Source organism: Lepidochelys olivacea (assembly GCF_965140295.1).
Source record: "Lepidochelys olivacea isolate rLepOli2 genome assembly, chromosome: 5".
NCBI lineage: Eukaryota > Metazoa > Chordata > Testudines > Cheloniidae > Lepidochelys > Lepidochelys olivacea.
In genome coordinates, this window is record NC_140415.1 from 126,967,025 (window position 1) to 127,210,817 (window position 243,793).

The window sequence follows — 243,793 nt, forward strand, 5'->3', positions numbered from 1 at the left end:
CTGAAGGCCTGTACTAACTCCCCACAGAGTTCTTCTACACTTTCTACAGTCTGCATCCGATGAAGTGAGCTGTAGCTCACGAAAGCTCATGCTCAAATAAATTGGTTAGTCTCTAAGGTGCCACAAGTCCTCCTTTTCTTTTTCCCCACAGAACAGGTGCCGCTGTGCATGCTTCCTCTCGGGGCCCTGCACACGTGTTTCACCCCTCGCCCAGAGGGAGCAGCACAGAGCAAGAGGATAATTCCATCTTCACATGCATTAGGAGCCTGATTTCAAACCCTGAGGAGCTAGTGTCCCAGTTACAGGGCTTGCTTCACCTGTGTCCCCTGCCTCGTCTCTCTTTGTACACCCAACTTAGGTCTTGGGCCTCTTGCCCTTACCTGTCTCAGGGTAAGGGAATCGTGCAATTCGTCCACGCTTAGACTAGGATCTGGCTGCAATCCCCTGTGTCTGCCAGCTGCTTAGCTCCCTGCAAGTCCAGCTGGATACCTGTTTCTTCCCATTGGAAGCCCATGACCAGTGATATAGCAACCAAAAGGAGCAGTCTCAAATCAAGCCTTGTGACTAGAGCACTGGACTGAACCCCAGGAGACTGGGTTTATGTTCCTGGCCAGTCACTTCCCCTCTCTGTGCCTCAGTTTCACCATCAGTAAAATGGGGATAACAGTAGTGACCTCCATTGAAGTGCTTGCAGATCTGGGGATGGAAAATGCTGTATTAGAGCTAGCTGGTATTATCTGCAGGTGTAACAAAGCATTCAAGAACAAATTACATTAAAACACCAAACCAGCTACACATGTGTCTTACCATCACACAATAGCAACTTAGGCCTAGCTTCTCCAGACCTCTCCAGTGAGGCCCTGTAGCTGGTTCCATTCTGCCTGTTCCTGCCCTCCACAAAAGACTTTCCTTTTAAATCAGCAATCTTTGTTACTCAGCTGAGAGGTGACCATTTTGAGCCATCTCTTTCTCCCGGCCTGATCAACCCCTGGGGACAAATACTAAACAAAAATACAGAAAACTTCATCCCAATAACCAGGCCAACATACAGTAGTAACATATCCAATGAAGTGAGCTGTAGCTCACAAAAGCTTATGCTCAAATAAATTTGTTCGTCTCTAAGGTGCCACAAGTCCTCCTTTTCTTTTTGTGGATACAGACTAACACGGCTGCTACTCTGAACCCCATTTTATTACAGGACTCTCCATATGTCTCATAGATTGTCAGTGTGGGTAGATCTCTCTGCGAAAATTTTCTGAAAAATTAGAGCCTCAGCTTAACCTCTGGTCTTGTGAAAACAAAAATTGTGACCCCAAATAATTGTACCTGCCAAGAATTGTGGGTAACACACTGCCATCCACTTGTAATGGGTTATACCATTGCTGTCCCATGTGGCACAAGGCTGCCAACTACCTATACAATTTGTTGTGGGAAGCAATGTTTGTTGTAGGTTGTGATGTGGTGTAAATCTCACCCTGGAATGGAAAGGGTTAAGAGGAGCTGGCAAGCTCAATTGGTGCACCCAGATGTACCTGGAAGATGGGCCGGGAACAATTTAGGATGAGACCCAGCTGGGGCGGAGCTGGGTGAGTGTTATAAAGGATAGGTGTGATGGGTGTACTAGGCTCACAGGCCCCTTGCTGCGGGCTTCAGAGTCCTACCACGTCTCACCCCAGCAAAGTGCACATGAGGTGAGTCCTCCAGGCTGCCTAGAGTGGCTGAAGAGCAGCAGCCAATCAGAGAGGCTGCAGGGAGCAGCCAATCAGGGTCCAGCAGGCTCCTGTAAAAGGAGCTGCAAAGGTTCAGTTGCTGGCTGGGGCTGGGGCAGGCCTGCAGGTGAGGTGGCTAAAGCCTTGAGAGAGGGAGTTTAAGAAGGCCCAGGGAAGGGGCCACGTTCATGGAACTTTGATATCCTGGAAGCAGAATGAACTGAGCTAAAGGACTGACTCAGCTGGAGCAGTTGGTGAAGGGTCTCTAGGGAGAAAGCTCCATTCCAGGGCATGGACAGTGGCAAAGCTAGCCCAGAAATGCGGGCTGAGAATTGAGCCCAGGGAGAGCTACAGAAGAGGATGCACTATAAGGTGGGTAGAAAGTTGGCTAGATTGTCGGGCTCAACGGGTAGTGATCAATGGCTCCATGTCTAGTTGGCAACCAGTGTCAAGTGGAGTGCCCCAAGGGTCGGTCCTGGGGCCGGTTTTGTTCAATATCTTCATAAATGATCTGAAGGATGGTGTGGATTGCACTCTCTGCAAATTTGCGGATGATACTAAACTGGGAGGAGTGGTAGATACGCTGGAGGGCAGGGATAGGATACAGAGGGACCTAGACAAATTGGAGGATTGGGCCAAAAGAAATCTGATGAGGTTCAATAAGGATAAGTGCAGGGTCCTGTACTTAGGACGGAAGAACCCAATGCACAGCTACAGACTATGGACCGAATGGCTAGGCAGCAGTTCTGCGGAAAAGGACCCAGGGGTGACAGTGGACGAGAAGCTGGATATGAGTCAGCAGTGTGCCCTTGTTGCCAAGAAGGCCAATGGCATTTTGGGATGTATAAGTAGGGGCATAGCGAGCAGATCGAGGGACGTGATCGTCCCCCTCTATTTGACATTGGTGAGGCCTCATCTGGAGTACTGTGTCCAGTTTTGGGCCCCACACTACAAGAAGGATGTGGATAAATTGGAGAGAGTCCAGCAAAGGGCAACAAAAATGATTAGGGGTCTGGAACACATGTCTTATGAGGAGAGGCTGAGGGAACTGGGATTGTTTAGCCTGCAGAAGAGAAGAATGAGGGGGGATTTGATAGCTGCTTTCAACTACCTGAGAGGTGGTTCCAGAGAGGATGGTTCTAGACTATTCTCAGTGGTGGAAGAGGACAGGACAAGGAGTAATGGTCTCAAGTTGCAGTGGGGGAGGTTTAGGTTGGATATTAGGAAAAACTTTTTCACTAGGAGGGTGGTGAAACACTGGAATGCGTTACCTAGGGAGGTGGTGGAATCTCCTTCCTTAGAAGTTTTTAAGATCAGGCTTGACAAAGCCCTGGCTGGGATGGTTTAGTTGGGGATTGGTCCTGCTTTGAGTGGGGGTTGGACTAGATGACCGCCTGAGGTCCCTTCCAACCCTGAGATTCTATGATTCTATACCAACGAGGGCAGCACTGGCATAGGCCCTGTTGGACTTGTACCCTGGAAGGGGTTTGTGGTGTTTCACATGCAGACTCTGCGTGACTTGGCCAGAGGGCTGAGTCACTGAAGACCTACTGCAAATTGAGAAGAATGCAACCTGTGCACACTCGACCACGGGTTACCTCATGAGAGGTGAGTAGACCTCCTTACACGGGGCTTCTGAGCAGATTGAGGCCCTGAATCCTTTCCTCAGAAGTAGCTCTGGTGGAAGGTCAGGAGAGACAAACATGGAACAGTCACCAGGGTGCAGCAAGCTCCAGTGTGGAGACCTGCCAAAAGGGCAGGGTTTGGATTTGTAAGGAGTGAGCCCTGGGAGGGTGCAACTGACGAATGGAGCAGCCGAAACTGAAGAGGGATGTAAGATCAAACCTGAGGAGAGCAGAAATTGATTTTTTTTCAGTAGATATTTATTGGGGACTTCTAGGAGAGAGCCCTGTGGACCCTAGCTCTGAAAGAAGACAGAGGGGGCCTGGGAAGACAGAGGGGTCCTGGAGCCTGAGAAGAATGCAGATACATAGTGGATCTAGGAAGGAGCTGTGGAAGAGATCTGCTGACAGGCTGAGGTAGGAAGAAGCCCAAGGAGATAGCAGGCTGTGGATCTGAATAAACAGAACTTGCCTCCTCATTGCCCAGTCCATGGGCTAGAACCCAGGAGGAGCGGGAGGGCCTGGACACCCCTACTAGTCATGGGGGCAGGGAGGTGACATGAAATCCCCTGGCATAAATGGATAAGGACTCTTGAAAGCCCTGGGATGAGAAGGTGCAAGGACCACAGTGCCCAGAGTTGGGGCTAAAAATGTGATGTAACAACATTGGACTTATGTGTGTTGGACTCTCTGCTGCCCCAAAAGGAGGCCCTATAAGTAGCCAGGCTGGAAGTTCAAGTCATGAGAAGAAGCAGGCTACTGCAGGGCTAGAGCAGCTGTGGGCACGGGGTGCCAGCAGAAGAGAGCCTACTATGCCGCAGCCAACCATGCACCAGCATTGAGTCTGCTCTCCTCCATGGGTATTTGCATGAGGTGTGAAACTGCCCACAAAGTGAGGAACCAGGTGTAGGCCTCTGTGAAAATCGTGCCTTTGGGATGTTGACGTGCCGCGAATTGCTGCGATCACAGGGACAGGTAAATGTCTACAGAATTAGAGGCCATCTCTTAAAAACTCGACGTTTCTCATCCTCAGGCTCTCAAGACCTTTTGATATATTTCCCTCGATTATATATACCTGGGTATTATAACTGTGGGGAGGGATAGCTCAGTGGTTTGAGCATTGGCCTGCTGAAGCCAGGGTTGTGAGTTCAATCCTTGAGGGGGCCATTTAGGGATCTGGGGCAAAAATTGTGGATTGGCCCAGCTTTGAGCAGGGGGGTTGGACTAGATGACTTCCTGAGATCCCTTCCAACCTTGATATTCTATGAACTGGAAAAAAAACCCAAAAGGTAAACATCAATAGATAGACAAGCTTTTGTCCTGTTGCATTTTACACAAATCATGTAATCAGAGATTCTATGTCTGAGACAAAACTGAGCTTAATGGAACGATGGGGCAGAGTTAAGGCTGCTTTGGTGCTAGGCGCTGTGAATTCCTCTCTTTACTGGTTGCTGACTGAGCTGGGGGTAAGTTTGGTGTCAGAACTGGCTCAGCTTGTGATTTCCATGTGGGGGCATTTACCCATTTGAATAAAGGCACATCATCTCCTCTAGCACCCTGCCCTGTAATGAAAAAAGTGCAGGTCTCTGTCTTTCTCTCCGGTAGGTGGGTGACATAAGATGTTTGAGTCTGCTACTACTCCCAGCTTATGGGCTTTTTCTGTCAGCTCAGGTGACCGAGGTTCCTGCTTTAGCTTTGTAGGTCCAAGGTTCAACTTCCATAGGCAACCCACCAGAGTTTCGGTTTCCTCTTGGACCTATGTTGGAGTAGCAGAGAGGAGGCTAAAGCTAGGCATATGCCGCATACCACAAGGGAGCAAGGAAGGAGAACACAGGAACTAGCAGCTCATAATCATGGGTGAAAACTCGATGACTACTCAAACCAGAGTCTCCCCTCAGTGGAGAGAGACTGTTGTCATCCACCACTGTTGGGGGGATGGTGGTGAGAAAACATCTGTGCACCAATGCTTAGGGCACATCACAGTGTTAGTGTTGATTGTTGAATGTTTTACGTTCATAAATCCTCATGATTGCCAAAGAAGAGGCTCTAGGAACTCCCAGACATGGAGCTGCTCTCTGAGAGCTGGGGCCAGGATTTATTGAGCACAGCTGAGACTAGGGTTGCAGTGGTCCTATTTGCAGCTTCCTCTTCCTGGGGCTGATTCTGTGCTAGCCCTGGAGTACTTTGGAGCAGCCCTGGTGTAATGGCCTACAGGCCATTCCACCCTTTGGGGATTGCTAGAGTGCAGTAGTACTCCTGTCCCATCCCGCTCTAGCCTTCTGGTGACATGCTCTCTGTACTGGGAGCTGCAGGGGCAGATGGTGCAGAAGTTGGCTACTCTGTGCTTGGGACGACTCAGCTGGGGAGAGGCATCTGCTTTCTGGCAGTTTTGGTCTGTCTGGGTGGGGCAAAGGGGCTGGACTCGAGCAGGGGAGCTAGGCCCAAGCAGTTGGGCACTGGTACAGGGAACTTTGTAACGTGCAGTGTTACGTTTCAACAACTGAGAAGGCTTTTAAAATATCACCATGTCCCAGAGACGCGTTCCCGGATGCCAGCAAGCCAGGCTGAGGGCGGTGCAGTCCCTCAGGCACTGCCATGCAGTTGCTCACACTGGGAGCCTCACTTGTGGCTTGGCAACATCTCGCAAGCAGCGGCAGGTTGTGCACGTGACCTCACGTAGGGACTGCTTTGGCGCTCTTGCGAAGTACAGCTAGATGCTGTCTAAGAAATGAAACAAAAACTAATGATGGCGGGCACCTAACGTCTCAAGAGTTCCAGCAACATACTCCAAAAACCACACCACCCACGTGCTCTCAGGATGTGGCCGTTTCCTAAGGGCAGGGTTTGCAGAAGTACTCCAGACTGCCTGGCAATGCTCCCATTGAAATCAACAGCAAATTCCCATGGACTTCAATGGGAGCAGTTGGGGCAATGCTGAGAGATTCTAAAAAGCCCACCCTAAGAGTCCTCTGGTCTTGGGTGGAGGTTCAGCAGCTCATCAGGCTTGTCAGCAGAGACTAAAATTAGAATCTAACTCCACAGAACTATGTGATGGTGGAGGCCTAGTGGACAGAGAACTAGACTGTGACTCAGACCAAGGTTCTAGGCCCAGCTCTGCTGCTTTGCCAGGTGACCTTGGGCAAGTACTTCTTTCTTTGTGCCTCATCTGTAAAATGGGCATAATGACGGCGATCTCCTTTGTGAAGCGTTTTGAAGTCTATGGAAGAAAAGTGCTATATAACAGCTAGGTGTTATCAGTACAGGATATGCTTCAACTGCTGGGAGTATTATGGAGCTGAGTATGTTGTTCTTCACTTCCTGTCCTAAACTATTAAGTGCTTGACTTTTCTTCCCTAATAACACTCATTTAATTGACCAGATTTTGAATGTAATATCACACTATATAACAAGCGAAAATATACTAGCTTATAAATATAACACATTAAGAGAATGTTAAGTTTGCATGTGCAATCTTAACTCTGCCCTCTAGTGAGTATATGGTACAATACAGGATTTAGTTACATGATCCTTGTTGTTTTTGTGGATACAGACTAACATGGCTACCCCCGATACTTAATAATTAAGGGCCCAGTCCTTCAAAGGGATACGCCGGGATAGACTCATACACTTGTATGGCTCCTTTGCAGGATCAGGAAGTGTGGCCCTGATCCTGTAGTTGGCTCCATAGATCTGTCTTAGAATCATAGAACCATAGAATATCAGGGTTGGAAGGGACCTCAGGCGGTCATCTAGTCCAACCCCCTGCTCAAAGCAGGACCAATTCCCAGTTAAATCATCCCAGCCAGGGCTTTGTCAAGCCTGACCTTAAAAACTTCTAAGGAAGGAGATTCTACCACCTCCCTAGGTAACGCATTCCAGTGTTTCACCACCCTCATAGTGAAAAAGTTTTTCCTAATATCCAATCTAAACCTCCCCCACTGCAACTTGAGACCATTACTTCTCGTTCTGTCATCTGCTACCATTGAGAACAGTCTAGAGCCATCCTCTTTGGAACCCCCTTTCAGGTAGTTGAAAGCAGCTATCAAATCCCCCCTCATTCTTCTCTTCTGCAGGCTAAACAATCCCAGCTCCCTCAACCTCTCCTCATAAGTCATGTGTTCCAGTCCCCTAATCATTTTTGTTGCCCTTCGCTGGACTCTCTCCAATTTATCCACATCCTTCTTGTAGTGTGGGGCCCAAAACTGGACACAGTACTCCAGATGAGGCCTCACCAATGTCGAATAGAGGGGAATGATCACGTCCCTCGATCTGCTCGCTATGCCCCTACTTATACAGTCTTCACTTAGTTAACCCAGACTTTTATGCCAGTGTTGCCCCAACCTCACTTCTGTCCACATGCACAACCTTCTCACCCATGTGTGGTCGTGTTTTACACCCAGGCTAGCTGGACTGTCTGGGACGGTAGGGTGAAGCAGAGTGAGGCTGTCACGTGGCGGGTAACTCGCTCACTTTGTTGAGAGGATGCAGGCGAAATCACTTCAGTGCTGCTAGTCTTCCAATGCCTTCCCACAATTCCCCTACCCCCTCCCCCCATTTGCCCAGAAAGACCGACAATTCACTGGGGCAGAATCCTAGAGCAGCACAAAGAACTATGGAATATGCCCCAGAAATCCTATTGATACACACAGGCAGTGAGGCCATGTTAACTGAGATAGAGCTTTCCAGTGTGGCTGCTCACACTCAAGCTAGGCTAAGGCCTGGGTTAATCAGTCACACCAGTTTACTCTGCAGTGAAGACATACCCCATGTGGCCAAATCCTTGCTCCTGTGGGTATCCCCACTGAGGTCAAAGGGTTTCCACACAGTCAGGGATCTCCCTGGCATTGCAGGATTGGGGCCTTAGTTAGCAGCCATGTACTGTGTAATTTAAGTGCAGTTAAGGGGATGGGTAGTTAACTAAGCTTCCTTAGGTGCCATTCAGAGGCTGACTTGTTAACTACAAACTGTCCTAGATGCACACTCAGCTGGTATACATGCCAGCAAATTTCCATTATCACTCTGTTTCTTTACTTAATCTGTAGCATGTTGTGCAAGAACTGTTTAATTCGCGTTTAAAATGTCATTAAGCGTATTGTCTGGCATTCACATACACACTTCTGCAAGACCTATCTGTGTATAGAGACACAATCCGATTCTACTATCTGAAAAATAGTTTGTGATCATGAAATTACAGATCCTTTTGTAATACGTATACCCAAGAGGGCTCAGCTAAAGGGTGAATCCACCTTTCCAGAAAAATTCAACCTAAGGCATAAATTGACAATGGCAAATTTCAGCCTGACAATGTTATAAGGATTATAATGGAAAGTGTTAGGCAACCTCAATACTAGGCATTACTATGCACTTGGGATGGGATTTCAAAAGCGCACAAGAGCATCAGGCACCCAGTTCCCAATGAAAGTTTGGGTGGCTAACTCCCCTAGGCAATTTAAAAATCCCACCTTCTACCCATAATAGGAATTTTCATGGCTGTCTTTAGAAACACCTTTCCTTTTAGTTATGTCCCACAGCTCTGAATGATGCCTGAACTACCATTTTACTGATACTTCCCAGCAGGAGGCCCAGTGATACAGATGGAGATGCAGGGAAAGCAGCTCCTATTCTAGAATGCTAAACCATCTTGTACAGTTCCACCACTGCATGTAAAATACCTTCTTTACGCTGCCCTTAGCATATCTGCGAGATCTTATAGTGAACGCATCTGGTGTGTATCTTGCTCAGAGGGAAGCTCTGTAGCTAGTCCATCTCTGGTACAGGAGCATGGTATGGTGTCGGAAGTAAAGTAGTGCCGGAGGAAAACAAACAGAAGGAACAAAGCAACAAAGGTTGCAGGATCTCATCAACACGCCACCCTTCAATGCCTCAGAAAACTGCACTGACAAACCTTCACAGTGAACAGACTGGAAGCAATATTTTACAAGATTTCACTTGGCAAACAAGCTCCACAAGGAAACTGGAGATATACAGGTGTCCTCTTTAATTTATGCTATGGGGAAGCAGGCAGAGCATATCTTTAAAACCTTTGACTTGACTGAAGACTGGCACAAAGATGACTAGGAAAGGGTTCTGGCTGTGTTTGATGCATACTTTAAACCGCATTTCTCTGATATATGAAAGAGCACGTTTTCACCAGAGAATTTAAGAACCAATGGGGAAGAGTTGAATGTTTTATAAGAGCTCTTCATACATTGGCTGAAAACTGTTTATTTTTGGGGGGAGGAGGGTAATGCAGAACACGAAAACATCAGAGACAGGCTGGTTACTGGGTTAACAGGCAGCTACAACTAAATACAGACTTAAGCCTAGCCGCAGCTATATAGCAAAGCAGTCTGAACTCGTTAAACAGCAGAACAAAAAACAGGAGCAACTTGAAAAACCTGAAATTAGCTTAAAAGCTATAAACAGACACTTTGGTGTTAAAGGTCATTATCATAAAACCTCTGAAGCAAGGAGAGAGAACTTCCAGCCTGTATACAGAAGGTGTGGAAAAAGTCTCATCCCAAGAGACGATGCACGTCTAGCCAGAGGTGCAAGGTGTAAAAATGCACAAAACACGATCATTTTGTAGCTGTTTGCTACACCAAAGCAGTCAGGGAGTTGATTCATATTACAGACAATCAAGAGTCATTGTTTCTGGGATCTGTCACTTGTGATGAAACAGAACCTGCGTGGAGAGTGAAGTTGAATATTTATGGCAAGACTACTGACTTTAAAATTGACTCAGGAGCAGACATTGCAGTCATCTCAGAAGGAACTTACAATCCCCTTCAAACCCTCCAAGAGCTGAAGTCCCGTGACACAGTTCTGTCTAGCCCTGGAGGTATTCTGAACTGCATGGGCCAGTTCACTACAGAAACAGCGTACACTCTGAAACATAGCTTTTGTCTTTCTATGTAATCAAAGGACCACCAACCAATAGCCTTCTCAGCTGCAGCATAGCAGCCATCATGAGCCTAATGAGAGAGGTGGAAGAACTCAATGGAATATTTGGTGATAGTGGACTTTTGAAAGGAGATCCAGTACAAATAACCTTGAGAGAATGCTGAACCAGACAGTGTACATACACCTTGCAAAATTCCTATTGCATTACTCCATAAAGTGAAAACTGAGTTAAAGGGAATGGAATAGATTGGCATGGAATCTCTGAGACAACAGCATCGTGTGCCCCAGGGGTACCAGGTATAAAGAAAAATGGAAAAGCATGAATCTCTGTGGATCTTAAGACTTCATGAAGCAGTTGAGAGGAAAATCTATCCTCCCAATGCTGGATGACTTCTATCCCAAAGTGGAAAGAGCCATGAACAGGCCACCCAGATCTTGCTGCTGTCTGGCCACCACCCTGACATAAAGAATAAAGTATCTGCATGTGAACAATGCAGAATGAATAGACCAACACAAAGAACCTTTATCACCTCTACCAGACAGACCTTGGAAGAGACTAGCTGCAGATTTATGTAAATTCAGAGGGTGTCATTACCTGGTCATAGTGGACTATTTTTCCAGGTTTATAGAAATAATGTACTTGAAAGACACAACATAGCATTGTGACATCAAGAAACTGAAGTGCACGTTTGCTGATTTTGAAATTCTGGAAGAACTAGTGACAGACAATGGACCACAATTCACTGCTGCAGAATTTGTCATTCTGAAGGAAATATGATTTTGATCATATTACTAGCAGCTGACATTACCCACAAACAAATGGAGAGGCTGAGAGGTGTACAGACAGCCAAGAAAATCCTACAGCAGAAAGCTCTTCTGAGCTACAGATCAACATCAATAGCAGCTTCTGGATATTGTCTAGTACAACTCCAAGTGGGAAGACAACTCAGATTCTTTTCCAAATTTGGAACAGTAGTTCCATCTCTAAAGTAGCCAGACATGAAGAGTTGTCAAGTCTGATTAAAAGGCAAAAGGAGCTTATGAACACCCTTTTTTTTTTTTTTTTTTAAATAGCTGACACTCCAAGAACTGCTAAGTCTAGAACCAGGTGACTGTCTGTGTCAAATTGGATGGAGAAGGGTGGATCAGATCATATGTGATTGAGACCAATAGTGGAGAGGTCAACAGATGATTGACCTCTACAATTTGTTCCTCAGACAGGGAAAAATCAACAGAACAAGCTCTCCAGATGGCAGATTCAGAACAAGAAGAAGAAAACTTAAGGATTCTAGACCGAACACAGCAAGTCATTGGAACTAATTGACAGCCAGATGATCAAGTTGTAATGCATTCGGGACATGTGATTAGAAAACCCGTATGATTCAGATGCACTCAACAAACTGAGTGTAAATTTTGTAAATCGTAAGAATGTAGAAATTAAAGGGGAGATGTAATTGAATGTTAAACTGTACTATGCTGTTCCGCCACTAGGTGGTGCTGTGTATAAAATACCTTATTTAATCTTAGCCATACCTGGGAGAGCATTAAAGGATCTTATCGTGAACACGTCCAGCGTGTATCTCACTTAAAAAGAAGCTCTGTAGCCAGTCCATATCTGGTACAGGAGAATGACAGCTCCCTTGAATTCATGATAAAGCATAAGACATTCAAAGCAGCTGTAAGGCCAGTTATTCTAGTAAGTACTCTTCACGTAGGTTAACTTAACCATGAGCCATACTCAGGACCAACAGGCTGTGGAGATGGCAGCTTCCAGGTCAATCTGGTCCTTTTTTTTTAAATATTATGTTTGAGTCCTTTAACTAAAATCCCAAAGATGAATGACTCTTCCAGCTATTTAGATGTTGTGTTTAGAATTCTGGTCACCCAGCACTGCACTGTGCCCTCATGGCTGCATTATGCCCAGAGCCACAGTGCTGAGCAAGGGGCAGTGCCAACTGCCCCACCCCAGGAGTAGCCCAAAGAAGCCGTGTGACTGACATCCCCTGCTTCCTGCAGTGATTTACTGCTCTACCCCAGCAATAGATGACTACACTCTCCCCTAGTTGAGGTGGAGCCAAGGCACAGTCACTTGTCCACTCCCCTCTTTCAGGGAGGTTATGGGGGTGCAAGGAGGTTTTAGACTCGCTCTCACCCCCTGCCTTGCAAGGGGGACATAGACCAAGTCACAGTCTAGCCCCTATTGTTTTCAGAATTGTTTGATTCTTCTTGTACCCACTGTGATTCCTTCCAAAGGGAGAAAAAAGTTTGGGAATGTATATTTGGGGCTAGCTACTGAATAAAATTTTTTTTTCTCCCTTTCAGCGTCGTGATTCCTAATGTAAGCCTCCTACCTTCTAAAGCAAGGTCAATCATTCCTTTTAAGATGCTGAGATCCATGACTTAGTGAAAAAAAATTCTGCCTAAAGGGCTGGAAAGATGACAGACACCCAGATGTTGGCCTGTGGGCTTTTCAAATGCAAATTCACTCTGTGCTAGGAGAATAACTTCAAACAAAAGTGAGGTACAAGTCAGGGTTGTCTACTGAGAATACATATGTTTCTTGCGAAAGAGCTGAGAAAGCAACATTAGCTAGAACTGATTGTGTCTTGACTGGTTAATTGAAGTTCAAGTTGAACATAATAGATCCCAGAAGCATCTGTTCTGGGGGCAAGACACACACGTACTCTCGGTATTGGCCTAAAATTACAAATCTCCTGCAGGCCATTTCCAAGGTACGTTGTAGGCCTGAAAAGAATCAGGATTGTTTTTTTTTTTCCCCCCATTTGGAGAGGGATTCCCTAAACGAGCCAGGTTTCTAACTCTGTCAGAAATTTGGGACTGCAGAGCAGTGCTCTGACTATGAACATAAATAGAGGTTTTTTTGTTTTGTTTTTTTTATGGCTCTTGGGATTGGAATTTCTGTAGTACTGCACTTTCAACTAACAGCTGTAACATTAGTATTTTTAAAAAGACCGGACATTGCTAAAGCTCTTTGTTTAAACAAACTGCATGGGTGGGTAAACTGCAGGCTTCAGTGCACCACAGAACCTCAGCCCTGACCGGGGCAGACGATACTCTCTGGGGAAAACAAAGTAATAAAGACTTGGTGCTCATTCAGGACTCTGGAGTTCAAATCAGAAATATATATTGTGACAGAGTTGGGCCAGATGGCTACAGGAGAGTGATAGAAGGCAAATATATTAGCCCCAGGTTAAGTAGGTCCCTTTTCCCTGGGTAAGGTGACAGGGAAGGTTCCAGAACAATCAGGAACTTTCTGGAAATAATTAAGGCAGACAGGCTGATTAGAACACCTGCAGCCAATCAAGAAGCTGCTAGAATCAATTAAGACAGGCTAATCAGGGCACCTGGGTTTAAAAAGGAGCTCGCTTCAGTTTGTGATGCACGTTCAAGGAGCTGGGAGCAAGAGGGGCAAGAAACTGAGAGGGAGAAGGCGTACTACGGGAAGACTGAGAAGTACAAGCATTATCAGACATCAGGAGGAAGGTCCTGTGGTGAGAATAAAGAAGGTGTTGGGAGGAGGCCATGGGGAAGTAGCCTAGGGAATTGTAGCTGTCACACAGCTGTTATGGAGCCACTGTATACAGCTGCAATCCACAGGGCTCCGGGCTGGAACCCGGAGTAGAGGGTGGGCCTGGGTTCCCCAACATCCAGGGACCAAAGCCCTGAGGTAAGTGGGATACCGGGAGGAAGCACAGGCAGGAGTGTCTGTGAGGGGAGGGCTCCTGCCTCATACTGAGAATGAGGGGCGATCAGCAGGTTATCTCAAGTGCTTATATATGAAGGAACAAAGCCTTGGAAACAAGCAGGGAGAACTGGAGGTCCTGGTGATGTCAAGGAATTATGACGTGATTGGAATAACAGAGACTTGGTGGGATAACTCACATGACTGGAGTACTGTCATGGATGGTTATAAACTGTTCAGGAACGACAGGCAGGGCAGAAAAGGTTGGGGAGTAGCACTGTATGTAAGGGAGCAGTATGATTGCTCAGAGCTCCAGTACGAAACTGCAGAAAAACCTGAGTGTCTCTGGATTAAGTTTAAAAGTGTGAGCAACAAGAGTGATGTAGTGGTGAGAGTCTGCTATAGACCACCGGACCAGGGCTATAAGGTGGATGAGGCTTTCTTCCAGCAGCTCGCAGAAGCTACTAGATCGCATGCCCTGGTTCTCATGGGTGACTTTAATTTTCCTGATATCTGCTGGGAGAGCAATACAGCGGTGCATAGACAATCCAGGAAGTTTTTGGAAAGCGTAGAGGACAATTTCCTGGTGCAAGTGCCAGAGGAGCCAACTAGGGGGAGAGCTTTTCTTGACCTGCTGCTCACAAACCGGGAAGAATTAGTAGGGGAAGCAAAAGTGGATGGGAATCTGGGAGGCAGTGACCATGAGGTGGTTGAGTTCAGGATCCTGACACAGGGAAGAAAGGTAAGCAGCAGGATACGGACCCTGGACTTCAGGAAAGCAGACTTCGACTCCCTCAGGGAACGGATGGGTAGGATCCCCTGGGGGACTAACATGAAGGGGAAAGGAGTCCAGGAGAGCTGGCTGTATTTCCAGGAATCCCTGTTGAGGTTACAGGGACAAACCATCCCGATGTGTCGAAAGAATAGTAAATATGGCAGGCGACCAGCTTGGCTTAATGGTGAAATCCTAGCAGATCTTAAACATAAAAAAGAAGCTTACAAGAAGTGGAAGGTTGGACATATGACCAGGGAAGAGTATAAAAATATTGCTCGGGCATGTAGGAATGAAATCAGGAGGGCCAAATCACACCTGGAGCTGCAGCTAGCCAGAGATGTCAAGAGTAACAAGAAGGGTTTCTTCAGGTATGTTGGCAACAAGAAGAAAGCCAAGGAAAGTGTGGGCCCCTTAATGAATGAGGGAGGCAACCTAGTGACAGAGGATGTGGAAAAAGCTAATGTACTCAATACTTTTTTTGCCTCTGTCTTCACGAACAAGGTCAGCTCCCAGACTGCTGCGCTGGGCATCACAACATGGGGAATAGATGGCCAGCCCTCTGTGGAGAAAGAGGTGGTTAGGGACTATTTAGAAAAGCTGGACGTGCACAAGTCCATGGGGCCGGACGAGTTGCATCCGAGAGTGCTAAAGGAATTGGCGGCTGTGATTGCAGAGCCATTGGCCATTATCTTTGAAAACTCATGGCGAACGGGGGAAGTCCCGGATGCCTGGAAAAAGGCTAATGTAGTGCCAATCTTTAAAAAAGGGAAGAAGGAGGATCCTGGGAACTATAGGCCAGTCAGCCTCATCTCAGTCCCTGGAAAAATCATGGAGCAGGTCCTCAAAGAATCAATCCTGAAGCACTTAGAGGAGAGGAAAGTGATCAGGAACAGTCAGCATGGATTCACCAAGGGAAAGTCATGCCTGACTAATCTAATTGCCTTCTATGATGAGATTACTGGTTCTGTGGATGAAGGGAAAGCAGTGGATGTATTGTTTCTTGACTTTAGCAAAGCTTTTGACACGGTCTCCCACAGTATTCTTGTCAGCAAGTTAAAGAAGTATGGGCTGGATGAATGCACTATAAGGTGGGTAGAAAGTTGGCTAGATTGTCGGGCTCAACGGGTAGTGATCAATGGCTCCATATCTAGTTGGCAGCCGGTGTCAAGTGGAGTGCCCCAGGGGTCGGTCCTGGGGCCGGTTTTGTTCAATATCTTCATAAATGATCTGGAGGATGGTGTGGATTGCACTCTCAGCAAATTTGCGGATGATACTAAACTGGGAGGAGTGGTAGATACGCTGGAGGGCAGGGGTAGGATACAGAGGGACCTAGACAAATTGGAGGATTGGGCCAAAAGCAATCTGATGAGGTTCAATAAGGATAAGTGCAGGGTCCTGCACTTAGGACAGAAGAACCCAATGCACAGCTACAGACTAGGGACCAAATGGCTAGGCAGCAGTTCTGCGGAAAAGGACCCAGGGGTGACAGTGGACGAGAAGCTGGATATGAGTCAGCAGTGTGCCCTTGTTGCCAAGAAGGCCAATGGCATTTTGGGATGTATAAGTAGGGGCATAGCGAGCAGATCGAGGGACGTGATCGTCCCCCTCTATTCGACATTGGTGAGGCCTCATCTGGAGTACTGTGTCCAGTTTTGGGCCCCACACTACAAGAAGGATGTGGATAAATTGGAGAGAGTCCAGCGAAGGGCAACAAAAATGATTCGGGGTCTGGAACACATGACTTATGAGGAGAGGCTGAGGGAACTGGGATTGTTTAGTCTGCAGAAGAGAAGAATGAGGGGGGATTTGGTAGCTGCTTTCAACTACCTGAGAGGTGGTTCCAGAGAGGATGGTTCTAGACTATTCTCAGTGGTAGAAGAGGACAGGACAAGGAGTAATGGTCTCAAGTTGCAGTGGGGGAGGTTTAGGTTGGTCATTAGGAAAAACTTTTTCACTAAGAGGGTGGTGAAACACTGGAATGTGTTACCTAGGGAGGTGGTAGAATCTCCTTCCTTAGAAGTTTTTAAGGTCAGGCTTGACAAAGCCCTGGCTGGGATGATTTAATTGGGGATTGGTCCTGCTTTGAGCAGGGGGTTGGACTAGATGACCTCCTGAGGTCCCTTCCAACCCTGATATTCTATGATCCCTCCAACTCCCTACTTGATACTGGAGGAGTTGACCCGGACTGTGGGTTCCACCAGAGGGGAAGGTCTCTGGTCTGTTCCCCGATCCACTAGGTGGATCAGCAGAGACTGCGGGGATTGTTCTTCTTCCTTTTCCTCATGCTGGCCAGTGATGAGGCTAACTGAGTGAACGACAGATTTGAGCCACGAAAGTGGCCAAACTGAGGGCTGCCAGGAACCTCTGAAGCGAGCAAATCCGCCAGTAAGCGCAGGACCCACCAAGGCAGAGGAGGAAGTTTGTCACAATATGTAGTGGCTTCTGTAACACCAAGAGAAAAGCTACGCCAAGATCAATCGGGCTGCGTGTGACCTTAAGAAAGATCTCATTCCTCAGAGCTGACAAAGCAAGGCTGAAATCTACTTTACAGCCCATGGTGATGCTATTACATGTGCGTGCTTATGTCTCTGCCAAATGCAAGGCAATATACCACTGTATTTTGTATAGCATCTTTCAGACCCACTGCATCCTGAAATGCTTTACAGATTTGAATAGTGTAATTGCAAATAATATTTAGAGGCATGAATAAGGGAGAAAAAATGTTTACAGATGACACTTCAAGGTGTGTGTGAGGGGGCTGCTAAGATGCAAATGGAGGAAGGCTGTTCTAGAGGGCAGGAGTTTTAGGGAGGGCTCTTACACTACCATTGCAAGATTGTGCAAAGAGGCAGAGACGAAGTTGTTGCTGGAATGGCTAAGGGAAGGAGAGGAGAGTGACAGAACCGAGGAGGTAGGCTGGAGAAAGTCTGTCAAAAGTTAGAGGGTGATTTGGAGCAGAAACCAGAAATCAGTGGGGTAGCCCCAGCTGGGGCTACTGAGGCTGAATGGATTAGGTTCATCTCACATTTTCAATCAGAAAAATGTGAATAATTGGGGCTCATTTAAGAACAACTTACTTAAATGCCCCCAAAGCCACAATCCTACAATTTGAGCAAGAAGGCAGCTGTAAAATATTTATATATAACAAATGGAAGAAAGGAGCAGTTGATAGTAACAAATATAAATCAGAAGGTAGGAAAATTGATAAGAGAAGCCAAAGGCCACAAGGAGAACTCTATGGCCATCAAAGTGAATGACAATATAAAGGAGGTTAATAAAAATATATTAGGAACAAAAAGAAGACTGACAATGGTATTGGGTCACTACAAGATGGAAATGGTAGAATTCTCAATGTAGAAAAGGCAGAAGTGTTCAATAAATATTTCTGTTCTGTATTCGGGGGGAAAAACAGATGATATAGTCTCATCATATGGTAATAACTCTTTCTATTTGTTAGTCTCTAAGGTGCCACAAGTACTCCTTTTCTTCTATTCCACTGGTATCTCTGGAGGAGGTTAAACAGAAGCTACTAAAGTAAGACACTTTTAAATCCGGGATAGATAACTTGCATCTAAGAGATGTAAAAGATCTGTGTGATGGGGCACCTGCCACACAGTGGGCTCTAAGGCAGTGCTGGACAACCTGCAGGCCACATGCGGCCCATCAGGGTAATCCACTGACGGGCCGTGAGACAGCTTGTTTACGTTGACTGTCAGCAGGCATGGCCGCCCACAGCTCCCAGTGGCCACGGTTCACCGTTCCCGGCCAATGGAAGCTGCGGGAAGCGGTGGCCAGTACGACCCTGCAACCCACACCACTTCCCGCAGCTTCCATTGGCCGGGAACGGCGAACCATGGCCCCTGGGAGCTGTGGGCGGCCATGCCTGCGCCACTTCCCGCAGCTCCCATTGGCTGGGAACGACTAACTGCAGCCACTGGGAGCTGCAAGCGGCCATGCCTACAGATGATCAGTGTAAACAAGCTGTCTTGCAGCCCACCAGCGGATTACCCCGACGGGCCACAGGTTGCCCACCACTGCTTTAAGGAGTTAATAGAGCCGTAGGGAAGCTGTGGAGGAGGCAGCCAATCAGGGCTAGGCAGACCCATATAAGAAGGGCTGCAGGGCAGAGCAGGTTGAGTCGCTCCCTGGAGCTCGAGGAGGGAGGATTGGCTGCCTTGCAGGAGGAAGAACACGAGCATCTTGGGCAGAAGTAGGGGAGTGAGAGCAAGCTCCTGGCTGAATAAGATGGGCAGGCTGAAGCCCTGAGATAAGGGCAGAGAAGGTTCTAGGGCCGCGGAAAAGCGGCCCAGGGAAGTAGACTAAGGAATCGGAGGGGATGCAGCAAATGTCGCAGGGGACAGAGCAACTTCCCTTTCCGTACCTCAGTTTCCTTATCTCTGAAACAGGGATAATGATACTGACCTCCTCTGCAACCTGCTTTGAGATCTCTGAATAAAATATCTCATGGAGAGATGGTGGTTGGCATGGCCATGTATGTATTTTCATGTCCATTTTGTGTGTGTGTGAGAGAGAGAGTCATTTTAAAGTACCACCTTTAGGGGTGTAGGAAAACAGGGAAGTCGTGAGTCACCCTAATGAAGGACACAAAAATTCATACATCTCTCAAAGGATGATGATTTCTATTTAGTAAAACCGAACAATTATTTTTAGTATTAGTGGCATGGAAACATTTCCTAATACTATTCGTTTGCACGGATGCTCTGTATATGGCTTTTTATGTGGAATGCTATGCAGTGGCATATGCTAACGTGTCAGGTATGTGTGACAAAGCAAGCATATGTCCAATATAAATTATACATGGCATCCTGAGAACAGGTATGGCTTGCTGTGAAGGCCGACCCTTTGGGTGTCATCCCTCTGCTCATAAATCTGCGGGGAAATAATAAGCATAGAATGTCTTTGTGCTGTGTGTGTGCTTAATGTAAAGATACTTTAACGCGGTTTGCATCGCAGGGCTGCAAAAGGCAGGTTGTGTATAATAATGAAGGCACCTACAAGGGGAATATGAATGCAAATAGGAATGACCTTTCACTTCAAAGGGATTTGCTCTTGACACACTTGGTCACTAGTGATTCTTAATGCACACTGAAGGGCATTCTGTGGCCCCAATCCTGCAGTAAACTCGGTGCACTTGGACCCCTGCCCCCACGTGGAGCATATTTCGGGATCAGACCCTTTAGGGTGTGCAGAGTTAACTTGCTGATTGGCACCCACATCTGAGAACCTGGGATGGCCAAGCCCTGGTGTGAGTAGCCCTACTGCAAAGTCCTACTGGAATTATTGTGTCTTCACTGGTGCTGCCCTCCCCCAGGTCTGTCACTGGGGTTCTCAGGGGCATACCCCATGGCTCTTTCGTGCCACAGTAACCTGAGCTGTTCTGTGATTCTTTCTTTGCCAGTGAAGTGTATGAAAATTTGTCTTTCTGGGCACACGGGGGATTGTGGGAAGATATTGGAGGACTATCAGCACTTGAGTAGTTTAGCCTGCATCCTCACTGCAAAGCAGATGGGTTACCAGCCCTAGTGAAATCAGAAGCTAGGCCTTAGTCTGCAGCTCCAGATGGGCCAGCTGGAGCCTGCGTTTAAGGCACCACTACACTCGGGTGAGAAGGTTTTATGTGTGGATGGGAGGGGGTTAGGGACAAGAGTCCAGGTTATCTCTGCAGAGAAGACTGGCCTAACGCGGCAGGCCACATTCAGTGTCTTTTGGAAGATCTGTCCAACATTTTTCAAACCTGCATTTTTGAAATATTTTCAATATGTCGAAATATTTTCTTTACAAATTTTGCCAAAACTCTCAATTTTTTGAAAATCTTTCATTTTTGGTGACTTTTTTTGGGGAAAATTGCATCAACATTTCTCTAGAGGGTTTTTGAAAAACAAATGTTAATAAGCATTTTGAGAACATGTTCCATTTAATTTTGGGGGGGAGGAGGGGAACCAAAATGCATCCATTTCAAATCCTGCTAAATGAAAACGACTGAGACATTTTAGCTCTGTTCCCTAGTAGTATCATCATTGCAAGGTTGGTCCTTAAAGAGCCAGGCCACATAGAATGTTCTCGTGATAGGATCAGAAATAGCCTCCATGGACCCACTCTGGGATCAGGCCCTAAAGTCCACCCCCCATAAGGTGTATCTACACAGAATGCTAAGGCTGGGCTCTGACCCAAGATTGAACCCAAGCCCCCTTTCCATCCACACACAAATCATTCTGACTCAGGTCTGGGGGATGAGGTAGATGAGGCTTTCTTCCGGCAGCTCACGGAAGCTACTAGATCGCATGCCCTGATTCTCATGGGTGACTTTAATTTTCCTGATATCTGCTGGGAGAGCAATACAGCAGTGCATAGACAATCCAGGAAGTTTTTGGAAAGCGTAGGGGACAATTTCCGGGCCAAGTGCTAGAGGAGCCAACTAGGGGGGGCGCTTTTCTTGACCTGCTGCTCACAAACCGGGAAGAATTAGTGGGGGAAGCAAAAGTGGATGGGAATCTGGGAGGCAGTGACCATGAGTTGGTTGAGTTCAGGATCCTGACGCAGGGAAGAAAGGTAAGCAGCAGGGTACGGACCCTGGACTTCAGGAAAGCAGACTTCGACTCCCTCAGGGAACGGATGGGTAGGATCCCCTGGGGGACTAACATGAAGGGGAAAGGAGTCCAGGAGAGCTGGCTGTATTTCAAGGAATCCCTGTTGAGGTTACAGGGACAAACCATCCCGATGAGTCGAAAGAATAGTAAATATGGCAGGCGACCAGCTTGGCTTAATGGTGAAATCCTAGCGGATCTTAAACATAAAAAAGAAGCTTACAAGAAGTGGAAGGTTGGACATATGACCAGGGAAGAGTATAAAAATATTGCTCGGGCATGTAGGAATGATATCAGGAGGGCCAAATCGCACCTGGAGCTGCAGCTAGCAAGAGATGTCAAGAGTAACAAGAAGGGTTTCTTCAGGTATGTTGGCAACAAGAAGAAAGCCAAGGAAAGTGTGGGCCCCTTAATGAATGAGGGAGGCAACCTAGTGACAGAGGATGTGGAAAAAGCTAATGTACTCAATGCTTTTTTTGCCTCTGTCTTCACTAACAAGGTCAGCTCCCAGACTGCTGCGCTGGGCATCACAACATGGGGAATAGATGGCCAGCCCTCTGTGGAGATAGAGGTGGTTAGGGACTATTTAGAAAAGCTGGATGTGCACAAGTCCATGGGGCCGGACGAGTTGCATCCGAGAGTGCTGAAGGAATTGGCGGCTGTGATTGCAGAGCCATTGGCCATTATCTTTGAAAACTCGTGGCGAACGGGGGAAGTCCCGGATGCCTGGAAAAAGGCTAATGTAGTGCCAATCTTTAAAAAAGGGAAGAAGGAGGATCCTGGGAACTACAGGCCAGTCAGCCTCACCTCAGTCCCTGGAAAAATCATGGAGAGGCTGAGGGAGCTTGGATTGTTTAGTCTGCAGAAGAGAAGAATGAGGGGGGATTTGATAGCTGCTTTCAACTACCTGAAAGGGGGTTCCAAAGAGGATGGCTCTAGACTGTTCTCAATGGTAGCAGATGACAGAACGAGGAGTAATGGTCTCAAGTTGCAGTGGGGGAGGTTTAGGTTGGATATTAGGAAAAACTTTTTCACTAAGAGGGTGGTGAAACACTGGAATGCGTTACCTAGGGAGGTGGTAGAATCTCCTTCCTTAGAGGTTTTTAAGGTCAGGCTTGACAAAGCCCTGGCTGGGATGATTTAACTGGGAATTGGTCCTGCTTCGAGCAGGGGGTTGGACTAGATGACCTTCAGGGGTCCCTTCCAACCCTGATATTCTATGGGGCCCTAGGACTGTGCTAGGCAGGTGGGTCAGAGCCTGAGTCCCACTGAGATTCTGGTCTAAGCCCTGTCATTTTGCAGTAAGGACATCGATCAAGCTGCAGACCAGAGTCAGTATGAACACATTAGCACAGTTGAGACCTGGGTCCAGCAATTGCAAACCCAGGTTTACAATGCAGTGTGGATGTTCAAGCACTGGCTTGGAAATACCAAGTCCATGAGCCTGAGTCCCACAGACCCAGGCTTAGTGTGGGGTGGAGATGTACCCATAGAATGCCCCACAGTGATACGATCGCTGCGGGATTGCTTCTTTTGTCATTGCACAGGGCACATTACAACCACAACATTAGGCTTGTATTCAACAGTCCATGCTCTTTTCTCAAAAGCTGTTGTTAGAGCATGGGGGAAGCCTGACTCCTGCATGCCCACAATGAAGATCGGCCGTATCTCCTTAGTCACTCAGTTACTCTCTGCTTCTGCATTTCCCTGACCCTTCCCGCAGGAGTGTTACATTTCTGTCTTGTTATATTGATGTGGTGATCTGAACAGTGGTTTCAACAAGGGGAGGAAATTAGTTGGCATATGTGCCAAGAATGACTGAATGTTTCAGGACACACAACCTGAACCAGCCCAGTGAAATCCAATTTCCACCCTTCCCCCCGCCATCTCTCCCCCTCCATTTGTTCTTGCACAGAACAGTGCTCTTCATCTCACTGTGGCAGAGTCAGCAGTTGGTATCTCCTAGCCGGCATGGTGCTGCCAAGTTTCTTTCATTTGCATGCAGATGTGGCTGACTAAGAGAATCAAGCCCTGGATCTTGTCTGTCTATGAGGCCTTGCCAGCATGAAGCTAGAAAGGCAGCCCTGATCAAAGAGCAATCTGAGCCTGATGAATTAGTCTCTGGTCTCACTCCATGAATTTGAATACAGACGGTCACTTTTTTTCCCATCAAGGCAAGGAGGTTATTTGCATATTCTTTCCTCATCAGTCTTCTGCTGCTCAGGGAGCAGAGAGCTTCTCTTGATAGAATATAAAAATTCCATGCTGGTTTTTCATATGTAAAACAAATTGTATTTCAGCCATCTTCTCTATGTACCCATAGAATAAAAATATACTAGGCAGCGTCTGAATCTCAGCTGCTTTTCCATGGCCTATTGTTGCATGATTCCTGACAGAGCCCATTGTTAAAGCAGAAATCCATCATGTCTCCTTTATATTTTTCAACACGGGATAGAGTTTTCTTTGAGTGTGATGCTTTCCTGCCAGTCCTCGCATCCCCCAGACAAAGCACAGCATTCAGGAGACATCAAGGCTCTGATGCCAACCCACATAAACAATACACCTCCCATTTTGGGGCTATAACGCTCAGAGGTGAGGTCCTCGCATTCAGTTTCCAGGCCAAAAAAGTGTCATTTTTTGCCACTCAATAGTGAGCCCTCTGGCAAAGTAGGGAGTTAGGATGACTGGGTCTGAAGGGAGTCTGCTCTGTCCTTGACAAGAAAGATGGTGGAAGCAGTGTGTCTAAGGGAAGGGGATATGCAGATTCACTAGGAACTGAGAGTTCACTCTAGGCACAGTCACCCTGATTCATGAGGGCAAAACTCAGTCTGTAATAGGGGTTAGGCAGAAACTTGTGCTGAGGGAAAGTTATTCCATAGCTGCCTCTGAAGTAGCTGATATCAATGCATGTCAGACTGGCTACTGGACTAGATGGACCAGTGATCTGATCCAGTCTGGCATCACCTCTGCCATGGGAATTTGAAAAGCCTTCTTCGAGGGCTTCTCCGTATGTGTATGTGAGAAGAGGATTGGGGGTGGGGAGTAATGGAGGGATCTAAGGACTTTGTAAAGGGTATCTCAAGAGAAAAGAAATTAAACAGTCTTAATGGTTGGAGGGTCATTCACAAAATATCTTATGGGAGCTATTTTAAAAAAAAATCCCATTTTCACACTCTGACTTTGGTGCAGATATGTTTGTTGACATTCCCTCTGCCAACTAATTCCTCTGGTTTGTGTTTGTTTTCTTTGCTCAGTGATGGACTGCAACTCTCATCACTCCATGTAAATTAATCTCATACAACCAGCAGATTCCCTGTAGGCCCGGTTAATATACACCAACAAAGACAGTTTTTCAAAAGGAGGTCATGGGGGAGAAATAATAAAGATCACTGCCAGTCTCAAGGTGTAGGCGAGCCTGTTTGTTTGCCTCTTTGAGCTCTTGGACATTCCTACTACAACTATCGTAAATGGCAATAACTTTAAACTAAAGTATGATGCACTTAGAACTGAATCAGGTGGGATCAACCCAGAAGAGCTTCCTTGTAGGAAACATACATGTTTTCCATTGGGTAACTGCAAAGCAATCACTGATTACTCTTGATACTTTGCCTTACTCTGCAATCACCCCTATTTCTTTCATTTAAGAGGCAATGTTTTGTGCAGTGATTAGGGGCCCCAAACCAGCAAACAGGAGACTTAAGGCTTCTCCACAAGGTGTGGTAACGTGCCCTATCGGGGTGGGATTTCTCAAGCATACCAATGCGTTACGCATAAATTGGTCTGTGTGGACCTGGGTGGTGCACACTGAAGGTTGCCTAATAAAAGCATCTACACAGGCCAGTTAAGGTACGATATGAGTGCACATGAGATATCACACCCCGGCAGGCACATTACCGCATCATATAACCAAGCCCTTAGCTTCTGTTCTGGACTCTAACAAACCTGATGTGTGACTTGGGCAAACCACTTACCCCGTCTGCCTCAAATTCCCCATCTGTTAAATGGGAATAATAATTAGAGTTGGTTTGGCGGCGGGGGGGACGCAGTTACTATGGAATGCTTTGACTTTTCATCTAAAACTGGAACTTCTCAGCCAAAAAACAAAAATTCTTTGGTTTTCTAAACCAAAAAACCTATTGGAAATTTTGAAGGAAAGCAGACCCTTTTTGCCAACACTTTTCTTTTAGTCAAACCCCCCATTTTCAGTCAAAAAATGTTTTGACAGGAATTTTTCGATCACCTTAAACTTCCCTTCCAAGAATGTCTTCAAGCTTGACATAAAGCTCATGTTATGAAGTGCTTAGAGGTCCTGGAATGAAAGCAAATTATGATTTATTATTAAAAGACTTCTGGCTGAGAACAGCTGAACAGAATCTTCCCCTTTTCCATATGTATTTACATGGAGTACAAACAAACACAATGCTTGGAATGCTGCATATTTTCCAAGAATAATTTTCAGAAATCGCCTCCCCCCCCCACATTTCTAACATGCAGTGGAACTGCATCTGGTTTCGTGTACGCTTTCTAGTACACCATCACCATGTCATGATGACACTTCATTGTACGTATGAGACCAGGAGGATTCAAGAAGTAAATGACCTTCTATACCACACATGGAAATGTTGCCAGAGGGAAACAATTGAATGAGATTGGGTCATAACACCCTGAAGGAGAAGAGCGAAGTATCTGATCTCTGCAGCTCTTACTATTATCATCTAAGACCTATGTGCCAATCTCCGTCTCTAAAGCCAGGGGCAGAAGGACATCAACCTATTTTCTCCCTGCTATGGATGTGGACTGCAGGAGCAACGGTGATTCCAAAACACCATTCCTTCATTCTACTTACCCCCTAGGTCTCACAGTGTGGGAGGGACCCAGGTGGGGCCAGGCGGAGAGCTACTGTCCATGGCCCTGATCCTCCACCATAGAGATCCATGGGACTTTTGCCCTATGGCATTTTGCTTCTCCAATCCAAGGCTTGAATTAGGGGGAAAATAGTGATATTCTCCCAAACTATGCCCACAAACCATGGGTCACCTACTTGAGACACCAAAATAAACACAACTTGCAGTCACTTGAACAGATGTTCAAAATATCTTGTGCTCTGATGGGCTCCTTGGGCACATGTCCCTCTCAGCTGCACCCCAGGGTCCCTTTTGTTTGCTTGTGTCAGCTTTGGGGTACCTCCCAAGCACTGACCACACACAGCACCAAAATAAGATGCCAGTTGCAGTAGATGCTGAAGACCTTCATTATTTGATTCCTTTGCTCAGCGGGGAAATAGCTCCCCATTTCCATGGGAAACTTCAAATTTTCATTGAAAAACTGAACACCCAAAAACTGAAATATTTAAATTCTGAAATGCTGCTGCAGCACCTTATGGGATTTGTAGTCTGACTGGGGATCCCAGCCCATAGAAGAGAATGGGAGCATGAATTACATCTCCCATGACATCCCGAGGCCATGCGATTGCCATGATACACAACCTTCCCTCACCAAGAAGGGAGATCCGGATGCATCATGGGAGATGTAGTCCAACCAAAGGAGCTGGGTCTATAGGGTAGAACCGGGGGTGTGAGATAGTTGAACTACAACTCACATGAGGCACAGCAGCAGCACTTCAGAATAAAAAAATTAGTTTTTAATTTTTTGCTGAAACTTGAAACTTCCCATGGGGGAGGGACGTTTTCTGAATGCCTCTACTGGTTAGCTCCCTTAGGCCCCCTCAACACAGGCTAAATTGCTTGAGAGACCCCTTCACAATTTGGAGCCTCCACCCCCACCCTAAGGGGAAGTTCTGGGACCAGTGGCCAGCAGAGGGCAATTGGGTGTCAATTTGAATGGATGGCCAATGGCTTCCACAGATTTCCCCTGGATCTATACAGAACTTGGAGAGGAGTCTGCTGATTTGGGGATAAAGTTGGAGAGAGAGAACACACTGACTTTGCTGCCCTCTGTGACAGAACAGCTGGTATAAAGGACCAGATGGCCAAAGAACAGTAAGCTGTAGTGTCTTAGTGGATTCATTCCATCGCTTAATGGTTTGGGATTTTTTTTATTGAATGACAACACATTTGTCTGGCTTGACTTTCTCTTCATAACCCATGCTGTGCATAGCCCAGGTTCTCCTCTCCTCGAGGCGTTCAATGACAATACATGTACACCTTGCAGGGTGTTACAGAGGGTATGTCTACACTTTGAGCTGCTGGGGATGTGAGTGACTGAGCTAACATGCTAAAAATAGAGTGTAGTCACCGGTGGTGGGAGGGGATAGCTACTCCAAGTATGTATCAGTCTGAGACACTAGGCATAAGCACCGACTCCCTGGGTGCTCCGGGGCTGGAGCCCCCACGGGGAAAAATTAGTGGGTGCTCTGCACCCACCAGCAGCCAAGCTCCCCTCACCTCACCTCCGCCTCCTCCCCTGAGCGCGCCGCGTCCCCACTCCTCCACCTACCTCCCAGCACTTGCTGCCGCCAAACAGCTGTTTCGGGACCTAACAAGTTCCTGGAGGAAGCGGGGAGGAGCGGGAACATGGTGTGCTCAGGGGAAGAGGTGGGGAAGAGGCGGGGCCAGGGTGGGGATTTGGGGAAGGAGTCAGGATGGAGCGGAGACTTTGGGGAAGGGGTTGGAATGGGAGCGGGGCAGGAGGGGGCGGGGCAGGGGTGGAGTCGGGGCAGGAATGGGGGCAGAGGGGGGTCGAGCACCCACTGGCGCCAGCAGAAGTCGGTGCCTATGACACTAGGTACATCCTCAGGGCAGCTAGCCCCTCCTACTTCTCATACCACCGTGGCTACACTGTATTTTTAGCACACTAGCTCAATCAGAGCTAGTGAGGGTATGTCTCCTGGAGCTGGAACTCGCACCTTCCAGCACGAAGTGTAGACATACCCTGTTTATACCACACTTTGCACAGCACTATGTAAGTGCTAACGAGCTGTTGCTGGCGTTTATTACCGTTTCACTAGATTTACCTATCACAACCTACCCAGGGCTGGAGGGAGAGGTTAGGATGAATATTGCTCTTCCAAATGTGGCCAACTCTCCTGCGCAGACAGCGGCTGTTACCTCATCTGCTGTTCTAAGGTTTGTGGTGGAGCTGTGCAAAACTGTTTGACAAGACACCAAAAACACTCCAGTTCTGCTAATTACAAGTTGGTAGAATCTTCAGCAGTTTTTTAAAAATTATATTTATTTAATGCAGAAGGTGGCCTGCTTATTTTTTGATTGTGTGTAGGGGTTGGGGAGGAAAACCAAAGCTGGGCGTGACATTTTTGCACTGCATGGATCCCTGCCAAATTTGTAAGGCAGGCTTTCAACAGTGCTGTGACATCTTTGAGTTTTCGAACTTCTGGGGTTCGAAGCTTGGATCCAGAATTTTAAAGGTATTTAGGCTTTGCTCTGCTCAGTGTTGTATGGCCTAAGGGATTTAGATTCAAAAGTGACTTAGGCACTTGAGCCCAGATTCACAAAGGGATTTAGGTGCCTAACTCCCTTTGAAATTAATGGGAGTTAGGCACTTAATACCATTTTTGAGGATCTGGACCTTACGTGTCGAAATCTGATTGAAAGTCGATGACTCTTCCCCATCTAAGTCATGTAAGCCTCGCAGTGCTGAGCGGAGCAGTGCCTAAATAAGGTTGTGGTGTTTTTCTGATTTCCTCTCTTCTGCTTCCTCGTTGTCGTGAATCTCCTGTTTCTTTGGTAAGTCCTTCCCCAGTGCCCTCCCACCCCAGGCCTTCACTCCCACCCCATTCGTCAGCTAGCATGGTCAGCAGTGAAAGAGTCAATGACTCTGCTCCTCGTCACTGAGCTAGAAAAGAGTTGACCCTCCAATCAGGCGAATAGGGAGAAGGTAGTTCATCTCTCATGTCTCTGCAGACTCTGGCAGACATCGCTGTATCCGTTACATTTGGTAGGGTATTCCTGCAGCTACAAGAGAGAGAAACTGTATTTGTAAAGAAAGCTGAGATTCTACACAAGCTGCTCATGTCTTGTGGGCTGTACAATACAATTTGTGAACTGGTCCTGGCCTGCCTGTTGTGCACATTTGACACCTGTGCACTAAGCAAAGGTACGTGGTTGCAGTGAGGTTAATGCATTAAGTAGCATGACCAGATAGCAAGTGTGAAAAATTGGGATGGGAATGGGGGGTAATAGGTGCCTATATAAGAAAAAGGCCCCAAACTTGGGATTGTCCCTATAAAATGGAGACATCTGGTCACCCTAGCATTAAGCCTCATTAATGAAGGCTATATTGCAGCTGTCAGGCTGAACTGCTGAAAGTTTTACCTTTCAGGAGTGAGAATAAATATGTCCAATGCAATCTGCTCTCACAATGCAATCCGACATCTCCCCTCTCTTTCTTTCTAGCTCCCTAAATTTTTTCCCTTTCGTTTCTAAGTAAAGATCTGCATGAAGCTAGGAGGAAGTACTATGACTGTTCTCAATTTACATCCTCAAAATAAAATACATTCTTTGCTGATTGGCTCTGAACTGCAGTTAAATCATACCCTCCACAGAGGTGATTGCTGGTCATTACAGAATATTTTGAGCTCAATTCTAAATTGTCTGCAACAACTAGTAATGCTGGATCCTGTTGTTTAGAAGCCTATGGCGTTCTGTGCTGAATGAAAATGTGCTGATGCTGGAAGAAGAATTCCTGCCTTGCTGGGTAATAATTATGTCACTTATGTTAATCTTGTATTATTTATGCTTGAAGTGATTGCAGCTTTCTCTTTGACACTAATCTGCTGTTGTCTCGTAGGTGCTGCTTTTGAGCATCATAGCAACGCTTTTCCTTTCTGCAACGATGGGCTATTGCAGGGGGAGGGGGGAGACGGAATTCTCACACTTTCTGGCATCGTTTATATCTCATACCCTGCCTAGGCTCCAGCAACGCACTTAAGCACATACTTAACTTTAAACCTGTGAGTAGTCCCATTGAATCCCATTTTAGCCTCAATGCTTCAGTGCTTTGCTGGTCCGTGGCCTAAAATACCTACTAACTGCACCAAATGAGGTGCTGTACTCTATATCTGCTCAACCCCAAGTTCCAGAATGCTAAAGTCCTGCTCGGTTTATGCATTTGTTTGTGTTTGTAACTCTCTGTGCTGATTCAGTTTGGCAAATTCTGTGTTCCAAGAACACCATGCTGGAGAAATGCACTTGTTACGTACAGTTTGTAATGCAAACTCTTCTCTTTTCATCTAGTGTCTTGAGATGAGCCAGGCAGCCAACTCTGGGGATGCAGATTGTTCTGCTGCAGTAGGTACTGTGACCTTGCACAAACATACCTGACTTCATAAAACAAATGGCAACCACTAAGGAGCTGAGTTTTATTCTTGCAGGAATGGATCAATTTCCATTTGATCAGTGAGTCAGGTCTAGGTCAAAGGCTCCTCTCCCTTCCCAACAAGAGACTTTCTTGTTCATTTCTTTAGCACTGAAGATTTTCTCTTCTCTCCCCCTTCCTAACCTTTTGGCCAGGCAGGTAATAAAGATTTGTATCTACATATCAGACACACAACTCTGATTAAGGTGGCAGCCTAAATCAGATAGGCCTTCAGAAGCTGCTGAGAACAGATGCTTCTGAAAGCTCTGTGTTGAGGCTTGCCTGGTTGGAAGCAGCAAACTGCCTTTCAAGTGAACGCTTCACATTCTTATCTGAATTCTCTGATGCTTGCCATGGCGCATGTTTCTTATGTAGATCTTTTCATAAATGTAAGGCCTTCTTCTAAGAGATCTAAAGGAAGCTTCATATCATAGTGGCCTCCTCCTTCCCCTAAGTTTGTGCATAATAAAGGCAGAGGAAGCCCTGTGTAATTAAGCAACCAGAGTGAGATTTATATAAATTATTGGCCCAACTGATCCTTCACTGAGGATCTGACCCTGGAATAGGGTGAATGAGGAGAAAGAGATGTGGAAATACCACCAACATCAAATTGAAGAGAGATGGGGAAAAAGTGAAGAACCTTAGCTGCGGAAAGCTAATGCTATGGGAGGATCAGTAACTGTCCCTGATGAGATGGTTGGGTCTGGAGGTACAGATGAAATGACTGGTTCTTGGTTGAATGGGAATGGGTAATTACAGGGCATTGGTGGAATAGTGGACAATGTTGCAGCGAAACAGTGGCAGGGAAGGGGTGGGGAATCCACTGGTCTCTTGATGGCTTTCTGGGAGGTATGCTTTCATAGAATCATAGAAGATTAGGGTTGGAAAAGACCTCAGGAGGTCATCTAGTCCAACCCCCTGCTCAAAGCAGGACCAACCCTGACTAAAACATCCCAGCCAGGGCTTTGTCAAGCCTGGCCTTAAAACCCTCTAAGGATGGAGATTCTACCACCTCCCTAGGTTACCCATTCCAGTGCTTCACCACTCTCCTAGTGAAATAGTTTTCCCTAATATCCAACTTAGACCTCCCCAGTGCAGCTTGAGACCATTGCTCCTCATTCTGTCATCTGCCACCACTGAGAATAGCCTAGCTCCATCCTCTTTGGAACCCCCCTTCAGATAGATGAAGGCTGCTATCAAATCCTCCCTCACTCTTCTCTTCTGAAGACTAAATAAGCCCAGTTCCCTCAGCTTCTCCTCATAAGTCATGTGCCCCAGCCCCTTAATCATTTCCATTGCCCTCTGCTGGACTCTCCAATTTGTCCACATCCTTTCTGTAGTGGGGGGTGGGGGCAAATCTGGATGCAATACTCCAGATGTGGCCTCACCAGTGCCAAATAGACGGGAATAATCACTTCCCTTGATCTGCTGGCAATGCTCCTACTAATGCAGCCCAGAATGCCGTTAGTCTTCTTGGCAACAAGGGAACACTGCTGACTCATATCCAGCTTCTCATCCACTGTAATCCCCAGATTCTTTTCTGCTGAACTCCCGCTTAGCCAGTCAGTCCCCAGCCTGGAAGTGCATGGGATTCTTCCATCCTAAGTGCAGGAACTCTGCACTTGTCCTTGTTGAACCTCATCAGATTTCTTTTGGACCAATCCTCCAATTTGTCTGGACCCTATCCTTACCCTCCAGCATATCTAACTCTCCCCTTAGCTTAGTGTCATTGGCAAACTTGCTGAGGGTGCAATCCATCGCATCATCCAGATCATTAATGAAGATGTTTAACAAAAAGAAAAGGAGTACTTGTGGCACCTTAGAGACAAACCAATTTATTTGAGCATAAGCTTTCGGAAGTGAGCTGTAGCTCACGAAAGCTCATGCTCAAATAAATTGGTTAGTCTCTAAGGTGCCACAAGTACCCTTTTCTTTTTGCGAATACAGACTAACACGGCTGCTACTCTGAAACATGTTTAACAAAACCAGCCCCAGGTCCAACCCCAGGGGCGCTCCGCTTGATACCAGCTGCCAGCTAGACATCGAGCCGTTGATCACTATCTGTTGAGCCTGACGATCTAGCCAGCTATCTATCCACCTTATAGTCCATTCATCTAATCCATAATTCTTTAACTTGCTGGGAAGAATACTCTGGGAGACCATATCAAAAGCTTTGCTAAAGTCAAGGTATATCACGTCTATCCCTTTCCCCATATCCGCAGAGCCAATTATCTCATCATAGAAGGCAATCAGGTTGGTCAGGCATGACTTGCCCTTGGTGAATCCATGTTGACTGTTCCTGATCACCTTCCTCTCCTCCAAGTGCTTCAAAATGGATTCCTTGAGGACCTGCTGCATGATTTTTCCAGGGACTGATGTGAGACTGACCGGTCTGTATTTCCCCAGATTCTCCTCCTTCCCTTTTTTAAAGATGGGCACTATATTTGCCTTTTTTCAATGGTCTGGGACCTCTCGTGATCCCCATGAGTTTTCAGAGATAATGGCCAATGGCTCTGCAATCACATCAGCCAACTCCCTCAGCACCCTTGGATGCATTGCATCTGGCCCCATGGACTTGTGCATGTCCAGCTTTTCTAAATAGTCCTTAACCTGCTCTTTCACCACTGAGGGCTGCCCACCTCCTCCCCATACTGTGTTGCCCAGGACAGCAGTCTGGGAGCTGACCTTATCTGTGAAGACTGAGGCAAAAAAAAAGTATTGAGTACTTCAGCTTTTTCCACATCATCTGTCACTAGGTTGCCTCCCACATTCAGTGAGGGTCCCACACTTTCCCTGACCACCTTCTTGTTGCTAACATATCTGTAGAAACCCTCCTTGTTCCCCTTCTCAGCCCTTGCTAGGTGCAACTCCAGTTGTGCTTTGGCCTTCCTGATCGCAAAAACTTTCAAGATTTCAACTTTTGTCTCAATGCCAGATGGGAGATTTTTTTCCAAACTCTCATGTGACAGGAAAACTGCTTCCTGCCCAGTCCTGGTGAAAAACAACTTGAACTTTTTCATACAGTGTCCTTCAAACTGCTCAAACCAGCATTTCCGATCTTGGGAGAAATGTTCCATAAGCACATTCTGTCACTGCCAACCCTTTGCCTCAAATAATGTTGTGAAGGAGCTAGACAAAGGAATTCAGCTTCACCACTAATCCCCTCCCAAGTCCAGTTTCACCATTTCCCAGGTAGCTCGCTCACCTGTGTCCCAAGTCCAAGCTTCTGAAGATCCTATTGTCTGGCCTCCCTTCCTTGTTCCTAGATGTATACATTTACATTTAGCTGTATTAAAATGCATATTGTTTGCTTGCACCCAGATCAGTCTGTAGGGGTGACCTGTCCTCTTCAGTATTTACCATTCCCTCAATTTTTGTCATCTACAAACCTTATCAGTGATGATTTTATGATTTCTTCCAGATCACTGGGAAAAAAGTTAAATAGTTTAGGGCCAAGCATCAATCCCTAAGGGACCCCTTGATGGCTTTCTGAGAGGTATGCTTTCGTATGGAAATATAGCCTCTCGCTCATGATTCCCCTGTTTACAGTTACCCCTATCAGTTATCCGCCTATCAGTTAGCCAGTTTTTAATCCATGTAATGTGTGCCATGTCAATTTTATATTAACACTTTGATTAAAAAACTAAATCTAGTGCTAAGTCAAATGCCGTACAGAAGTCTAAGCATATTACATCAATACTATTACCTTCATCAACCAAACTTGTAATTGCATTTAAAAAAAATCAAATTAGTTTGACAGGATCTATTTTCCATAAACCCATGTTGATTTACATTAATTACATGACCCTCCTTTAGTTCTTTATTAATCAAGTTCTAGATCAGCCACTCTATTATCTTCCCTGGGATCAATATCAAGCTGACAGGACTGTAGTTTCTCGGGTCATCCCCATTTACCCTTTTTAAATATGTACAATGGTCCCTCGCTCTCCTGTGGGGAGGGAGGCCACTGTGCCTCAGTGTAGGGGCAGTAGTCTTCGGGCTTGGGCCACCCCAGCAGGATCCATCTAACAAGAGCAACCACACAACAAGAGTGCGGGCTTCTGTCCCCACCCTTGGGTGGGTGTGGGGGGTGCGCCGATGCAGTCTTTAGCCCTCAGCCCACTCAGCTGGGGCTGACACCAATTAACAGTGAAGCCCCTGCCCTTGGGCAGGACCGGGCTAGTAGCAGGCTATTGCCTATGTCTCCGGGTCGAGTCAGCCATCAAATACACACAGTTAGCCCTAGCCCTTTGGGTGGGGCAGAGCAGGGAGCAGGCTTTAGCCTAAGCATGGGGCTCAGGCAGCCAGCGAACCCATACAGTCTCGGGGTTCCTGTAGGGGTGAGCGCCCACCCAGTCTCGGGGGCTCCAAAAGGGGTTGAGCACCCAGCAGGCAGTCTAGGGTGCTGACAGGCTGTTCAGGGACACAGGCCTCCTGGCCTAAGGGGGGTTTGGTGGGGCAGGGAGACGTGGGCCCTCCCTACTCCACCGCGACCCAGCCCAGGGCCCTAGCAGTGGCAGAGAGGTCCACCACTGTGTTGGCGGGGATCCAACCGCAACATGCCGACCCAGATGCAGTCAGCCCTATAGCCAGCCAGTCGTCAGCTGCCCCTGGCTACTTCCTACCTCCCCAGGGCTTGGTACCTCCAGTATCCACCAGTCCTCGGGCTCCTCTGGTTAGACAGTCGATAGTAGTCCCAGTAACTCCTCATCCGCTGGGGGCAGGGTGTGGCAGAGTGTAGATTCAGCTCCTGGGCACCGCATCAAAGCAGAGGCATCCGTCTCCTCTGCTGGCTACCGCTCACTGAGCTGCAGGGCCCTCCCTTTAAACTTCCTCTCCCACCTCGGTCCTTCTGGAGAGGGGAGCGGGATGGGTTTGTCTCTGCCCACCAAGGGGAGCGTAGTGGTCCCTCGCTCTCCAGTCCAAAGGGAGGCCACTCTGCCTCACTACATACTGGAACAATACTAGCTTTCTTCTAGTCTTATGGAACCTCCTCAATGCTTCAAGACTTATTCAAAAATCAGCATTAACTGTTGAGTGAGTTCATCAGCCAACTCTTTTAAAACTCTTAGATGCAAGTTATTTGGACTGCTGATTTAAAAATTCTGACTTCAGTAGCTTCTGTTTAACATCCTCCAGAGAGACAAGTGGAATGGAAAGAGTGTTATCACCATATGAGGAGACTATATCATCTGTTTTCCCCCAAATACAGAACAGAAATATTTATTGAACACTTCTGCCTTTTCTACATTATTGAGAATTCTACCATTTCCATCTAGTAATGAACCAATACCATTGTCAGGATTCTTTTTGTTCCTAATATATTTTTAAAAACTTCCTTTATATTGTCTGTAACTGTGCAGGCCATAGATTGCTCCTTGTGTCCTCTCAGCTTGTATTATCAGTTTTCTGCAATTACTATCAACTTCCCTGTTTCTTCCCTTTGTGTGTATATGTATATAATATATATAATCTTTTATTTTTTATAGATGCTTTCACTTCCCCTCTTAAACCAGGTGGATTGGTTTGTTTGTTTGTTTTTAACCAGTGCAGCTTCCTTCCTCTCTTGTGAGATTGTGGCTATTTGGGCATCTAGTGAGGTGTTCTTAAATGATTCCCAATTATCATTCACACTTTTCTGATTAAATTGTTTCTCCCAACTGATTTAGCTCATAATTGTTTTCAGCTCTGTAAAACTGGTCCTATTAAAGTACCAAGTATACATAATCATAGAACTGGAAGGGACCTCAAGAGGTCATCTAGTCCAAGGCAGGACTAAATATTATCTAGCCCATCCCTGACAGGTGTTTGTCCATGATATATGTTACTGCTCTGGAGTTTATTCTGCTTGCACATTATAAATGTAATCAAGTCATGATCAGTTGTACCTAATCTACCATGAATTTTTGGTTCTGTGATCAGTTCCTCTTCATCTGTAGGCCAAGATTGAATAAAGAACACGTTTTGAGTTAGGAAATTGTCCTCTACAATGTTTAGAAATTCCAAGGATGTTTTAGCATTGCCAGTGTGAGACCTCCAGCAGATGTCCCTCAAATTGAAGGCCCCCAGGATCACGTAGGTTTTTTTCCTATATATCGAAAATAGTCGTGTGAGGAGATGGTCTGTGGCTAACCCCACTAATACCCTATCTCGTGCTTTATCTGTTTGGACATTGATCCATAAGCATTCAAGATCATTTTCTTCCTAGTTATCAGTGACTTGGCAACAGGCAATGACATTTTTGACATTGATTTTAACATTCCAGGCGTGTGAATCATCCCACCAGGTTTCAGTAATACCAACAAGGCTGAATTTATGCTCATGAATGAGCTATTGTAATTCCCCTTGTTTGTTACACAGGCTCCTCAAATTGGTGTCTAGGCAATTTAAAGGACACAAAGAGGAGAAATTCTTGGTTCCTTGATTGTTCTCAACATCTCGGTTTTGTTTTTGAGCTGAATGCTCATCTCTGCCCTCTTTTTACCCTCCCTTTTGCTATTAGTGTAAAACCTTCTGCACTACTTTAGGCAACCCCAAGGAGATGGTCCCCCTTCTATTAAGGCGGAGGATATACAGTTCTCTTTCCCCACTGAAGAAGGATCAATGTTCCACGAAACCAAAACCCTCCACATCTTCCCTAGCCAGTGATTCACTTGCAAAATCTTCTGCCCTCTTACTGTTGCTGGCGTTGCCATTGAGCCTGTCACTGTAAACACCAATGTGAGAGGGAGGGTGTTGGTCAGCCTTTCCATGCCCATAAAGAAGCTACCTCTTTAAAGGGGCACAGTGCTATCTGCCTCCATGAAGGCAGTGTTGCCTAGAGGTTAGTGCACTAGAGTAGGACTTAGGAGAGCTAGGTTCTGTTCCTGGCTCTGCTGCTAGGTGACCATAGGCAAGTCATTCCCCCCATGCCTCAGTTTCCCCATCTGTCAAATGTGGCTAATGCTACTGACCTACTTTATATGGTGTTTTGGGATCTATGGATAAAAAGCAGATAAGAGCCAGGTATTCTTATTATCTGCCTATGGTGATCCTGCAGCAAGAAGAGTTTAAAGAAATATATGGGTGCGGGGGAAGAGGAGAAAGCAAGATCAGGTCTGTTATCCTGAGTTCTTCCAGTATCCATACCTAATTGCTGGTACAGGGGCACAAGGACAAGTGGCTAGTGGCATCAACACACAATCTGTTCTTAAACCATCTTCAGTAGTTTTGGATTCTCTGGAAGCCATAGTACCATGTGAGCCGAACACTGCAGACCAGTAAGGGTTCAACATGAAAGGCCTTTCTACTCCCAAGCAGACCTACTTTAAACAAGAGGGAACTGTTCTCCACCCCACTACTAGCATGACCTACCCCTTTCACCTTGCCACTTGTGACTCTGCTTCCGTTCATAAAAACGGACCATAATTGTTTTATTTCCCTGGAAGTGCAGTCAGCCCAGAACACGCAGGATCTGAACTCAGTTTGTCTGATCAGAGAACTTGGGCCTGGATTGATCTTTACAGCTATCCTAAGCTAAGAGCTGCTTTTTATCAACAGCATTTAAGCTAAACAAGTAAGCAGGCAGACTCACATGCCTGCTGTATCTGAAAGCAGCTTCAATGAGTTCAGCTTAAAGGCAGGCATTAGATTTGCCTTCAGCGCTGTACACACCTTTACCAGCTCAGGTTAGGTGTGGATATTCTTGTCTGGTTTTCTAGCTAACTAGCCAGAGAGGAGCAGTTCCATGGCCTACCAAGCCAGGCTCATTATTCGAACAGGGGATTGTTAAATGAAACAAGCCAAAGTCAGAGCAGATGGAGAAGAGAGAGAGGAAAAGAGAAATGAGGGAGAAATAACAGAATAAAAAAAGGAGGGCATAGGAGAAGTGAGGGGGAAGAGAAGGAAGAATTGACCTTTGCTACCCTGTCCAGCTGTTCAGAAATCGCTTCCAAAGCATATCACTCTTTCCAATTAGTTTCCAAAGAGATTTCATCCTATAAAAATATTGACTGTGTAGGAGGAGCAGGGGTGGTTCCTTGGTTCTGATGGCCTCTGAGCTCCTGAGACAAACTGATGAATTCCCCGAATGTGAAAAATAAGCCGCGATCTCACTGCTCTAATTGCATTGGAATGGGCGCCTGCTTAGCACCGCAGAGATGTTGTCACAGTAAAAACTGTCACGTTGCAATGAAACAAGGGTGGCATCATCGTTGCTGATCTTTGCATGCAGCCGTTGCTTTTTCGATCAAGTAGCAGGTGTTATGAGCCGCCACTGTGTATTCAGTGATCGGAGGGCAATGTTTTGCCGCTGACCGTTAGCAGGGCTGTCTGTGTAGCCGACACTTTTATGCGCCCCATTACTATAGTGCCCGAGCACCTCCCAGTATCCCTGTGTGGTAGGGAGGTGCCATTATCCCTCGTTGCCGGTGGGGAACTGAAGCACTGAGAGTTGGCGTAAGTCTGCCCGTCACTAGAGGTGTGTTTGCAACACGCACATTAGTTTCACTCTAGCTAATGCAGCTAAAATAGCCATGAAGATGCAGCGGCACAGACGCTGGCATGGGCGAGGAACACATGTACCTGGGGTTCCAGGTGGGCTTATACATCCCATGTTGCTGTGTCTTCACAGCTAGTCTAAGCCATGCTAGCTTGATTAAAGCTAGTGCAGGTCTGTCTATCCGAGCTGTGATCGCATCTTCACACGCAGTGCCAAGGTCATAAGAAAAGGGTACGTACACTGGCTTGTACAAGGTCATAAGAAAAGTCTATGCAAGATCAGGGAACTGAATCAGGGTCTCCAGGGTCCCAGGCTAGCTCCGTAACCACCAGACTGTCCTTCCCATCCAGGCTCCGGAACTTGCACCATGTTGAGGTGTTTTGTCAGCCGGATCCTCCTCTCTTTCACACATATTGAGAAGTACCTCATTCCACTGTGAGGGTGCTGGTCAGTGTAAAGGAATCAGAATCTGGCCCCAAGATAGCAAACCTCATCAGCTATCCTAAGCTGGTAAGTATCCGAGTCTGTGTTTGTTTGCTTGCTGAGGAAGTATCCCAGCGTGTGTTTGCTGGGGGGGCAGTGTGAGAGCCTGAGTGAGTGTCTGATTGGCTGCTAGCCTGCAGGGGGCGGGCAGTAGGGTGTCTGTTTGTTTGCGACATGGAAGCCTGGCTGTTTAAAAATAGCCAGAGCTTCACGAACCAGCTGAGCGGCGGAGAACCAGCTGAGCAGCGGGGACAGCAGAGCAGCACACAGCAGGAGTTTGCCTGGGAGTTCCCCTGGAGGGAGCCCAGTGAGGCTTACGTCTTGCAAACTGCTCTGAGGAAGCTCATAGTAGGAAGGTGATATGGAAGGGGGGGGTTCAGCTGTTGTGACCTGCACTGGATGTGCCATGTTTGTCTTTCTTCCACAGGACAGAAGCGACTTTGTCTGTACAAAGTGCAAGCTGGTCTCCATATTGGAAGAGAAGATTGAAGGTCTGGAGCAACAGATAACAACCCTGCGTTGCATACGGGAAACTGAGGATTTCCTGGACGAAACTCAGGATAGGCTTCTAGGGGCACAAAGCTCTACAGATATAGAGCAGGTTGCACAGAGGAGCCAAGAGGCCAGTGAAGAAGCTTGGCAACATGTGACCTCCAGAAGAGGTAAGCGGAATGTCCGGGTTCCAGTAACACAGACACAGGTAACTAACCGCTTTCATGTTCTCTCCACAGGTATCGTTGCGGAGAGTGGACCAGATGATATGTCTGGGGCGAGAAAGCAGAAGGAGACTCCGCTGGTTGGAAGGCATGAGATGCGCTGTCCTGAGGTTGGGGGTTCCACGACCACCACCCCCAAGAGGAGAAGGCGGGTGGTGGTGGTCGGGGACTCTCTCCTCCGGGGGACTGAGTCATCTATCTGCTGCCCTGACCGGGAAAACCGAGAAGTCTGCTGCTTGCCAGGGGCTAAGATTCGTGATGTGACGGAGAGACTGCCGAGACTCATCAAGCCCTCGGATCGCTACCCCTTCCTGCTTCTCCACGTGGGCACCAATGATACTGCCAAGAATGACCTTGAGCGGATCACTGCGGACTATGTGGCTCTAGGAAGAAGAATAAAGGAGTTGGAGGCGCAAGTGGTGTTCTCATCCATCCTCCCCGTGGAAGGAAAAGGCCTAGGTAGGGAGCGTCGAATCGTGGAAGTCAACGAATGGCTACGCAGATGGTGTCGGAGAGAAGGCTTTGGTTTCTTTGACCATGGGATGGTGTTCCATGAAGGAGGAGTGCTGGGCAGAGACGGGCTCCATCTTACGAAGAGAGGGAAGAGCATCTTTGCCAGCAGGCTGGCTAACCTAGTGAGGAGGGCTTTAAACTAGGTTCACCGGGGGAAGGAGACCAAAGCCCTGAGGTAAGTGGGAAAGCGGGATACCGGGAGGAAGCACAGGCAGGAATGTCTGTGAGGGGAGGGCTCCTGCCTCATACTGGCAATGAGGGGCGATCAACAGGTTATCTCAAGTGCTTATATACAAATGCACAAAGCCTTGGAAACAAGCAGGGAGAACTGGAGGTCCTGGTGATGTCAAGGAACTATGACGTGATCGGAATAACAGAGACTTGGTGGGATAACTCATATGACTGGAGTACTGTCATGGATGGTTATAAACTGTTCAGGAAGGACAGGCAGGGCAGAAAAGGTGGGGGAGTAGCACTGTATGTAAGGGAGCAGTATGACTGCTCAGAGCTCCGGTACGAAACTGCAGAAAAACCTGAGTGTCTCTGGATTAAGTTTAGAAGTGTGTGCAACAAGAGTGATGTAGTGGTGGGAGTCTGCTATAGACCACCGGACCAGGGGGATGAGGTGGATGAGGCTTTCTTCCGGCAGCTCACGGAAGCTACTAGATCGCATGCCCTGATTCTCATGGGTGACTTTAATTTTCCTGATATCTGCTGGGAGAGCAATACAGCGGTGCATAGACAATCCAGGAAGTTTTTGGAAAGCGTAGGGGACAATTTCCTGGCGCAAGTGCTAGAGGAGCCAACTAGGGGGGGTGCTTTTCTTGACCTGCTGCTCACAAACCGGGTAGAATTAGTGGGGGAAGCAAAAGTGGATGGGAATCTGGGAGGCAGTGACCATGAGTTGGTTGAGTTCAGGATCCTGACGCAGGGAACAAAGGTAAGCAGCAGGATACGGACCCTGGACTTCAGGAAAGCAGACTTCGACTCCCTCAGGGAACGGATGGCCAGGATCCCCTGGGGGACTAACTTGAAGGGGAAAGGAGTCCAGGAGAGCTGGCTGTATTTCAAGGAATCCCTGTTGAGGTTACAGGGACAAACCATCCCGATGAGTCGAAAAAATAGTAAATATGGCAGGCGACCAGCTTGGCTTAATGGTGAAATCCTAGCGGATCTTAAACATAAAAAAGAAGCTTACAAGAAGTGGAAGGTTGGACATATGACCAGGGAAGAGTATAAAAATATTGCTCGGGCATGTAGGAATGTTATCAGGAGGGCCAAATCGCACCTGGAGCTGCAGCTAGCCAGAGATGTCAAGAGTAACAAGAAGGGTTTCTTCAGGTATGTTGGCAACAAGAAGAAAGCCAAGGAATGTGTGGGCCCCTTACTGAATGAGGAAGGCAACCTAGTGACAGAGGATGTGGAAAAAGCTAATGTACTCAATGCTTTTTTTGCCTCTGTTTTCACTAACAAGGTCAGCTCCCAGACTGCTGCGCTGGGCATCACAAAATGCGGAAGAGATGGCCAGCCCTCTGTGGAGATAGAGGCGGTTAGGGACTATTTAGAAAAGCTGGACGTGCACAAGTCCATGGGGCCGGACGAGTTGCATCCGAGAGTGCTGAAGGAATTGGCGGCTGTGATTGCAGAGCCACTGGCCATTATCTTTGAAAACTCATGGCGAACCGGGGAAGTCCCGGATGACTGGAAAAAGGCTAATGTAGTGCCAATCTTTAAAAAAGGGAAGAAGGAAGATCCTGGGAACTACAGGCCAGTCAGCCTCACCTCAGTCCCTGGAAAAATCATGGAGCAGGTCCTCAAAGAATCAATCCTGAAGCACTTGCATGAGAGGAAAGTGATCAGGAACAGCCAGCATGGATTCACCAAGGAAAGGTCATGCCTGACTAATCTAATCGCCTTTTATGATGAGATTACTGGTTCTGTGGATAAAGGGAAAGCAGTGGATGTATTGTTTCTTGACTTTAGCAAAGCTTTTGACACGGTCTCCCATAGTATTCTTGTCAGCAAGTTAAGGAAGTATGGGCTGGATGAATGCACTATAAGGTGGGTAGAAAGCTGGCTAAATTGTCGGGCTCAACGGGTAGTGATCAATGGCTCCATGTCTAGTTGGCAGCCGGTATCAAGTGGAGTGCCCCAAGGGTCGGTCCTGGGGCCGGTTTTATTCAATATCTTCATAAATGATCTGGAGGATGGTGTGGATTGCACTCTCAGCAAATTTGCGGATGATACTAAACTGGGAGGAGTGGTAGATACGCTGGAGGGGAGGGATAGGATCCAGAAGGACCTAGACCAATTGGAAGATTGGGCCAAAAGGAATCTGATGAGGTTTAGTAAGGATAAGTGCAGGGTCCTGCACTTAGGACGGAAGAACCCAATGCACAGCTACAGACTAGGGACCGAATGGCTAGGCAGCAGTTCTGCAGAAAAGGACCTAGGGGTGACAGTGGACAAGAAGCTGGATATGAGTCAGCAGTGTGCCCTTGTTGCCAAGAAGGCCAATGGCATTTTGGGATGTATAAGTAGGGGCATAGCGAGCAGATCGAGGGACGTGATCGTTCCCCTCTATTCGACATTGGTGAGGCCTCATCTGGAGTACTGTGTCCAGTTTTGGGCCCCACACTTCAAGAAGGATGTGGATAAATTGGAGAGAGTCCAGCGAAGGGCAACAAAAATGATTAGGGGACTGGAACACATGAGTTATGAGGAGAGGCTGAGGGAGCTGGGATTGTTTAGCCTGCAGAAGAGAAGAATGAGGGGGGATTTGATAGCTGCTTTCAGCTACCTGAAAGGGGGTTCCAAAGAGGATGGCTCTAGACTGTTCTCAATGGTAGCAGATGACAGAACAAGGAGTAATGGTCTCAAGTTGCAGTGGGGGAGGTTTAGATTGGATATTAGGAAAAACTTTTTCACTAAGAGGGTGGTGAAACACTGGAATGCGTTACCTAGGGAGGTGGTAGAATCTCCTTCCTTAGAGGTTTTTAAGGTCCGGCTTGACAAAGCCCTGGCTGGGATGATTTAACTGGGAATTGGTCCTGCTTTGAGCAGGGGGTTGGACTAGAGGACCTTCTGGGGTCCCTTCCAACCCTGATATTCTATGATTCTATGATCACTTCAGGGAATGGAAAAAGACTGAGCATCAAGGAATCTGGAAACCCAAAATGCAGGGTGTAAATAGAAACCTTGCTCTGGATTTTTCCATATCTGTACTGGAACTGCCTAGTGGCCACGGATGTTGTAGAATTCAATAGCCCGCCACTGGAAGTGACCTTCCCCTTCTCCTCTGAGCTCAACCCTGTGGTGCAACAGCCATGATGGCCCTGTCAGTCGCTATTACTGTCGGAGAGAACTGGGTCTTAGCCAGGTAATAATCAGCAGCTGGAGCTGTACCAGGAAGTGAACAGGTGGGTGTAGTGCATTCTTGTTGGTCCACCTTTCTAAAAGGTAGGAGTCTGCATGCAGCGCTGATTGGGTGGCTTCAAGGAGGTAAAGGTCTGGGTAACAGTGGGAAGGACAAAAAGATAATGGCATCGCCAGTGAGGACATTTCTGTTGTGATACCCCCGTTGAACTGCTCTTGTCTATAGAGAGTTGAAATTTTTCAGAGAGAGAGGGAAGTGGGGGGAGTGGGGTTTTCAAAAAAATTATCATTGTCCAAAACATTTTTCACCCCACAATCTCTGTCTCTGCTTCTCCTCTCACTATCTTTGCCCTTTAAATCTGGATTCAGTGGCTATAAAAAGAATGGACCCCATCAACACCTGATCCTGGGCACTCTCATAGAATCCTAGAATATCAGAGTTGGAAGGGACCTCAGGAGGTCATCTAGTACAACCCCTTGCTCAGAGCAGGACCAATCTCCAATTTTTGCCACAAATCCCTAAATGGCCCCCTCAAGGATTGAACTCACACCCCTGGGTTTAGCAGACCAATGCTCAAACCACTGAGCTATCCCTCCCCCAAATATGGAACACTTCACGAATTTGTGTGTCATCCTTGCACAGGGGCCATGCTAATCTTCTCTGTATCGTTCCAATTTTATGTAGCTGGAATAAATCCTTTCCTCTGTGGGAATGTCTAGAGTAAGGTACATGCTCTTCATGCCTAGAACCTGAATGCAGTGGAGAATCTGGGATGACCCAAGGGCTGGAAGTTGAAGCTAGGCAAATTCAGACCGGAAATAAAGCATTAATTTTTAACAGAGAGAGTCATTAACCATTGAAACAACTTACCAAAGATTGTGGTGGATTCTCCATCCGTGACCATTTTTAAATCAAGACTGAATGTTTTTCTATTAGATCTGCTCTAGGAATTATTTGAGGGAAGTTCTCTGACCTGTGCCATACAGGAGGTCAGACTAGATGCCCACAATGGTCCCCTCTGGCCATAGAACTGAGGAATCTATTCTACATATCTAATCTTTCATGGGAAAGAATTTCTTGTAAATTCTTCCATTCTGGCTGAAATTATGAGAAAGAAACAGGCTTGAGATGTCTCTAAATTATAGACATTGTGGGCCTGACCTTCTTTGCTATGATTTTTGTTTCTCTTTATCTCTGTTGCTCTTCCGCTCTTCGCTGCCACGTGCACTGAGTTATTCCCTGGAGCATCTTGCAGCTTGGCTAACCCCAAAATACATTCCACCATAAAATAAATCACAGTAGTTTAATCACTCAAGTAAATTACCCACAGAAAACTATCGTGTCACCTTAATTGCATCTCTTCTGAAGAAGCAGTGTATTAGAAGGATGTTTGGAACTCCCCTCCCACAAGTTATGGTGTGTCATGATCTAGCTATTATGGTTACAGAGGCTATAGCAACGGAGCTGTAATATTTTCTTATTATGCTTGTTCCCTGATAATACTCCCATTTCCCTGAAGGCTCCGCTTTTAAACCTATTACAAGGATTTTGGAAGATGGTACGTTATTTACCTTTCTCAGTCCATAGCTTACCACGTGCTTTTCTGCCTGTGCACGCATCCCAGGATGTTGTTGCACTACCAAACAAAGCCATGTACTGTAGGTAAAACCATTTACATAGTTTGAGGTCCACATTTTTTTTTTCAGTGAGGGAGAAGTCCTGGCTGAGTGCAGCAGACAGCCCATTGGGAAGGGAGGAGTAGGAGGAGGCTGTGAGGGGTTAGAAAGAAAGCTGGGCTGGGGTCAGAGCTTCAGCACTGTCCTAAGAGAAAAGGGGACAAGAGGTTCATCCTCCCAGATGGGGATGGAGCAATCTACTTCTTCAGGGAGCTCTGCTACAGCCTTCCTGTGTGAGTTTGGGCAAGTCACTTCTCCTCTCTGTGACTCAGCTTTCCCTCCCACTCTTTATTGGTATGTCTATACTGTGTTGTAAACCTAGGCTCAGAGTCAGGTTTGAGCCCAACTGTCCCTCTGGTCCACCCAAATCTTTCTGGATCGGGTCAGCAAGCACAGAGGACGGAAGAATCTCATGCACCACTACAGACTAGGGACTGAATGGCTTGGCAGCAGTTCTGCAGAAAAGGACCTAGGGGTTACAGTGAACGAGAAGCTGGATATGAGTCAACAGTGTGCCCTTGTTGCCAAGAAGGCCAATGGCATTTTGGGATATATAGGTAGGGGCATTGCCAGCAGATCGAGGGACGTGATCATTCCCCTCTATTCGACATTGGTGAGGCCTCATCTGGAGTACTGCTTCCAGTTTTGGGCCCCACACTACAAGAAGGATGTGGAAAAATTGGAAAGAGTCCAGCGGAGGGCAACAAAAATGATTAGGGGACTGGAACACATGACTTATGAGGAGAGGCTGAGGGAACTGGGATTGTTTAGCCTGCAGAAGAGAAAAATGAGGGGGGATTTGATAGCTGCTTTCAACTACCGGAAAGGGGGTTCCAAAGAGGATGGATCTAGACTGTTCTCAGTGGCAGCTGATGACAGAACAAGGAATAATGGTCTCAAGTTGCAGTGGGGGAGGTTTAGGTTGGATATTAGGAAAAACTTTTTCACTAGGAGGGTGGTGAAACACTGGGATGCGTTACCTAGGGAGGTGGTGGAATCTCCTTCCTTAGAGGTTTTTAAGGTCAGGCTTGACAAAGCCCTGGCTGGGATGATTTAATTGGGGATCGGTCCTGCTTTGAGCAGGAGGTTGGACTAGATGACCTCCTGAGGTCCCTTCCAACCCTGATATTCTATGACCTGGGTTCTAGGAGCCACCTGCAGGCGGGGTCAGAGCTTGAGTCCACTGTTTCTCATGTCCAAGCCCTGTCATTTTGCAGTGTGGACAGTGCTCAAGCTGCAGAGCCGGCTCAGGTCTGCATAGTGCAGTAGGGATGCATTAGCACAGTTGTGAGACCTGGGTCCAGCAATTGTAAGCCCAGGTTTACAATGCAGTGAGGGTGTTCAAGTGCGGGCTTGGAAACACCGAATCCATATCCCACCGGTCTGGGTTTACAATGCAGTGTAGATGTACCCTGTCTATCTTGTGTATTAAGTCTTAGTCAGTATAGTACTTAAGCATGTGATAGAGTTACACTGAATTAAGAATGCTTTCCCGAGTCAGGGCCTTAGATTGTAAGCTGTCTGGGGTAGAGGCCATCTCTAATTCTGTGTTATGCAGTGGCCAGCAAAATGGACTCCTGATCTCACTTGGGTCCTCTCTGTGCTAACAGAACATAAACAACTGATGCTGGTCCAGTGTCCTTGCTAAGTGCCTTATAGAAATGTAGGGCTGGAAGGGACCTCAGAAGGTCATCAAGTCCAGCCTCTTGTGCTGAGGCAGGACCAAGTAACCCTAGGCCATCCCTGAGAGGGGTTTGTCCAACCTGTTCTTAAAAACCTCTAGTGACAGGGATTCCACAACCTCCCTTGGTAACCCGGCCCAGTGCTTAATTATAGCTAACTATGGCCTGGTTCTGAGGGCCTCCTTCATGGACCTCCGTACCGTCAACTCTCCTTTGAGTTGTTGGGAGTTGAATGAGCTTATTCTTTCCCAGGATCTGGCCGTATATTAGCACTTCTACATAGATCAGTTAAAAAAATCATCTGAAGGAGTAAATATCTGTGTTAAAAGGTAACTCCCTTACGCAGGGGGAGGACTGAGAGTGAAGTCTCCTTAAAAGATAATGTGGGATGCCCATAGTTAACATATCAGCCTGGATTTATTTATTTTTATCCTTGATAAAACATTTAATGTTGCTTAATTCTGCCCCAAGCACTAAGCTGGCTTCCCAGAGAAGAGACCTGTCATCTGAGCTTTTGATGGCTAAAGTTCCTCAGACAGCTGTGTTCAAAATCTCACTTCAGAGGACGGTTTTGTTTGTGGTTTTTTTTTCCTTTTTCTTTTTTTTCCTTTCAATATACTCCACAGACATCTCAGTTCAAAACCTACATAGGAAATTCCCTGGAGGATCTTGCTGTAATTTGTGGAATTCAGATTCCTCCTAGTGATTTTTTTGTACTGCCTTTTAAACACTTGTGATAAATAGTTTTTCATGTTCAGAGGGCTACAGTGTCAAAGCCATCAAGGTAATCTCACTGCCCTGTGCAGGAGCTGGCATACTTTAGCAGCACTTCCTTTCACACAGCTAACTATCCAAACAGCATCTATCGGCTCAAGACGAGCCCAGCAGCCTCATTATAACTTTTATTGTTGTTGTTTGTTTGTGTTAACCACTCAGGAGCCATGAGAGATCAGGACTCCGCATCCTATTCCTGGCTCTGCCACCGGTCTGTTGGGTAACCTTGAGTAAGTCGCTGCCCTACCTTGTGCCTCAGTTTCCCCTCTATAAAAGGGAGATAATGACTGACCTCCTTTGTAAAGTGCTTTGAGATCTACTGACAAAAAGTGCTATGGAGGAGCTAGGTATTCTTGTTAACAGTATTTCCAACCCCAAGCACTCAGAAATCATGTGTCAGGTCCATCCAAAATTATGAGATTAACAATCATGAGCTGCTTTTAAAAAAAAATACATTTTGAGGTTCTTTTTATTTACTTTCTGGTTTCCGAGCCTTTAGTGTGCACGAAGGTCACATTTTCAAGCTTTCCACTGCAACCATGAGGGCTGGAAACTTACTTTTTCTCTTGCATGAAAACTGAGATTCTCATGGAATCACGTGACTCCAGCTGCTGGGGACTTAAGAAAAACAGCAAATATTGCAATAAAATCCCACTTTACCCTGATCCTGCAATTGGGCCTGTGTGCGTAGGTGCCTTTGCCTGCATGGTGAAATCAATGACGTTCCAGGGAGGAACAAGGGGCCACCTGCTTTGAATCACATTCAACATCAGAGCCATGGAGCATTAAGTAATTGATAGTGCGTTGCTGGACTGTTGAACCTATGCTGAGCCACACTGACTTTAGCAGAGCTCCATGCACATGCTGCGACCTGCCTATATGCTGGGGGCCTTAATGTGTAAATATGAGTGAGTTCTAATCATGTAACTGAAAAAGATACCCTAACTGATCACATGAAGGATTGTTTGGTGGTACTGAAGAGAAGACCTAAGGCTCTGGGTACATGCTAACAGAGTTATATTCTATGGAACTGGTATTGCGGTAGAATAACCAAACACGAGACATACATACCCGTGTTGATTTGGCACATCTGTACTTGAAAACAAGATCACAGAAAGGCCTTTAAGTACCATACCAAAGAGAAGTTAAGAGCTTCTGTGTATCAGTCCATAAAGCGAGGTTTATCATGATAGATCAATGCTACTCATTGCCATTGCTGTGCAGTGTTCGTTTTTCTGAGCAGATCCAAAAGTCAAGTGCATTCTAAAGGGATGTGAAGCTGCGGCTTCTCCAAAATCAATGTTTCAACTATTGCTGTCAAGGGGCAGGCATGTGCCCTAGCACAATGCAAAAGCTGGTGGTGACGGTGGTCCCTGAAAAGTAGAAATGCAGCTCAGGTGCCGAGTTAATTAGAAAATGGGGCGGGGTCCTCATGGAAAATTTGTACTGTTTGTCGAAAAACCCTTGTGGCTGAAAAGTTTTGGGGTTTCAGGTTTTTAACAAGAAAGCCACATTTCCCCCAGAAAGCAGATACTTTCTGCCGAAATGTTCATTTTGTCAAAACCCCAATTTTCCATCAAAACCCAGGTTTTGGGGAAAAAAATTAAATAGAAATGTTTTGGTTTTCTCTTTGCTTTTCATAATAATAATTAATAATAGAAACACATTGTGGATAATTTAGGAGGAGAAATAAATTCATTTCCCATGAAAAATAATTGGCATTTTGGATCAGCTGTACAATTTAGCCTTTGGTGCTAGGCGATCACACCCAGAGGCTTTGGTGTCCCAGTGACTTATTTTAGATGTTTTTTCTTGATTTTTGTAAAACACAAAAAATGTGTACACTGGTTGTAGCCAATCAGCAACGGCTTATCCCAGCGGTTGTGGGTTGGGACCCCAGAGTTGGCTGCAACCCCATTTTAATGGGGTTGCCAGGGCTGGCTTAAACTTGCTGGGGCCTAGGGCCAAAGTCCAAGCCCGAGGGCTTCAGCCCTGGGGGGCGGGAGCAAGATTACAGGCCCCCTGCCTGGGGCTGAAGCCCTTGGGCTTTGGTCCCTCCAGCCTAGGGCAGTGGGGCTTTGGCTTTGGTCCCCCTACCAACCTGGGTGGTGGGGCTTGGGCAGGCTCAGGCTTCGGTTCCCCCCTCCTGGGATCCTGTAGTAATTTTTGTTGTCAGAAGGGGGTTGTGGTGCAATGAAGTTTGAGAACCCCTGGCCTATCCTGTGATGTGATTTGCAGGAGGACATAACGTTATCTAGATTTTTAAATGACCACCCTAGTATCTAAGCACCTCACAACCTTTAATACAGCATCCCTGTGATGTACATGCAGAGAATTGAGGTGCTGAGAGATTAAGGGCTTTGCTCAAGGTTACACAGTAAAGCTGTATCAGAAACAGGAGCTGAGCTGAACTCTTCCTGAATTCTATTACAGTGCCTTAACCACAAGCCATCCATTGTCCAGGTTGTTTTTGCCTCTTGTATCCTGTACCTAAATGAGGTGCAGTTAACTGCTCTAGTTACTCCTATCTGCACAAAGTAGACTGAAGCCACTTACAAGGAAAAGTTATCTAATTCTGGAACGCAGGTTAATTGCATCAGAGTTGCTAAAAATATCATCCTCTTGGTGTTTACCATTTGCATGTACCAGTAGCTAAGTTCAAAAACGATACCAGGCAACTGCCAACTGGATTGTATGATTTTCAGAGGGAAAAGTTATGTGAACTTGTTGCATAAAATATTAAACTGAAAAAGGTGAGAATGATTAAAAATGATTAAATGATTAAAAAATCATGATTAAAAAGGTGAGAATGAAAAAATTAATTAAAATTAATTTAAAAATCATGATTAAAAAGGTGAGAATGATAGTGAAAGAAACTCTGAAAATTTGGAATGCAGATTGAAGCAGAAATGGAGAAGTCCATTTCACATACTGAAATGATACCACCACTTATTCACAGTGACATCTATGGCAAAAATACAGTAATTAGGAGTTTTCAAGCTCACTTTGGCTCATTGGAAGCCTAAGCACACATTAAAAATCCATCATCTATTTTACAAGGAGTAGAGATTTAATAAGCAAGGCATTCATAGATTTAATAAGCAAGGCATTTCAGTACAAGAACATCACATCTTCCATTCTGCTGGAGTTTCTTTCCATTAATTAATTTTAGTCTGCTTTTGTATAAAAATGCCGATGAATTGGTATTTCTTTGAGTAGGGTGTGGGTGTGTGTATATGATGTGAAATTCCTTCAGGTCTGATCATTCAGTACAATGGAAGAATGTGGAGAAATTGAGGGGGGTGTAAAGACCCACAAAACTCCAGTTATATGAATTAGCAAAATTAATTCAGAAATAGACAAAATTACAAGCTATCTGAACAATACTTGTTGGGGGAAACAAATTATCAGTAATAGAGGAGCCTAGACTCTGACCATGGACATCAATGGCCCTACTCTCGTGCTTAAAGTTTAGGGAACTGAGTCAGGACCCTGGTTGTAATAGGAATTTAGGGTGACCACTGGAGGCATCCGTGATTGGGCAAATGCAGAGACATACATGCGTCTTTACAGGACTTAAATACTATCACTGGGCTACTGTTCCATCCATTCCAACTCACGTACACATGAAGACAAATTGCACCATGATAGAGATGACCATTTCAGTAGAGTAACCAAGGCATGTGCTGACATTCCCAACAGCTGCCAGTCAAAGACAGATTCAGGGAAGAAAGCTGGGGAAATATTGATAGTAATGGGTTCCAAGCTTCCAGCTTTTTGCCCTACTGGAAAAGATGAGGTGGAAAGATTTGTACATCTGAGCTGTCCAACCAGGGAACAATTGGAGACACCTATTGATCATTGCTGAGAAAGTTTCCACCTGGAAGTCCATTATACTGGTAAAGAGATAATTATTTACAGATTTCAGTGTCAATTCAGGTAACAGATGAGTAAACCAACAATTTCTAAGCTGTTAGAAAATCAAGTCGATGCTATGAATATGTCCCCTTCACACAAACAAGAATATATCCCATTAAAATTCATTGTAGCTCATTAAAATTCATTTATCACAGCACAATTTTAATCTGCAGTAGGAGGGATTTCAGTTTAGAAGCATGTTCTCTTATGACTTGTCTGGATTATCAGTCATTCTCAGAAGCAACATTCTTCTTCAGGTACATTTTTCTTAGTCTGTGGGTAAAAATACAATGCCTTCTTGCTACTTTATCACAGTCCAGTAATGAGTCTCCGAGTTTTGAATATTAAATGCAGGGCCATCTAGGAGCTGTTCTGGTTTCCCACTGGAACTTTGGAAGAGGAAGCTGCCCCAAGAGATGAGCGAGACGTTGGCCATCTTGTTCCTTTAAAATAACAAAACAAAAATACCAAGAGGACAAATGAATAAGAAAGACCACAGAGAGGAACAAAGGGAAATGTTAAATTTCAGGGGGGATGGGTAATTAAAAACAGAAACGTATTGTAAAACCTAATCTTGCAGTGTTGTCATCTTTGAAAACCTCATCAAAGATTCCACTTGCTATTAGGAACTGGAAGAAATTATGCCTACTCTCAAAGCACTGTAGAAGCTTTGGCAAGCTGTTCAATTAAAAACTGAACTCTCATGAACTTCTCGGTCTCAGGAGAAACCAAACTAAACATGAGCTCTGATAACATCCTCTTCAACATGGAAGCTCTGTATCTTAATTATTGGGTCCATTTTGGCATAGAACAGCACTGTGGAATACCTCTTATGTAGGGAATTTAGTCTGATGTCATAAACAACTTTTGCAGTGTCAATCAGGAGGAACAGTTTCTGTGGTTAAAAAAAAGGAATCCACTAATATTTCTGTGTATAAAAGCACTGGGTTGGGTTAACAGTCATTCCTGATGTCATGTTGTTGCACTAAGGAATGGGTGTTGGTGAAAACATTCACGAATCCTGAAATTTTTGATGAATTTAGCATGAATGATCTTTTTTTCACAACAGAAGTTGACTATTCATTGTTCTCCTGCTTAAAATGGTTCAGTCATCCAACCAGATACCAGAAACATTACCATGTGACTGAGATGAGCCACCACACAACACAAATAATACACAGAGACTGTCCCAAGTGATCAGTTCACAAACAACACGTAGTCCGAAAACGTTTTGTGTAAACTCTTCTATGAATAACCATATAAAGAACGGTTTAAAAGGGGCTTAGGCCTTTTCTACACCTACAAGTTGTACTGTTTTGAATCCGCCAGTATAATTAAAGTAGTACAACCCCCTAACGGGGATGTCATTGTGCTGTTCTAAATGTGCTTATAGTAGTACAATTAATTCCCACGCAGAAAGCGGAATAAAATATGCTGGTATGAGGCACCTTTGGACCATTATAACAACATCCGCAACAGGGGCTGAAGTGATATTGGTAAAAAAAATAAATAAAAAATCACTCTCTTAACCGGCATAATCATGTTGGTACAAAACCTGTGGGCAGGCCAAGCATAGGCCCATAAAGAACAGTTCAGTGTACACTGTAAGCTCTTCAAGGCAGGGAGCATCTACTGCTCTGTTTGTACAGCACCTAGCACAATGGGACCCCACTCTTGGGTGGCCTTTAGGCACTGCTGTAATAAATGTGGTTATTAATAAGAATAATTGGTTGTACAACCAATGGGTGAATTTGTTTCTCATGGCAAACAGATCTATCCCAATCTACAAAACTTTGGCTATTCTTGTCCTATGTCCTTTTTGAGACAGGCCTGGCAGCCATGCAGTAGTTTTGTGATATGTGAAACACCTCCAGATTCATTTTGACTTGAGGCTTCCACTTCTGGACATGAAAGGCTAGTGCACTACCCAGCCTGCCATCGACATTCTCTGAACATAATGCAATTTTACAATTTCTTTTTGGATCAGAGGTCGAATGCAAACCTTGGGCTTGATTCTCATTTCACCAGTCTACATGAACTCGCATGGAAAGGAGGCTCTGTCCTGGGGTTTAGGAAATGTGGATCAGTTCCTGCCTTTATTTCAGATATCCTTTGTGACCTTGGGCAAATCACTCAGTTTCTTGGTGCCTCAACTGGGCTTCCACAAAGTATCCTTTTCTCTCACCCGTTGTCTGTCTTGTCTATTTAGACTGTAAGCTCTTGTCTTTTACTGTGTGTATGTGGAGCACCTCGCACTAGGAGGCTGTGATGTTGGCTAGGGCCTCCATGCCCTGCTGTGAATAATAATAATAAATAACTGACTTCATGGAATTTGCTCCTGGTTTACACTGGTGTAAATGTAATCAGAATCAGAACCTCTGCTGCTTCTTTGCAGGGGAAGGCTGGCCTTGTTGTTAAGCTTGTTGCCTAGGTCCCTTGAGTCCTGGGTTCAGTTCTTGCTCTCCCACAGGCTTCCAGTGTGACCTTAGACAAGTCACTTCATTTCTCTGTGCCTCAGTTCTGCATCTGTGTAATAACAATTCCCTCCCTCACGGAGTGGTGCTGAGATAGTAGCGAGGAGCCCAGACACTCTGTCTAGCAGGGCAATATGGAAAGAGCTGGGAGAAACATTTCGGGCAAATAGAAATTTTGCCAAAAAATGCATTGGGGGCAGGGCGTGTCTCCAAAACTGTTTGCGAACTTGGATCAGCTTTGCCTAATCATTTCCGCCAAAAACACCCAGAAACCATTTTTTCCTAAAAAGAACATTTTGTTTAGACCTTTTTCATTTCAAAATGGCATTTCGTTTTCACATTTGGCCAGTTTAAATAAAAAAGATGAAAACCACCTCAAAAGAGCCACATCGAAACACAACGCTAAAAATAAGCATCACCGTCATCATAGTTTCAAATCGACTAAAATGGTGTGGTTGTTTCAAAACAAAATTTTTATTTTTTTAGAGGTTTTTCAATTTGATAAAAATTTGAGGGAAAGTGATTTTGTTTCAAATCGAACTGGATTTTGAGGGAGGATTTTCTGGCTTGGCCCCTGAACCAAAAAATCCATTATTCACTTAGCTCTGAACATGAATGCCTATGCTGGAGCTGGATTTCAGAACCTGTCCTATGTCCTGGGTAGGAAACTCTGCTATGATCAGGATCTGAGTTTGAGTGCTAGCTGGGAATGGAGCTTCGGCCTTGCACAGGTCCACACCTCTGAAAGGCATTCTCCTCTTTTAAATGCAAAACAGTCTGCACAAAATTCATGGTGCTTCATCAGATGGACATCAGGGCAAAAGTAACAGGAAAAGCTCCAATCATTTTTCTTAGATAACTGTCACCTTGTATAATTCTTCCTAGCATGGGAGTGAAGGCCTCACACACCAGTGGGAATGGAAACCCATGTGCATTATAAACTGTTCCTCTGGAGTTGGACTAGACCTCACTGACTGAGGAGCAGGCACGGACATTTTGAGGTAGAATGAGTAGCTCCTTCGGGCTCATCTCTCTCCTCTCTTTCACCGATGCTACATGAGAATGAAAGGAGCTTTGGACTCTATCCAAGTGGATGCAAATCAAGCCAGTCTGCAGTTTCTTGATGAATTTGTTTGCTTGAGTGTTTGTTTGAGTGTCAGCTACGTCTAGGTTGACCAGATGTCCCAATTTTATAAGGACAGTCCCGATATTTGGGGCTTTTTCCTATATAGGTGCCTATTACCCCACACGCCCCGTCCCGATTTTTCACACTCGCTATCTGGTCACCCTAGCTACATCCCATTGTTTTGTGAATATCCCCGACATCAGCCAGGGAGGACGGAAGTGAGGGTAAAACAGCAATAATAATAATAAGGAGGCCCTTCGCATTTATTACATATAATACTTGCCTGATCCTTCTCTTGCTGTAGGTCAGGAGTAACTACACGGCAGCACAATGCAGTTATGACACTGTAAAACTGGTGCGAGACGCAAATCCAGTGCCATGTGTTAGAAATGCAGTACAATCATTAACTAATTGCAGATTGAGTCCTCCCGACACTGGAATAGGGTTTCTTCAGGTGAGTAAGGGTTTGCAGGACTGGGCCCTCTGTGAGTGAGGGATTATTACCCCCATTATAGAGATGGGGAAACTGAGGCAGAGAGATGAAGTGATTTTTCCCAAGGCCACACATATTTATTATTATGTGTATTATGGTAGCAACTAAAGGCCAGTGCCCTGTTGTCCTAAGTGCCATACAAACATATAACAAGGAGACAGTCTCTAGCTGGAGAGCAAAGATTAAAACTCACAAACGCCTAAGACCTAACTTTCCACTCATTCCTTTAGGCCATGCTACTTCCAACAGCCCCCTCTGTTGTGTTCTTTCTTCATGCCCTAGAAACATTTGCTAAGAATATGTGTCTCAGAAAGGCATAATGAAACTGGAAGGTGTCAATGCAACATTAAATATTATTAAGGATACGATTCTGTCATGGAGGTCATGGATTCTGTGACTTTCTGGAACCTCCATGATTTCTTCTGGAGTAGCTTTCTGCCCTGGAGCTGCCAGAGCAGCAGCTGCTGGAGCAGCTGATCGGTGACCAGCCCCAGGGCCGCCAAACAGCTGACTGGCAGCCAGCCCTGGGCCACCGGAGCAGTGGCTGAGGTTGGGTTAGCCCCCTGGAGCTGGAGCAGCTGCAAGCCCCTGGCAGAGCTCTGTTTGTCTTCCCCCCACAGGGTATTTTCAGTCAAAGTCAGGGACAGGTTGCGGGCTAGCGTGAATTTTTGTTTATTGCCCGTGACCTGTCCCTGATTTTGACTAAAAATACTGTGACAGAATCTTAACCTTAAATATTATTGATTGCATTTTCAAAGGGGCTTCAATACAATATCTAAATTTGCACTTGCAAATTTGCCTGCATAAATTATTTGCACTTCAGCTTGGGATTTCTGTGCACAAATGAGATTGTTGACTGTCTAACTCTTATTTGCTCCCACAAATGTTATTTATTTGGGAAAATTCATTCTTGTTCCATGCACAAATGACTGTTCCTGGAAAACAGAGGGCACAGATTTAGAGGCTGCTTTTAAAAATCAGTCCGTTGAATTACAGGATTACAGTGAAGGGTGATCTAGTGAGTAAGCAAGGATGTTACCTCTTGGTCCAAAGTGCTGCAGGTAGCAGTGATTGCAGTAGGGTTTGTCATCATACTGTGAAAGAAGAACAGCAAGGTTTAGTGACAACTAAGGACTAGTTCTAGGGACTAGGTTTTTCCTACACACTGTAAACCCCTGAAGCACCACTTGTGATAATATCTTGTATATTGTTTCAGAGTCTTCCTTCCAGTTTGTCTCTGAGTATTCACAGTGTAGGTGTGGATTTATAAAGCCCTGCATGGCTTAGCACTTCTGCACTAAGAAACCATCGTTCATTCCTTGTTTTACTTCCTGTCACAGATGTGGTCAGGCTCCCCTATTGGCCGCCCACTAGCTTAAGAACATAAGAACGGTCATACTGGGCCAGACCAATGAACCGTCTAGCCCAGTATCCTGTCTTCCAACGGTGGCTAATGCCAGGTGTCCCAGAGGGAATGAACAGAACAGGCAATCATCAAGTGATCCATCCCGTCACCCATTCCCAGTGTCTGGCAAACAGCTTGCTGTGAGGAATCCAGCTGCTGGAGCCCTGGATGTTTTAAGCTTCCCTGGGCCTCTGTAGGCTGCCATATTGGTTCCTCTCTTGGTCTTTCTCGCAAATTCATTGGATGCTGACTCTGTCTCTTACCTTGTCATGGAAATGGAGCCCCTCAGCCCACCTGCCTTAGACCCCAAGGTCCAGCACTGACCCCTAAGGTACCCCAGTAGCTTAAACACTGCCTCTCCCAGAACTCCCCCCAAAGGTCTGAGCCTGCTGCGTTACAGTTTAACTCCCTCAGGAGGCGTGTGGTAGGTGTTGCACCCAGACACTATGCACAAAATTCCAACACATTATTGCTCTTTAGTTAATCACATAAACACACAGACACATACAAAAATAATAACCTCTACACACATTTCCCTTCTCCGGCTTATTCTTCCTTTGGGAGTCCTGGGGGACCACCTATGTTTTAGGAGCGGTGGGTGAAATTCTGTGGCCTGCATTGTGCAGGAGGTCGGACTAGATGATCATAATGGTCCCTTCTGACCTAAATATCTATGAATCTATGAATCTATGTTCTGGTAGGTAAGAAGGCAGGCAGCATTCCCCATTCTCCCCCGCCCACCTCATCCGGGTCCTACTGCAGCTTCTCTCATCTTTACCTCACGGCAAATGGCCAAAGAGAGAGCAAATAGAACAGCTTATGCCCTTTATACTCTCCTTTGTCTCCTCTGTCAGGTGACTCCCTGGTCAGCCTCACCAGGTGATCCCAGAGCCCTGGGAGCCAGTCTGTTGTTTAGAGCGATTCCATTTTAATGGCTGAGCACTCAAGTCAACAACCCTCTCGTTATCCCTTGACCACCAGGAATTCTAGTCCAACACGGAGGTAGCAGGACCACCAAGAAGGTAAAGAGCCCCACATCCAAATGGAGCCTGCAGCCTAGCAAAGAGAGTTCATACAGGGAGTTCATAATCCCACACAGAACTCATAAACTGTACAGACAGATTCCCCCACCTTGAGATCTACTGGGATGTTCAAGCTTAGAACCCCCACGTTTAATGGTGGGGGAGAGAATGGTGACAGGATGTTTCTATTTAAGGACTCTCAGCTCTAGAATTCACTTTGCTCTTTGGTGTTGTCAGATGTTGGCTGCGTGTTCCCTCTGTGTGCTGCACCAGATAGCTGAGGCAGCAGACCTCAATCATACTGCCCAAGAAAACCACAGACCCGTTTCAATAGCGAAGGCGCCCAGCCAGGTTTATTGCTGACAAAGCACGGTCCTAGCTCCCCAGATCAACGTCTACGTTACACTAGCACATGTGTGCCCATGACAGTGGACCACCTCAGTCAGTGGCAGGACTTTCCACTGCCCCGCTAGGCTGACTAGATACACTCCCTCTGAGACGCCTCTTTATACACCAGTACAAACAAGTGACATATCGCCCCTCTGATGTGGTTAGCTACTGCCCCCTGACGTGGGTTGTTCCACCCATTACCTTGTACCTGTTGGTTTGATCAAAACATCTCTAATCCATCACACTGTCATCCTGACCTTATCACTAATAGGGGGTCAGTGTATCCTTGTATCATCTTCGGGGAGTGTGTTTGTACCATACTTGGTATCGGAGTGTTCTGCTACCGCCCTTCTGGAATGTGTCCTGTGCCCAGCACTTCTCAGGAATGTGTGTGGTTTTTGCAATACCAGCCCTATTCTTGCCAGGTTCTGTGAGCCTGCTCACAGCCTGTCTCTTGCTAACTTTGCTTTATATTAGCAAGGCTTGACCACTACTTTAGTTCAGGCCTCTGATACAAGGCCTCATGTCTCAGGCTCTCTGTCTACTACACTTGGGTCAGAGACCTTCCAGTCATGGTGCAAGAATCAGCTGTTTATCTGGGCCTTCATAGAGGAGGCAGACTGAGCAGGTAAGGCATGATTATTTGTATTTGTGGAAGGGTGTTGATTTGGGCATCTATTTGGGTTATTTATGTCTCTATTGGAATGTAACAGTAAAATATACATAGAGACTGTGACAGGTGCTTGTGGCAGGGGGCAAGGGGCACTACTTGATCACTTGCAAACAAATTGCAGTTTCTTTTTTTCGTCCCTTTCCACAGGTGTTCAGGGGAGGATAAGGAGGCAGGGCTGAAGACTGCAGGCCACTCAGCTATTCCTGTGACATGGTGGGAGGATACATGTAGTGGGAATGTTATCACCTATTTAGGCAGGACAGAGTGGGCAGCAGATACTATTACCTGCTTTAGAGTTGCCATCAGTTCAAAGCACAGGACCTGGAGGGCTTCTGGATCAGTGTTCTCACTGATGAGCCACAAGGTGGGAGATAGGTGGGAGTTTGTTACAGACATTGAGAGCAGGATAAGCAGCTCTTTAAACATCTATTTGCAATGTACAGAAAGAATAAACGTTGTCATTGGGGAGTTCAGTCGGGGGGACATATGCAGGAAGTTTGAAGCTGCCACTATTTAAACGTCCTTTGAGTTTCTTAAAACTATAGATGATGATTTCTAAGTGTATTATATCCAAGTAGGAGTACTTCTATATTAGACCTTATTCTGACAGATAAAGAAGAATTGATCATGTAGCTAAGAATTAGTGGTTGCCTGAGAGCAAGTACTCATGACCTAATTACATTTGTTATGTTCAAAGAGGATATAGTCCTGACCATTAATATATATATTTGGCATTTTAACAGGGCAATTTTTCTGATGCTGGAAACAATTACGATCAAAATTGATTGGAAGAAAAAAAATTTAAAAATGGATAACTGGGAGTGTTTAAGAAAGCTTTACTAAATATCTAAATAAACCACAATCCTGCAACCCTAAAAGAAGTCTTATTCACATAAAATATCATCCTGGTTAAGAAAGGAAGTGAAATCAGCTATAAAAAATAAAGTACAATATATAACAAATTGAAAAAGAGGGAAGTTGTAATGACTATAAATTAGCAGTTATGAAATTCAGACAATTGATGATGAAAGCTAAAGGTATCAGTGAAAAAGGTATGGACATAAATTGAGAACAAAGGAATTTCTAGAAATAACAGAGGTTCTTTACTAGACAGATATGGTAAAATTGTCAATAACTCTGGAGAAAAAGCAGAAGTGTTGAATAATTTTTGTTGTGCATTTGGAAGGAAGCTGTATGATGTAGCCACATGTTAGAGGAATATTGAAATACTTTTTGTTCCAACAATAACTAGGCAAGTTGTTATAAAGTAACTCCTAAAGTTAAACATCTTTAAATCTGCAGGATCAGATAACTGGCACCCGTGAGTTTTAAAAGAATTGGCTGGCGGATGCTCTGAACCATTGATGTTGCTTTTTAAAATATCTTGGAATGCTGGGGAAAAAATAATGTTGTGCCAATATTTTAAAAGGATAAACAGGATGACCTATGTAACTATAGGCCAGTTAGCTTGACATTGAATCATGGAATATGGAATCATGGGCAAACTCAGACTGGAAATAAGGCATAATTTTAAGTGAGAGTAATTAGCCATTGTTACAATTTACCAACATTTTTATCAATGATCTGGAAAACAACATAAAATCATGAGTGATAAAGTTTGCAGATGACATCAAAATTGGGGGAATGGTAAATAACGAAGAGGATAGGTCTCTGATACAGAATTGCCTGGGAAGCTGGGCACAAGCAAACAATATGCCTTTTAATATGGCTAAATGTAAATGTATATACATGGGGAAAAAAGAACGTAGGCCATACTTACATGACGGGGGACTCTATCTTGGGGTGCAATGACTCTGAAAAGATTTGGTGGTCGTGGTGGACAAGCACCTGAATATGAGCTCCTATTGCAACACTGTGGCCGAAAGAGCTAATATGATTCTTGGCTGCATAAACAAGGGATTCTCAAGTAGGAGCAGAGAAATTATTTTCCCCCTTGTATTTGGCACTCTTGCAATCTCTGCTGGAATATTGTGTCCAGTTCTGGACCTTTGATGACCAGAACCTGGGAGTGGAAGACAGGGGTGGATCACTCCATAATTGCTCTTTTCTTTACATTCCCCCTGACGCTTAGATACAGGCCACCATGGGAGATATAATAATTGGCAAGATGGACCATGATCTGACCTAGTATGGCAGATCTTATGTTCCAGCATGATCCAACGGCTGGAAGTTGAAGCTAGGCAAATAAGGTGTACATTTTTAAGAGTCAGGGTAATTAACCACTGGAACAACTTACCAAGGATCATGATGGATTATCCATCACTGGCAATTTTTAAACCAAGATGGGATGTTTTTCTAAAAGATCTGCTCTAAGAATTATTTTGGGGTAGTTTTGTGGCCTGTATTATGCAGCAGGTCAGACTAGAGGATCACAGGGTCCCTTCTGGCTTTGAAATCTGTGAATCTATGAAAAAAGATGTTGACAAATTGGAAAGGGTTTGGATAAGAGCTACAAGAATGATTCGAGGTCTGGAAAACCTGCCTTACAATGAGTAACTAAAGAAGTTCAGTCTATTCAATTTATCCTAGACAAGTTTAAGAGCTGGCTTGATGGTGATCTACAAATACTTAAATGGGAAAGGCATTTCTAACTGCAGATGGCTCTAGAGGAAAAAGATTACATAATGTCTGGAAGCTAGAAATAAGGTGCAAATTTTTAACAGTGAGTAGATTTAAGCATTGAAACAGCTCTCCTAAGGTTGTAGTGGATTCTCTATCACTTAAGGTCAGTAAATCAAAATTGGATGTCTTTTTCTGAAACATATGATGTTGTGCAGCCAGCAGTCTTGCGCTTCATGCAGGGATCACAGGCCTGTGCCATGCAGGAGATCAGACTTGATTATCATTAATGGACCCTTTTGGCCTTAAAAGGCATGAATCTTAGAAAGATTGCTATTTACCTCTCTCTGGATGCCTGCTGAGTCTCTCCACCTGCTTACAGAGAGAGTTAACTCAATGTAAATATGTAATTATCTGTATCTTACAGCTTTCATTCAGTTTTGCCAAACAAATTATATGTAGGTAAGTTTCACACTATCCACTGAGGAATTGTAGTCACCTTTGCAATGAGATGTGACAAATGTCTCATGAAAACAGCAACACACAGAACAGTTCAGGACAGAAAGTGAAGACTACCTTATCCAACCAAAACTGCAGAGGGAATCTAAGGAGTTAGACTATAATTACCCATCTTTGAATTTGGACATGACATCAGAGTTAATTTCCCTACTCCTGTTTTAAAGTCCCACGGCACCTTTGATGACCATAAGTGGTACCAATCCTGTTGTTGAGTCTCATCTGAAAGACAGCACCTCATTCAGACCCAAGGGTGCTACCTGCGGTCCCACTGATAACACTTCCTGCAACACTTAGCTGCCCCATCCAAGGCCTGAGCTGGGCCAATGCTACTTAGCTGTCAGAGGTAATGGATTTACAGCACCAGGTTGTATAGCCACAAATATTTCTTCACTGGTCGTGCAATAGGTAGCAGGCCAGCTGAGGCAGTTTAGTGGCAATGGGGAAGAAGCTGTGATTTTCACTATTGTGTTAGAAACCTGGATTGGGAGCAGGCACCACGCAGAGTAGGGGAGACATAAAGACTCTCACAAATTACACTTTAACAGGTAGGAGGGATATATTATAATTCACTTAAACAGATATTGTCAGGTTTAAAATCCTTATTAAAGAAAACCCAAAGACTGTTCGTGTGTTACCAATGTTTCTTTGTTATTCAAATGGAAAGAATGTTTTCCTCCTTCCTCCTTGTCTCAGGGGTGCTAAACCCCTGTGCCACCCCAGACCCCACCCGCACCCCACCCCTTCCCCCAAGCCCACACCTCTGCTCCTCCTCTTCCTGCCTCTGCTCTGCCCCGCCCCGCCTCTTCCCACCCAGTGCCGCCCCCGCACCTGAGCATGCCCCATCCCCACTCCTCTCTCTCCTCTCCAGCGCCTCCTCCACGGCATGGAACAGCTGATCATGGCGGCCAGAAGGCGCAGGGAGGGAGGGGGAGGAGTTGATCAGCAGGGCCACCAGCAGGCAGGAGGTTCTGTGTGGGGACAAGGAGGAGGAGCTGACTGCCAGTGGATGCTAACCACCCACTAAATTTTTCAGTGGGTGCTCCAGGACTTACGGTTTTCACCATGAATCTCTTTATTTACATTTCTGTATAACCTGTGAAACTAGACTCTAGAGAGAGACAAGGTGGATGAGGTAATATCTTTTGTTGGTGAGAGAGACAAGCTTTTGAGCTCCACACAGAGCTCCTCTTCAGGTCTGGGAGGTACACAGCATGTCACAGCTAAATACAAGGGAGATCAGGTAGTTAAGCATAAGGAGTTAACACATATTGCGAGAAACAATTCTAAATGAAGTGGGCAATTGCTGCAGTCATAGGAATAATATGCCAACCTCTTCATGGGCCACCTGGAGGAAGAATTTCTAGAAAAATGCTGCATGAAATCAATGATACACCTGAGATACATCAATGATTATATTCACCGTCTCCACAAATGACCAAATCTCCCTCCTAGAGTGCCCCCCCAACTTCAACAACCACCAGCCATCCATCAAACTCTCTCAAGAACATTCCCACACCCGCCTCACCTTCCTGAAAAACACGATCAGCTTCAACAATGGAGCCCTAGAACCAGATATAAGGAAATCCACAAATCATCACACTTACCTCCACAAGTTCAGCATTGACCCCAAATACACCAAGAAATTTGTTATCTCTAGCCAGGCCCTCAGATACCATAGCATATGCTCCGAGGAGAATATTCAGGATACACACCTTAACACACCTAAAACTGCTTTCACCAAAAAAGGACTCTTCACCAGAGAAGTAGATTGCATCATGGAATGGGCCACCCTAATTCCCTGAGATAATCTGCTTCAATACAGAACAAAAAAACACCCCAATGAGCCCAAACCCCTAAGTGTCACATACTAACCCACACTGGAAGCCATGCATGGTATCATCAAACCATTACAACCCATACTTGATGGGGACCACATCCTGAAAGAAATCTTTCCTGTCTTCCATCTTCTGGCCTTCCAACCCCCAGCTCCCAAACTTGCCAAACTCCTCATCAGAAGCAAACTCCACACAGACCAGGATACACCAACTGGAAGCGGCACCAGACCCTGCCAGAACAACAGATTCAAAACCTGAAGCCATATCTCCATTGCTATTATGATCAGTAACCCCTACAACACACCTTTCAAGAACCATGGGTCCTACACATGCCTATCACAAACATGGTGTACCTCATCCAGTGCATCAAATGTCCCAACAACCATTATGTGGATGAAATCAGACAGACAATCACTACGCTTTCGAATGAACTCACACAGCAAAATTGTAAAAGACAAAACCATCCAATCACCCATGGGTGAACACTTTTCACAAAGTGATCACTTTATATCTGACCTCTCAGTCTTTGTCCTCAAAGGAAACCTGCATAACACCTTTAAATGATGAGCATAGGACTTACTGCGGTACAACTAAGTCATTCAGGGGTGTGAAAAATCCTCACTCCTGACTAACATACTTATAACAACCCTAACCCCCCTGTATAGACAGTGCTATGTATGTGAGAGAGCTTCTTCCACCGACATAGCTCCCTCCTCTCACAGAGGTGGAGTTAGTAAGAGCTCTCTCCCATCAGCTTAGAGAGTCTTCATCAGATGTGCTACAGGGATGCAGCTGCATCAGTGCAGCTGTGCCAATATACCTTTCTAGTGCAGACCTGCCCTAACTCTCCCTTGTCCTATGACTGCGGATGTGTTAATTTCCTATTCGATTTTGAAAGGTTTCTTGCAACAGGTGTTAACTCCTTATGCTTAACAAATTGTTCCCCCTTTTATTGAGCTGTGACATACTGATTACCCTTCCCAGCCCTGAAGAAGAGCTCTGTAGAGCTCAAAAGCTCATCTCTCTCTCACCAACAGAAGTTATTCCAGTAAAAGATGTTACCTCATCCGCCTTGTCTCTCTGATATCCTGGGACCAACATGATGATAACAACACTGCAAACTAGATCCTAGTCCGTTTCCCTTGCTTTATTGCACTTCTCTTAGGTGCATGACGCGTCAGTGTTCGGATTGCAAACAGTACATGGGAAATTTTTAAATGCAAAAAATGTGTTGCATTGAGTGGTTTTTAAAAAATAATATTTAATGAGAACAGGTAGACAATGTTTTTTTATAATTTTCAATCAGAATCTAACTGTTGGACCTAAACTTTCTGCTAATAGAAGATTATTTCAGTTTATGAATTAGACGTATGGAGTTAGTCCTTGCTAACTACTCCACTTTGTAGGAGAGACACTTCTCATTTCCTTTTATTAGAGATTTTTCAGTTTGCTTCCCTGCCTCCCAAAAACTGCACTGAGGCCAAAGCATTTCAGTGCGGGCTGAAGGCATGTATTATTTCTCCCCCAAATGTTCCTGTTAATGGTATTTAAGTGCTGGCATTGATATGGGTGTACTCAGACAGAGTAAAACACAGAGCTGCTACAGGTGAGTTCGGGGTGAAAGCAGATAAACTGACTGAAGGGCTGGGAAGGGGAGTGGCATAGAGGGAACTCAGCAAGAGGGTTGTTTTTGTTATGGTCTGACAAAAAAACGCAAGCAAAGTTTAACATTTAAAATAAAAGCGGCAAAGAGTCCTGTTGCACCTTATAGACTAACAGACGTATTGGAGCATGAGCTTTCATGGGTGCATGCGACGAAGTGGATATTGACCCACGAAAGCTCATGCTCCAGTACGTCTGTTAGTCTATAAGGTGCCCACAGGACTCTTTGCTGCTTTTACAGATCCAGACTAACACGGCTACCCCTCTGATATTTAAAATAAAGTATCATGAGCATTGCTTTGTGCCATAGATCTCGTTTAGCTTCTCATTTCAGCTCAATATTAGCTGATTGCAGTGGACAGATCTGATGATAGTGCAGGTACCTGCCATCCCGACCTCTGGCAAGCCAGCCCACCTCTAACTTTCCTTTATCAATGTGGCTCTCTACTTTGGGAGACGGAAAAAAATCCCAAACCCCAGAGGAATTAAAGTTGTTGGGACCTTATCTAAAGTGATCGAAGTGGATGGAAAGACTGACTTTGAATCCATCCCTGACTTAAGGCAAAATCCTATTTGTCTCACTTATCCTGTGTGTAATCCCATTGACTGCAATGGGACAAGTGCCATCGGCAAGACGTGGAGCATTAGACCTTGAGAATTCAGCGTTCGGATCCTGTGTCAACATCTTCCTGAGATCCAGCTATCTTTGAGCTGCCCATGTACCCCAGAATTTAATTCCCCACCTCCCATCATTTCCACTTCAATCATTTCAAGGGTACACCTTTGTAATCACCCATCCACATGCAGAACTCCCAAGCGTCAACGGTTGTGCACATTGTCTTCTTCGGTTATTCTTATTTGTAAAACAGGAGCACCCGTGGACATGAGCTGAAATCAGAGCCCTGTAGCGATAGGAGCTGTACACATGCTCAGTCCCTGCCCAAAAACGCTTACATTCTAAACAGGCCAGGCAGACAAAGGAAGTACAGTATCTGCACCCCCATTTTAGAGGTGGGGAGCTCAGGCCCAGGGAGATTGACTGACACCTCTGAGATCACACAAGAGATCTCCAGTAGAACTGGAATTGTTCTATCCTGGGGTACATAAACTCCAGGCTGAAATCTAGGCTGTTAACTAGCACGGGGTACAGGTTATTACTGAGATACAGCAACACAGGGATGGGTCTACATAGTGGCGGTACAGCAAACCTGCATTCTGATTGGCTGAGCCAACTCCACTCCTGTAAAACAATAGATAGACATATACTCATAAGAAAAGGATAAGGATTGCCCTCCAACCAGCTAGTCACAGTATGTGTCTCAGCAGCCCATGGAAATGGAACCCAGAGCAGAGAGGGCAAGTCCTGCTTAAAATGGGTTCAGGAATAATGTGTGCACTCGATTCAAACAAGCAGCATCTAGAGCTTTGCGAGCCATGGCATCTGGATGTGGACAGTGTGCTTTTAAGACCTGGACCATTTTGCATGGAGTTCAAAAGCAGGCTGGCCAGCTGGAAGCAGCTGCAGCTGGAGTTGGTTGGAGACTGCACCTAGGAATGAGTTAGGGTTGGATGGAGCTTGTAACTAATGGACCTTCTCATTGGGCTGACGTGATCCATTTTCTCATTATGTGCTTCTTATCCGGTTAAAGTCGCGGGGCCAGAGCCTCCGCTGGTGCAAGCTGCTGTAACTCTATTGAAGTTACTGGTGCTACACTGATGTACGGGAGCCAAGGGTCTGATTCTAGTCCCTTGTGGTTCGCTTGAATGGCATGCTTGGCTTGTTGGATTTGAGGAGACATAGCAGGCCAGTATTTTTGTTCTGTGTTTGTACAGTGCCTTGCACATTGGGGTCCCGATCCATGGCTGGGGCCTAGATGCTACCACAGCATGGATAATTAATAATAGTATAATATTGTGGGTTGGGTTATACCTCATTTAACCTGTTGGGTGTGGCTGCCACCCCTCATTTCAGATATTTGTAAGAGACAGTTAAGCAGCTCCTGCCTAAAACAAAGGCATATGCAAGTCTGCCCAGGAATTAGAACTGTGTGGGCTGAGGGCTTTGCTGAGCATTGTTTGTGGGTGAGGATATGTGTGGGAGGGGAGAATCGGGAGAGAGAAAGACAGCACCACAGAAGCAGAAGGAGCAGGAAGACAGTAAGAGAAGGCTGGTAATGTGGTTCTGAGAGAGAGCTAGTAGAAAGCTTTTTAAGCAGAGTGCTGGCTGGAAAGGAAGGCTTGGAACAGCAAGCAAGGAAACTGGCTCCTGCTATTTGATTCCTGCTGTGTTCAGGCAAACAGGACTTTACACGTAATCTTTGTAAATAAACAGGATTGCATCAAAGACAATACCTGGCTCTGTCACCAGTTTCTCCCCCTAACTGGAACAACCCGTGACACCCTGTATTTAGCTAATCGCTCAGGTCAAAGGGAATAACAGGAACAAAACCCAGCTGGCGGGGGGTTAGTTTAAACATTACTATCTAGTATTTCCCTTCAGTTCCTGACAGTGAACTGAAATTAAAACGAATGGCTGGATTTTCTTCTGTTCACCCCATATTGACACCTAGCAAATATGGAGAAAGGAAACACCCAGTGTGTCAGGGAACTTCCTTAGCAAACAAATCCCAAGAGCCTGGGGGGTCTTTATGACCAGTGCTGCTGAGATTTCCCACCTTTAGGAGCATTAGGTCTTGTCATGAGCTCAAAGGATACTGTACAATATTTCTGCCTGGCATTTTCCATTCTTCCCACGCTGTGTGGGGGGCTTTGGGGGCACTCAGAGTATGTCACCGACCAGACATTTTGAATCTCGCTCATTATCTATTGCTGAAAAACCCCTCTAATGCCCCACACACACACACACACACTTGTGAACTCCGAGACTCACCTTTCCCCAGCGCTTTAATTAACTAGTGATAAATAACACCACTGCCGCGAATGCTGCACTACAGCCAGGTGATTAAATGGCTGGGTCTGAAAAAACTCAACTTCTGCTTTTAAGCAAATTCATACTGTATTAGAGGGAGTACGGGGAATGCTGGTTACATTTGCCAGGAAATACTGACTGTCGGGATAAGCAGTCACTTTAAATCAATCCACTAGTAAAAGGAGCTTCCCACAGATGCTGTGGGGATGGGATGCACATATTCAGGGAAGCAGCTTCGCTTCCAGAATAGGTGGGTGTCTGCTATTTCTGGTCTAATCCTGGCTATGAGGCTAGCGAGTTAAACAGCCAGTCTCTCCCTCTGGAGACCTGGAGTCAAAGCTGATTTACAGCAGATCCATGAGTCAGAGCTTTCGGAAATGAAAAGGGACCTTCTCAGATTACCTAATTAAAGCCCCTGCTTCCAGGTTAGAGATGTCTAGTGACTGTGCCATAGCAAGCTACCTTATTCGACACTTCGTTTCGCTGGCTGACTGACTTTAACATCAGTTATTTCTGCTATCTCCCTTTATCCTTTTAACTTCAGCACCTTGCTCCTTAGTTTAATCCCAGTGTCCCCTAAGAACAGTTACTTGTGTTCTTCTGTATTGAGCTGCCTTTAGGAATGTGCCGGTACCTCGCTGCCTTTTTAAGTATCATAGAATCATAGAATATCAGGGTTGGAAGGGACCTCAGGAGGTCATCTTGTCCAACCCCCTACTCAAAGCAGGACCGATCCCCTATTAAATTATCCCATCCAGAGCTTTGTCAAGCCTGACCGTAAAAACCTCAAAGGAAGGAGATTCCACAACCTCCCTAGGTAACGCATTCCAGTGTTTCACCACCCTACTAGTGAAAAAGTTTTTCCTAATATCCAACCTAAACCTCCCCCACTGCAACTTGAGACCATTACTCCTTGTTCTGTCATCAGCTACCACTGAGAACAGTCTAGAGCCATCCTCTTTGGAACCCCTTTACAGGTAGTTGAAAGCAACTATCAAATCCCCCCTCATTCTTCTCTTCCGCAGACTAAACAATCCCAGTTCCCTCAGCCTCTCCTCGTAAGTCATGCGTTCCAGTCCCCTAATCATTTTTGTTGCCCTCCGCTGGACTCTTTCCAATTTTTCCACATCCTTCTTGTAGTGTGGGGCCCAAAACTGGACACAGTACTCCAGATGAGGCCTCACCAACGTCAAATAGAGGGGAACGATCACGTCCCTCAATCTGCTGGCAATGCCCCTACCTATACATCCCAAACTGCCATTGGCCTTCTTGGCAACAAGGGCACACTGTTGACTCATATCTAGCTTCTCGTCCACTGTCACCCCTAGGTCCTTTTCTGCAGAACTGCTGCCTAGCCATTCGGTCCCTAGTCTGTAGCGGTGCATGGGATTCTTCCGTCCTAAGTGCAGAACTCTGCACTTGTCCTTGTTGAACCTCATCAGATTTCTTTTGGCCCAATCCTCTAATTTGTCTAGGTCCCTCTGTATCCTATCCCTACCCTCCAGCGTATCTACCTCTCCTCCCAGTTTAGTGTCATCTGCAAACTAGCTGAGGGTGCAATCCACACTATCCTGCAGATCATTTATGAAGATATTGAACAAAACCGGCCCCAGGACCGACCCTTGGGGCACTCCACTTGATACTGGCTGCCAACTAGACATGGAGCCATTGCTCACTACCCGTTGAGCCCGACAATCTAGCCAACTTTCAGTCCACCTTATGGTCCATTCATCCAGCCGATACTTCTTTAACTTGCTGGCAAGAATACTGTGGGGACCGTTTCAAAAGCTTTGCTAAAGTCAAGGAACAACATGTCCACCACTTTCCCCTCATCCACAGAGCCAGTTATCTCATCATAGAAGGCAATTAGATTAGTCAGGCATGACTTGCCCTTGGTGAATCCATGCTGATTGTTCCTGATCACTTTCCTCTCCTCTAAGTGCTTCAGAATTGATTCCTTGAGGACCTGCTGCATGATTTTTCCAGGGACTGAAGTGAGGCTGACTGGCATGTAGTTCCCAGGATCCTCCTTCTTCCCTTTTTTAAAGATGGGCACTACATTAGCCTTTTTCCAGTCGTCCGGGACTTCCCCCAATCGCCATGAGTTTTCAAAGATAATGGCCAACGGCTCTGCAATCACATCCGCCAACTCCTTTAGCACTCTCGGATGCAGCGCGTCCAGCCCCATGTACTTGTGCTCGTCCAGCTTTTCTAAATAGTCCCGAACCACTTCTTCCTCCACAGAGGGGTGGTCACCGCCTCCCCATGCTATGCTGCCCAGTGCAGTAGTCTGGGAGCTGACCTTGTTCGTGAAGACAGAGGCAAAAAAAGTATTCGCAAAAAGAAAAGGAGGACTTGTGGCACCTTAGAGACTAACCGATTTATTAGAGCATAAGCTTTCGTGAGCTACAGCTCACTTCCTCAGATGCATATCGTGGAAACTGCAGCAGGCTTTATATATACACAGAGAATATGAAACAATACCTATTCCCACCCCACTGTCCTGCTGGTAATAGCTTATCTAAAGTGATTTCCAGCACAAATCCAGGTTTTCTCACCCTCCACCCCCCCACACAAATTCACTCTCCTGCTGGTGAGAGTGAATTTGTGTGGGGGGGTGGAGGGTGAGAAAACCTGGATTTGTGCTGGAAATCACTTTAGATAAGCTATTACCAGCAGGACAGTGGGGTGGGAATAGGTATTGTTTCATATTCTCTGTGTATATATAAAGCCTGCTGCAGTTTCCACGATATGCATCTGAGGAAGTGAGCTGTAGCTCACGAAAGCTTATGCTCTAATAAATCGGTTAGTCTCTAAGGTGCCACAAGTCCTCCTTTTCTTTTTGCGAATACAGACTAACACGGCTGCTACTCTAAAAAAAGTATTGAGTACATTAGCTTTTTCCACATCCTCTGTCACTAGGTTGCCTCCCTCATTCGTTAAGGGGCACACACTTTCCTTGACTTTCTTCTTGTTGCTAACATACCTGAAGAAACCCTTCTTGTTACTCTTAACATCTCTTGCTAGCTGCAACTCCAGGTGTGATTTGGCCTTCCTGATTTCACTCCTGCATGCCCAAGCAATATTTTTATACTCTTCCCTAGTCATTTGTCCAATCTTCCACTTCTTGTAAGCTTCTTTTTTGTGTTTAAGATCAGCAAGTATTTCACTGTGAAGCCAAGCTGGTCACCTGCCATATTTACTATTCTTTCTGCACATTGGGATGGTTTGTCCCTGTAACCTCAATAAGGATTCTTTAAAATACAGCCAGTTCTCCTGGATTCCTTTCCCCCTCATGTTATTCGCCCAGGGGATCCTGCCCCTCAGTTCCCTGAGGGAGTCAAAGTCTGCTTTTCTGAAGTCCAGGGTCCATATTCTGCTGCTCTCCTTTCTTTCCTGTGTCAGAATCCTGAACTCGACCATCTTATGGTCACTGCCTCCCAGGTTCCCATCCACTTTTGCTTCCCCTACTAATTCTTCCTGGTTTGTGAGCAGCAGGTCAAGAAGAGCTCTGCCCCTAGTTGGTTCCTCCAGCACTTGCACCAGGAAATTGTCCCCTACACTTTCCAAAAACTTCCTGGATTGTCTGTGCACTGCTGTATTGCTCTTTCAGCAGATATCAGGGTGATTGAAATCTCCCATGAGAACCAGGGCCTGCGATCTAGTAACTTCCGTGAGTTGCCGGAAGAAAGCCTCATCCACCTCATCCCTCTGGTCCGGTGGTCTGTAGCAGACTCCCACCACGACATCGCCCTTGTTGCTCACACTTCTAAACTTAATCCAGAGACACTCAGCTTTTTCTGCAGTTTCATACTTGAGCTCTGAGCAGTCATACTGCTCCCTTACATACAGTGCAACTCCCCCACCTTTTCTGCCCTGCCTGTCCTTCCTGAACAGTTTATATCCATCCATGACAGTACTCCAGTCATGTGAGTTATCCCACCAAGTCTCTGTTATTCCAATCACATCATAATTCCTTGACTGTGCCAGGACTTCCAGTTCTCCCTGCTTGTTTCCCAGGCTTCTTGCATTTGTGTATAGGCACTTGAGATAACTTGCTGATCGTCCCTCTTTCTCAGTATCAGACAGGAGCCCTGCTCTCTTGCACGCTCCTGCTCGTGCTTCCTCCCAGTATCCCACTTCCCCACTTACTTCAGGGCTTTGGTCTCTTTCCCCCGGTGAACCTAGTTTAAAGCCCTCCTCACTAAGTTAGCCAGCCTGCTTGCGAAGATGCTCTTCCCTCTCTTCGTTAGGTGGAGCCCGTCTCTGCCTAGCACTCCTCCTTCTTGGAACACCATCCCACGGTCAAAGAATCGAAAGCCTTCTCTCCGACACCACCTGCGTAGCCATTCGTTGACTTCCATGATTCCACATGTAGTTTTTAGGTTAAACAAACCAGTTCCTTCCATCTCTCCTAGTAGAAACTCAAGACTCATTTTCGTTGCTCTTCTTTGAACCCTCTCTTTTTTGGTATCTTTTTTGAAACTCGGACAGAACTACACAGAGAGAATTCCAGATGAAAAGAAGATAGGTAACTTATCCTTAGAGCTGGTCAAAAGTCAGAATTTCCCTCCATGGCAAATTCCAACATTTTGACATTTCCGTTCATTGAAAAATGTTCACATTTCCCGTGAAACAATATTTTTTTGGGGGGGGACTTGTTTGGGGCCAATCAAAACATTTTGTTTCAATAAAATCTAATCCACAAGGGGTCCAGGACCATGGCCCGAGGCTCTTAGGCTGATTTTGGCATTTTAAAAAGTGCATAATATACAGGTTCCAGAACAGCTAAGTGAGGAGTAGGTCTGGGCTCAGCCAATTGTTACTGTCCTCGAGAAGGGGGAAAGCAGGCTGGGGATTGTTCTTCATTAGGCTGTTTTAGGGGAGGAGTGATGTACATATCACCTTAGACACAAGAAGTTCACATGAGACAGACACAGAACAGGCTCCCACCAGCTTCCCACTTCTGCCTAGTCAGCAAGCAGAATTTGGCTCTGATCACGTGTTAAGGGGAATGCACTGGCTGAGCTGCCCAGGTTACTGTGTGTTAGCGACAACATCGTCCCAATGCCTTCCCCTTACCCAGACCATCACCACAGCCCTTTGGGTAAGAACCTGAAAGATCTCATGGCCTTTCTGATTCATGAACTTGCAGAAAGCGAGGAAGGGCTGTGCCAAGCCAGGCAGGTCTGTGGCAGCATGCACCGCCATCTTTGTTTGTCTCAGTGATTGGCGATTTAAAGAGTGTGGCAGTAGGGCTGATTCTGATTTTAGAGAAGAGGAGCCTATGGTTGGGCATGTTGCAGAATCAGAAACTGCATGCAGATTCATGACAGCTCTTGGGTGTCTTGTATAAATCAGATCCTGTATGCAGAATCTGTCACGGGGCAGTACTGCATGCAAAGAAAGAGCAGCTCTCTCTGGCTACCCTGAGATATCATCCACCGCGGATGTGGGCAGGTGCATGCAGGCATGGGCAGGCTGTGCTGCATGCCCACAGAGACTCACTCCTGCACACCCCTGCCTGAACTGGGTCTTGGAAGCAGGGACACATTAAGGCACAGGCAGCCTGGGGCTCCAGCTCCTGGAATCATGTGATGACATCTGAATCCTAGTATTAATTTAAAAATTGTTTCTAGCCCTGATGGATAGTAAGAAGAGCTTGAAACTGTGGCCTGAGACTGCAGAGAGCCTGAGACAATTGCTCTGAGAGAGGAAACTGCCCCGGTAATCTCAAAGGATTATTTATTTTGAAATCCACTGCTCTTGGGACCCCTGCTGATCCCCCTCTACTCGAGAAGTGGCGGTATCTTTGAAAATACGGCCCCAGCTGTCTAAATCCCTTTTGAAAGAGGGACTTAGGCTCTGAAATCATTTAGTGGCTAGCTCCACTTGGCCAGCCAACCAGTTACACAAAGCTCCTTTCCATTTCTCCCCACCTCCCGCATTTGAGGAACACCTCAACCCTCTCCAAAAACCCATCCCATCGATTTTGCAGCATCCCTAAAGTGTCATTGACTTTGGGTTAGACTAGGAAAATCTTCCCAAGAGTTCACTCCCTGATGCTCAGGGGCAGTCTTCAAAAGCAGGGCTCTCAGCTCTATTGCTTGAGGTACGTCAAACCACAGCTGTGCCGCGCTCCCCTCCCCTGGTGGTACTCACAGGCTGCCCCTTCAGATCCGAGTCTGTGTAGACCTGGGCAGGAAATGGTTTTCCCATCCCAGGAAAATTTTCACCTCCTGAATTGTGATGAAAATCGTGATCTCAAATTTTCCCACCTGTCAAGCCCCCAATTTTTTTTTTATAATTCATCTCATTCAAAACATTTCATTTAAAGTTTGATTTTTTAAAATTGTTGTTAGCATAAATTTCTAACCAAAATGTGTTTCTGAACTGGAATTTTTCATTCTGAAAATGTCGACACGAGTCGTGTGGACAATTTCAAAATTTCTTTTCTCCAACCAATTTTTCAAGATGAGCAAGTCATCGAAACTGGCCCTTGCCTGTGAACAGTTTTGGGTTGGACAAATTGATATTTTCTGATGAAAAAACATTTCGCTGAAAAATTCCTGCCAGGCTCTACTAGTGTGTATGGTACCATGTGCAACCTGTCTCAACACACTCACCCCCGTCCACCTCCCCACACCGGCGTGTGACAGACACACGATAGTTTGTCTTTATCGCTGTGGCAAGCTGGATATTTTTAGTAAATGGTGGTGCTACCCTGGTGCTGTAATAGTTCTAATCTGTCTGCTGTTCTCAGTGCATGTCCACTTTCTACCAGCCTTTATCTCCCCAGCTATCACACTGAAAAAACTTCTAAGCGGATTGCATGCAGCCTTCATTGCATCCCAGTGCGAACCAGCCCTTTGAAATGGGATCAGGAGACGGATTATTGTGGTCATGCAGTAACTCATTGAGGCAGGCAGATAAGAGACAGTTCGTTTCCTACCTCTGCGTGCTGGCCGGGGCTGAGCTGCCGTTTGCACTGGTAACACTTCAGACAAAGGGGATGATAGTCTTTGCCTAGAGAACGCTTCCTCTCAGCTGTTAAGAGAAGAAAAAGGTATGAGTAATTATACTCCAAGCACCTCATTAATAGTGGAACATATGTGAAATGGGTCTTTGATCCGTGGAATTACTTGCCAAGGAAGAGGGAAGAGTGAGACTCTTTTTCTCAAATCAAAGCCATGGTAGAATCTTTAATACAGGGACAATTTGGCTTTTTCCTGTGAGTTGGTTTCAACAGCACGGCTGTGGCTCTGTCTTTTTGAAGTTTACTCTTTCTAAACTTTACACATTGGAAATTTCACACCTAACCAGGACGAAAATTGCCTTTCTTCTTCACTTCAATCAAATGTAGGGTTTGGGAGGGTTTTTTTTTTTTTTTCATCTTTGGCAGGATTTCTGTCCCAGGTCACACATTGTTTAGTGTAGATGCTTTCTTGGTTTGTGTTTGAGCTGAGAATAAAAAGGCATGCAGGGAGACACATTATGCAGTCAGCTTGGGTACCTAGTTGTCTTATTATTATTTAGAATTTTACTCTGAGGCAATTATGTATTTCAATCTTGTGTCATAAAATTGCTAAAGGGAGAGAGCAGTGCTTATTAAGTCCCCATGCAGAATATGATCAAACACAGAGATAACACCTGACAGCTCAGGATCAGGCTGAATGCATGGCTTGATGCAAACATTCTTGTGGGAGTGGATCAAGAAAATCAGGACAACCCTATAGCCACATATTGCATTTCAGGAAACATACAAACGTGTTTTATTTATCTTCCCTGTGGAGCTGTCAGACAATTATTGGGCATTTATTTCCCTGGTATATTTTCCCTGTAGAGGGGCTTTGATCCTGGTACATTATAGTCATCTGTATAAGGCCACAAGGAACGCCAGCCAATAGTAATAATAAATATCTCACATTTGGAAGGCACCTTTTTATCCCTACAGATCTCACTGGGCTACGTAAACTGTGTTTCTCCCCATTTCTGAAATTCTCCCCACTCCATTAATTTAGCCAGCTCTGGGGAGGAATATAGTGTCTGTTTAACAGCACACAGCAACCTTACACAATGGTTACAGGAAGAAGACTGAAACGGCAGTGGGAAGTTAGATGGGCAGAATATTTGAGTTGGATTTAAATCGGGACACCAGGGTTAACATCTCTACCCCTGTGAAAAGGGCAATAGGAGCTTTACTCATCACAAGCACTGAGGGTTTCCATTTAAGAGATCGCTCAGTGAGTGGTTTCTCTAGCAACACAGTGGGAAGCTAGTTCAGTACTGATCCAGTGCCCGATTTTCAACTTGACAGCACTTTCTGCATAGTCAGTTTCCCCTGGTGTGTACTGTATGTGTGTGTTTCGCACCCCAAGAGGGGGAATGTGATTCTAAACCCACAAACGTTAGCAGGGAATTTGGGGGCAAGACCTAGAACAACTTGTACATCTTTTTTTTAAAAATGGCTGGATTTCAAGTTACTGGTGTCCCTTTAATGTCACAGGATAGATTTTGTCCTCTCTTACAGAGTGATACTAGTGACTCCTGTGAAGTCCAGGAGGAAAATTGCAGCTTTGGATCCAAATTCCCTTTAACTCTGGAAAAGGTTGGACTCTGATCCAAACCCCATGGCTCAGGCATGTTGGGCCGAAGCTGGAATCTGGATGGGACCAGAGTGGTAGCTTGAATTTGGTGAAATGTGGGTTCTAGATAGGAACCTGGCGACATGGGCCCATATCCAGCCAAAACCTGGAATAACTATTCCAGGGCCGCTGAATGCTGGCTAGGGAGCTTTATGGACCAACACAGAGGGGCAGAATTTCTGCGGAGCAGTAAGAATGCCCCAGCACATCCCCATTCCTCTGACATGTCCCCACCGCTTTCCTCGGGCATGCCCCTGCTCAACCCTGGATCACCCCATGCAGCAGGGCTCCTGCAGAGGCCACACAGTGCTGGTAATGATGAACTGGGCCCCTAGAGTTTAACTGATCCAAGTAGGGCTTGGAATTATTCAAACTCTCACAAGTGCAGGTGCTAACCTGGAGTCCTGACTAAGGCCAGGATGAAGTTTGGCACCAGTCATTTAAGAATGTAACCTGAAACAGGGCTGCAGCCAGATGACAACAGAGGCCATGAGTGGTGCCCAGTCATTACATTGATCCCATTGGCAGCCCCTTAAAGCTCCTTCCTGGATGGTGCTAAATTAAGCCTGGGATGGGTTACATGTAATCCCTGCATTTTCTAGCCTGACCAGTTTTTATTTCTGATTCCCATTGGGTTGGTGCACTGAGAGGGGAGAAGGAACAATCTTCACGCAAACTATCTCCTCGCACGTTGCTCTTCTCCACTGGTCACATGTCAAATTGGTCACATTGGTGATGTGTCCACGCAAGAGGATTAGTGCAGATCAGGGCTTAGCAAGAGGGCCCCCGCCTGTCTCTCTCTCACTTCAATCCCTGGGCAAGCCCCAGGTGAGTTCCACCAGCACAGTTTATTTCAGTCATTCTGGCTCTTGCGTCTCCTGAGCACTGGCATTGGAGGTGGCTGTGACGGGCGCAGAAACCCGCCCGTTCCAATATGGGAAGGGCGGATTCCTAACCCTGCAGATTTGCCCATGACAACCACATGGGCAGTAGCAGGTATATCAGTTCTGAAGCACTTCTGATTTCCCTTGTAGTAATATCCCACGGACACCTTCGTAATACCCTGCAGTTACCGTACCTCTAGTACCGTAATTAATAAAGTATCATGGGTCCCAATCCCCACTTTAACTACTTCCCTTTAAAGCAGAAGCTACAGGATTCATCAGGCTCAAATTGCGTGGTGCCTAAATTAAGAGCCACTGTTAAGAAAGTGCATTGTAAGTCATTGCAAGCCAACAAACGCGCTCCGCCAGCAGTGGCTATCTTTGGAGAGGGATTCATAGATAGATTCATAGATTCATAGATATTTAGGTCAGAAGGGACCATCATGATCATCTAGTCTGACCTCCTGCATAATGCAGGCCACAGAATTTCACCCACCACTCCTAAAAAAGACCTCACACCTATATCTGTGCTATTGAAGTCCTCAAATTGTAGTTTGAAGACCTCAAGGAGCAGAGAATCCTCCAGCAAGTGACCCGTGCCCCATGCTACAGAGGAAGGCGAAAAACCTCCAGGGCCTTCCAATCTGCCCTGGAGGAAAATTCCTTCCCGACCCCAAATATGGCGATCAGCTAAACCCTGAGCATATGGGCAAGATTCATCAGCCAGATACTACAGAAAATTCTTTCCCGGGTAACTTGGATCTTACCCCATCTAAAAACCCATCACAGGCCATTGGGCCTATTTACCATGAATATTTAATTACCAAAACCATGTTATCCCATCATACCATCTCCTCCATAAACTTATCAAGTTTAATCTTAAAGCAAGATAGATCTTTTGCCCCCACTACTTCCCTCGGAAGGCTATTCCAAAACTTCACTCCTCTGATGGTTAGAAACCTTCGTCTAATTTCTAATCTAAATTTCCTAGTGGCCAGTTTATATCCATTTGTTCTTGTGTCCACATTGGTATTGAGTTTAAATAATTCCTCTCCCTCTCTGGTATTTATCCCTCTTGGGATGGGATGGACAGGGGCATACGTGTTTGAACTAGTGTACTACCAACAAAGGGAGGTGGTGTTGGCTAATGGATAGCATGCCGGACTGGGACTCGGCAGACCAGGCTTCTATTCCCGGTAACTTTTGACAAGTTGCATCATTCCTCTGTGCCTCAGTTTCCTCATCTGTATAATGGGGACAATGATACTGACCTCTTTTGTAAAGCGTTTTGAGATCTCCTGATGAAAAATGTTATAAAGACCTCAGTAGTAATAGTATTAATTAGCACAGACCTCTCTGCAAACAGGCAGATTCTGAGCAACCACTTCTAGCGAAGTACAAATGCACACATGACCTAGGGGGAATGGAAAGGATCCCCCTCCCCACTTCGTGTTGTGCTGGTTGAAGCAGCTTTCATAAATCAGATCGTACATCTCGGGTTGGTTGGTAGAAGAGATCCTAAAGTAGGATTTTTAGACGTATCCCAGAAGGGACGAGCAAGATGAGATGACCCTTCAGACTCCTCTTTATTTTAAACATTCATATTGTGGCTAACGCATGTCATCCCTTGAGCCGCTGAATCCCATTTACTGGCCTGAATGCTCCATTTGCTGACTTTGCTGTCACATCTGACTTTTTCAGAACAGTGGAACAGAATCCTGTCACTTTGCAGCACAAGGACACGCTGCTGGAAGGCAAAGCCTTACCTGACACAAACCCCAGGAGAAAAGAGGTGCATGCATTATGCCATAATAATATGCTCGACAAACCTCCACTGAGTCAAATGCCCTCAATTGTTATCTTGCCAGCTATTGCCGGCCAAAGAAGTGGAAGAGTATTTGGCCAAATGTGAAATAAACAGATGTTTCTTGACAAAATATTTAAAAATTAATCAGTATTTCAGTGGGATGGCCATTAAAGCCAAGCTGTCATGGAAGTTAAGGGCTTCAAGAGTACAGACAAAACCTCCCCTGCACCTTTCTTTGGACTATGCAGTGGAATTTGAGCAGGTCTTTTCATGCCACGTTCCCGCACTTCCCCCACATAAAATGCATACGTTTTTGCCCCAAAGCAGCAGGAAAAATTCAAGCCTGCCTACCAACATCCAATTAACTTCACAAGGGTGTCTCCTCCAGGGCAACCACTGAGATCTTCTGTGATGACACCAGGCAAAAGTGGTAAACCGCACCACGGCATTTTTTTAGGTTCCATTGTGCACAGCTATAATTATGCAATTGTCTGTGAGTGCTTACAGTGAAACTACGGATGCGAACTACAGAAGCGTAAGTTTTTACTACAGTGGATCAGGTCCAGGGTGGATAAAAATGTATTATTTTTTTAACAAATCAAAAAAATCCTATTTTTTTATTTAAATTGGATTTTTGAGGAAAAAAACTATCTAAAGATAGTTTTAATTAAGATGCATTATAGCTCAAAGATATCGCATCATGGAATAGGGATTATAAATTCTAATTCTATAGTATAAGACAGTATATTCATGTAATGGTTAAGAAAAGTTTTGTAAATGAGTTCCAATAGTTCATGGATTAGGGCCCCAAATTTATGGGGTTCCAGGGGCTACTGTATAGATTGTTTAGGTTAATCTTTCTATCTACCAAATGAGATTCAGTGCTCAATCTAGAAGATACCATCAGAGATGCTTAGTTTTGCAGTTCTCAAACTGGATTTGTGTCTCCGGAGATAACATGCTTGTTAACAGCAAAAATGGTTTAAAATAAATAAATAATATATAGAGATGAGAAATAACAGACCTCAACTCTATTGTCCCTCTGCAAATGTGTGTACACAGAGTCAATCCCTTATCTCTCTCTAAAAGTGCAGAGTTTCAAAAAGTTCAATGGATAGAAGATTGTTGGAGGCAGAATAGATCTGGACAAGGAGAAGAAGTTTGAAGATAAATTTGAGAAGGGAGGGACAGGCAGTAGAAACAAAAATGAAACTGTTTGAGCAGCATATTCCAGAAGTCTTGAGGTCTTTCTGAGTGTAGCCTTCATTGATTTGAGTTCTACCATACCATTCTCTCACTAGAAGGAAAAACCTATAATGGCAGCAGGCCAAAAAAGAGACCCAGTTTGGGAATATTTTAATGAAGTTCCTCTACCTGTGGGTAAGACAGGCACGGCTGCAAAATGCAAACAGTGCAACAAAGAAATGCGAGGCCTGGTTGCCCGAATGAAACAACATCTTGAGACGTGTTTCTTCTCAAGAGGAAGCTGCGTTGAAGATGGTGAAAGGAACAGGTCTGAACATGCAGGCTCTTCAGGTTGGTAAACTTTTTTATTTCATACTTCTTTCTTAAGGACTGCCTGTCCTCCTTCTGGACTATTCTTGAATTCTCATGTTTGAGCAAAAAATATAGTTGTTGCTCTATGGTACTATCAATTTTAGATGCAGTCGTGAAAAAAAATAAATCGCGGAAATAGGCAGATCTTCCTTGTACAATTTCACCTTTAAAGTAGTACTGAGTGTCAGTGAATGCAGTGAGTAATACTAAATGAGCAGTATGGTAATATAATTAAATAACTGCATTGACATATTTTGTTTTACAATTTCACCTTTAAAGTAGTACTGAGTGTCAGTGAATGCAGTGAGTAATACTAAATGAGCAGTATGGTAATATAATTAAATAACTGCATTGACATATTTTGTTTAGGGGAATCCATACTCAACATACAGGATTCTGAAGACTATCCAGCTTCAAGATCACCATCATTTTCTATAGTTTCAGAGTTTTCTGCCAATGATAGTGTTTCAGTCACATCATCTATGTCACATAGCCACAGTATATCACCTGTAGCAAAAAGAAAAAAAAAATCTCCATCATCCAGAAACAACCATAGATAAGTTTGTGATAAGAACCAGCAGATTACAAAAAGAGGTAATTGATGAAAAAATTGCCCGGTTGGTTTATGCAACAAACTCTCCTTTCTGTATGATTGAGAACCCATATTAAATTAACATGGTTCAGTCATTAAGACCAGGATACAGTCCACCCAACAGAGCAGATGTCACAGGCAAATTTCTGGATAAAGTGTATGAAAGAGAAATTGAACAGTGTGCAAAAGGTCTACAGGGTGAAATTGTTAACCTGAGTCTTGATGGGTGGAGCAATGTTCACAATGATCCTGTTGTATGTGCTTGTGTGACAAGAGAAGAAGGGAATGTCTTCCTTACAGAAACAATTGATACACCAGGAAATGCACACACAGCAGAATACTTACAAGAAGTAGCAGTAAAAGCTATAATCAACTGAAAAAGATTTCAAATGTCTAGTATGCAGCTTGGTCACAGACAATGCTGCAAATATATCCAAGATGAGAAGAAATTATTTAGAAAGAAAGTGACAAGAGTCCCAAGCTAATAACATACGGTTGCAGTGCTCATTTGATGCACCTCCTAGCCAAAGACTTCAGTGTTCCATAAATAAAGGCTAATGTTGTTGAAATTGCAAAATACTTCCATAACAACCACTTTGCAGCAGCTGCTCTGAAAAAAGTGGGAGGAACCAAGCTAACTCTCCCACAAGACGTGCGATGGAACTCAGTAGTGGACTGTTTGAGCTCTATATCAAGAACTCGCCTAATCTGATGACAGTTTGTGAACAAAATCCTGAACAAATAGATGGCCCTGTCACAGCCAAAGTTCTCAACATTGGACTTAAGAGAAATGTTGAACACATACTGAGTACCCTGAAGCCTATTTCTGTAGCCTTGAACAAAATGCAGGGAAATAGCTGTTTTATTGCTGACGCTGCTGAAATATAGAAGGGACTGAGTGAGATCGTAAAAAGAGGAATATGCAATGACAGAGTTAAACTACAAGCACCATCTCCAGCTCATTTTCTTGCAAATATTCTCAGTACTTGGTACCAGGGTCAAACCTTAACTGTTGAAGAAGAGGAGTTGGCTATGACATGGACATCCAGCAATCATCCCTTCATAATGCCAACTATAATAAACTTTAGAGCTAAGGGTAAACTGTTCAAGAAATATATGTTTGCTGATGATGTTTTAAAGAAAGTCACACCAGTGAACTGGTGGAAGTTACTTAAGCACTTGGATTCAAAGACTATTGAAGTGATAAACTCACTTTTAACAACAGTAGCTTCTTCCGCCGTGTAGAAAGAACATTTTCTTCCTTTAGACTAATTCATTCCAAATTGAGAAATTGTTTGGGACCTGAAAAAGCAGGAAAGCTTGTTTTCCTTTTCCAGATTATGAACAAACAGGAAAATGAAGGTGAAGATGACTGAGTTAGTTGCAGAAGCCAATAGTTTAAGTTTCTCATGTTGACTTGGCTGACGTCGTCAATTTAATTTTTGTTTTTAAAAAATATATATTTCATTTGACTATTTTAGTTAAAAACAATTTTAACAAAAACAAACTTGAATGTTTAACTAAATTCAAAAATTCATATGCTAGTTTTGTTAAAATATTATATGTTTGCTGCTGAAGAAAAAAATCCAGAATACGTAATGTTGTTGTTGTTTTAGTTAAATAAAACAATTTAAATGTCTGTCTGGTGATGTTCTCCTCCTAATACAGCATGGCAAGAAAATCCTCCAAATATTAATGATTAGCCTGTTGAATTGGAGATAGTTCACCTCCCAATGACTTCATAAATATCTGCTTCAATTACCTTTGGTAAATAAAATAACCAAACAATCCTTCATTTTCTGATATAGCTGTAAAACTAATCTGAAAAGTTTTCAAAATAAATCACTTTAAAAATGGATAGTGTGTACCTTCTAAAAATGAAACCTACATCTATCTCTGAGTTGTGAAGAATATGTATTAAGGTTATAACAACCAACAATAATGCACTTTTATGTAGAAAACCATGATTAAATTGAGTCTTCCTGACTAGTGATTTAAATCATGATTTAAATCAATTTGATTTAAATCAAATCCATCCTGATCAGGTCATTGGTAGAATGGTGCACTGAGAGGAGGAATGGTCCTCTGGTTAACACACTAGCCGAGGAGTTGGTAGTCCTGTGTTCACTGCTCTGGCACAGACTTCCTGGGTAACCTTAGGCAAGTCACTTAGCCTCTGTGTGTTTTGTTTCCCCATGTGTAAAACTGGGATAATAACATTTCTTGCCCTTCCTGGGGTGTTGGGAAGATAACTACATTAAAGATTATGAAGCGCTTTGAGATCCACTGATGAAAAGCACCATATAAGAGCTAGGTGTTATTACTGAGTCTAATAGAATGAGTGGGCAATATGTTATGCTTTGGAGAAAGGTGGAAAAAACCCCAATTCAAGTGCATCTAGTCACTGGTGCAATTGTATAGGGGAATGTGGGGAAATTCCTTCCTTGGGGCCCCAATTCAGCCAGGTGCTTAAGTGCATCCCCAGCTTCAATTGCATGACTTCAGTGGGCTTGCTCACATGCTTAAATACCTGTTTGAATTGGAGCCTGACAGCTGCCTGTAGCAAACACATTAAGCATACGATTCGATTAGCCAGATCATAACACAGCAAGCTATTAGACCAGGCTGAACAATGTTGAAATTTCAATTAAATATTTCACTGAAATTTTGATGAGGAAATAGGAAAAAATTCTCACTATATTTCCAGCCTATTTTTCAACTGTCTCTATTTACTATAAATATTGCTGACCCTGAAATTATCCATCCCTTTTAAAAGGCCACGACTTATTTGACAGAGCTGTGTGACTGACACTAAATAATTTTGTCGCCTTTATTTCTGTGTACATATTTTCTGCGAACGGATCATGAAATGCTCCCAAATTTCTTCAGTAAATAATTCTCAGTCTGCAGATGGTTCTCAATAAACTATTCACCAGTGTTTTGGTTAGTTATGTAAGCGATGTAACATTGTTTCCAGCCCCTGATTTGACAGCGCATTTAGCGAATAATACTATGTGAATGGGGAATTTTCATTGAATTCACTCTCTCAGTTTTGCTCTCAATGAGTGTTTGAGCAGCCACGCTTCACATTCGATGTTCACAAGCATTCTCACTGGCTGAGCTCAAATGCACACATGTTAATGGAAAGGGAACATAAAAAGGTCATGAATACATGAAAGCCACATGTAATTTGGAATTCAAATAAGGATGCATTGCATCTTCCCCATCTGCCCTCCTCCCAATATTTGCTTAGCTCTAGTGTTTGACTCTGTTATCCATTGCACTGTATAGTATTTGAGAGGAACAGTATCAGAATTTTACAGCTTAATGCACCTCCTGACAGCTGTGAAATGTACTGCTTTGAGCTCTTCATTCCTCTGCAGTTTGAGTCACTTGCCATCTCCTCTGCTTAGAGCAATTTATGGGAGAGCCTAAATGTGGAAAAGCCAGTCAAAGCACAGAGCATGGGAAAGACTGACTACATAAGGCATTCAGAATCTGGTAGTTTGCTCTGTAGATGAAAACGGCCCATGAATGTAATTGGATAGAGATGTGACTATAATAACTTTCTTGTTTCACACTCCTCTATTAGAACCTTCTGGTCTCCTTTGATGTGCATAAAAAAGGGGAGGCCAAGTCTAATATCAAGAAATGGGATCCTCATGGGACAATGGTAAAAATGCCAGAAAGAGGGATTCTAGAAATGAACAAGGATCTCTAGGAGAATAAGGAAACCAGTATTATCCATAAAGCTTCCATGTCTCTCTGCTGCACTATAGAAATTCTTCCCCATGCCTGCAATAGCTTCCTGCAATAGACTTAAAGAAACAGTACCTGTATCCTCACAGGAACCAAAATAATTAACAGGAAAATAGATTTCTCATAGAGTTACTACAGTCCACACACACCGTGACTCATAATTGTATCTTGCATACGGCTTCTGAAGCTTAGCAGGACACCATGAAAATTAGGTCATTTCTCAGCCCTTTAAGAAGACAGATTATTATTTGCTGCTAATTGAGGCACATAATAAAAACCATTTTGAGAATCTATATTTGCTTCCAGAGTTTTAAGTAGAGCTCGCTGGAAATGTTTTGTGGAACGATTTTTTTTTCTTTTTTTCTTTTTTTCTTTTTTTTTTTTTTTGCCAAAAATGGCTTTTTGACCACATTTATTTATTCATTCATTTATTGGTTTGGTGGAAATTTTTTATTTTGGTTAAACATTTCAGGTGTTTCGATGAAAAACGAATCCAAAACCTGAACGTTTTTCAGCAAAATATTTCTGGTTTTGATTTGGATTTCAGTGAAGATTTTCCATTTTTGGGTTTGGAAAAATGGGTTTGACTGTTTGTTGCTTTTTGGTGTTGGTTTTTCATTAAAAACAATTGAAATGCTTTCATGGGAAATGGGTTGGGGGATGTGGGGGAGAATGGACATTTTCTCTACATTTTGTGCAAAAACTAAATGGCATTTTCCATCCAGGTCAAGTTGTAACATTCTTCGGTAAGATTTGTTAACAGCGTCAGCTTCATGTTCTTAAACAGCCTAGTTTAAATGAGCTGTCAATGAGTGCCCCTCACCCTCCATTTTCCAGAGACCAATCTCTTGCTAGGCAAGGCTGCTTTTTAACACTCGGCCTCCATGTTTCACCCCAACATGTATGTAACCATAGTCAAGACTGAGTCACTGCAACCTTTCTGCTTGCTGGCTGAAACGTTCACTTCAGGGTAGGATTAAAGCTTGGGGCTGTTAACTTCAGTGAGGCTAGACTGTGGACTATCTGAGCTTCTCTACACAGGAGAAAGTGACTGGAAGGGCTATTCTACAATAACTATTCCGCTCTAGTTAGTCCAGAATAAGTCCCCATGTGGACTCTTTATCCCAGAATAAAAGTGACCATGGAGGCAAAGTAATTATTCTGGAATAGCATCACTTTGATTCTGGAACAGAGTGCCACACAGACTTAAAAAGACCAGGCCATGTGCAGAGGTCAAGAATTGTTTCAAAAATGCTCAGTGTTGTAGGGGTGGGGGTTTTTTGCATATTATTGGACATAATTCATTACAAAGAAACGACGGTTTAGAAAAAATGACGAACTTGCTATAGCAAGGTATCTGCATTGCCCGGTAAATACACGGCACTGCTATAGTGTAGTATGTACTGTACAATACGCATACGTAATGCCCTGCCGTAGTACAGCATATGCCTTGCACTATAAATACGGGCCTACGTAGCATAGTACGTACATTGCTTCAGCGCAGTATATGCATGGTGCAGAATGGTACATTGCTTCAGCGCAATACCGTGGCAATCGCGAAGCACTGCCCTGGAATGCGATCAAGTGACTTGCATTGATTTTAATGGGATCCATGTGGCTAAAATTCCACACAATGAATTGCAAATGTTTACCTCCATCTTTTTCTGGCACTTGTCAATATACAGCAGTTTACCCTGTAATCCATTAAATCTCAGTTTCTGTTTGACTCTTGATGGCTAAGGTCCCAATAATTAATGTTTGCAATGTGCAGAAAGCTATAATCATTTCAAGAACGACTGTGTTTATTCCATATTACTGCTAGCCGATAGTATACAAGCAGCCTGATTTAATTTTCACTTATGTAAATCAGGACTAACTCTACTGAAGGTGATAGGGTTACAGATCAGAACTGGCCTAGTGTATGTACACTGGTTTTGTTAATGGCTGATACTTTATTCTAATATACAGCCCACTTGGAGATATGCAGACCTCTTTTAGTGACCGAACTCTGCTGCCATCCTGACCCTTTGCCTTTGTCATCCTGACCCTTTGCCTGATGTTGTAACAGGACGTCCACTAAGACTGATGGACGGTTTAAGCACATGTCCATTCTTTTCTTAAATGGGTGCACTGTATGCGACATTTATTGTTATGATTTGTATTGCGGTAGTGCCTAGCAGCCCAGCCCTGGCCCCGCTGTGCTAGGTGCTGTGCAAACACGGAGCAAAAAGACAGTGCCTGCTCCAAGCAGTTTACCCCTCTGTTGTCTCATTCTCATATTGTACAGCCAGGCTGATGGGGGGGGGGGGGGCACAAGGAAGCAATGAGACACCATTAGTCATGTACCAATCCTCTGCCATGGTAGGTTGTTGCACATTCTGGTAACCCGCTTGGAGAAGAAGCCTCTGTAATATCTGCTCTGCTGTGTTCATCCATCTCAGCAACCTCTCATTTCATCAGCCCTCTTGGTCCCTCGGACAGCCTGCTAGGCCAAGGCCGTGCTAGAGGAGAAATAGCATTGATGTGGGACTGGATTAGCCTTACAGTGGAAATGAGATACCTAGTTACAAAGAAAGAGACCTAGTGGCTAGAGCTTTACACTAGGACTGAGGAGACCTCGGTTCTGTTCCTGGCTCCGTCACTAGCCTGTTGTGTGACCATGGGCAAGTTGTGTCAGCTGACTGTGCCTCAGTATACGCATCTGTGAAACGGATATAACAACACTGACCTCCTTTGTAAAGCTCTCCCTAAGAGCTAGGTCTTATTTTTACCAGCTAACCTGCTAGGTGACCTTAGGCAAGTCACTTCTCTCTCTGTGCTTCTGTTTCCCGTTGTCTGTCTTTTCCATGTGGACCATAGGCTCTTCAAGGCAGAGACTGTCTCTTACTGTGTGTCTGTACAGCCCCTAGCACGTTCGGGCCCATAGCCACGACAGTACAAATAATAATCCCATTTGGTAAACAGGGGCATTGTTTTCCTGCTGTCATTTTTGAGATACTCTCTGCACTCCCGGGGGCTTTGTATTTAGGGAAGATGATGGAAGACTCAGAGAACAGCAGGACAGAGCAGAATTCAACTTGGAGCTAGAGAATCTGGTTTCCTGGAGGGTGTCCTAGGTCATCAAGTGAAGGTACAGGGGTTTGCTAAGACGCAGATCAAGGAGTGGGCCTATGTGACTTATACAAATCAGAGTAATAAGGAAACCGGTTCCTTCAAGAGCTACATTGTGAAGAAGATGAACCTCAGTTATACAGCTAAAGTTGATAATTATGTGCCAAACTGCAAATGCAGTTTGCTTCCCTACACAGCAACTTACAACATGGCAGGCTTGAGACGCCAAACTGTTGAGCCCCTATATTGTGAGGGGATATGGGACCTGTTTCTTTAAATCCATAGGCGGAAGCCAGTCAGGAGCAGGTTAAGGAAATTCTGCAATGAAATGCAGAATGACAGAGTGGCTTTAGCGATCACACTTATTCCTTAGTGCAAAAAGTTCCTTGTTCAGTGTTAGAAAAAAAGTGATTTTCTTTGAGTCTTTACTCCTGTCACATGACCATGCAAAGACTGAAAATTGCATTTTCAGCTAAACCCTGTTGTCCAATGAAAAATCTTTTCAACCAAAAATGTTCAACCAGCCCAATGGATGAGATTCTTTAACTGAGTCCCTGACCTTAGTCAATGCCTTTATATAGCTACGTCATTATGGAGCATGAAGCCATCTGCAATGGCCTCCTTGCTTTCCTGCAAACCAAGTTACTGAGGGATTTAGCTGATTTTGACAACATTTGGAACCAAAAGACACAGCAAGCGGGTGAGAAGGAATTTCGACCCTGCTAATGGGACATCTACCTTTAGAATCCACTGAAACTCTAAAGGATGAGTTTTTTTAACTCCTGTGGAGGAGCAAGGATTTCAGCATCTACCTTTAGAATCCACTGAAAGCTGAGGAGTCTGCCAGGTGTATGACAGAGCAGCATTTGAAGCCGGAGGATGAGTGCTCACTGCAACACCCAAGAACTACACTCACCTCGCTACTCTGCTGCACACTCCCTTTTGTCAGGGACGCACAGCTGAGCCCAGCTGACTCAGCTAATGAACCTGGCCCCCCGATTGGCTGAAGATACCAGCAGGAACATTCTTAAACCCTGTAGCAGGGCTATCTACTTAATACTGTTCTGTGCTCCTAGCTATGTATCTGGTCTGCTTTCCTTCTGAAAGTCTGGCTCTGATTCTTAGCTTCTGGCTCTGCTATGCTCCCTAGACTTGGTAATTTGGCTCTTGATCTGGGCTCTGGCCACTAGGCCAACCTCCCACCCTGACCATTAGGTAGTACTGTCCCACATCCAGTCTCTTACAGCTTGGCCAAGTCACTTAGTCTCTCTGTGCCTTGATTTTACATTTGTAAAGTGGGCATAATAGCTCTGCCCTGCCTCACAGGGGTGTTGTAAAAATAAATGCACAAATATAGGCGATGTGTTCACGTTATATAGTGATGGAAGCCCTATAAGAACCTAGACCAATAGAGTGCCCCAAACCCTCCCCACTGAAATAAATGGTGTAATGTTGATTTACACCGGCTGAGGGTCTGGTGCTGTGAGGTTGGATTACTGCTGACTTGAGCATAATTAGAAGCATTGGTGGCCACACAGTGAAAAGCTCCATGTGCTATCACCAGGCATCGTGCTTCCCCATTTTTTTCCTTTTGCGGTTACTTGCTGATTGATAATGAAGCTGTTTAATGCTGATAGCAAAACTCCATCAGTGGCTCTGTCCCATCCCCTTGCTTCCAGTATGATGCAGTGGGACTTATTAAATGCATAATGCATCACACACTTAGGGGAAAAAAACCCTTCCCTTCATTTGCTAAATTGCAAGGCATGCTGCAGCCGTGCTCAGCAAGGAACATTCCCCTCGCCCTAGGGAAAAGGCTGCTCAGAACAACCTGCGTGTGCGGGTGCCCTTGGTGAGGTGAAGCATTAGTATGTCAGCGCAGCTCTCAGCAGGAGCTCATTTGCATGAGGAGTCTGTAGAGGGCTCCTCTCCCTATCGAATGAAATCCAGCAGCGAGGGTAACACAACGAAAATGAATAGACTCTGAACTTTAGAGCTTCCTGCTCTAACATTAGTGTTCTCCACAGAAAGGCCTAGCGGGTGGTGTGGGATCCCAAAGGTACTTGGTCACTCACGCTCTTTAGGGCACGTGTTTTCGCCCTCCTGTGTTTTTCTGCTCCACTTAGCAACTTCCGCCATCAGATCCCTGCTGTCTGAGGAAGCAGGGAAAGCTTCTTCATGCAAAGTCGAGAACGGGCCAGCAAACCGTGTCACTGAGCACACATAGGGTACGACGTAGCCAGGCGCAGGTCACTTAGGCGGTCAAAGGGCATTGTCTCTGCAGGAGCAAGGGGCTAGCCGCGGTGGGAATAGGTGCAAGGGCCGGCTCAGTACACAGATGCCTTGTGCTGAGTCTGTCAGGTGCTTTTTTGGTCTCGGCTTTAGCCCAGATGGGCCAGATTCTGGTCCCTGTACCTATGTTGAATAGCACTTGGTCCGTTCCTTTCAACAGCAGGGTACTGTACTTCTCATCTGGAGTAAAGGGAAGGGCGTCTGGCTTTCTGAATGTGATCCCCCAGCTAATGACTGCAATGTGGGGTGAGTTAGCCACAGTTCTCATTCCCAGCATAACTGGGGTGGTGTCTTAGCCAGTCTGTTAGCCAGGATGCATGAGAACAGGTGTTTAGAATGTGCTTCCAGTCATAAAGTGATCCCCAGCCACGGAGGAAAGCAATCCCCCCCATCTTCCTCATGTCCACTTCTATTGCTGTTCTCTCTCACCATGTAAATCAGCCTGGAGTCCGTTAAACAGCTTACCTGTCATGCCCCGACTGACCTACGGCAACTAGGAATGCCAGCAGCAAAGCCTGATTCCACATTGCTTTGCTATGCAAAGCAGTATCAAACTCTACCAGATCAGGATGGTGGTGTTTTCACACCTGCTTTGCACAGACCTAAATGACTGCCCAAGGCAGGGGGTGGGGCGGGAGGGGAGTAGGCGCGTATTTTACATCCCGTACTGGTAACCAGTGCATAAATGATCAAGAGTGACAGGAGAAGCTACACCAGAAAGCTCTCTGCTGCTCCAGAATAAATGTCCACTGTACCCAGCAATAGCCATCACTCTTCGTGAATGCAACAACCATGAGTTCTATGTGTGCGCATCAGAAAATGAATGGCCCTTCTCCATGAGAGAGAGCAATTCAGCATCTATGTCCACTCCACCCGCTGCTCTGCACTGGCCGCGGCCCCTTTACGCTGCGCGGCAGTTACCGGCGCACTCCGCTCCCTGCTCTGCACTGGCCGCAGCAGTGGGTGAGGGGGGGTTGCCAGTAGGAATGGCACTGGGAGCAGTGCAGAGATAGGGGGCCTCAGCCCAGACAGAGCAGGCTGCTGACTCATCCAGAGCTGGGCATTCCTTATTAGCCAGGAGACCAAGAGATGAGGACAGAGTTTCTTGCCAAAATCATTAACAGGCTTGGTCGCTGGCCCTGTCCATTTAGTGCTGATCTGCCTCATCAGCCGATCAGGCTAAAGTATTGCAGAGCCTATTTTTTAAGGCTGTGCTGAGGTTTCTGCTTAAAGTTTTGTTTTGCCATTTCTATCTCAGGTACTTAGCAGAGCTCATCACCACCACAGTGAGCCCTTCCTCCAGCCCCCGGGGAGGCAGGGCAGTGCTGTGCTTGTTATTCCCAATGTACAGATGGGGAACTGAGGTACAGAGAGGTTAAGTAACTTACCCAAGGTCATCCAGAAAATCTGGAGCAGAGCAGAGAACTGAGTCCCAGCTAGCACCCTAACCACAGGGCCAGTCATCCTCCTCCTCTTCCTCATTTGCTCCCACTTTAACTTGTATTTCTCAGCCTGTGTTAATCAGTTTCTTCTTTGTGAATCAACTGCATGGGCCAGATCCCCAGCCTGTGTCAGTCACTGGCACCAGCTGAGAATTTGGCCCACAACTCCTATGTAGCTCTTCAGCATGTCTTTAGCTCTGCTGTTATTTTCTTTGCCTGTGCTTAGAGATGAAAGGCATCCTGGCATAAAGTTAATTCATAGTAAGTGGGCGGGGGTTGGACCACGTCCTTGAAATCTTTTAAGGAAACACTCCTCCAAGTGCTGAAGCCTTCTCAAGGACTTTGACAAACAATCAAGTACAAAATTGTATCCTACTTCTCTGTATTTCTTAACCACATTTATACTATTAGGAACATGTGTTGTTTGTTCCTTGAGAATTAATCACTCCTGTTGCTTATTCCTAAAGCTGCGAATCTTTCACAGAAGTCACGGATTCATGGAAGTCATGGACAGGTCACTGGCCGTGACTTTTTGGTTACTGCCTGTGACTTGTTCATGACTTTTACTAAAAATACCCGTGACTAAATCGTAGCCTTACTTATTCCCCACCGGAAGTCATAGCAATTCTTTGAGATAACATCACTGGCTGCTATGGAAATGGATGTGATGTCGCAAACAGAAGACTAGGATACCATGTAATAAATAAGAAAGAGCTGTTGACATCTGAAGGATCAAATCCTGGGCTAAGTTCAGCTCTGGCGTAAATGGGTGCCTTAACTTCCATGGGTAGGCCACCTGCTTACACCAGGGCTGAATATGGCCCATGAATTTAACACAAATAATCTTAAAAGGAGGGGAGAAGAGGGGTTTCTAGCAACAGATGACAAAAAGAAGGGGAATGGACCATTTCTGTCGCCAACAAGTTCAACGTCCTTCTACTAAAAATAAACCCCATCTAAAGACTCACGTTGAATTATAATAGCATCAAGTACCTGGCCACCACCAGGGAGGGAAGTAAATTCTTACCCAATTCTTACTCAGTTTAGATTGCACGGTTCATTCCTGGTACATGAGCTGCTTTGAGGCCCTTCAGTTTGGTGTGCAGGGATATAAGGGTAGCTGGGTTTTGAGGATGTTTGCCATTCCCTGTTAAATTCTGCACCCTTGCCCCTCCTCTTTCTCAGGCATCAGTTTGAAGGCACAATGTGGGTAATATTCCCTCAAGTTAATGTTCCAGCTACATGCTTATTCATTGCCTGCTGATGCTTATTTTCTGCACAGACAGTGAGATTCGTAGCACCACCGGCTCTGCTGTGTTTAACAGTAGCCCCACTCTGTCACCTTCTGAGGAGACCAGGGTGTTCAACCAAAGCCGGTGGCCCAGGTTAATTTTCACCATCTCTGTCCTCCTCAGTGAGATGAATTATAGACATGGAGCCTAGCTAATCAACCTGCTTTCTCAGCTGTCTCAGAGAATCCGCTGTATCTGAATGTGTGGCCAGCTACTTGATGCCAGCTGGTTGATGAAACAAATTGACACTGGTTAATTTGCTTTAATGTACAAGGTATTAGGGTGAGCAGTTTCTCGGCCATACTGACATGGTTGTATGCCATGTGGTTGGTCCCAGGATACTAGAGAGACAAGGTGAGGGAGGTAATATCTTTTATTGGACCAACTTCTGTCCCATAGAAGAGATCACCTCACCCACCTTGTCTTACTGATTTGAGTTGTCGCTCCCATTGATGTCAATGGGGGATCATTGCCCAGGATTAGCTAAGCAGAGGGTTTCCTTGCTGTACGTTTGTGCCACCCCACATCACAGGGGGAAGAGGGATAACAGCTGCAAAATTTGGTTATTTGGGTTAGTCAAGTCCCGAGAGGACTGTAAGTAGCTTCAGAGGGACTCAGTCAGGCTAGGAGAATGGGCAACACAATGGCAGGTGAAGTTCCATGCTCATAAATGCAAAGTAATGTGCACTGGAAGGAAAAAATTAAACTACTCACACACCGTACAGGGTTCTAAATTAACTGTATCTACTCAGGAAAGGGACCTGGGCATCTTAACAGACAGCTCTGGTCAACGGTCAAAGAAGCAAACAATGTTAGGATGCGTAAAGAACAGGATTGAGAATTATCTGGCAATATACTAATGCCTGTATATTAATCAATGGTGCAGCCTCACCTGGATAGTGTGTGCACGACTGGTCACCCCGTGACCTTGGACAAGTCATTTCATCTCTGGGCTACCCCATCCGTAACATGAAATAATAGTCCTTCCTTTTCTCCCACTCTTTGTCTGACCTGCTCATTTAGGCCTTGGCTACTCAGGGATTTGCCAGAGGTGTAGATGCACCACCCTGGGCACGACTTACACTAGTGCAATATGATTGGTAGCAGTGCGGTTTATCTTAGTCGGAAACCTTAGACTGTCAGCTCTGTGAGGCATTGACCACGACTTATTACATGGCTGTGCAGAACCTAGCACTACGGAAATCCATAAAACTCTGCTGGTGTGTCTAGCCATTGCTGTAACATGAATATTAAATAATGTAGATAAAGTGCTTGCAGCATCCTATCCATATATTGTAAGCTCTCTGGGGCAGGGACTGTCTCTTTTCTAGTTTCTGTAGGGGACCTGGCACACTTAAACCTTCTTAGTTATAGCATCTGGTACAGAGACGTGTTTGGGGTCCATGCCAGTGTTATACACACCTGCCTCACCAGGGCTGCCTAGCTTGTGCTTGTGCTATTGTCAGACTTTCTATGTCTGGATGTGGAATGGGTTGAGAATAGAGACAAGAACCTCAACAGTCAGATGTTTGTTTTGCAAAGCCAGGGATGATTCCATCGTTCTGAGCATAGGGTCAGGTAAAAGCTTCTGGCTTTGGCTCATCTTTAGTAAAAACACAAATCAGGTGGTGTTTATAAAAATGACTTATCGCCTCAAGTACCCTGTGAACTCAGCTAAGAAACCTGAGCTTGGAAAGAAGTAATGTTTCAGCACATCTACAATGTCTGCACCCCTTCCATCATACTTTCCATGATTCTTCTTTAGTCTCCTCATTACACACACAATAGCCGTGTGGATCAGTCATAAGCAACAGGGCAAGGCTGCGTGTTCTTATACAACGGCATCTCTGCCTCTCCCTGTCACTGTTGTGAATCAGTGTCCACTTCGGGGCTACTATCCGTGTGTGTTTTGTAAACTGAAATGAAAGGCCGCCTCCTTCACTGCTGTAAATTGGCAGAGCTCCATGGACTTCAAAGTCAGTTTAAGTTTGAACTGCAAATGTATCGTCCCCCTGAGTTTGATTAGATAACGTCAGGGAATCCAGAAGCTTCTTAAATGCCACATAATGGAAAAATGAATCTGTATAATGTTGGTTCTCAGTCAGTTCACCACCAGGGATGACAGTTATTCAGAGAGACATGGTGAGGGTGAGGTGATATCTTTTATTGGGCCAACTTCTGTTGGTAAGCGAGACAAGCTTTCGAGCCACACAGAGCTTTTCTTCTTCTACACTGCCTAGTTCCTCAGACACTAAGGTACCAACGAGATGATGGACCTTATTTATAAGGTCAATAAGGTAACAGTAAATACTAGTATAAGACAAGGCTTGGCTATGGGTCACATTGTCTGGCTCTTAATAATAATAATCAGTTATATAACACCTCCTCCTCAAGCAATCTGGTTCACCCACTGAGCTAGCAACACCACTTACAGGGGGATTTTTGCCATTGCACTTTAGCTGAGGTTTCTGCAGAAGGGAATTGCCTGAGTGCAGCATGGGATCCCCTGAGTCCAAGGGAGCAGGAGTTGTGTACATTTTGAACATCAACAAATTACACTAAGTAAATGCACTGAGTGCATCACTGATTTCTCCCCTTAAACTGAGGAGGGCTGGCTGGAAAACAAGAATTCCATTTTGCAAAACATTATGAGGCTCTGAAATTTGTTTGCATTCTTTATCAGAACGAACCCAAGACCTCTTGAAAATTTTCATGAAAGACAACATGAGAGAGACAGACCCCAGTTTTGTTTGAAGTATTTTGGCATTTGAATTTACACAAAAAATAAAAATTTTGCATGGACAACTTAGAAAAACTTTTTTTAAAAAAAATTTAAACCTCTTCTAGGTACCAGCTTTTGATGTGCAGTTAGGAGCCAGTGGTCCATCTGAGTTGGCCAGGACTCAACTAAAGGTTCGCAGAAGAGGAAAGGAAGAGATCCTCCCCCCACACACCTGATCTGGCAGAGGATGTGAGGAGATCAGTGTAGCTGGCATATCCAGATGCCAGGGAGGACTCGCATGCTATATGAGCAGTGGGCCAATTTATTGAAGCGCAGCTGGACAGAGACTTGCAAATCAAAATCAGCGAATTGATACCAAGGACAGGTTGTGAGGCAGTGGAATTTGCTAAAAAACTGGAGTTCATCCATTCAGCAGCCCAGCAAGAGAAATAACAGCTGCTAGTGAGGAAGGTGTAAGCTGATCACCCTCAGCTCAGTAAGTACAAAACTGTGTCTAAGATGCATGATGTGAAAGGGGATTCCGATGATTCTCACAAGAACCCCACTTGCCCATGCCCCGGGGCTCCAGCTCTAGGAAGACAGGGGGAGATAGATGTAGGAGACTTTGGCAGTGCTTTGTCATCTGAGGATCCCTGTACACTGGGGAGACCTTGCTGTGACGGAGCAGCACAGAGCTCCCCCCTCACAAGGAGCATCTGGCCCCTAATGTTCTAGCCACATGCCCAAACGCCTCACGAGTCATCCAGTCCTTCAAGCTGGTTGGCCTGTGGGACACTAACTTCACCACATCTGGAATCATATGCTCAGTTCTTCCTTAGTCCTTTATTAAAGCCAGTTAGCCAAAGTCCGGGTGTTGTGGGGTGGGGGGAGAGGGTCCATTAAGAGGAGAAATCAGTGAAACCAGTCAGATGTATTCTTGACGTAATCTTGTTTGTTTGCAAAATGTGCACGCAGTCTGTTTTCCCCCTAAGCACAATAGAAATAAACAGCGGGCAGTTTCCTGGCTCAAAAATCCCCATGGCTGCTCTTCCAGCAAGTTCTGTGCCCAAGAAGTCCTGCACCTCTGCGTCCTCTCCGGGTCATGCTCACCGCTCCTTCACTTGGCTGGCTGCCTCCAGCACACACCACATGCAGTCCATCTCCTCGCCCCTGCGTTAGCCCGTTGGTCCGCACGCACAGCACCTTGGCCCTCAGGCCCAGCTCTGGTGCAGCCTTTGCCTGTGGCAGACCCTCCATTATTGGCAGCTGTTTTGACTACAGAAGGGGGTTGGATTGTTTATTCTGTCGGGCCTGAAAGAGTGCTTCGCACCCATTGGTTTTCACAAATGCTGTGATTCTTTCGATCAGTCCCTGGCTGGCAGCTGTTAGCACCTTTCAGTGGGAGCCAACAGGAGCGCTGGCTCCACAGACACTGGCAAAAGCTGCAGGGCGTGGCCTACAGAAAGCAAGTATAGCCAGTTTTCCATTGCACAAATGCAATTGTCACCTCAAGCCATGGCCCATGCTTGCAGGTGTGGGTTTGGTCTGTAGATCTTCTGTGTGCTGGTTTTTGAGTGAGCTGCTCCATCTCGTCATGCACTCTGACAAAGCTAGGACTGGTATTTTCTGCCTGTGGCAGAAAGGCTTCTCTCTGATAGCTCTTCACTTCTTTTTTTTCCCCACCCAGCATCTCAGATTTCATCAGCCTTTGTGAACGGTGGCTTGCTAAAGAGTGTAATAACCCTGACGCAAGTGCAGAGTGAACTTGGTACAAATCCATTTCACCTTGCTCAGGCACAGCTTCAATCACATCCTGCCTCCTCCTGACGCACAGACCTGACAGTGGAGATATCCTTTGTGAAGGGAGGTTACAAAAATAATTGCTCAGAAAGAAGACAAAAGAATAGTCAGGGAGGGTGCAGTTTAAAAAGGTCATGTAATGAAAGAATCTATTCAGAGCTGCTCATTAGCAGAGCCACTGGTGACCCTGAGTTACTTCCTCCCTTATCAGGCTAATGTGACCTAGATACAGTTCTGGTGATGCAAACATTCCCCTGACTTGGATCATATAGGGCCCAAATCTTGCCACCACGGATGTCAATAGTAAAATACCCATTGAAATCAGTGCAAGTGATAGGAGCAGGTCAGCTATACTTGCATAGTGGCCACAAACATTATCTGTCCTGTGATCCCCTGGCAGGTGCCTGTCCTTCACCGAGTTGCTGGGCTGGCAGGGCTGTTTACATCAGTGATGTTAGTCATGTGTGCCCTCTCACCGTGCATTGGTAATGCTGATAATGCCTGTCCTCTAACCATGCTGGCAGCATCTGAAATCCAAATGAAGGTCACATAGAACAGGTCCCCTGAAGTCAAGGAGAAGATATCAAATTGGAGCTTAATGACCGATCTCCTCAGCCCAGACCAGGACTAGGGAGCACAGGGGCTGTTCATTTAGGCCCCTATTCAGGAAGGTACTTAAGCACATGCCTAACTCTAAGCAGGTGAGCAGTCCCAGTGACTATCAATGGGTCTATTCATGTACTTACAGTTCAGCATGTGCTAAAGTGTTTTGCTCAATCTGTGAGCTAGAGAGCCAGCGGGAACTCCAGGGTGTCTCTGTAGGCCAGCAGCAGCCTGAATAAAGAAACACTCTTACAGTCACTGTAGGCAAGTCCTGTTTCTTCTTTACAGGAGGAGCATTATGCAGACCACAGAAGCCTTTGAGTCATAACACCTGACAAACTAACCTGATTTGCATTGGAAATGTAGATCAGAGACAGGTCAAATACAGAAGCCAAATGAGCAGTTGGCCAGAGAATGGCAAAGCTCTCTCTTTTTTTTTTTTTTTTTTTTTTTTCATTTTGCTTGAAATTTTTCTTCAAAAAATTTCAAGTTTTAAGCAAAAACCCCCAAACCAAAAATGATTTGTTTTGGGGTTTTCACTGAAAATCTCAACAATTTTTTTAAAAAATTCATGAAAATTCTTTTCATTGAGCAAATACTTTCCATAAAAAAAACAAAATACGTTTCAACAAGAAAAACTTTGACCAGCTCTAGTGAGATTGGAATCAGTCCCTGAGAACAAAAATAGAGACCACTCCTGCACCAATATTGAAAATAAGGGCAAAAGTAACCTTGATTTCATAGATTCCAGGCCAGAAGGGACCACTGTGATCATCTAGTCTGGCCTCCTGTGTAACACAGGCCAAAATAAATCCTAGAGCAAGTCTTTTAGAGAGAGAGCCAATCTTGATTTAAAAATGTTCAGGGATGGAGAATCCACCGCAACCCTTGGTAAGTTGTTCCAGTGGTTAATCGCTCTCATTGTTAAAATGTACACCTTATTTCCAGTCTGAACTTGTTTGAGCTTCAGTGGAGCAGGATGGGCTCTGGGAATGGAGATAGCATGAAAACTGCTTTTTTGCAGTATTCTGGCATAGCTGCGTCTGTTGGCTGTGGTCTCTATCCCAGTGTAAAGAGGGACAGGATACAAGACCTTCAGTCATTTAGAACCTGCTCCAACAGATCACTGCGCATGGAAAATGCCAGTCTCTGTGGATCTGAACATTATGTTCATGCTAAAATAGATCTGTTTATCTCTACAGCAGTATATGACACTAAGCCTTAGGGTCGGTCTACAAACAAAGTTGCACCTGTTTAACTAAAGGTGTGGGGTGAAATCCTGGCCCCACTGAAATCAATGGGAGTTTGACTTCAGTGAGGCCAGGATTTCACCCACGATGTTTAAACTGATTTAGTTAACTGATGAAAAAGGCTGTGTGGACACACTTAAATCAATTTTAAACCGGGACAATATTGGTTGTGCTTCTGTTGGTAAATGTACAGGTGCAAGCTAAGCTAATATAACCAGCTTTAAGTTGATCTGTGTCTATACACGGGTTTTCATCCATTTAAATCAGAGGTCCCAAACCTGGGGGACATCCCCCCTGCGGGGCGCAAAGGAACATTAGGGAGTGCATGGCTGGGGCCCAGGCAAGCCCCTACAGGGGACAGGGGCAACCCAGCTCCATTCCTAGCTCCAGCGGCTGGCCCTACGCCCGGGGCCTCGACTGCTGGCCTCGTCCTCCAGCCGAGGCTCCGCTCCCGGTCCCGCCCCACCCCCAGCTGTGGCCCCAGTGTCCTTACCAGTTCCCCAGTACCTGTGTCCACATCCCCCCTTCTTGGGGCTGCGGCCCCACACCTGGCCCTGGCTTGCGGGGGAGGGCGTGGACAGCGGTTGGGGGGCATGAGGTAAAATTTTGGGGAACCACTGATTTAAATAAATCATTTTATAGCTGCTTTTGAGTTAAACTGGTGCAATTTGCGTGTTCAGACACAATTATTATCACTAATTATTACTAAAAATAAAAATGCATAATAGAATTGCAATATGATCTGTGGTTTTTCAAAAATAAATATTTCAAACAGCCATTTCAAAATATCAAATGATATCAGTTCACAAACAGAACTGTACCAAATTTTTATTCTTAAATTAACCCATTTTTTTGGCTGAAAGTTATGTTCCTTGAAAAAATCTCATGCAAATCATTTCTTTAAAACTCCATAATTTGTCCAATCTGCATCATATTTATAACCAAAAAAAGCATCTAGACAAACAATCTCTTTATAAAGTTTAAGCCTCATGTGATTTTAAATGATTGAATTATCAACCCATGAAACTCAGGGATTACAGTGGATACAGAGGGTGAACGATGCTGGTAGGTAAGGTTATAATGAAGCACGCACTATTGTAACCACTTAAGCAGATACATTAGCTGCTAACAAAGAAGAGCGTCTATAAAATCATGCAGTTCCTGTGCACCAAACTCTGACGTTTTAAATAATCCATCAAAACATTTTTTAAAAAAGGAAAATAATGAAGCTGTTGAAATAAGACCTGTTTTATGTAGCAAGCCACAACATTTCCAATAATGCAGTGAGTGACACATTCTTAAGCAAGTAACAGAGGAATTAATTTGCTACAATGAAAGTGTTCCATTGCCTAAGAGGGCTTGTATAAATTTTGCATAATGTTTGGAAGATATATATCCCCCATAATAAACTTCCTTCAATTAGAATGAATTAGCTCAAGGTCATTTCCTATTAATGTGAGTACTAAAAATCAAGGAAATCACTAGTTATGGCATTCACCTCCCCCGCAACCTCTCTCCAGATGTCTTCCCGCCAAAACTAATACCCAAATGCATTCACCTCCACAGCAAACTCCCTCTTATATCCACTACACAACTGCCCACAGTTACACATTCAATTTCTCAAAGTCGCACTCAACTTTATTTCTGGCGGGGCAGAGTTAAGGTTGTTTGGTGCCTGAATTGTGCATTCCCATGCTTTAAAATGTTTGGTTTCTCTTTAATTTAACCTTAACCCTGAATTTCCCAGGTTTTTAATAATGTCTTTTAATATGATTTACAACATTCTTGTAAGATTTTTTCCCCCTGAAATCACTGAGATGTTCTCCCATCTTTAACTCCAGCTCCTGAAGGGTGGGGAGTATGTGGATATATATATTATGACAGGGTCGGGCCAGATGGCTACAGGAGAGTGATAGAAGGCAGATATATTAGCCCCATGTTAAGTAGGTCCCTTTCCCCTGGGTAAGGTAACAGGGAAGGTTTTTTTTTTTTTTTTTTTTTTTGAAACAGAAAGGAAATTTATTTGTAACAGTTACAGAGAATACAAAAGGATAAAGAAAAACTTAGCAACAAAACAACGCAATCAAAAGGTATAACACAACAGCTTTCAGGAGGGAGAGGTGTTCAGGTTAGCCCAGGCCCAGAGCGGGGGGGCTTCCTCGACACTCGTGGTCTTCCACCCTCCTGAGTTACCTGGTGGCCTAGAGCGGGGGGGCTTCCTCGACACTCATGGTCTTCCACCCTCTCGAGTTACCTAGTGCCGCGCCCAGGGTCACCGACCCTCCCTCTCCTGAAAGTGCCCGACAAGATGGGCACGGCTGCGGGGTGGGTGGTTGGGAGGGAGGGGGGTACACCCATGTATTATAGGACCCCTCCTAGAAGGCAGTAATGATGGTATTCACAGCAACTAACGGCTGTGGCTGGCGGCTCTCGCTCTTTCCCTCAATCAGAGGGTCAGACGGAGGGAACCGGACGGGGTCACCGAGCAAAGAACCCCGGACAGCGCCCACCGCTCCTCGAAGGTGTCAAGGGAGTCGGTGGACGCTGCCCAGAGGAACTCCGCCCGGATACGTGAATGTACTGAGAGTCGGAAAACGGCCTCGCAATCGCAGGACGCCTCATGAGCCAACCTCCGCTCTCTGGTCTTATAAATGGCTGTTTTAGCCAAGGCTAGGAGGAGGCTAACCAGGAGATCCCGCGACTTGGTGGGGCCACGGATGGGGAGTGTATAGATAAAGAGGTGGGGGGAGAAATGAAGCCAAAAGCGCAAAAGAATATTTGTGAGGAGCCGGAAAAAAGGCTGCAATCTGGCACACTCTAAATAGACGTGCGCCAGGGTTTCCCGCACGTTGCAAAAAGGGCAAGTCTCCGGAAGGGAGGTAAAACGTGTCAAAAACACGCCCGTGCTCACAGCCCCGTGAAGGAGCCGCCAACTGATGTCCCCGACGGGCCTCGGGACCAAGGTGGAGTACAGGCTGGCCCACCGAGGTTGCTCACCCTCCAAAGGTGGTAAGAGATCTCGCCACTTTGTATCGGGGCGGGACACCAGGGTGCGGGCATGAAGGGTATGGAGCGTAAGTGTATATAAATATTTCCGTGATGCAACTTGAAAACCGACCGGTTGCAGTTCATGCAGCCGGCTCGCAGTGAAAGGATGAGGGGTGTGTTGGGATCGGCAGGGTAGGGGCCCGATGGAAAGGTCCGGCGGGCCTGGGGTAAGGGATGGGCGGGGCGCGCCCTCGCACAAGGCTCGGCTAACATAAGCCCGAGCGGCGGGGGTCAGAGCGGCCTCCACCTCCTGAAGCACGCGCCGGGGGGTGCGAAGGCTGGAGAGCCCCATGCGTCGAGCGAGCGTCAGGGGATCCAGCCAGTCCCCCCGGTCGTAGTCCAGGAGGTCCCCGACCCTCGTAACTCCCGCCAGGACCAACCTCTGGCGCACCGTGCGGGACTCCGCCGCCTGCACACAAAGTTGGGGGTTGTGTAGCAGGGGCTCCGTGAGGAGATCTGCCCCCACGATGGCCGCCACGGACCTGGTCGTTGAAAACAGTTTCCAGGCCCGGAGGAGGTCCTGGTAGAAATCCGGCAGCCCGGAGAGGTCTCGCGGAAAACCTCTCGGACAAAGATAAAAGAGCTGTCGGTCATACCGGAGCCCATGGAAGCGGCGTAAAAAGGCATGCGCCAATATGCTCCACGTCGAACTACCTGCACTATAAAGGAGCCTCTGCAGGGCCTGGAGGCGGAAAACGCGGACCTGAGTGTACAGACACTTCAGGCCCTGCCCTCCTTCCTTCAGGGGCAAGTGGAGAACTCCAACAGGGGCCCAGTGCAATCCTGACCAAAAGAACTCCAGAATCAATCTCCGGAGGTGGGACAGGAAACCCGGGGCCGGGGCTAGGGTGTTGAGCCGGTACCAGAGCGTGGACAGGACTAGTTGGTTAAGCACCAGTGCTCTCCCTCGAAGGGAGAGACATCGGAGTAGCCTCGTCCATTTCCTGATCCGCTCAATCACGCCGCCTTCCAAATTTTGCCAGTTCTCCGGCGGAGAAGGGTGCGTGGCAGAAAGGTAAACGCCGAGATAGAGCAGAGGGCCGGCACTCCACCGGATGGTCTGAAGCGCGGGTGGGAGGGAGCTTACCTGCCGCCAGCCCCCCACCGCCAAGCCAGAGCTCTTGACCCAGTTGACGCGGGCGGAGGAGGCTGCCGAAAAGATGGCTTGGCATGCCTCCACTCGCGTCAAGTCGCCCGGGTCCTGGACCACGAGGAGGACGTCATCGGCGTACGCCGACAGGACCAGCCGCAGCTCCGGCTCCCGCAGCACCAACCCCGTCAACCTCCTGCGGAGGAGACAGAGGAAAGGCTCGATCGCCAGAGCGTACAGCTGGCCTGAGAGGGGACACCCCTGCCGCACCCCTCGCCCGAAGCCGACCGGTTCGGTCAGGGTCCAGTTGAGCCTAACCAGACACTCCGCGGAGGCGTACAGCACCCGGAGAAAACTCACAAACTGAGGTCCGAATCCAAACGCTCGCAGGGTGCTCAGGAGGTACCCATGATCTACCCTATCGAACGCCTTCTCTTGATCGAGAGACAGGAGGGCGAACGACAGACCGTCTCTCCGCCCGAGTTCCAAAAGGTCTCGGACTAAAAAGAGGTTGTCAAAAATGCTGCGACCCGGGACAGTATAGGTCTGGTCTTGGTGAATCACGTCCGCCATCACGGACCCTAGCCACAGCGAGATTGCTTTCGCTACGATTTTGTAATCCGTGCTAAGGAGTGAGAGGGGACGCCAGTTTCGTAAGTCGCGGAGGTCCCCCTTCTTCGGCAGCAAGGCGAGCACCGCTCGTCTGCACGAGAGAGGGAGGACCCCGCCCTGCAAGGACTCAGCCCAGACAGTGACTAGGTCTGGGCCAAGGATGTCCCAGAACGCGCGGTAAAACTCCACGGTCAGCCCGTCCATGCCCGGAGATTTATTGGTGGGCATGCGACGGAGGGCGTCCGAGAACTCGGCCAGGGTGAGAGGCAGCTCTAGCCGGTCTCGGTCGCCCACGCTGACCGTGGGGAGTTCCTCCCAGAGCACCCCGCAAGCGCCAGGATCGGTCGGATCCGGGGAGAAAAGGTTTGCGTAGAAGTCACGGGCCCTCCCACACATCTCCTCCGGATCCGTGAGGGGGGTGCCGTCTTCCGCTAGAAGGCAGGTGACGTGTTTTTTGGCCCCCCTCGTTTTCTCCAGGGCGTAGAAGAAGCGGGAGCCGCGATCCATCTCCTGAAGGAGGCGGATGCGGGACCGGACAAAGGCACCTCGGGCCCGGTGGTCCTCGAGGGCTCGAAGTTCCTCCCGCTTCTCCCGGCACGCTCCGCAGAGGGACGGGTCCTCGGGGCTGGCGGCCAGGCGCCTCTCCAGCTCTAAGACCTCCCGTTCCAACTGCTCTATCGCCGCATTTCTCCGTCGGCTGGTGCCCCGAGTGTAGTTGCGGCAGAAGAGCTTGGCGCGCACCTTCCCTAAATCCCACCAGCGCCGCACCGAGGGAAAGGCACGCCACTGCTCCCGCCAGGCCAGCCAAAACTCCCGGAAGGACATCACAAAGCTCTCGTCCTCCAACAGGCTGTTGTTAAAATGCCAGTAAGCCGGCCCCGGTCCCTCTGCACGGAGGGAGACTGTGACGGCAACCAAATGATGGTCGGAAAAAGGGGCCGGCCGAATGGTGGAGGAGTGGGCCTGTGAAAGATGGAGACGGGATAGATAAATACGGTCTAACCGAGAGCGGTGCGACCGACGGGCCTCCACCCGAACGAAGGTAAACGTGGAAGTATCATCTGGGTGATGGTCACGCCAGACGTCCACTAGGGAGTGATAGTCGACTATGTCTCGAAGAATGGTCGCGGCGGCCGGGCTCGGCTCGGCCCCCGAGCGGTCCCGTTCCTCGAGGGTGGTGTTAAAGTCCCCTCCCAGGATCAGGCACTCGTGTGAATCCAGGGTGTCGAGAAACTCGGACACCTGCTGGTAAAATTGCGGCCGCTGTGAGCTCACTTGCGGGGCATAGATATTAACAAAATTGACCACGAGCCCCTCCAAACGAACTCGGAGGTGCAACAAGTGGCCCGGCACGGCCTCAGTGACTCCGAGCACCTCGGGCCGCAGGGTGGGGGAGAACAGGGTCGCCACTCCAGCTTGCCAAGCCGTGCAGTGGCTAAAGTATACCCCGTCCCCCCATTCCAGCCGCCACCTATCCTCGGCGGTTGGGTCCGTGTGGGTCTCCTGCAGGAAAACCACAGAGTACCTCCCCTCCCGAAGGTAGGAGAGCACCTGGGACCTGCGGAGAGCCATCCTACAGCCCCTGGTGTTCAGGGTTACAATGATGAGAGGTGTCATGCGGAGGGCTGGGGGGGTGGGGAGTTCTCAGGGGTGGGGGTACTCATGGCCCCCGGCGGGTCGCGTAGCAACCCGTGTCCCATCCCGTGAGTAAGTAACTCTTTCCGGAAGCTGCGGGCCCGCTCGTAGGCCGCGGCACCGCCCTTCCCTTGCCCTCTACCCTCCCTCATAAGGGCTCTCGCGGCCCGAAGGAGTCGATCAAAGTCCCCCCATTGCTGGAGAGCCAGCTGTGCCCTATCGCGGGCACCACGGCATCGTTTCAAGAACTCCCGTAATGCATGCTGCAGCTCATGGGGGGGTAGGGTTACAACTCCCAGAGCAGTCCCTGGTGGGGCTTTTGATGCAGCTTCGTGGTCCGCTAAGGCGGGTAGGCAGGGTGCGGACCGCCGACGGGGTGTCTGACAGGCTGGGGTTATTAACTCCATCTCGTGCCTTGGGGCGGACGGGGATGGCAGGGGGAAAGGTGCAACTCCTGGGGAGTCGCAACTAGAAAACATAAAGACTGCTCCCTGGGGGGAATCTGCAAAAGGCGGAAAAGAAATAACCCCAGGGGCGGCGGTAGCCTTGCAGGAGGAGGGAAACTGAACCAGAATAGGGGTGGGGGCAGGGGCAGAGGTAAGGCCCTGGGCTTCAGGAGGCGCACAGCGAAAAGAAGGCGCCTCCCGAGCAGGGTCAGGGGTGAAGGGGCAAGGGAGGGGGCTCCGAGGAATGCTAGGTACTGGCTCCGGGGTGGTCGTGGCAGCCATGGCCCCAGGCGGTAAACCACTTTCCGTGGGGTGCTCACCCGGAAAGGCAGTCAGGGGGAAAGGGCATGGGGAGAGGGGGCCTGGGGTGAGATTGCCCAAATCGAGGCCGGCCGGCAGTAAATCATCCCCTCCCTGGGTGACCGGGGTCAAATCCAGGGCTTCAATCTCTGCGTACACAGAGGAGAGGCCAACTCCCACCACCCCAGGGGCCTCTCCGCTAGGGCCCGCCTCGGCGGTCACGTCGGGGTTCGTTGGGAGTTCAGGTGGTATCTGGTTAGAAGGGGCTTCCCCCGGGGCTTCGGAGGGGAGGGTCCCCCGCGGAGGGGGGATTCCACCCTCCAATGCTGGTCTATCTTCACCTCCCGACACCAGCGAATGGATCGCACTCGTGGCCGAGGCGGGAGGCTCGAGGCCGGTACCTCCTTTCCTGGTCTTCCGGGGGGCTTCCGCGTCAGATGAATGCAGCGGAGCTCGAGCCCTCCGCTTGCCTCGCTTCCCCTGGACTACAGTCCAGCCCTCCATGGCGTCGTCCGGGGGTTGAGTAGCAGGGGACGGAGCGGGGCGCGGAGGCAAAGGTTCAGGGGTTTGGGGGGGTAGCGGTAAGGCAGCATGAGGGGCGGGGGGTTCTCCTTGGGGCGAGCCCTCTCCTGCACCCGGTAAAAACTTTGCCACACCCCCCTCCATAGGCTCTGCCGAGGCGGTTACGGCAAGAGTGGGACTCCCGTGGTCGCCCGGGCGTTGTTGGAGGGGTGCCTCTTGGGCCCGGACAGGGGCAGCGGTGGATCGGGTGGGAGGGGGGGTGGTGTCGGGTGCCGGGTGGCCAGGGGTGTCGGCAACAACAGGGCCGACATCCCGCCGGGTCTCGGGGGTCTCAGGTGCCCCTCTCCCCCGGGCCAAAGGGCAGTCCCTGCGGACATGCCCTGCCGAGCGGCAGAGGTAGCACCGGGCCTCTCCGGTGGAATAAAAGACCCTATAGCGGGCTCCCTGGTAGGGAACTAGGAAGGACCCCTCGAGCGCCTCTCCGTCACGCACCCCCGCCGGCAGTAAAATCTGCACTTGCCGGCGGAACGATAGGACGTGACGGAGGGCGGGGTCCTTGCAGCCTAACGGGAGAGGGCTAATAACAGAAACAAGCTTCCCCAGGGCAGAAAGAGCAGGTAACAGGGCAACATTAGGTAAAAAGGGAGGAACGGAGGTGAGGACGAAGCGAACGCCCAAATCTTCTAGCGGTTCTAGGGGGAGAAACACCCCCCCCCACCACTAGGCCCTTCTCCACCGCCTCCTGGGCGGCAGTCTCCGAGGCCAGAAAGGGAACGACCTTCCCATACATCTTGGAGGCCGCCACAATGGCCATGGGTCCTACCACTTTCGCCAACGCCTGCACGTATGCCTCCACGTGGGGCGAGGCGGGCACTAGGAGGCAACGGACACCGTGCTTCCTGGTCAGGGCAGGAAGAGGGCCCCGATTGCTAGTAATGGCAGCGGAGGCAGTGGGAGGGCGAGATGAGGAGGCGGCAGGTAAGGGGGGGCCTGTCGCCACCCGGGCATACGTCCTGGGGGCCGGGGGAGGGATGGTCGCAGAGCTGGTGGAGGGAACAGCTGGGAGGGGTGCCGCGATCGATGACGAGGCCACTGTGGTGGAGGCGGCCTCTGCCACGGAGGGTCCAGCGGCATTAGCGGGGCCCTTCCCTTTTGGCCCGCTTCGATTTTTCTTTCCAACTGGGGGGGGGTTCCTAGAATCTAGTGGGGCAGGAACCAGAGCAGCAGTAGTAATCGCCCCGGTGCCTCCCACTGCCGATGCCCCAGCGGGGGCGGTGGCAGGGGTTCTAACAATGGAGGCGGTGGGGAAATCTTGAGGGGTGGGCAGGAGGGTAGATGGGGAAGGGGCAACCAATTTCGGTGGAGGGGCCTTGCGTCCCTCCTTCTCTGCCATTGCAAGCAGGGAGAGACAGGGAGACACTGGGAGGGGGGGGGCAAAAATCGGGGTCCGGTAGTAGGGGTAGGCTATGGGGTAAACAATCCGGGGGGTGGGGGGGTGGGGGGAGGACAACCCACCACAAGTGTCCAAAGAGTCTCGCTTGGTTGGTTGTTATGCCTGGTCCAAAAGGCAAAGTCCAAAGCAAACAGCTGGATCCGAAGGCAGATGGCAGATTGCCAGCAGGGACGAAGCAGCGGGGGCCGTGATAGTTGTAATAGTGGTGGGGGGGGTGGGGGGCACCGATGGATCTGGGGGTAGCTCCCTGCTACACCCCTGTGCCGCCGCAGGTGCAGCTGAAATGCAGTCAACTCCCCCCCCCGAGGGTAGAAATTCAAAAGAAATCCCTCAGTCTTACGGCCTCTCTCCACGATGATTCATAGCTGCCCGGGAGTTCTCCGGCCTCTGGCGTCTGCTACAGCTGTTGGCTCTGTCCCAAGGCTCTCGGAAAAAGTCCAGGCAAAAAACAAAACAGCTGGGTCTGGGGGGGTCCACTCCCCTCTCCGGACAGCAGGTTGGCAGTCCTCCCCCCTCCTCCGGGGGTTTCAAGTAAGCAAGGAGCAAAGTCCAAAAGCAGGCATCGGGGGGGCGGGGGTGCTGGCGACCGGCCAGCACACTGACGCAGCTCAAAAGAACGAAAAAAAACGAAACCAAAAAAACAAAGCGTCCGGCCCAAACGCGGGGGGGGAAACTAAGCAAAAGGAAAAGTGTGAAAAATCCGGGCCGGGGGGCTTTAGGAAAGAAAGGAAAGCAAATAGCTCAGGAGCGAGTGAAGAACGATTCCGGCTCCTTAACAGGGAAGGGTCCAGAACAATCAGGAACTTTCTGGAAACAATTAAGGCAGACACGCTGATTAGAACACTGCAGCCAATCAAGAAGCTGCTAGAATCAATTAAGGCAAGCTAATCAGGGCACCTGGGTTTAAAAAGGAGCTCACTTCAGTTTGTGGTGTGCATGTGAGGAGCTGGGAGCAAGAGGTGCAAGAAGCTGAGAGTGAGAACGCGTACTACTGGAAGTGTGAGAAGTACAAGCATTATCAGACATCAGGAGGAAGGTCCTGTGGTGAGAATAAAGAAGGTGTTGGGAGGAGGCCATGGGGAAGTAGCCCAGGGAGTTGTAGCTGTCACACAGCTGTTATGGAGCCACTGTAGACAGCTGCAATCCACAGGGCCCCGGGCTGGAACCCAGAGTAGAGGGCGGGCCCAGGTTCCCCCACATCCCTCCATCCCTGTAACTCCCTACTTGATACCGGAGGAGTTGACCTGGACTGTGGGTTCCACCAGAGGGGAAGGTCTCTGGCCTGTTCCCCAATCTATTAGGTGGATCAGCAGAGACTGCGGGGATTGTTCTTCTTCCTTTCCCCATGCTGGCTACTGATAAGGCTAACTGAGTGAATGGCAGATTTGAGCCACGAAAGTGGCCAAACTGAGGGCTGCCGTGAACCTCTGAGGCAAGCAAATCCGCCAATAAGCGCAGGACCCACCAAGGCAGAGGAGGAACTTTGTCACAATGTATCATATCAAATACGAGCACACATGCATAGGCCCACATGCTCTCTTCACGGTTAATAGAAACCTCAGGAAAGTGCATTTTTCCAGGCAAACTTTTCATGATGTGTGTCTATGAAGAAACAATGCAATGACAGCAATGGGCTGGATTGTCCCCTTCCTGGATTTCTCCACTATAAAGCACAGGAAATTCTGATTGCCCATTCATGGAATCTCTGCTTTTATTATTTAATAGTGGGGGGTAATGGGATTTGTCCCCTAGTCAACCACTGCAGAATTGACAGGGGACTTAACCCAAGGAAGCCACACAGTACCCGAGGTCAGTGCTATCTGAATGGAGACCATTTGCATCCGTTCTGCCTCCTGAATCTAAGGCCCCATAGCCACGCAATTTGCTCTCCAATGTGCACATCATCCCCCAGGCAACTGCTTCATTCAGGCCCACTCGGGGGCGGTTTCAGAGAGCAGGAGGGGACAGCGCATGAGTTAATACTGATAAGGCCACCGTGAACAGGTTATGGTGCTCCCACGGGGTAGACCAGAGTGGATGTTCCTACAACAAGCACTGATTTCCCCCCGTTCTGCCTCCTCTAGTCCTTGCTTTGGCCCGTCCCAACCAGTGGAACGGATCCCCTTGGAGCACCCAGGGGCTTCCACGAGGTGATGAGAGGAGGGCAATGTTGTGCAGGTAGCAACCTCCTTTCTGGGCCCTGTCACCACCTGGATCCACTCATTTCTCTGCCTCTGCCCACACAGGGGTAATGCGGCTCATGGTGCGGAATTACCCTTTGGTCACAGATGGGACCTTTTGGCTAGGGATCGGAATCTTAATGAGACGCAGCAATGAGGACCTCACCCTGCTATGCAGACCTTTTCTGGGCATCTTGGGTAATTTTAACCCCAGGAAACAGAAGTGGGAACAGTGGGGAGACAAAGGGCAAATGGAAGAAGCTGCTGCTGGCTTTTACTGGACTAACCTAAAATGGAACAAGATGGATTCTTCCAAATGCCAACCTCTTCCTGGAAAGCCAAGTGAGTCTTCATCAAAACCCCCTTCTCTTTCGAGTGCTCCCTCATGTCCTATAAGCATGGATTTGTGAGCACCCTATCAATATACTCCCCCCTACCCTTCGTAGTATTCAAGAACTGAGCTCCTGATAACCCTATCCCATAGCCCAACACATGGCATGCACGGTCCTCAGAGTAGCTGGTGATTTAAAAATAAAAAGCCAAAATTCATCCTATAAATCACTTGAAACAACTGCTAACTTAAAAAGTGAGCAAACCTTTTCCATGTATCTTTTTGCACTGTAGACCCATTCTTGTTTCTCTATCACTTTGTACACTGTAGCAGTCCTATTTCATATGAAGCCAAGCGGTATTATAAGGGCCTACTGCACCATTGCAAATATGATCTGAGAAACTATAAATCACTTCTAGGTTCCGAAAGATATTTTGTAGCTTTATCTTATCTTATCAGTTCATTAATAAAAGCAGTTAACACATTCATAGTACTTTTTGAAACATGTTGAGTAAACTTTTCCTGTCCATTGCCAAAATATTTCATAGCAAATTTGGAAGGAAATTCATATTAATCCTGTTTAATTTTGGAGGACTGATCTTGAGGTTTTTCTATCCAGACATCCACATAATTCAGAACTGATTATATTTATACACAGAGAGACAATGTATTAAAGAGGTTGCTTGTTGAGGTAATGTTTTATTACACCAACTCCTGTTGCTCAAAGAGACAAGCTTTTGAGCTTTACAGAGCAGCATCAACTTAAAAATCATACTTCTGTCTGAAAATGCTTTTCCTTCAGTTATTAAAAGTATCATCTAAGACTAAAAGAAATTAGAGAAAAAGTGTTTCTCTCTATTTTTGTTCAGTTTATTCACTTTGTGCAATCGCCAGCACTTCTCATAGTGCCGCTGCCCTGGTATAGTCAGAGTGAGTCAGCTTCTCCGGTTTGTGGGGGTCTTTCACACAACAACAGGGGAAGAAAAATATTTTTAAAAACAGAAAAATGTGATTTTTTTTAAGCACAAAAACTGGAACAGGGAATGAGAAGCAGGTGCAATCACTGAAATGACTTTTAACTGGCTATCTGAAACTGATTAGATATCTAGCGGATGAAGTGCCATGATGAACGGAGGGTCACTAACTGCAAATGTAAGAAAAGTAGAACAGAAAGTGCCTGGCTTCATTTACCATTTAAAGAAACATAAAAAAAAAGGGCTCTTGCTTCCAATGGAAGAAACTTACCAAAGTAAACGGGCTTTCCGCATATGGGACAATATGAAATCATCTTCAGGGCTCCTCGGCACAGCACACAGCATTGAACAGGGCTCGTATAAAAAGCCTTCTCTTCAGCTAAAGCAACAGGAAAACCATGGCCAACAGCAAGACAATGACGTGTTCTGCTTTTGAAGCAGGATATTGTGGTTATAGGTAAATGAGAGCGCTGTAGTGTAAGAAGCTGAGTTCAGGGGCTTTATTACGTGAAGAATTAATTTATCTTTTTGAACCAAAAATGTAGACTTTAAGAAACACTTCTTCTCTATCACCAGAGGAGAAACACTGGAACCAGTTTAACTTCACCTCGTGTGCAGCACTCATGATATCTGGTGCAGATGCTGCTTTTCTCTTTTGCAAATCTTTTCTCCCAAGTTTCAGAGCCTGAGCTCTGATGTGAGCAGGAATGTTTACCCTGCTATTTTTAGCGCCATATCACAAGCCTATGTCAGTTGACCTGGGTTTTGAGACTCGCTGCCGGATAGGTTTTTTGCCATGTAGACATACCCTCATTGGCAGAGCTGAAACTCCAGCCCTCCAGTCCAGTGTTCGTCTCTCTGGAGTGGGAGGCATCTCTTCCTTTTGCAGCTTCGAAACACAAGTACAGATTTCCCCCCAAAACTAGTTTTGTGTCTAACTTAGGCTACGACTACACTTGAAGAGTTTTTGCGCTGTCAGTTTCAACGGTGATAGTGAACCCATGAAAGAAAGCGCTGGCGTCAGATCGTGTTTACAGTTGCAGCATTTCCATCACCCATGAGAGCAGCGCACTGAGGGCAGCTATCCCACAGTGCAGCTCTCTCCATTTAGACAATCGGTCTTGTGGGAAGGGTGTGATCGCGGGGCATCCTGGGTCCCTGCACAGCCTCCTCTCCACAAATGCTGATCGGCTCGAGTAGCTCAGCATCGCTCCAAGCGGGGGATCGTTTGCTCCACGGAGCAGCATTGTCACCAGGCCAGATGATAAGTGAGCACTTGCTAAGAAAACAGGAAGGGGAGTTTCAAAGTTCCTGGGGCTTTACACCAGAAGGGGCAAACGTCTGTTTACCTGGTGTCAGAGCAGCAGAACTGCTGACCAGAGTGGTCACTGTGGGATATCCTGCATAGGCTAAAAGCTCTGTAAACAGGAAGAATGTGTCTTCACTTGCACATCACTACAAAAGCATCACCAGTAAGAGCTGTACACCTCTCGTGGAGGTGGTTTTCTTTTTGTGGTGAAACTTCTGAGTTTTACCACAAAAAGTCATTGGCAAATGTAGATGCTCCCATGGTTTTTGTGCAAAAAAGGGACTTTTTCTGCTTTAAATGGCAAGTGTAGGCATGCCCTAAATGTAGATTATTACGCCTGGTGCCTGTGTGAACCCCTGATGCACCTTGAACAAACACTATCAATCCAAATCGAAATACTAGCCCTGCAACATACAGCAAGACTGTGTACCCAGGCAGCACACACGAGACACTGAATTCCCCAATGGCCCCCAACAACCCCTCTACCAACAGCCCTCTGAAAGAAGATGTGTTTGTGTGGTGCGGCAGGGGGACTGATCGATCTGGGCTGAACCGGGCCACCGTGTTCCAGCTCCATAGGGCTCCTACAGAGAACGCCCTGGCAGTAAAATTGAATAGTGTCCAGAGGACTGTGCTGCATTGGTCTGATCCAGGTTATTGGGCTCAATACAGGAAGAACTGGGTGGGGTTTAGTGGCCTATGATGTATCAGGAGTCAGACTAGATGATCGGGTGGTCTCTTCTGGCCTTATACTCTATGACTATAAGAAACATGATCCAGCGGTGAGGGCACTAGCCCAGGACTTGGGTTCAAATCCCTGCTCTGCCACAGATTGACCATGGGCAAGTCACTGAGTCGTGCTGTGCCTCAGTTTCCCCTCTAGCCAATGGGATAACTGCACTGCCCTGCCTCACAGGGTGAGGGTGAGTATGTTAAAGATTGTAAGCTCCTCAGATACTATGTTATGCAGGGGTCAGAGAAGTATCTGAAAAAGACAAAATCCATGGGAAGTGAAATTCAGGGGAATTTTAGCCAAAGAATTGTTCCCAGTTTTGTCCAGCTGTAATTTAACTTCTAAACAGGCATCTGTCAGCATCTCAACCTCAGGCGCTGTGAAGTATCTTAAAGCAGTGTGGCAAACTGCACTCACAGTGTTTGTGAGACAGGAAAACGTGACAGGAAGTGGGTGCTCACCCTGCTTCTGACCATTGTTAGCTCACAACTTAACTCTTATGGCGGCAGTTACATGGCGGTTGTCACTCACTCTGAGCGGTACCTCACCCAGGCAGCATATACCAACCAGCCGGCAGGGCAGTCCCGTTAAACAGACCTTCCCGGCAAGTCTCAGTCCCGGAAACAAAATAGAAACAGGAGCATCCAGCAAAGTTCTGTGTCAGAACAATGGTTAGAAGTTTACCCAGCTCTTGATACTGCTAATAGAGACACCTCACACACTCATTTTACACAAACATTGCCCTGGTGTAAATGCTACCACATTAGAGCTCTAACACAGTGCACCCAATTTGCATCGGCACAAATGACATTACTGACCCAAGCAGAGAAACAATCCCAAAGCCTCGTACAATAGTTTAGAAAAGAAATAAGGACGGTGGTAAAAAGTTCAAACATTAGTTGCAGCTATGCTTTTATCCTACGGCCGCCAGTGAATCCCGTCCTGTCTGATGGCCCTCCAGCAGAGTGATTTTTAAGAGAGATTGCCAACTTTTAAAAAAAAATTATCTTTCAGTCGGATGCACAACGTAACACCCAAGATTGTTATATTGGAAAAAGAATAGCCTGCACCAAAACAATCTCTATTCTGGATCACGCACTGCACATCTGGCAGCATTTTGTGTACAGCTAGTTTCACCATCTCTCCTTTGCAGTCAGTTCGTTCCTCTTTTTTGCTTGTGAGAGTGTTTCAGACAGCAGCAGAGGAGAGAACAGCATTACATATTAACATATGACGGGGAAACCACAAAATGTGGCAAGGCAGCGAGGGGCAGGTGCAATCGCTGAAACCGCTTTAAACTAATTTATTTAAAACTGACTAGATTTCAAGCTGCCTGTGCCCCTTTAAGCTGTCCCTCAAGGCCCAGTCTACACTAAAAACTTTTGGCAGCATAGTAATGTCCGTTAGGATGGTGGGTTTGCTTGTAACATTTTTATACTGGCAAAAGCACCACTCAGGGAGCTGGTATAAGTCATACTGGCAAAAGCCAGTATAAGCTGCATCTACATTAAAAGGGTTTGCTAATATGGCTATATACTATACCCCTTTTCTAGTGTAAACAAGGCCTTGCTCACTAGTCAGTCCTTAGCAGTGCAAATTTCTGGAGCCGAGTGAATAGCAGGGGGGGGAAAAAGTCTGCAAATAGTCGTTAAAAATTCTAAAGGGAATTTTGATCCAACCATATATTCAACCCTTTTGTATTCCCTTTCCATAAATATTCGAGTGCTCAAACTCGACTACCATGACTACTTGCTAAACCAAAATGTTTACCTTCAGTGCATGAATATATGCTGAAAGTACATTTTGAATTCTATATTCAGTTGTAATAACCACATTTTGCTCTGTATTGGTTATTGACATAAGTCATATGGTGCTGTTTCTTTATTTTGATTGGATGTCTTGGGTAACTCAACAACATGGTACATTCTACCAATGAAAACATCGAACATATAGTTCTAGCTTCCTGCAGTGTCCATTTAATTCCATAAATTACTGCTAAATAAGTTCCAGAAGTTAATTGTGTATGTGACCGTGTAAATTACATATTTGGTGGTAATCTTTGCAGTCTGAACGAACTGTAGACTAAGAACTGTTCCCCAAATTAGTTTATATATAATTTCAAGTAGCAACAAATGTGAGAATTTCACAGTCTCTTCATGGAAAATTCATAAGCAGAAAAAAATTGATTTCCAAGAAAAATACTAAATGGCTGATTCTGGACTGAAGGTTTTGTCTTAAGAGGAACCATTTGTAATGAAATCTCTTAACAGAATGAGGAAGAACAAGGGCCTTGTCTATATTCAAAGTTGCACCAGTTTAAATAAAGATCTAATTTTAAAATGGTTTAGTTAAACTAGTGCAAAACCCTGTGTGGGCACTCTAAATTCAATTTAAAAGTGGTTTATATATGGATTTCAGTTAAAACAATATTTCAATTTAGTTTAATTCAATTCCTTATTGCGTTCAGTTATATCGATTTAATCCAACTTTAAATTGAATTAAGAGTGTCTACACAAGGAGAGTCAAACTAATTTAGTTAAATGAGTGAAACTTTGAATTTGCTTTGGTTTAAATCCAAAGTAACTCCACTGACTGGTTAGAAAATGAAATAGCAATTTGAGAAAATTTTTATAAATCTTTAATTCATTTTCATTTGAAATGGCACAAAATGTTGAGAGCCTGAAATTTTCTGTGAAACAATTTAGTCAGAGTTCAAGCTGGTTGGAAAAGGGATTTTCCATCTTGTGACAAATTTTGAAAGTTTAAAACTTTTTCCTCCCAAATATGGACAAAAAGCCAAAATTTTGAAATTTTTCACAATATGAAATTCTGAAAAAAATGTATTCTTCAAGTGCTAGCTCATGTCAGTTCCAAGTAGGAGTGCACAGTCATCTGAAGGTTTTTCCTTTAGTGGTACCCATCAGGTCAGCTGTGGAGCCTCCTGGAGTCACGCCTTCATGGCGGTGTATATAGGTCCCGGCTGACCCACCGCCTCTTCAGTTCCTTCTTACCACTAGTGGCGGTCATTGGCACAGCTCTTCTCTTGCTATGGCAAGCAATCCCCTACTGGACTCTTTCTAGTCATATCTGTAAATAGTTTAAAACTTAGTATTAGTTAGTTCAATTAGATCTTAGTTAGTTAGATAAGTTTCAGTTGGGGGTTCCCCCCACCACGTTTCCCCTCTCGGGGACCGGGGCTTGACTCAGTCTCAAGGGTTTAAGCCATGCGGGTCCTGTCTGAAGCCTATGCCAAAGGGAGGGAAGTGCAACTCCTGTTTAAAGTGTTTGGGGGAAGCCCATCAGACCGAGAAGTGCAAAATCTGTAGAGGCTTCTGCCCAAGGACTAAGAAGGAGAGGGACTTGAGGCTGAAACTACTCCTCATGGAGTCAGCCTTTCATCCCCGGCTGGCACAGGCCTCGTCCCTCACGCCCAGCACTTCAGTGTGGAGCGCGCCAGCCTTAGTAAGAGAGGCCACAGCACTGAGAAAGGACTCGGGCTCCAGGGACCCTCGACACCACCACTCCGTGGCACCAAAGACCTCCTCCAGCGCAAGTGCCCTGCACCGCTCGCATTCGCCGGTGCGGCACAAAAGAAAGAATACCGACAGAGGTCGCCCTCCCACTAGAGCAGTGGAATGAGGAGGCACCAGTGGGGTGTGTCCCATGCTGGGACACCCTGCTCCAGCTCCGACTCAGCCAGCACCATCGACTCTGGCCTCACAGGGAGGTCTGTCGAGTCTGGTTCTAATGCAGGAGTCTCGGGAGGAGGACTTAGAGCTTCCCTCCACGCCGGACGACTCTGAGGTGGCTAGGGACCGCCTAGCAATGATGGCGCAGTCCCCCACACAGGCACCACAAAGAAGCACTGTGTCCTCTAGGGACAAGCCGGCGATGATGAAGCACCGCTTGTCCTCACCTCCGCACCACTCCCTGGCGCTGTCTCGCTCCACACGGCCTTGGTCGCCCGGGTCAGAGTCCTCATTGGACTCGGAGGCAGGGTTGTACACCTCTAGGCAAAGCCGGCTCCGCTCGCGGCACCACTCCAGACAAGATGGAGGGCAGCCATTGCCGCTGATGTCGTGGCCACCGCAGTGGACCCAGGCCTGCTACCAAGCCCAAGGGCTGGGGTCCAGATCCTAGTCAGTGATTCTGGAGGCATGGGACCCTCCATCATCTGTAGCCTGGGAACCTCCGTGGGGACAAGAGATGGAAGGGCCATCTACTATACCGTTTCCCGCTCTTCTGGCTTGTAAACAAGGTCCTGCAGAAGGGAGGTAGCATAGGTGCCGACTTCATAGATGCTCCAGCCCTGGAGCACCCATGGAGAAAAATTAGCAGGTGCTCAGCACCCACTGTCAGCCAAGCTCCCCCCGTCCCCCCAGTGCCTCTCCTCTGGCGGCGGCCCCGCTAATCACTCCTCCCACTCTCTCCCAGCGCCTCCTGCCCACTGCGAAACAGGTTGGCTCCGGGAGGGAGAGGGAGGAGCAGGGACACAGCACACTCAGAGGAAGAGGTGGGAAAGAGGTGGGGCGGGGTCTTGGGGGAAGGGGTGGAGTGGGGGTAGGGTCTGGGGGGGTCAAGCACCCCCAGGTAGAGGGGAAGTCGGTGCCTATGGGAGGTAGCATCAATTATCTTAATAGCACCAGCGTGGCCTTGCCAGCATTGGTTCACCACGCTTCTAGACCTGTCTGTGAACACACAGATAACCCTGCCCCTAGTCCTGGACTTGATCACGCAGGACCACGGCCGCCTCCAGCATCCCAATGTCCAGTCTCTCCACCTCACGGCATGGAAACTCCATGGCTAAATCCCTCGGAGCTCACATGCTCAGACGCTGTTAGAGAGGTCCTCCTTAGCATCAGGAAGCCCTCCACTAGGGCCATCCATCTGGCCAAGTGGAAAAGATTCTCCATTTCGACATTACAAAAACACCCTCCACCTTTACAGACATCAGTTCCTTTTATCCTGGACTATTTGCTGCACCTAAAACAGCAAAGGTCTGTCAGCATCATCAATAGAAGTGCACCTGGCGGCTATCTCGTACTATGCCCTTACAGCAGGGCAGAGACGATGGGGCTTTTGGCAGAGCGGTGCTACAATCAGCGATTCCATGAACTCTGAGCCCACCTCCTAGGTAAGGCTTGGGAGTCATCTACTAGAAATCGACATGAGCAAGCACTCGAAGAAGAAAAACAGTTACCGCCTTCTCGTAACTGTTGTTCTTCGAGATGTGTTGCTCATGTCCATTCCAAGACCCGCCTGCCTCCCCCCGTCAGAGTATTCCAGCAAGAAGGAACTGAAGAGGTGGCGGGTCGGCAGGGACCTATATACACCGCTATGAAGGTGCGACTCCAGGGGCTCCACAGCCGACCCGACCGGTACCACTAGGGGAAAAACCTTCCGATAACTGAGCACGCAGTGCATGCACTCCTACTTGGAATCAACATGAGCAACACGGTCCCGAGAGGTTGGTAACCGTTTTATTCTGGGTAAATTTGAAACAGTTTGGTTTGATAAATTCAAAACGTTTCATTTGGTTTCTGACCATTTTACATTTTTTAATTTTTTTATATAAAAATGTAAATTTCAAAATAAAAACTTGAAACTTTTTGTTCTGAAAGTGTCAAAACAGGATGTTTCAGCATTTCCAATTTTTTAAAAGGAATTTCATTGAAATTGACAGATTTTGCAAAAAAGAAAATGCTTTAGTTGAAGTATCATTTTCCAGTGGAAAATTGTTTTTACAAAAAATTTCCAAGCAGCTGTACTGAGAATGTTTAGAGTCAAAAACCTGTCAGAATAGAAAATGTGTTCCTTTCCATTTGAAATGAAGAAGAATTATGAATTTTTTAATGGCTAAAAATATTTAATTTTGGTGGGAGAACCTCACTTTCTCATTCTTCCCCCTTTTTCCAGTGGAAGAAATTTTAAAAAGTTAGAGAACATTTTAGTTTGAAGAAATCCGAATGTTCTCACAAAGCATTCGTCATTTTTCAAAGCCCAGAGTTTTGCTGAAATATGGTTTGGAGTTTGGTTTCAGAGGATGAGGTAACAATATTAGGAGCAGTGTCCATTTTCTGTAGTTTCCAGAGATTTCAATGAGAGGCACAGGGATGAAAATGGTAGCTGGTGGCAAAACTAAAGAGCATTCCAAGAAAAAAGACATTTGTCTCCTGGTCCATATTTTACTTTCTAAACTTCGCTAGTGAAACAGTTTAGCTAAATTCATACTGGAGATGGTTTTAAGCAAGTGATTGTTTTTTGTGGAGTGTTTTGAAGACAAGGAACATCCTTTCATCCTGTCACAGTCACTTGAGCTGTGTGCATGTAAGAGCCAGCAGAGCTCCGTTTGAACGCAGCTGGTCTGTGGCTGGCCAGAGAGAACAGAAATCCTCCTGCCTCCAAACCATTTCTAGCTTTGCCTACAAAGAAGCAAAACCTCAGGGCCTCGGATAAAAGAGGAAGGTGACATTTTAACAGGTAAATATTTTGTTAGAAAAAGTGCTGAATGTATTTTGGCAGCCCACAGCTCCTCCACTCCTGGGGTGCTGGCTTGATTGATGTGCACAGCTGAGACGAAAGACTAAAACAGCCTATTGCTTTAGAGTTTCCAGGCTGTTGCCTGGAAACATCACCTTTGTTGTTTCTCCCTCCTGGCAGCCCTTAGCTCTAGGAATCCAGAGCTATTTACCTGGCACATGGCTCAGAGGAGACCCTGTGGGCCTGGTAAGTGGTCTCCCTTATTGTTACAGGCCACAGCTCCAGTGCTCCCTGGTTCCTGAGCAGGTACATGGCTAAGCTGAGAAACTAATGTTCTGCAGAGCAGATTCTCCCTCCCATAAACCAATGGCTCTAATTTTTACCAAGGTGCTACTACCTAATAACATAATGGGCTTCTGAGAACCAGAGGTAATATGGAGGCAGATGCTGGTCGGCCACAGCAAGCAGTCAGCTAGCAGCAGAGCATAGGGGTCTGTAGCTATCATGTGCCAAGACTTCTCTCGCTCTTCCTTTTGTTATGCTAACATATGAGAAGAAGAAGAATGGTAATCCTAAATAATTACATCGTGTCAGGCCTCTTGTTCAAAGAGCCCCCATGCTCTCTGGACAGTAAGGGCCAAATCTGTGGCAGGTGTAAATCAGTGTAGCTCTGCTGACTTCAGTGGAGTTGCCCTGATTTGCACCAGCTGAGAATCTGGCCCTTTGTATGCCTCACAACATCCATCTGAGGTTGCTCTGAAATACAGAGCAACATCAACAGGATCGTGCCCTGGCACTTGGCATTTCCAGGCGATTCAGCTGCAGCTGCAGCAGCACCATCTTCAAAAGGAAGCAAACAGAATGACCTGATTGTAACGTATCGGACTAGGGTAGTATCCCTTGAAGTCGTTTGTGAGCCCTATTGTGGTGCTCATTGTGTTCTAGGTTTTGGAAGCTGACAGAAGCCAGTCAGAGCCCTGTGTATGTGTAGCTAGGCCTTTCATGGTAGTGTATGTTTACTAAACACTGTTATTTGGGACCCAACTGTGCTTGAGTGTTTTTTGCCACCTTGTTTTATTGTGTAAAGAGGAAAAAACACCATACAGATGCACAAAGGATACAATCCAGAGCCTCGGACAGCAGCTAAGTCTGAGCGAATGGGCTTTGCTTTATGTGACTGTAGGATGGAGACCTCAGCTCCTATTGACCAGGCTGCAACTTCTAGTACAAGCCCTTCCAACCTGCTTCTCCACCTCAGCAGCACCATGGCCCACATGGGATTTTGGCTCCATAGATGGGAGCACAGTCCTGGGGACACTGAACAGAGATTCTTCTTGGTGCAGAGATTACACAGGTCCCTCCGATGTGGATTTCGGAGGTTGCCCAAGATTAGGTAGGAAGGCTCAGGATTTAGCTCTTGTTGTTATAGTGTGTGGGGCGGTGGAAAAGGTCTAGCAGTACAGTTTTGAGTGTCTATGTTCGTGCCAGTCCTTGAATCCTTGGTTCCCCTCCCCAGCTGCAGTGTGGTGGTAAACGGAGCAGAGGAATTCATTCAAGGCATGATGTTCAAAAGTGGCCTATTTCTAGGTGCCTGAATTTAGACACCTACGGTTAAATTCTGGCCCTAGTGAAGTCAATGGGAGTTTTGCAGTAGACTTCAAAGAGGCCAGGATTTCACCCCAGGGCATGATTCTCAGAGCTACTAAGATGCACATGCATCTGACGAAGTGAGCTGTAGCTCACGAAAGCTCATGCTCAAATAAATTGGTTAGTCTCTAAGGTGCCACAAGTACTCCTTTTCTTTTTAAGATGCATAACTACATTTGAAGTCAATGCAGGGAAAGGGGTGGGGGTGGGGGAAGCAGGTATGTAGATTAGTGTGCAAATTAGCTGCCTTTTTCTGCAAGAGGGTGAATTCCATGTCTCGTGCTTCAGAGTCAGACATGACATAATATGCAATATTCTTGCTAAGCAGTCTATTGCACTTTCTATCAGTCTGCTCTTCCAGATGTCAATTTGAGCAAACAGGCTGGCAATAATCAGTTTCCTTTTTAAAATGAAAAAGCCTGCTGGCAAAATGAAACATTTCCCTTTTTAAAACAAAGAGAGGGAGTGGGGGGAAAGGCAACAACAACAAAAGAAACCAAAGAAACCAAATAAAAGAAGCCAGCTAGACCCAACAAAACTTTCAAAACCCATGCTGGGACACAAACAATTTATGCCCCTTTTAAAACAATATTAATTTTTAAAAATGGACTCTGGCCAATTACTAACAATCCCTTGTGAAATTCAAAGCCACGCTGGCACGCTATAAAAATTCCACACTAGACCAAAAATTTCGCAGGCACCAAAGCGACATTTCTTGTTTTGAGGGAAAGGAAAAGACATTCTTTTTAAAGGCAAGTTTCTGGGCTGAAGGAATCAGAGATAAAAACACTTTGCAAAATCCAGCTGCAATTTGCGAACCTTTGTAGAGACAGAGCATTTTAAAACAGTTCCAAAAATTTGATTTTTAAAATGTTTAAAACCGTTTAATTTAAACAAAGGAAGGTACATACCCAAAAGACCCCTGAGGCATTTAGACTGTAAACTCTACACCCGGGCCCATCTTTTTGTTGTGTTTGTACAACACTAGCCATTGCAGGGTCCTGGTCCCTGACTAGGGCTAAAGCGGCAACGGTTTCACTTAAATCATTATTTTAAATTGGGATTTAGTTAAAGTGGTGCAAAACATTTTTTAATCTGGCTTCTGTACTTCTCTGGCCCCCATCACCATTGGAGCCGAGTACCTTGTTGTCTTTAATGCATTTATCTTCCCAACTTCCCTGTGAGGTAGGGCTGGGCTGTTGTCCCTATTTTACAGATGGGGAACCTAGGCACAGAGAGATTAAGTGAGTTGTCCATGGTTACCAGGTAGACTGTGGTAGAGCCTGGAACTGAGCCCAGGTCCCCTAAATCCCAGGCAAGTGCCCTTCCCATTGCACCATCCTTCCTCTCCTGTTAAGGCAAGTTAACTTAATTCAGCAAGAAATTGACTTAAGATGAATCAGTATCAGCTAGGGTGAATGGATTTAAGACAGTGCTTTCCAACCAATTTAACTGCATTGATTTTAAAGCACCCCTTTAGTCAAACTTGTGCACCTTGCTGCACAGACAAGGCTCCTTGTTTTCCTTCTTCTCACTGGCGCATTCCCATCTGAGAATTGTTACCTGACTCTTCAGAGCTATTGTCTCTAGGTATTCTACTGTTTTTGGGATGCTGCTGTTCAGACAGCAGGGGAGCTCAGATGGCTCATGGTGTCTTTGAAGGGCTCTTAAGCAGGTTCTGTGGGTCACAGGCTGGTTTCCCTGTTCTTACAGCGACTCAGATTTAAAGAGACAGGCTCATATTCCCCTGCCCCAGCCTGCACTATATAAAACTGGCAACATTTATATTAGATATTGTCCTCCCAAGGCCGATCAGAGTTGACCTTCACCCTCTGGTGGGCCAAATCTGACAATTGCAGGAAAATCTCCTACCATCACCCCAGATGGCTCCATCAGTGCTAGGAATGGGTGAGAGCTTTAGAGCAGACCAGCTGACAGCATTTGTATCATAGAATCCTGCTTCCAGCACAATGTCATGACAAAAACATGGGCAACTGGCCTACATGAGCATCCAGTGTCAGCACTAATGGAGCCTTTTCCAATGCTGCAGCAATGGCAGGGATGCTCCTTAAAATGGCCTGTGGAGATAAGCTATTGTGTCAGACTCTCTGCAGACTCAGGCAGCAGAGCAGCCGTTACACAGGGGTCACAGTCCAAAAGATGTTTTGGCAGTTAAGGGTTAGAATCTGAGACTGAGATGAGGGGAGTTAGGCCACAAACTCCAAGTAATTTCAATGGAAATTGTGCCTCTAAATCTCCTAGGTAGCTTTGGAAACCTCAGTCTTTGTGTTTCGTAAAAATCAAAGCTTGGATCCTGCAGATTCCTACTGCACTAAGAAGAGGAAGCCACTTCCCCAGCCTCAGCATAAAAGCAGTGACCATTCTACAGCTGATATTTTCTCTACTGAAACACACCCCTCATGTTATGCAGAATCTCTACTCTGTTGTGTAACTAGATAGTCCATTTTAATCAAATGCACATCAATACTGTCAAGTGCTTGGGACAGAATGGAAATCCAGTAGTTGGAGCAGCACGCAGAGTGCCTGACCTAGCCCAGCTCCATGGCACAAAGAGGCTGATAATTTCATCTCCAACTCTAATTCTGTCTTCATCACTTCATTAGGATCTGGATACCAAGACAGTTGGACTGCAGTGCCATAAATATTCAGGCCCTTTTATACATAGCAGCTCTTTGTTTCTGTCTGCACCTGCTTCATTATTCCATTTCATTATCTCCAGTTTTAATGCAAACCCACTGTTGCCTTTCTAATTACCAGTATATGCTTGCTTATGTCTTGGATGCTCAAACTTGAGTATGGTAGCCTGTTAGATCCTAAACCAAATGAAGTCAATGGAAGTCTTCCCATTGACTTCAGTGGGCTTTGGATCAGGCCGTTTGTCCCTTTTGGGTCCCAACCAGCTATGATGGAACTGTCATGCAGAGCTGGGTGAGTACCTGATTTTTTGATTTTCTGACAATTTGTCCCAACCTCCTCCCCAAAGAAAAAGAAAACAATTGTTTTAGGCTAAACCAAAAATGAACATTTTTTTTTGAAATTTTCTGCAAATCAAAAAAATTTGTGTCAGATAGAATGAAACATTTTAAGGATTTTTAAAATATTTTTAAACAATTTAAATAAAAATATAGCAAATTCTGAAACAAAGTTGTTTTGAATTGAAAAATCAATATGTTTTGTTTTGAACGTGTAGAAACAAAATGTTTTGTTTTGGGGGGAAACTATTTTAGGGTGTTTTTAACCAAAGCAATTTGGTGAAATCAACCTGAATTCAGTAAACGTTTTGGGGCCACTGAATCTCTTTTTTTGCTGAAAAAAAGTGGTGTTTGAAAAGTTTTGCCCAGCTCTGCCTTTATTCATAGTCCAGAAGGACCACTGTCATCATCTAATCTGATCTAGCAAAGTCCACAGAACTTCCCTCACAATAATTCCTTTTAGAAAAACATACAATCCTGATTTAAAATGGTCAGTGGTGGAGAATCCATCACGGCCCTTGGTAAATTGTTCCAATGATTAATTACGCTCACCGTTAAAAATGTGTGCTGTATTTATAGTCTCAATTTGTTTAGCTTTAACTTCCAGGCACTAGATCATACCGTTCTCTACTAGTCTGATGAGTCCATTATTAAATATTTGTTCTTCCTGTAGGTGCTCTGTAGTTAAGTCACCCCTTAACCTTCTCTTTGTTAAGCTAAATAGATTGAGCTCCTGGAGTCTCTCGCTATAAGGCCTGTTTTCTAATCCTTTAATCATGCTCATGGCTCTTCTCTGAACCCACTCCAATTTATCAACATCCTTCTTGACTTGTGGACACCAGAACTAGACACAGTATTCCAGTAGTGATCACACCAGTGCCAAATACAGAGGTGTAAAACAACCTCTCTAGCCCTACTTGAGATTCCCCTGTTTATGCATCCCAAGATCGTATTAGCTCTTACGGCCCCAGCTTCACACTGGGAGATCATGTTCAGCTCCACGACTGGAGAACCGCCATTGAGGGCTATAGCTAGTTCTGGAGTGATAGGTATGGGGGGAAAGGAGGAGGCACCACACTGTATGTCACACTTGCTCTAGGGTCCAAGAGGAAGTGAGCGGCAAACCTACTGAGAGTCTCTGGGTGAGTGTCGCAGAGTATACAAACCCCGTCCCCCTTTCGAGGCGGGGTTACAGTCTCCCTGACAGCCTCTAGGCAGAAAGCGGCCAGAGTCACTTTCAGCAGCCCTTATGTTCAGGGTAGCCTAGTGACCTGAATCAATTCTAGCAGCCCTTGCGTACAGGGCAGTGCAGTCTAGTGACTAGCGTCAATATTGCAGCCCCAGGCTGCGGGGCAGTGAGACAAAAAGTCCAGCAGCTGGGGAGGAGGAAGGCCCCTGGTGACAGCCTGAGTAGGGAGGCCCAGGTCCACCTGACTCCACCAGGCCTCAGCTCAAGGCCCTGACAATGGTGGAGTGGTCCGCCACTGGGTCAGCAGGGACTCCCACTGAAACATGCTGACCTCACTCAGTGTGAGGTACCAGTCGCACACCCTCCCTGGGTCACTTCCTACCTCATTTCCAGACATCAAAGTCCATTGAGCAGCGGGGTTCCCAGACTCTTCAGCTTCTGTGGCTCCGTTGGCCGCAGCTCTCCGGTCTGGCTCTCACGGTCTCAAGTTCCCGCAGGCAAAGGCTGTGCTGGCTCTTCAGCTGGAGCCTCCACCCAAGGTCCTTCCCCTCCAGGGGTCAGCCTAGAATGAGCTGGGCTGCTCCCTTTTATACTGAGGCAGTAGTTGGAGCATGCCCAGCATGGTCTGAGGGGCGGGACTTCCGCCACCCATACTGTGGGGTTAAATCCCTCTTGTCCAGTGCAGGGGATGGTGGGGGTTCACTGCTCAAAGGAGAAGATGAGCTGGTAATGGAAGATGATAGGACGACAAAGCTGCTCAATGCTTACTTTGCTTCAGTCTTCTCACAAAAAATAACATGTGACCGGATGACTAGTGAAGTTACCTTAGACAATAAAGGGGAAGGGATGCAGACTGGGATAAGTAAAGAACATGTCAGAGATATTCCGACCAATCTGAGTGAATTCAAGTTAGCAGGGTGGGATGCTATTCACCCCAGGATGCTGAAGGACTTAACTGAAGAAATCTCAGAGCCACTGGCAATAATACTTGCAAACTCATGGATGACATAAGAACTTCCAGAAGACTGGAGAAGGACTAATGTGGTGCCCATCTTTAAAAAGGGGGAAAAGGAGGAGCTGGAGAACTATAGACCAGTCAGCCTGACCCTGATACCTGGGAAGCTACTAGAGCAATGGATAAAATATTCAATTTGCAAATACCTGGAGGACAAAGGGGTGACCACTAATAGCCGGCATGGAGTTACTAAGAACAAATACTAAGCTGCCAAACCAGCTTGATTTCCTCCTTTGACGGGGTAACTGGTTTGGTGGATAGGGAGAATGCAGTGGACGTAATATATCTGGACTTTAGCCAGGCTTTTGACGCAGTCTCACATGACATTCTGATAAATAAGCTGGAGAAATACGGGCTTGGCGGAACTACCATTAAGTGGACAAATAATTGTTTAAACAACTGGAAACAAAGAGTAACTATTAATGGAATGATGGAAGGAGGTCTCAAATGGGGTTCCTCAGGGCTGTGTTCTGGGTCCGGTATTATTAAGTATCTTTATTAATGACCGGGATACAGGACTAGAGAGCATAGTATCAAATTTGCAGATGAGACAAAGCTGTGGGGCGGTTGCCAATACATTGGAGGGTAGAGTTAAATTCAAAGGGATCTTGGAGAACTGGGCTATAGGCAACAAAATAAAATTCAGCAAAGACAAATGTGAGGTGCTACCCTTAGGGAAGAAAAACCAAATGCACAAATGCAGAATGCGGGATACCTGGCTTGGCAGCAGCACCGCTGAGAAGGATCTGCGAGTTGTGGTGGATCACAACCTCAACATGAGTCAGCAATGGGATGCTGTTGCAAAAAAGGCAAATGCTATTTCAGGTTGCATTAACAGAGGCATAGCATGCAAGTCACGGGAAGAGATAGTACCACCCTACTCAGAACTGGTTAGTCTTGAGTAGTGTGTCCAATTTTGGTCACCGCTGTTTAGAAAGAATGTTGACAAACTGGAAAGGATCCAGAGGCAAGTGACAAAGATGATCAAAGGGATGGAATGCAAGCCATATGAGCAAAGACTGAAGGAACTGGGTATGTTTAGTTTGGAAAAGAGGAGATTACGAGGGGACGTGACAGTGGTCTTTGAATACTTGAAAGGCTGCCATAAAGAAGATGGAGAAAAGTTGTTTTCTCTTGCCACAGATGGCAGGATAAGAGGTGATGGGTTCAAACTACACCATAGCAGATTTAGATTAAATCTCTGGAAAAACTTCCTAACTGTAAGCACAGTAGGACAATTGAACAGACTGCCTAGGGAGGTCATGGAAGCTCCTTCACTGGACGTTTTCAAAAGTAGGCTGGGTAGCCATCTGTTTTGGATGGTTTAGAGACAACAAACCCTGCATCTTGGCAAGGGGTTAGACTAGATGACCCTTGCAGTCCCTTCTATGCCCATGGTCTATGATTCTCCACCCCCACAATCAAAATCTTTTTCAGAGTCACTGCTTACCAGGATAGAGCCCCTCGTCCTATAAGTCTGGCCTACATTCTTTGTTCTCAGATGGATACATTTAGCCATATTAAAATGTATATTATGTGCTTGCACCCAGTTTTCCATGTGACATAGATCATTTTATCAATGATGATTTTGTTTTCTTCCAGGTCATTGATAAAAATGTTAAATTGCATAGGGCCAAGAACCAATCCCTATGGAATCCCTCTAGAAACATACCTGCTCACTGATGATTTCCTGCTTACAATTACATTTCAAGACCTATCAGTCAGCCAATTTTTAATGTAGTAAATGTGTGCCATGTTAATTCTATATCTTTCTAGTTTTTTTAATCAAAAGTTCATGCGGTACCAAGTCGAATGCCTTACAGAAGTCTATTATGTCAAAACTATTTGCTTTATCAACCAAATCTCATAAAATCTGGAGCTATTTTCCATATACGCAGGTTGATTTGCATTAATTACATTACCCTCCTTTAGTTCTTTATTAATCGAATCCCATATCAGTTGATTCATTATCTTGCCCAGGATCTATGTCAGGTTGACAGGCATATAATTACTAGGGTCATCCCCATTTGTCCTTTTAAAAATTGGCACAGCTTTAGCTTTCTTCCAGTCTTCTGGAACCTCTGCAGTGCTCCAAGATTTATTGAAAATCACCAGCAAGCAAATCCAGCAATCTCCTCTGCCACCTCCTTTAAAACTCTTCAATGCAAGTTATCTGAAACTGCAAATTTAAAAATGTCTAACTTTAGTAGGTTTCAGAGTAACAGCCGTGTTAGTCTGTATTCGCAAAAAGAAAAGGAGTACTTGTGGCACCTTAGAGACTAACCAATTTATTTGAGCATAAGCTTTCGTGAGCTACAGCTCACTTCATCAGATGCATATCGTGGAAACTGCAGCAGACTTTATATATACACAGAGGATATGAAACAATACCTCCTCCCACCCCACTGTCCTGCTGGTAATAGCTTATCTAAAGTGATCATCAGGTGGGCCATTTCCAGCACAAATCCAGGTTTTCTCACCCTCCACCCCCCCACACAAATTCCCACTCTCCTGCTGGTGATAGCCCATCCAAAGTGACAACTCTTTACACAATGTGCATGACAATCAAGTTGGGCTATTTCCTGCACAAATCCAGGTTTTCTCACATCCCCCCCCACCCCCATACACAAACAAACTCACTCTCCTGCTGGTAATAGCTCATCCAAACTGACCACTCTTCAAGTTTAAATCCAAGTTAAACCAGAACATCTGGGGGGGGGGGGGTAGGAAAAAACAAGAGGAAACAGGCTACCTTGCATAATGACTTAGCCACTCCCAGTCTCTATTTAAGCCTAAATTAATAGTATCCAATTTGCAAATGAATTCCAATTCAGCAGTTTCTCGCTTTAGTAGCTTATTTTTAACATCCTCCAGAGACACTAGTGGAATGGAAAGGGTGTTATCACCATATGATGAGAATACATCAAGAACAGAAATAATTATTGAACACTTCTGCCTTTTCCTCACTGTTTTGAATAATTCTACTACTTCCATCTAGTAATGGACTAATACCACTGACAGGATTATTTTTGTTCTTGATATATTTAAAAAATTCCTTCTCATTCTCCTTAACGCTGCTGGCCATAGAGGTCTCCTTATGTCCCTTGGCTTCATAGAATCATAGAATCACAGAATATCAGGGTTGGAAGGGACCTCAGGAGGTCATCTAGTCCAACCCCCTGCTCAAAGCAGGACCAATCAATTCCCTTATCAATTTCTTACAATTCCTAACTTCTAATGTATATTTATTACTATCAACTTCCCGTTTCTTCCATTTGCTATATATTATTTTTTAAATTATTTTTGGCAGCTGCCTTCACTTTCCATCTAAACCAGGGGGTTTTTTTAACCAGCACAGCCATTTACCTCATTTGTGGGATTGTGGCTTTTGGGGCATCTAGTAAGGTGTTCTTAAATCATTCCCAATTATCACTGACATTTTTCTGATTAAATTCTTCCTCCCAGCTGATTTGGCTCAATATTTCTACTTTCTTCTACAAGGGACAATGACAAATAGTGGACTGATGGGAAACCAGAATAGCCTGTGTCTACACCTTTCAAAAGGACGTTCTATTGCTTGAAGTGAAACAGAAAACCTGGTCTAAGATGTCAAAAAAAAAATCTGTCTCTTCTTCTGCCTTAGTAGAGAAAAATTGAACTAGCTGTTTCTTGGGCAGCTCCACTGTTATGAGACAACAGTATAGCTGGTTGAAATGTTTTGAATTAAAAGCATTTTAGTTGGGAAATGGTTTTTTTACAAAATCAAAAATTTTCCTTGAAAATGTATTTTAAATTTTTCGCATTTTTAAAAAATTAATATCTTTTTAAAATATTTATCATTGATCACTTTTATTTTGTCCTTCTTTTCCTTTTTTCTCAATCCTTCCCCGCCCCCCCCGTCATTTTCAAAAATGAAGGTTTCTTTTTTTCTGAAAACAAATAAAGGTGGATCAGAAAGAGAGGGGGGTAGAAAAGAAAGAAACAGTGAAAAAAGATGTTGGAAAACATTTTTTTAAAAAAATCCCAAACACCGATTTAACAAACAGGCCTAGGGTTATTTTAAATCCTGCCAATTGACAGTTTTTTACTAGACTGTTTTATTTTTTGATCTGCTCTAGATGAGACTGAAGCTTTTCACTGTGGACAAAGATGTTCCCAACCATCTAGAGCAGCCCACTGTCTTTGGGAGGGAATTACCAATAAGGCTCAATCATCACAATTTTGGGGATCATTAAAAAATGGCCGCTATGATCTCTCTAAGGCTCCAGTCCAGCAACTGGTAGCACACAGACAGAATGCTGAGCCCATGTGGAGAATTACTGAAATCAACATTTTCAAGATCATGACCCAAGTGTTTTGCCTTTTGCTGCGGGGCTATGCCTTCTTTTGGCTTTGTACAACACCTAAGACACTGTGAGTGCTACCAGAAAAAAAATATATTCTGTTATTTTTCAAAAAAATGCTGTAATCCTAAATTTATGGGGGCAGGAAGGTTGTCTTTTTGCCTATACAGTGCTGGGCATATCTACAGTATGTAGCTATGTGTAAAATAAATAAGAGTAATTAAATCCGTCTTCCCTCCTCCCCCATACACACCAGACACCGACTATAAACAGCCTGTCTTAAAAACCTCTAAGGAAGGAGATTCTACCACCTCCCTAGGTAACGCATTCCAGTGTTTCACTACCCTCTTAGTGAAAAAGTTTTTCCTAATATCCAATCTAAACCTCCCCCACTGCAACTTGAGACCATTACTCCTCGTTCTGTCATCTGCTACCATTGAGAACAGTCTAGAGCCATCCTCTTTGGAACCCCCTTTCAGGTAGTTGAAAGCAGCTATCAAATCCCCCCTCATTCTTCTCTTCTGCAGGCTAAACAATCCCAGCTCCCTCAGCCTCTCCTCATAACTCATGTGTTCCAGGCCCCTAATCATTTTTGTTGCCCTTTATTTTGTGTTACTTTGTGAGGTGTTTGTTTAAATAGTAAATGAATTGCTGAGGGAAAGGGCCTGATCCAGCCTCTGGGTAGGGCGTCAAGCCTTCCTGGGCCAGCACGATAGGCTGGCAGCCTACAAACGATTTCTCTGCTCCTTTCAGGGAGATTGCTTGGTGGCTGCAGGGGGTGAATCATGGACTATAGGCACCCTGCTTTGGTGAAAAGGTTATTCTCTTTTGATCTAAAGTGCATCCAGATGTCACAATTAGTGGGATCTTTCAGATGCCAATAAATACCATAACCAATGTCGCAATGATGACAGTGGTGGTGATACTTGCCGGATGGCCTTATCAGTGCTGGGGGGACGGGACATGCAGTTACCATTGCAAATGCGGTTCTTCAGGAGTCTTTTCTCTGCTCAGTCACGCTTGAGGGATGTGCTGCAGGAATCTTCTGGAAAGCAGAGCCCTTTACGGCTGCTCAAGCATCTTCTCCTGGCATTGAGTTTCCAGAGCTGAGGTTATAAAAGGGTCATGTGTCCCCAACTGCCTCAGTTCCTCCCACTCACCCGCAGAGCGCTGTGACAGCAGAGCTGTGAGGAAGAGAGGAAGGCGGGCAGGGAGCGGCTGCATGCGCGCTCAGTGAACCACCATTACAAGCTGTCATAAATATAAAGGGAAGGGTAAACCCCTTTGAAATCCCTCCTGGCCAGGGGAAAGCTCCTCTCACCTGTAAAGGGTTAAGAAGCTAAAGGTAACCTCGCTGGCACCTGACCAAAATGACCAATGAGGAGACAAGATACTTTCAAAAGCTGGGAGGAGGGAGAGAAACAAAGGGTCTGTGTGTCTGTCTGTATGCTGGTTTCTGCCAGGGATAGACCAGGAATGGAGCCTTAGAACTTTTAGTAAGTAATCTAGCTAGGTATGTGTTAGATTATGATTTCTTTAAATGGCTGAGAAAAGAATTGTGCTGAATAGAATAACTATTTCTGTGTATCTTTTTTGTAACTTAAGGTTTTGCCTAGAGGGGTTCTCTATGTTTTTGAATCTAATTACCCTGTAAGATATCTACCATCCTGATTTTACAGGGGGGATTTCTTTATTTCCATTTACTTCTATTTTTTATTAAAAGTCTTCTTGTAAAACACTGAATGCTTTTTCATTGTTCTCAGATCCAAGGGTTTGGGTCTGTGGTCACCCATGCAAATTGGTGAGGCTTTTTATCCAACATTTCCCAGGAAAGGGGGGGTGCAAGTGTTGGGAGGATTGTTCATTGTTCTTAAGATCCAAGGGTCTGGGTCTGTAGTCACCTAGGCAAATTGGTGAGGCTTTTTACCAAACCTTGTCCAGGAAGTGGGGTGCAAGGTTTTGGGAAGTATTTTGGGGGGAAGGACGCGTCCAAACAGCTCTTCCCCAGTAACCAGTATTAGTTTGGTGGTGGTAGCGGCCAGTCCAAGGATAACGGGTGTAATATTTTGTACCTTGGGGAAGTTTTGACCTAAGCTGGTAAAGATAAGCTTAGGAGGTTTTTCATGCAGGTCCCCACATCTGTACCCTAGAGTTCAGAGTGGGGGAGGAACCTTGACACAAGCAATGCAAATTGACTCTTCACGGTGATTTCTGTATATTCCAACTTGTGGGACACGGGGATGCAAAAGGTGGGCTGAGGAGTTCCAGTGAAATACAGGCAGCAGAAGTGCCTTCCCAGAGCAATCATTGGCTCTAGATGTCAAATTGAGAGAGTAGCTCTCCTTAAATGTGTGGACAGAACGCCAGGTAGCTGCCTGCAGGTTCCAAGCATGGGACCATTATATTGGCAGGCCGTCTAAGCCACCTTAGGCCCTGGTGGAGTGCATCCTATATTCACCCTCACTAGGCACAATAGTTGTAATCTAATCCACTTGCCCACGTGGTAACAGACAACAGGACAGCTGTGGATTGCCTGAGAGGTGCTCACTCCCAACAGCACTGGCTCTGTAAGTTTGCGGTCTAACATATCAAGTGCATCCATAATATTTCAGAGCTGGCAAACAGTCCTGCACTGGCAGGGGGATGGACTTCATGATCTAACAGGCCTCTACCAACTCTTACTTCTGTGATTCCGGGGAACCAGAGGCTGGGAGTTGCCAGTGCACGCAGCACTGGTGCAAAGAGCAGCAGTTGTCTAGCAAATGAAATTGAAGGGTTAGAAGAATCAGGTCTCCTGAAGGAATCTTGGAACCCACCCACCTCATCCTTTCCTCAAAGGCGTTATTCACACGGCAACTGATTTCCGTTGGGCTAATGAAACAGCAGCAGCAGTCAGGTGACCCAGAACCATTGGCCAAAGGCTTTTTTTCACTAATAAATAGCCACTGGCAGTCTCCTTGTCCTTGACCACAGAATGATCTAAGTACATGAACATGTAACTTTCCAACAGCACTAAGAAGACAAAGTAGGTACTAATTATTTAGTGCAAGGAATAAGTCCACTGGGAATGTTGGTCGCTCTGTGGAAGCTGCTATTATCAGGCCTTGGTCCTACCCCTCCTTATTTTATCATAAGAATATTTTTATATGCCTCAACTTCTGTCTGATCTCATGAGGAGAGGGGGAGTATATATGTGTGTGTCTATATCTTTTTTAAGGAATAGCAATATTAAGAGTTGGTAGCATTTAAGTCCAGGAATGACATAACGTTGAAGTTAGCAATAGAGAATACACAGTTAGTACATCTAGAGCAACAGCTCTTAGACTTTTTCATCATTTGGACTAGGTCTTAGTTGAGATCTTGGCCTGAGTTCACCTCCCCACCAGTTCATGACCATAGGATTTCTCTATTGTTTTCATTCCTTGTATCCTAACCCCCAGATTGCACCACCTCTCTGGTCATTTTCAAGTGATCATGTAGATGCTTTTGGCATATAAATTAGCGTTATTTGTACTGTGCTGGGGCCGAGAAGCTCCAGTTGTAGACCAGGTCCCCATTGTGCTAGGTGCCGTACAAAACCACACAGCAAAAAGACAGGACCTGCTCCAAAAGTCTTACTGTCTAAGCAAATATAAAGCCATCCTTCTGTCTCTTCTTCACTTTCTCCCTCTCCTGTACATGTTGTGTCGGCTGTGGGAATTACCAGTTGTCAGTTATACTCAATAGATTAGAATTTCCAGCATCTGTTGCAGCTTTGATCTGCTTTGTTTCCAGTAGCTGTTGCATTTCTTAACATAACAGTATTCTTCCAAGTCTTCTTTTGTTTGGGAACAAACTCCACCTTCTGCCTTATTTTGTTCCGCTCTGTTATTTGTGTCAGGCAACACCTTGCTGGAGGCTCTTCTAAATAAACCTACTAGCTTTGAATCCAGAAAATAGGTACCCTCCTGCTTAAGTGAAGAGCTCCAACTGCAGACTCTCCTCGCAGAAGCTATCACAATGTGTGTAGGACCCAAATCCTCCTTTCAGCACCAACAATTAGCCTCCAGCTAATCTTCTCTTCCTTCTTTAGTACCAGAAGGAACTCCAAGAAGACCACCTGCATTTCCCCAGTCTCCACTTCTCTTCTTCAGGTGCCAACATGGTTCTGAATCAGATCAGTTCTTCCTCCTCCTCTTCTCAGGTGCACCCAGGCTTAGCGTGGGCTGCGTCGCCTGAGGTCACAGACCCAGCTCAGAGAGAGGGCTTTGTGAGGGGTCAGTGTGGGTGAGACTGGCAGTGATTGAGCCATGCTGCTATAGACCATGCAAGGAAGAAAAGGACCCCAAATCAATGGAGAACTTGCTCTCCAAAAGCTCTGAGATAACAACTGACTTCTCCAGTCTCAGGAAGCCACCTCCACCCATCTGGGAGATCTCGGAGATACAAGCCTCTCCGGACAACACTTTTTCTCTGGATGCAAGTGTAGAAGATCTCTGAAACCAGATACCCCATCTCTGGAGAAATCTGTACATGGTCTATAGCTTTTCTTCCTTGCATGTCTATAGCAGCATGCCCTCCTCCCGCTGCACTTAGGGCTTGGCTCCATGGGGTTCCTCTGGAAAGTCAAGCCAAACTAAGCTAACAGGGGAGTACGCCACTTGCCTTCTGAACAAGAGTGTCCACACAGGGGTATAATGCGCTTTAACTAATGCACTTTAAATTCACACCTTTAGTTAATTTGGCTTATTTTTCCTGAGTGTCACCATGGAGATAGGTCTTCCCTCTTCTCCCCTCCACCCCACCCTACCCGACCCAACACACAGGGTCATTCTGAATCAGGGCCTTATTTGACTATTTTTCATTTAGTTTTTGCCTTCTCTTCCTGGTTAATATTGCTCTGTTTGGATGATGATTATCTCCCTTCTCAGCACTGGGCTCACTCACATTCTGTGCTGTTGTATTGTACCACGCATCTTCTGGACATTAATTGGATTCAGTAAGACAGGTTTGGGTCCCTCCCCCACTCCAGTACACACTTGAATCAAACACAAATTATTGGGCTCAATACAGGAGTAACTGGATGCACTTCCGTGGTCTGTGTTATACAGGAGTTCAGACTAGATAATCTAACAGTCCCTTCTGGGATTAACAGCTGTGAATTTATGAATTTTATTATGTTCTTCAGTATGCATAACTTTGTATAGTATTTCATATGATTTTATTTATACTTAACATTTTACTGCCTTCGATAGTTTGTCCCCTGCAAAGGCAGTTCAGAAAATAACCAGACTTTCTAATGCACTTTAACAATACAAAATGTTTGCACGTGGGAAAAAAATGAAATGTGACTTTATTTTTCTTTAACCAAGTTCAGTTCCCCTGTAGCCAACAGAGCTATAAATAAAAGTAGCTTTCAGGAGACAATTTACTCTAGCTGTATGAAAAGTTTTACCCACAGTGTGAAGCCAGTGAACGTTCTTGTTGACAGAAAGGTTAAATATGTCAGTCCTGCTTATCTGACTTGGTTTCCTTTGTTTTCTTTACTGAGGGATCAAAAGCAGCAGAACTCAGCCTAACAAAAGGGGCAGTGTAAAGAAAGGTCTTTCCAGTGATGTCTCAGGAGGAAGAAAGGAAAGAAATACCAAAGCAGCAGCTTGGTGAAGCAGTGAAATAGCTTTACTCCCCTACCATGTTGATTTCATCAGGGTTTTCTTTTAAAACCTAGGGTCAGGTCCCCAGCAGGTGGAAATGGGCACCACCATGGGCAAGTTTCTGATTTCATTTATCCTGGTACTGTGATTCTGTCTACTTCCGCGGAGTTATTCCCCCCTGACCCTGGTTTAAATGAGGGCAGATGGAGCCAAAGAGGACTGCATAACGGGAAGACTTTTAAAAGAACCTGGGAGAACCTCCTGATCCTGCTGAAGGTGAACATCAGGAGAAAAGAGAGGACGCAACCAGGCACTTGAACTCCTCTGTTATGCACAGATAGAGGCTAATGTGATGTGTCTGTGGGCAACTGACAAGCAGGAAATACCTGGATCTGATAGATATGAATTGTTTACAAATAGTTCACCAACCTCCTACAGTTAGTGCTGGCATTTACAGATTGAAACCATGGAATGCACTCTCTTAAGACAGTTCCTTCTTTCTGACGACTCACCTCTCAACCGTGAGAACAGGACAGGAGCATACAGGTTAAAAGAGGGTGTAAGAACTCACTGCAAGCCTAAACAGATAAAAGAAGCCTGCAAAAGCCATTCAAGTAACACATACTCACTTGGCAACTGAGCCCACCTCCTTGTACTAATCTGAGTACTAGCTGGGTCTCTAGCCCTACTGCTGGGTGAGTGTGTAGGGAAGGACTGTCTCTTAGACCCAGCAAACTCGCAAACAACGCAGCAGGATTTCTGCCCTAAATACACATTGCTGTAGGAGCCCTAGGTGGTAATAAAGCAAGTGAGAGTGGATCTATGTGAGTCTCTGTTTGCGGCTGATGGGGAAGGCAGTCCCTGCAACAAACCAATGTGCAAACTGAAAAACAAAAACCTAAGCTGGAGAAAGCAGACTCAATGCATTAGAGAAGGCATGTCACCCACTAAGGGCGATCTCTTGTACCTTAAAATGGTTAGCTTGTAGCAGGAAGATCTGCAGCCATCAGGGTGATGCCACTGGATTGGTGCAAAAGATACTCAAAAGGACTTTTTCTCCTTAAATTCTCTCTGTGTGTCTTAGTGCTCCCCTATCTATCTGTATCATAGAATATCATAGAATATCAGGGTTGGAAGGGACCCCTGAAGGTCATCTAGTCCAACCCCCTGCTCGAAGCAGGACCAATTCCCAGTTAAATCATCCCAGCCAGGGCTTTGTCAAGCCTGACCTTAAAAACCTCTAAGGAAGGAGATTCTACCACCTCCCTAGGTAATCAAAATGACTGGAGCCTAAATCCAGCGCCTTAGACCACTCGGCCACGCTACCACCTGTTGTCTCTTGTCTTACACTTAAATTATACTTATACTGTCTTTTTGTCCTGTGTCCCTACAGTGCCTAGCGCAAGAGTGCTGGTCCATGACTAGGGCTTTCTGTGCTACAGCAATAACAATGGGTCTAATGAGTCTGTGTGGCCCAGTGAATAGGGCAATAGACTGTGCAACGGTCTTCTGTTTTCAGCTCTGCCCTGCTTCACATGTCACTGCCCCTGTTCCCCCGCCCCCGGCCCTGTGTCTGTGTTGTCACAGCCCCTAGCACAATGGGGTCCTGCTCTTGGAGGGGTTCGCTAGGTACAACTGCGTGTTGTGCTGCATGGATCTCCCCAGGCGATCAGAGGCCTCGCTCAATAGACTTACCTCTCTGGATAAAATAGCACGAGTGAGTCAGCAACATGAGCCTGTCGAGGCCAGCCCCACTGGACGCTGGGGGGCTGTGAGGGCCTGAATGGCCCTTGGAGTAAATTAGAGCAGTCCCTGCAGAGGTAAGCTCCCATGGAGCCCCATAGAACCCCCCATAGCGCTCAGTGTTCAAGGTATGCCCACTCCACGCCCTGCCTCCAGTATGACCCCTACCACTGAGCTGCCGGGGGCAGTGGGGTTTGTGTATGGCCACTTATATCCGCCCTGCCGGGCTCCTGCACTGGGAGAATTCTCCCACAGCCACTTGCTGCTCCTTAACAGCTCCTGAACGCTGCTGTTTCTAGTCTTCATGGTTGCAGAGAAAAAATTGAAAATGTGACCCGAGTGCACCCTCCAAGCTCAGAAACCAGAAGGCAAAGCAAAAGCACCCAATGTTTATTATTCTTTTAAAGCCTTATGATCTTTAAGCCAATCTCATTATTGTTTGTGGGGAGAAGGGACTTGACTCCTGAATTTTGGACACATGCTGTTGGCCATAGTGCAGCTGTGACTTTGTAACCTGGGGCGTCAGTTCACAGCGTTGTGATGTGCAAGACCTGTGGGTGGTCCCTGTTAGCCTTCACTCAACCTAATTAAATAATTGACCTTGGCTACTTTGCTTAGGAAACACAGAGAAAGCATTTGGCCAGGCAAAGCAGAATCTCTTGGCTGTTCAGAGTGCATCATCCTGTAAAAAGCCCTCTCTAAGAACCCTGATGCCGGAGACTTTGATTTTGGTGGCAGGGAGCTGGGCAAGGCTGCCTCATCTCCATTATTATTTTCTATCCATCCCGAAACACTTGCTGTCAGGATTCACACTGAACAATAATGTGAGGTTTCTCGGCCTGGAGCAGACCAAAGCTCAAACTGAGCCCAGTCCTGCTTATCAATGAAAGCTTTGCCACTAGCTTCAATGAAAACAGGATCAGGCCGCGTAGGGAGACAGTGGGCCAAATTCTGCATTACATGCAACCCTCCCAGTGAGCCACCTGCCTCCTTCCCAGTTCAGGGCCCAATCCTGCAAGCCTTCACTCACTGACCATTCCTTATTCCTGGAACCAGCCTCACTGTCGGTGTGAGCTAATAATGGACAGAGAGGTACCTATCAGATGGCAGCATGGTCTAGGCTAGGAGACTCTAGGCTCTATTCCTGGCGCTTAATAATTGTCAGTAAGAACAATTTGGGTTTGTGGAATCCAGCTGACAGAATGGACAGGGGCACGAGATAGTACAGTTTTCAAGCATCCTAAATGAAGCGATATCTTACTGTATTAAAAGTGACCCATGAAGGGGGAAAAATTGGCCTGTTTTTTTTTTTTACTGATGTATAAAGAACCAAATTATTTTTGTCTGGGTGCTTTTCCTGCTTCGAATTCTCAGAACTGGCAAACCTGTTGCTCTCGGAATTTGCTCAGGTTCTCCAAAGCTATATGCGATTAATGCACATGCCTGAATTGTGGTGGGAATGATGGAAAGGCTTCTTTTCTCCAAAATGTTAATTACACATTGAAGTTCAGTAGGCATCCAAACTAAATTAAAAAATAAAGAGTTACAGAATCCCTTTCTCACCCACTTGCTTCACTTGCACACTCTTGACTTGGGTGATGTCCCTAGCTGTCTGGGCATCATAGAATCTTCCAGGGAAGACAAGAAATGGATTTCTAATGCAGGAAAAAATATTGGAGGGGGAGAAGGGAATCCCTTTCAGGCCTTTATACATCATAAATCAAAAAGGGGCACAAGTCTGATTTTTATGAAGTACCTTTGGCACATCCTGAAGTGTCATTATTACTATTAAGAATAAATTAATTAAACAAAGGAAAAAAATTATTGCAGATGTTTTGCATCTCATCGGGATTTTAAAGGCTATGACTTGCTATCACTATGACTTGGACTTTTGTAAACACCATTTTATATTCAAAAATAAACTTGGCATTAATTATTTGAGAAATTAGGTGGGGGGGTTCTAGCTGCATTAACAATAGACTTTACAAAGTACAAGTATTTAACTAAAAAGAAAAGGAGGACTTGTGGCACCTTAGAGACTAACCAATTTATTTGAGCATGAGCTTTCGTGAGCTACAGCTCACTTCATCGATGAAGTGAGCTGTAGCTCACGAAAGCTCATGCTCAAATAAATTGGTTAGTCTCTAAGGTGCCACAAGTCCTCCTTTTCTTTTTGCGAATACAGACTAACACGGCTGTTACTCTGAAACCTGTCATTATGCAAAGTATTTAACTGTTTCTGTTGATGAGAAAAACACATCAACCAGCTCCAAATTTGACACATTGATTCCTTGAGGAAACTGATCATGTGATCACTATCTAAAGGCACTGAGCTAACTCCAAAAGCAGCCACTGTTCTGCTAAGGCTTCTAAAACGATTGCCAATAACGCTTCTGTTCTTCTTTGAGGAGCACTGCAGTGTACAATACAGGAACTGCCTCTCTCACTTACTTTACAACCTTCTCAACCTCAAAGAGTGGAAATGTTTAAGGTCAGCTGAAACATACATTAAAATAAAAGGCCTCACTCTCGTTTTGTGAAAAAAAAATCAGGGTATCTGGGGAGGAATGTAAATCCTAAGAGCCCTCTATTTGCACAGCAAAAATTGAAAAGTGCTCCTTCTGTTACTGAAGGCAAGGAGAGCCCTGATGCATCAATTTTTGTAGAGGCAGCCTTAGATTATTTTTGCAATATTAAAATAGCCACCTCATTTACACATACACCCACTGATGCATGAGGCTGTCATGGCATTGCCGAGTAATGTTGCAAGCTGATAGGAGAAAAGGCACTAGCCATGTGGCAAGCGAATGGCAGGGACAATAATCAGAGGTGGCCACTTTATGTTAACCCACTTTATGTCAACCCACATGCCTCACTCCCCCAATACAAAACTGCTAGTCTCCTTATTGTTGCTGCTGTCAGTTAGCCCTTGCATCCCAGTTCTACAAGACGCAGTCTGTTTTGTTCTCCCCATTATCAGATGTTGATTTATCTCTCACCTTTGCACAGTTGTAAACACTGGGGAAATTTGCTCCATGGTGTGGGTTTAAGACTGAAGCTAAGAGTAAGAAAAAGATCTGTGTTTGTTTACTTAGATGCTCTAAGGCAGGGGTCTCCAAACTTTGAGATGAGGGCCATATTAGATTTTTTGAAGGGGCTTCACGGGCCGAAGCGACTGTGAAAGAAATTAAATATATGCAAATATATGCAAAATCGTTAAAAAAACAACACTACTCTACTCAGTTGGTTGGCACTGTTTGGTTCTGTTAGTGCTGTAGTTAAAATTTAACCATTATGAAATTGTTAATTTCCATCTTCTTTGCTCCATTTATTGGAGATGTAATTAAGTATCTGGTTTGTATTTTTACTCTAAGGCAGGGGCCCATGCCTGCTCAGCTGCAGAAGCAACTCTCCCCTAAGTTGGCTCCCCTTCTGGGGGGACACTGGCTCCCGGGAGCCCTCACCCCACTGCACAGCTCAGCTATGCTGCCACCCCGCGTGAGCTGCTGCCGGCGGCCCCTCTCCCTGCCTGCTCGGCGCGCCTACTCAGCTGTTCGCTTCTCCCCAGCTGGTTGGAGGGCCGGACAAATGGAAGCCCCGGGCCGGATCCGGCCCGCGGGCCGTAGTTTGGAGACTCCTGCTCTAAGGTGCTCCTGTCCACGTGCTCCAGGCATGCCTGGCATAATGTCAACTTACATCCTGAGTGCTGCAGGACAATACAACGTAACCCACCACCAGCGAGCCAGACAAAGAGGCCTTGTCTTCACTGCCAAATAAAGCTGTGCTTTTTACCTTGGGGTAAGTAATGCGCGCAAATTATCCCCAGGTAGAAACACTGTGAAGACCAGGAACTTTAGTTTTGCTGAGAGGTAAACTCATTCAAGCCAAGGCCAGGCAGGGATGTTGGGCTGCCCTTGGCAAATTTAACTATGGTTTGACTAAAGTGCCTGGTCTTTGCTGTGTTTTCACCTCAGGATAGCGCATGTGTCTGAGGTAAAACACAACACCCTTCTTGGCAGTAAAGCCACGGCCTTAGACACTCAAATCCCCCTCCCCTCCCTTACAACCTCTCCCCGCCAAAAAAGTGTATGGGGGGAAGGTTGAGCTTTGTAGCATGCCCTCAGGGACATCCATCTGCGGCTATTTCTGAGCAAGGTAAGGGGCGAATTCCAACATGGGGCCAAGCAGGCCCTTCTCATGTATGCCAACTGCATTCCAGCTCAAGCACCCAGCTGATCTAATGTGTGGTGGAACAGCACGGAGAGAGAGGCCTGTCTCAGGTAGGCAGGTTCAAAGCCACCTAAGGTTTTAATGGTCCAACCCAGCACTTTAGACTCCATCCAGAAGCCCCGGGGGAGCCAGTGCAGATCCCAGAGCCCTGGTCTCTTACACTCACGGTGAGACACCCCACTTACCATGCATCCAGTCTACACTGGCTTCAGTTTTCACTCTCCACACTAATGGCCCATTGACTTCAATTGAAAGCTTCCCACTGAGTTCAGAGCCCTAAATAATTGTCCTCAGATAACATTTCCTCCTGCTACAACAGAAGAGACTGTGGAGGGTCCTGGCAGGACCATGAACAACCTGGGAATTCAGCAACAAGCCAAAAAAAATGCCTTTGATTCTTTGCTAGGAGTTGAGCAAAATGCTACGTCACTTTATTTCACAGAGTACATATAACCATGGAACTATTATTTAATTGAATTGCAAATACCATGCATAGTAATTGCTTGTCCCTGTAATTTATTTTACAATTATAATTTACATTACTAAGGAAACCAAAGATTATTTACCATGTTTCTTGCATTGTTCAGATCTCATAATGCTCTACTTTAGAAGACAGCAATAATCACACAATGAATTATCCTGAGAATGCATGGTAATTACCATGTACTTACATGGTTAGTACCAAATAATATAATTCCAAACAGATCTATTTATCAGTGCTGTGAAATGCATGGATCTTACTGTGGGTAAAATATGTAGCATTAAAGAAGTTTAAGGAGCCTGATCCAAAGCCCACTGAAGTCAATAATTCTCACACTTCTAACTGGATAACTAGGAACATATATCTAACTTAGATTCAATAATTGTTCTACAAAGGTTTATTGAAATATTATCTAGTCTCTGTATTCTTAATGTGCACAATTGCTCTACTGTCTGATAGGTACACACACAAATACACCCCTTATCCTAAGATCTTATAACAACATTCATGGCACTTGGTGAAATGCAGCTGAATTTATATTACTGTACTTTAACAGGAAAATTGTTCAATTTAAAAAAAAAATAATCTTTCTAAAATTTGTTTTTTTCTTCTGGAAAAAACACTTTTGACCCATTATAAAGTTCCTGATTTTCTCATTATTGTTAGAAACACACAGACTGTTCGAATTTGTATTCCTATAACAGAGGAGGACGATGATTACAAAGGGGACATGAGATGCTGACTGCAGGGAGAAGATAGAAAGCCTTGAGATTCTTGGAGGTAATAAATTATTAGAATCAGAAGCCAAGGCAGGGGCAACAGCAGTCTCGAGAGAGCTATCGTTTGGTTTCTGTGGAGTGCAGTGAAATGACAGATCCTAATACATGAGTGAGTAGGAGTCCCGCATATTTTCCAGCTGGGCCTGATTTCCAGCTGATCGGCAGTGAGAATGGCAGCAAAGGTACTTGTGCTTTAGCCTAGTATATTGCACATGTCCATGCTTGTATTTTCTTTCTAAATTCACTTCTATTCCATGATGCAGCACGGTGGTGGATTGTCATTACTCCTCAGAACGAGTGTCCCAGTGAACAATATATGTATTTGACTTATCACCAGCATAGCCTTCTTTATTCTAATGGGCTGGAGCTTGAGATCACTAGAGCGTCCTTGTGTTTGAGGCCTTGTCAGAAGACCTAACAAATAGCTATTATACCTGAGATTGGGTTTTTGCCTGATTGCTGACTGACGGTGACTTCTGCCAACTTGCAATAGATATGTTGATGTATCATGTACCGCTGTTGATGCAGCTGTTTTAGACATTGATGTATCAGGTTCAGTAGTTAATGTAGCAAGTTTGTCTTCCAGGATATTTGTTTCTGTAAACTTTACACCACCTTTGGCACTGGCGGTTATGCTTCACCTGGTCCCACATAAAGATAGTGAAGACATATATACCTACACCCCAGAGTGACTGAAGAATGTCCAGCTGCATTGATACAGCAGGTACACTTCCGGGGTGTGCTATAGTTATCAGACTCTACTCTAGGATTAGCCGACATGCTTCTTGGTATGCTGGCACTGATGGAGAATGACAGAGGGTAAAATTAAAGAAGTGGCCACAGATAGCTGGCATTGTGATGCTATGTCCTCCTAAAATATATGCTCTAGCCCAACAAGTTATGGGACTGATGCAGGAATCACTATGGCTTGTGTTAAGCAGGTGATCAAAATATTTCCTGCTGGTCTTAGAATTTATGGGTGAAATTTTGGCCCTTGAAGGCATTGGCAAAACTCCCATTGACTTGAATGGGGACAGGATTTCACCCTACACAAGCACAGAAATGAAATAAAAGAGATGAAGATGGCAGAGCCTGAAGATAGGAGATACAGGATGGTACCAATTTTTGTGTTCCAAAAGGTGGACGATATAGGCTACTAATGGTAGTGTCCTGAAATTCTTTTCAAGTTGACAAAAAGCCACATATTTCACATTGATTCTTTTCACCCAACCCGTCAGTGGGAAGGTCAGGCACAATACTGAAGAGTTCTTTGCAGTGTATGGGGCTGATGTGACATGGAGGGGTAGATGTTCATTGTAGCACTGGTCTACAATAACCGGTTTGGTGGAAAATGTATTTCTTTTGGGAGCAATTTAGCAACTGTGATCTAGTATTAGAAATAATTGGTTGCATAGATGCTATATTTCTTAGCGTGAGGGAAGAATTTATTTCAAGAGGTAGTTAACTATTGCAGCATATTACCCATAGGAAAACCCAGTATGCAGAGAGTCAATGTGTTTTATGAAGGGTATGAAGCATGGAGTGGGTCAGTCATGTATAATAAATAATATATTCACTTCAGTGAATAAGGAAACTTCCAGATCATTCTGCATTATCCGTCGCATTCTGAAGGGATGGGAAAGGTTCTTACTGTACATGTCCTTAAATTCATTAAGGTGCCATTGCTTGCTCTAAAGCACAACAAGGAACTGGCCATGGTACAAATTGAGAGGTGGGGCTGTCATTTAGAGTGCTTTGTTAGCGTCGCAAGTCAATAAGAATATGCCAGAAGAAAATTCACAGAGAGACACGCAGAGACAATTTAAATTAAAATAGTTTGCCATAATTTACATTTTTAATTAAAAGCTTTTAAGGTTTAATTAAAAACTTTAATGAGTTTGCTTTATTGAAAATGCATTTGTGCTTGCATGATAAACACAGTAAGATCTGTATTTAACTAGCTCCTCTACCTCTCCCATACAGCTCCCTTGACCCCCCATTGTAAACTGTAGAAGAGGCTCAAATGAAAGTTGTAAAATGGCATCAAGACATTCTAAACTTTTTATCCATCAACAGCTATGGCAATAGCATCCCCTAACACCACTGGCTGGAAATGTAGCATTTATGAAAAAACAGGATTACAGGCTAGACTACACTAGAAAGGTGTAGCCAGTATAGCTACACCCACAGAGCCCCTAATTGAGATGCAGCTTATACCAGCATAAGGCGATCTTTTGTTGGCATAGTTAAACCACCTCCCCAAACACAAAGAGTCTTGTTATTTAATGAACCCCAAGACCGTTATAAACAGACCAGTGAATGAGAAAAGAATAAAACTTAATAAAACAAACTGGAGAGCAGTTGCTCCCAACCCCCGCCTCCAGGGTACATCTACAAATTCCAATGTTCATAATACTGTCCCTTATGAGGGAGCATCTCTGAATTACAATCTTCTACAAACATATCTCTACCTCTTCCCTCTTAAAGAAAAATTAACTCTTACATACATATTTATAAAACAGCTAACAACTATTTAATAACACATGCATTAAATTCTCAACCCATGTAGTACATTTCCATAAACCCAATGTGTCAACTACCTAGTAAGGAGACGTTACCGGCACATCACTCTCGAGTGAGTCTTTACCACTCACTTTCTTCAAATATCCCTTCTCCAGGCAGGTTAGCAAGTCTCTGAATCTTTCAGGGTGTTTAATCTCATGCTCTGATTTTCTCAATATCAGCCTTTCATTAGCGTCTGAGTTGTTCTCTTGTTCCTTGACAGTTTCTTCTTTGAGGGCCAATGAAAAAGGATCAGTCAGATGGGAAACGCCACAGTCCACTCTACTGTCAATGTGTTGGAACTTTCTGGGATTACTCATAAATCCCTTTGATTACGTCAAAATGTGTCCTCCTGGACTACATAATACCTTAGATGCAGCTGTTCTTGAATGGTACCCCTTTCGCCCCAAGTATTAGAGGTGTGATTTCCCAGGCACACTCCTTCACCTAGGTTAAGAGATGGGAGGTCATGGGCCCGTTTGTCAAAACAATATTTCTGCTTCTGATTTTCCTTCATCTTCTGTATGGTTTTATTGTTATGAGATTTCAGCAAATTATCACTAATTGGTAAATTACATCAGATTCTTATTCCCATTACCAGCTGAGCTAGAGAAAAGCCATTCTCCAGAGGTGTACTTTGGTAAACCAGTAACACTTTATACAAATCAACCCATACTGTCAAAAGTCTTTTTCATAAGGTTCTTTACTGTCCGTAGTGACCATTCCACAAGTCCTTTTGATTGGGGGTAATTTGGACTTGATGTTTTGTGATGAAAATCCCAATCTATGGCAAACTGCCTAAATCTGCAGCTCATTATCACTAAAGACTTCATCTGGAATTCCATGTCTGGAGAAGATTCCCTTCATGCCGGCTATCACTGACTTACTATTAGCATTGTGCGGTGTGCAAATTTCTGGATACAGAGAATAATAATCTGTGACTATTAAATAATCCTTTGATTGCCAGGTAAATAAATCAGTGTTGACCTTCTCATAAGGCCTTTGTGGAACTGGATGAGGTCTCAGTGGCTCTGCCTGTTGGCATGGCTTGTATCTCAACCATGAAAAGCAGTTTCCTACTACATTAGTAATGTCATGATTGATCTGCGGCCAATACGGAACTTCTCGTGCTCGTTGTTTGCACTTCTCAATTCCTAAATGATCCTCGTGGCTCTTCTGTAGCATTTCTTTTCAGAGGCTCATTGGAATTACAACCTTACTGCCCTTGAAAACCACCCCCATCTATCACAGTAAGTTCATGTCTGCAGTTCCAATAGTCTCTTATACTTGGACAGCAACTGCTTATTTCTTCAGGTCACTCTTTTAATTAGCACTTTTTAAGGATTCCCAACGATTCATCTTTTCCATTTCTTCTCTCATTTGTTGCAGTTTCCTGTTAGCTATGGGAATTGACTTTACAATCAAATCTACTTAGGCTTGTATCTGTGTCTCTAAAGTCTTCTCTGGTTTCATAGTGAGAGTCACTGCTCTGGAAAGGGCATCTGCAGTGAACATGAATTTACAGGGCATGTAGGTCACAACCAAATCATACTTTTGCAGCTTTATCATCATTCTTTGAAGTTAAATCTCCTTCACGGAGCAGTCTCTCTTAACACATTGTCTTTAATGCCACAAATGATTCTATCTCTGGCCAGAGACTTTGTCAACTCACCAAAGTCAGAGGTTTTACTGAGTTTCCTTAATTCTGTGACACACTGTTCTATGGTGTCATCATTTTTTTTTGCATACATCTAAAAAAATTGTCTCTCTCAAAGGTTTCATTCCTTTTTGGCATGCGATGTTCCTCAAATTTAGTCAGTATTTCACTTAACTTCATGTTTTCACCTTTGTCAAACTTAAAGTTGTCATAAATATCCAATGCTTTCTCCCCAACAACATGCAAAAAGATTGATGATTTCACTTTATCATTTTTCTCCTCTGCCCCTGTGGTTGCAAAATACAATTCAAATCTCTGTCTGAATTTTTTCCAGTTCTCTGCAACCTTACCTGACAGTTGCAAACTGGATGGAGGTTGCAACACAGCCATTTTTGGCCTTCCCCCATCCCCTTCCTAAGCTAGTCAAGCTACTATTGTGCTGATCAAATACATGCAAAAGCCTCTATGCCTGGTGCTCCATGGGCTTCTCTGGTGCCTCCCTTTGTCTCTGCTTTCAATAGCAAACATAGGAATTACCACCAAAATGACTGCAGTTGCCTTCTCATTCAGCACTTCTGCCACCATGTAATGATCGTGGGGTTCATTAAATAACAAACCAGTGAATGAGAAAGGAATAAAACTTTAATCAAACAAACTGGAGAGCATCTCTGGTGAACTGCTGCCCACAACCATGCAATGTTCCTAACCCCTGCCTTCAGGGCACATCTCCAAATTCGTATGTTCATAATACTGTTCCTTATGAGGGAGCGTCTCTAAATTATAATCTTCTACAAACTTATATCTACACTTTTGCCAATATAGCTGCACCTCCACAGGTGCTTGTGCCAGTGACTTGGCTTTAGTGAGGCTCAATTCTCCTTTCCTCACGCAGATGAAGCTCCAATTCAATGGAAATTTTGTCTGCAGCCTTGTCTACATGCAGAATTGCACAGATTTCACCAAAGGTGTTATTTTAAATCAATTTAGTTTAAGAGACTGCATGGATATTATCAATATAAACCTGACATATCGATTTAGCTTAAGTCAATTAAGGACAGGTTTAAGCTAAGCCCCAATAATAGATAGATTCATAGATATTTAGGTCAGAAGGGACCATTATGATCATCTAGTCTGACCTCCTGCACAATGCAGGCCACAGAATTTCACCCACCACTCCTAAAAAAGACCTCACACCTATATCTGTGCTATTGAAGTCCTCAAATTGTAGTTTGAAGACCTCAAGGAGCAGAGAATCCTCCAGCAAGTGACCCGTGCCCCATGCTACAGAGGAAGGCGAAAAACCTCCAGGGCCTTCCAATCTGCCCTGGAGGAAAATTCCTTCCCGACCCCAAATATGGCGATCAGCTAAACCCTGAGCATATGGGCAAGATTCATCAGCCAGATACTAAAGAAAATTCTTTCCCGGGTAACTTGGATCTTACCCCATCTAAAAACCCATCACAGGCCATTGGGCCTATTTACCATGAATATTTAATTACCAAAACCATGTTATCCCATCATACCATCTCCTCCATAAACTTATCGAGTTTAATCTTAAAGCAAGATAGATCTTTTGCCCCCACTACTTCCCTCGGAAGGCTATTCCAAAACTTCACTCCTCTGATGGTTAGAAACCTTCGTCTAATTTCTAATCTAAATTTCCTCGTGGCCAGTTTATATCCATTTGTTCTTGTGTCCACATTGGTACTGAGTTTAAATAATTCCTCTCCCTCTCTGGTATTTATCCCTCTGATATATTTATAGAGAGCAATCATATCTCCCCTCAACCTTCTTTTAGTTAGGCTAAACAAGCCAAACTCCCTGAGTCTCCTTTCATAAGACAAGTTTTCCATTCCTCGGATCATCCTAGTAGCCCTTCTCTGTACCTGTTCCAGTTTGAATTCATCCTTCTTAAACATGGGAGACCAGAACTGCACACAGTATTCCAGGTGAGGTCTCACCAGTGCCTTATACAACGGTACTAAAACCTCCTTATCCCTACTGGAAATACCTCTCCTGATGCATCCCAAGACGACATTAGCTTTTTTCACAGCCATATCACATTGGCAGCTCATAGTCATCCTATGATCAACCAATACTCCAAGGTCCTTTTCCTCCTCCGTTACTTCTAGTTGATGCGTCCCTAGCTTATAACTAAAATTCTTGTTATTAATCCCTAAATGCATGACCTTACACTTCTCACTATTAAATTTCATCCTATTCCTATTACTCCAGTTTACAAGGTCATCCAGATCCTCCTGTAGGGTATCCCTGTCCTTCTCTAAATTAGCAATACCTCCCAGCTTTGTATCATCTGCAAACTTTATTAGCACACTCCCACTTTTTGTGCCCAGGTCAGTAATAAAAAGATTAAATAAGATTGGTCCCAAAACTGATCCTTGAGGAACTCCACTGGTAACCTCCCTCCAACTTGACAGTTCACCTTTCAGTAGGACCCGTTGTAGTCTCCCCTTTAACCAATTCCCTATCCACCTTTCAATTTTCCTATTGATGCCCATCTTATCCAATTTAACTAATAATTCCCCATGTGGCACAGTATCAAATGCCTTACTAAAATCTAAGTAAATTAGATCCACTGCGTTTCCTTTATCTAAAAAATCTGTTACTCTCTCAAAGAAGGAGATCAGGTTGGTTTGGCACGATCTACCTTTTGTAAAACCATGTTGTATTTTGTCCCATTTACCATTGACTTCAATGTCCTTAACTACCTTCTCCTTCAAAATTTTTTCCAAGACCTTGCATACTACAGATGTCAAACTAACAGGCCTATAATTACTTGGATCACTTTTTTCCCCTTTCTTAAAAATAGGAACTATGTTAGCAATTCTCCAATCATACGGTACAACCCCTGAGTTTACAGATTCATTAAAAATTCTTGCTAATGGGCTTGCAATTTCTTGTGCCAATTCTTTTAATATTCTTGGATGAAGATTATCTGGGCCCCCCGATTTAGTCCCATTAAGCTGTTTGAGTTTCGCTTCTACCTCAGATATGGTGATGTCTACCTCCATATCCTCATTCCCATTTATCATGCTACCATTATCCCTAAGATCCTCTTTAGTCTTATTAAAGTCTGAGGTAAAGTATTTGTTTAGATATTGGGCCATGCCTAGATTATCCTTGACCTCCACTCCATCCTCAGTTTTTAGCGGTCCCACTTCTTCTTTCTTTGTTTTCTTCCTATTTATATGACTATAGAACCTTTTACTATTGGTTTTAATTCCCTTTGCAAGGTCCAACTCTACTTGACTTTTAGCCTGTCTCACTTTATCCCTACATGTTCTCACCTCAATAAGGTAGCTTTCCTTACTGATCCCTCCCTTCTTCCACTCCCTATATGCTTTCTGCTTTTTCTTAATTACCTCTCTAAGATGCTTGCTCATCCAGCTTGGTCTACAACTCCTGCCTATGAATTTTTTCCCCTTTCTTGGGATGCAGGCTTCCGATAGCTTCTGCAGCTTTAATTTAAAATAATCCCAGGCCTCCTCTACCTTTAAACCCATAAATTCTTCAGTCCAATCCACTTCCCTAACTAATTTCCTTAATTTTTGAAAGTCAGCCCTTTTGAAATCAAAAACCCTAGTTGCAGATTTTTGTTAATCCTTCCATTCAATTTGAACTGAATTAGCTCATGATCACTTGAGCCAAGATTATCCCCTACAACCATTTCCTCTATGAGGTCCTCATTACTCACCAAGACCAAATCTAAAATGGCATCCCCTCTAGTCGGTTCAGCAACTACTTGCTGAAGGAATCCATCAGCTATCGCATCTAGGAAAATCTGAGCCCTATTATTATTACTAGCACTCGTCCTCCAGTCTATATCTGGGAAGTTAAAGTCTCCCATGATCACACAGTTTCCATTAGTATTTACTTTATTAAAAACATTAAAAAGGGCTCTATCCATATCCAAATTAGATCCCGGCGGTCTATAGCACACCCCAAGCACTATCCCAGGGGAGGCTCTAATAGTTTTCTTCCCCAATTTAATTGTTGCCCAGACAGACTCAGTCATATCCATTTCATCGCTTCTTATTTCTTTACATTCTATCTCATCATTGATATACAGTGCTACTCCACCACCTTTACCTTTATTTCGGTCTTTCCTAAACAGCACATACCCTTCAATACCTGTAGCCCAGTCATGACTACTATTCCACCAGGTCTCTGTTATACCTATAATATCTGGTTTCACTTCCTGCACCAGTAACTCTAGTTCCTCCATTTTGTTACCTAGGCTCCTTGCATTAGTGTACAAACATCTTAATTTTTGCTGTTTGGCCTCACTCACATTCTGTACCCTATTAGGCACGGTTATTTTACTACCAGTATAACCTATTAGACTTATATCTACACTGCCCTTCCTCCTACCTACAGCTGTATCCACTCTTACTTCATTTTCTTTCCACTCTATGCTAAATTCTGGCGTGGAGATTACCTGGACATCTCCCAACCATCTCCCCCAAATTCCTAGTTTAAAGCTCTCTTAATCAGTTGTGCCAGCCTCCATCCTCGAAGTCTATTTCCTTCCCTACTCAGATGAAGTCCATCCCGAGAGAACTGTCCTCTATCCATGAATGCCTCCCAATGGCCATACATCCCAAAGCCCTCCTTAGAGCACCACTGCCTAAGCCATCTGTTGATAGTCATAATCTTGTCACACCTTTGTTGCCCTTCTCTAGGAACAGGCAGAATCCCACTAAAGATCACCTGAGCCTCAATTTCCTTAAGCATCCTCCCCAGTCTAGCATAGTCTCCCTTAATACTTTCCAGCGAGAATCTAGCCGTATCATTTGTTCCCACATGAAGGATAATTAGGGGATTCTTTCCCGCTCCCTTTAGAATCCTTTTCAACCTCAGGTCTACATCCCGTATCTTAGCACCTGGAAGACAGCACACCCTCCTATTTTCTGGATCAGCTCTGGTTACAGGCCTGTCTATTCTTCTTAGTAAAGAGTCCCCAATCACATAGACCTGCCTTTTCCTAGTGACGGTGCTATTCTCCAGTCTATCCCCTGTTCCCTCTGGCTGCAAGTTTTTTCCATTCCCATTCTCCCTTGTAATCCTTTTTAACCCATCCTGTATCCTCCTGGGGCTCATATTTGGTGTAATCTCCATTAACTCTTCCCCTTTTCCTATAGGACTAACCGCTCTTCTCTTCTTCCTTGCCCTTCCACCTTCAGTGACTACCTGCTGAGCCCCTTCTTCATTTTCCAACTCTACAAACCTATTCTGAAGCTCTATTTCTCCTTCACTAGCCCATCTTTTCCTCTGCCTAGTTCTTTTAGTCACATGCTTCCACTGACCACTTTCCTCACCCAGTCTCCCCTCAGAATTCCCTAGTCCTGCTTCCATCTGCAAGTCTGAGCTTTTCCCTTCAGATACCTCATGTCTTTGCTCCATAATCTGCTCAAACCCCTTCCTAAACTCTACCAGACTTTCCACCTGCATCTCCAAACCTCTGATCTTTTCCTCCATCAGCTCTATCAGACCGCATTTCATGCAGACAAAACTCTTACCAGGTGCCCCCTCCAGGATCATGTACATACCACAGCTTCCACATCCAGTCATCTTCATTGTGTCATCTGCTACATGGGTCACTCCCACTGCCACCTCTGAATCTGTCATAGCCTTCCCACCTAAATCCTGTTAATCTGGGAAACACAAACCACACCAAAACACCACCACCCACAGCAAAACCAAACCCCACACAAGCACCACAAGACAAACTCCCCTTTCAAACTCCCCTGTTTACAGCTCTGTTTGCTAGCTCCTGTGCCACTGCCTGACTGGCTGCTACCTTTATAGGACCCCTAGTCAGTGAAGCCCCGCCCCCTAATCAGGGCTCAGCTTCTCTCCCAGCACAAAGCCCCTACAAGCCTCTACGCATACAGATACCACCAATACAAAACCAAACAAACACAAATACCTTCTCCTCCAACAGAACTCCCACTCAAACTCCCCTGTTTACAGCTCTGTTTGCTAGCTCCTGTGCCGCTGCAGCTGTCTGTGCCGCTGCCTGAAATAAGTGTCTAGACGGGGGTTGCACCAGTTTAAGTCAAACGAGTGCTATTTCTGCTTGGAGACAAAGACTCAGTCAGACTCTAACAGTGCAAAAGCATCAGTAACCTCCTGTCTCCTGCTAAGCTTTATGGCGCAGGCATCAGCAGTCTTTAGTAACACCTCCGTGACAACAGCCCCAAATGCTGATCTGCCAGACTGGTTGGCTACTGACTGATCACAATCAGGAGTAGTGAACTTCTGGATCACTTCTGGATCTGGTGGAGGGGAGCTCTCATGTAGGTGTTCCGGCAGGGCAGCTCCAGGGGAAGCTCCGCACAGATTTCTAGGAAAGTGGCCTTTGTCCTCCTGCAGTTCTGTCACCACTACTGGTCATCCCAGGTCTGCATCGCTTCCCTGTCCCACCAGTCAATGCTATCTAGCCAAGCCCAGAAGCAACGTCCATCAAGTGAAGGAAAAGTCTTCAGGAGTTTTCTAGGAGTCCATCAAGACTCCAGGAAAAGTCAGCTGTTACGGGGCAGCAGTGGGAGTCAGTGTGAACATATGCTCTGGCCCTTGGCTCCAGCTCTCTGGCTTAGAGCCAGCAGATAACTCCCTCTGCTGCTGCTTCTGCCTCCAGCCATCCCCACATCCCAAACATACAGTCTCTGGCAGCCCTCACCCCACCGCTGACTCCCACTCAGGCAGCTCTGATTCTCCAGCTCACTGGATCTCTTCTAACTCACTGGGTCTCTCCCTGGATCTGATTCTCCCTGGTGCTTTAGAGCCTCAGGTGCTGACCACCCTCTCAATTGTCCAAATGGGAGCACCTGTCCTGGCGCAAGTGTGCTGGACCTACTTCGGACCCTGTGCCAGATCACCTTTGCACTCTACAATGCCTCCAGTTGCAATTGCCCTGCCCCCCGTGTAATTTAGAGCAACCTTAGGACAGCTCCAACTTATGACAGCCTTAAACTGCATAAGGGGAACCTTCAACAGTCTGTTCAGAGCACCGTTAAGGCTGGAGAGGCCTCCGCATGAGCCAGAATCTGGCGGGCTGAGTTTTTATTTCATCCTGCCTTTCGATTAGTGAATGGCTTTCTGTTGGCCAAGATAACTGGCTTTCTGGCTCAGTGTAAAGCCACTTCCCCCATGCAAGAGCACGACAAGGCAGCGTTTTGTAAGCATAACAGAGCTAGTATTGATGTTTGTTGAGGGCTGCGTGGATCTGCCATCTAGCTGACACCCACCTCCTCTTCCCCTCACCTAGGAAGAGCTTTCAATACATTTCTACCCATGGCCAGGCTAATTTTAACTTCCACTTATGTTCAAGCAAAGCGAAACCAGCAGCTGCTGCTTCCAGATGAGCCCTTTTTAATGCAAAATGGATGATTGAACGAATCCTTGCCTAGCCACGTGGAGAAGCCATTTAAAGCCTTCAGCACCATTTTTCTAACTAGCTTTCTTTGCCTTATCCTGTCAGCAACACTGGCTACACATGCTCAGAAAATGGGTTTCATTGACCAGGGTTTAAAGATGAATATTTTGAGGGAGGAATTTCCTTGACTGAAAGGTAAATATTTCCAGCGCAACTTTTGCTCCCTGTTGCATGGGTCCAACTCGAGTGAAGCCAATAGGTCTTCAACAGTGTCAAGGAGAGCTATATTTGTCTCTTGGGGACACTTTTTGGGGGGCAATATTCATGGTGAACACAGAGCTACTGCCCAGCTGGAGTGGAATGTTCTCTTGGGCTGATGAGACACAAGATTAGTAGTGGGACAAAACTAGCTTTAATTTTCTTTTGTTGGCTTGGAGGTGAACGTGGGATAAACACAGCCAGGTGACCAAAACTCAAAGGGAAGATGTTGGCAAGCATGTGCCTCTGAAGACTGGTGCACACTGTAAGCTGCTTACCCTAGAAGGTGAATTTTGAAATCTAAGACTCGTACGTACTGTGTGCTCCTGGCACTGTTATCAGAGAGGAAACAGAAACCTCAGCCCCTGCAATGCACAGGATGGTACATTGTCTGCATCTATCGATAGGTTTTGTTTAGCTGAAGTCTTCCGACACCTTTGACAGAGATATTTGTTTAGGCTGCCACAGCTGGAGGCTTGTTTGAGAGGATGCTGTATGCAGGAGATAATGCAGTGTTCAGCATCATGTCATTGAGGAAATTGCATAAGCATCTGTTTCTTATGAAGCTTGCTCTAGTGGATCGGGCACTGGAATGAGAGTCTGGAGACCTGGGTTCTGTCCTGGTTTTTTTGCCATTGACCTGCTGTTGACTTTGTGCAAATCACTTCATCTCCCTGGGGCTCTCTTTCCTCTCCCAAGCTTTGTTGGAATTGCAATGCCAGGTGCTTCAGAGGGAATAATTAGAACAGGGTAATTTCATCCAGTCCCAGCTTCTGGCAGTCAGAGGCTTAGGGGCACCCAGAACATGGGGTTGCATCCTTGAACATCTTGGCTAATACCCATTGACCTATCCTCCATTAACTTATCTAATTCTTTTTTGAACCTAGTTATGGTTTGGCCTTCACGACATCCCATGGGGATTAGTTCCACAGGTTGACTGTGTGTTGTATGAAGCAAAAAGAAAAGGAGTACTTGTGGCACCTTAGAGACTAACCAATTTATTTGAGCATAAGCTTTCGTGAGCTACAGCTCACTTCATCGGATGCATACCATGGAAACTGCAGCAGACTTTATATATACACAGAGAATATGAAACAATACCTCCTCCCACCCCACTGTCCTGCTGGTAATAGCTTATCTAAAGTGATCATCAGGTGGGCCATTTCCAGCACAAATCCAGGTTTTCTCACCCTCCACCCCCCCACACAAATTCACTCTCCTGCTGGTGATAGCCCATCCAAAGTGACAACTCTTTACACAATGTGCATGACAATCAAGTTGGGCTATTTCCTGCACAAATCCAGGTTTTCTCACATCCCCCCCACCCCCATTAAATCCCTTTAGCCGAGTCTAGCACTTCCCCCTGTTCAGTCTTTATTTCTCAGGTGTTTTTTAGGAGTCTTCTTGTGTGGGAAGCAAAGAACACCAGATGATGTCACTCCCTGCTTTATATAGCTTTTGCATATGGTGGGAACCCTTTGTTTCAAAGCTTAGTTCTCAGACCGGTCTGTGGGAAAACACTGACATTCCAAGATGGGGTCCAGAGACATGTAGTTACATCACATGTCTTTGTAGAGTCATAGCAGCCATTACTCAGAGGCTGTCTGCAGCGTTCTCAGGAAGGCTCCCCAGGTGGGAGATAAGCTTCTCTTAAGGCCTATTGTTTTTTCCTAATGGCTTATTGCTCTGAATAGGCCCTTCCCCACCCACTATCTAGAATGAAAGCATCTTGTCTAGTGGTCGTTCCTCAGATGTAACTACATTTTGAAATACAGATGCATAGTCAATATTCACAACTTGAGATACAAAAATTATACATGCATAGAAATAGGATAATCATATTCAACAAATCGGAACCTTTCCAATGACACCTCACATGACTTACCTTGCATAAAATACATCATAACTATGTCATAATCGTATCCTAATAATATTACTGTGAAGAATATGGGGTGCAGTGTCACAGGCATACCATGGATTTATATAGTGAGTGTGATGTTTTCTATTTTACTATCTATCCCTTTTGTAATGGTTCCTAATGTTCTCTTAGCTTTTTTGACTGCCACTGCACATTGAGCAGACATTTTCAGAGAACCATCCATGATGACACCAAGATCTCTTTCTTGAGTAGTAACAACTAATTTAGACCCCAGCATTTTGTATGTATAGCGGGGATTATTTTCCCATGTGCATTACCTTGCACTTATCAACAATTAATTTCATCGGCCATTTTGTGGCATTCCAAATGTTACTCCCACATTAACAGCAGCTGGAGTTAGATATAGGTTCAATTCCTTGTTCTGCCACAGATTCCCCCTGTGACCTCAGACAACTCACTTACATTCTTTGTGTCTCAGTTCACCAGCTGCACAATGTGGAAAATAGCACTGCTATATCTCACAGGAGCGGTGTGAGGATAAATACAGGAAAGATTGTAAAGTGCTTTGAGATCTATTGATGAAAACACTATCTAAGAGCTAGGTGTTATTATCTGAACTGAGTAGGTTTTGGAAAATGTTAGTGGTGAGTACAGAGTACTTAGCATCAACCAGCATTTTTAATTACCAGCAGAATTACGGTCACACTTAAATCCCAAAAGTTGAAAGCAATGGGAGCCACTGGGTGCTGGAGCATTTGTGAAAATTTGGCTAGTTCATGCAGATGCCTAAAGGGGAACTGAGCTCCTTTGAAACCCTGACCCCAATTGTGGGTGCTGAGTTCTTTTGAACCTCTGGCCCTGTCTGCTCAGACCACTGCCCATCATGTTGACCAGTACTGTCTCATTGTTTACCCCATTGGTCTGTCTGTATCCATCTGTTGTCTCTCGTCTTACACTTAGACTGAAAGGGACTGCCTGTTTTTTCTGTTTGTACAGCGCCTAGCACAATGGAATCATAATTCAAGACCGAGACTTCTTGCTACTACAGGAATACAAATAAAAATAACAATGCTGCTGATTCTGTGTCTTGCGACTACTTTTGTGCCGAGGTCATAAAAAGTTAAGGAGGTGATTATAAGCCCTTATCTTTGCTAGAGAAAAGGTGTGTTTCTAAAACATATTTAGATGTTTTAAAACACAACCTGTTTCCTAGTGTGGACACAGCCTGAGTGTCTAAGTAGGCCTGGTTGTAACTTTTTTCAGTGGTTGTTGACTAAATGAAAATTTTCACTGAAAGCTTCTCTTTTTCTCAAACGTTTAATTTTTTGTCAGATTTTTTTATATTTATAATACAAAGATAGCAGCTGTTTTCTTTGAAGGATAAGATTGTCTTTCTCCAGCAGCAAGAAGCAACGAAGAGCACAAATGCAATTTTGTTTGCTCTTCCATTTACCTTTAACTTTCTTCTCTGCTCCCTCAGGGTATGCCTCCACTTCAATAAGAGACCCACAGGGCCGAGTCTCAGAACCCGCTCAATTGACTTAGGCTCACAGGGCTCAGGCTGTGGGATAAAAATAGCTCCAGCCCAAGCCCCGGTATCTGCACTGCTCTTTTTAGCCCACAGCCCAAGCCCTGCGAGCCCAAGTCAAGTGACCTGGGCTCTGAGATTCGGCCCCATGGGTTTTTCTTTGCAGTGTAAACATACCTCAGGCAATCACCTCAGGAGCAAGCCTGCCATTGCAGCTCCTTTGTATATGAAAGTTTCCCTCTTGTACCCAATGAACAACAAACACTTTCTCTCATCTCCAGTCTCTCCTTTATTCTATCTAGCTGGAACTAAACGCCCTACCTAAAATTTACTGCCATCACATTCACACTCTCCAGACTGTTTGTTCTGATCCTGATCTCACCACTCAAAAAACCAAACAGAATGTTGGGAATCATAGGAAAAGGATAGCTAATAAGACAGAAAATATCATATTGTCTCTATATAAATCCATGGTATGCCCACATCTTGAATGCTGCTTGCAGATGTGGTCGCCCCATCTCAAAAAAGATATATTGGAATTGGAAAAGGTTCAGAAAAGGGCAACAAAAATTATTAGGGGTATGGAATGGCTGCCGAATGAGAAGAGATTAATAAGAGTGGGGACTTTTCAGCTTGGAAAAGAGACGACTGAGGGGGGTTATGATAGAGGCCTATAAAATCATGACTAGTGTGGAGAACGTATATAAGGAAGTGTTATTTACTCCTCATAAACACAACGAATGAAATTAATAGGCAGCAGGTTTAAAACAAACAAAAGGAAGTATTTTTTCACACAATGCACAGTCAACCTGTGGAACTCTTTGCCAGAGGATGTTGTGAAGGCCAAGACTATAACAGGGTTCACAAAAGAACTAGATAAAGTCATGGAGGATAGATCCATCAATGGCTATTAATGGGATGGTGTCCCTAGCCTCTGTTTGCCAGAAGCTGGGTATGGGCAACATGCAGGGGTGAAAGTAACTTAAAGGACTTACCCGTACGCCGGAGTCCTGAACAGGGGCGTGGCCTCAACTGGAAGAGGTGGGGCCTCAACCGGAAGAGGCGGGGCCTTTAAGATTTAAGGGCCCTGGGGCTCCAACTGTGGCTGGGAGCCCCGGGGCTCAGGGGTGATTTAAAGGGCCCAACCCCCACTACTGCAGCGGCGCTCCGGGCCCTTTAAATCGCTGCCCGAGCCCGGCTGCCAGAGCCCCAAGGTAGTGGTCGCAGGGCTCCGGTGGCACTTTCAAGGTCCCGGGGTCTCCGGCTGCTGCAGGGAACCCTGGGCCCTTTAAATCGCCAGCCTGGGGAAGCCGGACCGGACCAGCTTACTTTCACCTCTGGCAACATGGGATGGATCACTTGGTGATTGCCTGTTCTGTTCATTCCCTCTGGGGCACCTGGCACTGGCCACTGTTGGAAGTGGGAGGGGCACAGCCCAGCTTCACCCATTCCTACCCCCCACCCATCCACCTGCCTACCGTGGGGAGAATCAGGTAAGCCACCCCTGCTCTCGCCCAGGGCCAGAGTCTTACTCTGAGCAGGGGTTCAACAGAGGGCCCTGCTCCCTTAACTGCCCAGCACAGCTGAGAAGGGGCCACAACCATCCGGCCCAAAGGGAGAAACACAAGTAACAAGAGGAAGTGGCAGAGAGGTGTAGGCTGTCCCCCCAACGTCACATTTCTCCCATGGCAGGCGGTGTCCAACACAAGACGAAGGCAGAGGAGCCTCTGGGATTCCCAAGCTGCTGGGGCTTTTTCTTACTATTCTAGGTTTTTAATAAGCCGCCTTTTCCTATCCACATCAGTATGATAATTTTTCCCCTAGTGAAACACAATCAGCATGATTTCCAAGGCCTCTGATCCCCACAGGCTGCATCATTCCCAGCCCTCTCTCAGCAGCCACACACTGCCCACAGTGTTTGCTAAGAGAGTGACTACACAGCCAGGGAACACGATGAAAACCATTCGCAGGAAGGTCCAGTGACAAAAGGGCTTTGCTCAGGTTTCACGGGCTCCTCTGAAGCCCTCAAGTCGAGGATTTGTCTTTTGTTCCCATTTTATTTCGTGTGGAGCAGAAGGAAATAAACACCCTGATTGGGAAACCAAACCCTGAAGATGCCAGTGGGAACAATGGCTGGAGTTAAAGCTGCCATCCCTTCAGAGCTGGGTGAAGTGCATCGTGTAGAAAGGCGAGGGGCTACCTTCATCCCTGATACAACTCCACCACAGTCAGTGAGGTTATCCCACAGATGGACTTGCCTCAGGCTCTCCATTCAGTCCCCAGCACAATGCCGAATTTGGCACTCCACAACAAATATCAATACCTAGCTCTTATATAGCACTGTTCACCATAGATCTCCAAGTGCTTTTCAAAGGAGGTCAGTCCCATCAGCCCCATTTTACAGATGGGGAAACTGAGGCACAGAGTAGGGCTGTGACTTACCCAAGGTCACCCAACAAGCTGTGGTCCATGCCAGAAATAGAGCCCAGGTCTCCTGAATCCCAGTCCAGTGCTCTGCCCACTAGGACACAGAGCTGCAGTTTTATTAAAGGTGACACATACAGCAGTGCTCTACCAAATGCGGAATTCAGCGTGGGACCGGGAGCCATTAAAGGTAAGAGTGCACATCACTGCGACACCAGGATTTGTGGGGGTGAGCGGGGGTTGATGCTGGCAGTGGCAGATCCCTTTTCTACACACACAGCGTACGATAGTTAGAGATTCAGGACAAGATGGCAGCAATGGGAGAAGAGCCAGAGACTCCATAAAGTCCTCTGGGGACTTTGGGAATAGCAATCTTATTAAAGTGGAAGGCGCCCAGATGCTATCATGAGGGGCAGAAGTAAAAAACCATATGACTGAGCATGAGGAGTCTTTAATTCCCCTGTGCAAACACCGCTCTGATGGTCCCATGAGTGCAAGGCTCTCACTAACAATGGTGTTAAGTTGGCAAGTCACCCCAGCTGCCCTCCACTCTGGCCATGGGGACTGGCCCCAAGTGGCTCAGAGCACCCACTGTGAGAAGGAGCAGCAGAACCCACCTTCTGCTGTGCTCCAGGATGCACTGTGTTTGCCTCAAGCCCCTAATTGCCTTCCTTAACTTATGCAGAACTTTCTGCCCATGTGTTTAAACTGAGCTGTGATGTAATTAAGCTCCAAGAGGTTTTGCTGAATCAGGCATGTGAAGGGAGCTGGGAAATTGAAGGAAAGCAGCGTGAAGAGACTTGCTGAAAGGCTGGTTCTGACAGGGGGAGAACTAAGGAAACAGGCAAGGGAAGGCACTTGTGTCTGAATGGGAAATAAATGGCTTGGACTGAGGTGAAAGAGATAATAGCAAAATAAATTATAACGGGGAGCAGTCATGGACCTGCAGGGCAAGGTGATGAAAGGAAGTCAGTTAATGGTTATGCAGATAATGGAGAAGCCTTTCAAAGGTTACAACACTGCTCCGTAGGGTTTCAGAAGCTCTAATGAGGGCTTAAACGAATGGCTAAGGAAGGGAAACCATCCCTTGAGGCAACACAGGCCAATGTGCAAAAAAACATGTAGTACAGCTGCTAAGACAATTTAGAAAAATATTGTTACCTCACTGGATGTCCCCCCACCCCCGGTGCGCAGCCACGCATGAACAGGTGTGCCAGGGAATTTCAGAAACGTCACTTGTACGGGGGATGGGGGAGCTCATTTCTTTTAACTAGTGTCAGAACCAACTGTCCTTTGGTGCTATTGCTCTTCAGGCATGTGTGCGTGAGACAGACGGAACACCACGCTACGCTCAAATGCCCTTGCCCTTCGCATGGTCTTACCCACGTTTTCTTATCCGCCGTGAAGTTACAATGGTGAATCTTGAATTGAAGACTCAGAAATGGACCAATATTTGAAGAAAGAGATTCTGGAACCTCCACATCTCCAGTCACTGACGAAGCAGAATGTGAACACAGAAAAGTCAAAGTGGTGAGCTGATGTTCCTGTGAGAGTTATTTGCAGCTTGGATTGTCATTAATAGGTGATGCCATCTTGCAATCTTCCACCGTCTTGTGTGTGAGGAGAAACTCTCAAACCATGCAATGGTGCCAAGTCAGTTCAAATGACACCTTACAAGAAAACATCCATATCCCTTGCCAATAATTTGGATATTAGGAAAAACTTTTTCACTAGGAGGGTGGTGAAACACTGGAATGCGTTACCTAGGGAGGTGGTGGAATCTCCTTCCTTAGATATTTTTAAGGTCAGGCTTGACAAAGCCCTGGCTGGGATGATTTAGTTGGGGATTGGTCCTGCTTTGAGCAGGGGGTTGGACTAGATGACCTCCTGAGGTCCCTTCCAACCCTGATATTCTATGATTCTATAAGGAGAAATATTTTTTCATGTGTTTGAAGGATCAGAATAAAAAATAAGTGCAAATGATGAAAGACTGTGTAACTGTTTCTGATAAAGTGCTGGAAGCAAGCTACTTGGTTGCTGAGCTTGTAATGAAGGCAAAACTGCTGTATATAATTGGAGAGACATTAATTTTACCAGCATGCAATGAAATGGTGAGGGTAATGTTACATCAATGAAATCGCAAAAGTTCCCCTTTCAGGTCATACAAAAAGTCACCACATTGATGACATGTCAGCTGACAGTGAGACCGTATTCCGAGAAAAATAATCAAATCAAATGGAAAATTTGCAGTACAGCTTTATAAATCACCAGATATCAGTGGTCAGGCTCAGTTCTTGGCTAACGTCAGGTACTTTGACGGAGGCAGCATAAAAGAAAAAATGCACTGGAAAAAATGTCTTAGTGTTTGCCCAGACATGACTGGCAAGCGAAGGGGTTTGTAAGCAAGGTCAAAGAACAAAACCCAGATGTGCTGGTAACCCACTGTTTCCTGCACCGTGATGCTCTTGGGGCCAAAACGCTACCAGAAGAACTTCCTTTAGTGTTAGATGGAGCAGTAAAGATAGTGAACTATTTAATAAAATCACAGTCCTTAAACATCACCTTTTCTGGCTATTTTGTGAAGAAATGGGAGCAGAACACCAGAATTTACATTTGTAGGCAGAAATGTGCTGGCTTTCCCGTGGAAAAGTGTTCTCACGTTTGTATGAGCTGAGAGAGGAGTTAAACGTGTTCTTAACTTTGGATCGCTGGTGTGGCATGGTGTGCGAAACTTGCCTAGCTGGCTGATGGATTCCACCATCTCAATGAACTGAACAGGAAAATGCAAGGTAGAAACAAGAATCTTCTCTCCCGCATGGATACACTGCATGGGTTTAGATCTACATTAGCCCTTTGGCATGAAAAAGTAGCAAAAGGCACAAAAGAAATGTTCCCCCTGGTAAATCTGGCAGCATTTTGATCAATGTCACTGCTGAGCATTTGAAAAATCCTGAAGAAAAATTCAGCTCATATTTTCCTTCAACCGATATAGAAGATTTCGACTGGATCTGAGATCCTTGGCGTTCCTCTGCAATGGGAAGTACAAAGGATCTGGCCGTAATGGCTCAAAAGCAAGTTGCTACATTAAGGATAGACTCCACTTTTAGAATTAAGTTTGGCCACATGCCTCTGGACTCGTTCGGGCTGAAGGTGGCAGATGAATACTCAGGAATTTCAGACCATGCTGTCTCCATCTTCTTGCCATTTTCAACAACATACCTGGGGGGAGTTAAGTTTTCAAGCCTGAGGGCTTGTCTACATTACCTGCTGGATCGACAGGCAGCGATCCATCAAGCAGGGGTCAATTTATCGCGTCTAGTCTAGATGCGATAAATTGACCACGGAGCGCTCTCCCATTCAACTCCGGTACTCCACCAGGCGAGAGGCGCAGGCAGAGTCAACAGGAGAGCGTCAGCTGTTGACTTACCACAGAGAAGACACCGCAGTGAGTAGATCTAAGTACGTTGACTTCAGCTACATTATTCACCATTAGATCGATTCCCCCCCACAGTGTAGACCAGGCCTGACTTACATCCATAACAAACAGAGCATCTGAGGTGGGTGGAGCCAGAGCTCCAAGTTGCACTGCCAACGTGTCCTGCCAGGATTCAATGACTGCGCATCAAGGCTAGCTCAGATTTCTCATTAAACATACGTTTTGGTTTAATAATTTTAGCGCGGGGGGAGGAGGTGCGCGGCGCAAATCTTTTATTGAAGTAAGTGTGCCTTAGACTGGAAAAGCTTGAGAAACACTGACCTAAATGATAGCATGGCTCAAGGCTTCAACGGGTGTCACTTGGCATAGTCCCATTCGCTGCCATGGTGCTACACAGATTTATACCAGTCAAGGAGCTGACCCCTGGTATCTCAGAGCCATTGAGCACAATATTGAATTTATTTACACTTCACTCCACTTGATGTCAATGGAGGTCACTGCGAAGCCAGGCCAGTTAACTGAGTCCTTGTCTACACTCAGACCTTGTACTGGTTTTGCATTGGTTTCAGTACAGGTATGGTTACACTGTAGTCTCAGCCTGTGCACCATACAGCTATGTCAGCAGGTGGAAAGGGCATTACCCAAGTTGTCTTGTTACCCAGGTGTAAGCAAAGCCCTCCCTGTTAAGGTGTGTAACCCGGATTTCCTCCTTGGAGCATAGCTGTTGTTGGGGCATTGAGTGCACTGGATACAGTACACCACATGCTGGAATAGGCATGGATCTTGAAAGGTGTTTTGTGGTGGGTATTGATCATTCTAGCAGTGGAGATATGTCTGCAGGTTTTGCATCTGTTGTTCTGGCAGGATCTGGTACCACTTTGAGATGGTGTGTCCTCCTGGTCTGTGGGGAGCTTGCTTCTGATGATGAGCTTGGAGAGGTTGTTTAAAGGCCAAAAGAGGGGGCTCAGGAGAGATTTCTTTCAGGGTACAGTCTCCATAAAGTATGGGTTGTAAATGTTTAATGATACCCAGTATGCGATACCAGTGTGGGGTAGTAGGTGACAACTAGGCGTATGCAGTCAGAGGGTTTTGTTTTTTTCTGTATTGAAGCAGGTTTTCTTAGGATAGTTGGGTGGCCTGTTCCATGATGCGATCAATTCTCCGGTGGAGTGTCCTTGTTAAGTGTGTTACGGTGTGTACCCCTAACTTTCTCCTTGGAGCATATTCTGTGGTATCTGAGGGCCTGGCTGTATATAAGAGATTTCATGGTTTGTTTGGGGTGGTTACTTGATCTGCGGAGGTAAGTGTGGTGATCCAGGGGTTTCTTGTGTATGGTAGGCTGTAGGGTTCCATTGCTGAAGCTGATGCTGTTTTGGGAATGTTCTAGAGAGAGTTGGATGGATGGTGATTGTTGAAGTTGTGGTGGAAATCTATGAGGGAGTTTAGGTCGTCTGTCCAGAGGATGAAAATATCATCCATGTAGCTCATATATCTATATATCATTGGTTTCAAATCAATGTCAAAGTCAAATCAGTGAAACGCTGCCTGTGGAGAAGCCCTGAGGATGGGTGTGGCCCCCTACTGCCACCTCACTGGGACACTTCTGAAAGTAGGAGCCAGAGCCTCCCCACCCCGCATGTCTTCAGTATCCAGTTGTGGAATCTATGAGGAGCACACTAACACCATCCTAAGGACTGCCTACCCATTGAGCTCCCTTTAGCATCTCTCCAAAGGGCAGCAGAAGATATTGGGGTAAATGAGCAGTGTGGTATGTACGGAGATAGGTACCCAGCTCCCATCCTAAGATGAACAGGATGCAGGTCCTGTGGCCAAGCTAACACTCATCACATTCCATGCCAATGGTTTTAAGCCACAAGCAAGTAAACAGGAGGCATGAGACTTGGTTTGATTGTTAACTTTCCAAAATCAAGGAACTGAAAGCAACTGTGGTATATTGAAAACTGTGTTAAAATTACAAGCTATCAGTTTAAGTTATAAGAAGTGTTCCTAGTCCTGATTGCAAGCTAGGGAACTCAGTAGGGAAGCATACAATCTTGGTCTTCTGCAGTCAGTCGGCAAAGAGCCAGTCTATAGCAAGGATGGGGGGTGAGTTGTGCCTTTCTGCCTTAGGGAGCAGCCTGCTTTGCCTCTACCTGGTTTTGGTTCTTGTCTGTTAGTGTTCTGGGCTCTAAGATATAAAGTAGTGTTACCTGGCAACCTTCCAGAAAGACAAAAAACAAGAGACAGTCTAACTTCAGTGCATATGCTGTGAGCAGAACAGCAACAAAACTGGAAATGAAGGGAAAGCTCTAACAAATATATTAGCTCACAAGATAAGGGTTCAAAGTTCAGCTATATTTATTTTCCCTTTTAATTCGCCTTTCTAATGAGTATAGTGACATTCATGGCTGCATGTGTCTCCATCACGAGAACTTCTTTCTAACCTGGAAATACTCTAACCTCACCAAATCATATGCAGCCAAGTAATATGGCCAGGCAGCTAGTGTGCAGAGATCGCTTCTTATCATACCAGACATGGTTTGTAGAGAATTCTCCCCATTCAGGTGGACTGCAGTACTTCTCCACAGTGGGCCTCAAGGCCTTTTGGAAAAGAAAGGAATATACGAACACAAAAACTTGGTGACACTTGGGCTGCAGGCACAGACCAATATGCTGGGTGTATATTATCTACCAGCAATGTTAGAGTTAAAAAAAACCTAAAATACTAGAAATCCAGGAAATTTGGGAGTAAGGTCACACCCTCCCAACACATTACCAAGAACACTCAAATAATCACCATCACTTTAACTCTACCCTAGCACAGACTGCAAAACCCAACAGGCAGACTTGAAAATAAACCTAGCATGGGGATCAGGAAAAGCAAGTGAAGTGGCTGGGCATTTCTGCACATCTTGCTCACCTGGCTCCATTAAGGAGATCCAAGCCATTGACTCCAACGGATATATTGGTTCATGGTCCTGGTGAGCAAAGTTCCCCTCCCCACAGTCACCTCCTGTTTGCGAAAAGGAGAACTTTAAGGCTCTAAATATGTGATTATTAAATAGTGAGAAAAAGGCATAGAAATTTGTAAGGTAGAGACATGCCTAAGCTCCTTATAACAATAAGGATGAGGAGAGTCTTGCTTATCTGGAAATGCAATACCTGAATTGTTAATCACAATCTCTCTAGGCTGTTGGAAACCCAGGTCATTCTGAGCTATTGTCAAAAATAGATTGCAAAACAATTGTTTTTTTTCCATCTGTATTTACAAATTAAGCAGAGAATTCTCCCTGAGATACATAAGAACTTAAGTTTCATTAAAGCTAACAGGCATGCAGGTGTGTACATGGAAGGAGTGAAGGTGTGACTCTAGACTTGCAGAAGCATAAAATGAGGACTAAGAAGGTGGTGACATCTTTCAGAAGGAAGAAATGAAAGCAGAGACTTCTTTACAGGGTGATGGGCACTTGTGAACTCTTGCACTTTTATTGTGAGACTTATGACACTACATGTTTTTCTCAAAGCCCCAGCTCCTCTGGTCTTGTAATTACAAAGACCCTCAGCTTCCATTTCTTTACAAAAGTAAGCAATTATGGAGAAGATGCTTGAAAACATGAACCCTGAAGGCTCAAAATCCAGAAAGCAAATAAATGCTTTCAACATTTCTTGTTTTTTTTAATCTTGTGATTTTTAAGCCAATATCTTGAATTGGGGAGCTGGCCTATGATTTTATAATGCTTGAGGTTGGCAATACTGTGTAATTTCCATTTGGATCAGCATCTCAAAGTGTGGGTATTTATCTCAAGTTTGTCCAAACTTATCTGAATGTCTTTGGTTTGCAGATGAGGCTAGAAATCCTTCGAGCTCAGGTTGTCTCAGGAGAGTTCCTGATTTGAACCAGTTCTGAAATTACCAAGAAAAGTTTTTATAGCGGATTTCTGTACCTTTTTCTTCACTGCTGCTGAAAGCAGGAAGTGAATCGAAGGAAAAGACCTATTAATGAGCCAGTACTTCCCCCTTCCAAAGGGCTGTTCTTTTAAATGTTGTTGTAAAATGTGAAAATGGAACAGTAAAAAAAATTAACCATACTTTTTCAAAATTCAGAAATAGTTCAATTCTGGGCTGGCTGTCATTTGATCTGAATCAGTTTTTGCCCATCCCTAATCATAAGCTCATTAATGTTTAAAATTGAGAAGGTGCTATGAATAGCAAATGCACTTCCAAGTGTGCTAAAAGAAGTGGGAGTAGAAAGTGGAGCAGCTTAAAGAGCAATTGTTGCAAGCTCACTCGGCTTGGGAGAGATCTTTGCAAACTTAAAAGCAGCCAGCATTACATTATTCTTTTTAAATGACCTCGAGGACCCACCCGGAAAACTACAGTCCAGTTAGCCAGTCAGAGAGAATGTTAAAAGTGCAAATAGGCAAACATTTGAAAAGAGCAGCATTTAATTAATAAAGCACATCGTTTCAGGGAAAGTAGGTTGAGCCATAGTGTTTTTGGAATCCTCAAAGCTGTCACTACCATGGTAGAAGACAGAGATTGAATGGGAATCATGACACCCTTAGATTTTCTGAGAGCTTTCAACATTTTGCACTAGGAGGGTAATGTCACAGGTGGGGCGTGACAGAGCTAAGTGCCAAAATTTGCAAATGGCTGTTAAAATTAGACGAAAGGGAAAGTAACATAGGATAGCCAAAACGGGAGTCTTTTCAAGCAGGACTGATGTTTTCAGGGCCATAGCAGGGCTGACACACCAGTCTGTGTAGAAATCCTTACAATCAATTCCACTCGGATCGTGGCCACCCCAGGACCATGTGGTGAGCCCCACTTGGGGGGACGCAGAACAGCTTTGAACGGTAACCAATGGAAAGGCGTAAAAGCAGGAGGCCGAGAAGAGGAAAGATCTCGGCTCCTGGAAATGTTGCTGTAGCTCAGGCAAGGCCGATGCCACTCACTGTGCAATGTGCAGGTGACAGTAAGGAAAGCAAAGCGAACATTGGTTTGGATCGCTCAGAGTGTCGGGATGGTATCAATCAAATTAATGGAGGTATTGCAGCACACTAAAAAGCTCCCATTACCTTTCTCTTTGAGCTCTGGAAGCTCACGCCTGCCCCATGTCAGGGGCGAAAAAGCCTATAAAATCAGCCACGGTGCACATGCGGCTGCAGCCCAGGAAATTCACTCTGGTGCGGCAGCCACAAAACCTAGTGCCCCATTGAAACCTCCAAATGGGAGAGATGCGGGTGGAAGAGAGCTTCACCATGATTAAGTGACTCCAGTCGGCAAGCGGAGTGGAAGGGATGTCACCACTAGACCACACTGTACCTGCCTCCTGCCCCTAGGCTGGGCACGTGGATTTACCAGTTCTGCTAGGGCCTTTCTGTGGGTGGCATGAATACCAGCCTGCCTACTTTGACAGCTGACTGACTGACTGTCTGTGATTCCCCACCTCAGTGGGGAGGAGCTCCCTCAGTCTGGGTAGCAGGGCACATGCAATGGCTTTGTTTTCTCATGGTAAAAGACAGCCAGGATGCCCCCCCCAGCATGATATCTGGGCACCCAACAGTCTCACAATAGGGCAGTGCTGTCATCCCCACTGGACAGATGGGGAACTGAAGCAGAGAGAGAGTAAGAGTCAGATTTTTAACGCTATTTAGGAACCTAAGGGAATTAAGCACCTAAATGCCTTCAAAATCTGGCCCTAAAGGACCTGCCCATGGTCAGGCATGAGAGCAAGGAATAGAAGCCAAGGGTCCAGTTCTCACTCTAGCCACCGGGCCCCCTATGCGCTCTGCTAAAATGAGAGGGAAGGCAGTAGTGACTTGGGCTTGTTCTCAGAACAAATCAAACCCCTCTTTTGGAGGAAATCTGTGTTCTTAAGGCTTGCGATGAATCCCAAGGGCAGTTAAATCAAATACAGGCATCGTCAGATATCACACAGACTGGAACGCTGCATGCATGCAGCGCCCAACAAACACATCCCTGTGGCGGGTCAGTCTGATGGCTGATTGGCCAAGCGGTCAGGCAGTGGCTGCGCAGTTCCCTTCAGTCCGCTCATTCTAGAGGGGCCCTGCCAGGGCATAGACAGCTGGCCTGTCCCTCCTTCATGTCCCTTCCTCTCCCCTTGGGGCCAGGGCCGGCTTTAGGGAGTGCAGGGCCCGACTGGAACACCTGCTTGTACTCACCCGCTGGCGCTGCGGGTCTTCGGTGGCACTTCGGCAGCGGGTCCTTCACTCGCTCCGGGTCTTTGGCGGCACTGAAGGACCTGCCGCCGAGGTGCCGCCGAAGACCCGGAGCGCCGCCGGGTGAGTAAAACTTAAAAAGGTGCTGGCACAGGGCCCTCTTAGGTGCCGGCGCAGGGCCCTCTTCGGGGGAATCGGGGGAATCAGCCTAAAGCCAGCCCTGCTTGGGGTTCTGTCAGGGAGGGGGAACAGGAAAGAGGGACCTGGGCTCTCCCACTCCACTGGCTCCCCATTGAGGGCCCTAACTCATTGGGCCACCCCAAGTTACACTTCTCCCTCCCCTCCCCCCCCCGGGTGTGGCTTCCTACCAGGCTGAGCCTCCTGAGTTTGGGGCATAGTCACAGTCTTTGCAGTGTCAGTGTCCCCTCCCTCAGGGCTTCTCCTGGGTTCCCAACTCAAAACAGGGGGTGGGGAATATAGATCACCATTTCTAGAGTGGCCTTACCAATGCTAAAGTCACTCTTCCCATAACTCCAGGCATCGACCTCACTCCCTGGTGCAGCCGGCACCTCCTTCCCCCCACCCCTAGGCTGCCAGTTACCCTTTAAAGCGACCCTCTGCCTGGCGCATGCCCTGCAGCAGCTGAGAGGTGGGTGTGATGGCTTGTCACCCCTGGGGTGCAGTTTGGGAGCCGCAGGAACCGCTGCGTCCCTTTAACCTGACAGCTGGGCTGGCCTTTCCTGCACTGCTCTGTTGGTGACTCACGGCCTCTTGAGGCCCTGTGGTCACCCAACACGACAGCAGGCGGTGCCACTCACCCAAACTGAGCTACCTGAGTGCCTTACTCAAAGACAGGCAGGAAACAACAGCCAACTTCCCAGCTCCTCCACCCTGCACCCTTGCTGGAGTATAAACCCAAAATTGTACCATCTTGCACTGCACAGGGATCTGTACAATGTAAGCTCATAAAGTTCGCCCTCCCCTCAATGTGGGAAGCATATGCACAATCCACTTGTGTTAACCAAGCTGAGATTTTTCCCCAGATGCTTCACTCAAAGGTACACTGGTTTTGATAAAGCAAAAACAAGTTTACTAACTACAGAAGGATAGATTTTAAGTGATTATAAGTGATAACAAACAGATCAAAGCAGATTTCCTATTAAATAAACAAAACCGCAAACTAAGCCTAAGATACTAGAAAGACTGAATATGAATTAGCAATTTCTCACCCTGACTAATGAAACAAGCAGGCTTGCAGATTGTCAAGGCACAAGTTGCGCTTGCTTTGCAGCTTGGGATCCTCACGCCCATTCCAAGGCCTTTTATTTGGAGCTTCTCTCAGGTGTTGAGTTGTGGGGAAGTGGAGAACAACCAACAACCTCACTCCTGGCCTAATATAGCTTTTCCATAAGGCAGGAACCCTTTGTTTCAAACTTGGTTGCCAGAGCAGTTTGTGGAAAAATACAGGTACCCAAAATGGAGTTCAGAGTCACGTGGTCTGGTCACATGCCCTTGCAGAGTCAGAGCAGCCATTACATACAGGCTGGCCAAAACATTTACAGGAAGGCTAAGCTATTCCACAGCCCATTGTCTTTGTTGATGAGCCATTCAAATTGAAGACTGTTGGCAGTTTTTCAAAGAGACATTATTAAGAGCACAAGAGTAAACTATCCCACTGCATAGGAAAGATAGGAAGTATGACAAGAGACCACCCTGGCTTAACCAGGAGATCTTCAATGATCTAAAAATAAAAAAGTAGAGTCCTACAAAAAGTGGAAACTCGGTCAAATTACAAAGGATGAATATAAACAAATAACACAAGTATGTAGGGACAAAATTAGAAAGACCAAGGTACAAAATGAAATCAGACTAGCTAGAGATAGAAAGGGTAACAAGAAAACATTCTACAAATACATTAGAAGCAAGAGGAAGACCAAGGACAGGGTAGGCCCATTACTCAATGAGGTGGGGAAATAATAACAGAAAATGTGGAAATGGCAGAGGTGCTTAATGACTTCTTTGTTTCAGTTTTCACCAAGAAGGTTGGTGGTGATTGGACGTCTAACATAGTGAATGCCAGTGAAAATGAGGTAGGATCAGAGGCTAAAATAGGAAAAGAATAAGTTAAAAATTACTTAGACAAATTAGATGTCTTCAAGTCACCAGGGCCTGATGAAATGCATCCTAGAATACTCAAGGAGCTGACTGAGGAGACATCTGAGCCATTAGCAATTATCTTTGAAAAGTCATGGAAGATGGGAGATATTCCAGAAGACTGGAAAAAGGCAAATACAGTGCACATCTATAAAAAGGGAAATAAGGACAACCTGGGGAATTACAGACCAATCAGCTTAACTTCTTTACCCAGAAAGATAATGGAGCAAATAATTAAGCAATCAATTTGCAAACATCTAGAAGATAATAAGGTGATAAGTAACAGTCAGCACGGATTAGTCAAGAACAAATTGTGTCAAACCAAGCTGATTGCTTTCTTTGACAGGGTAACAAGCCGGTGGATAGGGGGGAAGCAGTAAATGTGGTAAATCTTGACTTTAGTAAAGCTTTTGATACTGTCTCACATGACCTTTTCATAAACAAACTAGGGAAATGCAACTTAGATGGAGCTTGTAGCGGGGTGGTCATCCACTCCTGCCCTGAAGGGCTTGAAATCAACTAATTCCCTGAGAGACCAACAGGAGGCCCTGCAGGCACTGAGTCCCACCCAGTTACAGAGCTACTATACGATGGGTGCAAAACTGGTTGGAAAACCATTCCCAGAGAGTAGTTATCAGTGGTTCAGTCATGCTGGAAGGACATAACAAGTGGGGTCCCGCAGGGAACAGTTCTGTGTTCAGTTCTGTTCAATATCTTCATCAATGATTTAGATAAAGGTATAGAGAGTACACTTATAAAATTTGTGGATGATACCAAGCTGGGAGCGGTTGCAAGAGCTTTGGAGGACAGGATTAAAATTCAAAATGATCTGGACAAACTGAAGAATTGGTCTGAAGTAAATAGGATGAAATTCAATAAGGACAAATGCAAAGTACTTCATTTAGGAAGGAACAATCAGTTGCACACATACAAAATGGGAAATGACTGCCTAGGAAGGAGTACTGTGGAAAGGGATCTGGGGGTCATAGAGGACCACAAGCTAAATATGAGTCAACAGTGTAACACTGTTAAAAAAAAGTGAACATCATTCTGGGATGTAGTAGCAGGAGTGTTGTAAGCAAGACATGAGAAGTAATACTTCCGCTCTACTCCATGCTGATGAGGCCTCAACTGGAATATTGTGTCCAGTTCTGGGCACCACATTTCAGGAAAGATGTGGACAAATTGGAGAAAGTCCAGAGAAGAGCAACAAAAATGATTAAAGGTCTAGAAAACATGACCTATGAGGGAAGATTGAAAAAAATGGGTTTGTTAGTCTGGAAAAGAGAAGACTGAGAGGGGACATGATAACAGTTTTCAAGTACATAAAAGGTTGTTACAAGGAGGAGGGAGAAAAATTGTTCTTAACCTCTGAGAATAGGACAAGAAGCAATGGGCTTAAATTGCAGCAAAGGAAGTTTAGGTTGGACATTAGGAAAAAATTCCTAACTGTCAGGGTAGTTAAGCGCTGGAATAAATTGCCGAGGGAGGTTGTGGAATCTCCATCATTGGAGATTTTTAAGAGCAGGCTAAACACCTGTCAGGAATGGTCTACATAATACTTAGTCCTGCCGTGAGTGCAGGAGACCTCACTCCTGTCCCTGTTATTTCATTAGTTGTCCCCCAGAATCACTTGGCTTCCAGGTCCTGTGGACCCTCCCCTTAGGCTGAGGGGGGGTCCTTTGGCCTCCACCCGCCCACTTCCTGGATCTCAATAGGATGAGTGCAGGGGACTGGACTAGATGACCTCTCAAGGTCCCTTCCAGTGCTATGATTCTATGTTTAGCACTGTCTGGTTTCTTCGCTGTTGCACCTGAAATGCTGGCGTGGGTGTTTTCCGAGTAAGCCCATTTGAAACACAGATCCATAGTCAATATTTCTAACTTCAGATAAAAATGATACATGCATACAAATAGGATGATCATATTCAGCAAATCATAACTTTTCCAGTGACACCTTGTATGACCCATCTTGTACAAAATGCATTATAATTATGCCGTAATCATATTATATAATATTACTATGACGAATATAGGGTGCAGTGTCACAGTGCAGTCTCCCTGTCCCAGAATTGCTCCATGCCTTGCTCTGGTTTAGCATGGGGACTGAAAACCCCAACAGAAGCCCCAAACACCCATATGCTGTTGTAGTTCCATATCAGCAGTGCTACGGCCCTTGCTTCCGTAACAACAGAGATACAGGGAAATAGAAGTGTCTGTGAGCTCTAGAGAGAGGTGGCTTTGTAAACAGAGACAGAGGAGCTCTCTGGTAGGGGTATCTTAAAAGGATCTCTCAAAACTGGGTGACTGAGCAACAAAATGGCAGATGAAATTCAATGTTGATAAATGCAAAGTAATGCACATTGGAAAACATAATCCCAACTATACATATAAAATGATGGGGTCTAAATTAGCTGTTACCACTCAAGGAAGAGATGTTGGAGTCATTGTGGACAGTTCTCTGAAAACATCCACTCAATGTGCAGCAGCAGTCAAAAAAGCGAACAGAATGTTGGGAATCATTAAGAAAGGGATAGATAATAAGACAGAAAATATCATATTGCCTCTATATAAATCCAGGTAATGCCTACAGCTTGAATACTGCATGCAGATGTGGTCACCCCATATGAAAAAATATGTATTGGAATTGGAAAAGGTTCAGAAAAGGGCAACAAAAATTATTAGGGGTATGGAATGGCTGACGAATGAGGAGAGATTAATAAGATTGGGACTTTTCAGCTTGGAAAAGAGACAACTAAGGAGAGATATGATAGAGGTCTATATAATCATGACTGGTGTGGAGAAAGTAAATAAGGAAGTGTTATTTACTCCTTCATAACACAAAAACTAAAGGTCACCAAATGAAATTAACAGACAGCAGGTTTAAAACAAAAGGAGGTATTTCTTCACACAATGCACAGTCAACCTGTGGAACTCTTTGCCAGAGGATGTTGTGAAGGCCAAGACTATAACAGGGTTCAAAAAAGAACTAGATAAATTCATGGAGGACAGGTCCATCAATGGCTATTAGCCAGGATGGGCAGGGATGGTGTCCCTGTCCTCTGTTTGCCAAAAGCTGAGAATGGGCAAGAGGGGATGGATCACTTGATAATTGCCCTGTCCTATTCATTCCCTCTGGGGCACCTGGCATTGGCCACTGTCGGAAGATAGGATACTGGGCTAGATGGACTTTTGGTCTGACCCAGTATGGCCGTTCTTATGGAGAATGATCGAAGGAAGAGGATTCCTACCCTGGGGCTGATTCAGATCCATTGAAGCCAGTGGGAGTCCTTTCACTAACCCCAAAGGGTGCTGGGTCAGGCCCATTGTCAGTGGTGTTTGTATCTTTAGCTTTCTTTGTTCATATTGGGCCTTGTCCTCAGCTGGTGTGACTTGGCCTCAATCCACTGACTTCAATGAAGTGACTCTGATTACACCAGTTGAGGCCCTGGCCCTCTGTGATGACATGTGGGGTCAGGTACTAAGTCACTTAAAGCATCCTTCACAAGTGAAGGGGATATCATCTAATTGCACAGAGTCACTTTGCATTTGGTTTTCCAGAGAACCTTGTTGCAGCTTGTTCTGGCCCTTCCATATTCGGAGATTCTCCACCTACCCCCATGGTCACTGTTCTTTAACTCGATTTGAAATTCCTCTCTTTCACGGGTGAATCTAGCTATGCAGGGTCCCAGGCTGTGAATACGAAAGGGATCCAATGTTTATCCTAGAAGCCCTCCCATTCCCTTCATTGAGAATTCAGGTGTGAGAGACTTGAACTGAAGGGTCAGATCGAAAGCCTATTGAGGTCAGTGAAAAGATTTCTATTGACTTCAGTAGGCTTTGGATCAGGCTCTAAGTTTTTGTAGGATCAGAGTGTTGTTGTTTTTTTAATGAAAGCTGAGAGTCTCCTCCACAAGGCCCAAAGGTCAGCTCTGCTAACAATGGGCTCACACGAGCTCCTACAATTCATTAGCAATCAGTCTCTGGGTTTACCAAGATTTCCACTGAGATCAAACTTCCTCTAAAGGCAGAACAGAAAAAGACTCAAACCTTTTGATGAATACAAACAGGAAGGCATTTTAGCTCTCCATTTCAGCTGAGCAACAAAATTTGTTGGAATTTGTGTCTGGTGACTTTTTGGGGAGAAGGTGATGGGGTTAAAATGCCAACAAAAGATGTAGCCTCTAAGGATGAGTTGCTGTCAATAGCAGTGAATTTTTAAGCCACTGAAAAAAAAAATTCTCAGACTCCTCCTTGCACTCGCGACTCCGCAGGGAGTGATAAATTCATTAACCTTCTACAGTACCCAGACATCTCTGCAATTAGAAACATACCCAGCACCTTGAGAAAGCACCTTGATGTAGAAATGATCTAACATTCACAACCACATTCAGCCATAATCAGGAGACAAGGGGCAGGCAACTTATAAATTTCTGTCTCCCCAGAACACTGTTTCTCACAGTTGCCAGTAGTTTTCTCAGCTGAGGAGAGGTGTACAGCAGTCATTTTAGTTTGTGTTAAGCAACTGACAGACATGCATTAGTTTTCACTGATGACACAATGGACCAAATTCACTCCTTGTGACCTCACTGGAGTTTTGCATTCTTACACTGCAGCTGAATTTGGCCCAAGATACCGAATTAATTAAAATTAAAGCTAATTTCAAGCAGAAACATTCTCCATTTCAGACACTTTTTCATTTGCCTTTCCCATCTAATGTAATGCAGCCACTCTGAAGAGTTGGCAAACGCATGCACAAGTACTAGGCATTTCTGCAGGAGCATCTTTACTAAGGAAACAAAAGAAATGGCATATCTTCCTCTGGATGAAACCCTGACCAGCACTGTGACAGCGAGAATGTTTCCAAACCCAGTGTAGGCTGGGTCCTAATGCTGCATTAAATATCTGCAAATTAGGAAAGGAATGAACATACAAGTCAAATTAGTTATACTGTTATGGTTGATTCAACATTATCATCAGGTCTCATGATTTCCTTGCCCCTCTTCCTCTGCTTCCAGACATGTCTGCTCTAAGACAAACCGGCTTCAGGAAATACAAGGTTGATTATTTGAGTTAATAGCATGTTTTTATGTCCTCTGGCAATAGCATCTGAAATACCTAGTGATACCATTTTTTCTATCAGCTCTGATATCAGCAAAATTCTCTGAGCCTCATGCTCTATAAACTCCATGTAATAGCTTTAGGACAACAGTAAAGGTAGTTACAGAATACATATTGATTCAGCAGTCCGTCCCTATTCAGCAAAGCATGTTTATTTTAGGCACATGCTTTCCAGTGGAACTTAAGCACATGCTTAAAATTAAGCATGTGCTGAAAGGCTTTGAGGAATAGGAATGGATTTAAGCATGTGCTTAAATGCTTTCTTGAATGGGGGCCTAGATTAATCATTTGCAGGGGATAATCTAGTCAAGGAATTTCATCCCTTTTTCTGTTTGCAAATTGTCAGCAAACACCTTCCAGTTTTCTCCTAATTGCTGATTATTCACTGACTAATTTTGTGAATAGTTCTTTAGTCTGTAAGTCATCTGAGAGGGGTTCACTGGGGGCATTTGGAATTCAAACTCTGTTGGTTAGTTTTGATTGGCTATTTAGGTCCCATGCAATGTTTTTCCCCTGAGTGGATGAGCATAACTCTAAAGCTCAGGACTCCAGTGCAAATATTCACATTTACAAATTCAATCTTCTCTTTCCCCAAATAGTCACCATCATTTCCTTAAAATTCACCATTTCCTTGAATGATCCCGACAGTAAAATTGTCAGCTAGATTATTTGTGGAAAGTGAATTCAAAAGGGCTATAAATAGAATCAAAGTGACTGTGTTTAAATCTGGATTAGAATATTGATTTTAAAACTTGTTTTGTAATATCCACGCAGCTTTACTTACGTCAGCCTTTGGATTTAATTTACAGACTAGTATGAATGGCATTTGGCACTCAACACTTATTAATAACAGAGAAAGCTGTTCTCCTAATTCTGCAATCATTGTGTTAATTGCTACATTGAAGTTAGAGGTATATTATGGAGGCCCAGATCAGGATCAGGACCATATTCTGCTGGAAATCACTAGTGATTTCTGTAATGAAAGAGAATCTCATTGGGCTAGATCCTCAGCTGGTGAATAGCTCCATTGACTTCAGTGATATTTTCATGGTAACGATGCTATGGTGCTGCAGGGTGAGAGGTCATTTTTATTTCTAAACCCAGGTTTTTTCCAACACATGTTTTTAAAAAAGAGGGGAAGGGGCTGAAATTGATTGTGGTTCCTTAGCAGATAAATAGATTTTTTTAATATAATACAGATCTGTTCAGCTCTTATCCAAATGTGACTAAAGGCATTCTTCACCTGATATTTTTCAAATACGGTTTGTCTGGGGGGGTTCATGTGCTCAGATAACTCAAAAGCAGCTTTCTGTGAAAACTTTCAGAGTGGCATGTAGTACATCCCCTTCTGAACAGAGCAGCTATATTTTTTCCTTTGTTTGAAGAAATTTGGCCCATCACAGGATCTTTGCTGTGATGCGCTCTGTTTCCTTGACATGAACAATGAATGATTGACTTCAGGCAGGCACAAAATGGCAGTTTTCTATGACCAAAGCTTGCTTTGCAAATGCACTTGCCGAGACTTGTGATATGCTCTCTGCAGCTGATGTGTGACACACAGGGTGCCTAAGACAGTGCAGACAGCCCACCAGCCTCCCAAGTGATACTCAGCTTGTGTGCTAGAGTGAGTGATGTCAAACAAGGGAATTCATTATGGAGTTAGATGCTTCAGAGGGAGCGAACAGGACAGGGGAATTTAGACTGATCCATCCCCTATTGTCCAGTCCCAGCTTCTGGCAATTGGAGGTTTAGGGACACACCACTGACTATCTTGGCTAATAGGTCCATCAGTGGCTATCTTCCATGAACTTAGCTAATTCTTTTTGAACCCAGTTATACTTCTGGCCATCACAATATTCCCTGGTAACGAGTTCCATGGTTGACTGTGTGTTTTGTCAAGAAGTACTTCCTTCTGTTTATTGTAACCCTGCTACCTGTTAATTTCATTGGGTGACTCCTGGTTCTTGTGTTATGTGAAGGGGTAAATAACACTTCACTATTAGCTTTCTCCACACCATTTGTGATTTATAGACCTCTATCATAACCCATCTTGGTCATCTCTTTTCCAAGTCCTCAGGTGGAAGCTGTTCCATGCTGCTAATCATTTTTGTTGCCCTTCTCTGTACCTTTTCCAATTGTAATATATCTTTTCTGAGATGGGACAACCAGAACTGCACACAGTAGTCAAGGTGTGGGCATACCATGGATTTATATAGTGGCATGATGCTATTTTCTGTTTTAATATCTCTACCTTTCCTAAGGGTTCCTCACATTCTGTTAGCTTTTTTGCCTGCCACTGCACATTGAGCAGATGTTTGCAGAGAACGATTCACGATGACTCTAAGATCTTTTTTGAGTAATAACAGCTAATTTAAATCCTATCATTTTTATGTATAGTTGGGAATATGTGCATTACTTTGAACCTATCAACGTTTAATTTCATCTGCCATTTTGTTGCCCAGACACTCAGTTTAGTGAGATCTCTTTGTAACTCTTTGTAGTCTGTTTTGAACTTAACTATCTTGAGTAATTTTGTATCATCTGCAGATTTTGCCACCTCACTGTTCAGCCCCTTTTCCAATCAGGTTCCAGTACAGATCCTTGGGAGACCCCACTATTTACCTCTCTTCATTGTGAAAACTGACCATTTATTATTACCCTTTATCCTGTCTTTTAACCAGTTACTGATCCATGAGAGGACCTTTGCTTTTATCCCACGACTGCTTACTTTGCTTAAAAGCCTTTGTTGTGGGACCTTGTCAAAGGCTTTCTGATCACCCTTGTTCACATGCTTGTTGACTCCCTCGAGGAATTCTAAAAGATTTGTGAGGCATGATTTCCTTTTACAAAAGCCTTGTCGACTCTTCCCTTGCAAATCGTGTTTATCTTCGTGTCTGATTATTTTGTCCTTTACTATAGTTTCAACCATTTTGCCGAGTAGTGAAGTTAATCTTACCAGCCTATAATTGCCAGGATCACCTCCGGAGCCTTTAAAAAAAAATGGGCATGACATTAGCTACCCTCCAGTCATCTGGTACAGAGGCTGATTTACGTAAGAGGTTACATACCACATTCATAATTATTAAAGTGAGCCCATCTCTGTACAGAGCACAGATAAAAACATGATTGCTGCCTAAGAGCACACAGTACAAGTCACATTTGTGGCACAGAGGGCCTGATCCAATGCCTAAGGAAGTCAACGGAAAGACTCCCATGAACTTCAGTGGGTTTTGGATCAGACACAATCATGCCCCAGAAGCTTCATGAATTTGTACTGGAAATGTGTTATTCATCATTCACTAATCTGCATTTTAATCAGGGAACAGAAAATATCCCATGTGGTCAATCACACACCAGGAACAGCCAATAATGAAAATAAACAGTCTGCACGCTGAAAGTTCACCAGCCTGAAAATTATGTGCTGAACTCTTTGGCCAATACTTAGGAGTACCGAATACATTCACAAAGCAGAAGAGCTTAGAGAATGATTCATGAGCCCAAAATAATGCTAAATTCATCACATTTTGGATTCACTGAATACTATTTACCCTACTTGATTCTCAAGAACACACGTTCTTTGTAATGTATTGTGATGGCACAATTTGCCTTGCAAATCCATTTTAGAGTAACATAGTTTGTTGTTAACGATAGTCCTCTTTCTACAAAGTGTGTCTCACCTTTTCTCTCGAATATTGGATGAGAGAGCATTGTTATCCCATAGTTAATTGTCGGGGGGTGCGGGAGGGATTTCAAGGTCACTTCTTCTGTGGAGAAGGAGGAAAAGTTTAATGAGTCCAGTATAGTGTGTTACTACAGTCATAAGTGGAATGAAGCTTTAAGTAAGTTGGAATCACTGCTCCCAGAAGATGTCCCCATGCAGACTGTAACGTGAGGACATAAGCACAAAGAGTCATGCTTTAAGCAGCAACTAGGGAGCTCCCTGACCAGGAGCTTCCTACACGTATTAATCTCCCCGCTGCAACACATCCTGGTCCTCTCTGGTAACTGTGGAGGACCAGGAACTCTAAAATCAGTTCACATCTCCCTTTCTTTATAATAAAAAATTTAAATTATAAACCAAAGTGTCTACACACAACAGTTCAAAACAAACTTCAGAGTCCTTAAAATGCTTTACACTACTATGTCCCCTTATCAACTGCATTTCAGTAGTCCTGAGCAGCATTCTAAAGATCAAGTCTTTGAGGGGGTCTGATCAGTCTTCCCGACCACATGCTCACTTCTGTAGAGTGTGTGCATGGGAACCGGGGGGGCCTCTCTTTCTGGGAAATATTGAAAATGAACTTTATTCCTCTGGAGGCCTTGTGGAGTCTCCATTAGGTAGGATTTGGGAGTTTCTGTCAAGTTCAAAACAGTTCCAAAAGTCTGGGAGTGTTTGAGCCAGGCTTTGTCCCCTGGTCGCAGTTCAGGGAGTGGTTTTGTTCTGTGCAAACACTGAAGTTTTATTGTTGTCAAACTTTTTTACTTCAGCATCCCAGTTTCAAAATTCCTTCAAGTTGGGGCATGTAGGGTTAAGTTGCATTGGTGCCACAGGTAAAGGCTTCCTTAGTTATCTTCCCACCAGACATTCTGCTGGAGCTAGTCCAGATGCAAGCCGTGTTGACCAACATGCCAGGAGTACTTTATACAGGTCCGTTGAGTTTTGCAGAGGTCTTCTTAAAGTCTGCTTTGATCTCGCCAACTTTGTGTCTTTTCTCTTTCCTGTGTCCGTATTGCCAGATCCCCTGTGCTGCTAGTGCGTAAGTCACTCTGCTATTTCTTTATGGTTTCTTGCATTCTCACTTTTGCCATAGCTTTTGCTAGTGTGAGATCTGGATCTAACTGAAATTGTGCTAATAAATTGGTGTCTCTTAGACCAGCAGCTATCCTGTCTCTTATTAATTCTTCATCAAACATTCCATATTTGCAATGTTCAGCAAGACTATGAACTGCCCTGATAAGAGTAGCAGCTGTTTCCCTTTTTCCTGGCACCTCCTATTAAATTTGGCCCTTTCATACATAATATTCTCTCTTCCTATGAAACAGGTATCAAAAGCCTCTTTCGTTTTGAAGTATTCTTTCTGAACCCCTCATCTGTGAGGGGTAGGACACACAGGATGTCATCAACAGCATCACACGTGGCTAATATCAGGGCATTTGCCTGTTATCCTGGGGCTTTCTCTGTTAAAACTAGAAGCCACCTGGAATTGCGCAAAGCTACAGATAAAGCTGCCTAAGTTGCCAAAATCAAACTTTGTCTAATTGATCCACTGGTGCTGTGGGCTCCATTGCTGTGCTGAGACAGGACTCTGCCTCCTCCTCGCAGCCCCTTTCACCGGTCTCCTTCCTGATTTCCCACTTTCCCCACTCACTCAGCACAGTGGCAGCCTGGAGGTCTCTCGTCTTTCCTTTACTCTTCTTTTGAGAGAGGGATCCACTCACTGCTGACTCCATGTAGCACAAGGACACACAGAGCTATGCTTTAAGCAGCAACTAGAGAACCCCCTAACCAGGAAGCGCCAGCGTTTACTAAGCTCCCTGCTGCAACACTCAACAACCACTCCCCATAGACAGTGATCATTGTCTAGTGAACAGGTTACTTTCATTTGGTGCATTGTTAACCTCAACCAGGGCTTCAAAACAAGTCATATAGTGTGGCCCAGGACTGCAACACCGACAGCGGGCAGGATTGAACTGGGGACCTCTAGAGCTTAGTGCATGAGCCTCTACCGCATGAGCTAAAAGTCAGCTGGCTGGAAGCCAAGGCTGTAGAGCAGACTCATTTTATCTCTCTCTCTAAGTGGTCTCAGTGCCACTCAGTGGGACAGAACACCACACCCAGAAGGTTTGTGGGTTACACAACTACATTACAAGAAATTCACTTAAGCTTTTGGAATCTCCATATTTCTATAGATTAGTTGTGAGCATGGCTGGTGAACCAAGGATGACATACGTTTCTAGACTGGCCTGCACAGACTCTAACCCTTTTGTTATGTCCTTATCAGGACCAGGATTCAGCAGTATATTTTCTCCACTTACTTTTCTTATGATCATGCTGGTATTGAAATTATCTTCAGCACATGCTGCCATTTGAACAGATGTTTCATCAATTTCAACTCTCAACATTTTTAACAAGTGACATGTGTTTTATGGTGCCATTTAGAGATGCTGTATTCTTAAACATAATCAGAGTGATTAACTGTTGTTTCTTATGTGAGCCTTTATTTTTTTAAGTTTGACATTTGAATAAATATTCTCTTTCACACCATAAAGTAGTAATGAATGCAGAACGGAGCATCTCTAATCGGATTATGTGGCATATAAAACAATATTGGATCACCTATGTAGTCTAAGTAAAACCATGAAAATATGCCTACAGACATAAAATGAGCGAATGTACACTTCTGTGCTAATCACTGGCTCTGCATAGTCCCTGTAGGTTCTGATCAACCGGCGTGAGTAGCTTCTCCTGCGCCTCCAAAAATTCTCAGCATCCTTAAGGAGACTCACCTGAATTCTGTAAGCCTTTGAAAGGATCTCAAAATTTAGATTGTGCTCCTCCCACAACACCTTTTCTTTCTGACTGGGCATCTGAACATTCCCAGGGTTCAGACGTGCTGGGAAATGTTGACTATAAACTCTCAGTTGCTGAATCCGCTCTGCTTTATTGTGTTCATTGTCACCAAGTGGTGATTTGTAATGTCAGTGCTCCCTCCCCTGTGCCTGGGACATCAGGGACAGAGGTGGCTTGGCTGATTTCCTAAATCCACAAGCACCATCAGCCAGCAAAGGAGCCCGACTAGGGCAAAATCCAAACCCTTTCACATGATCACCCAAAAAGCAGTGAGTGCTGGATCCTACCCACAGTCACTCAGACCCCACTCAGCTGCTCAGCACCCATGACTGGAGCCAGATTTTCAAGAGCTCAGCACCGAACATGCTGAACGCTTTTGAAAATCTGGCCTAAGGCCTTGTTTCCAATGGGGGAAAAGGGGCGTTTCTAACACAAGTTAGCTAACTTGAGGGAAAATCCCAGCAAAGATGAAGCACTAGGTGGCCTTAAAGACAAAGGATATGTCTTCATTGCACCATTAACTCAGACTTTTATCAAAGCGTTACCCTGCCCGCTTTCCGACCACACACAAAACCACCTCACACGGGTGTGTGGTGCTTTCAGCCTGGGCTAGCTGGTCCATCTGGGGTTTATGCTTATGCTCAGGCTGGTAACCCACGCCCCCTGCAACGTGAATGCAGGCTAAACCACTGGAGTGCTGACAGTCCTCCAACATCTTCCCATAATTCCCCCGTTTACTGAGAAGGACAGCCAAATTTTCCCACTATTCATTGGGAAAGAATCACAGAGCAACTCAGATTAATGCAGTGCTGAGAAACATGGCATATGTCCCCAGAAGTCCTACCAACACACACAGGGGAGAACAGCACCATTGGGTCTGTCTACTCAGCAACTAGACACCCACAGCTAGCCCATGCTAGCCGACTCGGGCTCATACTGCAGGGCTGTTCCACCGCTGTGCAGACGTCTGGGCTCAAGCTGAGGCCTAGGCTCTAGGACCCTGCGAGATGGGAGAGTCCCAGAGTTTGGACTGCAGCCCAAACCCAGATGTCTACACAGCAATGAAACAGCCCCACAGCCCAAGCCCCTGAGCCAGAGTCGGCTGGCACAGAACAGCTGCAGGGGTTCCTTTGCTGTGTAGACATACCCAGTGAGGACACCCTAATTCAGGACTGGCTCTGTAGTGTGACTGTTCACACCTTTGCTCAGCCTATCCAAGTGCTCAGACCCAGGGGCAGATCACTCAGGTTAATTCTGCAAAGAAGACAGACCCTAAAGGGGAGCCTGGCACCTGCAAACATGAAAACTAAAATCTGCCTTGTCTTCACTCGGATTTTATCTAGAGTTAGCTAACATGAGTTAAGAACACATCTTTTTCATTAGTGAAGACAAGAGCTTAGGACATGTCTAAACTAGAATTTGTGGCGCTTTTGGAACTCAAGTGAAGCAACTGCCAGTTAACTAACAGCTTTGTAAATGCCAGTCTAGACATTGCTCAAATATTTGTCCCTAGATACAAATGTTTTTGGCTTACCCAAGGCTTCTAATCACATTTGATTCTAAATATGGCCAGAATTTTAGGGCAGAGCGATCTTATTTCAGCTGAACCAGTCTTCCTGTCCATAATAACCGTAATACACTGACCATAGCACTGAGCACGCAGTCATGACATTGCCTTTGAAAGGAATGGCTGCTATAAGGTGATATTAGAGCAGGAACCTAAAGCAGTTTATGATTGTTTATTTGTACCACTATAGTGCCGAGCAGCTCCCATCGTGGACCAGGACCCCTCTGCTCAAGGCGCTGTACTAACAGAGAACAAAAAGACATCCGTGTCCCACAGGGTTTATAACTGCAGTATAAGAAAAGAGATAATTGATGGCTACAGACAAACTGGTGGGGGAGAGTTTAGTTAAAAGGGGAGGCTGTGCTGTTTATGGTAGAGACTGAATTTCAGCACCCCTAAAGCTGCTGCCCGCAGCCTTGGGGTGGGGAAATGTGAATATAAAGTTTGGGGGTGCCAAGTGCATTTCTGAGGGCCAAATGGGTCACTCTGCGCCCAGTGGCTCAGTCTGCGCACACAGTTACTGTCCACACACATACCCTGTGCTTTGTGCACGAGAAAAAATGTATGTGTGAAAGACGCACAGGTGGAGTGAGGCAAAACTATGGCTCCCCCTTCTCCCAGTCCCGAGGGGAGAAGCTGTGATTCTGAAAGGCCCGTATGCAGGAGAGAAGGGGTCTGTGGGTTCCTTACCACAAAAGGATGTTAACCTGTGACTGGTAAATTACACTGACTAAACCTGCAAGGGAAAGGTAAGAGCACATACATAGACTGGAAATACATGTCTTGTGGGCCTTTTATGGCTAGTTAAGATGAAGGTCAAAAAATATAATGAAGGACAACACTATACCTTGCCCTGCACATCCATGCAGATAAGTAAGGGGTGCGGCAAGGTACCTCTGCCTCCCCTGTGCAGACTACCCACCCAGCAGGGCCCGCAGTCTCTATGGAACTGCCAGGCCCCCTATTGCACTGGTTGGTTAGGAGTGGGCGGGGACCCTCAAAGCTCCAGGCAGCACAGCTGAGCTGGTAATCTGCTGCTAGCAGAGACCAGAGGCAACGGGTTTCCCCCATATCGCAGAGGGAGCCAAGGGGAAAATGCTGACTCTTAGAGGAGAATCACCAATCCCTCTGCTCTGCTCCTAGAGCAGTGTAGTTCCACGCTGCCCCCTGCTCAGAGCAGGTTACAAAGTAACAGTTTAGCCCAAAGTTAGAGTAAAGAATGATCATTTATTCCACTGAGTTAGGATACCATGGAAACAGAATTTTTATAATTGAAGGTAGGTCATAACTCACCCTGGCTTCCCAACGCCACAGGTTTAAAAGCAAGTTTTTTTTGTAAAACAGACAGTATGCATTAAATGTATATAAAAATCCAGTTGCAAAGCAAAATGGCTTGTTCCTCTCAATGTTGTTGGCTGGTCTCTGATGTATATGAAAAGCAAGACACTGCTGTTTAACCTTCCACAGTCAGGGGATGTAACTGAAGACATCGGTCCCAGGAAGCAGGTGAAAAAACAAATGTTTTTCGCCACCTTGGCAAAAAATACAAAAGTTTTTTTTTTTAATACAAATAACAGAGAGGAAAATAACCTTTTGGCATGTGATCTTTAGAAGAGGTCACTCCACATCGAACTCCCCTGGGCTTTGTCATGCGGTAAGAAACTGAAAAGTCCAGTTATTTAGTTTCTGGGTTTTGCCCTCAAGGTGCTCAATCAGATCTGAACTCAATGCAATCCACTCTGTGAAAACCAGGGCATAAGTTCAACAAGATGAGACAATACCGCTTCAAAGACAGAACTCTGCTATTAGAACTGCGACGTGTCTGTAACCTGAGTTGTATTGTACATGTAAGTTCAGTGAGCGCATATCTGACATCGGGCTTCACTTGACAATCTGCCAGAATTCTGACGCCTACCAAACCGTGCACCTCTTTAGGTGCACTAGTTATCTGGGTTTGTAGCAGATCTCCAAAAAAGGAGCATAGCTTGACCCAAAACGGGTCAAATTACCAAAATGTTGTGAGCCTGATATTGATCTAGCCTAGGTCAGCGTAAACTCAGGAGCTGTTCCATTGGAGTCAATGGAGTTGCATCAATTATTTCTATAACTATAAGTATGAGAGTCGGAGAACAGTCAGACCCACAGTTTACTAGATGCTCCCAGTTCCCAACGGGGCAATTAGACTCTATTGTAGATCGATAAATGGCAACTGACTTTTGATGGAACAGTGTCTATCTCTAAGCCTCCTTAAAACTATTGTCAATTGCTATCTAAGTACAGGTGCAGGTGTTTTTAAAGTCCATGGGGCCTGATTTGCATCTTGTATCTACTTGATACTGGAGACTTCAGTGGAGTTATCCCTGATTTACACTGGTGTAAGTGAGATCAGAATCAGGCCCTTTTGGCTATATGTATAGCTTAAGAGCTACTTTATTGACTACACCATCTTTCTAAGGGCTGTAGCATTGGGAGTGTGTCCAAGGGGGAATCCATCCAAATGGCTGGCATCCACAGTTATGCATGTGGGGTTGGGAAGAGGACAGAGTTATTGAGGAAGGCCGCCACCAGAGCAGGGACTTCTGAATGGAATGGGTGACGAGAAGGCCAGCTGCAGAGGGAGATGCCCATCTCACCGCTCCAGTTGAAGGGATTGAAAATATGTCATTGAAAACAAACAAAGGCCTTTTTTATGAGAATTTTCCATGACTACTTTTGTTCCTTTCAAAACTTCTTTTTTTTTCAATTACCCCCACCCCCCATCCTCCCAATTGGTTTCTGGGTTTCAAATACTCAAAATGTTTTGCTTTCTGGTTTTTCCCCTTTCTCTCAAATGTTTTGCTTTCTGGTTTTTCCCCTTTCTGTCTCTCTCTTTTTTCCTGTTTCCATATGGCCACCATGGGAAGGGAGGAAAAGAGAGGACACAGAGAGAGATAAGGAAAAGCAGAAACATTCGAGGGACTGGGGTTTGGTTTGGTTTTTTCTTTGAAAAACTGAAAGATTTCCACAGAACATTGTGAAAGGAAAAATGAATTTTAAAAAATCCCATGAAGGGAAAAAAATCTGTTTGACCAGATCTGCTTTTCCATGAGCCTCTCTGAAGCTACTCTTGAAACCCCCTGCCACCAGGTTCATCTCTTCACACCCTCCACTCAGGGCAGCGCCTGATACGCACAATCTAGCTCCAAGAGGGAGAAGCCAGGTGAAGGAAGACCCTGGAGAGGGGCCCACATTTGGAGCTGGGTTCAGATTCTGAAATGCCTTCTTGCCCCTCCTCCAACAAAATTTCACTGGTGCTCATCTCTGGAATTTAGGGGCAAGTCCATTTTTAGAAGACACCACCGGCCAACCCAGCACTGCAAGGAGCACGACTGAAATGTAATGCACCCAAGAAATAAGTATGAAAGGGTAAGCAGGAGCCACAGTACAAATAAATGGACGGAGGACATATAATAGGATATTGTAAGGCTCATTTGGGAGGAGAGAAATAAGAAAAACATGGAGAAGAAAGATAAGCATAAATTATTCATTGACTGTGTTTCTTAATACTCCCCTGTACAGTAGGACTTCAGTTTCGATCATATATTTGAATGCTGAGGAGGACAGATCTGTAGTCTTCAGTCATTTTTATGGCAGTATTTATATGGCAGTGTCACACCACTCGCTTTACTTTGCATTTTCAAAAGAGCCATTTTATACCTCTATCATCAAAAAGTGCTCCCAAATTAAAATGTAGCTGGTGAGGTTTTAGCCAAGCTGGAGTACATTTCTAGTTAGGAAATTTGAAAACAATTGGTTTGGATGCTGTTGAGTTAAAATTCTGAGCTATTTATTTGCGATTTGTATATTATTTTTAATATGGGTTTAAATCCTTTAAAAAAAAGTCTATATATATATATATATATATATATATATATATATATGCAGAAACTGATTATTTTAACTGAATTTTTTGTAGGCCAGAATCTGGATTAGTGCTTAAGTAAATGGAAACATAATAAGGCAATATGTTATTTTCCTTGACTTTGGGTCTGAATAACAAGCTGCATTCTTCCAAATGTTTGCACATATGTTTATCTGAATATGCACTCAGAGACAGGAGGACAGAGAGCTGCCTGGAGATTATATTAAGACTCTCATTGAAATGAGTAGCAGTGTTGCCTAGAGTCTGGAGCAGTGGCCTGAGACTCAGGGACCTGGGTTCTGTTCCCAGTTCTGTCACTAGCCTACTGGTTGACCTGGGGCAAGCCACATCACTGCCCCATGCTTCAGTTTCCCCATCTGCAAAATGTGGATAATGACACTGACCTCCTCTGAAAAGTGCTTTGCCATCCACTACTGAAAAGCGCTAGATAAGAGCCAGGTGTTACTACTAAAAATGGGCATGTCTCCGTGGCCTTTTACTGTAACAATAACTCTCCTTCCACTTGTTTCACCTGCTGAATGGATCTTGATAATCCTTTACCTGTTGTTTTCCTACTGTCTGAAGTCAAATTCTGCCCTCAGACACACCATAGAATAGAATCATAGAATACCAGGGTTGGAAGGGACCTCAGAAGGTCATCTAGTCCAACCCCCTGCTCAAAGCAGGACCAATCCCCAATTTTTGCCTTGATCCTAAATGGCCCCCTCAGGGATTGAACTCACAACCCTGGGTTTAGCAGGCCAATGCTCAAACCACTGAGCTATCCCTCCCACCCTTCATGTTGGGCTGGATTCTGCTCTCATTGACACAGATGGAGCCTCAGAGTAATTCCATTGGCTTCAGTAGAGCTACCATGGGCATAGGCAGGTGTGCAGTGGAGTGTGTCCTGTCCTCCAGCAGGTGCTGTGCGCATATGTAGAATCTGGCCCCTTGTTCATATTTGCCTGTGGTCTTCACTCTCCACACCAGGCGCTGTCATAACCAGGAATATGGACAGGGCTCAATCCTGCAGAGTCCTGAGCACTCTGTACCCAGAGGGAGTGAAGGGCACTCAGCACTTCATAGGGGCAAACCCCTGCAGTCAAATCAGGTCCCCATCTCTTCATAAGGTTGCTGCTGCGGCGCCTGAAGTCAGGGACTTCTGCACTGTGCCGGCTGCAGAGAGCGGGAGCAGGAGGGTTCCATGCACCCAGAGCACCCACAGTAGAGCTCTGCCGGGGGTGGGGGGTGGGGCATGTTATCTCTGTGTGACAATGGAGTGTGGATTGGGGGGCATTTGGGGAAACAGGTGAGGGCTGGCCAGGAGGTCTACAAATACCTCAGCCTGCTGGCCAAGTTCCCTGCCATCTGGGGAGAGACAGAACGGCGGCAGAGGTTGTTCACTGAGTCCCTGTCAGTCACGTCTGTGCAAGCTGCCTGCGAGTTCTCAGATACCATGGTAATGGCATCCAGAGAGATACCAGCGAGAGAACCTGGCGTCCAGAGAGATACCGCCGAGAGAACCTGGCGTCCAGAGAAATACCGCCGAGAGAACCTGGCTCAGGGGTGTGATTCTTGATTGCCCTGCCATTCACCCCAGGGCAATGCTGCCATTTTGAGCTGGTAGCCTTTTCCCACCCATTTTGCACGGGTGTGACAACAACACGAGTTGCCTCAGGCCCAAATTGTTTATTTCTCCTCGTGTAGCCATTTACACTGGCTCTTTTCTATAAGCTGCTGCTAGGCTGAACTATGTGTGTCGCTTATTAGAAACATATAATAATGTCATTTTAGAGTCTTACCAGGTTATATTCTGAGTACTGAGCTCACTTGTTAGTATTGGTTCATTGCCCACGTTCTCTGCGGTGTTCCTGGAAAAGACATTTATTGCTGTGTAGTTAGCACTGCATGTGTCATGACACGGATTCTAAATCTATTACCAACAGCCTTTGAATTGGGTGGGGGTGCAAAGCAATATGTTGCCAGGAGCAACGTTTTTAAAAGGAAAATAAGTGGGTGGTAGGGGACCCTGGTCTTGAATCCATGCCTAGAGGGGTTTTAAAGGAAGCAGCTTTAGCCACCATGCCACATGAATGCATTCGGTTACCTGGGAATGCACAGACTTGGGTGGGCCAACTTCTAGAGTCCCAGGACCTGCTTCCTGATTGGCCACATGGTCTTGATCCTGATTGGCTGGTGACTATATATAAACTTCCTGCTTCCTTTCTGGTATTGTCTGAGAAACAAGCCATTGCCAGCTAGTTGCTACTTCACCCCACCTGACCCTTCCAGCCTCTTCGCTGTACCTTCCCCTGGGATTGGCTCTCCAGGCAATTAGACCCTTTGTGTGAACTCTGACCACTAATCAAGACTGCCTTTTGACCCACCTGAGTCCATGAGAAGGCATGGTGACAGATTTAATCAAGATCCTTCACCCATATCTCTCAGGCAGCTGTAGAGCTAGAAAAATAATAGATGTTTGGGTCTGTCATAAATATAAAGGGAAGGGTAAACACCTTTAAATCCCTCCTGGCCAGAGGAAAAACCCTTTCACCTGTAAAGGGTTAAGAAGCTAAGATAACCTAGCTGGCACCTGACCAAAATGACCAATGAGGAGACAAGATACTTTCAAAGCTGGAGGGGGGAAAAACAAAGGGTTTGCTCTGTCTGTGTGATGCTTTTGCTGGGACCAGAGAAGGAATGCAGGTCAGAACTCCTGTAAAGGGTTAATAAGCAATCTAGTTAGATAGGCGTTAGATTCTGTTTTGTTTAAATGGCTGATAAAATAAGTTGTGCTGAATGGAATGTATATTCCTGTTTTTGTATCTTTTTCTAACTTAAGGTTTTGCCTAGAGGGATTCTCTGTGTTTTGAATCTGATTACCCTGTAAGGTATTTACCATCCTGATTTTACAGAGGTGATTTTTTTTACTTTTTCTTTAATTAAAATTCTTCTCTTAAGAACCTGATTGCTTTTCATTGTTCTTAAGATCCAAGGGTTTGGGTCTGTGTTCACCTATGCAAATTGGTGAAGATTTTTATCAAGCCTTCCCCAGGAAAGAAATTGGTTAAAGGGGAGACTACAACGGGTCCTACTGAAAGGTGAACTGTCAAGTTGGAGGGAGGTTACCAGTGGAGTTCCTCAAGGATCAGTTTTGGGACCAATCTTATTTAATCTTTTTATTACTGACCTGGGCACAAAAAGTGGGAGTGTGCTAATAAAGTTTGCAGATGATACAAAGCTGGGAGGTATTGCTAATTTAGAGAAGGACAGGGATACCCTACAGGAGGATCTGGATGACCTTGTAAACTGGAGTAATAGGAACAGGATGAAATTTAATAGTGAGAAGTGTAAGGTCATGCATTTAGGGATTAATAACAAGAATTTTAGTTATAAGCTAGGGACACATCAACTAGAAGTAACGGAGGAGGAAAAGGACCTTGGAGTATTGGTTGATCATAGGATGACTATGAGCTGCCAATGTGATATGGCTGTGAAAAAAGCTAATGTCGTCTTGGGATGCATCAGGAGAGGTATTTCCAGTAGGGATAAGGAGGTTTTAGTACCGTTATATAAGGCACTGGTGAGACCTCACCTGGAATACTGTGTGCAGTTCTGGTCTCCCATGTTTAAGAAGGATGAATTCAAACTGGAACAGGTACAGAGAAGGGCTACTAGGATGATCCGAGGAATGGAAAATTTGTCTTATGAAAGGAGACTCAGGGAGCTTGGCTTGTTTAGCCTAACTAAAAGAAGGTTGAGGGGAGATATGATTGCTCTCTATAAATATATCAGAGGGATAAATACCAGAGAGGGAGAGGAATTATTTAAACTCAGTACCAATGTGGACACAAAAACAAATGGATATAAACTGGCCACTAGGAAATTTAGATTAGAAATTAGACGAAGGTTTCTAACCATCAGAGGAGTGAAGTTTTGGAATAGCCTTCCGAGGGAAGTAGTGGGGGCAAAAGATCTATCTTGCTTTAAGATTAAACTCGATAAGTTTATGGAGGAGATGGTATGATGGGATAACATGGTTTTGGTAATTAAATATTCATGGTAAATAGGCCCAATGGCCTGTGATGGGTTTTTAGATGGGGTAAGATCCAAGTTACCCGGGAAAGAATTTTCTGTAGTATCTGGCTGATGAATCTTGCCCATATGCTCAGGGTTTAGCTGATCGCCATATTTGGGGTCGGGAAGGAATTTTCCTCCAGGGCAGATTGGAAGGCCCTGGAGGTTTTTCGCCTTCCTCTGTAGCATGGGGCACGGGTCACTTGCTGGAGGATTCTCTGCTCCTTGAGGTCTTCAAACTACAATTTGAGGACTTCAATAGCACAGATATAGGTGTGAGGTCTTTTTTAGGAGTGGTGGGTGAAATTCTGTGGCCTGCATTGTGCAGGAGGTCAGACTAGATGATCATAATGGTCCCTTCTGACCTAAATATCTATGAATCTATGAATCTATGAAAGGGGTTCTAGGGCTTGGGGGGATTTTGGGGGGAAAGACGTTTCCAAGTGGACTCTTTCCCTGTTATTTTTATTGGACGCTTGGTGGTGCCAGCAATAAGGTCCAGGGACAAAAGGTAAAATAGTTTGTACTTTGGGGAAGTTTTAACCTAAGCTGGTTAAAATAAGTTTAGGGGGTTTTTCATGCAGCTCCCCACATCTGAAGCCTAGAGTTCAGAGTGAGGAAGGAACCTTGACAGGGTCATTGGAAATTCTGAAACATCAGGAAAAAGTTGTGATTTTATTTTAATTTTCAGAGGATCAAAATGTCAGAAAAAAAGTTGTTTCGGGTTAAACAAAATGTTTTGTTCCACTGAAATAAAACATTGAAATTTGAGTTCAAGTGGATTTTTTTTATGTTTTTTCAATTTCTTTAATGAATTTTAATGAACTTTTGAAAGAGTCATTTCAAACTGAAAAAACAAAATATTTTATTTTGAAAATATCAAAATGAAGATTTTTTGGCATTTTTGTTTGTTTGACAAGAACAATTTGTTGAAATTGACACACATTCATGAAATGGTTGAGTGTTGCTGAATCTGCAACTTTTGCCTAAAAACGTTTCCGCAGAAAAATTTCACCCAATTCTAGGCAGCAGTATCTTTTCCTCGAAGCTCTGGGAGAGATTGGGATTCTCTGTCTGACTCCTCAGAACTGATCTGAGTTACACGAGTGCAAATCCAAAGTACCAATGCACCAACACAGCAGTCAAGGCTAGACAAGACTAGGAAGGATTCTTAAACCAAAGAGCCAAATTCTCAGTTACACCAGGATATCCCTGAAGTAAGTCCACCAACTCTGAATCTGGCCCTTTGGTTATACAGGAATCATAAAGTCATAGAATCATAGAATATCAGAGTTGGAAGGGACCTCAGGAGGTCATCTAGTCCAACCCCCTGCTCAAAGCAGGACCAATCCCCAACTAAATCATCCCAGCCAGGGCTTTATCAAGCCTGACCTTAAAAACTTCTAAGGAAGGAGATTCCACCATCTCCCTAGGTAACGTATTCCAGTATTTCACCACCGTCCTAGGGAAAAAGTTTTTCCTAATATCCAACCTAAACCTCCCACACTGCAACTTGAGACCATTACTCCTTGTTCTGTCATCAGCTACCACTGAGAACAGTCTAGATCCATCCCCTTTGGAACCCCCTTTCAAGTAGTTGAAAGCAGCTATCAAATCCCCCCTCACTCTTCTCTTCCGCATACTAAACAATCCCAGTTCCCTCAGTCTCTCCTCATACGTCATGTGTTCCAATCCCCTAATCATTTTTGTTGTCCTCCGCTGGACATTTTCGAATTTTTCCACATCCTTCTTGTGTGGGGCCCAAAACTGGACACAGTACTCCAGATGAGGCCTCACCAATGTTGAATAGAGGGGAACGATCGTGTCCCTCGATCTGCTGGCAATGCCCCTACTTATACATCCCAAACTGCCATTGGCCTTCTTGGCAACAAGGGCACACTGCTGACTCATATCCCGCTACTCATGCACTGTAATCCCTAGGTCCTTTTCTGCAGAACTGCTGCCTAGCCATTCGGTCCCTAGTCTGTAGCGGTACATGGGATTCTTCCGTCCTAAGTGCAGGACTCTGCACTTCTCCTTGTTGAACCTCATCAGATTTCTTTTGGCCCAATCCTCTAATTTGTCTCGGTCCCTCTGTATCCTATCCCTACCCTCCAGCATATCTACCTCTCCTCCCAATTTAGTGTCATCTGCAAACTTGCTGGGAGTGCAATCCACACCATCCTCCAGATCATTTATGAAGATATTGAACAAAACCAGCCCCAGGACTGACCCTTGGGGCACTCCACTTGATACCAGCTGCCAACTAGACATGGAGCCATTGATCACTGCCCGTTGAGCCCGACAATCTAGCCAGCTTTCTATCCACCTTATCGTCCATTCATCCAGCCGATACTTCTTTAACTTGCTGGCAAGAATACTGTGGGAGACAGTGTCAAAAGCTTTGCTAAAGTCAAGGAACAACACGTCCACTGCTTTCCCCTCATCCACAGAGCCAGTTATCTCGTCATAGAAGGCAATTAGATTAGTCAGGCATGACTTGCCCTTGGTGAATCCATGCTGACTGTTCCTGATCACTTTCCTCTCCTCTAAGTGCTTCAGAATTGATTCCTTGAGGACCTGCTCCATGATTTTTCCAAGGACTGAGGTGAGGCTGACTGGCCTGTAGTTCCCAGGATCCTCCTTCTTCCCTTTTTTAAAGATTGGCACTACATTAGCCTTTTTCCAGTCATCCGGGACCTCTCCCGATCGCCAGGAGTCGTCCACCAGTCCCCTTTGTCTGGTCTAAACTGCAGAGGCAGCTCTGTAGGTCCAGGCCCCACCCACCACTTTCATACAGGAGCCATAATACCAGATAGACTCACGTCTTGTCTTTGGTTTTAACGAAGAAGAAGCAGATGTACATGGTAGGCTGGCCAATATCAATTTTCTTAACTATTTTTTCCGAGGGAAGTGCCATCAGAGAAATTCACTCTTTCAACCCTCTTTGGGCACTTGATTTTCTTTTCTATTTTATTGGGTTTTATGTGGTTTTGTTGGGTTTTGGATTGCTTGTTTTAACACTGAGTTTTATGTAAAATGCCTTGAACTAGAGATGGGGCTGGACTGAAAAGTTTGAATGTGGATCCAGCACTGTGGTTTGAGCCTATTTCTTCCTAGAACACCAATAATGGACAGGCACCAGGGGCCAAATTCAGAACTTGAATGTATGCTGACAGTAGCTACAATAGGTTCTGCACATGTCCATTCAAAGCAGAATTGGGATCCATTCAAAGAAAGGGCCAGATGCTCAGCTGGCATAAACTGGTGTAACTCCACAGATGTCAATAACAGTACAGTGATTTACACCAGCTGAGGATCTGGCCCAAAATGGGCTAAATAATTTCACATCTAATTCTTCAGACAGTGCTAGCAGTGGTACTCCGGAGATTTACCTTGTTATTTCTGGACAGACACATTCTTGCTGTTACCTGGTTTTCAAGGTGAGAAAAGTAGCTTGCTTTAAGAACAGCACTTCAAAAGAAAAGTGAGGAAAAACAAATGGCAAATATTCCTCCCCAAGGTTCACAGTATTTAGTAAAACGCAGATAACCTTCATGCCATGACAATATCGTCAGAACTTGGGTTTTAATCACTTGTATTTTTATTGATTTGAAAACCAGATGCTAAATGTTAATCTCTACAAGCCACCCAGCCATATGGGGATTTAAGACATTTTTTAAATAAGCTGGAGCTTTCATACTTGACAACATGGTTTCCGAATGCGTGTGGCTGGAGGATTATTTATTTATTTATTTAATGAAATTCTTCTCTTAATAAAATTGAATTCCAATTATTTTAAAAGCAAGCCCCACCCAGACACAAGCTGACTTCCCTTTTCTATGCACATCTTGCCTCGAAATCAGGAGAAGAAAAGACAAAACTTTTGCTTTTTTAAAATTTGCAGCTCAAAATCCCAGTCCTCATTCCCATTGATAGTGTCAGCTGAATCCAATGATGGCTCTGGCCTGGAACCTTGATATTGATTGATACATGTCGCTCTCCCAAATACTTGGAAAAGCAGATCTCTTATTCATTCTCGAGATGTCGACTCCCACCGATCAGCCCATGACACCAGCCTCCAATGCTCAAACAAGCACCTTTGTGCTTTCTCCCATGCCACCCCGCACACTTGGGAGGAGCTCCATATAAACATCGGCAAAGTCACCTTATTGTCCTCCTTCAAACTCTCCTTTGCTGTAATGCCTACACAAACGGTTTGCCTTGACAACGGTTTGACTGCTGGTGTGTTGACACCGTTGTCTGTCATGCCGACCAATATAGTTTCATTGTGTTTTTGTACTCCCCCATCAGTCTGCATCCATGTGTTGTCTCATGTCTTAGACTGTCAGCTCTTTGAGTCAGGGACTGTCTTTCTGTTCTATGTTTGTCCAACACCTAGCACAAAGAGGTTATGGTCCATGGATGGGGCTCTTATGCACTGCCACAATATAAATAAATAACAACAATAACAACTTCAACTTGCATGATCTCTGCAATCCATTATTGCATCTCAGGACCCACATGCCATCGGATGACTTCTGCTCTCTTATAAATGTCCAATCTTGGTGTCCTCAGCTGAGAGCAGACTCCGGCTGTGTGGTCAGAAAATTTAACAAGCATTTCAGCTCCATTCTACCCAAGCCTAAAAGTAGGGAGGATGCAGGTCTATAACAAGGGGAAGAGAAAACTGAGTATTTTGAGATGGCTTATTTGTTCTGTATTGATGGCTTTAAATGACATGCCAGTACTGGCCTCCTGGATGACCTCGGAAAAGTCACTTCACCTCTGTAATCCTTATTTTCCCCATCTGTAAACTGGGGACAATGACACTGACCTCCTTGGTGAAGCACTTTGAGATCTGTCAATCAAGCATGCTATATAAGAGCTAAGGATTTATTACTTGTTATTAGCATTGCCTGTAACTGTGACAACGCCCTGTAGTCCTGTTACTCAATGACTCTTCGTCATGGTGCTGTGAGTCTTTTTATTACTTGTACCACAATAAAAATATTTTTAAAAATAGAATTTTGGCATTCTCCTTATGACCCCCTTCCTACCACCTTCCCCCACAAAACAGGCAAAGGAAAGTTGCTCAGTAATAATTGCATCTGTTGTAGCCTCCTCTTCCGTGGTCCTACAACAAAGACAGTCAGTGGCAGCTGAGTTTATTGCTCCACTTACCAGACAAAGTGAGTGTGACTCTCTCTACATGTGCGTCAGTGCACTTATCCTCTAGCCAGTGGAAAAAATTTAGAGCAAGAGTAGACCAGAGGAACAGAAAAGTCGTGAGAACCAGCTTTCCTCAGAGCAGGTGAAGGTGGTACACAGCACGGGAGGAGAAACGGTCCCCTGTGAGCAAACTTTCCGTGCTGATCTGTTTCTCTTCTTCCTTCCTATGACAGGGACAGCTGGCAGATCTGGCAAGCTGTACCCCAAGGAAGTGAGCTGACCTAATTGTGGTGCTTGCAAAACCATAGGGCCACAGAAGGCACCTTGCACAGCAGGGACTCCAGCTGGCAGTGCTTTATGAACACACCTCTGAGACAGACGCCTACAGGCACCTTCCCACTCACTCCTGAGGAAGGAGAAACACTTCCTGCGTGCCGGCTGCCCCCAGGGACGCGGGTGGTGTCTGTAAGAGCACTCAGAACCACATAGTCAGGTTTGGAGAGTGGGGACACCGAGGAGGACAGTCTAGGGCTATTTGGGGCTCACAGGTCCAATGTTTAGTGATTCTTTGTGTGACGTGTCATAGGCCCTGAGCAAGGTCAGCCCTGGCTTCCTGTCAGTGAGTCCTGGTGGGCAGAGCACCAAGTCGGCGGGGAGAGCATGCTTCGATATCGAGCGACAAGACACTGACCTCTATCTGAGAGACGGGAAATGTTCTGTCTGGGCCTTCAGGAAGCCTGTGAACTATAGGAGGCTTTGGTCCATAGGCCTCTACCCCTCACACACTGTGCCAAGGATGGCTGAGTGTAACTGGGAGACAGTCTGAGGTTTAGCTAAAAAGGGGGTGAGTGTATGTTGGAGACAGAGTCCCTTGGTTGGGCCTTTGGGGCCCAGAGTGATAAGGGACAGGAGGGCAAAGGATTCTTGTCAGAAGATGGCTCTAAGACCTGATCTGCACCTTGGTGAACTCCAAGAGGGAGAAAGGTCCAGATCAAGATCTTGACAGCCCAAATCTGGGACCTCAGGAGAAAGGGTTAATTCTGAGGGAGAGCCAGGAGGACTCAAACGGAGACAGCACTTGCAGGGAATAGGGGGTCCCACAGGAGGCTGAGCTCAGGCAAGTCATATGCCAGGCAGAGTTGCCAAATCAGCAGCAGGCCTGCATTTCAGGGGCTGCAAAATCAGGAAGGAGAAGTTTATTGTAGAGCTGCTTGAAAGATTTTCATTGAACAGAATGTTGATGAAAAATGGTGTTTCAAAGCAATCAAAATGATTTGTGAAACATTACTTCAGCATGATGATCATCTGGTTCTGACCTCCTGCATAGCACAAACCAGAGAACTTAGCCCTATAATCTCCTATGCATGCAGCCCATAACTTCTGGTAGAAAGCCATCCAGTCTTGGCTTAATGACTGAAGTGATGGAGAATCCACCACATCCTTAGGGAAGGTGTTCCAATGGCTAATTCTCCTCACTGTTAAAAATTTACCCTTATTTATGGTCTGAATTTGTCTGTCTTCACCTTCCAAACATTATCTGTCATTATGTCTTTTTCTGTTAGATTAAAGACCTGTCTACTATCAGAAATCTCTCTTCCATATAGATACTTATAAGCCACGATCAAGTCATTTCTTAACTTTTTCTTTGATAAACTAAATAGCTTGAGCAGTTTTAGTCTCTCCCTATAAGGCAGGTTTTCCAAACCTCTGATCATTCTTGTAGCTCTTTTTCTGAACCCTTCCAAATTTGTCATAGAATCATAGGGTTAGAAGGGACTACCAGGGTTATCTGGTCTAACCCCCTGCCAAGATTCAGGATTTGTTGTATCTAGACCATCCAAGACAGGTGGCTATCCAGCCTCCTTTAGAAAACTTCCAGGAAAGGAGCTTCCACAACTTCCCTAGGCATCTGTTCCATTGTCCTACTCTTCTTACATTTTGGAAGTTTTTCCTGAGATTTAATCTAAATCTGCTATGCTGTCGTTTGAACCTACTGCCTCTTGTCCTGCCCTTTGTGGCAAGAGAAAACAACTTTTCTCCATCTTTTTTATTGCAGCCTTTCAAACATTTGAAGACCACTATCATGTCCCCCCTTAATCTCCTCTTTCCCAAACTAAATCTACCCAGTTCCTTCAGCCTTTGCTCATCTGGCTTGCATTCCATCCTTTGATCATCTTTGTTGCTCACCTCCAGGTCCTTTCTAGTTTCTCCACATCCTTTCTATACATTGGTGACCAAAATTGGACACACTACTCCAGCGGAGGCCTAACCAGCTCTGAGCAGAGCCGTACTATCACCTCCGGTGACTTTCATGCTATGCCTCTGTTAGTGCAACATAAAAGTGCATTTGCTTTTTTTGCAACAGCATCGCATTACTGACTCATGTTGAGATTGTGATCCACCACAACTCGCAAATCCTTGTCAGTGGTGCTGCTGCCAAGCCAAGTATCCCTCATTCTGTATTTGTGCATCTGGTTATTCTTCCCTAAGGGTAGCACCTTACGTTTGTCTTTGCTGAATTTCATTTTGTTGTTTCTAGCCCAGTTCTCCAATTTTCCAAGATCCCTCTGAATTTTAGCTCTGTCCTATTATTGTTTTAAAGCAACTGCATTTAGAACCAACTTCCAAACTGATGAAAACTGCTGCAACTGCTAGTGAAGTCTATGGGAGTTAGCCCAATCTACACAAGAGCTGAATGGGGACCTTTGTCTTTATGTGTAGACAGGGCCCTGTTAAAGAACAATCAGTTCCTGCTGCCAGCCTAAGCAGGGCCCTGGAGCTCAGTAAGGGGCTTGACAGCAAAATTTGCATCATCTTGGCCCCTTTTCTCCTCTCTCCCAATCCCTTCCAGAGAGAGGAGGGCAGAATGCCTAGAAGTGGTGTCCTGTACCCAGCTATGGATATGTTGTGGGATAGTGCCTATGTCAAGCAGGAAGTGGGCAGACACACATGAAGACATGCCAAGTTTTGGGAATGCAAGTAAGACACTGTATTGTGTTTAATTCATTTTGCTGATGATATAATCGTTGAATAAAAGCCCACTAATTCCAAATAGAGACTGAACACCTTTATTATTGCGTATTTAGTAGAGGTGCTGCAGTTAGCCTACGGTGCTCTCACTAATCATGTTTGACAGTTTTTCCTTCAGCAAGGAAGTTGATGGCCAAGTGAATTTTTTAAGTTAGTTTATCCTCATGCTTGACAGTCACATCTAGACAAATCACCTTCTTCATTTGAAACTTGATGTTCTTGGAGCAACCCATCCCCAGCTTGTGTCATCTGCAAATTTGATCAGCGTGATCTCTATTCCTGTTTCCAGGTCATTAATAAAGATGTTAAACAACACTGGACCCAGAACAGATCCCTTTGGAACTCCGCTTGAGACCTCCATCCAATCCGACATCAGTCCATTATAGTTTCTCACTGTTTGCAGTTGTTTAACCAATTATGTATGGATGATTTAGTTGGGGATTGGTCCTGCTTTGAGCAGGGGGTTGGACTAGATGGCCTCCTGAGGTCCCTTCCAACCCTGAGATTCTATGATTCATTTAAGGATAGTTCTGCCGAGCCTGTGTTTCTCCAGCTTACCTATCGGAATGTTGTGGGACTGTCAACAGTCTTCTTGAAGTGTGAACTCTGGAACTGTACAGAGTATTCCAGGAATGGTCTCAGCAGTGCTGAACATAGAGATAGTACAACTTTCCTACTTTACTTGATTTACCCCTGCTTATTCCTCCCAGAATCGCATTCATGCAAGGATCATGCTGGGACCTAATGTTCAATCGGCTATCTGCCATGACCCCTAAGTCCTTTTCAGCCCCACTGCTTTCCAAGATACAGTCCCCCACCTTATAAATGTGGCATATGTTCTTTGTTCCTTTTTTGTATACAGCTGCAGAAGTGAATTACAGCCCCAGCTAGCAGCCAGACATGATTAGCTTTCCCCTACAAATAACATACAGCTAATAGAATCAGTTGTGAGCAGGGACATCATAATTCTTCTGAACATATTGACAGTACTGAAGGGATGACCAGATTACAAAGGAAAGGGTTCCAGACTCTAGGATGTACCATGGCCCAGATCCTCAGCTAGTGTAAATCAGCATAGCTCCATTTACTTCAGTGTTAATAAGCCAATTTATAACAGCTGACGATCAGGCCCAATGCATTTTCAATGCAGAATGCAAGGGTTTATCTATAGCACTCCCATTATAACATCGGTGTGAGTAACTGCTAAATTCCTGTGCGCTGCTTTGGGAATACATCCCTAGTTATAAGTTATAACACCAGCAACATATTACAGGTGATAGCAGCGCAAAGAAAACACAAACAGATTTGGCATTTAAATCCTCAGAAGAAGAACCAGTGAATAAGGCTGACATCTGTTAACAAGAAAAGAAACATAAGGAACTTTTCTAAGGATTTATATATTTATATCTGGCTGGCATCATTCTCATTCCAGTCATGTTCATCTTCAGTCTGCTTCGTTGAGAGTCTCACATATGCCCCCATGATGGTGAATCTGTTTCCCCTGAATATTGGGACGCATCAGTTGCTATTACTCCCTGTTTATCTATTGGGAGGTCCCAGCTGAGATCAGTGACCCATTTTACTAGGCACTATATGCAAATGCATAGTTCACTTCCTGTATGGATAAGCTTGCATTTTTGTCCAAGGCGACATGTTTCTATTGCTATACCAATACCCATAGCTTTTGAGATGTTGGGGTATTCTTGTGTGTGTGGGTAGGTGGATGTGGCCATCGGAGCTGAAAAACTCAGGCAGGCTGCTTACTGCAAAAAAGCATTCACAAGCATTCTTTGGAACGCCAAAGGGCTGTTTGGTTTAACCATCGTCCTACCTCTCCTTTACTCACTGTTTGCATATGGCTGTTTGTTCATGCCAATGTTTGGAAATGCCTGTGTGCTGTGATTATTTATATTAAAATAGCACCTAGAGGCCTCATGCAAGACTTGTGCCCCACTGGCCTGAATGCTCTACACCAGGGGTGGCCAACCTGAGCCTGAGAAGGAGCCAGAATTTACCAATGTACATGGCCAAGGAACCACAGTAATATGCCAGCAGCCCCCCCATCAGTCCTCCCTTCACCCCGCTCCCAGCGCCTCCCACCCACCAGCAGTCCCGCTGATCAGTGTCTCTCCCTCCCTCCCTGCACCTCCTGATCAGCTGTTTCGTGGTGTGCAGGAGGCTCCGTGGGGGAGGGGGAGGAGTGAGGGCACGGCAAGCTCAGGGGAGGGGGTGGGGAGGGGTGGAGTGGGGGCAGGGCCTGTGGCAGAGCCAGGGGTTGAGCAGTGAGGACCCCCCGGCACACTGGAAAGTTGGCCCCTGTAGCTCCAGCCCCGGAGCCGGTGCCTAGACAAGGAGCCGCCTATTAACCTCTGAAGAGCCGCACGGGGCTCCGGAGTCACAAGTTGGCCACCCCTGCTCTACACAGTCCCCGCCTCTAAGAGTCTGCAATCTAAAGGGAAAACAGAGAGGTGAGGTGACTTATCCGCACAGCAGGACAATGGCAAAGAACGCAGATCTTCTGAGTCCCAAGCCAATCCTCTGTCTACTGGACCACGTTGCTCCCACAGCAGCAGTGAGTGAATGGCTTTACCGCATTATTGAATGGCTCCAGGGGCTTCTCAAAGGAAACAGAGGAGAGATTAAAATAGGGTGACTTGTAACTGTTGCTCTTTTCCCCCCATGAACAGACCATGTCTATTCACATAAATTGCCATGGGAATCCACCAGCCCTGATTATGCGGTCAGTAACTCCCCGCCCGCCCCCCCCCCCTTTTCTTTCTTTTATTGTTATTCTGTTTGCTCGCAGAAAGCAAGAGCAGAGAAACAGAAATGGAGAAGAGTTGCCATGCACTCGGCAGCTTTTGTCAGTGTGTGGGTGGCTGCTGTTTATAGTGGAGTAGTGGTGAGCCCGGGTTTCCCCACCAGTCACTGGAAAAATGGCCAAAGCCCCGAGAATGTGATACGGCTCTGTTAGGAAGCCCAAGTGAAGGGCTGGATGTAAAGGGCCCAGAGATGGGGTGAAGACCCTGGAGAGGGTTGACAGTGTGTTGAATGCTTTGCAAACCCAGAAAAGATTCATCCATTTGACTGTGTGGCTTGGCTGGAGGGCTGAGCCACTGAAGACCCACCAAGCAAGGTTGACAACCTACAGGGGATTCCAGGGGCAGGAAAGATTGAAGTACCATGCCCAGCCAATAGGAGGCACTCAGGAGATGAGTGCGGCTCCATCACATTCCCACATCATGGAAATCTTGGGGTGGGGCTAATGTGTGCACTTGGATTTATCTTCACAAGTGAGCAGTAATAAAATGAGAGCATAAGCAGCTGGGCTAATAACTTTATGGTAGTTGAAAACAGGACAAGCCAACTTTGATTAAATTGTTGTAGTAACTGGTGTCTGACAGTGAAACTGATTTTGTTCCTTATTTCCTCCATATTAAATCTACTAGTAAACTATTATTATTTGTTATTTGTATTTCTGTCACACGTACATGCCCTAGTCATGGACAGGGACCCACAAGATCATAGGATAAAAGAAAATTGATAGACATGAGACCAGTTCCTGCGTTTATGCTGTGGACCGACTCCGTTGTGGGCTTGTCGAGATAGACTGTGACGCAAAATATGCAGCTGAGACAAAAATCCATCTAACCCTCACATCAAGATACAGACCTTGGGAAAGCATGTGTGGAGAGTAAAGGAACCATGAGCAGGTTAGCTGTCTGCATCAGCCTCCCATAATTCAACATAAGGGGTTCATAGTGCAAGAAGAATATGTGTTTCAGAGAGTGTAGTAACCATTTGAAGGCAATGAAGTGTGTTCTGGGGAAACACAGTCAGGGCACCATTCAGGATGAATGTTTGTTAGCAGAGAGAATGAAAGCTGCCCAGGAAATCCAAAGGAGAAAGGACCAAGGCCTTTGCTATTTTAGGACAGTTACAATATCTGTGGTGTAGAGGAATAGTGTCTATAGAATCACGGGTATTGGTTTAATATAAAAAACAAGTGGAGGTTAAGCTAAAGGACTGGGTAAATGGAGGCAACCACATGGGCTTTTATATAAAGGAACGAGAGTTGGAATATTCTTTTATTTGCCTAAACTCAGGAAAAAAGAGGAGTGTACAAGTTTTCCATCTACTTAATGATGCCAAGTTTCATTTGATGAAGGACGACAAACATATGTTTCCACTTCATCCCATCAAACACCTTCTGTTCTTGGCATCCAGAGATGAAGCCAGTAATGGATGAGAGCAGGTATTAGCCCAGTTTATAACTTCAAAGTAAATCTCTGGGTATTGTCGGGAAGATAACAATTATGTCTGAAGGCCATTTGATCAGGCTGAATAAGCTTAGTTACAGCTTTGTCAAGTCTTTCAGACACAATCTTCATGAGAATATTAAAATCAACATTGAGCAATGAAGTAAAGTGAAGAGAAGCATATTCTTCAGCTGCTTTTTCCTCTTAGAGAATAAATTAGGGAGAGTATAGAGAAATGAATTATGAAAGGATCAAGAGAGTTACTTCAGCTGCTCTGCTGAAGCAGGCACTCATCATGGATTGCTCTGGGATGAGAATCATCAGCATACAGGGACACTTTTGGAAAGTTTTGAAGTTGGTCAGTCACAATGGGCCAGATCCAAAGCCCCCTAAGTCAGAGGAGCCTTTCCATTGGCTTGAATGGACTTTGGATCAAGCCCACTGCCAGTTCTTCCACTGGGATATGGTTTTGTAAGAAAAACATTTTGTGAGCCCTCAGAAAATGCTCTTTCTTTAGCACTGTGGTATATTCCCTGGGGGAAAAGAAGTGGGAATGGTGGCACTAGCACGTTCCTTCTTTTCGCTTGGGCAAAAAGACCTTCCATCTAACTTGATTCAGCTGGTTCTTGGACATCTGGTGAACCTCTAATGGGGAATCCATCTGCCTCAAGAGTTTCCTTGCATCACAAATCCATGATATCCTCATTTATCTCCTTGGTAGTGAAACTCCTGGATCCGGTAAAACATATTCATTTGGAATTGCTTTATGACTTCCAGGAAAGCTGGGGGGGGGGGGGTTAATTAAAAAGTTGATCTGTTTGTTTGTATTGCCATTTTAGTAGTTAGTGCTTGGGCATCTAAAGAAGACATCCGTTTGGGGCACGATCCTGCACCTGCTGAAACCAGTGGCAAAACTCTGACTTCAGTGGGTCAGAATCAGGTCATTAGACCTTTCTATCTTCTCCTTTTACCACCAAGATGACACTAAAACACGGTAGAGCTAATTCTAACTCCCTCTTCAGCAGTGTAAATGATCTTTTAAATGCATGCAAATGTACTTCATACCTATTTTAAGTACCCTTTTCATTGCCAGAATGGTGTAAATGGAAATTCGGTACTTTGTTTCTCTGCTTGTATTTTGCCGAGTCTGACTACACTACATCAAAAATGATTGGGAGCTATTCCTGAAACACGTGTCTTGCTTAATGGACCAGATAACCCAAATATGCTCCAGTCTTCAATACAGCAATTTTAATAGTGAAAAATCCTTCATTTTGATCTTGTTGATAAATGCAAAGTAATCCACATTGCAAAATATCATCCCAACAATACTTGCAAAAAATGGGGTCTAAATTATCTGTAACTAGTCAAGAAAGAGATCTTGGAGTTGTCGTGGATAGTTCTCTGAAAACATCTGCTCGGTGTGCAGCGGGAGTCAAAAAGGTGAACAGAATGTTAAAAACCATTAGGAGCAGACAATAAGACAGTAAATATCATATTATCACTATATAAATCCATGGTACACCCACACCTTGAATACCCTGTGCAGTTCTGGTCACCCCATCTCAAAAAAAATGTATTAGAATTGGAAAAGTTCCAGAGAAGGGCAACAAAAATTATTAAGGGTCTGGAATATTATCCCTATGAGGAGAGATTAAAAAGACAGGACTGTTCAGCTTGGAAAAGAGACCCTTAAGGGGGGGTATGACCGAGGTCTATAAAATCATGACTGGAGAAAGTGACTAAGGGAGTGTTATTTACCCCTTTAAATTACACAATAAACAGGGGTCACCTAATGACATTAATAGGCAGCAGGGTTAAAACAAACAGAAGGAAGTATTTCTTCACACAATGCACAGTCAACCTGTGGAACTCATTGCCAGGGGATGTTATGGAGGCCAAAACTATAATTGGTTTCAAAAAAGAATTAGCTAAGTTCATGGAGCACAGGTTTATCAGTGGCTATTAGCCAAGATGGTCAGGGGTGCAACTCCTTGACCTGGGTATCCCTAAACCTCCAACTGCCAGATGCTGGGACCAGATGACAGGAGATGGATCACTTGATAATTGCCCTGTTCCTTTCATTCCCTCTGAAACACCTGGCATTGGCCACTGTTGGAAGACAGGATACAGGGCTAGATGGACCATAGGTCTGACCCACTATGGCTGTTCTTAGGTTCTTATGCCTAATCACCCCCCACTGTTCTTAGTTCCTGATATGTTCTGGTCACCGTCCCCTGTGGAATTACATACAATCCCTGGCCTACAATGTTACATGAACTCAGCACAGTAAGATCTTCCAAAGATATTGCAGGAAATTGCCATTCCCAGGAACTACGACATTTGCAGGTAATGGGCCAGATTTTCAACAGTGCTCAGCACCCATCATCTCCCAACATAAAGGTGATTCTGGGTCATGCCACTGGGCATGGAATCAAAGACCCACTGGGTGCTGAGCTCTTTTCAGAGCCTGGCCAAATGCCCCCTGCACCTTTGCTGGCCCCTAAACTCCTGTATTCCTTCAGACACCCAAGAGCCCCTTCAAGGTGAACCTCACTGATTTCCCATGCTCCTCTATTTCCCTCCCCTCTGTGGAAGGGGGTGATAGAACACAAAATCTTTTTCCCAGCTAAGCATTAATGTTCCTTTTATGACATGGGAGACAGCTGACAAGGCACAAGGGAATATACCCCAATTTTAGTAGAATCCTCTACTCTACTCAAACAGACCATGTTCAAGCTGGTCTTTTGACATGATGGGTTTCAAACCTAGGCCCGGGGGTTGCTAATGGAGAGCCTTATCTTCTGTGCCGCCATACTGCAAGGTCAGATGAGGGAACTGCAGCTAACCCCCCACTGACTCAGCTGGGTCAGATGCCTCGCAGCATACTGCTGATTGGACACGATTGAGCATGAAGCTGCCTGTTCCTGTCCCATCTCCTGTCTGAGCAAATGGTTGCTAGAGCTGCTGCTTACCAAACCTCTGAGACCAAGTTCATGTCTCCTCACCTGATTCCTGCTCCTTGCTCATGTTACCACGCTTTGTTCTTGCTTCCTTGCCCTAATTCCAGCAACTGACTCCAGCTTGACCTTTGGCATGACTTGTGACTCTGATTCTGGCTTAATCCGTGGCATGCTTCCAACTCCAACCCTAACACTGACCCTTGGCGTGGTTTCTGACTCTGGCTTTGACTTTTGGCATGACTTCTGACTGTGATCCCGACTTTGCCCTGGCTCTGACTAGGTCATACTGCCCTGATACCAGCCCTGACAGCTTGCTCAGACTGTCTCTGTCTCCCCCGGGACTGGTTGCTGAACCCTCAACTAAGTGTGGACACCACCAGGGCTGTTGCCCTGCTGTCGCCCCCAGGGCCTGTGAAACCACGGAAGCAGATTGCTGCTTTCCAGGCAGAAAACCACAAGCTGAGTAATCAAGAACTGCAGCTACAGACGACAAATCACTGCTTGCAGGAGCAATCTAAAGCACAGGAGACCAGTCCCGAAGTCACTCTGCCAGAGAGGTATAATGGCACCCGCAGTAAGTTTCGTGGGTTACTTATCCAATGCAGGCTCCCGTTTATGCTCTGCCCTCAGGAGTATGTCACAGATTGAGTTAAAGTGGGACTATTACTGAGCCTGCTTACCAGGGAGGCCCTGGTGTGAGCCTCTCCCTTTCTCGAGCAGGATCACACAGTGTTCACCAACCGGGACTCATTCTTACAAGCCTTTGCCACTGTTGACCATGAACCTCCCAAAGCCTGCACAGCAGAGACTGCCTTATGATAGCTTCAGCAAACCCTGGGGACAACCCCTTCTTACGTCACCCAGTTCAGACATATGGCCATAGACACTGCCTGGAACGATGCTGCACTCCTCCTCCTCAGTTTCAGGCTGGTCTTTGTGAAGCACTTAAAGATGAGCTGGCATGGGTGGACCCCCCACCATCCATGTAGAAGCTCTACCCACCTCCTGCACATATTGAAAGCTCAGCCCTCAGGCCCAAGTGAGCTTGGCCTCAGTCAAGCCCATGCAAACTGACACGATATGGCTCCAACTATTTTCAGGTGAGCAAGAGTGCAGAATGCAAGAGAACCTCTGCTTCTATTGTGAAGAAGCAAGCTATGCAGTATCCAGGTGTCCTGTCCAAACCCCTGTTATCCCATGACAGGGAGAAGACTACCCCCACACTCAGTAGGGGTCCTGAGCCTGGGTACTACCATGGAGAAAGCGCAAGATTATGTTAAACCAGGAGTTTCTCTTCCACTTCCCCTTTGCAGATTCCCCTGCAACTGTGGGTCCCTCCAGTCAAGCGGGCCTTTCCCATACAATGGCCCTTGATTGATTCAGGAGTGGGGGACATTTTATGGATTTTTCCATGACCCAGGTCCTCACTCTTCCAGTATTACCCAAGGTTACCCCAGATCTGGTAGAAACAGTAGATGGGTTTCCAATGGCTTTGGGTCTGGTTACACAGGAGACTACACTGCTGGAAGTGGTGACTGGGGAACACCAGGAAATCCTACATATAAACCTTTTTTCCTTTTCACGTGTCACACTGATTTTAGGAGCACCCTGGTTAATCTGTCATGACTTCCATATTCTATGGTCCCAGTACCCCATCTCCTTCCTGACAAGCTTCTATAGGAAGAACTGCCTTCCCATTCCAGAACTTGGACCCCCTAGAAACCAAGCCAGAGGATCCCACTCCAAGAACCCAAATGTTTCCCCAAATAGCAACAACCCTATCAGAGCAGAAATGTCAATCCCACCAATGAACCATGTCTTCCAGTGAAATAGACAGACTACTGGGATGCCTTTGAAAAAGGCAACACAAGTTCACAACCCCCCATATCATGTGTACAGTTGCCCCATCAACCTACAGCCTGGAGCCACAGTTCCATTCAGGCACATATATCCTATGTCCAAACCAGAGCTAGCAGTAATAAGAGAGTACCTTCAGGAAAACCTAGATAAAGGTTTCATCTGCCACTCTACTTCCCCAGCAGGTGCCTTAGTACTCTTTGTAAAAAAGGATGGCTCTCTGAGACTTTGCATGGACTACAGGACACTTAATCCCATAACCATATGCAACCAGTACCCCTTACTGTTAATCTCAGAGCTCTTGGACTGAGTACAGTCAGCTTTGGTGTTCACCAAGATGGACCTTAGAAGAGCATATAATCTAGTTTGAGTCAGGGTGGGGGACTCGTGGAAGACAGCCTTTAGAACTAGATATGAACACTCTGAATATTTGGTAATGCCCATTGGACTCACCAATGTGCCTGCCAGCTTCCAGCATCTGATCAACCACATATTTCAAGATATCTTAAACCAGTTTGTGGTGGCATATTTAGACAGTATATGAATCTATTCCAGTAATCAAGCAATCCACGACCACCATGTCCATGAAGTTCTCACACAATTGTGCCAGCACAGGTTATATACAAAACTGGAAAAGTGCATATTTGAGCAAATCTCTGTTGAATTTTTGGGGTTTATCCTGTCACCAGATGGAGTACAGATTGACCCACAGAAGGTATCCACAATTCAGGAGTGGGCAGAACCCCGGAGGATCCAAGACATACAAAGGTTGATGGATTTGCCCATTTTTACAGGAGGTTTGTTTCAGACTTTTCAAAGGTCACAGCCCCTATAAATGCCATCCTCCATAAACCTGCAAGGTTTCACTGGTCCTCCAGGCCTGCCAAGCCTTTGAACATCTGAAGATAGCCTTCATCTCTGCTCCAGTGCTGGTCCAACCTGAACATGACCAATCCTTTATCTTTGAGGCTGACACTTATGATATAGCCATTAAGGTAGTATTATCCCAAAGAATGGGCCCAAGCAAGAGATGCACCCATGTGTGTGTTTTTCACAAAAATTTTCTCCAGCCAAACATAATTACAAAATCACAGAGAAGAAGTTACTCACCATCACAGCTGGATTTGAAACATGGCAACACTACCTTGAGAGGACAAAACACCCGGTCTTAATCTTAACAGACCATAAGAATCTAGAATATCTACGATCTGCCAACGTGCTGAATCAGCAGCAGTTACGTTGGGCCTTGAAGTTTTCAAGATTTGATTTCACAATCATGTACCATCTGGGCAACCAGAACGGCAAGGCCGATGCCATTTCATGAAAATGGGAATATTTTACAGAACCCGCTAGCCCTGAAGAACCACTTGGCATATTAAAATCATATCATTTTGTTTGTCCATATCCTCGGACTTTCTCACCAGGCTTTGAGCAGCCCTCATGAATGATCCTTTTTAAAACTTGTCACATCATCCAAGGAGGGTCTCCCCTGTACCATCATATGCCACTATTCCTGGGTCCATGACCACCTTCATGTCAACAGCAGCCTGAACTTCCCAGCCGTTCCCCAAGAGTTGAGGTGGTGCACATATACCATGATGCATCCTGGGCAGACCACTTTGGACGATCCAAAACTGCGCATCCTGTAGCCTGTTCATTTCAGTGGCCACAAATGTGGGATGATGCCTGATCCTATGTCAGTCCTCCGGCAGCTGTGCTCTAACACAGACCCCCTCAGACAGGTGGCCAGTTGGAATGAGTCAACCAGGAGCTCAAACAATACCTCTGCTTCTTCCTGAACCACTGTCAAGATCACTGGGCTGCATTGCTCCCGCTAGCTGAATTTGTTTAACACAGAGCACACCTCTACCCAATCCAGCCCCTTCTACTTCACCTACGGTTTTCATCCTTGTTTCCACCCCTCTATACCCTCATCCATGACGGTTTCCACTGCCTCTGATTTGGTACAGCGCATTCATGAAACCCAACCCACCTATCAGAGCACCAGGCCACCTCAGCCTACAAACACCATGCTGACAAGCATCACCAAAAAGCCCTGCCTCTAAAAGTAGGCTAAGAGGTGTGGTAGTCCACAAAACACCTACAGACCAGTCAACCTGCATACAAATTAAATTATCAGTATGCAGCTCCTTCACCATCACTTAGCAGATCAACCCAGTGGCACGTGCATTACAGCTCCGCCAATCCTGGAAGGTCCATCCTGTATTCTACGTCTCCCTCCTAAAACCTTCCCTTGACAATCTGTTCCCCGGCCAGCATGCACTATCTCCACCCCCGGTTCAAGGACAAGGCCATGAGGAGTACATCGCCCACAACGTTCTGGACTCACAAATGCACAGAGGGACCCTCTATTATCTATAGGGGGAGGGATAGCTCAGTGGTTTGAGCATTGGCCTGCTAAACCTGGGGTTGTGAGTTCAATCCTTGAGGGGGCCATTTGGGATCAGGACAAAAATTGGGGATTGGTTCTGCTTTGAGCAGGGGGTTGGACTACATGACCTCCTGAGGTCCCTTCCAACCCTGGTATTCTATGATTCTATCTGATTGATTAGGAGGGTTATGGGCCTGAAGAGCACTTGTGGGAGCTGGCTTGATATGTACACGTCCCTGACAAAGTACAGGCATCATCCTGAGAAGCCTGGGATCTGGGGATCACTCTAGGGGGGAAGTAGGTGTCAGGTGCCACAGGTCTCAAACCCAGGCTTGTGGGGTTGCTAAGCAAGAGACTTACCCTTTATGTCACAGCACCACAAGGTCAGATGAGGGAACTGCACCTAATACCCCACCACCAGAGGCTGGACCCACTGACTCAGCTGGGTCAGGTAACTAGCTGCAGACTGATGATTGGATACCACCAGGCATGAAGCTTTCTGTATATGTCCCACCCCTTGTCTGAGCAGCTATTTGCTAGGCCTGCTGCTGACCAGACCCCTGAGACCACGTTCCTGCCGCCTCGCTTGGTTCCTGTACCTTATTCCTGCTTCCTCGCCCTAATTCCAGCATCTGCCTCCAGCTTGACCCTTGGCGAGACTTGTGACTCTGATTCTGGCTTAATCTGTGGCATGCTTCCAACTCCAACCCTGACACTGAGCGTTGACGTGGCTCCTGATTGACTCTGGATTGACCCTTGGTGTGGCTCCTGACTCTGACTCTGGTTTTGCCCTTTGGTGTGACTTCTGACTGCAACCATGACGCCACCTCTGGCTCTGACCACTAGGTCAGACTGCCCTGTTACGGGCCCTGACAAATGCACAGAGGAGAACGGTAGCTGTGTAGAATGTTCGCACATGTGCACAGGGACAGGGGAAGGAGTCAGCAGAAGAGCTGCTGTATGTGTCACGCTCCCCTGTAAGACCTCCAGTACTTACAGTGGTTAACGCATTGCTAGAAGCAGCAGTAACTCCCCCTCTGTGCCTTTTTGTCACAGCACACAGAGGTTCTGTGGTATGAGGAGCTGGGTGAAACATGTAGCAATGCTATCAAGGCATGGAAGTGGGTTTCTACAGTGCCACAGGCCAGGGATACATGGGGTTATCCTACTAAATCCGCTCCCCAATTGCCCTAGAGGGAACAATGCAATGAGGCAGCAGCAGCCCAGGAGCCATGGGGCAGTTCTTCCTTTCAATGCCCCTTAGTGTGTAAAAAGCAGGCTTTGGCCCTAAGTGACCACTGCAAGCTGTTGCAAATGAAATACTCCATCTAATTTGCAGGTCTCTCTTTTCCATGTTCAGAATCTTTGCAGGTGTGTTACCAGCAATGGCCTCACTAATTAAAATCTTAGCACAGCCCATAAACCTGGTTGTTCTCCAGTAAGGTTAGAAAAGCGTGGTTAAAAAATAATCAGCCGGTATTGAAAACATGTAAGATGCCTTTGAAAATGAGTGTGTTTGCCAGTATACCAGTTAAATCTACTAGCTGTATTTGATCTACTCATAATGGAACTGCCCTTGCAAAGTAAGATGTCAATCCAATTAAAAGGGAAATGTCTGGCTGATCCATCTCCTAAACAATTTAGCATGTTTCTTTGAAGCTAAGCAGGCCTTCTGGAGAACAGCCATGTGTCCTTAACTGAGGGTTGTATTGTACCTCACTTGTAGCAGGACTAATCCCACTGATGTTCCAGGCAAAGAAACCAATTGATGGGGCACTTGTCTAAATATCTCTGGTATAATGGCAATTATTGCTGCTTCATCATCAACACTAGCTCGTGGTTCAGCATTTCTCACCACTCTGTGGGATGTTTTCACTAACCTCTAATTATCTAGCAAACTTAATAACTGACATAAGTCTCCATGAAAGAACAGGAGTCACAAAATGTGGGCTATTCTGTTCAGCAACTTAAGATGCTTTTTCTTCTCTGAGTATAAGTACTTGAGTGAAAGTCCTGCGTTTGAGAAGATGAATGCCACCAGGATTTTAGATTCTTTGCTTAAATAGTTCCGTACCAACATTCTGTGTGTATAAAACTTAAGACTTGGTTAAAAAAGCCTTACGGTTGCCGTGATGTTGTTACGGTTCAAAGTGTTTCAGTGGCGTCCAATCAAAAGCAAAAAATATAATTAAACTCTCTGAAAATCTACAACTTAAAGAAAAAAATTAAAAATCTGGAAACTTAGCAGTCCCTGGGTCCAGCCAGTGTTTCATTGCCATGGAATTCTTCACCCCTCTCCACCTCATCCCCAGCCTGACCCTGGGGGCCCCCCTGGTTTTCTTCTGTAGTGGGAAATATGCTGTTGGCTTTGTACGTTGTTTTTTTTTAAGTGTGGGGTAAAGATTTCCAAAGGACTCTAGCCCCAGCTCCATTAAGAAGTGTAAAGGTGCGTGCATTTTCTCAGCACGTGGCACATGGGCGAAGGAGGGTGTTTGTACCACAGGAAATGCAATGACTTGTGGTACAAGGCACGTTGATTATATGGTGTTGGAAGGGCGGGTATGGGAAAGGATGTGCAGCTTTCAAGGTTTTATTTCTATCTCTGTGACCGCTGGGACTGAACGCTGTGTTTTGTACTGAGCACTGTTGGGTGCGTGAGTGCTCTAGCACACTGGAAATAGATCTCTGGATTAGGAACAGGGCTAGTACTATGTTGTTTTCAACTTTGCATATATTTTTGCACATTTTAGGGGGCAAAGTTAGGTTTGGTAGGAGTCACTGAAGAAAGCTGTCTGTAGCTGTCAAGACCCACAAGGGGATTGACAGTAGCTCACGGGCAACTGGACTGTCCATGGAAAGGCCCCCCATCACGTCAATGGATCGGGCCCAAAATCAGCAAGGTGCCCTGATTATTTATTGGCTTAGGGTTGTCTACACCACAGTGGGAGGGTTGATTGCAGCTCATGTAGACATACTCGTGCAAACTTTAATCTAGCTAGCACAGCTAAAAATAGTAGTAAAGGCATGCACTTCATCATGAGTTTCAGCACAGGTATTCAAGCACACCCAGCACTCTGGGTATGTGCTTGGATCCCCAGCCCACACCAGGGTCCAGGCCACTGCATCTTCACTGCTATTTTTAGCTGTGCTAGCTAAATTAAAGCTAGCAAAGGTAGGCCTCCCCCAGCTGCAATCACGCCTCTGACTGTAGTGCAGAGAGATCCTTAGTCTCATTGAAATAACGGGTTGTTTTTATTCACTTTTATCATTTTAAAAGCAGTTACCTATGAATAAATGTCTGATTCTCAGAAAAAAATCAGACCAAATCTCACTTTAAAAAATGAAAAAGGATCATCCACTTAGTAACCTTATGAAAAAGTCTGATAGAATCTACCATCAATTACACCAATATATTCTATAGAAATTACTCAACCTCTAGGATTTAATGTATTTGCTATGAAATTTCTAAATCACCCTCTAGAATTTAATAGAGAATCCCTGCTATAGAACTGTATTGCTTAGATTGAAAACTTCACAGAGAAGTTACCATTCCCTATTAACTGAAGTAGGAGTTTCCCATAAGAGGAAGATAGACAGCATCAAAACTGGAAAATGACAAGTAACCTCAAGAAATACAGAAGCAATAATACATCAAAAAAGTCTTTGGACTGAATTCTTCTCTTGGATTGTAATTGCACCTCCTATTGACTTGAATGGCAGCCATATGCACGCATCCAAGGACAGAATTTGGCCCTTTAAAAGGTCAGAGTGAATCTAGTGTGCCAAGGTGCATTTAAGATGAGATTTTAAAAAAACCTCCCAGACAGTTAAATGATTTTTTAAATGCCAATCATGGTCCAAATTCTTCCTTCACTTGTGCTGGTGCAGCCCGACTGAAGCCAATGGACCTACAGACAGGTAGAATTTATCCCTGTATCTGTATTTCCTTTCCTAAGCAGATACAGATCCACTTCCCATTCCCTCAAACTTTCTGGAGGTTTGGATCCAAATTTAGATCTGGATCCAAGCTGAATGGTTCAGACCTGTCCCTATAAATTGGCTCAAACAGAAACTCCTTGGGGCAGATCCTCAGCTGGTGTAAATTGGCATAGCTTCACTGAGATGCTAGGAAAATTTACACCCATTATGTAAAGTCACCTCAAATCTTTGGAAAGCTGTGATTCAGATCTGACTCCAGATCCAAACTCTATGACTTGTCCCTATTGCTAGTCCTAAATATCGTCTTGAATCTACCTAAGAACATATATACTGTGGCAGAGCTCTGTCCTTGCCTCCATGGGTCCCATGTTACCTGGCAGATTTCACTAGCCTCAGAGGCTCACTGTGACCCTCCACGTAACCCTTCTTTCTCTAGAGACAAGGGTCACAGCCTACTGAGCCATTTTCATCATAAGCCAGCATGGGAGGTGAGGAGAAGTTATCCTTCCTTGCACAGTCTCTGTTGTCTCCCAGTCTCAATGATTAATCAGGGGGCAAAGCCCGGGGGGGGGGGGGGAAGAGCCCAGGCCCACCCTCTACTCCGGGCTCCAGCTATGGTAGCTGACCTTTTAGAAATATGACCTGTACAATTCCCTGGGCTACTTCCCCCACAGTAGCCCTCACTTCCTCAAGCTCCACTTTACCCTTACCTCAGGGCCTCCTTCCTTGTGCCTGATATGGGGTGTACTACTCAGCCTCTCCAACAGCGCAACTTCCTCCCACAACTCCTGACACGCACCCCCACCTGACTGACTGGGAGGCTTTTAACTAGTTTCAGCCAGCCCCTGATTGGCTTCAGGTGTCCCAATCAACCTAGCATTCTCCCTGCCTTCTGGAAAGTTCTTAATTGGCCCCAAGTGTCTTAATTGACCTGGAGCAGCTTCCATTTCACTTAACCTGGTACTAGGGATTTGTTTAGCCTGGAGCTAATATATCTGTCTCCCACTACTTTTCTATAGCCATCTGGCCTTGCCCCGTCACAATACAGAATGGGTCTTTATGATCAGAGACATGAACCCGGTCTGCGACGCACAACTACAACTACAAGAGAAAGAAATTTGAAATGAGGTGATTTCTTTCTTTTGTTCTTACAAAATTGCCTCCTAGCTGCATTTATTGTTATTACTATTTGTAATGCAGGAGTGCCTAGGAATCCAGCCAGGGACAAGGACCCAGTTGTGCTTGGCGCTGTAGAAACACAGGGGAAAAAAGATGGTCCCTGTCTCCAAGAGATAGCAATGTAAGTATGGGTCAGCATTTTGTGTAAGTGCTACCAGCCACAGTTAGTAGGCTGATGCCAGGACTTGGTAACACAGTGGGAAACCTAGCTCTGAAATGAGATGAAGAGAAAGGTGTGAGTTTGGACATCAAGAATGCTCCTGGGACTATCCAAGGAGCAGCCTAAGAAGCTGCTCACCTTCCCTAAATAATCCCAAACCAGGAAATGAACTGCATTATTTGATTTAATAATGTTACATTAAATTATTTTAGTGTTTACTCTCTTTATTATTCCCCAAGCCGCACCACATTAGAGTCTCACTTTAAAATAAAGTAGCTGAGCTCTACACACACAGAAAGCAGAATGAGTTTCCCTAGCAACAAAAACCATGGGAAAATTCTGAACCCGGCTCCTGCATGCTCAGGTTTCCATTCATTGCAGTATGTTTTGTACACTGGCTTGCCTGAGAAAACTGGAAACCTGGCATCCTGCACAACCTCAGCAGAAAATCTAAAGTACAGCAAACAGTTTTGCAATTCATTCTCTGTGTGCCATGAGGAGCAGGTGATGCTGTTGTATTGACTGTGGGGCTGTGTGTTATGTTTCTGTCACAGTTGGCCTGCTTTTCACCTGGAGGACAACTATTAGCTAAGTGAAAGATCTGAAGCTGAAGGGGATTCTGTGTTGTAAGACGCAGAGCTAGGAGCCTCTTCAAAACCAGTGCAAAAAAAGAAAAGAAAACCCCAACATTTCTTTCCAGCACTCCTCATTTGCGGCGTAGCTCTGCTATCAGTGTACAGCCCTTTTGTACCCAGGAAAAGCAGAGGGTCTGCTCATCTAGTCTGGCAATGCTTCCTGCTGTAAACAGCATGCTGTGACCCTTTCTGGGACCTATGAGCTTTAGGAATGTGGGGTTGTTTATTGAATGTTTCAGGGCTAGATTTTCAAAGCAGCTGAACAACCCAAGAGTTCCCAGTTCAGCCCATTCTTCTTTCTTCTAGCTCTTATAACATGAGTTATATTTCAGCTTCAGATCTTCTCAGTTAAATAAAAAGAAAAGGAGGACTTGTGGCACATTAGAGACTAACAAATTTATTTGAGCATAAGCTTTCGTGAGCTACAGCTCACTTCATCAGATGCATTCAGTGGAAAATACAGTGGGGAGATTTATATACACAGAGAACATGAAACAATGGGTGTTACCATACACATTGTAATGAGAGTGATCACTTAACGAGAGCTATTACCTGCAGGAGGGGGGGAACCTTTTGTAGTGATAATCAAGGTGGGCCATTTCCAGCAGTTGACAAGAACGTCTGAGGAACAGTGGAGGGTGGAGGGGGAGAATAAACATGGGGAAATAGTTTTACTTTGTGTAATGACCCATCCACTCCCAGTCTCTATTCAAGGCTAAGTTAATTGTATCCAGTTTGCAAATTAATTCCAATTCAGCAGTCTCTCGTTCGAGTCTGTTTTTGAAGTTTTTTTGTTGAAGAATTGCAACCTTTAGGTCTGTAATCGAGTGACCAGAGAGATTGAAGTGTTCTCCAACTGGTTTATGAATGTTATAATTCTTGACGTCTGATTTGTGTCCATTTATTCTTTTACATAGAGACTGTCCAGTTTGACCAATGTACATGGCAGGGGGGCGTTGCTGGCACATGATGGCATATATCACATTGGTAGATGTGCAGGTGAACGAGCCTCTGATAGTGTGGCTGATGTGATTAGGCCCTATGATGGTGTCCCCTGAATAGATATGTGGACACAGTTGGCAACGGGCTTTGTTGCAAGCATAGGTTCCTGGGTTAGTGGTTCTGTTGTGTGGTGTGTGGTTGCTGGTGAGTATTTGCTTCAGGTTGGGGGGCTGTCTGTAAGCAAGGACTGGCCTGTCTCCCAAGATCTGTGAGAGTGATGCGTCGTCCTTCAGGATAGGTTGTAGATCCTTGATGATGCGTTGGAGAGGTTTTAGTTGGGGGCTGAAGGTGACGGCTAGTGGTGTTCTGTTATTTTCTTTGTTGGGCCTGTCCTGTAGTAGGTGACTTCTGGGTACTCTTCTGGCTCTGTCAATCTGTTTCTTCACTTCAGCAGGTGGGTATTGTAGTTGTAAGAATGCTTGATAGAGATCTTATAGGTGTTTGTCTCTGTCTGAGGGGTTGGAGCAAATGCGGTTGTATCGTAGAGCTTGGCTGTAGACAATGGATCGTGTGGTGTGGTCTGGATGAAAGCTGGAGGCATGTAGGTAGGCATAGCGGTCAGTAGGTTTCTGGTATAGAGTGGTATTTATCTGACCATCGCTTATTAGCACCGTAATGTCCAGGAAGTGGATCTCTTGTGTGGACTGGTCCAGGCTGAGGTTGATGGCGGGATGGAAATTGTTGAAATTATGGTGGAATTCCTCAAGGGCTTCTTTTCCATGGGTCCAGATGATGAAGATGTCATCAATATAGCACAAGTAGAGTAGGGGCATTAGGGACAAGAGCTGAGGAAGTGTTGTTCTAAGTCAGCCATAAAAATGTTGGCATACTGTGGGGCCATGCAGGTACCCATAGATGCGGGTGCTGCACTGATGACATCTTCATCATCTGGACCCCACATATCTATTCAGGGGACACCATCATAGGGCCTAATCACATCAGCCACACTATCAGAGGCTCATTCACCTGCACATCTACCAATGTGATATATGCCATCATGTGCCAGCAATGCCCCTCTGCCATGTACATTGGTCAAACTGGACAGTCTCTACGTAAAAGAATAAATGGACACAGATCAGATGTCAAGAATTATAACATTCAAAAACCAGTTGGAGAACACTTTAATCTCTCTGGTCACTCGATTACAGACCTAAAGGTTGCAATTCTTCAACAAAAAAACTTCAAAAACAGACTCGAACGAGAGACTGCTGAATTGGAATTAATTTGCAAACTGGATACAAATTAACTCAGGCTTGAATAGAGACTGGGAGTGGATGGGTCATTACACAAAGTAAAACTATTTCCCCATGTTTATTCCCCCCCTCCATCCCCCACTGTTCCTCAGACGTTCTTGTCAACTGCTGGAAATGGCCCACCTTGATTATCACTACAAAAGGTGCCCCCCCCACAGGTAATAGCTCACCTTAAGTGATCGCTCTCATTACAGTGTGTATGATAACACCCATTGTTTCATGTTCTCTGTGTATATAAATCTCCCCACTGTATTTTCCACTGAATGCATCCGATGAAGTGAGCTATAGCTCATGAAAGCTTAGGCTCAAATAAATTTGTTAGTCTCTAAGGTGCCACAAGTCCTCCTTTTCTTTTTGCGAATACAGACTAACATGGCTGCTACTCTGAAACCTGTCAGTTAAATAAGTGTCCAGATTTTCAAAAGAGCTCAACTCCAGTTTAGGCACCTAACTCTGAACCAAGCAGCTCCCATGGGGAACAATGGAGGATCCCCGCCCCGTCCCTCCCACAATCCAGTTGAGAACAATGGGAGCTGCTTGGTTGCTGGGCTCTTTTGAACATCTGGCCAGCACTGTCTCTTTTGTTTTGGTTTTGGCTTTTATTATCTCTAATACACAAGTAAAAGAGAAGATACGGTTTCACAGAACAGGATCTAATGATGAAGGGAAGAAATATAATATAAATATATTTGCATTGAACACTTTATATTACAGCGATAAATCCTTTATGCCTGTTTTGTATGGCTTAATTCTATTTATTGCACCTTCTGTGTAAGGAAGGTTGAAGAAGTAGGGCCCATCCTTATGCGACATGACATTAATTAGTTATCTTCAAGATTTAATAGTTTCCAAAAGGGACTTGGATTATCTTCAGATGTCTGAGCTGTTTTGTAGCCAGTAGATTAATCAGTCACAAGTTGCTGCTTCTGGTAAAGTTGTAATCCATTTCTCTGCTGTAGAATTCTTCCCTTATCTTCTCAACATCTGAGCAAATTGGTTTCGTGATCACAAAGCACATTGCTTCTAAAGTACAGTATAAAAAGGAAGCACATATGTTCTCCCTTTCATACTTCTAGACATCTGAGAAAGGACCAGTATGAGATTCAAGTAGCTTGCAGCCCACTCCATTTATACCCAGATCCTAGATTTTCCAGTACATAAGCTTTATGCCACCTTTGCAACACCCAGATTCTGTGGTGCCAGGGGACAGTTCAGTCCCAACATAAATCACAGCATCCTGGGGATTGATCTAATTTATGGTGGCCCCCCAAAGCTGCCTGCAGTGTTCTACAACCCAAAACGGCCATAATGCTGAACACTATGACCATGCCCCCTCAGGCTCCCCGCCTCAGATTGGCGCACTGCCTCTGCTGAGGGTAGTGACGTGGGGTGCTTACACTGGCTCCATGCAGCATCTGCTTTGGGGGAATTCATGCCCGGTCCTTTGTAGCCCTGTTACAGCCCCTATACACTGCTGCAGATTAGTATAGGGCCCAGCCTCCTGCTCTGTACTGAATATCACTCATGATTAGAAAGTTACTCTGGAGGTGTGCAGAAAACTTCCCATGTGTGTTTGTATTGAAGTGCTACATGCCCAGAGCCTCTCTCACCCCTCCTCTTGTCACCCTCCATGAAATTGTTGCCTCTGAAGGCACAGCAGCATTACCGAGGTTAAGCAGCAGAGCAGTAGCTAAGAGCCAAACCCTAAGTAAGATGAGCAGGGTTTGGCCCCAGGAAGCTGCAGCCTGGGAAGTAGGCTGCAGTGCAGCTGTGCTGCTGGAAGACAGTCCTTCTCCTTTGGCCTTTAAAGCTATCATGAGCTTCTGGGGCTAGACGGCCCAGGCCAGTGTAATTATTACCAATCGAAGGGTCTGGCTTCTGCCTTGGGCAGGAAAGGAGAATGTTCACAAAAACGCAGGATCAGCCAAGCGGATGTGGGTTAGCATAACCCCACTGCTCGCCGTGCATCATATGTCCCCTTCTGTGCCCGATTCACTGTGGAGGTGAGTGTGTTACAGCTGCTAGAACGAGAGCCTGGCTCTTTAGCTCATGCAGTAGTGATTGAGGCTCCCAGTTCAAACCCCTGTCAGCCGAGATGGTGGCCATCACTGCTGCCCATAGCCTAACATTGGAAATTTGCCCATGGGGCAATTCATGCTCACATTCACTTATTTGCTGTGCCGGTGCCTTTCTCTCTTCGTGGCCCTCCATCCTACCAACATGTCATCAGGAAACCGTGGGTTCTCTTTTCTCCCTCCCTCCCCCTGAGAAATGCATGGTGGGAAAAAAGAAGGGGCACAGTAGTGGTCTATTTCTCTCTGCTGTCCCCACAAAGTCAAAAAACGGAAGAGGGAAAGGCAGAGCGGGAGCCTGTTCATGTACGACAAAGCCAGCCAGAGTAGCTCCCAAAGTGCTAGCCTGCCTGGAGAGACTGGGCTGTTTCCCAATTCCATGCAGCTCAGCTCCAGAAGGAAGCAAGAATCAAATCACTATAAAGTAACATGAACCAATAAAAACAAAAAGAGAGAGGGAGAGAATCAAAGAGTAAATATCCCAGGAGATGAAATCATCCAAGAGCAGATTTACAGGTAAGTCATTTTCCCTTCGACAATCATGCACCCTGTTTGTAAGCAAAGGCAGGGCCCCATGCCACTACTACAGTGAAATCATCTCAAATGATCTAGTTTGCAATATGAAATATCCTCTTAGCTTCTCTCTGATTGTAGTTTGTGTAAGAGCACAGAGGAATAAGGTGTTAATTGTTTAATGTCTTTTTGTCCTGTAGTGGTAATGATGTAAATTTCCCCTTTGTGCTTTTAGAAGAGTTATTGTCCAACTACAGGTAATCAGACCCACGTCTATGGGTCTGTGCCTCAGCATGCAGAATGTAGAATTATTTAGCATGCCCACCCTGGAGAATGGTTTGCCTGCAGGCATCTAGTGTTATAATAAAGGGTGCGTTTGCAAATGCTTGAGAGTAAATTAAGATTCTGTAATTTAGAAAGAAATAAATGTTACATGTCAATTCTGAACTTCAATGGACAAGTAAAGTCAGAATCGATAGAAAGAACTTCAGGCAGTTCAGGGACCCCTTTAACTTGGTGCTGAGAAAATTCCCCCCCCCAACCCCCACAGAAGCATCTAATAAGCAGTCAGAGTGACCTGCAAAGAAATACTGTGTACCTCTTTCTCTGTGTCTATTGCATTTCTGGGCTGCTTGTCATCACAGGACCCCTGCACTATCCAGATCAGCTTATTTAGCATTCAGCATATCCTCAGCTTTCCATGGTTCCAAGTTTGGGGGATTTTTTGGTGCGGGGGAGGAGTCTCTCTCTAACACTCTGTCTTCTTTTCTCTGCTACTCTCTTCCTCCACTGCTCATTATTCTTTTAAGTCCTGCTGCCCTTGTAGGGTTTTTGATCTTGGTGACTTTATCAGGGAGAACTTTAGCAAAGAGGTGGGTCTTGCAACTAGATCTGAGTCAGGCAGTGGGTGGGTGCGAGGGAGGGGCTGGGGTCAATGGGGCAGGTGGAGGAGTTGGAGAAGGATAGGTGAGAAACCATGCTCATTATGGGAAAAGGAGGAGGAGTAGGAGGGAGATCACAATAGATCATGTCTGCCTTTGAAGAATCTAAGGACGGGTGAAGGCTGCAGGGCTGGGAGCCTGCAAAGAAGTAAAGCTGTTCTCATTTTAGCTTCATTTTGAATTGAAATGTCCATTCTGCTTTGGTTTTCAAAACCCAAAAATATTTTGCTATTCCAATTTTGGGTTTTTTCTCTTTCTCTTCCTTTTCTATTGCTTTGCCCCTTTTCTGGGCGGAAAATAAACCCAAATGTCAAGTGAAGGAGCTGAGGAGGAGAGAGCAGCTGGACAATGCAGGCGGTGGCAGTGGGCAGAGGTCAGGAACTCAGAGACTGGCAGATTAGAGGAGGAGCAGTGTTTTCTGAAGGCAATGGGTGAAATCCTGGCCTCGTCGAAGTCAATGGCAAAATTCCCATTGGCTCAAATGGGATCAGGATTTTACCCAGTGTTGGGTAAATGGCCATTGTGATGAGTAGGAGAATAATCCAGGACTGAAGCTAAAGGAGGGAAGTGAGGGTAAGAAGCTGATGGGACATCAATGAGGAAGTTGAAGTCACCCGGGCTGAGGGCGAGGGATCACATTGAGCAGAAGTGGGAAAGTCAGCTGCCTACATCAGTGCGGCATGTGGTGGGTGAGAGGCTGAGAGAATAGAAGGTGACAGCTACACAAAATTGTATTTCAAAATCAGAGATGCTGCTTGACCATGTTACAACACATAAACGCTGCTGCTGTGATGCACAGACATTTCACAGACTTTAACCGAGCAAATGTCTATTTGAAACATAATACCTTGATCCCAGCTTCAGACTTGTCATGTAGCTTCGAGCACAAAACAAGTTGTAAACTCTTGAAAACTAGATCTTGTCCTGTAAATGATGATCTTTAACTACGTGCAGACTCTGCAACCTCAAGGCATGTGTAGTAGTCCCATTTATTTTACTGGAGCTATTTGCATGAGTAAGAATCACTCGCGTGAGTAAGCGTGGTAGAATTAGGCCCTCAGACCTATATCTTCAAAGGTATTTAGGTGCCTGACTCCTAAATAACTTTGAGGTTATGGGCTAAGTCTTCAGCGCAACTGCAAGAACATTTTATTAAACAAGGGACATAGACTATGTAAGGGTTTTTCTTAACCCTGTGGTTTCTTGTCCAGGTTATGATATCACAATCAAAATGACCTTCTTAGTGTCATCACTAATGTCCTTAGAAGAGACCCTCCCAGCACAGTGTCTGAGCAATGGCCCTGGATTTGAGTGGGAGAAGAGCTGGTCAGAAAAGAAATAAAAATTGTACATTTTGTTCAAAATTTTCTGGGGATTATTGTTGTGGAAAATTTTCTTAACAGATTTGCTTTTTTGTTTTGGGGCGAGGGAGGAACACTTCTAAACTGTTTTCCACTGGAAAAATTGAGGAGGGCAGTAAAGTGCGAGGAGGAAGTGACGGTTGGGTTTGGTTTTTTTCCCACCACAACAAATTTTTTCAAAAATCTTTGGCTGGGGCGCATTCTTGGTCTGAAAAAAGAATGTTAATGGCAAATTATTTTTTTTTTAGCAGCTCTGTGGCTACATCCACACCGGCGCTTGAGGTGTAATTTCCCACTCAGCTTCACATACACACACTCCGTAGCTCTGATCAGGCGAGCACGCTCAAACCAGCGGCGTAGCTGCTGCAGTGCAGGCCGCGGGAGAGTCTAGCCCCGCTCAGTACAACCCCGCCTGGGACCCTCAGTACGTACGAGGCGGGCTAGCCTATGCTGCTGTTTTTAGCATGCTAGCTCAAGCAAAGCTAGCACATACGTCTACCTGCGCTGGAAATTACACCTTCAGTGTAGATACCCCCCTTCGCAGAATTGTCCCCCTTTGCGGGGGGGAGGAGGGCAGAATCAGGTCCCTTGTAAATCAAACTGGCATCTCCTGCATAGAAACCTGACAGTCCCAGGGTGCTGGTTGCGGGCAGTGGGATGAGACACGCTCCCATCCCAGCCAGGAAGGGGTTAACAAGCTCCTGTGGGTGCAATCAGCTCAAACCAGCGCTGGTGGGCTTGTTCTGCCTGCAGAAGTGCGGCTCCTCATAAGGAAGGCTCCAAACCCAGGGAGGAGCAGCACTCAGAGGGAAGTAAAGGTAGAGTGCAGCCCTGCTAGAGCCCACAGCGTGGCGATGGCTGACAACTAAAGCTGCTGCAGACCCTCTGCCACCTGGACTATCGCGCAGGAGAGTGACCATCTTTACTTCATTTCTTTCCTCTTTGGGTCAGGGATGCTGCCCTGGACTCACCCCTTGCTCAGAGGTTAGTACTCCGTAAGCCGCACAAGAGTAGTGGGGTGAACACAGACTGCTTAAGGGCAACAGGACTGTTGTCCTTTCCGTGTAGATTACCAATAGACCTCAGAAGACATGGAGGGAATTGACCCGAGACTCGTAACCTGGGGAACACGCTCCCACAGCAAACCAACTCTGTAGTAACACAGAAGGTGTTGGGGACAGAGTAAGTGCATAGCTGCACCCCCAGGGGGCGCTCTCAAGGCACGGCCTATGACAGGCCATATAAAAGGACAGCAAAGATACCAAGACACGTGACTGTGCTCGAAAATACAGTCCATAGCTTAACGCCTGCTAAACGAAGAATTCTCACTCCACATCAAACCCCCCAAGAACAGTGCTACACAATTGTCTGGTGCATTATTTAGTGGGAGTAAAAGAGGCTGTCATTTTCCACTGAAAAATCAGGGTGACCACAGGACTTTGGACTTGTCACGCAGCGCTAGTGTGACAAATACAATTGTTGAACACTTCAATCTACCTCGTATATCATGTGCCCATCCTGGTAGCACCTGATAAAACCTTCTTGCATGCCAGGTCTTTTGTACAATGGAAATGGAACCTTGAGGTTCTTTTCCCCAAGATCTTACAGTGAAAGGCACCTCTTGTCTCACAGATGTGTGCTGGGCTACCCCAGTATAAAGTAATTGCAGGTTTCCATATTCAGAATTACATTGTGGGAAGTGGGGAAAGGGGCGATTTCCTTGTAATTGGAACTTGCAAAATGACACTTTCCATTTCCAAGGGCTACTTATTGGCAACAGCATACAGACGACATCATCCTACACATTTTGTCCTGTGTCATCTCTCTGACTGCAGCCTGACATGCAATCCTCCCTGTTGCTTTTCTTCACTGCCAGCCTCCAGCACTGAAACCAACAGCTATGGGCAGTCACGAGGTGAGCTTGGCAGCAGCCTTAGCCAGATGTCAAGCCATGGAATGTATTTTTCTAGTACAGCCCTTTTGTGATGCTTCTTCTCTGGCTGTGTCCTAACAGCTAGTTAGCTCACATGAACTGCTTGGAAGGGAAACGGAGAGGAGGAATGAGGCAGGGTCACTTTGTCTGATCTACTCCTCCCGGAACCAATTTGCTTTCAGTCACCCGGCGCTTGAGGGCAGTTTTTCATATCAGAGTTGTGAGGATAGGTCTGTAAAGCTCATGTGGACCATGCTTAGATGTTCCGGGCTAATGGTGCTCATCTGTTTTTGGTATAAATCTTCATCTGATAGCCTTGGAGCTATGACTACATCTGGGGCGTGTCATGCTTCCATTTCACCGTGGGGAAGCAGGAGCTTCAGTGGCATGAGCTAAGAGGAAGTCCTTTTTTTCTTTCTTTTAGAAAGGCTTGGTTATATAAGGCTTATCCAAATCTTTCGCTGTTGGATGATGCACGAGAACAACAGGCAGGGATGGGGAGGGGAGGGAGTCCATAAGGTTAGATGATTTACTAAGGAAAAAGGACGTTGGTATTTAGGGAACAAGACCAACTGAGTAAGCATACATTGGCCAACTTCACAAAAGCTTGGCATTTACTGTACATGGTAGGCACAAAATCCTAGGGACCAGAACCTCAGCTGGTGCAAATCAACACAGCTCCACTGGGATCACTAGAGCTCATTTATTCCACCTGAGGATCTGGCCTTAGGAGTTCGAAACTTGGCAAGCTTCGAATAGAAGTTCCGAGTTTCACTGTTTGACCCGAAACCTCTCCATATGTACCAGCCCCTCTCCTGGAGCCACTCTTGTGTGAAGATCTTGACTCCCTTTCTTTCATCCCTGGGGACAGGAGTGGGGTGCCACTGTCCCCCCCATAAACAATACCCCCCTGACCCTCTTCTCTCACTGTACCTGTGATGTCTTCTGGGGAGAGGGGGGCCAGGGCCATACTGGCCGCGCTGCACAAATGCACAGGAATGGACAGCGCCTGCCGCAAGTGGACACAGCAGACAGGAAGGATTGTTATCCTCCTTTTACAGCTTGGGAACAAAGAGATCAAGGGGCCTGCCCACAATTGCACAGGAAGGCTGCTGTGGCGCCAGGAGGAGCGGAGTCCCGGTTGCCAGCATCCCGGTCCACCGCCTTAACCACAAGACCAGAGCTCCTTGGAGCCATCGTTTTTTGGGGTGGAAAACTGCTCCTCCCCCATCTGCTGTCCCTGAGGAGCCAGCATAGAGGCTGTTCCCCCCACCGCATCCAAAGAGAGGGCCTTGTGGGACCTGGAGGTCTTGGTGGTGGCTTCGTCCTGTTTTAATAAACATCATAGTTTTAAAAGTAAAACTCCCATCTCTCGGCTCACCGGTATCCCAAAGCCCTAGGCAGGACACCCACCCAGCGGGGGAACACGACTGCCATTCACATGTCGGTGGCTCTGGAACTGCTGAGGGGCCGAGGGGGCATGCCATGGTTTCACTGAGTTAAGGGGAAGCTGTGTCCCAGCTCAATGGAAACTCGTCTCAGCTCTGTCTAGAAGCAGGGCGTCAGGACCATGCCCTCTTGCTGACACAGAGCACCCCCTTCAGGCCGTGGTGCACTGGCCATTGTAGAAGCAGGGTCCCCTCTCAGTGCTAGATGGAGGCTCTGCCTGGGTGCTGCTCATGTGCCCTCCCGCCCTGCCCACTCTCCAGTGCAGAGCAGGTTATGGCACATAGCATGGAACCAGCTACCTGGGGACCTTTTTATGAGGTGGTTGTGGTTCACCTACACTTTGATGAACATTTCGCAGTGACTCAACCAAACCTGAAATCCATACCATATTTGCCACATCAGTGCTCTCTTGCTGCCCTACATGCAGGACACTCAGGGACCAAATGAAGCTATGGTGTAAATGGGAACAATTCCACTGATTTCAAACCAGTAACATTGACAATCGCTTAAAGGATTTCAGGGGCACCACAGCCCCTTGCACCAGAGCTACCTCTTAGCCGAGAGAAAGGTGTTTGATTACTGAGTAGAGTACCAGAGTCAAAAGGAGATTCCAGAGGAGTCATGCAGAGGTAGAAGGGATGACTAAGGTCTTGTCTGCATGGGAAAGTTTTTCTGGCGTAACCTAAGATGTGAATTTAAACCACTCCAGAGATACCTGTATGACCCCTGCCCCCGCCACACCTATGTGAACTCTGCTATTCCAGGTTAGCTGATATCACTTGGGAAGGGATTTAAGCTAAACCAAAAAAAGACACTCTAATACTGGAATAAACATATCCACACATCTGTATAACTATATTTGGTTTACTGATTAGATTTTACTATGCAAGTAAGCCTTGTGGCCTGTAGCCCTAAAGCTGTGGTTTTCAGCCTGTGGTCTGCAGATCCCAGGGGGGTCCAAAAACTATGTTTAAGGTTTCAAAAGGGATCTGCATCTCCGTTCGAAATTTTTTAGGGGTCTGCAAATAAAAAAAGGTTGAAAACCACAGCCCTAAAGAGTAGAGAGCTCCCTACTGACATCTATTGGTGGACAGGAAGAAGAGCAGGGCTCCCTAGGGGCAGGAGCTCTCTGCTGGCCCCTGTTGGTGAGCAACAGGAAATGACTGCATGGGGCAGTACTTATTTGCATTTCCGTTATGTGCCAGTTGGGGGAATTTTTGTTAAAATACAGTTAAGGTTTGAGGGCAATAAAATGCTATCATCCCTGTTGGGAAATAAAAGGACAAGAGAACTGCACCAACTGTGCCTGAAGTCAGGGGTCACCCTGACTGGGCAGTCGGGCAAAGTTGGGTAAGGGAGCCTATGGTGAACAGAAAAGGCATTTCCTTTCTGTGGGGAATGGCTGTTTAGTGGGGATCGTTAACATGTTCTATAGGTGTCTGATCTTTCTCAGAAGACTCAGAACAGACTCAGCTTCGGGACAGTTGACAGCTTTAGGTGGTCAGGGGAGCTGAGGCAGGTGGAGGTCCTGAGGGGGATTTGGCTGAAGCCTTGGGGTTTGTCTACACTGCAGTTAGACACCTGTGGCTGGCCAATGCTAGCTGACTTGGGCTCGTCAGGCTTGGGCTGAGAGGCTGTTTAATTGTGGTGTAGGTGGTCAGACTCTGTCTGAAGCCCAAGCTCTGGGACTCTCCCACCTCGCAGAGTTGGAGCCCAAGTTCCAGCCTGAGCCCAAATGTCTACACTGCAATTAAACAGGCCCTGCAACCCGAGCCCTGCGAGCCTGAGTCAGCTGGCATGGGCCAGCGGCAGGTGTTTAATAGCAGTGTAGACAGACCCACGAAGAGCAGCAGCCTGCCTGAGAGACTCTGACTACCCAGTAATCAAAGCTGAAATCAGCTGGGTCAGGTGGTGGAGTCCCACGAACAGCCTGGGCAGTAGTTCCGCAAGGGGTACAGGAGGCTGGACTCAGGAACAGGCCGGGCAGTAGTTCCCTCAGGGGAATGGGAGACTGAACTGCCAGAATCCTTGGACTTTTGCAGCCCAGGACAATAAACTGTAAGTAGGGAGCCAGGGAGGAGGGAAGTAGTTAGAATGCATCAGCCACTCACAGCTGCCAAAGGAGGACTGAGGTTGGGGCTATTATCAAGACATCTGGGGGAAGTTTTACCTCATAGAGTTTGTTGACTTATTACTTGCTGACTTTCCCAAGCTTATTCTGTTGTCTCCTCTCATTCACTTCTCTTTGTTTAAACCCCTGGATTCTGTGCTCGCCCATGGAGAGGTATTGACTACCAAGGTTTCTGGATGGGGGCTCAAGCTGGTGTTCTTTCCCTTTTCAGACGGAACACCTAGAAAATGGAACCCAGCCCCTTTTTGCTGCCAGCAACACCTGGCAGAAAGTTTACAACTGTGTAGATAAGGCCTAAAGCACCTTGAAAAAGATCTGTATGCCCAAACCTCGGAAGCAGTCTGGGAACACAAAGCAGTGCTGCCCTATTCTGCAATGTGAGTCTCGGGCTGGCAGAGCTTTCCTCCAAGTATTTGCCTTTCAAAGGATTCAGGCTGGGATTGCCAAAGAAGCCAAAAGCGATAAGGCAGCCAGCTCACACTGAAAGCCCCTCGGCCCTCTTTGAACAATCTGAGCTGGCAGTGTTTAATATGAACGATAGGTGTGGTGTATGAAAACTGTGTTAAAATGAAAAGGTGTCGCTTTAAGAATAAGGGGTTTGCTTGCAGGCTAGGGGGGCGGGGAAGCGTGTAATCTGGGCCTAGCAGCAGGCAGGCGGCAAACAGCCAGCCTACCAATAGGTTGGGCTGAGTTGTGGCTCTCTCTTCTAGGAGCAGCTGTTTTGTGTCTGCCCGCCAGCCTTTGGGTTGCTGTGTGTTAGGGTTCTGGATTCTAAGCCCTAAAGTAGTGTTACACTGCAATCTTCCATCAAGAGTTCTTTGTATTTTTATCTAACTTCTGTGTGTGTGTGCCATGAACATAGCAACAGGATTCCCTCCTGGGGCAGATAAACTCTGCCCACTTCTGAGCTGTGCACTGTGGCTCCTTTCTTAGCCTCCTTTAGAAAAAAGAACCCAAATTGAGAGGGAATTTAGACACCAGACAGGGGTCCTGGCCTGAAAATCCTGATGTGGAATTTGACCACCCTGCGGCTTCTTTAGGGCTGGGGTTTGGAATTTCAAGCCAATTTCTAAGAGATGTAGGGAGAAGGAAAAAGGAAGGAAATGTCCCCATGATGGACATTAACCGTTTGAGAATTCTTTATGAGAAATGTTCGTCTCATGCATGAGATTGTCATTATCTGTATGGATAAAGGGCACATCAGACCACATCCCTTCAGTCCTTATCCAACCCAAACTCCCATTGATTAAGTGAGAGATCTGCTTGAGTGTTAGAGAGTACTGACTAAGAGTTAAAGACGGCAGGATCTGGCTTGTGATTTCATCCTTAGGGATCTGTTCTGTCTAAGGTGACCAGAAGCAAGTGTGAAAAATCGGGACAGGGTGGAGGTAATAGGTGCCTATATAAGACAGAGTCCCTAATATAGGGACTGTTTCTATAAAATCAGGACATCTGGTCACCCTTTTTCTGTCCTGGTTTCCCCTGTGTTTATTTCTGTAATGTTATATTAAACACAAGGAGCCAGTCTCGACCCTCATGCAGAACTTGTGCAAGGCCAGTGACATTGACAATCCCAGGGGTACACCCTAAATCAGATTTATGCACAGAATCAAAATCTGTAACCTGCCTGGATAAAGTGCGAGAGACAGGTGATTCTGTTGGTGAAAGAGACAAGCACAGAGGAGCTCTGTGTAAGCTGGAAAGCTTGTCTCGCTTGCCAACAGAAGTGGGTCCAATAAAAGATATCACTTCACCCACTTGGTCTCTCTCTAATATCCTGGGACCGACATGGCTACAACAACACTACAAAGGACAAAGTGAGTTCTGTCGAGCATTTCAGTCCCATGGCAGGTTACACAGTAACTGGCATCAACTGGTGTGGCCAGAGGCTGTCACTTTCTTTGCCTGTGTAGAGTGAGGCTCAGATGACTATGGCATCCTTTACTTCCTTTGCAAACATCACAGACAATGAAATATTTTCTGTTCTTATTTTCAGTGATCATTATAGATCCAGTCTTGCTCCTGCTGAAAAGCGGTGAAACTCCCATTGACTTTAACGGTGCAGGATCAGACCTTAGAAGCAAATGCATCAGCCCCAATAGGAAATGGCTTTAGGAATCTTAGATTTGAGTTGTGGAGCTGAATAATCTGCCTACATGGGAACAGCTACAATTGAACTCTACTGTACATACAGGATAATAATGCTAAACTACTCATTTCCCTTCCCTAGGGTAATTCCCCTATAAAATAGAAACCTTTTGTTATTCCGTATTAGCAGCTGGGACTTTAGAGTATTACATTAATGAGGATTTTTGGAATTTGAAAACAGGAGCTCCGGTGTGTTGTTAGATTAAAACAAACAATGGCATCTTGATCCAGAACATGAAATATCAGAAGGTTGAGGCTGGCTTTTTGACTGCTCCTGTCCACAGTCCCCTGGTGCAGTACAGTCTGACTTGTCACAACGATTGCAGTCAAAGGTCTTTGCCAAACTAATGGGAAATAATCTGCTATGATTTTTAACTAAGAAAAAGAGCTCCCCTGGATTGTGTTTGGTGTTCTGTACCCAACACTGGAGAGAGGAAGAAAGGAAAACAGTGTTTGGGATTTCTTGATAGCGTCTCTTTTATATACTTCCCCCACCTCACCCCAGGAAGATGGATTAAAAGGACGACTATATTAAGTAACAATTACTGAAGGAAGCCTGGGTTACAACTGTGTGATCCAAGGTGTTGTCACTTTTAGCTGTCAAAATATGTGTGTGTTACACTTTAGATGAGCCTGTCAAAACAGAGCAATATTGCAAAACTGACTTGGCTTATAAATTTGCCATGGTACTCATGCTAATGCAGGCTCAGACATGGCGGGAGCTGAGCTGGACAGCTTTGCACCAGTCTAACAACATGACTAATAAAGGTTTATAAATATCTCCTGTTACTGGGCTGTGCATGGAGACCCTGAGAGTTCCTCATTATATTTCCTGTTTGCCCTAGCAGACTGAACAGCTTTCAGGCCTGTCCTCAATAACAATATGAACTCTCAGGGATACTGTGCCACATCCTATCCCATTTTCTTTCTTGAGATGTGGGAGAGATTTAAAATACTTCTCTGATCTGTGCCCAGGAATATCTGAGTACAATAAGAAAGCCATGGGGACAATCAGGCCAATGATTATATTTTACCAAACCTCATTCAAATGCCATGTCCTTTCCCTACTTCCTTTCCTGTCAGCGTTCATTACTGAGAGGCTGTATTTGTATGGAAACAGATGCTCTCTTTTTTTCTAATCAACCTAGTACAGTCGGCATTGCCACCCACCATCCAGAGTCTGTTACATCACAATCATTTCCACGCTGCTATAACATGAAGGAAGATTGATAAATACAAAAAGGAAGTGGGTTTTTCCTTATGCATTTTGGACCAGAGTCTGCTACCCATAGTCACATTTCATAGCAATCTACTCCGCGAGTGCTAATCAAATCAACCGGACTTTTTCTGGAATAAGGTGCTGCTCAGTGTGAGTAAGAATACTAGGATCTAGCCCTTGACATGTATGTAAGTTTGGAATCAGTGCTGCAGTTTGCAATAATGCAGTGTGACTAGAGCTGGTTAGAAAACTGAAAAACTTTATTTTAAAAAAATATTTTGCCAAAATTTTCCATAGAAATTTTTGGCAAAAAAAAATGTGAAAGCCAAAAATTGTTGGCTGAAAACTGAGCACTTCTATTTGGAAGTGCTACCGCATTGCCTCATAGGCATTGGACTTCAGGTGCCTATTCTCCTCCATGGGCTAAATTTTCTGCCCCTACCCTTTTAATTTTGGCATCAAAACCATTGAAAATGAAACTTTCTGCATGATTTTGATGGATCTTTGCTCCAAAATGTGCCAGGCTCAACCATGGGTGTAGTTTTGGGGGGGGCAGAGATGGTGTTCCCCCCCCAAACTGAAAGCCTCAGGCAGGTGTGGAATTTGCCACCCCACACACGGCCCCGCTGGCCTGACTGGAGTTGGACCCCCTTCAACACCAAATCATTGGGTCTGACACCCTTGTGGACTTACACCCTTCTGAACAATAATTCCCCCTCTTCCTGCAGGAATCACTGGGTGACCTCCTTGGGCTGTGTTATGTGTGTTATCACAGTGGTCCTCTGGCCTTCAAATCTATTAATCATTTTTTCTGGGGTGGAAAATGTTCATATCTTAGCAAAAAATGTTATACTAAATGGGCTCATTTATGAATCTGTAATTAAACTTCCAAAAATCCAGTTTTCAAGTAGTTTTGAATTTGATTGCAAATACTTCATGTGTAACTGCTCTGCATCTGTCTTCCTCTTTCACACCCAAACATTTGTATTTCTCTTTTACTTTGTGTTAAAGATAGAGCTGGCCAACGATTAAAAAAAAATTGCAATTAATTGTGAGATTTTAAAAAAGTGGCAATCACACTTTTAGTTGCACTGCTTTATATTTTGATTACGAATATTTGCACTGAAAAAAAGATAAACAACAGAAATAGCATTTTTCAATTCACCTCCAAGTACTGTAGTGCAATCTTTTTACTGTGAAAGTGCAAATTACAAATATTGAATTTTTTTTATACATAACTGTTTTGGTTTTGAATGCAATGTAAAACTTTAGAGCCTACAAGTCGAAGGATCAAGGGGCATACGAATGTTTAGCGTATCTGGCATGTAAATACCTTGCAACACCAGCTACAACAGTGCCATGCGAACGCCTGTTCTCACTTTTAGGTGACATTGTAAATAAGAAGCGGGCAGCATTATCTCCTGTAAATGTAAACAAACTTCTTTATCTTAGCAATTGGCTGAATAAGAAGTAGGACTGAGTAGACCTGTAGGCTCCAAAGTTTTACATTGTTTTGTTTTTGAGTGCAACTACGTAAAACAAATGTAGAATTTTTTTTTGAGTTTCACTTTCATGACAGAGTGCACTACAGTACTTGTCTGAGGTAAATTGAAAATTCTATTTTATCATTTTTACAGTGAAATATTGTTAATTAAAAATAAAGTGAGCACTGTACATTTTGTATTCTGTGTTGTAATTGAAATCAATATATTTGAAAATGTAGAAAAACATCCACAAATATATTTATAATAAATTTAAATTGCTATTCTATTATTGTTTACCAGTGTGATTAAAACTGCAATTAATCGTGACTATTTTTTTAATCTAGTTAATTTATTTTGCGTTAATCACATGCGCTAACGGCGATTGACAGCCCTGCGTAAAGAGATATGGTCTGAGATTCAGCCCAGTTTGATTGTATAGTAAACCAAAAAAAATGAATCTGTGCCTGCTTTTTAATGGTATGGCCTCAGGCATCGCTGAGGTGAAATATCCCAAGGAGCCGTCGAGAATGAGATGCAAAAAAATGACTGCATTCTTGTCTGTGTAAAATCAACACAACTTGTGTCAACAGCATGGCTCAATCCCTGGCCCTTCAGTGCTGAAAGCATAAGCCTCTTCCACCTATATTAGAGGAGTGAGTTTTTTAGCGGGCACCTGATTAACCTTTTCTGGGTGCCAGCCACTAGGAGAGGACAAAGACCCTCAATCTCCTAGTGTGCACTATGCACCCAAGTTTCATGAAATGACTTTCTTCTGGTAAATGTGCACACCTCCTTGACTTCGCACTAGGGAATAGAGATGCGTGAATCTGCAGCTTGTGATGCAGAAATGAAATCTCTGCCCAGTGGCACATGACAGCAGACAGAACTATAAAAGGAAAAATATTTCTTCCTCACTTCGTATGTCCTTTATAGTGAAGGTGCTGTCAGTGCAGCTGGCAGTTCTGAAGTGTTGGTGGTGACTATTTTCCTAGGAACCCATACACCAGTATTAGGCACTGTATCTCATTAAGAGTTACATGGAAATAGCCTTTATTCAGCCAGGCAGGGGAGTCTGGGGGAACAAAGTCCCTCCTGCAGTATGGTGAGTGGAACTGGGAAAAGAGGGTCAAGTTTCAGGAGGGACTTCATTTGCTGGGCCACTAGGAACTCAAGCATATAAAGGGGGGATGGGGCTCAGGAGACAATCACAGCATGTGACACAGGCTTCTGTGCATGTTCAGTACAGATTTCTCTCCTGTAAGTCTGCTTGCCTGCTACATATGTTATTGCTAAGGAGACAGCTTTCCCTACTCCACTGCTCAGGTTGTGACTAGCTGCAGAGGGGAGGGAGAGCCAGGGTTACTCATCTGAAACTGCCCCCCCCCTTGCAATGAGCAAGTGGGTGAGGTTAGGGCAGAGAGGAGTAATGAATGGGAGGAGCCCTGGCTGCACCTAGGGTTGCCACCCACCAGGATTGTCCTGGAGTCTACAGGAATTAAAGGTTAGTTTTTAATGAAAGATTATGTCATGTGATGAAACCAGCAGGAATACGTCCAACCAAAATTGGTAACCCGAGCTGCACCCCTTTACTAGCCTGTCGGAGTAGAGCTGGCATGGCAAGAGGAAGCTCCACAAGGAGTGGTGAAGTAATTTACACACACCCACCCAGCATGGGGCTAGCGGTGGAGGAATTATGACTGAGTCACCATATGTTCTCCAGGCTGCTCCTAGAGCAGTTTAGCTGTGCACCACCCCTGACTCTGGACAGACTGTCGAGTTACCGCGTAGCCCCAAGACAAGCATGCCCAGCAATTGATTGGTTCTTCCCCAGCAGAGTGTAAAATATTCCCACATCCTGGATATAAACAAATTGCAAGGCCACAGTTAGAATGAGCCACATTGGCACACTGGTTTAAAAGGGTTAATGTTGTTAGTCTTTGTCAGGTGAGAGACAAAGTAAACTGACTTGGTAGTGGTAGGCTGATCTGGCAAAGAAAGTAACTTTTTCCAGGAATGGGGAAGCTTTAGCTAAACTCTTCCAGGATGTAACTATTGATTCCTATTTGCAGTCCCATTCAATCAGTGGCTCAGATACTCTATAATGTCGCATATCACTAAGGCCTCACCGCTCAGATTAGCTAGCAGATAAAACATCAGCATGAGCCTTGGACTTTCTCTGTTCATTTTTCAAATCAAAGGGTTCTGAGAACGCACCTCTCTGTGTGGTGGCCGATGTGTCGAAAGCAGATTTGCAAGGCCACGTTGCACTCCCGCTTTTGTGACAGGTGGCCTTCCAGATGAATTTTATAGGATTTCTTCAGCCCAATTGGTCTCTTGCCAAATGTGTGTAGGAACATCTTGTCCCTACACGAATTAGGAGAGGCTTTTAGTAGAGTGGCATCTCTTTGATTTTCTTTTTAAAGAAACTAGAATTATTCCACATATTAACAGATGTCTTTTTTAAAATCTGGATTTACCTACGTTCCAGCCTAGAACGAGTTCTACCAAAGATGGTTTACACCATTGTGTGTAATGTTTAGTCAACATATCGAGGGAAGGTTGCCTGAGGGAAATCACGATATGTTGTTAGTTGCATGAACACTCAGCTCAGTCCGCTCAGGCCTGTGGGAACATCGAATTCACATTGGGCTTGCTCACAGGGTTAACTGATATTAGCCCAGGGATTCCCATACTATAGTTTATTGTCTCATTTGCATAGTTACTCTGGTAACTTGATACCCGTTCTTAGACTGGCCCCGTAGGCGTTCAGATGGACAGCTGCATAGAGTATATTCTAGTATTTGTATTACTGTAACACCTGGGAGCCCCGCCATGGGCCAGGACCCCAGTTGTAGATGCTGTGCAGACACAGAACAAAAAGATCAATCGTGCCCCAAGAGGTTTACAACCTAAATATAAGTCAGGAGATGACTATAGACTGGTGATGGGCGGAGTACAAGGAGAACAACGAGACAATATTGGTCAGCATGATGGGCGGTGATCTCTGCATAGCAGCCATCTAAACTGTTGTCACAGTTTTTTGTAGGCATTCCAGCAAAGCAGGGTTTTGAGGGATTATAATATTGATAGATTCTTAAAAGAGTAAGAAAGGTTGCAAAGTTTTGCAGCGGGAAGAATTAGCTGCTAACTTTCAGAGCTCCAAATGTTTTCTGGCAGAACTAAATGACTTCTTGTTTGCTCTTTTATGTAAAATGGGCCTTATTGGTCATTTTATCCTATTACACAGACTATTTGCAGTCACGTCTGCCTAAGCACTTCATAGAGTTCTGTATACACTGTGTGATGCTCAGCTCTCCAGAGGTACTTCTGTAAGTTGCGCCCTTTCCACTTCACTCTCTTGTCTGATTATAGAGCCCCCTAGGCATTATGGTCTATAAACACCCCAACAATGAAGGGTTTCAGGCGGGAGCCGTGGGTCATCACAGTTCACCATATGCTGCTGCTGCGGATCTAACCTTCATATCATCCCCACAAGCCACTTGAAGACTGATACTTCCTGGACACTGTTTCCTGGAAAATAATCAAGCTTCATTTTACCAACCTTCGGGATTCACCAATAGGCAGAGCCTATAGAAAGAGAGTTAAAGGGGGAACATTAGCTATCGGGGGTTTGGGTCTCTAATAACCGGACTGCTTTGTCTCAGCTCAGTCACGAGCCACTCTTTCAG

General features: G+C 45.4%; 1 protein-coding gene across 5 annotated transcripts; it reads right to left on the minus strand.

Annotated features, from left to right (window-relative positions):
- Positions 1 to 52,408: 52,408 nt before the first annotated feature.
- Positions 52,409 to 228,217, minus strand: LOC311520727 (cysteine-rich protein 1-like). Of its 5 annotated transcripts, XR_014711684.1 has the most exons (6): positions 228,037 to 228,217; positions 184,574 to 184,660; positions 183,853 to 183,884; positions 76,328 to 76,422; positions 57,400 to 57,454; positions 52,409 to 52,710 (listed from the first exon to the last, which is right to left on the minus strand). XR_014711684.1 is itself a non-coding variant. In XM_084628439.1 (4 exons), the coding sequence occupies exons 1-4, from the start codon at positions 114,034 to 114,036 to the stop codon at positions 52,628 to 52,630; spliced, it is 276 nt and encodes a 91-aa protein (XP_084484565.1). In that variant the 5' UTR covers positions 114,037 to 114,117; the 3' UTR covers positions 52,409 to 52,627. The 5 variants fall into 5 exon arrangements, 2 of the variants coding, with proteins under 2 accessions (XP_084484565.1, XP_084484564.1); XR_014711683.1 differs by lacking the exons at positions 183,853 to 183,884; positions 184,574 to 184,660; XR_014711685.1 differs by lacking the exons at positions 183,853 to 183,884; positions 184,574 to 184,660; positions 228,037 to 228,217 and adding an exon at positions 110,300 to 110,775.
- Positions 228,218 to 243,793: the final 15,576 nt, after the last annotated feature.

Coding starts and splice junctions, on each gene's coding strand:
- LOC311520727 (XM_084628438.1), bottom strand. CDS start 93,504: ATGAGGAAGAGGAGGAGGATGACTGGCCCTGTGGTTAGGGTGCTAGCT. Junction 57,455..76,327: donor GCCCCGGCCAGCACGCAGAG/GTAGGAAACGAA, acceptor CTTCTTTCACAG/TATGATGACAAACCCTACTG. Junction 52,711..57,399: donor GCAGCACTTTGGACCAAGAG/GTAACATCCTTG, acceptor GTTATTTTAAAG/GAACAAGATGGCCAACGTCT.